This window comes from Pogona vitticeps, chromosome 5 (assembly GCF_051106095.1).
Source record: "Pogona vitticeps strain Pit_001003342236 chromosome 5, PviZW2.1, whole genome shotgun sequence".
NCBI classification, from domain to species: domain Eukaryota; kingdom Metazoa; phylum Chordata; class Lepidosauria; order Squamata; family Agamidae; genus Pogona; species Pogona vitticeps.
The window spans coordinates 21911761-22165775 of NC_135787.1; the positions used below are offsets into that span (position 1 = coordinate 21911761).

Sequence of the window (254015 nt, forward strand, 5' to 3'; positions counted from 1 at the left end):
AATAGATGTCAGGATTGTGCTCCTTTTCAATCCCAAGATGGCAAGGAAACCCTTTAGAAAACAGGGGGAGCATAAACTGAAAGTCCAAGCTTTCTCGGGATTGCAGATAACTGTTATGGGATCTTGCTGAGATAAGGTTTTCTTTGTGAGGGGGCTGACAGTAGGTTGAAGATATCAGTTCTCCCCTGGGCAAAATCAATCCTTGGGAATGAGTGAGCTTAGAGTAAAATGTCTGCTTTGCATTCAGAATGTCTACCCAAAGCACCATATCTCCCCGTATAAGCCTTCATGCTGCTTAAGATCGTCAGAGGAGGTCCTCCTCCCAGTCCCATTGCCAGCACAGGAATGGCTGATGGGGACCCAAGAGAGGGCCTTCTCCATGGCAGCTCCCAGGTTATGGAATGCTCTCCCTCAGGAGATCAGGCTATCCCCCCACCCTTTTATCCTTCCACCAACAGCTGAAGATCTGTCTTTTCAGGCAGGCTTTTAACAATCATGATTAAGTCCCTGAATACCTTCTTAAAATGAAGGGAGTTTGTAATGCTTACTTGCTTTAAATTATTTAATCACACTTTAATTGTTGCATAGTTTAAATTTTTTAAATGCTTAACTTATTATTATCTTTGTAATTCTATTATTTTAATATTGTGAGCTGCCTTAGGTTGTAAATTTTTAGGCAGTGCCAGCCTGCGGACGGCTGGTCTAAGCAAGTTGCCTTATCCCTCACATGCGGTCAGAATTATCTACTGTGTCATATATTGCTTGGATTGCCCTAAATCCACAACTACCACCAGCCAATGGCACTGGGTGATCGGGGGTGGAGGAGGAGGAGGAGGAGGAAGAGGAAACAGGAGAGACATTTCCCTTCCACAACACCAGTTTTGGTCACGAACTATCCAGCAGTCTGTCATGAGAGAGAGAAAGAGAGAGAGAGAGAGAGAGAGAGAGATCTCCAAACCACCAGCATTCAGAGAAGCCTCCCACCAGCATTGTGCCTTGGATGGAGCAACTGAGGTATTTAGAGAGCACCAACATCTGAAAACGAATCTATTGGTGAATGTTAGTAAAATAAATGACAACACCTCCTGGCCTCTTCCTCCTCCTTTTGAAAGTATCAACTTTCTCTTTTGGGGTGGAGGGAACCACATTCCCTGCCTCTCCCTCTCCCATGAGTGGCTTAGTTCAGACAGGGTGGGAAAAAGTGCTGCTTTCCCCAGATGCCAAAATGACTAGTTAAGAGCTCTACAAACTGCGTATTTCTCCATGAACTTCCTTACAGGAAGGAGGCAAAGAGAGAATGCTTGACATGTAGAGAAGCAGTGGGTTTATTTGCAGACGTTAGGGAAACAAGGATATCCTCTGATGAGAGGTAGACCAGGTCATCTTGGAATGTAATTTGCCCAGCCTTGGCTCTTGAATCGGTTTCTCAGAGCCAGTAAGACCCCTATATCTGCAGGATCCGTATTTGCAGTTTAATTTATACATGGTCTGAAAACACTAAAAATATTAAAAGAAAAAAAACTAGTATTTTCGTTATGTATTTACCAGAACTGGCCACTAGAGGAAGCCAGAGAACATGCTATGTATTCTTGTTGGTGAATAAATAACATGATCTCTGGCTCCCTCTAGTGACCAGTTTTAGTACTACATGGTAAAGAATACTTTTTTTCCTGTATTTTTTTCCCCCACTGGTGCCCAAGGAAAATGCTCTCCTCCCCACTATGCTTGACTGCCATACAAAATATTTTCAAAGAGGCAAAGTTCTCACCATCCACTGTCTCTGTGTGCTACAATTTGCTCCTGGAAATTGCTCCCACATGGCGATTAATTTTATTTTAATATCCAGGGGAAACTTTTTCAAAAAGAATACCAATGCAGGTGGTGACAGGATAAGATGATTAATTTGTATGAATGCCATTGTAAAAGGCTGGAGCCAAGATTGTAAACAAAAGGATCTAATAACTATCCTGCAAGATAGATCACCAGCACTCTTTCTGTTCAATTTACTATCCATCCGGATACATCCAGATATCAAATGACATTCCTAGGGCTATGAACAAGGTCCTAAAATGAAACCAATAGTCAAGTCCTAAATCTTCTCCATTAAGGAGATGGATTTATTTACCAACATTAGGAAAACACGAAATAAAATAAGCAGAGAATTAGAAAATCACTTTGGATAATGTACAATAGGCAGAAGATAAGAAAGCCATCCAGCCTATCCATATTTACTATATATATATATATATATACGTCACTGTGACTAGATTTGGGGAGCTAAGAATATAAGAAAAAGGCATAAATAAAAGACATCACCCACATTGGCTGAAATCCAGCAGTAAGTCACAAATAGAGCAGGCTCATTAAATCAGCTCTGTAAATTGCCAATGTGAGGCAAATACTCCAAAAGTAAAGGTGAGGAATATAGTTTAAAAGGAAAGGTGAGGCTGAAAGTCAGCAAGGTCTATTTTTAGTAAGCCAGTCAGAATCCAGAAACATAGAAGCCAGAACCTTCTACCGTGTTTCCCCCAAAATAGGACAGAGTCTAATATTAATTTTTGCTCCAAAAATGCATTAGGGCTTATTTTCAGGGGATGTTTTATTTTACAGTCATGTCATCTTCTTCCAGTTGCTTCCCAATGCGACACAAGGGTGGAGGGCGGGGTTTCACTTAACTTATTTTTGGGGTAGGGCTTATATTATGAGCATCCTGAAAAATCATACTAGGGCTTGTTTTCAGGTTAGGTCTTATTTTTGGGGAAACAGGGTAGTAGTTTGATATTTTCACACAACTCAGTTGTAGCACCATTAAAGATTTTGCCACTAACTCCGGCAACCTAAAATATAAGAGATATCCCAGCCTATTACAAGTGAAGCAGGCATCCATGTTTACTGCATGAGTTCTGGGTATTAGACAAATGATTGTCCCAGTGAGACATGGAGCAAGGATTTGAGTATTTCAGAGGCATGCTTCCCTCTTCTCCTCTCAACCTCTGTTTCTTGTTCTGAAAAAGATGACTGAAAACTGCATCCTTGGAGTTGCCTGGCAATTATGAAAGGCATTGTTTTGTTTTTTTCCTCTGAAGCAAGGCAAGGCTTTTCCAACAGCAATAATAAGTGCAGAGAGGTGATAGTTGCTTCATCTTTCCAGGTATGAAAAAGAAAATCATTTTGCTGCTGTGAAATTGCAACAGGTGAAGAGACTATGTGTCCTAATAATATTACTTGAGGAAGAAATATGTAGGGCAGGGGATGAGTGGAAATGCAGTGCAAAATCAAGCAGACAAGATGGTGCAAGCAGAGACACCACTTTCTGGCTTTCCAAGCGACTATGTATTTTCTATATATTTATATATATTTCATCAATCTATATATTTTCATGTTACATCTGAACACAGTGGCTGAAATATCCTATCAATGTTCACATGACGTTTGCATAACTTACCACAACTAATTGCAGCTAATTAATGAGGGTATTCTTTGGTTATTTGCCTGGTCACATGTCAACTGTGCAACTGAGATGTGTCCCAGCACCCTATCAATTAGCCATAATTAGCATCTGTAGGATTCTGGTAAGTGTCCTCATGGCCAAAGCCTTTAGAAATTCAATTATCTCTTTTTATACACTGGGAAGAAAACAAAAAAGTCTGCTGGAAATTCATTCTTTGTCCTCCATGTCTTACCTATCCCAGTCGATCATTTCCTCAGTTGTTTTTTGAAAGCTTTTCTCCCTTGCAATGAGAAAACAGGTTTGTTATCTATTTTCAAAATTGTATCAAAGAAGCAGGACATTCTTGATATTATGTTGTGCTTGTACAGTACATGAATCCAGAACCACAGGAATTAAGGGGGATTGCTCTGGAATAGAAGCCTTGGTATCTCACCAAACTGTACAAATCTGTATAATAGCTGTACAAATCTCAGCACTTCATTGGATCCCACCTTGTTCAGGTAAAGTAGATTCAAAGTATAATTGCTGTAATTGTGTGGAGTATAAACACTCGAAGATGGTGTGGTGGGAGAAATTCTCACAACTCATTGATTTGGGGTATAATTTATAACCTGCACACCTCTATTTGTTATGTTTCCAATCATCACCAGGTGGAGCTGTAAGCACTTTAGAAAAAACATGGAAGGGCCATTGAAACATTAAGCATTGTCGTCATCAACATCCCTGTGAGAAAAAAACAGGTTCTATGCTTAAGACAGCCATTATGGTTTAATCAAAGGGACAATTAACTTACATTACCGTTGTAACATAATGAGGGATATGGTCACTTCTTTTATTGTGTATTTGTAACAATGATTTAGATATTTTTATAGTTATATAGCATGTGCACCCTTATTACTTACGTTTTGCACCATAGGTCTATTGCTTGTAGCAATCCAATATTTTTAAAACCAGTAACTAAAAGTAATTATTGTAATTACTTTTGAATACTGCAAAAACACAGAGCTATATTTTAAATATTATAAAACTGTGCTAATATACTGCCCCATAGCTCTTAACGCACTCTCTGTGCAGTTTGTTAGTTAATTATGTAGGCTACACATTGCCTCTCCCCCCACTCATTTTATCAGCCTGGGAGGGATGGAAGACTGAGTCAACCTTGAGGCGGCTACCTGGAATTGAAGCCTGGGTCAAGAGCACAGTTTTGGCTGCATTACAGCCGTTTAACAATTGCTCCACAAGGCTCCTACAATGGTAACGAAGTGCAGTACTTTGAATTTTCAGAACAAGAGCCATGTAAATCTATTCAAGCATATCCAGACCAAAATTTTTTAAAAAATTAAAACATAATAACATGTTAAAACTGATTATTGTTATATTTCAATGTGAACTTTTGTGGATATATCCTTCAGACATATTTAAGAAGTGGTGGTATCCATTAAAGTGCATATTTAAATATAATGGATTTTAAAGTGCTACAATTTTTGGTGGCTTTTCTTTTTTAGTTGTTATTTTTGTTGGGGTAAATACTTTTAACTGGCCTTGGAACTGTAACCATAACTAAAAGATTTGGGAGTTCATCATACTCTGTGTGAATGTAAATATAAAATACTATGGGTCTTTTTTTACTTTGGGAAAGATGAGGAAAAGAGGTGATGTTGAGAGGGAGACTACAGTAATTTAGAAAATCACCAGCTATAAATTCATTCCTGGAAAGTATAGAGAGAGGGGACAGCAAGCCTATAGATGTACAGTACAGATTCTTGTGCCCCAACATGATGCTACATTTCAGTATATTCTGGCTGTTTCTGCAGGGTTGAGGTAGGTTTATCAACATATGGGGGGGATTAACAAACTAATCTACCCCAGCTGGAAATATTATCTTATGATTTAACTGCATAACAAGCCTATTTTTTTGTTCAACAGTGTATTTCACTGTTGACTTTACTTGCAGAAGAAATTACATTTATCACTACCTGCTACACCATAATGGCAAAGTATTCTGTTGCTAATCCCATTGAATCAAATTAGCATAGCATAGGCATCCTTCAGTCTCGAGAGACTGTGGTATCGTGCTCTGTATGGAGGACTTGGAACAGCGTCTAGTGTGGCTGAGAAGGCCAATTCAAGAGTGACAATCCCTTCCACACTGAGGACAAATACAATCTGTACCCCGTCTAGCTCCCTGGTTTTGCTGGCTTCGGGACTGCCTCCTTGCCTCAGCCTGCTGGGCAAGGGTCTCTTCAAATTGGGAGAGGCTGTGATGCACTGCATGCCTCCAGGCTGAGCGCTCAGATGTCAGGGTTTCCCATCTGTTGAGATCCATTTCCAAGGCCTTCAGATCACGCTTGCAGATATCCTTGTATCGCAGCTGTGGTCTCCCTCTGAGGTGATTTCCCAGCACTAATTCTCCATACAGGAGATCCTTTGGAATCCGACCATCAGCCATTCTTACAACATGCCCGAGCAAACGTAGATGTCGCTGTTTCAGTAATGTATACATGCTAAAAATTCCAGCTCGATCTAGGACTACTCTATTTGGAACTTTGTCCTGGCAGGTGATAGCAAAAATGCGTTGGAGGCAACGCATATGGAACGTGTTCAGCTTTCTCTCCTGCCGTGCATGAAGGGTCCAGGACTCACTGCAGTACAGGAGTGTGCTCAGGACACAGGCTCTATACACCTGGATCTTGGTGTATGCCATCAGCTTCTTATTAAGCCATACTCTCTTTGCGAGTCATACTCTCTTTGCGAGTCTAGAGAGCATGGTAGCTGCTTTGCCAATGCGTTTGTCCAGCTCAACATCTAGAGAGAGTGTCAGAGATCGTTGAGCCAAGGTACACAAATACATGAACAGGCCTTGCTAAAACGATTCATGAGTTGTTGGAGGTTGAATCAAATTGCTGAATCAGAAAATTAACACATGTAAATCCCATTGAGTCTTATGGGTCTACTCTAATGGTTCCCAACCTTGGGGGCCCAGGTGTTCCTGGATTAAATCTCCCCAAAGCCTTCACCACTAGCTGTGCTAGCCAGGATTTCTGGGAGTTGTGTTTCAAGAACATCTTTGCATCCAAGGTTGGGAAGCATTATTCATAATAGCAAAACCATCTCTGAAATTCTGGTGTGTGTTTGGGCCCAATTTTAGAGCCAATGCCATGGTGTAGCTTGGTGGGAGAACCCATTAGCTGATCCCTGATATGCTGCTATTTTTGTTCCTGAAAAATATATTGTTGTTGTTGTTGCTTAGTCGTTTAGTCGCATCTGACTCTTCGTGACCCCATGGACCAGAGCACGCCAGGCCCTCCTGTCTTCCACTGCCTCACGGAGTTGGGTCAAATTCATGTTGGTAGCTTCGGTGACATTGTCCAACCATCTCGTCCTCTGTCGTCCCCTTCTCCTCTTTCCTTCACACTTTCCTAAAATATAAGAGCTTCCAGCAGCATCTATCACTGCCACTTGGTTACCCAGCTGACATCTTTCTCTGGGAGTCCCAGTTCCACTGCCAACAAAAGACAAGAGGAATAAGCAATGATTAGGTCATTGGTGTGAGGAACTGACCCTCATTAGGTTAGTTTACTCTGAAGTCATTAGAGCTAATTAGAGTTTTGTATGTAATGGTCTGTATGTATCTATATTTATGATTATGAAGTAAATGAATTTTTTTAAAATGTCCACCTTTCTGATGTTAAGATTTTGATGCAATATATCTAGACCAGAATGTTATTAATTAACACAAGAATACAGTGAAAAATGTATGGATGTGCTGTAGAATTATAGAATAATGTTTATATGAATTTACATTTTCATGATGTTTTCCCCAATAAGTTATAATGTTTTAATTTTTATTTTATACAGCTCTTGATGAAGGCTGATGCACCAAAATGCACTGGCCATTTTACACTGAAATAAAGAACATTATAATTTCTTCATCTTTGGACCACAGTTCCCTCTTTCTGTCCTAAGATTTCAATGGATGTACCATATTTTTTCTCATTGAACAATGATGACAGTTCCTTCCTCTCCCCTCTTCCTCAACCACCCTGCAACCCAGTAAGAAAAGGGAGGTGAAATGCTGGAATCCATGAAAGACATTGTGCCGATGCCTTCCTCCAAAGTCAGAAGCAAATACTTGTTGGATATATTGCACCCCTATATAATGCTTTTTAGAGGTTTTGCCTGGGAGGGAGCTGCAATAAATGTCAGTCAACTCAGTAATAGCCAATACTTCCCACTCTACCTCAGATTCTTTTTCCCACCTCTTTTCCAGTCAGGGTTCACTTAGTGTTCTATTAGAGTATTAGAGTTATGGAGTTAGAAGTCAACAGGGTGAAGTGTTCTGTCAGGAATATCTCCAGTCGGTCAGTAATGAAGAAAATTAAGCAGTTAAGCTCAATTGATTAACGAGTTAACATTCTCACAAAATATGATGCTTGTTTTTATATAAGAACAGTAAATAAACAGAAACATTTCATTCCTTCTAATTTACCAGATTCTCTGAATGAATTATTGAAACAAATACAGTAAGTGCCAGTTAAGGAAAACAAACAAATAAGGAGTGGTCTACTAAGGGAGACTGTAATCCAATCTGCTCTGTAGGTTCCTGACCAAAATATTTTTAGCTACTGTATAGTTAGAGGAAAATTTATTTTTAAGTTACCCTCAATTTTCCTCACACCAAACTCTTCCAAAACATCCCCAACTGTACTGATGCTTCTGTACATGATAAAGATGCCAATAGTGACAGTCTTTATTCTCAATTTAATTAATGCAACTAGAGTTTTTGATGTGGTCATGCAATCATTGTCTGGAAGATTATACAGTATATTCTTTGCTTGCTTTTCCCATTTTCTCTGGTAAAATGACTTTGCTCTGTGTGGGTGTATGAACCAGCTTCCTTCTGTAGAAGTTTTGTTCAGAGTAAGACTGAAATCACATATACATTTTTTAAAAAAAATTAGTACAATTAGTAGCAATTACCACAATAATTTTTTTCTCACACACATTCTAGTTTCCAGGGAAACTGACACATTTTGTGGAAAGCTTTTTTCCATTTTGTCACTTTTCAATTAGTTTTCTCTATTTACATGATTACTAATGTGCATGGAGAAAGTTAATGAAGCATTTGTTCTAGTTAAAAGCTGGCAATCTTTTAAATCTAGGTTAAGTTAAACCTTGTTTGTTTATTTGTTTGTTTGTATAGTGCCTCATGAGTGCAAGCACTACTCTGTGCAGTATACAAGTAAAAACATAAAAATCCCACAGACCCCACATAACAATACGTACAACAAAATGGCAATTAAAAACAAAAAAGAGAAAGAAAAGTGTGAACAAGAAAATAAAAAACAAAACATTAATTTTAGCAGCATATGGGAGACTTGGTTGTTGAAGTCAGCTTTGAATAATTATGGTTTTCAACAATTTCCTGATCATAATTAGTAACCCATTTGAACTGATTCAAAGATAAAAAAAAACAAGTGAGAAATAAATGAAAATGTGATGAACTGTTAACATTTATTTTTTTATTTTCAAATGCAATAAGTGAGATTATTTTCCACTTAACATACGCTTCACTAAGCCCGTAGAAGCAGACTAATTTCCTCTTTACTCACACTGATTTACTTGAGTACTCAGAGATCAGGAAAGTTACTTTTCTGGATTTTAAGTCCCAGAGTGCCCAGCATCCAAACAATGTCATGGCTTAGTACTGTACCTGGGGATTCATACTTTTAACATTTCAGGTTAACATTATATGTACCATGCAGCTTTGGACTTCCCCTTCACATATGTGCAGATCAGCAGCTGAATGTTCTTTTAACTTTTGTCCAGTTGCTATATATAAAGAGCGTATTACCTGTATTCATCTTTAGTTGTTCCCCATTAGATGGTTACATGCTTCCAACCTGGGAGTCTCATCTTCTAGTATGATCTCTTTTCTTTTCTTTTCTTTTCTTTTCTTCCTTCCTACCTTTCTTTCCTTCTTTGCCACCGTAACAGGGCTCTGAAGGAAAGTGGGTTATTTAAGAAGTGATTTTATTAGTCCCACCCTATTTAGTCTGACCCTGCCCACTCCGATTTGGCTGTCTAGCCAGGCTCCAAGTTTAAATTTGTTAATAGTGTTTGACAAATGTTTAAAGATGATACAGAGAGAAAGTACCAAATCTTAGAAAAGTTATTGTCCAGGCAGAAAGAATGTCACAGAGTTTGGAAGTTAGGTTTTTCATCTACGGCAGTGGTTCCTAATCTTGGGTCCCCAGATGTTCTTGGACTACAACTCTCAGAAGCCTTCACCACTAGCTGTGCTGGCCGGAATTTCTGGGAGTTGTGGTCCAAGAACATAGATTCTATAACAATGCTGTGTAGGTTCTCAGGAAATTTTCCACACTCTTGAAAGTGCTTGTTGTCATGTGCCAACGCATGCTGAATCTTTTTTTTTTAAAAAAACAAACTTTTGTGACTTGATTTTACCTAGTACTGTTTCATATCTGATGTTTGGTGTATTTTCCTCTCGATTTTTGGTGTGAGTTTTATTCTTTGATAATGTATGATCTTTTGCATGCAGAGAGCTAATGTGAATGAAGAAACTTGACTTAACCTGCTTGAGCTGTGTATTAACAGTGACTGCAAGGAAGCTGGTCCCCTCACTGCCTACCTTTAAAGAGAGTGCTATTTAGAGATGTATTTGATGGCAACATCGCATTATTTTCCTACCATTGTCCTGTCATCTTATCATTTTATTATGAAGCATCACACTATCTTGGCATTCATACTTGAAATGTTTGTTTTATTGTACTTTGTTTTATTGTTTGATTTGTTATTTATTTGTAATTTTTCAGGTTTAGCTTGCCAACTGCCCAGAATAGTGCATTGCACTAGTGGGGGGTATATAAATGAAATTAAACAAGCAAATAAATAAATATCCTATTCAGATTATAAATCCATATTCTGCCAACATATAGTGAATTTTACAATACCAGAACACCATAGATGCCACAGACCATCTCTTTGGTCTGGGAGATTCTGGCTATTGCAGTCAAAAAGTGTCTTTCTCAAGCTGTGCTCTCGACATGGTTACACTGCAACTCCAGTCAGCCCTTTCACTGTTAGCTACGCTGGATTGGATTGACAGAGCTGAAGTCCAACAACATCTGGGGAACCATACCTTCTCCATCCCTTTAATTCACCTACTCTGAGGGTATGATCCACTGAATTTAATGTGTGTGTGTCATGTGCTGTCAAGTCGGAAGCAACTTATAGGGGAAAAGCCCTAATAGGGCTTTCAAGGTAAACGAGATATTTAAGGAGGGGTTTTCCAGTTCCACTCCCATGGCTAAATAGGGATTCGAACACTGATATCCAGAGTCCTAGTCCATCATGAGGACTACACCGCACTGCAAATTTAGTAAGACCGAGAATTATTGTAAATATATACTGTTTCTCCAGCCTCTTTAAATCGGAACTGGCTGGATAGCTCAGTGAGTTAGCCTTTGGCTGCAGAGCCCGAGGTGGGGGTTCAAATCCACTCGGTGCCTCCTGAGGCAAGTAGACTCAGAGCCCCCTGTGGCCTTGGGCAAACTGCCCAGTCCCAGGGCAGCCCCAGAAGGAAATGGAAGACCACCTTCTACCAAGAAAGCCCTCAATGGGGGCCACCACGGGTCAGAATTGACTTGAGGAAATACGCTTGTTTGTTTTAAAGCAGAGTTAACGTCACGTGAGAAGGGGGTTAGCTAAGGGAAGGACCGGGGTTACGGGACCGCGATCCGGATCAGTGCAAAAAAAAAGTTCGCCCCTTCCCCTTTTGTTTCTACTCGCCAAGGAGTTATAGCAAACGTACAGCAAGCAAGCTAAGGTTAAAGATTTATGTCTTTTCCTCAAACTCGGCTTGTTTTTTTTCTTTTCGGCCGCCACTCTGGGGGGGCACCGGTTCCCCACACGAGGCAGAGAAGTCGGCCCGCGGGATAGAGCCACCCGAACACAGTCGTCGTGACAAATTACTTCCGAGTAATAAGAAGGCAGGCAGGCAGGCGGAGGAGGGTTGTAGCGAGCAGCTGCGCCGCCCTGGGCGCGTCCCGGCCCGCTTCTCTCTCTCCCCGGCCTCTTAAAAGGCGCCCCCACCAACCCAACCTTCCCGCGCCCCGTTTCCTCCCTTCCTCACGATCTCAAAGCTCTTCCTCCCTTCCCTCCCCTCCCCCGGGTGGGTGTTTCCTTTTTTTCTTCCCCGCCGCCCCTCTCATAATAACGTCAGTGGGAATTTCCAGCTAGGAAGTGAGAGAGAGAGAGAGGAGAAGGTGCGGGAGCGAGCGAGCGAGGGAGGGCGGACTGTGTGTGTTGTGTGTGTGTGCGCGCGCGCGCGTTTGTTGGTAGCGAGAACAAGGAGAGGCGGGCGGACGGGCCTCCCCTCAGAGGCGCGCGAGGGGGGACGGGACGGGGCACGCGGGCAGGCAGGCAGGCAGGCAGGCAGGCGCGCGGGAGAGTCCGCGCGCAGACCCTTGACAGGTGACAGGGCGCGCGCGGGCGCGCGAGAGGCTTCCCCTCGTTTTCGCTTTCAGCCGAGGAGGCGCGAAGAGCGGAGCCGAAGCAGCGAGCCTCGCGGGCACTTAAGTTCCTTCTCTTCTTCTTCTTCCTCCGCCTCCTCTTCCTCCTCCTGTTGATCTTGACGACGGCAAAGCAGCCTCTTCCGACCCCCTCCGCGTTGACATGGCGCTCCTCTGACGAGGACGCTTTCTCTCTCTCTCTCTTTCTCTCGCTTTCTTTATTTCTTTGGAGGGTTCCCTTTTTTTACTTTGAAAAAAAAAAGTATACAGTATCCGCGTTTGCCACACGGACGGAGCCCCTTCTCGCATCGGCCCTCCTCCTCCTCCTCCTCTTTTCCTCGGCCGAGACTTGCTTCCACGACGAAGGATACCGGTCCGGACCTTGAGGTGAGCCCGCGGGACAAAAAAAAAAAAAAGCGCCGCTTTCACTCGTGGCGCTCTTCTTGGAGGACGAGCCCCCAGGGAGGGAGGGAGCGAGTGAGGTAGGCGCGCTCGCGCGCGTGTGTGTGTGTTCCGACGTCTGGCCGCCACGCGGGAATGTTATGAAGTCGGGAGAGAATCGGGACGCGCTTTTACTTACTTTCTTTTAAGTTCCTTGGCGAAAGGTAGCTGTGTGGTCCTTTTCCAGCACACGCCGGTGGCAAAACTTCGAGACGCGCAGATTTATCGTGTCAGAGGCTGTTTGCGGACTGTAGTCCCAATAAGTGATGAATATTTATGTCATGATAAGTCTGTGAGTGTTTTGGAGGCTGCCTCCCCCCCAACTCCCGCCATCCTTTTTTGAAGTCTTTTTTTTGGGGGGGGGGGAATGCTGAATTTGTACAAGTTGCCTTGCAGGCTGATTTAATCACACAGGTGAAAAGCTTTCCAGATGAAAATCTTAGATGCAGGTTTTCATTGGGCTGGATTGCTGGGGATTTTCGTGTAGGGTGCTGAGTTCTGCATTTTCTGTTTCTGCCTTGTGTGTGTGTGTGTGTGTGTGTGTGTGTGTGTGTGTGTGTGTGTGTGTGTGTGTGTGTGTTCAACAGCTACTTCCTCATTCCTGGGTAGCCTCAAATACACTTTTTGTACTAGAACTGGGGGATTCATCCACATGGCAAAGCTTTCTCTGAAATGGGCATCTGAGGAGCAGCAGTGTTGCCCATTTTCTTTCTAATAAGGCTCCTGTGCATTTTGCAAGTGTGTCAAAGCTGTTGGTGAAACCATCCTCCATTACTTCCTTCCTGCTCCAGGAAAAGCCTCACCCACTCACTCTATGGCAGTCTGTCACAGCTCCACTGGTTTGAAAAGTGGCAACTGTCATCTTAATGAGGGTACTCTTTACAGTTGATACTGATCATGGGAACAAGACCGGGTCTTCATCTTTGGCGTAGAAAATGCTTCTCCAACCTGGAAACGGAGGGGGAGGAAGCATAAGTATTTTCATGACTTTCTGCTCTGAACAGTTATACAATATTTGTGTACTTCTTTTAAATGCTGCTGAGATGGATAGCATTTGAACCAGATTGTCTTCTATGGCAACATTTATGTTCTCCATTCCATACTGTTAAACAGTGTTAGGGGAAAGTAAAGTAATCCTAGAATTAAGAGATCGAAAAGCATGTGTCAAGTGCATTTCCATTCCCACTCTGCTAGAGTTGTTTTATTAAAGGGGGAGGCCTGAAAGCCGTTCATTTGAGTGTCCTTTCTTGTCATCATCTCATACCCCCCACTTGAATGCAGTGCTAGTCAATGTTGATGAGTTCTGTTCCATGTGTGAGACCTGAGGGAACTGTATTATTCCACCAAGGCAGATACCAGGCAGATTTTTCCCCTGGAGCTCTCTTAGAAATTAACCACTGGGTCAGGCGGTGGCGGCTAATGCCCACTGGGGCTGCTTGAGCAAATGTTAATTGAACAGAAGGTGCAGCCACCTACACCTAGTTTGCCACCTAGATTTCTGCTTTGCCCAGTTTAATTATGCCTTATATCCTAAATGCCTGCTGATTGAAAGAAGTGTTGGGAATTAAGAGGATTGTGCTTCAGTTGCCCAAACATTGGGGACACTGGTAGGATGGGGAATCGGTAGAAATTTGCACTGGTTGCTAGGCCTAACATTACTTTCGGTGCTAGAATTTAGACCTGAAATATCTTAAGTAGTTAACTAAAGGAGTTACTTGAACATATGCAAAGTGTGTTTGGTTGTCTAGGGCAGTGGTTCCCAACCTTGGGTAATCCACGTGTTTTTGGACTGCAGCTCCCAGAAACCCTGGACAACACAGCTATTGGTGAATACTTCTGGGAATTGCATTCCAAGAACCCGTGTTGCCCAAGTTTGGGAACTACTGGTCTAGGGTGAAGAGAGAGGAATTATCATCCAGTGTCTGACTTTCAGTTAGATTTGAGTATGAATGACAAGTGAGAGGTTGAACAATACAGTAGTGACAAGAAGGGATGGTGTAATTAGCATGTCTGGTTTTGTAGGACCAGTGGCTGGTAAAACATCAAAGATCACCTGTCTGACATAGGCAAAAAAATGCTCTGCTTTTTGAAAAGCCAGAGCTAGCACAGCATGCCAGAAAGTTGTTGTGAGTTCTTTAAATCTTTCTTGTTATCTCTTCGTACCTATATTGTATGAGTTCCCCCCTCCTTGCTGTTTTGATCTAACAATCTTAGTTTAATACCTTAATATTTACTTTTCATGTGCTGTATAAATTGAGCAAAGATAATAAGCTATGCCTGTGAAATCCAAGGTATAGGATCACAAACATAGTCACATGTGTTTTTTAATTACTAGATTCCCCAAATTTGTCAACATTCATCACAGGAATGTGACAGTGTTGCTGGGACACTGTCACATAAATATAAATAAACCTTGTTGTAATAATGTGTTGTAGAGGCCAATCACTAGGTTCTAATATGTATGTTCTGAAAGGGAGTTATATGTCTTCAAAAATAAAAAGCTGTGGTTAGGGAATAATATTTGGGGGGGCAAGTAACGGGTGTGTTGGAGAGAGTAAGGGGAGAGGTTTCTGTGTTGCATTGTTCCTATCCTGAGTAAACTGTATCAACTGAACTTAATTCTTCACTTTCATCTCTCTCTAACTGTTCTGTGCAAAGTTATAAGATTAGGATGAGAAAGTTCTGTAGTTGCCTTTTAAGGTTCCTAAAAATACTTTGTTATTTCTTGGATATTCACTGTAACATGGTGAAGGGGTCTGAGTGTGTCGGGGATGTTAACCACAATACTGTGAGGAGGTTACACTTTGTTAAGCAGGTCAATGATCCTTTTCAGGTATTAGCAGTTGTCAATTAATTTATAGTTCTAGTGGTGATGGGAATTGAAAAATTCTTGAATGTCAGCTACTGGGCAGAAGTAGTAGTGGAAATAAAATCTAGAATAGGATCTTACATAAACTACAGCAGGGACACTCAAGCTAACTCTTATTAGTACTGAGCAGAAGGAGGGAAGAGAAAACCACTTCTAAAGGCTTTCTGCCTTGAAAAGCCAACAGTGAGACAATACAGAATGAAAGAAAAAATAATACTGAAAGCTAAGACTCCCAGTTTGGAAGGTGCTCACTCAGTTATTGGGGAACAGCTAGAGATGAGTGCAAGTAATACTGTTCTTAGTATAGCAGCTGGATAAAAGGGAAATGGACATTAAGCTGCTGCTGTCCACATGTGTGAAAGAGAAATCGAAAGCGCCATGATGCGTATAATTGGAACCTGAAATGTTAAAATCAAGATAAGCCCGAAATTATAAAACAAGAAATGGAATTTATAGTCATCAGAATAATTGACATGAGTGAACTAAATAGGCTATAGAAGGGCATTTTCAGTTATGTACAAAATGTTTTGCTACATCAACTCAGAAATAACAGGATGGCTCAATAGTGAGGTGAGATGTACCAAAAACAGTTATAGACTCTATAATGCAAGGTCTGGCGAATTAACATAAATCGTGGAGAGGCAGTCAACATAACCATCATGAAGGTGTGTACTTCAACTGCAGAAGCTGAAGAAGACAAAATAAAAAGCTTTTATGCAAGTGCCGGGGAGGAAATAGATTACACACCAAAACAGGATGTGCTTATAATCACAGATGGTGGGAACACAACAGTGGGAAATCAGATAGAACCAAACTTCACTTGAGCATTTGGTGCTAGAAATGAAGCACAAGAAGAACTTGTATAATTCTGTAAAGCAAGAAATCTGTTTACTGCAAATGTATGCTTCAAGGTACCAGACAGATGTTTATGCATGTGGATATCGCTAGGTGGACAATCAAATAGATCATATACAATAAATAGAAGGAGAAAATCGAGAAGCTCTGTTCTTTCTGAAAAACAGACCAGGAGTAGTGTATGATACAGACCATGAACTTAATATGAAAAATTGGAGGAAAGCTGTAAAAGAATGGCAAAACAGTCATGGCACCAAAATAAAATTAAAACAACAACTCTAAAGAATTTGAAGACCATGTAAAGAACAGATTTGAATTACTGAGGTCAGGCTGCCATGAATCACAAGACTTGTGGACTAAAACCAGAAATATATTCAGGGAAGAATGCAAAAAAGACTGTTCTTGTAGCCAAGAGAAAAGAAAAAAAATCCTTCATGGATGACTAATAAAAACTATTAAAATTGTTGATGATGTGCTAAGTGAAAAGTGACGCAAATCAAGTCAGAGTCCTGAACGCGGCTTTTCTGCAACTTATGTTTAGGGACAAAGAGAGCTAGTGTAATAATTATCTCAAACAGAATAGGACGGTAAAAATGGAAACTTGAGAGAGTGCCTCCAGAAGGTTGAAGAAATCAAGGATAAGTTGAAACCACGGCTAATGATGTTGAAAAATGCAGGTAAAAGACAAAAGTGGAAATAGTATGCTGAAGAATTGTACAGAACAGATGTAAGAATTACAGTTTGCTTCAAAGAAGATTAAAAACCTGTTGTTTTAGAAAATGAAGTGAAAGTTTCTCTCAAAGTTTTGAAATAAATACATTGCAAAGAATATATGGGAAATAGAGCTATTTCAATTTGGGGCATGACTGTGTCAAAATATTAAGAATAATATGGCAATAAACATAGAAAACAAAACAATAGCTCGTAGTAGAGAAGCATTCTGTTCACATTCTATCCCAGAAATGATTACAGTAATGATAAGACCATTGCATTAATTTCCCATGCAAACAAAATAGTGCTCAAGATTTTATTATAAAGATGTTATTATATATATAATTTTATTTTATATATATTATAAGATTTTATTACATATAAGATTTAAATATTATAATATTATATAATAATATTATATAAGATTATATATAAGATTTTATTATATATAATCTAAGATTTTATATATAGAGAGGGGGGGAGAGGGAGAGGGAGAGGACAAATGCTCAAATTGGATTTAGGAAAGGAAGCGACACTAGAGATCATGATGCAAGTATATCTTGGCTACTGGAATGTATGAAAGAATTCCAGAGAAACCATGTTTTTGCTTTATAGATTACAGCAAAGCCTCTACTTGTGCAGATCATGAAAAGCTAAGGATAGTTCTGAAAGAAATGGATGTGCCACAACATTTGATTTTCTAAACAGGAAACCTGCACTCTGGACAAGAATCTAGTGTTAAGTACTCTACAAATGTAGAGAAGTAAAATGGTTTTTAAGAGTCAAAGGTGTCAGACACAGGTACATTTTATCTTTCTATCTGTTCAGTATGTATCCAGAATATAAGAGAGTCTGGGTTAGATTAAGATGAAGAGTGAAAATTAGAAACATCAATAATTTAAGATACTCAGATGACATCATGTAGTAACATGACAACTTATTGCTGGAAGTTGAAGAAAGTACAAAGAGAATAGCTGAACACTAAGAAGGCAAAAATTGTGAAGGTAGAAGAATGTTATACACTTAAAGCTGACAGTGACAAAACTGAAATTGTGAAAGACTTTCTATCTTTTGGTTCAGTCACCGGTCCATGTAGATACTGCAACTAAGAAATCAGAATATGGCATTTTGGAAGAGTAGCTTTGAAGGAACTAGGAAAGATTCTTAAGTTAAATAAATAAATAAATAAATAAATAAATAAATAAATAAATAAATAAATAAATAAATAAATAAATAAATAAATAAATAAATAAATAAATAAATAAATGCAACATAATCCATACCATGATATTCCCAGTAACTGTGGATGCTGGGAAATGAAGAAAATAAACAGGGGAGTGGGCAAAGATTCATTTGAATTTTGGTAGTGGATGAGAGCTTTACTGATACTGTGGATGGCCAGAAAGGCAAATAAATGTGTTCTAGGTCAAATCAACTCTGAAGGCTCACTACAACCTGAAATAACTAAACTGAGGCTATAATAGTTTGGATGTATCATGAGAAGGTGGACAGGTGGTGCTGCGGGTTAAACTGCAGAAGCCTCTGTGCTGCAAGGTCAGAAGACCAGCAGTCGTAATATCGAATCCTCGCGACAGAATGAGCTCCCGTCACTTGTCCCAGCTCCTGCCAACCTAGCAGTTTGAAAGCATGTAAATGTGAGTAGATAAATAGGTACCACCATGGTGGGAAGATAAAGGTGTTCCGTGTCTATTCGCGCTGGCCATGTGACCACGGAAACTGTCTACGGACCAATGTTGGCTCTATGGCTTGGAGATGGGGATGGGATGAACACCGTGCCCTAGAATCAGACATGATTGGACTAAATGTCAAGGGGAACCTTTACCTTTATCATGAGAAGACACGAGTCACTGGAACAGACAGTGGCCAGAGTCCTATTGTTCTTTTCGTAAATGTTGTGTAACATCCCATGACTAATTGTGGCTAAGTACCAGAGTAGTGCTTTTGCACTAATGGAGCAATATACAAATTTAATAAATAAACAAATAAATATAAATATATAGATAAGTGATGAGGTGTAGGACCACATCTTGGTTGTGCAGTCAGGTGAGTGAAAAAGCATGCAATAAAATCCAGCACAACAACTTACTGACTAATCTCAATTAGTCACATCAAGTTATGGAACTCTTACACAAACACAAATAGGGTAAATTTTGATGTGAGCCGCCCTGAGTAGATGCAGTCTAGAAGGGTGGGATAAAAATCTAATAATAAATACATCAATAAAAATAAAGCTAGCAAAAGTAGGAGGCAGTAGGAAAAGAGGATGACCTACCATGAGATGGTCTAACTCAGTGAGGGAAATCATGGTCCTCAGAGTCCAAGACCCAAGCAACACAGTTAACAACAGGACCTTTTGGAGGTAATTAATTCATAGGGTTACCAAAGGAATAGGACTTGATGGCACATAACAGCAACAGGGGGATTCAACAATGCATTTTTAGACTAAAGAAATATGCTGTCAGCTGATATATCCAATGTTATGCAATTTTAGAATTTTACGGGTTCTTTAGTTTACTGTTAATGTGCAATATCACTAAAAGCCCTACTGATATAAACATTTAGTGACTTCTCTTTTTTACCATTTGTAAGTTTTAGCTTTCTTCAACAAACGAAAAGCAAACAACAAGTCTGCCCTGTGTTTACAATGAGTCAGTTAAAAATGTTGATGAAACCTTGAAAAAAAAAATAATTTTAATCCAGTAATATAGTTTTTAGGAGAGTAATATTGTGTACTTGTTAAAATAAAAACCATGGGCTAGTGTTAAAATGAGTTTTGAAACCTAATAAGTAAAATGAGCAAAATAATGGTTAAGAACTACAGCTAAAATATCAATAGAAGATGGACTTCCCTTTTTCATTCGGTTTGGTGGGCAGTATAATTTAGTTCGTAAGACAAACCATGAGAAAGAACTGCATCTTCCAGAACCGTGAGAAAGAACTGCATCTTCCAGAACCGTGAGAAAGAACTGCATTGGAAAGTCACTTTACACATAGTTTTCTATTAAGTGGTGCATCATATTTTAGAGTATGCAATGTTATAATGTACTTTCCTGCCTAAAAAACAAGAACACACAAATGCACCACCTGAAATTTTCAGCTATTTATAGTTGCATATGCATGATAGAATATAACAAGGGTGTAGTTCCATGCATGGACATTATTTCAGACCGAGGTCCACATTCTGTTGCTAAAATATAAACCAAGAGGACTACATTCTGTTGCGTATATAAAAATAGCATTGTCATTCTAGCATATTTTCACAAATTATGAGAAATTTGTGAAAGTATAGCCTTCTTCTGGAGATTGTTGTTTGTTCAGTGTTCTGCCTCCATATATATTTACAGCTATGGCGTGTGACATGGTTTGTGTCTCACTTCTATAAATCTGTCTAATGCCTTTTTTTAATGAACAAGAGTATCATGTCTGTGTACAGTATATGCATGCTTTCAGTGAACATTTGGCAAGGTAGATGCCTACAAGCCCTGTTTGCAGAGTTTTCAGAAGCAGGTAGCCAGCATTGCTGGAACTGATTATCTATGTAGGAAATCTGTCAAATGAAAAATGGCCTTCAATGATTTGCCTGCCTTTGGGTTTTTGAGGGATCATGTGCATGTTTAGTCTGTAGTGCTTCTTGCAGTCAACATTTCCTCAGGGCTTCATTTTGTTACCCACCAATTTCTTTAATCATCAGATTAATCTACCATATAATGTTGTACACATGATCTTTTCCATACAGTATATCTTTTTCTAGTTTAATATCATAGTGCATTTTAGAGATGGTTTATAATTGAACTTCAATGACACTGTCTTCTGGTTTCTTCTGGAGTTCAGTTCAAAGTACAGTATTGTTTTAAAGGACCTAAACAGTTTGAGCCATGATAGCTGGAGGACTACCTCTTCCAACATGTGCATGCCAGTACAGTATTTAGAGATTTTCAAATGGAGGTCCAGGCACATATCCTACCACCTGAGAAGATAGTGAGCTCACAATGCATGGTTTTCTTGTAGCTGTATCTTTTTGATGGAGCTCCTTCCCAAGGCCATCTTCATTCTTGATGAGTTCGTGTACTATTTTGTATGGCTTTTGATTCTTACAAATGTTTTTTAAAATACCTCTTAAAGTGATGTTTATCTGTTTTTAACAAATGTGAATGTAGACTCTGTTTTACTACACATCATTTCGGGAACTCCGATGGGCATAAAATAATTCCATGAATGCTGAAAATAAATAAATGAATTAAAATAAATAAATGAACGAATAAATAAATAAATAATCAAGAGTCTGGAAAGCTGTCATGTGGGCAAATGTTGTAGTCCTATTGATGGATCAGTATCCAAATGATCTGTGACTGCTAGTCTGAAGTCATTGTAATAGCCTTGACTATTTAATATATTTAACATATAATAAGGTGTTTGAAGTGTGCTTGATTGACATATTTTTAAAGTTCCCCGTTTTACATTTAATTAATTAAGAAGTTGCAAATGGTCTGCATAAATACTGCACAGTCCAATATTTTATGCAGCTAATAATTATTGATGGCTAGGAGTGTGTCCTTTGTCATTCTACCATGGAGACTTTACAATACACGGAAGCGTTCTTTATTCCTTTTTTCTCACATGGGTTGCAAACTTTGTGTTTAATTTTGGCTTATTCAGATGGTTTTCTGGCATGCCTAGTGACTATTTGTGTCATCCCTGGGTGCATGGCTGATGGTCAGATATGATGGGAGTAATAGCCCAAATCTAATTAGGAAAGGCTAGTTGATTTGGGTTTAATCCATGCAGTGTTGCTGCAGTTAATAGAGGAAGACAGAAATTCCACTGAAATTAAATGGAGTTATAACCAACAACAATACTTGTTTAATATGGACAGAACCTTTTAGACAAAAATGAAGCAAGTATAAAATCCTAAAATGGTCTACTTGTTATTGCTTTGTTTCTCTGAGCTCCCCTTTAAGGTGGTCAGGGAAGCATACCTGTCCCCCCACCCCACCTTACATCAGTGCTGTCTTCCCACTAGGGCAGAGGGACACTGTAAAATTTTGAGGAGAACTGCCCCTTTCTCCCATTCTACCCATACTTTACATTTATAGTTACTTAGGCTGAGAGATTATGACTGACTCAAGGCTAACTAATGAATTTAGAGCTAAATGAAATTTGAATGTACTTTTCCCACAGTGGGGTCTCGACTTACGAATGGCTCGACATACGAACGTTTCAACTTATGAACCGCTGTCATAGGAATATATGGACTCGACTTACAAACTTAGATTCGAGTTATGAACTCTTTTTTCCCTTTTTTAAAAAGCTAAGTCATCTTAGGTTAAAAGGAAAAAAGAAAAAATATCCCCCTCTAGTGGCAGAAGGCGGAATAGCAGCTTCCCATTAGTTTCTATGGACAAAAAGAGCAGATACGGATTAAATGGTTTTCAATGCATTCCTATGGGAAATGCAGATTCGACTTAAGAACTTTTCGACCTGAGAACTGCCTTCCAATATGGATTAAGTTCGTAAGTCGAGACCCCACTGTATATGATATAACTAAATAACTAATTGTCTCTGTGGCATTTCTTAGGGCTGTATCTGCCTTTTTTTTTTTGGTTTCTGTATGACTGACAAGTTTGTCTGCTAGACTCTGAGGCCTAAATCCAATTGCTAGTCCAAAATAGAATTAACATTGTAACTGAATTAATCAGTAGCTGGTTAATTACTGAATCAAGAACTGAAGAGCAAGTCAACACTTGTGTAAATCCCATTGATTAAGTGGGTCTACTGTAGTTGAGATTAGCAGGACTAAGACAAGACTGGACAATTCTAGCAGTCCATTGTATCTAGCCAGGATGGCCAGTGGTGACTAATGATGGGGAGTTGAAGCCCAATAACATATGGAATTATACTCATGCCCTAGTGATTCAGATGCAGTGAATAACATGAAGCAACTCCAAGGAACGCATAGTGAGTGTGGTAATGTCCATTCCCTGACATTTTTGTGTTGTTTGCAACTAGAAGGAATAAATTAACCAGAATGCATCTATCTGGGGGGCTAGTGTTGTTGTATTGGCTGTGGGTTTTTTTTAAAATTTAAATTTTATTTTAATTTATTTTGCATAAAGAGACAACGGTGAGCTAGTATGCTGCTTATGATAGATTTCTGTCTCACATTATCTGTGTTCCATGTTATCGGTGCTGTAAAAAGAACCATGATTGCTGGCTGCTATCAGGTAGAAATAAATTGGCAGGGGAGGGAACAATTTAAACTTTTAATTTAAATGAGGATTTGTTTAGAAAGACCTGGGATGTTTTTGCAATGCTTTAAGAGTTTTGAGAAAGGAACAGATTACCTCTGTGAATATGTATGGCATCATACGTGTGATACCACCATATATCTAAGATTACTGGAAGTTGTGTTTGGAAAGGGTCAATTTATGATTACGCACTTAACCACTCCGCTTCGAAACACTACATTTTGTAGCTCAACTCCTATTGCTCCCACCCCAAACCAAGGCCAAGAGATTCTGTAATAATAATCTTAGAACTGCAGAGCTGGAAGGGACCCTATGGGTCATTGAATCCGGCCTCTGTCAAGGAGGCATAGTGGGAAACTAAACTGCCAACCTCTGGTTCCGCAGCCAGATACCTAAACTACTGAGCTGTGATGCATATACAGTAGTAACATTTCTAAACTCTGTTTATATGTATGATCTTATACTCCATTGCAAAAAGACTTGTGGCCTATGAGTAAAGAATATCTTGAGTTTACTTTCTTTCTCATGTAGGTCTCTTCAAGATTCATTATACTGTAGTTGTTTCTCTTTCCCTTGAAGACTCTTTGCTAGTCCCAAATAATCATTTGTTTTCCATATGTCTGTAATGTTCTTGTAGTGAGGAGCTCAGATAATCTGTGGTTGGTACTTTTACTGAAAGCTTAAATAAGGTAGAATATTATAGAGAGCAGCTGGCTGGATAGCACAGTGAATTAAGTGCCAGAGGCAGAATTTTGCTCCCCATTGTGCCTCCTAAGAAAAAGAAACAGCCTGTGTAGCCTTAGGCAGACTGCATGGCCCCAAAGTTGCCCACCCACTTGCGAGTGAATGGCAAACCACATCTGAGCACTCTACCTAGAAAATGCTGGACTTGATGGCATGTTACTTCCATTATGAAATTGCACTTCTTATTCCTCAGCATTGCTGCTGTGTGGGGGCAGACCAAAACGTCAAGTTTAAAAATTAAGAGGCAGGTCCTAAAATTTTGTGGGTGAGACGACATGTTAGCAAAATCACTGACTTAAGGAATTTCAGGAAGCAATTAGCAGTTATTGGCAACAGTCTTAAATTGGTAACTAATTTTTTTGGAATGACCCTTGTTGCTGAAATTATTAGTATGGGGAAGAGGATGACCTGATCTTGCTTCTTTTCACTTACTTGGCTTAATGTTGATATTTTGCAATGTTGATGCTTTTCTGGCCTTTTGAGATTGCTTGTTGATGGAATGCCAACTTCTATAAAGTATGCTTTTCTTTCTTGCTTATCTAAAAATATAACATCTGGCTAATTAAAATCAGCTGTTTCATCTGTGATAACTTGTTTGTCCCAGTCTTGTACTCAGCTTTCATTTTTTAAAATTGGAGGTGACTGGGATTTATAATACAGAGGTTAAGATGTGAGTTATTTCTAAAATTTATCTAACTGCTGAAAAAATGTTCTTTGCAACTTGGGTATTTCCACACATATAATCTGTTGATGCCAGCATAGGGTGTGGCTATGCCAAGATTAATTGTTTCTTTAGATTCATGACAGACCCTAAATATTGTACATCACTTACACCTTGCTTTATAATTATTTTCTAATCGTGTGTACTGAAAATAATTTGGCCTTGGATTGAACATGGCTTGTAGTAGTAGTAGTAGTAGTAGTAGTAGTAGTAGTAGTAGTAGTAGTAGTAGTAGTAGTAGTAATAATAATAATAATAATAATAATAATAATAATAATAATAATAATACTTGCTATATGTAGTTGTTATTCCTGCTGTGATTGTTCTAGGGAATGTAGGTGTAACATTTAGCAGAAAAACTGGCCTTTGCAAAATTATAGTTTAGTAATGCATCTGTTAGCTTACGAGAAGGTTACAAACAATGCAAGCTTTTGCATTATTTGGAATTCTTTGAGATGAGAAGCTGAAAAAATGGGGAGCAAATAAGCCTGAAGAAGGGTCTGAAAAACATGCAAGTTCACCTTGTTTGTAATGCCAGCATTCCCTAGGCTTCAGCCTTTAAAATAAATATTTAGGCATTCACACAAAATAAATAACGAATATACAGTAATAGTGAAATAAAAAGGGATACTTTCAAAATAATTTAATAATAATGGTCAGAACTTTATGGTGTATATGCAGTAGCATTAATTGCAGTGGCACACTGCTGTTAGTTTAAAAAATCACTCCTTGTATCTCTTGTTTGTGCAGTCACATGAATTGGTGCATGACAAAAATATAAATGGCAACTTAATAATAAGTTAATTCACTACTGCAGTTTATACTACTGAACACATGCGAGTGTAACTAATTGATAGGATTCTGGCCAAATTTTGGAAGAGTGTTTTACCTTTTCAAGGAAAGGCAAAAGAAGTCAATTTTGTTCTAATTCTGATTTTTTTAAAAAAACTTACAATCCAAGATTTGTTTATGAAATTTAGAATGGTTTGTTCTAGTTTTGCTACATTTTAAATGTTTGGTCAACTTTTAGTTTAGTGAAAATTTCATGGTCAACAAAAATTCTGACACTCCTTGTAGCCTGATGAAGAGTGCTAGACTAGAGAACTGAATGCTCATTTGTAACATTTTAATATAGGAATTGCCCAGCTGTGCATACTACAACTGTACAAATCTTTCTGCATGTTTTGTAAAACAGACTAGAATGGAAACAGTGCCCTACAAATACAGGATTGAAGAGTGAATGGCTTGGCTGAAAAATATATTCCTAAAGTCCCTTTTATTTCCAAAATGATTTCAAGCTAAGTCACTTTAATATTCTTTCTTTCTTTCTTTCTTTCTTTCTTTCTTTCTTTCTTTCTTTCTTTCTTTCTTTCTTTCTTTCTTTCTTTCTTTCTTTCTTTCAGCTGCATTACTACTTCTTGGAAGAACTTCCTCTTTGTGTTTACATTTCTGTGTTAGTGTATTTGTACTTAATTTGCAAATCAATAAATTTCTTTCCCATCTATAATTATTCTCTTTTTCAGGTTTTTCAGAGAAGTTAATGCTCATTAATATCTATGATAATTCAGTCCTCCTTAAATTTGAGACTTTCTTGATTTGTTTTTATGTTTAAATGTGCACAAAAACATAAGCTGAACCTCTTGTTTACTTGCTGTTCATAAGCAGTATAAAGAAATCCTCCTCTTTTTTTTCCTCCATTGCTCCAGGTGTTTAGAATAGGCACAGGAGCATACAACATGTACTGCAGGCACATGTACAATATTGGAATGATTGCTGTCTTGCTTGCTCAGTAATACTGCAGTGATGTAAGTCTAGAAATTGTTTAATTACGCAAGGTCTGTTTTTGTAGGGCTCTCTCCAGTTGCATCTTGTTCCTCTTGTTTCATTTCCAAGTTATGCATTTACCAGCTTTAGCTGACAAATACTGCTTTGCTGAAAGCATTCTGACTGGTGAAATATGAAGCATTTGCATTGGGTTTTTTTTATGGTACATCATATACAATTTCTGAATTTTGTGGATGTAATCTGTGAACACAGTATTGACTGAAACAGTAGGCATCTTGATGATATGTACTTTTTAAAAATGTTCTTACCTTTTAAGACTGCAAGGAAAGCATGAGCAATTATGCCTTGAATGATCCTTACCTGATGTCAGCTCAGTTGCAGGCCAAAGCGATAATTCATTCATGTTGTAGTATGTGGTTTTCCTGGGATAGAATCTGAATTAATGCTGCGTAACAATACAGTATTACTATTATTTCTGCAGCTCTGTCTTTTGAAGGACACAGACATACAAAAATAACAGTTTTGCTCATATTTCTTGTTTTAAGTATTAAAATATGGTCTAGAAAGGCAAAGGAGAACCACCACATCCTTGGGCAAAATTTACAGTGCAGTGTTACATTTGTCTACTTAGAAGAACAATCTGTTGCTTTTAGTGGGGCTTGGTGCTACGTAAGTATATGTATAAACAGCAATACTTGTTTTCTCTCTGTAGTGATAATTATATAGTGACCTTTATGATGGGAGGCAGTGGAAGATAGGAGGGCCTGGTGTGCTCTGGTCCATGGGGTCACGAAGAGTCGGACATGACTAAACGACGACGGTGATGTACGTGTTGGCTAATTCTCACAGTATAAAAGCTAAATAAGTTTTATCTTTTAGTAAACTAGATGCATTTAATGGCAACAGGTGCCATCTTAGGAATGATAAATGTGTTGGTAGAGGTGTGTGTGTTTGGCAGGTTCTTTGCATTCCCATGTTTTGTCTTAACATTTTCATTTGCTGGATTTGTGCTAGAAAAGTTGGTCCTTGTTATGTGCCATGAAGTCACATCTGACTCATGATGACCCTATCAATGAGTGACCATCAGAATGTCCTCTCATTGACAGGTCTTTTCAGCTCTCGCAAACTGGAACACACCTCTTTAGAGGTGGAGCTTGTAGGCTCAAGATTCAACAGAGACAAAATGTCTGACATTCTGAGCCCAGAGGCTGAATCCTCAAAGCTCAGTTTTCTTAATTTTTGGATTAGAAAATTGGGGTGTGGGTGGATTTATAAATGGAGGGGTGTTATAAACAGAAAAATACGGTGTGTAGCCTGAAACCATGGGTGATGCTTGCATTAGTTTTAAAGTAGGTAAAGCTGGCCAAAATAATATTTTTTGGCATCTGAAACAAAAAGTCCCTGAAACATTTTTTTCCTTAAAATAAAAATACAGTAACAATACACTGAAAGAGTAGTACTGTATCACTCCTTTGTGACACCCAAAATCAGCTGTCAGACATCAGTTATTCACTTTGCCTCATGATAGGGCCAATCCCTAAGAAAGTGTTATGTATATTCTTTGTGAGGAAAATTTTTGTATGAGAGATACAATATGCTTTTGCTAAAGTATTAAAATGACATTTGGAGATTGAATGACTGAACTGAAAAGAGCGAAGAAACTGCCACATGAAGAGGACACACACACATACTTGGGCCCAATTTTGAAAATGTCACTTAGGGGTATACGCATTTTTGTTGCCTGCAGTTTAGACATTAAACCGCTGTGCATTGCGTTATTTTGAGGGCACAGGACATTTACACTGTTATACAAGTTGTATACTCACTGCTTTACATTGTAGCCATCATTTCTTCAGTGTTGTCACATGAAAAGATATACTAAGATATTTATGAAATGTGTTGGGTTGTACTCACTTCTGCGATATACAGTGGTACCTCACTTGATGACGTTAATTTGTTCCAGTGAAATCGCTGTAGAGCGAAAACTTCGTCAAGCGAAAAAAGCCCATTGAAATGCATTGAAAACCGTTCAATGCGTTCCAATGGGCTGAATACTTGCTCGCCCAGCGAAGATCCTTCATATGGCGGCCATTTTGGGTGCCTGTTAAGCAAAAAATGCCTCCTAAAGTGGGGAGCCATTTTGAGCAGCTGGTGGCCATTTTGAAAACCCGACAATCAGCTGTTTTGATCGTCATAATGCAAAGAATCAGTTCCCGAAGCAGGAACCGATCGTTGCAAAGCAAAAAAACCCCCATTAAAACATCGTTTCGCGATCGCAATTGCGATCACAAAAACATTGTTATGAAGCTGATTTGTCGTTATACGGGGTAATCGTTAAGCGGAGCATGACTGTACTGTATATAATGCCTGTTTATACTAAACAAGTCCATAGTGGTGATCTCCTACCCCTACCCCACCATGATAGCTTGTACTGGGGAGAAATGTTGGTTATTCTGGTGTCCTGCTGATAGACTTTTTAGGCATTGGTTTAAAGTTTTGTCCTACACTAACCAATATAAATAAAATCATGCCTGTTTCAGGCATGGAGTTTTAGAGCACATGTGGTTGCAACAGGAAAATCCAACTCTAGCCGAAGCTTCCTGTTTTATTCATTTATTATTTATTAGTCACTTGGAAGTTCAAAGCAGACCTTCTTTTTAATGTTTCCTAATAAAAAGGGCTGTGAAAACAGTGGCCACAGTTTCTTAAGAAAAATGGAATGATAAGTAGTTGATCAGCAACTGTGTTGCAAAGGAGCTGTAAGCCTGACATAACTGGTTTCCCATGAAAATTAGCTATTCATGATCAAAGGAAGAAAATCCGTCTACTTTGTAAAGCTCAGTTGAAAGACTGAAATATTGTAATGGTGATATGCAGTCAGACTCCATAATATTTTGGTATTAACTGATTATCTGCTTGTAATGTGTTTAGTTTACTCATCCTTCTGATTATTGCCTTGTTATTCAAACAAGTGCCATACAAATGTTAGCTTGATAGGAAGCTATAACTAGTCTTGTGGATTAATTTTCATTATTCTTCTGAGCATGGTGCAACATATTTATCAATGAAGTAAAAGTGTGGACCTTTACTTTCTAAGTTTATTGTTACTACAAGCAGTGAAATGTGAAAATGTCCCTATATTGACATAGTGTGCTTTAGTCATCTTGTGCTTTATTTTTTAAACCTAGCCTATTAGGGACAATCTTTGTTTTCTTGCACCTCTTCCTAATGAAACATTATCTTTACTTCCTTGTTTTGTGTGTGGCGGGGAGTGTTTTCTCTCCTTCTTTTGCCTTTTGGGGAAAATATTAGGGATGTCCATTATATTGATCTTCACCTTTCAGATAAAATAAATTGCACTATTAGAAACTGTTTAACATATTCATCATAAGAAGGTGCTTAAATAATTAAAAAGTGTCACATCTATTAATTTCTTCCTAAAATCCCTTCCTGAGCAGCAGTTTACATATTAAAATCCTGACTTTAAAAAAAGGACATTGCCTGCCGACAGAAGAGCAGCAAGGAGGAAGCCAGCCTGAGAAGCCATTCTGCAGCCTGGGACCAGCCACCAAAATGGTCAGTTCCATGTTACCAGTGGGGTTGGTGGGACAAAGAGAAAAGCCTTCTCTGAAGATCTGAAAACCCAAGCAGCTGACTTGGAGAGATGTTTTAGTTTAGTCGTTTAGTCATGTCTGACTCTTTGTGACCCCATGGACCAGAGCACGCCAGGCCCTCCTGTCTTCCACTGCCTCCCAGAGTTGGGTGAAATTCATGTTGGTCACTTCAAAGACACTGTCCAACCATCTCATCCTCTATCGTCCCCTTCTCCTCTTGTCTTCACACTTTCCCAACATCAGGATCTTTTCCAGGGAGTCTTCTCATGAGATGGCCAAAGTATTGGAGCCTCAGCTTCAGGATCTGTCCTTCCAGTGAGCACTCAGGGTTGATTTCCTTCTGAATGGATGGGTCTGATTTCTTTGCAGTCCAGGGCTCTCAAGGGTCTCCTCCAGCACCACAATTCAAAAGCATCCATTCTTTGGCAGTCAGCCTTCTTTATGGTCCAGCCCTCAAATACCCTTGACTGAAGTCCTTTAGGTGTTGCTCATAACTGACTCAAAAGATTCTGCCATGTCGTCCCCTTCCTCCTAATTCATCCCCAGACTAGGCCCTCTCCAGTGGGTGCTCACTCAGAGGCAGCACCCAGAGGAGGCGGGCCAGGGAAGCCAGGGCGCTACTTTTGAGTGGGGACCTTCTGGAGGTGCCCCTCCCCAAACTGCGGAATACCTTTTTAACTGTCAGCTGAATTGGCACAATTGCCGAACCAGGGGTTCATACCCACTAATAGCAAGACAAAAGCATTGTCTGGAAGCACCCAGTTTTCCTGCTGCACTACCACTTGCTCTGACATAGTAGGTTGTGTTACAGTGTCTAGCAGGAAATGAATAGTTCAGCTGATGAATAAGTGGAAGAGGGAGAAGAAACCAAGCAGAGCAGAGGTTGAGTTGGGTGAGACTTTACAAGTGTCATGTATAATAGATTTGAGTGATAGCTAGATTAATGGTCTTTTAAATGAAGGTGCCGGTGGTGCAACCTGAAAGCTCATGTCCTCTAGCACAGTTTAATTAATGTGGCACAATTCCACCAGTGTTCCATCTCAAGACTGTCAACAAACCACAGGGCTCCTGGTTTTAACATCTTTTCTAGTCCTCAGGTCCATCACTCAGCTTTATTTAACATCCTGCTTGATAAAGAGTCCTGTAGGACAAGGACGTTACTTACTATTCTGTGGCATCTTGATGGTCCTAATTAAACATCTTGCCTTGTTGTAGGATTTTGCATCCTATGAGTAAGGCTGGATTGACAGATATAATATATATATGGATCAGACCAAAGGCTCACCTTATCAATCTCTTCTCACAGTTGTTAATCAGATGTAAGCAGCATCTGAGAAACAGGCGCTCGCTTAGCCTTGTTCCCTAGCAACTGATACTCAAATACATTCTTTCTCTGATTCACAATGTAGTATATAGCCATCAAGACTAATAAGCAGCCATTGCCTTTTGCTTCATGAATTTGACTAATCTGAGACCAAAACAGACCAGATGAACAATAAGGAGGAATTGGCTGGGTAAAATATTGTTGCTGTTAAAATATTTGGCATAACTGCCATGTTGCACAATAAACACGTAAACTGAGGTTGTTGTTTCCTCTAGTCACCAAATGAAAGCAACCTGCTTCTGATTTGCAACTCGTAAAGCTGTAAAAGACCTTAAAGGATAACTACACATCCTTTAAATCAAGTTAGATTTAAGTTTATGAATTCCCTGTTTTTCTGAGTTTTGGGTGTAAATGGATGGCTACCACCCAATTCTGTGCTTTAATTGTGTGCTGCCTTGAGATATGCTTTGTTTTTTCTGTGTAGATTCACCCACAGTTCAGTTTTGTAGGATGACCCCAGGTTCTGATATTATGTGAGAACTAGAAAATTCCTCCTCATTCACTTCCTTTACAACAGGCATTTTAGAAGCCTTTATCACTCATCTGTATCCATGGCATTATTATGAAGTCAAACTACTGGTGCAGAAGATAGTGTTTTGAAAATTGAATTGTTAAAGGCATAGGATAAAGAAAGCAGTGCCCGACTGAAAATATCCCATTCCAATTCACTTTAGTTCAGTGAGACAAAACACTACAATGTTTATATGTTCAATTTTTTGCTCTAGGTTTCCAGTTAACATTGATTCATACTTCTCACATTCCATGTTCCAGTTGTATGTGTTCTGCAGCATCAGTTAAAAGTCAAATCTTTGATGAAATCAGTATATATTGTGACTACAGCATTCTCACCATCTACCAGGGAGATTACCTGATCAAAAATGGGATAAGATTAGTCTGGCAGGATTTGTTCTTGATAGATCCATGTTGGCTTCTAGTTATTACTGCATTGTTTTCAAGGTGCTTGCAGAATGACTGTTTTATAACCTGATCCAGAATTTTCCCTGGAATTGACATCAGATTGACTGGTTTGCAGCTCCCAGGTTCCTCCTTTTTGCCCTTTTTGAAGACAGGGACAATGTTAGCTCTTCTCTAATCATAGAGCATGTCATTTATCCTCTATGATTTCAAGAAAATAATAAATAGTGGTTCTGAGAGTTCCTTAGCTGGTTTCTTCAATACTCTTGGATACAGCTCATCTGGCTCTGGAGATGTGAACTCATTTAGAATAACCAGGTATTCTTTCAGTATTCTTTCACTATTTGTTTAACAATCTCAACCTGTCCTTCCACTTGTACTTCACATTTGCCTGGAGGGGTTATAGAGTGTTGTTTGCTACTTGTCTGTGTTCTTCCTTTGTAGCCTTCCTTCCTTCCACCTCCTATATGTGTCATTTGTTTATATTCAGCTCCTCTCTGAGCTTTTTGTGAAGCCACATTGGTGTTTTTTTTTTACTGTCTTCCACTTTCCCCCCCTGTCTTCCCCTTTAATCAGCCCTCCTTTAAAGATCCAAGTGGCTTTTTATTTCGGATCTCCATGCCTGTAGAATAATGTCAGTCTGGATCCAGTTCAGTCTTGAAAAAGAAAATACATCTAAAACAAAAGTGCTGCTTATATACCTCCCTGTAGTATTTAAAGCACTCCCTGGGTGGTTTAAAAATTAATTATGTAGGCTACACATTGCCCTCCCACAAGTGAGCTGGGTACTCAATTTACCAACCTTGAAAGAATGGAAGTTTGAGTCAACCCATTAGAACCAAACTCAGACCATGAGCAGTCTCGACTGCAGTACTGCAGTTTAACTGCTTTGCTACAAGGCTCTATGCAAATAGAGATTCTTTTGTTATTTCCCTGCAACTACAGTTCAGCTAATTGTTGTTTTTTAGTGTCATTCATTATTATTGATGCTTATTCATTTTATGTTTTCCATATTTTCAAAAAATATCTTAACATTCTTAGAGTTTTTAATATGCAAAGAAAGTGATGTGCCAGGAAATTATCATGACAAGTAACCGGAAGGAAGCCTCTCTTAATTTCTTGCTTCCAAGTAATATGATTAAGGAAAATCATTTTGGATATAGTACAGTGGTGCCCTGCAAGACGGGTGCGCCATTTGACGACGAAATTGCATCACAACGAACTTTTGGGGGAATTTCGCTTTGCGATGATCGGTTCCCTGCTTTGGGAACCGATCATCGCAAAGCAATGATTTTTTAACAGCTGATCGGTGGTTTCAAAATGGCTGCCGGGTAAACAAAATGGCCACCCGCTGTGTTTTCACACGGATTCCTCGCTGCACAGGCAGCGAAAATGGCCATGCTATGGAGGATCTTCACTGGACAGTGAGTTTGAAGCCCCTAGGAACGCATTAATCTGGTTTTAATGCATTTCTATGTGCTTTTAAAAATCGCATCATGATGTTTTTGTTCTACAGCAATTTCGCTGGAACGAATTAACATCGTGATGCGAGGCACCACTTGTATTTCATAATTGTTTTGCAGTGACTTACATATATTGCAGTGTCAGTCTTATATATATTGCAGACTGTTGCTGAGGGACTCAGTTCAACCCATTCTCCTGCAGAGTCTCTGGGGTTTTTGTCATGTCTGTGTGATATTTGAATATACATAAAACCAAATGCAAGAGGTCCTGTAGGGCAGTGGTCCCCAACCTTGGGCCTCCAGATGTTCTTGGACTTCAACTCCCAGAAATCCTGGCCAGCAGAGGTGGTGAAGGCTTCTGGGAGTTGTAGACCAAGAACATCTGGAGGCCCAAGGTTGGGGACCACTGCTGTAGGGTTAGTTTAGAGTTGGCTGTCATCAATATGATAATACTGATTGATTTACTGATTATTTATATTCCACATTTCTCCTGAAGAGGACCTTAAGTGATTTACTTTATTAAAACAAACAATATTTTAAAACAACAATAATAAATTATTACAATATTTAAAAAGAATTAGAGATATAGCAAATTAGAAATTAGTGGATAAGAACAGTTTAAAACTGTTTAAAATATATTTTAAAGAATTATTTTAAGAACCCTCTCTCAGGTGGCCAGTTACTTTGCCTGCTTGGAGGAAGACTATGGGTAGGAGTTCCAGAGCTTGGGAGCAGGGATAGAGAAGGCCCCCTTGCATATCCTTACAAAATGTACCTGTGGCAGTGGTGAGCCCAAGAGAAAGGCATCCCTTGATAATTTCAAAGCCTGGGCATATATCTAGTTCGTTTTCTTTGTTCTTCCAGTGTTGAAGAGACTAATGACTCCTGCACTGTATGAGCATTTTCCACATGTTCTTATGTTTTTGCTTTATACATGTGTGCTACTTATTGTTACACAACAGACTTTTGATTTCGAAATAGCAAGACATCTTTCCATACATGTGAATAAAGAAGTATCCAGTGAACTATGCATATGAAGTTGCCTGTTGTGTTATTTTTAAGGCTGCAGTGCAGTACCGGACTACACTTCTATTCTCCGATCCCATCAAGAACTCTTTATTCCATGCCAGCCCTACTAACTGCTCTGACTGCACCTTGTTTCTAAAATCAAGTTTAGAGGGAAGAAACCTGAAAAATAGGTGCTTTTTAGCTAGGTTTTCTCCTGCTTATGTTGTCTAGTGACTTCGAGAAACTTGAACTCTTGGGCATTTTTCAAAAAACATTCTTCAAAACCAGTTTGCCTGTAATCTAATTTTTATAATTTCATATTCACCTCAACTCATCTAAATGCTTAGTTTACGTCATGGACCCACTGACAATAAGAACCCCCATTAAATCAATATTAGCATTATTTAAAATGATTTATAAATTCTGGGGCACACAGGTGAAATCAATTTATTTGGGCTGGAAAGGAGTTTTTTTTCCCAACTGGTTGGTGGGGGCTTTTAAAATACCTAACTCAGTTTAAATCAATTCAGTTTGGTGGTTGTGAATACTTCTGTTGATTTACTTGCCTATGTTGAATTTGAGCAGCATTGGCATCATGGTTTTTTCACTATAGTTTTTAAAAATTTCTTATAAAGATGTTTAGCGATGCATCATTTAGTGCACTGTGGCCACGAATGAATTTCTTTGTATTGTCAAGAATACATTGCTTTATACTTCATTGATACATTCAATATTAGAAACACCTTCCCTGTTCGCTCCATTCTGTCTATGAAATCATATATTTCCATCAGTCAGCAACTCAGGTCACCTCTGATGTTTCCTCTGTGCTTGCAAGTACAGTATATGATATCAGGTGGTGCTATTGTTTTATCCATGTATCACTTACTTTAAAAAAAATTAAAGCCAAAATTTTAGTCAGATGGGGCAATCAACTCAATTTATGCCTTCATCAAACAGAACGGAAATTGAGTCAATTCCAGTGTAGCTTCCCAAACACGTTTTAATTGTCAGAAATACACTGAAGTAATTTAAACCAAATTGAACATGCGTAACAGTTGACATACTATGTGACTTCACATCAGTATAAAAAAGGTTGAGAGTAGAATCGATGTAAATTGGCAGTGTGATCAAGCCCTTACTCAGTAAACTAAATCTAGTTGCAATCCTGTGTACAGTCACCAGGAAATAAATTTTGCTGAGTATTACTCTAGTTTTCTTTCATTGACATTGGCTTCCAGTTTATTTCTGAGTGCTATTTAAAATCTATATCCTGGCAAAGGTTCCAAGGAATAGGCTGCTACAAGTCATACAAAGCAGTGGTCAAAACTACATCAATTTCTCATATGGACGGGTAAAGTCTGTAATATGCTAAGCTCTGTGATGCTGTTGTAAACTCCAGTCATTTATTATACTGTATATTAATTTTAGATGATGACAAGAAGTTTTGCAGAGATGCATCTACTGTTTGGATTGGCTCTGTTATGGGATGGGTTTTTCCCCCTTGTCTCAATACAGACAATATTTTGCATTCATCAGTTGCTCGTGTCTGAATCATCCAAAATTATACCTGACTCATCCATTGATATCAGTTAGTTATAGGGTTGGGACACAGTCCATTTAAAATTTTCGCCTGTTCAAAACCTATGATTGAAATGTTGGTTGTGACATGTTAGCTCTGCTTAAAAGACATGGGAGTTGTGCAGGAACCTTATTGTGCTGCTGGGTTGATTTCACTCACTAAAGCTCATTCAGGAGAACTTTCCTTGAGGGACTGCACCCTAGAATACTTTCAACAGGATTATTGCTAATTTTGCAGTGGTTTGGGAGAGGGTGTCTTAAGACATATTCTTTCCAACTGTAGCATTTTCCCTCTGCCCACATCTGAATCAGTTTTTTGAAGACAAGCAAATGTACTGTAGCTCATCATTAAAAATGAACAATGATTTTATAAGAAGAGATACAAGTACAGTAATGGGGTTTAGCACATTTTTATTTTACGAACAAAATTTTAAGCACTGGCAGAGGTTCTTCAGCATAAATTCCGTCATTGTGAGACTGGCATCCCAGTTTCTCATGGGTTGACAGATGTAATTATGGTTTGATTTGCTAAAATTTCTAAAATCAAACCTCTGATATCACAGGATTAACAGCAGTGAAATAATTTTGCTGTCCCTCTTCAAATTTTCAGATGCTGCATTTTTAAATTTTAAAAAGTATCTAAGAAAGTGTTTTATTTATATAGTTATATATAAATTTTAAAAACTGGATAATTTTTCCGTAGTATATAAGAGCTGCTTTTCTGGAATGCAATTGTGGAATGTTACTATGAAGTAAATTTTTGAAGCTCTGTGTTTTTCTTTTATCCTCCACCCATAGTGATTTTAATGATACAGTTTATTTTATTTTATTTAGTGTCATTTGAATGCTGACTTTCTCCCATAAGCAGACTCAAGGCAGGTCACAATGTTAACACAAGTAAAATTGAAAATACAATAAATTATGCAACTAATTTTATTTATTTATTTATTTGATTTTTACCCCGCCCCTCTAGACTACGTCTATTAAAGCAATTAAACTCTAATAATAATTGAAATACATTAAGAAATTTAAAACTTTAAAAACTTTTAAAACCAACTAAAAACATGGTTATTCAGATAGGCCTTCCCCCCAGTCACCTAAGTTCTTCCCCCCCCCTTCTGGTTCTTAATGTTGCCATCTTGGATAGTATTAATTATAATAATTGCATTATGCTAGTTATTTTTCTTCATTGTTTTAATGTGTTTTAATTTCTGTAAGCCGCCCCGAGTAGACGTTGTCTAGAGGGGCGGGGTAAAAATTGAATAAATAAATAAATAAATAAATAAATAAATAAATAAATAAATGAATAAATAAATGAATAAATAAATAAATAAATAAATAAATAAATAAATAAATAAGAAATGTACTCAGCTAAAAATCAGCATGCAGGCCTCAGTTATTATAAGCCTATCAGAAAAAATGTGTCTTTAGTATCAGCGTGCGGGGGGCGTAGCCTAAAACAGTCGTGCCCCGCTTAATGCTTGCCCCACAATATGACGAATCCGCTTTACGATGATATTTTTGTGATTACAATTGCAATTGCAAAACAATGGTCTAAATGGGGGAATTTCACTTAGCAATGATCAGTTCCCTGCTTCGGGAACCGATTTTCACTTTACGACGATCAAAACCAGCTGATCGTTGGGTTTTCAAAATGGCCACTGGGTGCTTAAAATGGCTCCCCACTGTACTTAGGGATGGATTCCTCACTATACAGGCACAGAAAATGGCCACCATATGGAGGATCTTCACTAGATGGTGAGTTTTTAGCCCATTGGGACGCATTGAACGGTTTTCAATGCGTTTCAATGGTTTTTTTTAATTTTGCTTTACGACATTTTTGCTTAACAGTGATTTTCCTGGAAATAATTATCGTCGTTAAGCGAGGCACCACTGTATCCCGAGGGAGAGCATTCCACAATTTGGGAGCTGCCGCAGAGATGGCTCTCTCTTGTATCCCCATCAAGCATATCTGTGATGGTGATGTGACCACAAGGAGAGCCTGCTCTGAGAGTTTTAAGAGTGGAGAAGGCTCATATGGGAAGATACAGTCCTTCAAGTATCCTGAACCCAAGCCATATAGGGCTTTATAGATAATGACCAGCACTTTGAATTGGATCTGGATACTGTGCAGTAACCGTTACCTTGATAATCATTTCAGCTGTCAAGATGGCAGATGAGAGTGCATACCTCGTGGAAATGGGAGACCCTCAGGTGAGTATTTGCTTAGAATGACAGCAATGTGGGTAAAGCAAACAGTGTATGCAGAACATCATGCAAAATTGTCCTGTGTGCTTTAAAAAGTTAAGAATGATAGGACAGTGTTTAGTTTTCAAAGGAAATGGCTCAAAATATACCATTATTTAGCTAGACAATATGAAGAATGAAACCATGGTGGGATTGCACCCTGCAGTAATGTATGGCTGGGACCTCTTATTTAATGGGAGAATACAATCTGCTATTGCTATTTAGTTCTGATTTGTTTTTCTGTTGCTCTCAAGATGTCATTGAATGAAATTTTTTGTTAGATGAAAACCAGCAACTATTGCTCAAATAATTTTATGTATTTGTTTCAATTAAAAATGCTCTACCTCAGTGTCTGTTTCATAAATATCTGCAGTTCTGAGTGAGAAAGTGCTAGAAGCAGATGGGGGAGATTAGATTTTGAACACAAATAATTATAGCATACATAGTTCAATCCATATTTTTGAGAAACTGCGAAGTAAGCTTTTAGCAGCACAGACCTATAAAACGTTTGATGGGTATTGCTTTTTTTAAGTTACTGTATCCTGTGTGAGTCATACCAGTGGTTGAGATGTTGCTTCGTTTGTTCATTAATGAGTAGGAGTTGCAAATTTTTGGCACTCTCTGATCTTCTTGTATTACATTGTGGTCAAATAAGTGAAAGGTAAATTTTCCAAATGCGTAGTATCCACCCACAATAATCTGTGAAGCATAACCATCTTTGTGTTGATTTCTTTTTCTTTTTTTACATCCTGACCTGGGTTGACTGCCATTTCTCTAAACATTACCTTCCTTCATCTTTAGGGACTTACTGAAAATTACTTGACAATATGTGCAAATCATCATATGGTTAAATGTGTTCACATACATGTATGTGCACATCCACTCACACCCATCAGCACACAAACACAAACACCCATCAATATGCGTGAAATTTTATCGATTACAACATGACAGATCCTTGCCCAAAAATTTGAAACAAGAAATAACAAAGGAAGAAGGCAGAGAATGTGTGATTATGATATGATATGATTATGATAGCTGGTGAGATACAGTGGATTGAATGTTAGACTAGGAGTCAGATGGCTAAGTTCAATGGAACCTGCTCAGCAATGGAAACTCTCTTGGGGGTAGCTCTAGTAAACCATTCCCTGTATGTCTCACATACCTCAAACCCCCCCATTAGAGTTCTCATAAGTCAGAAGCAACTTAATGGCACATAGCAGACACAAGTTTAGTTGCAGTAGGGCCTTGGAACTAGGGAGATGTGACAAAAGTGCATGTAAAACAGGGATCTGGGATCAGTTTGAAGAAAGACAACAAGTGGAAGAACTTTTCCAAGTACCAGCTATTACAGTTAGATACACAAGCGCAGACCAGATCTTGGACTTCATCTCCCATGGTCCCTCACCATTGACTATGTTAGCTTGGACTCATGGGAAATGCAGTCCAAAATAACTAGAGGGCACAGTATCAGATAAGGATGATGTAAAATGACTCATAGTATGTGTTAGTTCAATAGATTGGAACTGTAGGAGTTCCGTAGTATTAATGCTTCTTCCATTCCCTTATAGATTGCAATTTGGGGGAAGTGAATTAAAGTTCATGAATACACACATACCAAAGTATAGGGCTTCTGCCTCTGAACGTAATCCCATACGTTATGTGATCTGTGGTTACTATTGTTAGCTATAGCAGAGCTCTCTTTCTCTACTGTGGTTGACAGTGGGAAATCCGTGTTGCTGATATTAGGCTGTCTTGTAGGTTGTAGCCACTGGACACGATAAAGAGAATGTTAGGTGCACATTTACTAGTAATTCGTTAAATTATGTATATTGATCATCTTGGTGAGCCAACTCTGGTACTGTGATTAACTGAATGAGAAATGTTAAAAAGCATAAATTGTGATCAAAAAGCACTACTTATGATATTAGCGGGTTAAGTCCAATGTTACACTTGCATACCAATTTATTTATTTAAATAATTTCTACCCTGCCTTTCTCCTTAAGAAGGACTCAAGGCAGCTTACATCATTCAAAGACAATATTTAAAGCTAAAAACAATAAGTATACAACTACAAAAATGATCAATCAGTAAAAGATGATAAACAGAAGCAACACCAAAACAAAAAGCAGTAAGGCCCAAGAATCCACAACTTCCACTAGTGCAATCAGACATTCTTCTTCTGTCCACCTGCTTTTGCAGAATATATTGTGCCCCAAATCTGCATGCTCCACCATTAAATTTGGAAAGAGGGTGGAGAGATGCAGAAGGGCAGGTCAAAGTTGCCCTTAATTATGCTGAATTGAACCAGTTTAATCAGTGGGAAAATGCCATTGGATCCTGGTCAACTGTTTTAAAGACAGCAGTAGTGTATTTAAATCATGTTAGGGTTTCATGTAACCTGGTTAACAAGTGCAAACATTTTCAATTCAGGTGTATGCAGTGGACCACTACTCTATGGGGATTAATCAGATGTTCAGTAGCTCAACCATGATTACTCCTGATTTACCATTCCGCACAGGTAAGAACCATTGTTGCTTAACTGAAGAGACTTATTTGTAGTGCTTTGAATAGTCTCTCACAGAGAGGCATCTGTTTGTCTAAAACACGAAGGAACAGATTGAGGGTTCACAAGACTGAGATTTTCATTATACTTCATATTCCATTTGATTTGTTCTGCTAATCTTGTGAGATGTTCATCATACTTCATATTACATTTGATTTGTTTTGCTATTTCTTAAGTAATAAAATTACATTTTAACTTTTTTTACAAGAAAAGCTGTATTTATTTTTTAAAAATAATTTTACTAAGCTTTTGTATTTAATTTTAAATTATGAATTTAAATTTTTGTTAAAAGCGGGTTGAATGACGGTAAACGAGACATAGAGAGGCATTCTCAAAAATCAAAATTAGTATGATGCTGTCTAACAACAGGGATTGATTACCATTAATCAACAAATAACAGTATTTTAAGAAGAAAAGGGTAAACCAATTTGAAAAGGCTGTTTTTTGTTTTACAAATCTTGCAGGTTAAAATACCTGAAACAGTTATCCTTTGATCTGATTAACTATACATCAGATTGAGGAATATTTGTTATTTTATGTAGTAGTATATGAGTTTCCCTTTTTTCTAATCAATTTTCCCACTTGTGCCCTGTCTATTAGATAGTAAGCATGCAAGCATAGACAGTCTTGTTCTGTTATTGATCTTATTTAAACTGCATTTGGATCCTGTTTGCCTAAGGATTGGGATCGAAATATGATAGATAAAGAGAGCGAAAGTTTTCATAATTATTATTAGAGGTACTGTAGTTGGAATTATAAAAGTGTATAATAGGGTTTGTAGTTTGAATACATACCACTCTATGGATTCGTATTAGGGTTTTGTATAAAGCTGTGTATGCCAAAATTATAGCACAAGGCTTTTGTTCCATTTTGAATTGGAAAATGCCAACCAGCGTAGCATTTTTGACAGTCAAATGCTGTGCTGCCAAAGAACATGGCAATATAAAAGGGATTACTACTGTACAGTTAATTCTTCTTTCTATAGAGAGAGATATGTAAAGTTCGGGAAGTTTGGGGACTTTCTGACAATGAGCTTTTTCTTATTTACAACTTTTCAAAGGTGAAAGGTTTTTGGAGAGGTGTCCTTTTTTTTGCCAATGATATAGTTATATTAAATGACATTTTGTTCTCCCAGGTTAAACACAAATTGCTTGAAGATGAATTAGACCTGACAAGCAGACGGAAGGCCGGTCCAGAAAGATAAAATTGGGGCGGTCTGGTTTGGGCTTAAACATTTCTTCTTTTCAGCACCACCTAGTTTATTTTGCACTTTAGCAGACTCCATTCACATTGGAGATATTTATTCTCCCATGATAAGGGTTGAGACAGGCCTTTGGATAGCTGGTTTAGTCATCAGTACGGTTTACCTGGTTTACTCACAAGTAAGGTAGCAGCAGCAATAGCAGCTGAATACAATGATGGTAACAATGTGAGGGAAAAACATTGGGATGAAGGTTGTTAATATGGAAGTCCATCTCTACAGTAGAGTAGACCTTTGGTCTAGATGGGCAGGGAATAAATCTAATAAAATAAATAATAAGTCAGGTGACACCCCCCTTCCCCCCACTTTTCTTCTCAGCTGGAGCTCTGCTGGGCTTGCACTACCTTATGGGGCTGGAACCCAAGGAGGCAACCCAAAGACAGGCACTTTATTCTTCAGGAGGGTAGGTGTAGTCAAGGAAAGCCAGTCTCCAGTCTGGTTGATTTTCCTAGCAGTTGCTTTTATTTACTTTCCACACAACTCTTTCCTCCTCCAAGCAACCATTAAGCGAATGAAAAAAAAAAAAGGTGGAAAGAGAGATGCTGTCATCTGTCGAAGAATTTGGGAGGCAGGGACCAACATAGCCCTCTTCCCTGCTTTTTTCCATGTCCATTATTTAGCTGGCTTGGATTGCCTTTCACAGTGCTTAATTTTTGCTTACAGGATGGGAAGGGCACCTTTCTTTTCCCTGCTGTATGTGAATGTGGCATGCATGATGTCTAGCATTTTGCATGTTATACATTTATTGCCACTGCTTCTAATGTATGGGGCTGCTCTAACATGACAGTGCCATTGTTGAAGGTTGACTGTCATGTTTTCTTCATGTATTTGGCATGACTATCATACAGATAATTTGTGGCTTTTGGTGCATATTTTTATATTTCTGTAACCCCAGGGAGGTATACAAGAATCTGTATCTAAGGCTAGACATCAAAGTTGAGTGTATCATGACAACCCACTAAGCACCCTGAAAACCTGGTCCAGAGGGTTGGGACAGTCTCTTGAGTCAGCCCAGCCAGTGCTGAAGGCTTCTGGGAACTGCAGGCCAACAACGCTTGGGTTACCCAAGATTGGGAACCACTGCTCTAAAGGTAGTTCACAGGCAGTTTCTGGGGTTGCAGGGAGAAAGGGGGGAGGAGGGATATAGTTATGTGCACCAGCATCACACTGGATTTAGCCTAAGCAATTGAAAACAATGCAAAAACTAAAGCAATACAGTAAATAACTAAATAAATAAATAGTAAAACCTGGTTAATATTAAAGCTAAGCCACAGTATAAAATCTAAGCCTACCAACCTGTGAACAGAGGAAGACCCGACAAAAATGTCTTTCCCATAGCAGTGTAGGATACATCGTCCAGAGAAAGCAGCCCGACACCTACCTTAATATCTATTTGATGCCCAGATTTTTTTTAAAAAATTAAGCCTTTTCATTTAAGTTGTTAAATTTTTAATGCCTGCATTATGAAGTTTTTTAAGCACATTTGTTAGTTCTCTGTGAAATGTACTCCTTTGGCTCTCCGTATGATTAATCAGTGGTGTGCTTTAATCATACCTCTCAATCTCTGGTTTGAAATATTCTGTTTTGTTTTATGGTGGTTTCTTTTCATGTTTTAAAAATTTTCAGTTTTATTGAAATTATTTCTTTGCTTTGTTTAGAATAGTGAGATAACAGAATTACATTATTAGAAAATATATACTGAGGTAAAGTTAACTAAAATTGTGAAGACCCATTTCATTTGAAATGCAGCTGTAAGACTTCATTTATTTTTATTTTTACTAGTAATTGATTATTATTTTTTGCAGTTTTTAAAGAACTGCATTTTAAAAAATCTATTATTTTAATTACAATAATTTTATGCAATCATGTAAAAGACGAAAAAAGGAGCTACAATTTTAAAATGCAACTGCAATTGAAATACAAACAAAAATATAGGGACTTAAAATCAAAAGCAACATAGAAGATGATAGCAGAATAAAGGTGAATAGGCCGGGGTGTAGCACAATGATTTTAATTTACATTTTGATGCAGACATAAAGTTGAACAACTGCCTACACATAAGGACATTCCTTGTTTTGTTTTGTTTTGTTTTTTCCAGTATTCCAAAATCTGTCATCATATGCTTAAAACTTGATATGGATAAATTTTATCGTTCACCTTTGTCATTCCTAGTGCAGTGGTTTCCAACCTTGGGCAACCCAGGTGTTCCTGGACTGCAATTCCCAGAAGCCTTCACTACCAGCTGTGCTGACTGAGGTTTCTGGGAGTTATAGTTTAAGAGCACCTGGTTATCTAAGGTGGGGAAGCACTGCAATACTGTAGTGTATAAACTATTCCACTACTGTATATGTTGTTGCTTTTGTTTGTATCCTTCAGAGAACTGTTGTTGGAATGAATAGAAGGAATAAATAAGTAATAATCCTAACCATTATTTACCCAGGAGTGACTCTCATGCATACTTTAATACTAATGGTATCCTTGGTACATACTTCTGATGTTACTGTTAGGTGATTGTATGGCTTTCCTAATGTAATTTTGATGCCTAACACTTCTTGCAAGATTTTCTTTTGTCTGTTGTACGAGTCAAAATTTATATCTTCACAACTAACAAAGTAAAACATAAAACTCATTTTCTTAAGACTAATTATATCATATTAAAATTGTGACTTTATAAATGTTCTTACAAACTGTAACTACCATTTTCTTTCTTTTTTCCTAGCTGATGGGCCATATCTTCAAATTGTTGAGCAGCCTAAGCAGGTAAGAAAAGATTATTGCATTTTTAAAAATAATTTGAGGCTTTTAAATTAGGAAAAGAACATCTCAATTAAGTGCTGGACTGCTAAATGTAGGACATATTGCTATCCTGACCATTTCATTGCGAGTGATTTAATACTGCATTTGTCAACGAGTAATATTTTGTTGGCATTTTGGCAGAAGATTGGTGAAGGGAAAATTGCCTTTTTTTAAAAAAGTTCTCAGTATTTCATTGTGCTGGCTGAGACCCAAATATGTACTTCGATATTCAAGCCAATGGAATGATGATGACTTGTCTCCATCTTCTGTTGCAGTCCTGTATCATGACTGCTCCAGGAGATTTCTGTGATTCCCACCCCCAGCAGTTTCCTTTTTGTGCGGAGGGGGGGGGGAGATCAGAGTCTGTATGAGGGAGGGGCCTTCTACATCTTACAGAAGGCAGTGGGACCCAGCAGCAGCACCATCACTGAATTCTTCTGTTTTCCTTCTGTTTTTGATGAAGCAGCTGTATGTAAATATAACAGTTTAAGAAGCAAGCCCACACTTGTATGGCTCTGTTTCTTTTTCAATAAAGAATGCATGTTTCTTCAAAGGAGGCTTAAAAATGGTGTGGAAATGCAAAGTTTAAATTCAGAAAGAAGCATGCTAAGTAGCCAGATTACCCTGGGATTCTTTGCTTTGTTTTCACTTTAATTCCAGCATTGATTAACCCCCTAGATTCGTTGTTCTTTATCATCAGCACATTATTTTCATGTACAAATGATTCTTTTTGCAGCAGTCTTTGAAAGCAGGTTGCTGCAGATTCCATTTGTACAGATGATGAGATTTGTGGTTCAGATATAATGCAAAACCTTTACCACTATTTGAACAAGCAGCCAGGAGCCCTAGGTTTGCAGTCTTTATTACCTAGTTCCCGTTTTATTACGCATTTACACTCTGCCCTGTAGCAAGGTTTTCAAGGACGATTCATTCACCCCAGTTCTTTATCTCTGATTGTGGCTTGATATAGACCACAATTTTCCACCGTGATCAAAGCCAGCAAATTGTGGCTTCGGCTTACCCTGCAAGTGAGGATCAAATTGTAGGAACAAGGCAGGCACAAACCATACAGAAACCAAGATTAGTGACATGGAATCCCTGGATGAGGAAAGAGAGGGTGCATGAACCCAAGCTTCCTGACTATTATTTTGTTAAAACGTGATCTGGGATTTTAAAATCAATATAAAAAATGAAACATAATAAAAGCGGGTCAGAGTATTTGTCCATGTAGCCCATGCTCTGACCGGCAGAAATCCCCCAAAATGCAAGGCAGAGGTTGTCATCATTTTTTGCCTGATTCTTTTAACTAAAGAGGTATGGGATTTATTCTGAAACTTTCTGCATGTGAATTAGGCCCTCTGCCAACCAGTTCTAGTCCCTCTTCCTAATAAGGTCTGACCAACAATGAGGTAACCAGGTAGCTGTGGAGACACTTGATTTCCGCGATAAATGCACTAGAGATTTCTTCTTGTCATTGTTTCTTTAAAGTTGTAGAGAAAATAACAGCATGCGTTCTGTTCTTAAAATCAGAACTTAGATTTTTTTCCCCTTTTGGACTACAGCTCCCAGAATCCCCAAACAAATTATATTTTGCAAGCTTTACTCGCAGCTTGGGGGCAGATTCCTATAAGACAAGCTATCCAAAGTGAATCTGACTGACACAAACTCCAGAGGGGTTGTGTTCACAATTCTGCTTTAAGGCCACTGGTACTTGAACACATCTAGCACTGAGAGAATCAGTTACCTTGAGCTCCAGATGCATATTGCATCACACAGCCTCAGTACAGTACTGACTTTGAGCTCACGATTTTCTCTGTTTTTTCTATTTGTGCTTGTAAAACATGGTTTCAGGTCCTGAGAATGGTGCAACATTTATATCCAGCTTGGAATGGAAGTCAAACATTAATTGTAATGTTAAAATGGAAGAAGATTTGGACAGAGTCGTGTGTGTGTCTGCCTTGAGGTTTATTACTCATTTTGAGAGCACTTGTATGAGTAGGACAGCTAGCTATAGATCACAATTGATAAGGATCCAGGAAGATGATAGGTTATAGAATAGGATCACAATATAGTTTTGCCTTGTATTGTTGCAGTTATGTTGAGAGGTACATTAAGTGGAAAGGAAGTAATTCATCCAGAACCAAAGTAGACAGGGCCTAGAATGGTTACATTTTAAACAACAAATCCCAGAATCCTCTGGACAACATGGTTTTTCCTGCCTTTGCTTGTATGTGGCCAAAAAACAAACTTGTGCATCACATTGAAGACTAATGAATCGTTAGCAGAGTTGTAAACAATGTCCTTGAGTATCAGTCATTTGTCCTATCTATCTATCTATCTATCTATCTATCTATCTATCTATCTATCTATCTATCTATCTATCTATCTATCTATCTATCTATCTATCTATCTATCTATCTATCTATCTATCTATCTATCTATCTATCTATCTATCTATCTATAGATATATAGATATAGATATAGATATATAGATATATAGGACTCTGTTTTCAAAGATAAAAGTTGATAAAACCTGATAAAAGTTATCCCAACAGACTTGAAGAAACAAGATGAAATCGGTTCTCCCTACATGTCCAATTTATTAAGGAACCTTGAATCCCATTAAAAGTTCATATATTTAACCTTTCAAAAATTAATGTCTTTAGAGGGGGTTTCGTTTCCGCTATGTTTGTGAAGGACCATCACACGGTGGACTTCCTGGAGCATCAAGTGAAAAAAACAAAAAGTCATATCCCCAAGTTAAAGTAAGTTCATAATTTATCTGCCATTTGCTATATAGTATTTCATGTGGGTGTGATTATTGCACTGCTGTTTTTATGCACTATAAGGAATATGGAGGGGCAAATTTATGCCCAGGGAGAACAATTTGGAGTCATTCTAATTACAATTGATTGTATATTTTAATATAACTATATATGGAAAGAAATGGATCATCTGGGTTAAATCCTTGATTGTTGTAATGTTGAGGAGGGTTAATAAGTGGAAATCTGCCAAATAAGCAATGATCTATCATCCACGGTGAATAGAAACCTATGTGTATATATACATATAGACATGTGTGTATATGTTTATATATATACATATACTGTACATACATAAAATGGTGTTTCCTCCACATTCTAAAATAAGCACAAAAGTGTCAGTCTGGAACCAAAGCTAGGGTACAAACATTCTGTGTTGCAACTAGTGGTTTATGTGTAACAGTCGGTGACATGGGTAAAAAGAAGCTTTCAGTCATGTGTATCTTCACCTATAATCCAAATAAGAATATGGTAGAACATAGATTTGAAGTAAGGTCTCTTAAGTCCTCAGATTCATTTCATTCATAACTTCACCTTATCATTTGTACATGATTTTGAGTTTCTGGCTATGCAATTTAAGGTTGTATTATTGAATCATAGATAAATGTTTTGAAATTTCCATCCACAGAATGCCACTGTGTATAGTTTGCCAGTTGTGTGAGAGAGAAAATTAAAATGAACAATTGTTTTTTCATGAATTTACCTCCCTGATTTCCTTCCATCTTTAACATGACACTTAAAAAATTAGGCCCCAGCACCTTTCACCTAATACAGTATTTTACAAAAAATTAACTCCCCCATCTTTTCATGATGGCTGTGGTCATGTAGCACAGATATATATAATTTATATACCACCCTTTTAGCCTGAGGGCACTCTGGGTGGTTTACAACATAATCAAACAATGAAATATCACTACAAATATAAAAAGAAATTCAACATATTAAACATACTAAAATATAACTATTAAACAATTACACGTTAACACAGTAAATATTTAAAGCGGTGGTACGATTGTCTTGGTGGCTAATAATTTCTGTCAGGATTCAATTGATGGGAATGCCTGTCTAAACAGCCGAGTTTTTAGAAACTCTAAAAAAGTTACCAGTGACGGGGCCATGGATATTTGCTTCCAGAGTCAGGGTATGACTGCCAAAGAGGCCCGGTTCCTAGTCTTCTCCCTCCAGGCCACTCTGAGGGTCAGCACCCTCAGACATTGAGGCTGAGACGAATTAGTAAGGTCAGTCGTTCTTGCTGGAAGAAGGTATTCTGCCGGGAATTGAGATCCTAAACTGTTTAGGGCTTTATATGTTAGATCCATAAACACAATTCAGCAGTCTATTTGAAAAGCCTAGGTGACTTATTCTTATATTGTATCGGACCAGGATATATTTCTGAATAAACAAATACATCTGTTTTTTCACATCTGGCTTAGCCTTTTGTGCTCCTGTGTTTATTAATTTTAAAAATCACAGTGTACTTGCCTTCCTTTCTATTTTGAATTTGCTATTAACTTTTTTTGGTATGTTAAAAAATTGCTTTATATGGATCTTCCCATGGCAACACCTGAGTTAGTTGTTAAGAGAAGCTGGCAACAAAATATAGGGAAGTTCTTCATGGCTTGTTAGCACCTGTTCTTGATTTCAAGTTTAGCCAGTAGAAAGGAGAAAGCCAGTAGAAAGAAGAAATGTTTTGCATAGTATTTCCTTTTATTTGCTCTCTCCCACAAGAGTTTTTTTTTTCTCATGAGTTGCTAGACCTCCAGAACATTTCAACCCAATAATGGCTAGCTGACATGGTGTTCCTAGTAAAATGTACTTTACCCACAGGTGATTGAAGGGGAGGAAAAGAAGTCTTGTTTTGGGTAAATTTATTGTTATTCCACACTGCCCTCCCACCTCCAATTTAATTGTGACATAGAGTCCAGGCGCTTACTCTGTTTAGACATACAACAAATAAGAATATTTAGTGACGATTCCGGCTACAAGAGCCAGAGGTTGGGAGTTCAGTTTCCCACTGTGCTTCTCAGTTTCTGGGGCTTACAAAATGAAAATTATAAGAAACAAATAAAAAACCAAAAATATTTAAACATTACAATATAGAAGAGCAGCATAAAAGCAGACCGCCATATTTTCAAAAAACAAGATAACTTTTTTCCTACCATAATATACTGTAAGAATCATTTTGAGGCTGAGGCCCCAAGGCTATTGCTGATTTTCTGGACATTTTCCAGAGAACCTGAGAACGAAACCTACAGTTGACACATATGCAGATTGGATTTTTATGCTATACCTGTACCTTGCATTGAGCATGTGGTCAGATTACATTATCACCAGCTCTAATCCTGCAAAGCTATTCACGAGACATTCTTGGTGCCTACTGTAGATGCACCTTTCCCTTTTGGTTCAGGGATAGGGACAAATATTTGTCAGGATTCTTCTGTGTAATTCCTTCCTCTTCATTGACACACGGTTTCAATGTGGTGTCTACTCAGTGTTAGCCCGTTGAGAACCTTGAAATCTCAGAAGTCTGAACAGAAATTTAGAAGTGCCTTGGATGAATTTACCTTAAACAGTCCTGTGTCCTGTCTTTGGGAACAGACCATAACTGGGTGTTCAAATGCAACACCTCTGTGTGTCAACTATGGATAAAACAAATTGTGCTTGGGGCCAAAGTATAAAATACACAAAATATGCCCAATGCATTTAATGTTCTTCTAGGAACACAGGAAGCTGTCTTCATACTGGGTTAGACTATGGCTTGTACTGCATGGTCTTTTGTACTGCATGAAAACATGTAGCTCAATATTATCAACAATAACTGGCAGCAGCTCCTTTACATTTCAGAGAGGAGTCTCTGTCAGTCCTGCCTGGAGATGCCAGGGATTGAATCTGGGACCTTCTTCATACAAAGTGAATAATCTGGTCTAAAGCATTCCTTTAAGTTTAAATATGTAGACAGACCAAAAACCTCTATGCAGCCAGTTATGCACCTCACTGAGCCAGCCAGCCAGTTCGTACTGGGTATTTTAAATGTCATCATTTTGTTTATTTGTTTGTTTGTTAAATTTTTATAAGACCCATCTGGCCAAAGGCCACTCTGGTGTGTGTGTGTGTGTGTGTGTGCATGCATGTGTGCATGCCAGAGAGAGAGAGATGCCTGACAGTATTATGTTCCTCCTTAATCACTGAAAGGAACAATTAATATTGCACCTTATTATGTTCTTGCACTTTGAGGATTTATATTAATATGGGATATGTGGAATACACTCTATGTGGAATACGGTTGTGTATGTGGAGTATGGTTGTGCATGTTCATGGAGTACACTGGAAATATCAATGCAGAGTTATAGCAAATGGGGAGGAAGCAATGTTCAAAGTATTTGTTTTATTTCTTACAGATCTGCAATTACACAGGGCCTGCAAAAGTAATTGTACAGTTAGTCACAAATGGAAAACATGTTCACCTGCATGCACACAGCTTGGTGGGGAAACACTGTGAGCAGGGAGTATGCACTGTTAATGCAGGACCAAAAGACATGGTGGTAGGGTAAGTGGATCATTAAAAAAATATTTCTCAGCAACTGTAAATTCAGAGTCAGTTGAGATGTAATGTCAAAAGTATGCTTTACTGCACATGACAAAGCCCTAATTTTTTTAAAAAAAATTATTTTCCTTCTCTCTAGAAATGGGCTCATACTGGTGGTTTGTTTATTGGCCTAATAGGTGTTTGCCACTTCAAAGCTGTGCCTCCTCTGATGGGTGCCCACTTAGAGGCAGCACCCAGAGGAGGCGGGGCAAGGAAGCCAGACCATTGCCTCTAGTGGGCGCCTGCCAGAGGAGGCGGGACTTTGAACTGCCCAAAACCTGTTCATCCAATAAACAAACCAGCACAAACCACTGAACTGATGGTTCATGCCCATCTCTGCTTCTCTTACACACTATGACTTCTACCCTCATGTCCAGTTTAGAAGAAATCATCTTGTTATTCCATTGTTCTCCCTCTTTGGATATGACATCAAATTATGACTTGCTTTGTCATTAGTCCCAGCCAGTATGGCTGGAGGTACAAAGCTGTAGTCTTAAGTGTCTGGAGGGCATCTGGTTGCCTGTTACTGAGCTAATGTATCGGTGAACCATAACTTTCAATCCCAGATCACAGTGCCATCACTTTTACTCCAGTGACATTGAAATGAATGTGAAGGTGATGAAAGCACTATTATTTAAACTGTGTGTTTCAGGTGTGAAGCAACAAAGGGAATATTAAATCCTAGTTAATCTGCTTCCCTTTTGGAAGAAATTGTTTAAATAAAACACACATGACATTGTTTTCAGATTTGGATCAGGTTGCAACTAAGTGCTAGTTTGATGTCTTACACCAGGCTTTTTGGAGTATCCGAGCCATTCTTGAAAAGGAAGGTGAGACAGGATCTGCTTTTAACATTTGAAAGACTCTTGCTTTTGATGTTAGGACCCAGCTTGCCAGTAGCTTCATTTGAAGACTTCAGTTTTGCTCTGTTGAGATTTTGCTTCTAATCTTGAAAGTTTTGTCATGTTCTCTCTTAAGTATTTGTTTTCCTCCCTACTCCAAACTCTCTGAAACAATAAATGTGCCCTCAAGGAACCGAAAGATGGTTTTGGAATGTAGGCATTATTCTGTTTTTCTTTAGTGATAATGGGCATTAAAACAAAATTTGAAAAGGTATGCAACTTTCCCTTGAATTTAGACTGTGTTGCCTGAAGGTGTTTGGCTAACAGTACAATTTGTTTGAAGGCCTCTTGCAATTAAGCATAAAGGTCCCCAAAACCTATCCCATAGTTTTAAACCACGCATTAAGTGGATTTTATGAAATAAGAGGTTTGCCTGTCATTTATAACATTCCATTCATATTCCACCTTTATTCCAAGAAGCTCAAAGGATTGTATATGGATCTCCAATCCATTTTATCACCACACCAACCCAGTGAGGTGGGTTGATACAAGTAGTGGCAACTATGCTATGGTCAACCAATGAGCTTTATGGCTAAATGGAGATTTGAACCTTGGTTGTATATTTTGATCTAATACCTGTACCACTATGGTACACTAACTCATAATGTTCTCAAGACAGAAAGAAGCCAAACAGTAATTATTTTTCCTTTTAAATTCCATGGGCTATCATTCATTCAGAATAAAGTGCATAGCAATTGGGAAAAATAGTAATAATTAGAACATGAGAAGTTTCTGATTTTTTTTTTTATACTTCCATGTAGGTTTCCAAACTTGGGAATATTGCATGTTACAAAGAAGAGAGTCTTAGATACACTGGAAGCACGCATGACTGATGCTTGTAAAAAAGGGTATAATCCAGGACTCTTAATACACCCTGATCTAAACTATATACAAGCAGAAGGTGGAGGGGAGAGACAATTAACAGGTAAGTTAGGGCTTTTGCATTGTTCTGCTCTTTCTAGCCTACAAAATAATGTACTGTACTTTTTGTTTCTGTTCTGCTAAAAGTTGTCTCTCTATGTATTCCTCCTTGCAGAGTTTATTACAGGAGGAAAATGAAGCATCTTGTGAGGCTTCTAGAATAAAGGAGGCAGAATGTAAAAGAAAATAAGGTTTCTTTGTGTGTTACGATGCACATTACAGTTTAAAAAAGAAATATCTTTTTAAAGTCTATCTTATGAAGCTCCCATAATTTTAACCAGCAACCATCTAGGTTATAAAAAAAAATTGTTCAGCCTCTAGTTTCATATTTTTGCTACTTAAAATTAGTGAAGAACCTGATTTCCCCTGCCCTCTTGCTCCAGTGTACCAGTTTTGTTGCCAATTGTGTTTTGAGTTCATGTTATAACTGATATTGCAGTTTATAACTTTACATTATACTATAATCTTACTTCAGTGTCATGTCAGTTTATCATGCTTCAGTGTCACTTATGCACACGCACACGCACATACGTATATCACCACAGAATGTCTGGACAGGTCAGTGGCTTAGGTATCTAATTGTGGAGCCAGAGGTTGGGAGTTTGATTCCCCACTGTGCCTCCCTGACAGAGGCAGGGCTCAATGATCTATAGGGTCTCTTCCAGCTCTACAGTTCTAAAATTGTCTTCTACTTTTTCTTCTTCCTGACCACTGTTGTACACAAACATTTGCAAAAAATTTTTTTTTTTTCATTGATTGCAGAACGAGAACGGGAAATCATTCACCAGGCAGCACTTCAGCAGACAAAGGAAATGGACCTCAGTGTTGTAAAACTAATGTTCACAGCATTCCTTCCTGACAGCACTGGCAGTTTTACAAGAAGACTTCAGCCTGTCTTGTCAGATCCTATATATGATAGCAGTGAGTGCCTTATCACCTTTCCATTCTCCTCACTGACTACATCCAAAATCCGGTAGCCATTTAGCTTTATGTTTAGTTATTCAAGGCATACAAGCTGATGCCCCTAATTTAACATTATTCTTTAAAATTTGAAAAGACATGTAATGTGCTGGGATCATAATTCTTAGCACATGACACCGATATACAGTGGACAACCGAAGGCTAGAATATTGTGCTGTTTTGTTACATGCATTTGCATGCAGCTTATCCTCTTTTTTCTTTCATTCTTCTAAATGCACAGGGCACTAATTTAGAGGAGAAAGGTGAAGCTTAAGCCTTTCACAGAACTTGCCAACTCACTGATTTAATTAATCTCTGACTGGTGGAGGCTACAAAGGAAATGAAAATAATAAATTGACATTGACATTGATGAAGTTCTTTTCTCTTTTGTTCAACCCTTGTGCAGATATGTATGCTGAAGGGGGAACTTAGATTTTAGTGGTACCTGGATAATGTCCTATCCATTACTCCTCCAGAACTGCCAGATAGCTCAGTGGTTTACGTCTTTGGCTGCAGAGCCAGAGGTTGGGAGTTAAATTCCCCACTATGTCTCCTTGACAGGGGCTGGATTCTATGATCCATAGGGTCGGATTCTATGATCCATAGGGTCCCTTCCAGCTCTGCAGTGCTAAGATGATTATTTGCATTATATTATTATTATCTCCACCCTATACTCTCTAGTACATTTGTGAGCCCTGACCCATTGAATTTGCTTTGTACTTAATATTTGCAATTTCTACCCTGACCCTGAGATGCTTTCTCTTTATATACAGTGGGGTCTTGACTTGAGAACTTAATCCGTATTGGAAGGCGGTTCTCAAGTCAAAAAGTTCTCAGGTCAAATCTGCATTTCCCATAGGAATGCATTGAAAACCATTTGATCCGTATCTGCTCTTTTCCGTCCATAGAAACTAATGGGAAGCTGCTATTCCGCCTTCGACCACTAGAGGGGGATATTTTGTTTCTTTTTTTCTTAGGTCAAGAAAGGTTCAGGGAAGGCAGGAAAAATACAGTCCAGGCAGTGCAGTACCAGGCAGTCTGAAGACTGTCTCCCAATCCACTCTCTAAACGCTGGGAGGAGTGAGGAAGCAGACAGGCACCCTTTTCACTGGCCAACAGTTAACTGAAAGTTCAAATTTTGCACTTTCCCTGCCTCCCACGTGGGTTTTTTTCAGTTTGTAACTCAAATCTAAGTATGTAAGTCAAGTCAATATTTTCCTATGAGAGTGGTTTGTAAGTCAAAATGTTCTTAACTCGGGCCGTTCTTAAGTCAAGACCCCACTGTATTGTGGTTGATATAGACCTGGCACACAGATACACTTCTGAACTTCCTAATCAGTGTGTAAGAACTGGATTATACCATTTATGTTTATTTATTATTTATTCATGTAAAATATTTTTACACTACCTTTCTGCCCAAAAGGACCCCTTTTAAACAAGCAGTCAGAAGTAAACAGACTTTCTATGTGCATGGTGTACTCAGAAGAGTTTTCCTTTTATAGTACTAAGAATAATTCTGAGCCATCATATTCTCAAAGGCTTTCACAGCCAGGATCCGATGGTTGTTGTGGGTTTTCCAGGCTGTTTGGCTGTGTTCTTAAGGTTTTTCTTCCCAATGTTTCGCCAGTCTCTATGACCAGCGTCTTCAGAGGACTGGAGTCAGAACTGTGTATTTTTCAGTGCTGGGAGCCAAGCTTTGTTGAGTTTTAAACTTTCTTCTTCTTTTAGTTTCTTTTTTGTTGAAGCTCTCCTCCACAAACAAACACAAGCAGAGCTTCAACAAAAAAGAAGAAAGTTTAAAACTCAACAAAGTCTGGCTTCCAGCACTGAAAAATACAGCCTACAAAAGGTCAACGAACTCTACCCGGCCACAAGGATCAGTGACCACTGCACACAGAAGACCAGCTGATGACACCTATCAATCACAGTGACAGATCATCTCTCCCCCTTATCACAACAATACACCCACAACAAAAACATGCTGATCACCATAATCACCCAATCTCCTGAAAAGGACAAAAGTTGATCCAACAGCTATAAATACTCAACTACTGTATCCAACAAACTGCACCAGAGCACAGACAGGGTTTTGACTCCTGTCCTCTGAAGATGCCGGCCACAGAGACTGGCGAAATGTTAGGAAGAAAAACCTTAAGAATTTTATTTTTATTTATTTATTGTATTTATACCCCGCCTATCTAGTCATTTCGACCACTCTAGGTGGCTAAGAACACGGCCAAACATCCAGGAAAACCCATAGCAACCATCTGAGCCATTAATTCTGACTTATGGTGATCCTTGCCATGGTTTCCTAGGTATATAGTACTCAGAAATGATTTACCAGTCCCTAGTTCTGGTGGTGCTCTAAGACATTACAACTTGCCAGAGGCTGTACAGGCTCGCTTTCACACCCAAGAGACACAATGGGGGATTGAACTTCCGATCCCAGGCTCTGTAGCCAGGTGTTCAGTGAGCTATCTAGTCAACTTTCATAGTACTAGGAATTATAATATTAAAAACTGCAGCCTCGATTCAGTTATTTCATTGCATTAGCTTGAACCCTACTGCAGCAATGGTTACACATCTATAAACTTAGCATAATAGTTGTATGCAGTGCTATTGTACAACTGGTTCTGCATCCGGTTGTGCATTATTTTGCAGCACTGGCTGCAAAATCTCTTATGCGACAGTGGCTGAAATTATGTTGCGTAATTCAAACAAAGTCATAAGTTTTGGTCTGCTCCTACCTGGCAAATAACGAGCCTCCACTTCAGTTTTTAAGGACACATTTAGATGCACCAAGCCAATGTGCATTTGCATCTCCAAGAATCACCGTGGGGGCTCTTTATTTATCAGCAAGGAATGGACTGGAGCTTTTGAATTTGTTTATGTTGCACAACAGGACTTTGGCCGGTGTCGTCCAGGGCAACTCAATTGGTGAGAGTTTTCCATCTGGTAGCATTATGTTGGATTTCAGCCTATATCTTTATTTAGTGTTTGCACTTCATTTTACACTGTTTCTCATTCCCTATCAAATCAGTAAGCTGTTACCTGCCATAACTCCTTTTGAGTTTAAGCTCTTGTTATGGCCCTACCTTGATAGTAAATGATAGGAGAAATCTTCCAATAGTTTTTTCCTATTTTTACTGTCTCTTCATTAGCAGTGGCACTGAAATTTATTTGAATTTTGAAGATGAAGCTTTTGCCCAAGCAAGATTCTTGTTAGAATTATAACCATTTGATTTGATTGTTCTGTTTTGTTTATACTTATCAGAAGCCCCCAATGCATCCAACTTAAAAATTGTACGAATGGATCGGACAGCAGGCTGTGTGACCGGAGGAGAAGAGATTTACCTTCTTTGCGACAAGGTTCAGAAAGGTGAGAACTTGAAAGTCTTCAGCTATTAACCTCGGGCATGACTCACTGGGAGGCAGTATGACGGAGACCCAAATTAAATCTCACTAATCTTTGAAGCTAACTGAACTAGCCTATGTCAAGCTGTCTTTCCTGTTGCTATGATGCATCTGTAATGACTTCCATGAAAATAGCATAGATTCATGAAATGAATAAAACATTTAAAACATAATTTAACACATAAGTAAAGGGAAAATATGGCACTCATTCGAAAAAAGTCCCTTTGTGGCAAGCAAAGTCAATTGCCAAATGCCTGCCTGAATAAAAAAGGTCCTGAGGAAAGACCAGAGAAGGACCTACCTAGCCTTGTGTATGACCTAGGTCTACTAATGAGAAAGCCTTCTCCAGTGCTACAAGTATAATGGGGTGGGGGAGAGAAACCAGTCACAGAAGCCCAAGCTTCTTGGAGGTAGGAGAGAGAGAAAATGCAATGTGTAAATGCAAGATGCTTCTTATAAGACGACAACATTATATTTTGCTGGCCTTTTAAATTACATGCATCAAATATGGTCCCATATGTAGGTCATTTGCAAGATGAGCCAGTAGTCAAGATCTGACATCTGAATGTTGTGTTAACATGAATATTCAAGATTTTAACCAGTTATAGTAAAAAAAGAGAATGTAAAAATGATTGCTGCACATTTCTCCTGTAAATCTGTGGCACCATTCATTGCTTGTACTTGTGCTGAGTGAAACAACACCATTTTGTTTGGGGGTTTTATTTAACATTTCTGTAAACAGATGTGCTATAAAAATGAAATGTATATAGTCTTGTGAGATTTTGTTATGCTGATATTTCAGTATTTAATTTATATTTTGTTCTAAAAAAATAAAGTGGCTTTCAGTGAAATACAGTGGAGGAGCACTCAACAGATTATATAAAAGGAAATAGTCCAAGTCTGTTCTATTTCACTTAAAGGTCCAAAGAATAGATTATTCCCTTGTTTTGACATTCTGTTAATAACTTCCTTTAATTCTCAGAAAGGGAAGTTAGACTTATTTGTTAACTGCTTAAAAAAGATGTCTAAGTAAATGGAAACCCCAAAGTGGGGTTTTCCCTTAACTTGAGTATGATTTTCCCTTGTGACATCATTTGTTGAGATCTCTTAAATCTTAGAGAATTTAGAAGTACAATGAAGAATCTGAATAGGATTTTTCTCACTGAAGTATTGCACATAAAAGATGGGAATAAACATCCATATCTTCTTAAGAACTTACTTCATAATTCAAAAGGGCAAGCCTCTACTTCCTGACAACACTCACAGATAAAAAATACAAGTTATTTTACAGAGCTTATAACAGAAGACAATATGCAATCATTAGCTTTGCAGGTATTCCATTATACACATGGAGTTTCCTGCATTCAGTATCTGCATGCAGAGTTTACAATCTTTGGACATGAATCAAGACATGGAATACTGTATTCAAGTGCTGAAGTCTGAGAACAATGGAGAAGCTTCTTTCTTTGCCCATCTTATTAAAAAAACATTGAGGGCAATCCCAATCCCAGTATAAAAACCAGAACAGAACAATGTTTATGTTACAGCTCCCAGAATCCTTGAGTTAGAATGGCCAGTAAACAAGTGTGCTGGGGGATTCTGGGAGTTGTAGTACCAACTTCATACAGAACTTTTTGGAGGTCACTGATTCATTGGGTAGCTATACCTTTGGTCTGTCAATACATTTTGACCATCATCTCTCATCAGCCCCACCCAGCACAACAAATGGTCAGGATGATGGGAGCTGTCATTCAAAATTTCTAGATGGACTGAGGATGGAGAAAGCTGGTGGTTTCACAGGGACACTCAAAGCTTTAATCCAAACTTTACATAAGTTCTCAAATCTGCTAAATTATCTTAGCAAGATGGGTACAGCACATTGAATAGCTCTTTGAAAGACCAAAATACAATCCAGAGGATCACCATGCCTGCAAATAGGTGTCATCTGTCTCCACTGCAATTCCACTGTGTTCAATGGGACCAGTTTCCAGGAAAATGCAGATAGAAATGCAACCTTAGGGCTGGGTTCTGTGTGATGTTACTTATGCCACTCACATGTGCATGGATGTTTTTAAAAATATTTAATAGCAGATGTTGAGAGTTCAGCCAGGATTTGGACCAAAACAAGGATATCAATTAACTCATTCTTTCCACATAGACAATCTGATAAAATGTTCCCCTTCACTGCTGTATTAGGAACGAGAGAGACTTTCTTATTGGTATTAGTGGGAGAGGGAAATTAATGCAGAAAAAGGAAGCATTACCACCCCTCAGTATGTCCTGTGATTCTATTCCTGATCTCTCTCTGTTATGGATTTACTGTAACATGTACTTACAAATTTAATAATCCTTAATGAAACAGGTTGTCTTGTTGAAAAAAGGGTCAACTGCTATGAGACTTTTGCTCTTGTGCAAGAGTGAAAAGACCCACACATTTTTCAGCAACAGCAGCAGCTTTTAAAGCCCCCACAGAAGTCACTACTCTGAATTTTTCACAAGAAAGTACCAAAATGCAAAACAAACACATACATCACAAATCATGTGTAGTTTGGGTCTAAGGTCAATAGGCACCTACTAAAACATAAAATAAATTACATCTTCTTTTGGTGGCCTAATATTATAGGATAATATTGCCTTAATGCCTGGTATAATTACATCACTATTATGTACTCTTATTGCCATATAGCTATAGGTATATTATTTGTTTATTTAAATATGCCATATTTCCTTCTTTCAAGATTAGCAGTGTGAGTAAACAGTTTAAAATTCACTCAAAAACTTTGTATGAAAAGGGTGGGCTGTCCATGCCTGAGATTCCTATAATTATAAATTCACATCCTCCTAGTAGAAGAATTAGTTCTTATATGTAGAATTACATCTCATACCTATATTTAGAAACCTAACAGCTAGAGAAATACTTTTAATAAATGAGGAACCCAAAGAGCTGCTTGCAAAGCTTCTCCAAAGAGCAGCTTCAACAAAATATGAGCCCAGCTTTATAGAACAGAAGTTGGAAAACTCCAACCATTGCAATCAGACATTCAATCAGGTCAGTGTTTTGAATTCTGTCAGGGTAAAAATATAGTTTTAGCTCTATAGATAATCAGTAAGTAAAAGAGGGAATTCCTTAAGAGCTTATTTGTTTATGTCTCACAGCAGGAGTTTCTCTTGCCTTTCTCCTCCTCCTCCTTTTCCACCTTAAGATTAAGAAAGAAAGGTACAAAAGTAAAGAAACCACAATGGAGGCATAGACAGGTAGGCTGCAAAAGCAATCCAAGAGCTTGTCCACATTTCTCCAAAAAACCCACAATATGTGTAGTGTTTTAACATTAGCAACTTCTACCACCACTAACTCTGGTGGCCATTTATTTTAACTCGCTTCCTAAGAAAATAATTTGACTCAGAGGAAAACAAATACACACTTTGGATTTCATTGTGTGAATGTGGGGTGAATAATTTCTTGAATATCTTACATAACCGCAAAGATGCTTTTAGGGTCACCTTGAATTGGACATAACTTGATAGCACATAACAACATAAATTGACAAGTTAGGCATTACTTCTATGAGAGTCCCCTTTTACGTAGCCACACTCCCATTGCTTGGACAAGTTACTTTTATGGATGAAAACAGTCCCATCTGGAAAATGGAAGTCTAGAAAAGCAAATTTTCCAAGTTCTGTAACAGTCATAAAACAGGTGGCTGGAGGACAGAACAAGTATTCAGGAGGTATCATGAGCAAGTACATTTCTTTGAAAGCACATGGCTGTAAAGATATGTTGCCCCCAGCCTTCCTTTAATGCAGCATCCTTCTAATGTGTTGGTCTACAATTAGCATCACTTTGGAGCTAGTGGCCCCTTTCTGGCTGGAGAAGAGGGTCCAGCATATCTGCAGGACAGCAGGTTGGAGCAGGCTGATTGAGGATATATGAGCTGTGTCAAGAAACCAATGAAAAGTCAATGAAGTTAATGCCAACTAGAGGTAGTTTGTTCCATGCACCTCACCTCACTGAATGTCCCTGTTGCTTCATTCTGGATGAGAGCTATCTATTTATTACATTACATGCAAACATGAATCCTAGCCAATTATTTACTTCTGCCCTCCATACAGATGATATTCAGATCCGCTTTTATGAAGAAGATGAAAATGGTGGTTTCTGGGAAGGGTTCGGAGACTTCTCACCTACCGATGTACATAGGCAGGTATGTCCAATTGGTAAGATGCATTAGTAACTATGAAATAATAATTTCCAAATACTGTAAAGATATTTTCACCCACAGCAGAAAAATGGGACACTGGTACTTACCAAGAAAATTCATTTTCTGTTTTGGATGGAGGATATCCTAGCCACCCAGGTGATTAATTTTGCTGCACAATGGGGCCATCTATTCCTGGACTTTTTTCAGTGATCAGTTTCTACCTTGCTTTCTAGGTCTTTTATGCCTGAATCTGAACAGTGTTGGTCCTCCCACATAGAGTAGGTTTAATATTAATTGGCATAAGCTCTTGGGAATCACAGGAGGAGCTACAATTTGTTGTTATTTCAGACCTTAAAAGGACCAAGTAGCCTATAAATGGCTATTAACACCCCAATGAAAGAAAAAGTGGGATGAACATTTTTTGTGCGTGTGTGCCTGAGGGAGGGCAAGGATGACCTAGGCTGGAGGGAGCAGAGATGGTTTGGCAAGGTCTGGGAGAGGGTGAAAATGACCCAGCACAGTGGCCAACCCCTGATGTAGGCAATTTTAACTTTGGTTATTGTGTAAATAGGTTTGTGATCTGATATAATCAGTTCTCCTGCTCTCCTGCCTTCAGTTAATTTTATGGAAATGGCTGCCATTCAGAAAACAAAACCAAAAATGTTTCTGAAGAAGTAGGCTGTGCTAGCATATCAGACATAAACAACAAAACAAAAACATAAAAACAAGAGACAAAAACATTGTGGCAACTTATAGACAAACTGCTACATTATAATTTGAGCTTTCTGGGAGGTGGACTTAATCCACAAACACTCACAGTAAATCGAAGTAGGTAATTTTTAAGGTACCACAACATTTTTGCCTGTTGTTTTTTTGGGGACGGTGAGAAATGTTTTTCTCCATTTCTATAAGATTCTCGTCACCACCATTATGTCTGTGAACTGTTCTGCAGGCTGGATGACGGTGACTGCTATCTTAACAGAGAAGTGGAATTCCCTTCCTTTGCTCTCTAAGAAAAATCGACAAAGACTATTTTTGTAGCTCTCTGACAAAAGATGGAATATAAACATTTATATTCCATCTTTTGATAAATATATAAATAAATTTATATATAAATAAATATTTAAATAAATTTGCATTCCTATTCCATCTTTTGATAAATATATAAATAAATGTGCTGCCCCTGATTGCTCACTTATGTCATGTTCACCTACAGTTTGCCATTGTATTCAAAACACCAAAGTACCGAGATGTCAATATCATCAAACCAGCATCTGTTTTTGTACAGCTACGGCGAAAGTCAGATCTGGAGACAAGCGAGCCAAAACCTTTCTTATACTATCCTGAAATCAAAGGTAATATGTCAGTATTACGAGTTGCCACAAGAGGAGATGTCCAGTTTATTAGAACATTCAAGTTCTTCTACATTTTGTAATACAGTGTAACAAACATGCATGGTAATTTTCCTGTGTTGCTGAGAAATAATGGCCTCATTTACTTAGTACTCTCCAACTGATTTGATAATGAGCAAGTGTGACCTAAATTACTACCTCCAAAAGGAGAGATCAACCTTTCATTGTGGTGACTTGATTTTATGAATGACAACTTTTATATCTCTTGAGACTGGAACATCATCTGCAGTCTGAGATTAACTTTTCCATACAGTGTATAAGAATAATCTACTCATATGTACTGCTGTGCTTTAGTAGATGAGCTTTTTATATCAGTGTTTACATTGGGGTAGGCAACATAAGGTCCATGAGCCACATGTGGCCCAGATGTGACATTTGGCATCTGTGAAGCCTCCCATCATCTTCACATCTCTCCAAAATGTTTTGTAAAATCTTTTTTTTTTGGGGGGGGAAGTCCCCTTTTGCCGTCTAGGGCTACAATTTTCCTTGTTTCCCTGTATCCTTAAGTGCCCCCTACACATCTATTTTAAATCATTTTGGGGAAAAAATACATTTTAACTACTATAGCATAAGGGGCAAAAGGCAGAAAAACCATTTCCAACCTCAAAGGTCTGCTCATGTGCTTAATGAACACCAGCATCATACCACATTGTCCTTAGGACAACATATATGCTTGGAATGCATCAGACCTGCTGTAAGCATTTTAAAGTATTTGAACTTTTGGTGTGTGATGAGCAGCAACATGTAGAAGAGACATACAAATGAGAGAACAATTGACTTCACTGTTGATAACTTATTATCATAACTGGTAGGAAGTGATGTATCTCAGGGAATTTCCAGATTAGGCACAGAATTGATGTACTCTGCACACTTCTTTTCTTAGGGCTCTGAAAACTCAGTGGTATATGTTTGAACTTTACAGAAACTTTCAAAAACTCCCTTAACACCTCCAGATCTGTCCTGGTCCTGGATGACTACATGTGTGTATTGCCAGGGGAAATGCCCGGATGATAGTTAATGGTCTACTTTGGAAAGAGGAGATGTCTTTCATTCAACCTTTTTAAATATTGATGACATATTTTGCTAACTGTTCAATACTAAGTTAGTTGGATAATATCCAAGATTGAAAACATGTGTCTTGTAGTGGATAATTGCTTCTCAGAATATGGTTGAATTTGGAAAGTATCCAAAGAAACATCATGCAAATTCAGTAGTTGTGAGTTGAGTATATGTATAATTTGATTGATAAAACCTGTGTGTGGTGAAATATAAGGAACCATCATTTTTAGAAAAAGTAATTAACATAGTTTTCACTTTTATTCTCATACTTCTAGTAGAGGACCATAAGCGCTTGTTCTGCCAGTCACTTTATTTGTCCATCCTGCCTAATACTGTCTATAGAGCCTCAGACAAAAGGCTTTCACATTAGTTGCTATTGCATAAAGGGGAACATGTGGTCCCACAGATATTTCTGGAGCACATTTCTCATCAGTCTTAGCCAGCAAGGCCAAGGATGAGGAACTACAGTTCATTGTTTATCCTAGACAACTTACAAATAAATACAGGAGAAAGATGAGTTAATATGTGTTAAATGATACATCAAGTCATATCATAGCATTGTAAATAAAGTAATGGCGAAGAATATTTCAAGAAGTATAAAACTACAAAAATGAAACAGGTATATCAGTCAGCAAGCTATACCATTATTCAAAAACATACAGGGTGCATCAGCCAGCACCAAGGTTTCAGTATCTTTCTCTTCTGCAAATCAGGGTTTTTACCCTCCAAATTTTCCACTTAAAAAGAATCACATGAGCGCTGGAGATTGGCGGTGGGCCATTTTTGCATTCTACGTCCAACACCCCAAAATTCATTTAAATTCAAAATATTATTTGGTCTGAAAATTCACTTTTGCCCATAGCCAGTCTGGGGCCAGTTTTACTGTGCTTTGAAGGAACTACAGCACCTTGACTCTTCTCATACCACTCAAAAAGTAAAAAATTTGTGGGGAAGAAATACATTTTTGACCACTAAAATATGATTTTTTAAGTTAAAAAATTGAAAAAATATTCTTCAGTTAACAAAAACTCACTGTAGCAACCTTTACTGCATTAATTTTTTAAATATGGAAATTAGAGTGTGCAGTTCTTGAACACCTAGCTAATTTAAAAAGGGCTCTTGGCCTCACTAAGATTGTACATTCCTATTACATCTGTAAGATCATTTCATAGCTCATGCTTTCTACCAGTTTGGGGGGATCTGTGGACGTCAGAATTTTTAGAGCTGCTGCAGATTGAGTAGAATTTGTGGATAAACATGTCTCAGTGTTAAATGATCTTGAAATTAGTGTATCTCATGTGGTTATTCTTTGTGGGAAACCTTTAAAGCTAAAAAAAAAAAGATTTGTGATATAAGAGAGATACCAGAATCTTTTCACTGGCTGATATACTGTACTCTCTGTATTTTGAATAACTGCGCAGCTATTTTTGTATAGTATTGTAAAATATATTGTCATTTATTTATAGCGATAAATCATCATATGATACATCACTAAATATAGTATATTCACTCATTTTTATGCATGTTCTCTTTATTTGTACATCGTTTAGCACCACTAATGTGCAGTTTTGTTTTGGAATTGGGTTACATGCTGTTTACCTTTTAGTGATTCCATGAAGTAGCCAAGTCCTTTATGTACATTTTAAAGTTGCAGTTCAAAACCTGGAGGGCCATGTATCCAATCCCTATATTAGCAGATTTTTTTTAAAAAAAATTGGAGACACCATGGATTAAACCTGGGTTCTTCTACCACTGAACTGTGTATCACTGAGCCCTACTATTAGATACAATGAGGCAGCAGATGTAGATAATAAAAGGGCAGCAAAGGACTGGTTATTTGATTTGTTTGACGCACACAGAGAGTGTTTGTGGGATGTTGTGAGTCATGTGTTAAAATAACTTTCCCAAATCAGAAAGATACACGCAACCTGCTCAAAGTTTATAATTTTAAAAAATCCATGACAGATTATGAATCTTTACTTGCTGGGGGAGCAGTTGCTGCTTCTCTTCAGACAGCAAACTATATATTGGACTGACCCTGTCTACTCTTTTTGTATAATGAGACCCTAACCCTTTCCTTTCATGATATTAAAGCAGCCACTTAGATTGTTCCCAACATTTTCTTGTGATTTAAAATGAAACTGATGTTAGATCTGAGTAATTGCAGGAGTGATGGTAAAATGTATCAGGTTATACTGAATATTTTCTAAGTGTTCAGCTGAGAAGAACAAGAGTTGGTTGTGGTTGGTGGTTTAATCATCTTGGCCGACAAGATTACTTTTTATATTAGTGGTCTGTCTTGGCTGCCAATGTAAGTTGTTACCTGACTTTCATTGTGAATAAGCCAAATTATAGTTAAGGTTCTTCTTTCCCTGTTCATATTGGGAGATTCCCCAACTTCTTGGAAGAGGCTTGACTATGTGAGTTTTCCTTGCCTGTTCCAGAACTCCCACTTCTTTCAGTTTTCTTGATCCTGTTATCTTTCTCTGTAAACACCACATTCTGTTCTGATTTTCACCTTAAAACACCTTAATTGTATAAAGAAGCTTCTTTTCTTTTCTTATTTTTTAAAGATTGACACCCAATGCCATATTCATTGAATGGAAATTAACACTGCAAAATTAAAGAAAGTTTACATCCACCTGAAAATGCTTTATGTTTAGGTCCTGAAGTTTAGGGCTTCTAACTTGGGAGCAAACTCTCCCAAAAATCATTTAGGCAGATTTGTATTTTCTCTCTGTCTTAAGTACACACAAATCTCTTAAAAGGATCGTTTGCCAACCTGGAGTTAAAGCAAAGCTACAGGTAGCAAAAGAGATTATACTTCAACTTCCCCAGATTTGCCTCCATACAGTTGACAAGCCAGTGGGGGAAAATGGGGTGGGGGCTGATTTGATGAAAATTGGGCTCTTATTCCTCCCTCTGCTTATCCCGCTGCTTGGTAGGTATCCCCATTAATAAATAAATGCAAGGCACCACAATCCATTTTATTGTAAATTTTTTGAGAATTCCACTCACTACTAGTTGTGATTTTCCGGAGCATATTTTTTATTCCCCCTGTGTTTGCCTCTTTTTTCTTTTGATTTGGCAATAGAACAGACACACCTTCTTTGTTGAGCTGCATCTCTTACCATTCTCTTTTGCTCAAAAAATGCAGATAAAGAAGAAGTGCAAAGAAAACGACAGAAGCTTATGCCAAACTTCTCTGACAGTTATGGAGGAAGTGGTGCAGGTGCTGGAGGAGGTGGAATGTATGGTGGTGGAGGAGGAGGTGGTGCTGGTGCTGGTGCTGGATCAGGTAATTGTACATAACAGATGTTATGAACAATGAGATGCACATTTTAGAAACATTCCACCTTTCACTTGGTACTGGGGAAATGCTCCATTATGACATTTTCTATGGAGGAGACCTCCCCAGGGTAGATTTGGAGCACATGGAGAGGGGAGGAGAAAGAAACTCCTGTTGCACTTGTGGATTCAGCTTTAAGAGAGATTTCTGTTTTTAATTCTTTGTATCCCGGCTTTCTAGAATTCATTGGTTGAAATCTTATTGCTTTTGGCATGTATAAAGTTACACTTGTGAATGTTCATGGGAATTTACACACAGGCAGTTCACCTGTCTGATTGCACAACTAATGGTGTAGTCGACCTCACAACTAACTGCACAATTGACCATATAATTAGCACATAGATTGACCATACTACTAACTACCCATAGATTGCTCAACCATGTTTGCAGATTGGTTTTCTAGATGGAACTTTTGCCTTGGTGCAAATTTCACAATAGCTTGCACAACTTCAAATTATGCAGGCATTGCCAGACAACAGGATTCCAGCCAATAAAAGATAATAGAGGTGTATAGATATATGGTTTTGGACTATAATGCCTAGAATTCCCCTGAGAATTATAGAAATTGTACTCTAAAACACATCTAGGGATATCAGGCTGCCTAAGTGCTTATGTAACAGACACTGATCCCTGCGTTTTCAATGTTTCTTGGTTCTCTATTTATGTCTTTGTGGGTGGCATTGGGTTGTGGGATTTTAATTCCTGTTAGCCACCCTGATTAGTGAATGCCGTGACACTAGATGGATAGGATATGAATAAGTAAGTGAGTGAGTGAGTAAGTAATACTAACTTTACTAAGTAAGTAAGTTCTGGGCTGGTGAATACTCTCTTTTAGTTCTGAGAAGCTGCAATGTGTCACCCACTTTTATCTTTCTGTTGTTTTCTGTTAGGGTATGGATACTCACCATATGGTTTTCCTGGTTATGGAGCAATGCACTTCCATTCAAACGCAAACAAAGCTGGGGCTGGAATGAAACACGGTAACTATTAAAATCCCTTCCTCCAGATGTGTTTCCTTTTGATGTATTTACTACGGTGCTGAAACAGGTGTTACTATCCTGTAGGATTCAGACAATTGTTTATTTAGTTACTCAAGCACTGTTTAGCCTTATTCAGAAAAAGGTTTTGGCAAGTTCCTACTGTGGTGGGCATACAACCTAAAAATAATTTCATGGGAAACAGTAAGAAAAATGGTTGTACACAGTGGAAGAGTGTGTGAAGACTTTGCACTTTCACATATTTGGCTCAGTCATAGAAGAATAGGGAAGGGGTACCTCTCAAAAGTTTCTTGATTTCAGAGGCAATCTATTGACATTTCAGATACCAAGGTTGGGAGGCTCCGAGATTGATAGTGCGGATGACTGAAGTCAAATGTGGGTGAATCCAATGTTGGTACTGGGTGGGACCCATCCTATTTTCTCTTTGTGTCGCTTCTTCCATTCTCCAATGAAAATTCCTCTTCCATGTAGCGTTTAGGACTAGAAGAATAATTTCCATTGCAACTCCTGTACATATAATTATAGAGCGGCTTTTCAAGAGCCTCAGAGCACACATACTGCTCCCCCTTCCCCCCAAGGCATTAGGCTTAGGAAGAAGCTTTTATTGAGGAAAATAAGAGTAGTTTTCTCCAAGCCTGATTGCTGTCTGGAGAGAGGAGTGTGGGATCCAGAGAGGTTTGAGGATGAGAGCTTTGGGGCCAGATCCAAAGGCACGTCTAGTTTATAAACTGGCTTTGCAATCGGATGTTGAGACTAGGGTATAGTACAAAAAGGCTTTGTCAATCAGTGTCTGTTACATATGTTTTCAAGGAAAGGAAAATGTTTCTTAATGCAGTTTGTTTTCACTTCCAGGATAATGGAGGACAGGTTGGCATATTTACTTAAGAATTTTTATTAACATTAATAAATATATATTAATGATACTAATTTTTGCTGTTTTAAGGATTCTCAAATGATTTGCCTAAAAAAGATGATGAAAACTGCTGTAACAAAAAACACAATGTGAAATTCAAGGAGAAAGAAGAATTTAAAGAAGAAAGCATTTCCACCATTGACTCAGCTCTTGAGACGGAAAAAGCTATTTTGTCATATACAGATGCAACAAACATTCATTTACAAGGTGATTCACAAACACTTGCATTAATTACTTTTGCTTATGAAGGTAATATGTGAATTAAAAGCTGAAACGTGTGTTTTTAAATGTGGTCAGTTATGACTGGTCCTGGAAATAGTGGGAGAGCCTTTCCTTAAATTTAGATATTGGAGCAATCTATGCTGAATGTTTTTTATCACACTGTCTTTTTCCAGTTTATGTTCTTAAAAAATGTGTAGAAAATACAGTTTGGGTCATGGAAACCATATGCTTCCCAGATACAGGGAACTGTAATTCTTTTCTATTCCCTTATGATACTTTTACCCCACCTTTCACATACAACCCCCCAAAGGCTGGGATTCAGAAACAAAATTACAAATATCTGTAGCAACAAAATAAAAAGAAAACACATATGCAAAGAGTAGAAAGGGAATAAAAACAGTTAAGATGTTATTACAAGCCACTGAAGGCATAAGAGAACATTGTAAATATTGCAAATAAAAAACATTTTTGTTATGTGCCTTCAAGTCAGAACTGACTTTTAGCGACCCTAACAGGACTTTGAAGCTGAGATACTGAAGGAGTGGTTTTACCAGTTCCACACTCCCAGTAGGTTTCCATGGCTGAGAGGGAATTTGAACCCAGGCCTCCTGAGTCCTAGCCTGTCACTCTATACCATGCTGGGTATCCATAGTGAACTATAAAGAAAGCATTAGATGAGTTAGTATCTCCAACTAGAAAGGGAGTTCCCTAATTTGGAAACTGTCAATGCAATCTCCTCATCTACCTCTGAAGGACCTGTGAAGATGATCACAGCTAATGGGACAATTTGTGGCAGAAGGTGATTAAATCTAAAATTTCTTATTCTTTTGCAGTGTCATTTAGAATAATTCAAACAGAGGCTAAACTCCTGTTGCTTAGTGTAGTAAGTTAAATCAATGGAACTTATAGAGAATTGACTCATAAAATCTCCACTGATTTAATGGTCGTGTTCCAGGGCAGCTTTCAACAACAGGATTTCAGCCAGAGGGTTTTAATTGCTGCCATTTATCTGTGGTGGAAATTGCAATCCTTTGCATCCTTCTGTGAATTAAAAGTTTATTGGAGGTGAAAGTTACAAGCCTTTGCATTCTTTCATGGGGTTGGATTAAATCCTGGACTGGGGGCCTCCTGAAACTGTCTACTCAGCACTGTGAGCATTCAGCAACAACAGTATGTTATGTGATTGTTGGCTTACAGTAAAGGTACCATTCCAAAGATGCAGCCATCTCTTCTGGAGCTGATTCGTGGTTCATGACGCATCCCTTGCTGTTGTTTCTGTTCTCTAGCAGGGAATTTTCAGTCAGCGGTACTTTCTACTGTTGAATTGCTTCTATTTATTGTCCTGAGAAGCTGATAGGTATATTGGTTGTTGTGGGTTTTTGGGGCTCTTTGGCCGTGTTCTGAAGGTTGTTCTTCCTAACGTTTCACCAATCTCTGTGGCCGGCATTTTCAGAGGACAGCACTCAGAGCATCTGAAGATGCCGGCCACAGAGACTGGCGAAATGTTAGGAAGAACAACCTTCAGAACACAGCCAAAGAGCCCCAAAAACCCACAACAACCATTAGATCCTGGCCGTGAAAGCCTTCGTGAATACATCGATAGGTATATTGTTTATAAAGAAGATGCCAATTCCTCCCGCCCTCCACAGATGCTTTCTTTTTGGAGAAGGCCATGGAGCTTGCAAAGCGTCATGCCAATGCCTTGTTTGACTATGCAGTCACCGGAGATGTAAAGATGCTGCTGGCTGTACAGCGCCACCTCACAGCTGCCCAGGATGAAAATGGTGACAAGTAAGTCTATGTTGCTTAAGCCTCACTAGTCTGAACTTCTGTAAGATGAGGGGTGAGGATTTTCGACATAGTAAATGCCATTCCATAGCAACCAGTGGCCATTCTGAACAATTAGCAGGAAAAATGATTCCTCTTTCCAGACTTCAGTCTCATGGACACATACCTAAATTCAGTGTGATTTGCCTAGTTCCAAATAAATATGCATAGGATTTCCGTGGTGATGTTGTTGTTCTTAATCATTTCTCCTCAAGCGATAAATGGCGTATTCTGTTCCTGAGATGATGCAAGAAGGGAAAGTAGCAGTTCCAGAATGAGACTGCATTCCAGTGATTCACTGTAGATGCTTCTCATTTAGAGACCAAGAGGCGAAATGATTTGACTCATCAAGTGTTTGTAGTGTTTCCAAAATAGGCTGAGTCTAATTTTATTTTATTTTCTCCTTTTCTCAGTGGTTTGTTTTTTTTTGGGGGGGAGGGGGGAGTTCAGAGAGCTTTTGCATTCTAAATTCATCCTAGGACAGCCTTACCCAGCTGCCGTGACCCAAGGTTTTGGGTCACAGCCCCAGTATTCCTGACATTTGGCCAGGCTGGTTGGGGGCAGGTGGGTTGAACTCCTAAACACCTAGAGGGAACATCAGTTTGAGGAAAGTTCCCTTAGAACCAGTATTTCAGAAGGGCGGGGGGAGAAAAACTCAAACAGAATAATGAAAGTGGCTCAAGAATAATAGTGGAGAGCCAACAGAAGCTTGAATATCTCAATCCTCAGAAGGTATGGGAGACTTCCTGCAGAAGGTGTCCAAGACTCTTATGTTGAGAACTTCCAGCCTCCCAAGTTACTTCATTCTGGTCAGATCAAGATATTGTTCCAACGGACTGCCAGGCTACCAAAGGATCTTTCGCCTGTATCTATAATCTGGCTCTCTTTTTCAAATGTTCACCATTTTGCTGTGGTGTACATGACGACAAATAAGGTTTCCTCCCACCCACCATCCAGTAGATGTTAGGCCAAATAGGGTTTTTCACCCTTGAAAGTGTTACAAGGATCTTTGTTGTTATTGACACAGTTTAGAACAATGGTTTTCAACCTTGGGCCCCCAGATGTTCTTGAATAGAGATGGACATGAACCTTCCCCTACCCACCCTCAGGTCACTTCTTCACTCACCAGCTAATGTGCACTGCCCTTCCCCTCCTCTTCAGGTATTTGTCCAGTCCCAGCAGGAGTATCTTCTTCCCTCCTCTGCCTCCTCCAGCAGCTGCCCACTCAGACAAGGAGGTGGGGCAGAGATTTTCACGGCACTGTCTTGAAGTGGGCAGCTGCCGGAGGAGGTGGAGAAGGGAAGCAGGCACTCCTCCTGGGACTGTACAAATGCCCAAAGAGGAGGGGAAGAGCAGCATGTGCCAGCTAATGTGTGGAGGTGACCTGGGGGAGGGGAATGTGGAGCTCCTGTGATCCTGTGCTGACGAATGGCATGAACCTCCATACCGAGATTTGTGCCTATCTCTATTCTTGGACTAAAATTTCCAGAAGCCTTCACCACTAGATGTGCTGGCTGGGATTTTTCGAAGTTGTTGTCCAAGAACATATGGGTACCCAAAATTGGGAAACACTGGTTTAGAAAGTTACATTTTAAAATGAGGCTACACTTTAAAGTATACAATTCATTCATTGGTTATATGTTCAAGTGTTTTAAAAGCGATTTGTTGAATTGCTTGTCTTGGTCATCACTTTTTTCTTCCTTAAAAAAATTAGGAGTGATAAGTCTGCTTGACCTCATTGTACAAGCAGTGGGAAGGAAGAGGACAGCCAGTGTTTTTAGCATGGTGTACAATTCCAGTTGAAGATTGTGGCTCACCTGTTTTTTGTCCACCGGATTGTAATGCATTTGTGAAAAACAATCCTAAATATCCCTAGAGAACAGCCCCAACAAGGCAGTCATCTGCTTGTGGGGCATAATCATCTCTTGCAATAGTTTCTATTTTTAGAAAACACTTCCTGTATTGTCTTTTTAACTAAAGGAACCTTTTGTGGGTTCCATGGACATGTGAGTGATATTGGGCAACAGTTCTCAACCTTCAGTTCCCAGTTCTCTTTGGATTTCAGCTCTCTGAAAGCATGGCCAGTGGTCCAGAATTCTGCAAGTTGTGGTTTGAAACACCTACACAACTAAAGGGTGAGAACTACTGAGCCAGGCTGTACGCTTACATCATGTGGGTTGTCTGCAGTCCTGTTCTGCCTGGCTTTATTAACCCATTTAAACTGAGAGTGCGGTCTAGAAAACTCCCGCCATTTGTCTGTGGCTGCACTGTTGCAGTGGAACATTGGTGACTTGCGAGGAAGTTGCCTTGCAAATAAACTTGTCTGCCAGGGTTTCTTGCACTGAGAAACTCTTGGTAAACTTCCAAGGAGTCCATGGTTTCCCCTTCCAGAACACTGTTTGGGGGGATGAATCTATTAAGTAAAAGAACACACAGGATTACTGCTTTGTGAGCTCATTAGTGGCATCTGTGATTCATGCTTTTCCTTCGGAGGTTCCAACTGAGACCCCTGGAGAAGGAGCCCAAATCCTAGGACTAGGGAAGACCTGCCTATGATTCATGCCGCCTGAACAACTGATACCTTGGAGGAAGAGTGAGCAGCCAAATAAGGAACGAGAGCCAGTCTGTTAGGCCACTGCTCATTAGATTAGAGCAGTGTGGGTGATCTTATTGAAGTCAAGAGCAATTTTTCCAATTTATTGGCAGCCCAAGGGCTCTAGTACCTAGGAGGACTGGGTTAAAAAGAGAGATGCATGGCCAAAGAGACTAATTGGCATGTCTTCTTATTATTATTTTAAAAGTTTAATGCTGTAGTTATGTACTGTTTTCTGATGCATTATCAGCTTCCTAAGAGTACTATAGTCCTTTATAGACCTCTAGGAAAAATCAAAAGCTTGTTTGTCACATCTGGCATTTATCTCTGAAATGGTTCATTCCAGTATGAAACCAGATAACCATTTCCTATCATACCAAAATTCAACTGACTAGCAAGGTACAATAAGTTTTCACTAGAGATGGGGGTACTCGTATACGAATATCCCCACACAGGTGGCAATAACGAGGGTTCAGCCCCATGAGGGCAGACGGTCCACTCCCTGATATGCCGCGAATGCAGTAAATGCCACGATTCTTCCAATGACTCCGCAGAGCCACTCTTCGACCTTGCAGCAAGGCTTGTCCTCCCACCTCCTGCCAGGAGTGGCTAGCTGATTGCGATCGGCAGAGCCATTGGAAGAATCACAGTGTCTGCAGCAGCAGCTGATCAGTAAGTGGACCATCTGGTCCCATGGGGCTGGACCCTCATTATTGCCACCTGTGCGGGGATATTTGTATACGAATACCCCCATCCCTAAGTTTCACTAATGGTGAAATAAATCTAGACATCCACATCTTACTTTTTTCCAGGTAGAAAATTTATTAAACTTGCCAAATTCTAATCTTGACACTGTGCTATTGCAACAATGGTTTTTAACTTCTTCTTTTTAATGGATCCTGGCCGTGAAAGCCTTTGAGAATACATATTTTTTAAAAAAAATGTTTTACTAATTACAATGACAGATTACAATTTTTCTTTAATGTTGGGAATTATGTTTTAATGAACAGGGTCCCTTCAAAGCATAGCAGTTATTCTCCTAGAAGGCATAAGACCATTTACAGAAAAGAAAAAAGAAACAGGTGTGAGTGTGTGGATGCACACCTGTGCATGTATGTGTGGTGGGGCACTACAAGGATGCTACAGAGCACAAGAATGGCCCTAGGGCCACATGCAGCCAACAGCCCTCATATTGTCCACCCCATGCTAGACAATATTAGGGTAGAGGAACCAAGCCAACAATCTAAAGAACCCTCTGTTTAGAATGCTGTGCTATCCCAGTTCCTTGCTTCCTGCCAGATTTGTGGCTTTTATTAATTGGCATTCCTTAATTCTTTCCCTGCTTCCCTCTCTCACTAGACATTGTACAACTTTTAGTTGGCTTTTAATCTGTAACTTTGCTGCTGGGCTATCTTGGTCTATTCTTAGTTATCCCTGGAACAAATCTATGAATTTCACTGCTTGCAGCCACTTGCATTATGGTTTCTCTAAGAAGAGCCTGCCGGGATTGTGTGGATTAAAAAATACACTCTGATGGGAAATTCCCATCTTGAAGAGAAAACTGTTGTTGGTATTAATCAACATAATCATGCTTGGAGGTACATGTTGCAGCATAACTGTGGATTCTTACTGCAAGGTAGCCCTTGATTGAGACCCAAACTTCATAAGGCATTGATTACATGGTTTGCCTTTTGATTGCAGGATTTTATTTTCACAAAATAACCAGAGCAGGACCCTGATACAGATCAAGAGGTGATAGAGAGATTTTAGCACTTCCCACCCCAATTATGGCCTCAGTATCATTAGCCAAAGATGTTGGAGTTTGTAATCTGCTTTTGTTTATGTATTAAACATGTTTTTTTTGTTTTACACTTTACTTATTCCAGCCACGTCTCAGAATCCTACAGTCCTAAATCATATTCTGTATTAAAATCAGGAACGCTAGTGGTTATTATAAAAGAGTAATTTCTCAAACATGTTTTAGGTTATTTGCTAAGTTTATGAAACCCTTGTGGCATCATAAAGGATAACAAACTGATGATGGCATGAAGTTTCACAGATCAGTGTATTCATGAGACACATATGGTCTTTGACCATAATAAAGTATTCATTCATTCATGAGACACATGAGGAGCTTCAGAATATAGTGGTGCCTCGCAAGACGATGTTAATTTGTTTCGCAAAAAACTTCTTGTGAAAACATCGTCTTGTGAAATGCGGTTCCCCATTGAAATGAATTGAAATCTAATTAATGCGTTCCAATGGGAAAATAGTCATCTTGCGAAAATCGTCCATAGAAAACAACGTCTTGTGAAGCGCAACAGCGATCGCAAAGACCAATTGTCTTGAGGATTAATCATCCCGCAAGGCAATTGTCTTACGAGGCACCACTGTATATTTAATTATTTGTTGCATCAGGTTTACTGATATATATCCCTTATACATGTTTTTATCTAATATGCTTTGTATGCACAAGTGTTTAGCACACATTCAGTGATGTAACCTATTTGAAATGTATTGCATATGCCTCTTTCTTCATCTAGTTGCTTTTTAAAATCTATTAAGGTTTTTTTTTTCTTTTACCTTTCTTTTGATCGATGCTAGTGTCCTTCACTTAGCTATCATCCATCTTCACAAGGAACTGGTGAGAAACCTCTTAGACGTGATAGCAGATTTCAACACTGCTGATGTTCTCAATTCAAGGAATGACCTTTACCAGGTATGAAAGAGGAGTTCCCCAAAATTGGTAGGAGACATCATTCAGTGGCCAGTCTAATTAGCTTTTGAACATGGAACTGGATGGATGAGAGGCTCTATCTCATACTTAGCCACAGGCAGCAAAATATCGTGGACCAATCCTGGCAGCAGGTCCCAGGGAAGGGGGGCAAGGAAGAAGCAAAGAGGCCTCAGTGGCTTGCTTTTCCTGCTGCAAAAATTCATATGCCTCCTTGCATGTTACTTCCTACTACACGTGTAAGATATGGGGATCTTAAGCATCTATCATATTAATTGAATGAAATCATTGTAGTATCAACCTACTCATCTTACGTTGCTTAGTAGCATTTGTTTTTAACAAATGGATGTGTTGAATGACTGTGGGTTTTTTAAAATTTGGTGATCTCTCCATATTTAGTTACTCCTTTCCTCTCTTGTTGCACAGACCCCATTACACTTGGCTGCCATCACAAAACAAGCAGAAGTGGTGAAGGACTTGCTCAGAGCTGGGGCAGATATGAGCCTTGTGGATCGCCATGGCAATTCAGTCTTGCACTTAGCAGCTAAACAAGGGGATGAGAAGGTGTTAAAAGTAATACTTAACCACAAAGAGGCATCTCTGATTAAAGATCTTCCTGATGGGGAAGGTATGCAAATGCGACAAGGAATTTGTGGAACTTCTTTTAAGATAGTGTGCTTTAAGTACAACAAACCAGTGCTGTGACTATCATTGGTCACAGCCAATTTATTTAGTATTTTGAATTTCTGAGTCAGTCCCAGCATTGTTAATAGCTAGTTGTTGAGAGATCGCCCATGTGTCCCGTCCCCCCCGAAATTAGTCGTCATTATCACCATATCTGTTTTGTGTTGCTGGGTTTGCTATAATTATTAAAACTTGGAGGATTTTATATAGGAACAAACAACAACAAAATGCAGGAGTTTACATTCTTGAGTCAATAATGAAGAAGTCAATGAAGAAGGAAAAGAGTAGCATGTCTGCACCAATGTCCTGTACAGACTCCCAGGCAGGAGTTACAGGAAAACAAAACCTATTTCCCATCTGTTTCTTTTAATCTCTGCCCCCACTGCAACATTTTGACATTCCCATAATAGAAAACGTATAAAACAGATTGTCAAAAAGATGTATCTCTCTCTCTCTCTCTCTCTTTACCATTTTTCTTATATTCCTATGCTGCACACCCTTAGCTTGTTATTCCATGGGAAGTAACATTTTAGGAGTGTCATGTCTGCAGTATGCCAAAATATTTGTGTTGCTACATGAGGGGCAATTTAGGGTTCTTTCCAGGTGTGTCTTTGATCTCATGAAAACCTAGTAGCTGGCAAAAAGAGCCTATTGCTAGCTCCCCCTTTCACTGGCACATACACTATTTAAGAAATTTAGAATGGTTGCCACCATAGCGAACAGTACTGTACAGTGGTGCCCCGCATAGCGAGCGCCCTGTTTAACGACGAATCTGCATAGCGATGCAGATTTTGCGATCGCAAAAGCGATCGCATTGCGACGTTCTCAATGGCCAAAAATCGCATTGCGATGATCGGTAAGCATTTCGGTAAGCGTTTCGCTTACCGATCTCCGCATTGCGATGTTTTCAAAACAGTGATCGGCAGTTCCAAAATGGCCGCCGGAAGAAACAAATGGCCGCCCGCAGCATTTTCGCGGTTTCCCTCGCATACCGGGCGGCGAAAATGGCAGCCGTACGGAGGATTTCCACATAGCGGTGAGTTTATCCCCCATAGGAACGCATTAAACCTGTTTTAATGCGTTCCTATGGGGTTTTTAGTCCTGCATAGCGATGAATCCGGATAGCGACGATTTTTTTTTAGAATGGATTATCATCGCTATGCGGGGCACCACTGTATTTTAAAAGCTATTTTGCAGGAGAGAAAAAGGGCAGAAATGCAGCCATGATTTTAAGCACACCTTCTTCACCCACAAAATTTGTGTCAATTTTCTGTCCCCTTGCATAATTGTGCCCTTTTTTCTTTAGGCCCAAAACTATTATTTCTAAGCAGGAAAAGTTCAAAACTTGCTGAATCCTGACCAGCCCCATAATCCATACAGGTCCAGTATCTTAGTAGTAGAGGGTCTACTTTGCATGCAGAAGGTTCAAGCTTTTCTCTGAGATAAGGAACATTCCTGCTTGGAACCCTGGACTGCAACTGTCCAAAGAGTGTGAACAGTTCTAGGCTAGATGGATCACAGGTCTGACTCAGTGGCTGAGATCCTGTTGTGCAGCTATGCCTACGTAAGTCATAGTAGTAGGGAACATCCTGTCCAGAAGAAAGTCAAGTTCAAGAAGCAGTTCTGCAGGCATGTTGTACAGCCAATTGCACTATTCAAATTGCATGATAAGGATCATCTGTAACACTCTGTATACTTCCATAGGCTTAAATCTACATTATGTCAACTGCAATAGGATTTCGGCCAGTATAATATGTTGTCTTATGTATTTTCCATCTTTCTGGTGCTGCTGTGCTTGCCCTGATCTACTGTTCTGTGTGTTGTGTTTTGCAGGCCTGGCTGCCATCCACTTAGCTGTGATGGCAAACAGTGTGTCTTGTCTCAGACTTCTCATTTCTGCTGGGGCAGATATCAATGCCCAGGAACAAAAATCTGGGAGAACTGCCTTGCATCTGGCTGTTGAACAAGGAAATGTCTCCTTGACAGGCTGCCTTCTGCTTGAGGTAAGCTCCCTAAGGGCAAATTCTCCCTCTCTCCTTTCTTTCTTTCTTTTTCTCTCTACCTCCCTCCCGAATTACGTTTGTCCCTCACTAGGCCGGAGATCAAACAGGCCACACTATGCAACATTTCCTAGCAGATGTGAGGTGCTCAAGGATTGCTGCTCTTGCTCTTAAGCGATGCAAAAACAAAATACATCAGCCTCTTTTTTTCAAATACACTGTAACATAATATACGACTGTTATTTATATACAGTCAGAAGAGAAACCAGAGTATCTATTATTTATATTATATATTTTTACTTACATGGGAAATCAGAGTAATCTCTCTCTGGGCTAAAGTGTGTAGATATGGCCTGTTCTTAGTGAAGGATATCCTAGGTAAGAAGTGGACAATTTACTGTGCAATCTTTAGGTCATTTCCTTAATCAGTGGTTTCCAACCTTGGTTCTCCAGGTGTCCTTGGACTAAAACTTCCAGAAGCCTTCACCACTACCTGTGCTGGCCAAGATTTATGGGAGTTGTAGTCCAAGAACAAGAATATCTGGGGGTCCAAGGTTAGGAACCACTGCCTTGGAAGTCTCGCTGAGTTCAATGTTTTTTACTTCTAAGAAAGTATGCATGGGATTAACCACATAATGGCCTTTTGGTTGGTAAGATGTCAGTTCTGCACATTTCAGCATGATTTTCACATAAGGAAATATAGAATGCTAAGTGTATGCTGTGGTTCTGATCCAGATTGGGCTATAACTCCTTGAGAATACCAATTAAATGCATTTTCAAATGTGCCCGTTTTTGTGTACACTTTTTTGCTTTCCAGCTAAACATATGTTTGTAAAGGTGCACAGTACAGTGCCAATATGCATGTAAGTAGCTAAACTAGCATTTCATTTCATTTTTTAAAAAAGGGGGATGCATTTGTGGACAGCACTACATATGATGGAACGACTCCACTTCATATAGCAGCTGGAAGAGGCTCAACAAAACTGACAGCTCTGCTAAAAGCAGCAGGTAAGAAAACACAATTTTTACAATTATTCCTTACTTTTAAAAAAACAACAGGCCACAATCCTATTTTCAATTTGCACGTGCATATGGGAAATTTTGCAAGTCTTGTCAGAAAATTGCTGCTCACTTATGGAGCGCTGACAATGTTCCTGAGTGCATTCCTGATCAATTAATGAGTGGCAATTTAGTGCAAGACTTCTACAGTTTCCATTATGCAGGCATACATGAGTCTGACCAGCATTAATTCAAACTCTTCTAGGGCTGCAAAAAGGACCTCGCTGAGAAATTCTGATGAGCCAAAGATAGAGCTAGAGACCTAATAAGTGACTCAACAGCTCAAAAGACTGTGTGACGTTTATTCCTAGGTCGTACTGTTGGGTCTTAATTAGTGCTCCTTGCCATCTGCCTGCTTCCTTTTTGACACTAGTGTCCAGCCCCTCATATTCCTCTGTCCTATATTTGTTTGGCCCCTTTTGTTGCTCTTGGTTTTTTTCTCCAATTTCAATCTGTAGAGGTCAAACCACACTTTCAATAATAATAATAATAATAGCAATAATAACAATAATAACAGTAATAACAATAACAACAACAACACACAAAAGTTAAAGAACTGACAGAAAGGGAATATGTGAAAAAACTGCAGAAAATCTTAAAATCAAAATTAAATGGGGGAAATACAATCAAAGCCATAAACACATGGGCAGTTCCAGTAATTAGATACCCAGCTGGAATAATAGATGGGAATCAAAACAAGTTAGAAGAATTGGATCAGAAAACACAAAAACTAATGAACATGCATCATGTATTACATCCAAAAAGTGATGTGGACAGATTATATTTACCACGAAAAATCAGAGGCCATGGATTATTGCAAATATGGCTGGTAGTAAAGAAGAAACCTAAATAATTATATCACTACAAGCAGATAAGAATTACTTAAGGCAGTGAAAATGGAGAATATTTTGAAAATATCAGAAACAAAGGCTCAATATAAGAAACAACAATTTGAAAATAAATTTAACAGCTGGAAAACCCACTGTGTGGACGGACACCTGAGAAATATTGATGGGAAGCATGATCATAATTCAAGATGGGCATGGCTAAAATTGGGGACCGTTAAGAAACAAACCAAAGACTTGATTTTTGCTGCACAAGAAGCAGCACTCCAAACCAATGTGATGAAAGCTAAGATTGAAGGAATGAGTGCTACCAGCAAATGTGGACTCTGCCAAGAAAAAGATGAAACTGTGTCACACCCAGGGCCGGACTGGCCATCTGGCAATTCTGGCAAATGCCAGAACGGCCGATGGTCAGAAGGGCCGGTTCCTGCCTCAGCGCAGGGCCAGGCTGAGCCCCCCTCCCCAAAAGAGAGCGAGCAAGAGAGCGAGAGAGCGAAAGGGAGCCTTCCCTCCCCGCCCCCTTGCCTTGCCTTGCCTCTTCCTCTTCCTCCTCCTTCCTCCTCCTCCCGCCCCCTCCAGCTGGGGCGTCCCCCCCCAACCTCCCCGCCCGGCCCAAGAGCACACCCGTGCCCGAGGGGGGACAACGCCGAGGCCCGGCTCCTAGCGCGGCGGCGAAGGCGGGCTCCGGGCGGCGGAGGCGGCAGCCATGGGGATGCGGCCGCTCCGCCTCCCTCCCACGCCCGTGGAGCCGGCGGCGGCGGCGGCACGCTTTGTTCGAGGCTAGCGTGGGCAGCCGAGACGCCGCGGCTTCCCGGCCCTGCCTGCCTGCCGGCTGCTCTCGGGCCGCGGCTGGTGCTGGTGGCCGGCCGGAGGGTCTGGCCGGCGCATGCCCCGCTCGCTCGCTCGCTTCCTCGCCCTGGCACGCCGGGGCCGGGGAGGACCGGAGGGCGGAGCAGGAGCGGCGGGAGGAGGAGGAGGCAGCCTCACCTCGGAGCCTCCCCCACCGCCCGCCTGCCCCGGCCCGGCCAGGCCCGCTGCCCGGGCGCCCAGGTGGCCAAGAGCGCACGGTGCCCGGGCGCGTCGCCTTCGCCGGGCACCCTTGGCCTCTCCAAAGGGAAGCGTGCCGCTCGGGGACGGGAGAGGGAGCGGGCGCCTCGGCCGGCCTTCCCCGGGCGGGCGGGCAAGGAGGGAAAGCCGGGGGGGGCCGGAGAGGGGAGGAAGAGGAGGAAGGGGGCGAGGATGGGGAAAAGAGCGGAGGGGGGACTGGAAGAGGTGAGGAGGGCCGATCGGAAACTGGAAGCCGAGAAAGCCTCTCCTCCCGGGCAGGGGTGGCCATGCTGCCTCCCAGGAAAGCCCCTCTGACGAGGCTGGGCTGAAGTTTCGTCGGCAAGCCCAGCCTCAACCGGAGGGATCCTGACCCGGTCCCGGGAAGATCAATTTTCCTGGCCAGTTTTTTTTTAGTGAAAATTTCCTCATCAGAGCTGGGCTACGCTGTCTTTGTTTCACCGTCCCCTGAGAATGTCACAACCCCGCTTTAGATACGAGTTGCCTTCTTATCCTGCTCCTTAGGATGCGCTGCGGCAGAAAAGATACACTCCTCTTGCACAGGGAGGTTCTGTTTATTCGTTTCGTTCATATCCTCGGCTCCCTCCCAAGTTTTATCCTCCTCCCTACAGCCCTGTGAGGTAGGCCAGGCTGATGGCGAGAGCACCTCGCTCAAAATCCCCCCGGTGCATTTCAGGGGTCCATAGGACCAATCCTGGCCCAAAGCCAGGTGGGCCTGTGTCCCCACAGCCGGTGGGCCTGTGTGCTCTAAATGCCAGGGCCGATTTTTGGTCCCAGTCCGGCCCTGGTCACACCTCATCTGTGAATGTCCAAAGATCGCACAAACAGATTATAAAGTTAGACATGATAGAGTGGCAAAATTAGTGCACTGGTCATTATGCAAAAAAATATTTATTTATTTATTTATTTTATTTATATCCCGCCTATCTAGTCGCGAAGACTACTCTAGGCGGCTAGATATAACTTGCCAGCCTTCAAAAACTCATGAGAACATCAGGTAGAGAAGGTGTCAGAGAATGAGGAAGTCAAGATTGTGTGGGATTTCTAGATCCAAACTGATAACACAACCAGAACATAACACAACAGACATAGTAGTAATAGAACAAAGAAATGTCTTCATCATTGACATTGCAAATCCAGGGGATGCCAGAGTTGAAAACAAATAATTGGAAAAACTAACAAAGTACAGAGAACTGGCAATTGAAACATCTCACTTCTGGAAGAAACACATATCAGTGGTCCCCATAGTCATTAGGGCTTTCGGAACAATATCAAGAAATTTCACACAATACTATAAGCTGTTGCAGATCTCAGAAATAACACCATAAGAGCTACAAAAAACAGCAATATTAGGAACAGCATACATACTTGCTGATATTTAACAGATACTTAGGTTTTTGGTTAAAACTTTTATCTGTTATATAATACCAGTCAATGTTTTTATAATTTTGACTGTGCCTAGTGTTTTTGAATCATCATAATTAGACCAGAAATGGCCACTGCAGTGAAGATTCTTTCAGATTTTTTTCAGTGTTCTTTTTGTTTGACTGTAAAGGTGCAGATCCCCATATAGAGAACTTTGAACCATTGTTTGAACAAGAAGATATGAAAGACAGAGACTGTGAAGATGAAGGGATTGTACCTGGAACAACACCTTTGGACATGGCAACAAGCTGGGAGGTAAGGGGCCGTGCCCTGCCTTTCAAAAGTTAATAGATGTTTTATTTTAGGACAAGTTTGAACATGCGTGTGAACTCACTCCTGTAGTAAGATTACAAAAATGGGCCATTGAGCAACAGAAAAAACAGGTTGAAACAGAAGCTGCTTACTAGAAAAAGTTGGTATTTTTCTTAATGCTAACACTTAATGCTAACTCATCTCTTTCATAATAGGTATATGACATCTTGAATGGCAAATCCTCTAAGTCAGAGGCAGCTTCTGATGACCTATTGACTCAAGGTAGGACTATTTAAGCTGGGGGAAAAAATACTGTAATCTTTTTCCAGGATATGGCATAGCTTTTTTATTGCATAATAGCTGATGAGAAAAACTTTAATCATCCCAGGACTTCCTTGTCTCTTTTTATAAAAAGCGTGCTTCATGGAACCTCCGCAGAATGGCCACATGTTACCATCTTTTCTTCTATGCAATCTTTAATTTTAAACCCGCTTTTCCATGAAGCCTTTGTCTTCTTGTGCTATTCTTACTTACCTTGGAATCAGTGTTATTAAACCTATTTGGGCTTACTTCTGAGTAGATATGTATATGATTCCACGTTTAATATCCTAGGTTACTGTAACCGCCACACTCACACTTCACAGAGTGGTTGCTACTTCACTTTAAAACTCTGCTGCCACCAACTTATCCTTAAAATTCAAGAGAAGGACAAGTGTAACTTTGAAAAACAAAAACTGGTTTATTGATTACAGGAAATAAAAATAGTAAATCACTGGTAAAGAATCAATAAGTCAATCACTGTAAATAAATCACTGGCTCACACAGACTATTTCACACTGACAGGCTCTCTCACTCACTATAACTTAACAATCACCTTAAACCCTCAGCTCAAACTCTCATCTCTATCTATCTAACACCATACACACCCCTTTATATCCCAGCTCCTCCCCCTTTAGCACCACCTTCCGTCCCCTCATTGGCTGCTGTTCCACTGCCCAGCTGTGACGGACAGGTGAGGGCAGGGCTGAACATTACAGTTACTATCTCCTCAGTGAAACAAAGATGAAGTATCCATAACTGCATACATTCTTGTTTGCACTTTACCTGTGACATTCAATTTCTTCTTCTCTTTCTCCCTTCATCAAAATTTGGTTTGTTAACTCCTAAGGGAAGGGACTTGTATCTGTTCCTGGAAAATGACATGAAGGTGAAGGCCACAACATTTAATTACATTGTTTCTCTGGTAGCTGGCTCGAGGTTGGTAAACTGAGTACTGTACTCAGCTCACTAAGGGTGGAGAACAATGTGTAGCCCGCATAATTAAATTGCAAATTGCCCAGAGAGTGCTTTAAATGCTATGAGGCAGTATATAAGTAGTACACTGTTTCGCTTTGCTAATGTAGTGTAAAAATTAGTGTTGGGCTGGGGTCCAGGAAATCCATTTTCAGGTCTCCACCTGGCACTGAAATTTGCTGGGTGACTGTGGGACACTGACTTTCTCTTTCAGCCTAGCCTACCTTGCAGAGTTGTTATGTGGAAAGAGAACCAAGTACACTATCTTGAACAATTTGACGAAAAGACAGACTATAAATGTAACCAGTAAGTAAATCAACCAAGTGGTTAATTCTTTTCTCACTTTTTCCCAGGAAACATGAAAGAGCTGAGTGAAGATGTGAAATTGCAGCTTTACAAGTTGCTTGATGTGCCTGATCTTAACAAAAATTGGTCCATGCTGGCACAAAAGGTGGGCCTAGGAATATTAAACAATGCTTTCCGGTTGAGTCCTTCTCCATCAAAAACTCTACTGGACAATTATGAGGTAACACACCATTGCTCTCTTATTCAGATTCTGTTGTTTTAACTTGAGCTGTGCATGACTGTAATAAAATTTGACTTGACTTAGAAGTTGGTAGTATATCCCAAACACCCTTGTTGCCTCATAGAGGATTTGAAGGCTACCCCACTTACAACACTTCTTCTGTTTTGTTTAAGGTGGGGCCAACTTCTTGTTTACATTCCATTTCACCTCAGAGCCTGACAGTGCATTGAAAAGAATACAGCTGCATGCGCAGAACTTGTGCGTGTATCAGTATGCCCATGAAACTGAATTTATGCCCTCAATAGCTTTAGGCCTTCTCAATTATTTCCAACAGTTTTATGTAAATTACACTCCTTGGCAAGAGAATATGTGAATATTTGTATCTGTTTTGTTGTTGTTTTTGAGCAATTGTGAGAAGATTGAATTCTAAAATACAGAAATGCCTTGAATAAAGAAAAGCTAATCACTGGGCTATATTTGTTGCCCAGAGTAGATCTTAAATCTAATATAAACAAACAAATAAATAAATAATCTTTTATTTCACCAGGTAGATACAGACATTATAAGAAAACATGTGAAAGAATTACATGGATTTTTTTCCTTGGATAAAATAAGTTTCTGAGATATTTCCATCTTGCTTTTTAGGATATGAATTTGCCACCATTTAATAAGATTAGAAATCGCTGCTTTTTGTAGTAGTATAATTCCAAAGAACTGTGAAATTACCTATCAACAGCTGTGCTAGAGAATATATGGTATAAATAGCTATTGATCCTCTAAAGGAAGCTTACCTCTGTGTCTGTATCTTTGTTTTGTGTTTCCCTTTATATAGGTTTCTGGTGGTACAATAAAAGAGCTTGTTGGTGCTTTGAAAGAAATGGACTATCCAGAGGCTGTTGAAATAATTCAAAAAGCATTATCCATTTCAACAAGCCAGTCCAGCCAAGAGAAAGTGAAAGATGCCCCACCTCCCTTGCAGGAACTACCTGTGTCTCCCATGCAAAAACAATCAGGTGAATTGCCCTGTGCCAGTCCATGCATCTATGCCATGGAAAACCAGACTTGCAAGAGGGTTAGAATGTTCAAATCTATGGCCGGCTGCAAAACCTGCTGGATGGCTTTGAGAAGCCGGTGTCTCTATCTTAGGCTTCTTCTTAGTCTGGAATATTGCCTGAACTCCACGGAAAAGAGGGAGGTGCAACTATCAATGCATTTGTGACAGTTTCCAGCCACCTGAATTGGCACGTTCTTCTCCCCAGACCATTATGGTTGTGATAGTGGAGTACATTCAGTAATTAGTATTAAAAGGTTTAGAAGGAAGAATGCCATGAACTGATACTGAAGACGTAGTTCAACCATTTCAGAGCTCAAGAGTACTTCATTACAAATAATGATGTTCCCTGCAATGTGTTATTTCATGAGTAACAAGGTCGCCATTGTCATTATGTTTAAAAGCAAACAACTACTTCTTTCCATTCAATACTCTTAAAATGTTGCGGAGGGAGTTAATATGGGGGCACTTCTGTAATTTTTAGTGGCCAGCATCCTGTTACATGATGTTATTGCAGAAGGGTAATTGTGTAAGCATTGTCACTGCTAAAGCAGGCCCCTCTTTGCATGCCCAGTCTCATGCTGCTGCATGAGACACTGATTGCACAGTTGCATGACCAGTCATGCAACAGGGAGCCTCTCGGCACAGAAAAACACTTACATGATTGCTCTTATGCTCTGTAGAGGATACTGGCCCGTGTAATTTCAAAGAAAAAAAAAACAATTTAAAAAGCAACTGGATAATAACAAGCAATGTAACATGTAACTTCACTAATAATGACTCACATCAACTTTAAAAAAAATAATTTTCCAAGCTATCAGCCATCCTACTGAAACTGAGCAGAACTCTGTTTGGAGATTGCCTGGATGGACATAAGATACTGGGGGGGGGGGGGGGGAAGAGATGCAGAATTACAACTTTGTTTAAATTACTCTTAATAGTTGGCTAAACAAACTGTGCAAGTATTTAAATTATTTCTCCCCACACAGAGATGTACTTACACTGAATTCTTAAACACACTAACTGGGATGCAGGTCCATTAAAGTCAACAGGATTTACTTGTTAGTACTTGGTTATCTGGCTATGGAGCCCGAGGTTGAGAGTTCAGTTCCTCAGCAGGCATCCTAGAAGAGCCAGCCAGTGTGGCCTTAGGCAAGGTGTTCAGTCCCAGGATGCCCCCAAAAGAAGGGACCGGTAAACCACTTCTGAGTACTGTACTTTCTAACTAAGAAAACACTGGAAAGGGTCACCATAAGTCAGAATTGACTTGATGGCACACAGTTATTGAACATACTTCGGACTGCACTGTTAAGAGTTCACATGATTTAGAAGTGTAGTCATCAACTTTTTAAATGTTTGCCCTTGCATTTCTGTATTTTAAAAATAACAGTTGAAAAGGAGTTAAGGCATATTACTGCTTTCCTAATGGTAGTGGGTTCAGACTGTGAAACTTCATCTATATCATGCTGATACATCAGGAAACACAAAACCCTCCCCGTGCCCCTGAATTTGAGGGCAATTCCAAGAATTACAAATTGGAAGGAAAGAGGAGGAAGTCTTTGATGAGAGAAACTGGAGACAAATCTTCTGAGCATATACAGATTCTTAGCCGAGTATTTCTAGGTTCTCTATGTTCTCAGGCAGGGGTAAAATATGTTTTCTACTGAGCAATAACATCTATGCAGAAGACTAGAAAGCATATATTTGCAAGAGCTCCAGCCCGGAATTGGCCCTTTTCCACCTTTGCAAGCATTGCAATGAAACATGATTGTCAGTGGAAGCACTGACAGAACAGAGAGAAAAAGAGGCTCTAATCAAACTGGATATATGGTAGTGTTCTGTCGGCTGCTGTTTCACGTAATCTGGCTTCTTTTATGACATCAGTGTTCCTTTCCCTTTTTAGCCGGTGAGCTCTGCAATCTCCGACTCCAGGACACCGAAAGCATGTGCGACAGTGGGGTAGAGATCTCCCTCCGAAAACTTAGCTTTACGTATTCAGAGTCTTTCACCAATAAGTCACCAATAACGTTGAAGAAACTGCCCACGGGATATGGACAAGATGACCTGCTACAAGGAAAAATCGAAGCCACCTAAGAGGTGCAAATTCGTGATGGGAAAAAAGCAGCTAGCAATCCAAAGGGCACTAGAAGAAGCAGTTCTTGGAAAGGTACAGTCACAGGGACTTTCAGCAAACCCCAGTTGTATCCCTATACAGTGGGATAGCTCAGGAAAAGATTGTATGAACTTTATTATTTTCTTAAGACCTTCATCTGCAAATGAAATTAACTCCCCTCTTGTTCAGTGAAAACTGTGTTAAGAGGACGTTGATAATGGGCCGAAATTGTGAAGCACAAATATGTCACAAACCATGACGAGGGTAGATGCTTAAGCCAAGAAAGTATAATGTATATTTCAATAATTGTATTTAAAATTTCATTTGGTGTCTATAAAATCATTCAAGCTTCAAACTGTTTTCCCTTACTGTTTCACCATATTCATACTGTAAATATTTCAGCTTCAATGACTTATTCTTGAGAACATAAACTGTGCTTTTTAAATGCTTGGGGGTTTTTTATTTTACTTTTCTAATAAAAAGCAAAATTGAAATCATTTTCAGTGTTTGTTGTGTTCCAAAGTATACATGATATTCTACAAAGAGCTACGTATGTGGTGAATCGCTTGCAGAGATGTGAAAACACATGAAATGAAAATAGTTCTAAATACAGTAACCTGTAGTGTGATAAGGTATCCACACATACATACAGAATTTAGGCACCTGAGAAAAGGCTAAAATTCAGCTAAACAATTGCTGAATTTTCTTCAGAATCAAAACCACAGAAAGACAGTGAGGTTATCTGTTCTGTGCCCAAAATTTACCAACCTCCTGAGTTCATTGAGAGTTGACAAAGTAAGGACTCCATTTTTGAGAAGGTGATGCCTTGTATTTGTACATCCATGAACATTTACAGCATGTTTCAATACATGCAAGAAATATTGTGGTGTGAAGCCCTGTTAGTCTATTACAGCAAAAAGGGGTTTTGTGGCACTTTAGACTGACCAGTTTTATTTGGAAGCTTTTGTGGACTACAAGTCACAAAAGCACTGATACTTGTTTCTAGCTAGCAAGTAAACCATAGAACCATATGCATACATATTTTACAGATCAAAAACTATCTTTGAGGTAAGCCAGTGTGAAAAGGAAACCTCCTCCCATTGCCCTTTCTCAGATTCTCCCTAGTCTTCATTCTGATCAGTGCTTTGTAAAAGTGCCAGAGTTCACATCTATGTGAAAGTCACATCAACCAGAAGTCCTTTTGACACAAGTAGCTACTGCTTGTGACTACTAAGTGGTAAAGGAAAGGCACTGGTTATCAACTGCACCACTGTCCAAATGATCATCTCTTTCTTGTCCTTGGCTGAATGTCATGTTGGTATCTAGAGCCACACATCTGTCTACCAAACGTTGGTTCTGCAGTGTAGAGAAATGCTGCCCAAAAGCATGCATCTTATATTTGGCATGATTCATTTTATTGCTCTCAGAGTGTGTTCAGCTGAATTTCTGAAAGTAGGCTCACTCTAAAGATCAGCTCTTTGTTTCAGTCTAGGGTACAAAGGGGTCTCCCATGTGGTCACGAGAAGCTGGCATTAAGCCTCTGTTTAATGGTCCCAGTTTATGCAATTCTAGATGCTGAATCACATAACTGCAAAAGATCCCTGTTTCTATTAGGCATTCTTCCTCCATTCCAGCAGGGTTCTCCTCAGGAAATGTCTTTGAGTGATGTTATGCTGAGTGACTTTTCCAGCTCTTTGACACTAGTAGCCTCCCAGGGATAAAACAATATGAGTTTTTGCTTTTCTGTGAGAAGAAAACCATTGTCACTGAATCTCCCCATAACGTTCCCAGAATCTAGCCAAACAAAAGGAGCGATGGCTGTGGTATGCAGAAGAATCTGGAACTGATCCCCTTCTTGGGAAACAGAAGCCTGGAAAGGAGCAGATGATTTTTTTAAAATTATTCCATAATCATCATCATTACTGTAGCTATTGATTTATAACTACTGTGAAATACCACATACTTTTCCATTACTCATTCTCACAAGCTTACTTAGAAGAAGGGAAAGTAAAAGACACATAAAAGATACAGAAAGCTTCCCAATATTAAGATGTTTCATACCACAAACATGACTACTTTTGTATCAGTTTCACAGTCATGGTGTTGTTACGTGCCATCAAATTGCATGCAATTTATAGCACCTCCATGGATTTTTCAAGGCATATGAGATACTGAAGGACTGATTTTGCCCTTACTGCATTTCCATAGCCAAGTGAGGATATAAAACCAGGTTTCCTGAATCTTAATGTCACTCTTGTCCACTACCTCATTGACTGTATTTTTCCCTCGAAAAATCCCAAAAGCACAAATGCCCACCCACTGAAGGACCTATTTCACCAAGGAACAAAAGGAATACAGGAATAATTTTGTTGCTTACATGAAGCTGTGGATCTTCTAGTCCTACTGCATCCTTTAAGGAGGACAAGAAGTGGTAATTGGTTGGACTGTAGAGCTTGCCTTCACCTTCAAGGTAAAAACTGATGACGCAGCTTTGCCTGGTACAGTTTCCACATCTTTTTAAAAGGTCCCTGACTGGCTCCTTATAGATGGGCAAAGCACTTCCTGCCTTTACAATCACACCATCCTTAGCCAAGGTACATTTGGGCTCCATCCAACTCCAGTCATACAGAATGATCTGCAGAGCACATGAAGTGATCAAAAGTTTATGAATACTTCATTTTCTTAAGGAAATTAAACAACTCAGTTGTGTTAAACATATGTTTACATTTAATCTGTTAAAATAAAAAGAATTTGAACATGCCAGAGTCGTATTTTTATTACAGCAAAAATGCTGCATGAGTTTAAACTGTTCCATTTGAAATCTCGAACCTGGTAACATCCCCCTTTAACACACTTGGACGCAAAGTGGGGAGCTATACCTACATATGTGCGTGTGCGCAATCCTGAAGAAATTGCAGATAGAGATGTAAGACTCTGAGATCTTCATAAGGAAAAATATTTTTATCCAGGCTCCATACTGCATCTTAAATGTCAGATTTGTTTCAGTTCTGCTAGTTGTTAAAACTGGTAAATGCAAGCACTGTTACTGACTTTTTGTGAAAAGAAAATCCCTTTTAATATACTATTTTTTTTAACCGAAACTGTTGTGCTTACTCTTAAACTATGAATTGCATTTCTTGTTAGAAGAGGGATTGAGTGATGATAAAGGAGAAGGGGGAAGGCGTGAGGGTTTCTCAGAAATCAGAAATTGGGGAAGATGATGCTGAAATATTGGGAAGCACTGCTTTAGTATTGCTCTTGTTTTGTTCCACATTTGATTTCAGGGTATGGGCTGAATAATGGAGATGGAGTTTTGTTCAGAAGAGGTAGCCCTGCTAGTCTGCGTTAGCACATCAGGCAAAAAGAAAAAAATCCAAAACAGAGAAGACAATAATGTTGTGGCACCTTGAAGACTGCTATATTTTAATGTGAGCTTTCTTGGACAAGTGGAAGTGGACCTGTCCATGAAAGCTCATATTAAAATGAAGCATTTATTTATTTATTTATTTATTTATTTATTTATTTATTTATTTATTTATTTATTTATTTATTTATTTATTTATTTATTTATTTGATTTATATCCCGCCTATCTGGTCGGGTGAGGACCACTCTAGGCGGCTAACAGTCATACAAAATACAATAAAATAAAAATAGACAATTCTAAAAGCTAAAAACTCTACTTGGGGTACACAATACAACAGGCAAAACAGTAAAGTAGGGAAGAAGAGGGTCAGGAATTATGTGTTGGGAAGGCCTGCCGAAACATCCATGTCTTTAATTGCTTCTTAAGTTAGTCTTTAAAGTTAGTCTTTAAAGAAGCACAATGTTTTTGTCTTCTTTATATTTTTTTCTTTTTCTTTGTTTTTTCCTGATTTCTCCCACGAAGCATTGAAAACAATGGAGAATTCTAGGATTTTAGCATAACTGGGCTTGATCAGCACCATGCTCGTTCCAAGAAAGATACCAGCAGGATCAGGGCTTTGCCTTTCAAAGGGCATCTAGAAGCTCTCCCTCCAGCCACTGAGAGGAGTTACCCTAAGTTTTCTTATCTCTGTGACTTTAATGTTTGATAGTTCTTAAAAGCTCATGGGATCATTTTAGCTTGGCTTTCAAAACAAATTTCTTTTAATTTACAAACCTATAATCTTCAGTGTTATCTCGGATTCCCAAATACATACTGGCGCCTTATAGCTGCTCTGTTTCACTCACAAATCAAACACTGACACAGATAGGCAGATACTGTGGCTGCAAAAGTGACAGAGCTGGTAACTAGCTAGACACACACACTTTAGAGGGAAGGAGACATGAGACCCGGGGGGGGGGGGAGAGAGCATACGTGTGCATGCAAATATACACATACTACTGCCCCCACAAGCCATCTTAGGTTTCCACCCTCTGTTCAATCTATGTGGCTTTATGTTGACATGGCAAGTACCAGACCTATAAAAACTACCTAGTAAAGTGGCCATGTAATCAACCAACACACCCCCATTTTTAGAAGCTCTTGACCAGTTTCCTGTTTCCCTTCCCAATTCCCCCCCACACTCAATATGACGCAAAAAAGCACTTACTTTCAGTGTCAGCTGATAGTCAGAGTGAAGATCTGAGACACCATATATGTAGAAGACATCTTCCTCCTCATGGGCCACAGGCAACAGAGAGGCAAAGAAACGCTGGGCAAAATAATGGAGCATTTTCCACTTGCCTCCGTACTCTGAGAAGTGGGGGGGAAAGTTAACCCTTTTTCCTTGAAATAACTTCTGACTTATCATATACAAAGGTTAAAAAGACACTGTTTTGGCTACACCTCTCAGAATGTCCCACCCAGTACAGGAAGTTAGGTAACCACCATGCTGATTGAACGATTTTTCAGAGGTGTGGCTTTCTCCCCACTCCAAAATGGGGTACCAATGTGGGCTATTAAGAGTCCTACCTTCCTTTCTAGATTCAGCCAAAGATCAAGGACTGTTTACTTTATGAAAATGGAACTCTCTACTCAGGCCAGGCCTTGTTCTTCCTATCTACATGCAACAAAACGAAGATTTCCCTACAAAGGTGCCACAATGTAGATGAAGAAACATAGCTATGCATATGATGAAAAATATTACATGTGCAGGCACAAATTCAAACGTACTCAAACACTCAATGTGTGTTTAACCTCAAAGGTGGGTGGCAGGATTGCTGGCATTTGAGCAATTAAGGAGACCAAAAAAATCTGAAAGCTTGATTTTTAAGTATTTCATGCAGCTCTGCTCACCAAGAAGCAGAGGCAAAAAAAGCAGCTTTCTCTTCTCTGTGACAAGTGCTAAATTAATCATGCAACAGAGCAAAGGTATTACAGTACTGCCTTCTGCCCATACCATAATCTTGTGCCCAAAAGCTATTATTCTCTCTAATAGCTGCTAGTTTCAGCTCAGCAGATGATGTAAGTGTTAGGTATGATGTGAGTAAGAAAGAATAATCTCCTCAAGCAAAAGAAGGATGCTGGAATCGGGTGTGTCAAGGTGACATTAAGTGCAGGAGGAAGGCTTAGAAAAGAGGAGTTTCAATTTCTGTTCTTCCCCTAAAACAAGATGCTATGCGACAGGTGAGGGGGCTAATGCAATCCGTAAGGGTGGCTAATAATTCAGAAGCTATTATCTTTAATTCAGATATTATAGGTACTACAAAGCAGCCTTTTGGGGAGATGAGAAAGCAAGCCTCTTCTTTCTCAGATCAGCTATGATCCGTCTTCTCCTTCCCTAGAATTAGCTTGTATGCTGGTTCTTACATTATTTTTCTTCCATTTCTTGGAAGGAGAATGGAAAAATCATGGCATGTGCAAAATGGTAGGTTGCAACCTTCATTTTAAGAAAAGCTGGATGTTTGGAAGAGAAGCATTAAATAGCCCTGGGGGTGGTCCAGGTTACAGTCCGCAACTGGCAATACTATGCTTTGGCTTCTGCACATTAAAAAGGAGGGGCAATGTCCTTACAGTTGTATCACCAGTGACTGCCCTTATGAATGCAATCAGCAAGACACTGTAAGTAGCCCCACAACATTGTAGCTTAATATGGGCATTCACCTGCCCAGAAGCATGCTAGACATCTATTTAATAAGCATGTTGAGTAGAAGGGCCTACAGAGGGCTCTGTAACTCTGTTACTGAGGCCCCATGATCAGAGAGCCTGATAAAACATGGCACACATCCTTGCCCTTCTTCAGCAATACACACAAGCAGGTCAATGCCTGTTTTCCTTTATTACCGTATTTTTCACTCCATAAGACGCACCAATTTTTAGGAGAAGAAAACAGGAAAATATAATGTTTTCTTCGCTCCATAAGACCCACAGACTTTCCACCCCCGTTTTGTGGGGGAAAAGTGCGTCTTATGGTGCGAAAAATACGGTAAATGAATCCACTGTTACAAAAGCAGGTGAACAAAGACACTGAACACAGATCTCACGCTAACTGTATCATAAAACCCCTGCAATGTGCAAGAGTTTCTCAGACAGTTGACTGCAGATTTAAGTGGGATCTCTTTATTTTATTAACCACTGTGAAAACTCACCCTGGCCGAGGAAGAATCTGTTCCTACTGAGCCAACAGTGACATCCTGTATCAGCAGAGTCTAATTCTAAGGCTGGACTGAAAGCTTAGATTTACATGATTCCTACCTTTTTTTCTTTCGCAGAGACCTTATCAAGAGGGATGAGATGCCGGCTACGTTCACAATTCCTGGGATACATCCCAGAAAAATACACGCTGACAGAGACAAGTACCCCTAGCCCCTTTGAGTAAACTGCTAATTACGGGAAACAATTCTTAACATAAAGTCTAATCTCCAGCTTGCCCAAATGCATTAATGAGGCTTAAAAAATGCATGGTCCCTGAAGGCCAGACAAAAAGGTTGCACCTTAATGGGTAACCTACATTAAAGAATTTCCATGGTTAGGCTAAAGGAGGCCCAGGTGTATCAATTCCTGCTCAGTCATAAGTTCTCCGGGCCTGTCACTACTGCCATATTTTTAGGCTATCCTACCTTACAGGACAGTTGTGAATATAAAATTGGCACAGAGGGGAAAACTATGTTGAGCTTCTATGGGAAAGGTATATTAAAAAAATCAATTAAACATGTGTTGTAATATTAGAAATAATGAGCTATCAAATAGATTCTGACTTCTGGCACCCGTTTTCAGGGTTTTCAAGGTAGTGAATATTTACAAGTGGTGTACCACAGCCTTCTTCTGGGGGGCCCTTGGGACTGTGCAGCTTGCCCAAGTCTATACAGGCTGGCTCTACTCAAAGGAGAAACACAGAGGAATCAAACTCCCAACCTCTGTCTCTGCAGCCAGAGACTTAAATCACTGAGCTATCTAGCCCACACATGTGTTTTCAGGAAGCACAATCACTATATCCATATTGACCTAACAAGACTCACCCAAAGAAGACCAAGATGGGCCTTGCCAGATATCGTTGAGTTGCCAATAGAGGGCCCCCATGGTCCGCCCCTCCCCGTTGACTATTTCACTTTGACTGCGACGATAAAACTCTGTTTCAGTTTTTATGCACTGAGCTTGCATAATCTAGTGCAGTAAAGGCCAAAAAAGAAGGTTGTGAAAGAACCTGAGAACACGAGGCATCTCAGAAACGCAGGCAAAAAAACAACACACTTCTTTATAAAACTCTTCTTGAATTGTTATCACTTCAGCTTCTGTTGCGTGATGTCATTGTTCCTGCTCAAACATTTTTTATACACAGTCCAAAACTGTGTATAAAATGGCAAGAAATGTTTCTATTTAAAATAGTTTTATCCTGCCTTTCCACCATTAAGTATTATTTGAGGTGGCTTGAAGGTCAAGATAAAAAATCAGTAACTGGAAACAACAGTAAAGTTGAAAACCCACCACAACATTTAGCCAAGGACAAGCAACGGTAACATTACTGTAGATCATAACCTCACTCAGTAAAGCTTCAAAATAGAGAGAAGAATTTTCACTTCCACCACAGAGACAGAAAGGTGGGTTCCAAGCAAATATTTCTGGGAAGGTTTTTCACAAGGAAGGGACCACCACAGGGAAGGTTGTGTTCAGTTTGGGCTTCTCCCTGACACATACTTTACTTATGAATAGAAATGGTGGTGTTTCCCCCAGTTCCCAGGTTATAAATATCTACATAACTTCCAGGAGTGATGTCAATACTTATACCTAAAATGCAAGTATTGTACTAAAAAAATCCAAGTGGAATACTGATACCTAAAATGTAAGTATTAACTTACAATGAAGGACAACTATCAATATCAAAATTATACTGAATGTTCACAAAAAAGGGCTTTTTAAATAGCATATGCATTTATCAGGCCCTTTCCACCTAGCAGGCCTGTATGCACAGACTTACAGTGTAAATAACTACAGTAAAAAGACATTTTGAATACAGTCTCCTTGCTGTTTGTGTGGGCTATTTGTCCAAACAGTTCTGCCTGCCTGCTGAAAACCTTACAAGTTGTGGTAAAGGAGCAACAGTCCACCCTGTAGCTACCTTCTCTAGACTGGGAGGTCTACAACATCCCATCACTGGCCATGCTGGAGGAAACTACAATCAGAAATATATGGAAGGTACCAACTCTGGAAGAAAACTATAGTGTGTGTCTAGAGAGCCACGATGTTGCAGTGATTAGGGCTGTATCCTGTACTAGAAACTCTCAAGCATATGTTTACTTTTTTATCTTTTATTTTGCTTTGTTTATACCCTGTCTTTCATCCAATGAGCTCAAGGTGGCATACACTTTTCTTCCCACTTTCTCCTTACAGATAGATAAGATGAAGGAGATATGACCAGTCTGAGGTCAACCTTTAAGTTTCATGAGGTGAGCAAGCATTCAAACTTACATCTCTAAACTTCTAACTACACAAGTTATGCAACCAAGAATATATTGCCTTCTTTTTTCCAAGGTCCACTCTGATTTTAGTCAAATGTTTACCTGAGTGAGGTAAATTGTATGTCTGAAGTTCTTGATGGGGTCTGTTTCCTCAGGCAGCTTAAAATGTAGGTTTGCCTGTTTAAGCATTTGGTCATTGCCCTCGGCATGATGCTGTCGATGCAGGGAAAAGTTGCTTGCATAAGACCAGTCCTCTTCAGATGATACCTAACCGTACATATGCAAAAACATCCAAGAACAGGTCAGATGGGAATATCACAACAAAAAGAAATATATTCCTAGACCTCAAATACAAAACCAATTGGTGGTAAGAGAAACCAACCCAAGAAATGTGGGCCTGCTTGGATCAGGTTTTAAAAAAGTTGCCTTTATTTTAAAGGAATTATAATCCATCCATTATTCTCTGTGTTGTAGCCACAATCAAGAACCATCATCCATGTCTTCTGATAAAACATGCACCTTTGTCATATAATTGTGCTTCTGTAAACAACTTACATAACCATCTGCATTGTTCTAACTAAGCACAATCCAGCCAGCATTAAACACTCGGAAGTCCTACTAATTTCAGCTGAAAAGAACAAGCCACATGCAGACTTGTCAAAGAGCCTGGGAAGAACTGTCCCCCAGCAAACAAGGAGGGGACCTCTATTTATTACAGGGTAGTGTTATGGTGTCACCTATGTCTTTACTAGTCAACCTGTAGTCCACTCCCCAAATACAGGGGCTACAAAAGGACTCAGGTGGGAAGATACATTCTATGGCCTCAATCCAACTGCTCCTTCCAGCTAGAGAAATCATCATCGTCATCATCACCATCAGCAGCAGCAGCATGTGACATCACACCAATTCTGACTCATGGCAACCCTTTTCCGGGTTTTCCAGATAGAGAATACTCAGAAATGGTTTGTCGTTCCTTTCTTCTGGGGGCATCCTGAGACTGTGGACCTTGCCCAAGGCTATATAGGCTGGAGGCACAGGAGGGAATTGAACTCCCAACGTTTGGAATTGAACTCCCAATGTTTGGCTCTGCAGCCAGATACCTGCAGAGCCAAACATTTCTGGTTTCAGTGACCTACCCAGCCTGCACATGTGTTTTCAAAGAGCACAATTACTAATATCAATACCACACTGAGCTATCCAGCTACCACCTACCCTGTTTTCCCCAAAATAAGACCTAACCTGAAAATAAGCCCTAGAATGATTTTTTTAGGATGCTCATCATATAAGCCCTACCCCAAAATAATGTTAATTGAACAAGAGCTTGGAACAGCTCTTTTTTGGATGACTTATCCCACTATCATGGCACAGGACATACTGGCTGGGGATTTGTACTCGAAGGGTCGCCAAGCTCTATATAGAATGTGCATGAGAGGAATAGGACATAACGTTGACCATTACATACCTGAGCCAGGGTGCTGAAGGATGGCCAGGACTGAAAGCCATACTCCGAGGCAAACCGTGTCCTGGGGTAGGTGGTCCAATCCCAACAGTCACTTAGGTAGTTGTAGTAGTGAGTGTCTCCATAATGGGTGTCATAAGGATTGTGGGCTAGCCAGCCTTCCTTAACTGTCTCCACGCCATTGGTGGGACTGGAGGCAAGAAAAGGACGCGTCTTGTCTTCCTGGGTGTCAAAAGACAAGATAGTAAACAAGGCAGGGAGATAATGGAGGGGGTCTCATACTAAGCAGCCTTGTCCCCTGCCCGAAGGAGATTGCTGGAGGAGGTGATCTAGCAACGGCAGCAGGAAGAGGCACCGGAGCGCGCGCGAGTGCTTGTTTGCCTCCACCTCCTGCTGCCTCCACCACCAAAGGGGACAAGGCAGCAATGTGAGCTGACCCCCGTCAGTCCCACTGGAAGTGGTGATTGGGCGGGAGGAGGAAACAGCAGCAAGAGGTGCCCGAGCGAGTGTGAATGCTCCTTCGCCTCCATCTCCTGTTGCTGCTGCTGCTGCCTCGGCCACCAGAGGGGACAAGCAGTGAGCTCTGGAAGAGGCAATTGGGCAGTGGTGGCGGCGGCAGAAAGAGGTGGCCGAGTGCGCGCGCATGACTGCTTCCTTCCGTGTATAAAACAACACCCAATTTTTCCTCTAATTATTTTAGGAAAAAGTGTCATTTTATACATGGAAAAATACGGTATGTTCCAAAGGAATCAGAAAGGCATGAGAGAAAGTGGAAGACAAGATGGTAAGAGCTGATTCGAGCTTGTCACCAGATGCTCAAAGAGAACAGATGTTTACAGATTTTGCCTGATGCATCTTTAATGTTAATAAGGATTTGCCAGCAAAACATGGAAAATAACTACTTATTTTCAAAGCACAAAAGAAAATCAGCAACTCAGCGGAATCTAAAGCCCACTAGCAAGCACAGCCTTTTCTCAAGGCTCTGGAAAAAAAAACACCAGTACTCACAGCAAGAACAATTTCTCGGATATTCTTCACATAGAGTGTCACATAGTCTTTGAAATAGACACTCATATTCACAGGGGGAAGAGAGAACCAGTTGGCTGCGATGGCCGCCTCATTTTCGTTGTTTCCACTCCACAAAATGATAGATGGGTGAGATTTCAGTCGCTTTACCTGAAGAGAGAAGCAGAGTCCTCAGGTTCAAACAAAAGAAAGAAAGAAAGAAAGAAAGAAAGAAAGAAAGAAAGAAAGAAAGAAAGAAAGAAAGAAAGAAAGAAAGAAAGAAAGAAAGAAAGAAAGAAAGAAAGAAAGAAAGAAAGAAAGAGAAAGATCCGAAGTGTTAAGGGGTAAGTGATACCAATATGAAAAGGACATGATAAATACTCCAAAATTTCACAGGTTTATGTTACAAAATGTAAACTGGAAGGTGTCTTTAAGACTAAATATAAACATAACCCCCACAAAAAGAAACACACTTGTACTTCCTAGCTTTATACTCAATAGGAGGAAGCAGAAGAGGGCGCTCTCACTGCACCAGTCAACAGGGATGCTGTTTAGGGTTCATTCAGGGCAGGGAAGCCACGAGGAAGTTTCAGCTTAATTCTAATAAACCTAACTCCCAAAGTACTTCAAAATGATTTATTAGGTTTGTCAGATACAAGTGATTAACTCTCTCCCCACCCACCCCCATTTGTTCTGAAGGGATTTTTCCAAAAATCACTGTAAAACCTCAGGTTGCCACTATCTTAGGGCTTGATCTTTATTGTTGTTCAAAAACTCCAGGCAGAGTCAACATTATAAAAACACTCACTGGCATTATATAACAGATACAAGTTTTAACAAGAAAACCTAAGTACAGTGGTGCCCCGCATGACGACAATAATCCGTTCCAGAAAAATTGCTGTCAAGCAAAATCGTCATCATGCGAAAAAGAATTCCCCATTGGAATGCACTGAAACCCATTTAATGCGTTCCAATGGGGAAATTACCTCGTCGTTCAGCGAAGATTGCCCATAGGGGAAGCCATTTTCCGAGCGCCAATCAGCTGTTAAAATGGCTGCCCTGAAAAGCATGGGTCCGGAAAACACAAGGCAGCCATTTTGCGGAGCCAGAAAAATGGTCGTTTTGCAAACAAACAGTTCGCGAAGCAAGGACCTAATCGATGTAAAGTGAAAATCCCCCATAGGAAACATCGTTTTGCGATCGCTATAGCAAATGCAAAAAAGTCATTGTCATGCAATTTCATCGTTCTGCGGGGTCGTCGTCATGCAGGGCACCACTGTATCTCTTAAATATCGGTGCAGTATGTATGCTGTTCTGAATATTGCCGGGTTTTGTAGCTCTGGTGGTGTTATTTTTGAGATCTGCAACTGTTTATAGTACTGTGAGAAATTTCTTGATACTGTTCCCAAAGCCCCCATGATTTGGGGGACCACTGAAGTGTGTTTCTTCCAGAGGCGAGATGTTTCGATTGCCAGTTCTCTGTACTTTGCCAGTTTTTCCTATTCTTTATTTTCAACTTTGGCATCCCCTGGAATGGCAATGATGACATTTCTTTGTGCTATTAGTACTGTGTCTGGTGTGTTATGTTCAAGGTGTCTATCCATTTTCTGTATTATTATTATCATTATCATTATTATCATTATTATTCTTAAAAATACCACGCACAGTCAATCATTGACTGGCATTAATTATTGTTGTTGTTTCTTTATTTGCTTTTCACTATTGTAACTTATGATTTCAGTTGAATTTGGTGGTGGTGGGGTTTTACCACCTTGTGAGGCACCTTAAGTCCCTTCACCAAGAAGAAACAACATAGAAATGAAATAAATAAAGGAAAGATACATGGATGCTCTCTCTTTTCTCATATTTTCTCTCTCTTCTTCCCATGCACAAAGAAAGAGAGGGAGAGAGAAATACTTAGCTTGTCGTGTGGCTTCAACACACTAGATGCTGAGTTTTCATACTACCCTGTCAAACTGTCAGGATATTCTGGAAAGGAGAATTTAGAGGATATGATATACTAATCTGAAATAGAAAGTGGTGTGGAGCAGAAGGAGCTAGGTGTTAAACTATATGTGTGGACCAGCTCAAATTCCTATCAGTGGCAGTGTGCATTTCCTTAGGCTGCTTTCCCAGCCTTTTTTAAACATTTGGTTGAGATTTGTCAGCAATGTATCACAGCTTACAGAAGTCGGGGATCACACAGTCAAGACAGAGGAAAGACCATGTAATTTAGTCACGACCAGCCTGTGTATGTTTAGAATCTCACCAAACTGAATGTCATACCTGATGAGTAATTTCGGCTCTTACGGAATCTAAGTAGCTCTGGTCTGTCGGATAAAGGGCACAAGCAAACATGAAGTCCTGCCAAATCTTGAGAAAAAATAGAAAATGAAAGAAGTGAATAAACTGCCAGTTCCACTATGTAAACAACATGCATGTTTTCCAGTTTCTACACACGGAGCAGCCTTCTGTAACATAGGACTCTTGGCTATGCTGGTTGGGTGTGACGGGGTTTTTAGTCCAGCCCAGTGGGAGGAGGCAAGTTGAGGAAGACTCAATGGCTTGTGTTTTTAAAAAAAACATGGAAAAACAAAACAAGCATACACTTTCTCTCCATATGAACCAGTTAAAGCTTGCAGTCCTCTGGACACAAAAAGGGCTTAGATCTGATCAAATATGTACCAGATTATGCTACGCTTGGGACTAAAATTTGCACAAGTCCGATAGTCCCTTTAGTAGTGGTCGTAAGACCGGATAGGCAGGGTATTAATTAATTAATTAATTAATTAATTAATTAATTAATTAAAATAGTAACTTCCTCCTCTGGCTGTTACAGACCTCTACTGAACAGCAAAGGTAGCACTGTCTTTCACCATTCTTAGAGGGTACAAACAGCATAAAAGTGCTAGTTAAGAGTAGAATGGCTAGATCTGAGCTCCAAAGATCTCACAGAACCTGCCACCAGAGTTGTATGTTCACAGTGCCCATTGTTAGAAGGATTATCACATTCCTCCCACTCACATTCACACAACTCCTGTGCCACTGGAAGCTAAAGAGCAAATTCAACTTATGCATTTTTTCTTTGGTGTGGTGGTAGAAAAACTCCCCCTGCTGAAGTTGTATCTGTTTTGCCACTGCTAAAGACACAGAAATCCTGCCCTGCTTTTTAAATAAAAGGGTCTTTTTCTGGCTCTAACAAGTTATTTTCTGTCCCCATAACAGCTTTGTTGAAGAGGGTTGCAAGGTAACAGTGGCGATACACGGTAACAGAGTCATCGTATCTGGACGATATCCAAAACGTGGAAGAAAACTTAGGCTCCAGCTGACTAAATATTTAATCAGAGCTGGAAAATGTTTGAATTACATGCTATAACTCAAGGTTACACAGGTATTCTTTTCCTGCAGTCTGAAACAGATGTCCCCCTTCCAGCATGGTCACATACAAACTTAAAAAAAAATTCCACTCAGCTTGAAATTTTCTCTGCTTGGTCTCAAGCCAAAACTGTGTCTTTTAAAGAGCTACCTACTTTCTAAACTCAGAATTATTTAAAATAAAAGAAATGCTTAATTGTCTTTTTTGGCTCAACATCGACTACTTTCGTAAAACTGTAACAGCTAAAGGCCATCTGACTGAAGGACAGGAAGAAACAGCTGTAATTATCCTTTATTACATCGTATCCCAGTATTGACATCCATCCCAGTAAGATGCTATAAAATCCTTGGGTATCTGGAATAGCACAAAACAAACAGGAAGTACAAATGTCTCAAGATGTTTTACTGGGTAAAACAGGCCAGAATCCAAATGGTGATTTAGGCTTGTATAAGTGAAATCACATTAAGTCAAGACAGCAAATTATCATTAGTTAACAGAGTGCTGGTTGTGTTCCTGGGCATGATCAAGCATATGCTGAGGAATGCAACTAGCACCTTGTTAATGAGCTACTTCCCACAACCTACACAATCTTTTTTATATATCTTGAAACAGAAAGATGAATAAAATAATGTGAGATGGACGTCTGCAATCTTTTCCAAAATAAAACAAACAGGGACCAGGTGGTTTTCTGTTTCCTGAGCATCTTTGTACTATCTGAAAGCATTGTGTGTTGTTGGGGCTGTAATTTCCATCAGCCCTAACTACCATCACCAATAGTTAAGGGATGATGGGAGTTGCAATATAAAAACATGCAGAGGGGCACAAGGTGGCAACCCTACTCCATATTCAGAAGCCACATAATTACCAGCTTCCTGAGAAGCAATATGAAGAAATAGCTTTGATCTTCATACTATCTTTGTGAGCTTTATGATTATCATTCTGTTCATTATGACAAGCAAGATAATGGACTTCTGGACTGGTCCATCAAGTCTTACATTTACTGGTGGAAGCTGGTCACCATGTTTCTAAAAGGTGGTTCTCAAACTTTGGCCCTTGAGATGTTGTGCACCTCCTCACCCACAATTCCTAACCATTGTCCATGTTGGCTGAGCCTTAGCTCATATCTGTACAAAAAATTGCTGAAATCCTGCTGCTTGTCATAATAAGTCGCAAAGAATCAACCCATTGAAGTTCCATTGATTCAAGGGGTGTATTCTAGTTGTAACTCATAAGGGAAGCAACAGAAATTCAGCCACTGTTTTTCAAGTTTACAAAACAGGATTAATGAGAAAAAAAAGTAAAAATATTCGTGTTTTACAAATTAGTTTTGAATTTTGTTACTGATGTGTACTGCTTTTTTTACCATGATTCCCAGTTCATCACAGATATCATAGAACTCATCTTGCTCATATATGCCTCCTCCCCAGACTCGAAGCATATTCATGTTGGCATCCACCGCTGATTGCAAGAGGCACCTTAACCTGCCAAAATAGAAGCAGAACACAATTGGAATGAGCTCTGTTTGCATTGCTCATAGAAGGGCTTGAGAAAGTGCACAAGGACATTTAACTTGAAAACATGCAATCTATTACATGAAGTGCATGCCTAGCCTTCACACATTTCAGCAGGGCTTACTTTGAATCATCAGGTGCCACCATGAACTGAGGGGAACAGTGGATGGAAAGGTCACATGCAAAGCACATGCCTAAGTGAGAAGCTTGCTTCCTGGTACACTAACTTTCCATGCACAAAGAGACTTTTTTTTCCTCAAGTGCTACAATCTTATGAAAGAATTGTACCCACTAGGCTGAAATAAATTCTCCTGTGTCCTCTTCAGCATCAGTGGATGCCGTTCAGACCCTTCAGCGCTGTTTGGAGGCCGTACTGCAATGGATGCAGCTGAATGGGTTGAGGCTGAATCTGGACGAGACGGAGGTCTTGAGGGTGGGTGGCCCCCCCATTGGCAGTTTGGGAAACGCCCTCTCTTTTGGGGGGGTGACCCTCACCGCACAGAGTGGGGTTCGCAGCTTGGACCCGGCACTTACCATGGAAACCCAGGTGGCTTCCGTGGCCCACTCCGCCTATTTCCATCTGTGGCGGATCGCCCAGCTGCGGCCCTACCTTGATGGGAGGTCCCTCACCACTCTCATCCTTGCGCTCGTAATCTCGAGATTAGACCACTGTAATGCGCTCTACGTGGGGCTACCTTTGAGATTGATGCGGAAGCTTCAAATGGTGCAAAATGCGGCGGCCAGACTCCTTAGTGGGGTGAGAAAACACCAGCATATCTCTTCCACTCTGGCTGCCTTTCATTGGCTGCCCATTCATTTCCACACTGACTTCAAAGTGTTAACGATGACGTATAAAGCCATAAATGGTTTGGGACCTCGATATTTGGCAGATCGCCTTCTCCCACCTAGATCTACCTGAATTACTCGGCACAGCCAGGAGGGATGGTTGAAGGGCCTAACACTGAGAGAGGCCCGGAAAGAAAGAACAAGAAACCGGGCCTTCTTGGCAGTGGCCCCTCGACTATGGAACAGCTTTCCAACAGAGATCTGCGTGGCACCCTCGCTGGGTGTTTTTAAGAGCCATCTAAAGACTTGGCTCTTTAGGCAGGCCTTCCCTTCTGTCAATTCTTGAATTCTATCTCCTTGTTTTTTATTATTCCCCATCTTGAACACACCATATTATTGATTTAATTATTTAATGTTTATGATGTTTTTATTATATCTTATGATATTTTATGGTATTTGTAAGCCGCCCCGAGTAGACACTGTCTAGGGGGGCGGGGTAGAAATCTAATAAATAAATAAACGAATAAACAAACAAACAAACGAATGAATGAATAAATGAACAAACAAACAAACAAATAAAATGTGCAAGAGGAAAAATATCTCTGCATCCATCTGGAATGTTTGAAAACTACTCAACTCAAACTCACATGCCAGAGGTCACTCTGTCTTGAAAAGAATCAGCTGGAATCCAGTTGGATCCCTTCATAAAAATGGGAAGTCCATTGATTCTGAAATAAAAACTCAAACCAGGTGATCCATGAATGGGTTCCTCTACCAGTTCTACTGTTCGAAAGTAAATCTAGAGAAAACAATTAGACCATTTGATAGCTTTTGTCAACATTAGAATGACTGAAGAAAACAAATTTCGGTTTCAAAATCAATCAAAACATTTATAACCTCTTTCATGTTTTTATCACCCCTCCAACATGTATACAATCCATGTAACTTTTGTATCAAGGTTTGTTAAAGTGGCTCTTAGTGTCCTTCAGAGAACGAATTTGAAACTGGAAATTGCTGGAGGATTCTAGTGTTTCTCTTCTATAGGTACATACACCACCAGACAGCATCTATTAGTGCTGTAAACACCCACACAGCCTGCTTGTGATTACTTGCCAAGAAATTAAGTGGGAGTACTAGACTGAACACTGATTGTAATCAAACTACATTTACAGAAACTACAGAAACTCAAGGGCAGATTAAAATGGGGGTAGTGGAAATCTTTTCGCTAATGTCACTTGTGATCAAAACAAAAGACCAAAGGAAAGATAAACAGCTGTAAAGAATAATCAGCTGAGCTATGACAACAAGATGCCATGAAAGAAGTGTAGCATCTTGCTTTGGAAAGTTTAAGAGGAGACAGTAGTACAGAAAGAGATGTATACATTTAAGTATGGGAAGCAATGTTCACCTGCACCCAAACATGCTAGGCAAAACAACATCATTCCGAACCAACACAGCTCTAAGGTATATTGACTAGGGTGGCAGGAACTGGATGCCACCTCATCTGAAGAGTGCTATGTCTGGGGACCTCTGCTGTGCTGGATCAGAATGTTTCCTATAAGGCAGTGGTCCCCAACCTTAGGCTTCCAGATGTTCTTGGACTTCAACTCCCAGAAATCCTGACCAGCGGAGCTGGTGGTGAAGGCTTCTGGGAGTTGTAGTCCAAGAACATCTGGAGGCCCAAGGTTGGGGACCACTGCTATAAGGCACAACAACTAAGAGAACACTGATCTCAAAATGTAACATAACAACAAAGAGAAAGGCAGACAATATTATTTTATTTAAACTGCCATGCTGCAGTTGAAGCATTCCATGACGATCCCGCCCTATCAACCACAGCTTAACAAGCCAAGAGGTTGTCAGGCTGGTTGTTTAGGAAAGGTGGGCAACTTCCTAGATGTCCTCAGACTGCATCTGCCATCATATCACTGCCCCTGCTATACTGGGAGTTATAGCCCGACAGCAACTGGAAGGCCATAGGTTGTTTACCTGTTCCAAACTACGGTACAGCAAAACCAGTCCCTTCTAGTTTACTAGGAAATTCATCTAGATTTTGAGAAACTTCCACTCGCAAGCCATAATGCAGGCCAGATGAACAAGGAATCAGGGTCATGTTAGTTAGGACTAGCTGTGATCAAGACATACAGCTGTCATCCCAGTCAATATCTCTTCTGCACTGATCATTGTGCAAGCAATAGAAAAGCAATTAGGGCTAAGATACCAAAATGACTTTTCTCTATTTAAAAGGGCAACATTGATTTGTTTGCTAGGATATGCTCTTTCCAAGCATAACTTTGCCTACCATGGAAACCAGTCATCAAGAAACAACTCTTGGTCATCAGATGAATGGCTCAGGCTGGCAAACAGTTGGGCTGAAAAGCGATACCACAACCTTTAGGGACCTTTGCTTCAATACAAAGCTTGGGATGGTTCCATTTTTGGACTGCAACGTCCAGAGCCTCACAGCAAGCCTGGGCAGCAGCCATGCCAGCTGATGGGAATCTAGAAGCTGAAGCCCCCATATATTTTTTTTTAAAAAGGGGAGGGATTATTCCACAGTCTGGCTCCACAAAAGGGGTATCTTGGAACTCAGAAAGATACATCAGGATGAAGGACAACTTTCTCAACCTAGGTGCTCTAGAAATTAGATGGACTATAAAGTCCATTATGCACAGTCATTATGGCCAAATGAAGTGCTTACCAAGAAAGAGAGTGAGAGAAGAAAAAAGAAAACCTATCCTTGTCAAGCAACTGGCAACTACCAATATAAATCTGTTTTCTCTCCAAGGTTATAACCTTTCCCTCATAAAGTATTCAGTTCTCACGACAGGTTCACAATTCCTTCTGATCATGAAAACAAGTCATCCTATTTGAGGGATACTAAGATTTCTTTAAATCCCAAGGCAAAACACTCTGTTGAAAGGGGTGTTTGTGTGTGTGTGTGTGTGTGAACTTAAATACATACATAGTCTCAGAAGTCTTTCATCAAGGTCATCATGTTATATAATTTGAATAACATGTCATAGGCATACCATTTATCATTGTAAAAGAACACATTCCGCACTTTTTTTCAATTTTCCAGGATAAAAAACAAAAAACAATTTGGAAAATATCAGGGGAAAAAACAGTTTGTTTCTCAATTTTTCTGTTTTTTTCCCCAGGCCTTCACATCTCTGCCGGGTAGGTGGGGCTCGTCAGCCATGGAAGGCAGCCCATCTAGGAGAAGGAAAACTCCAATTTCAAACCTCCACTGCCTTGTGGCTATATCCACTGATGGAAAAGGCTTCAGGAGTTAACCTCGAGGCAAAATCCGGAGCTGGAGTCCCGAAGGCAGCATGTGTCGTTCTGCCAACTCCTGCGACATTGCTGGAACCAGTTGTATTGGCTCTTGCCTTTCCATTGGACCATTTCAGCAATGTGGAGAGGGGGGATTTGCTGCTTGGGTAACAGCCTATCCTCCATATTACCTTACCCGGGCTTCATGCTCTGGAGAGGACACTCCTCGATTCAGAGCATGTTACCATAGTCTCTCGAGACTGAAGGATGCCTATGTGTCACATCTCTAGTCTTATTACCTGTTTATTACCTAAACATTGATCTGTTTAGACAGTGGGTTTATAATCTATGGGTTATTTTAATTTTATTTTGAATATATACTGGTCCCTATATTTTTACAACTCTATACATGTAAAGACCTCTCGGCTAATAAGAGTAGCACCTTTGAGAGGTGGTAGGGAGATACAGTGGTGCCTCGCTTAACGATTACCTCATTAAACGACGAATCCGCTTCACAATGATGTTTTTGTCATTGCTATTGTCTACGTAAACGATGTTTTAATTGGGTTTTTTCGCTTACCAACCATCAATTCCATGCTTCAGGAACCGATTCTTCGCATTACAATGATCAAAACAACTGATCATCGGGTTTCAAAATGGCCGCCCGCTGTGTAAAATGGCTCCCCGCTGTGCTTTAGAACGGATTTTTCACTGCTCAGGCATCAGAAAATGGCCGCCCTATGGAGGAACTTCGCTGGACGCTGAGGTAATTAGCACTGAGCAGTTTTCAATGCATTTCGATGGGCTTTTTTATTTCGTTTGACGAGGATTTCGCTCTACAGCAATTTTGCTGGAACGGATTATCGTCGTCAAGCGAGGCACCACTGTATATGCAGTAACTAATACCTAAAAGGACCCAGTTATACTTAGGTATTTTTAACAGCTGAAAGGAACTATTTTTCATATTATCTCTGTGTGGAAAAGTAAAGTGTGGGGCAAATTTCACATACACACACACATACAAGCAAACACTGCATATACCCAAAACCCACTGTCACAATTAGTGGAAAACTGAAAGAATTTAAGAAAGGAGAAAATACCTGAGGGATTTTAGCAACTTGACTCAGAGTTTCAGCAATGTGGCTTTTTGCCAAATTTGCACAGCACATGCTTTTTTTATGGGGGTAAAGTAAATGTAAAGGTTCCCCTTGACAATTGTCCAGTCGTGTCCGACTCTAGGGCGTGGCGCTCATCCCCGTTTCAAAGCCATAGAACCAGCATTTGTCCGTAGACAGTTTCTGATCATGTGATCAGAGTGACTAGACATGGGAACGCCGTTACCTTCCCACTGTGGTGGTCCCCATTTATCTACTCTCATTTTTACGTGCTTTTGAACTGCTAGGTTGGTAGAAGCTGGAACAAGTGATGGGAGTTCACTCCGCCACGTGGATTCGAACTGCTGATCTTTCGACCCTGCAGCCCGGAGGCTTTGCAGTTTAACCCGCAGCACCACCACATCCCCACGCTTTATGGGGTAGGGTCCACAAATACAGACATGGGGTGTAACAACACCCCAAGGGTTGCGCACCTGGGTTCATTATAAAGAGAAGACTGTTAGGTATTTCTGATCATGCTGATTGATGGTTAGAAGACCACAACATTTCCTGTAAGCGGGGGAGGAAGGAATCAAATACACTAGATACCATCTCACAGTCCTTCCTGCCCAAATGAAATCATGTAAGTATTAATACTCTCTGTTACCTGAGATGAACTGTGCCCTCGGGTAAAGATCACAGTCATCTTCCAAAGGATGCCTGACATCTCTGTCAAGCTCCAAACTTACTATTATACTCTGCAACTTTACTAACAGGGTTTCAAGGATTGGTTTGTTTGTTTTTAAATGTTGACGTTGATAAGATCTCTCTCTCTCTCAAAATATACATGAACTATCTGTATATATAAATATTACTGAGATGTTCCACTGTACAACTTTCATTTCTGAACGGAAGTATTTTCATTTGCATATCTGGTCTAGAAAATTACAACCAATGCCGCCGCCACTGCAGTTTTTATGGATAGCAGTTCCTCCGAAATGGTATGAGTTTGAGAATTTGTAAAATAGAGCCTTCAAATGTTTTAAAGAAACACCTTTCTCTTTTCTGAATTTCAAAGTAGTTATAACTTGTCTCCCAGTCTGGCTGGGAGCACAGGTGCTAGGCAGAGGTGAAAGCTGACTGCCAGAATAAGAATCCATGCCTTCTTCTAACTTCCTAGCAGCCAAGGAAAATCCTACAGCCTTTGACTCTGCTGAAAACTACTTCCGTGTGGTGGCTGCTCCATGTGGAGGCCGGAACATGTGCTGAATGTAAAAATTGGCCTAACTATCAAGAGAATCTCCACCCCAGTGGTTGCTAGGAATGGGTGCTGATGGCCACACCTCTGTGTGGAGATCAGGGCACTGCCTTTGGCTCAGTGTCAGACTGGGAGTCAGTCATGCAGCCCAGCGAGCCCATTTTTGTAGGCCCCAGAGAAAAAACCCAACCCCTTTATTTCAGAAAAGGAGGTAAAAATAGGCCTCTAGAGGGAAGAATTCTCTAAAATAAGAAAATAGCTTCCCATAGCTTCCTTTAGCAAAACATGCATTTAAAAAAAGTAACAAGTGTGTTGTGGGTTGTGCTTTTTAAAAAAATCTATAGTAACAGAAGTGACTAGAGGGCCTGGTGCAACCCTAAGACTAGAAAAGGACCCGAAACTCACCCCATCGCTGATCTAAATGAATCTCAGCCTTTGGGGTAATTGTCCCAAGGGAAGTCACAGAAGGTCTCAGATCTCCCCCCCCCTTTTTTTTCCTCTCTCCTCAGGATGTGTCTTGTTAGGTGCGTGTTGCAGCATGAGGTTTAATGGGCCATAATGTTTCTGCATCCGTTCACACCTCCAGTTGCAAACCTATCCTCAAAGTGAACTCCGCAGGATATGAGCACCCTCAAAACGGAACTGTAGTGTTTTGAGTTTAGAGAATGGATGAGGAATCTAGCCCACTGGAGCCTCACACGGGCCAGCTGAAGTTCTTCAGTTCACTACAAGTCGCCAACTCTCTGGGGGAAGAGACAGCAGGAAGAAGATGCAATAAGTCTCAGGGAACTCCAAGTCCAAGACCTGGCTTTGCTCCTCCTTTGGCTTTCTTACATGGAAAATTGAATTGACACTTTCTTTCCCCATACGGTCCTTTGACCAAAGAGCCAGTAATATTAGGGGGTAGGGCCACACCTCTCATGGCACAGCCAGGTCCCCAACAGCAGAGAGGCGGCCAAGACCTTAACAGCAGAAGCTTGACAATGGTCCAATGCCTTCTAGCTTACTTCAACGTACTTACGGCACGCATGCCATCCACCACCAAGACTAGTTCCCTGGGCCAGAATTAGAGACTGGAAGCACTTTTCTGCTAAGCCCCCAACGAAGATCATACCAAGTTGAAGCAGGGGAACTGGCATACCTTCAGAGACTTCACAAACTTGTATTTTCCCTCCATAAAGACTGTTGCTGTCATGTTGTAGCCAGTCTGGTTTCCATGTCCTCTGGGCCACCACATTTCCAGCGCCACATTCTTTCCATCCAATAGGAAAACAAATAGGGAGGAAACCATATGTAAACAGAAAAGCCCAACAAAGACTTTTTTATAGCTTCCCCCATTTAAGTAAAATAAACAGCTTATTTTTTACAATAACAAGAGCATCTGCTTGCGCAAAATAGTGATGCACAAGTTTATTAGTTCTTGGACAGAGCAAACAGGCTAAATGGCATCAGAATGTACAAACAAGCAAAATGGAGGAATCAGGATTGAATACATGAATGCTCACGCACTCCAGTACTCACAAACAGCAGGCACAAAGGAAACAGGTTAACAAAATATGATTTGTCATGCCTGTTACGAAGGCATTATTACATAGCTCGACCACTAATGTTCCATCTTTATTTTCTGGGATTACATCAGGCAGTAACATGCAAATGTCCAGAGTTTCTACTATAAAGAGAATGAGGCATTATTAATATGTACCTTCCACTATGTGAAGTGGAACAGAGAATAGCTTTAGAAGAAAAAGCACTGCTGGAGTGCACTGATTGGCTGTTAGTGATGTCACATCCCTGCTCACTCATTTGCTATTTCTTAGCTGAAAAACACCAAATACACTCAGTTTTGGTGGGGGGTGGGATGGGGGTGGGGTGGGAATTACATGTCTTTTAGATGGTTACAGTTGGCTTCAAGCAGCCTCGGCTTTGGAGGACTGCCCAGGGATGAGTTTTGCTGCTTCAAATTGTACCCTTCCTATAATTTAATACAAACGGTACAACCCAGCAATATAAATTACAGGCACAGATGGTTTCTGATGTATAAAAGCCCACCTCAGAGTGCTTTGTGATAAGAATCAAGGGATATGGGGAGGTGGCTCTTCACAGAACAGGCAAGCTGGAAATAGAAAAAGGAGTTACTCTGACTATGCAACCCATACGGCAAGTGGCTCTAAGCTGGCCCGAGTATTCAGATCATATACTTCCTAAGTTACCTGACTTCTATCGCTTTTGTGTGCTCACCCCTTCAGAATCCATTTTTATTTAATAGCAACTGGCACAAACATTTCTAAAGAAATAGTGGAAATGCTTGGCAAAAATTAAAGAGAGGACACTTTAAAGGGGATATGTAGTGTCTCAAGAAATGGATTTTAATCCAATTTTATTCTGAAGAAAAGACAGTTAAGAGGTGATGTGACACCTTCAGATATTTATATACGTTATGTGTTTCAAATAGAAACCAACTTTCAAACAGAAATAGAAAAAGGAGTTGCTCTGAAAGCTTACACTGAAATAAATCTGCTAGTCTTTCAAATGCTGTAATATTTTGCCTTTCTCATTCCTTTACTTCTGCTAACATTTTTGTAGTTTTTCCATTTGTGGTTATGCAGGTGTGCAGACCCCCCGCTTGTGCTGCCTTGGTTGCAGTCCACACAGAATTCTATAGTGGACGAGGCAGAGAAGAAATGTAATAAATGACAACAGACAACAATGAAAATAGTACAGTGGTTAGATTTTAACCCTCACAGTATCAAACCATTACACCTGGGAGATCTGGATGCAGTTCCATGTTTGTTTCATACAGCTCTCTGGGCAACCATGGTACAGTTACTATTTCTGACCTTGACCCACCTCGCAGGGTTGTTGAGAATATAAAAGTGGGAATCTGTGGCAACCAAGGTAATTGGGAAAAGGGCAGAATATAAAAGAACTCAGAATTGCAGCTTTTAAGCACACCATCCACTATATCAACATCCCCAATACCACAGAGCCAGTGTGGATACAGTGCAAATGCCCACTCAACCTCATTTAGGGATGGCAACAGTACATCACTCCCTGAGTTTCCCTGTACCTCAAAAACCCTATCAGGTTTACCCTAAGTCACAAATGATTTAAGGCACATAACATCAGCTATTCATATCATGACCCATCATGAGGCGCCTGGCATTCTTATCTGATCAGATCCTGCCTGGAAGGAACACACTGGCATTATTACCAAATAACAGGTAAGTTTCTTTCCAAGAGTGCATGACATCTTCAAGGAAGCACACAAAATTTAAGCAGAGATTCCTGTGTCATCTTTCAAAATGTCTAAACACATCTGAGATACGAGCATTTTCAAGCATGGCAACACATGCCATGCAGTCAGTACAAGTCAAAGCATCGGTGGATTCAGTGCACAGTCAGGCTTCATAATAAGTACTTCCTTGGCCACCTGGGGTGAGAAGACTTTTGTCTACGTAACCGAGGCTTTTATAATTGGGACGTTCTTGTTCTCCTTCCCCAACATGCATCTTTCAAGCTAAACAAAGGCATGCTATAGATTAGCAACATAGTGTGATTATCCTAAAATTAAGCAACTGGAAATCAATGGAAGGATGTGGGCTTTTACTTTCCTGCTGAAAGCAAGGCGTATAAAATTGCTTGATCTTGCCTGAATTATGCCGAGCAAGGGAGGGGGCAAAAAAACTGTTGCCATTACAGTCTTGGAGAGAGCAAGGCTAACAGCTCTCCACTGACGTCTATGCAAAGTGTTGCAACCAAAAGATCTGCTGCTCACCTGACTAATGTTTACAAGCAATATAATGTTGCCTTCCCCGGGATGAAGCTCCACAGGGAACGCCTGCCGTGTCTGCAGCTCAGGAATGCTCACACTTACAAAACCAGCAACTGGCTTTGAGCTGACGACATCAAAATCCAACTCTATTTCCAGACGCCACTGTCGAGCACTTTGATCTGAACAAAAAAAAAAAAAAAGAAAAAGAAGAAGAGCTTGGTTGAAAATGATCATATGACTGCACTTATTACACACACACACACACACACACAACACACATACACATATTTTAGATATATAAAATTGCCGCCCAGAGTAGACCTTTGGTCTAGATGGGCAGGGTAAAAGTCAAATAGATAGATAGATAGATAGATAGATAGATAGATAGATAGATAGATAGATAGATAGATAGATAGATAGATAGATAGATAGATAGATAGATAGATAGATAGATAGATAGATAGACAGACAGACAGACAGACAGACAGACAGACAGACAGACAGACAAAACTAATTACATTTTGTTTTATATAATATAATATAAAGTGTAATTAGTTTTAAATATATTTTATAATAGAATGCAATGTAATGTAATATACACACACCCCTTTCTTCATAACAAGCCCATTATATGTTATGCTAGTGTTCTTTCTTGGGGAGATCAGATTTCTTATCCTCACTGAAATCTGCTACTAACATGGTCACCATAGGACTGATTTCATGAAGAAGAAAACTGTTTAGACTATTTTTATAAAAGGTGCTCTGTGCTCCACTCTGAAGGGTGAGGTGCAAACAGGAAAGCAGCCAGGAGTCATTTCCACGGTCACAGTGACTCTTTTTGGCAGTCATTAGAACTTCAAGAGTGCCTGCAGTTCTACTTGTACAGCGGCCAGGTCATGCCAAACAGGTATGTTCATTTGAGCTGAAAGCTGAAAAACTGAAGCAGTCTTTCATGTTTGTGCAATCAAACCTCAGAATAATGTTCAAGTCCTGATGATCAATCATAACACAGCAACGTTATCTGCAAATCTTCTGAGGTGAAAAAAAAGCTCCTGCTGAGCACTCAGATGCTTTCAGCAATTAAGGATCTCTCTCTTCTAATCACAGGCTATCTATAACATCTGTTTCTGCTTTAACATCTGTGGTAGATGTACATTTTGAGAGCATTCAGGCCCATTCAACTTGGGGACAGTGATTGCAAACCATTAGATTAATAGTGCACTTAATTCTGTGATACATTTAAAATATATCATCTTCCTCTCTTCTAAGTAACAGTCATGAGGCAGAATTTAATCTCCAACTTTCGCACATACATAGCCAGTGAAATTCCCACAAACGCCACAGCTCCTACTAGCTCTAGGATCATTGTTATGATGGGGCCATGTCTCAGAGGGCAAGATTTTTCAAATAAGAGGGACAACGATGTCATCTGCCCCTTGCCTAAAGTATCCCTTGCCATCTGAGGGTGCAATCAGATACCAAGAAAGGATTGTGCCTGATTGCACCAGAAAGGGTCAGTTTGCTGGGAGTGATACCTGTTAAAGCCACCCTTCCACCCATGGAGGAATCGCTCCAGCCCAGCCCCGAAAGAGAGTAGCTCTGCTGGCTGGACCACAGAGGTCGAGCTTGGGCACGGACCTGGGTTGTGCTGTTTCCCAATTATCACGTACACTGTGTGAATGGCAGGAAACAGCTTGCACCACACGGAGTCACAAGCATTCCAAAATGTAAGCTATTTCTCCATCTGACTGGACCCTGAATGTAGCGGCAATCCTCATAGCAGCCAGGAGGAAAACTGACTTCTTCCGTGACTATTTATTATTGTGAGCAATTCCTGCTTCTGGTCCTAAATGAGTAGCTAAGACCCATTAGCTTTACAAAAGACCCGCTCCAGATAGAGACAAAAGCAGCTAAAATTGATTTTTTTTATATGACGTATCACATCTGCTGCCATTGTCTCTCTCAAGGCCACAGCCACAGGGTCTGTCATGGTGAGCACAGGCACTTCAAAATTTGCCACTGTACCACTGCTTAAGATAGGAGGGAAGCTTCCATTGAAACTATTCATTTTTGAGAAAGAACAGAAGCTTCACAAAGTGGCCTCAACCTTTTTCACCTGCCACCCACCTCTTGGCCACGTTTCTCTTATTTAAAAGAGAAACATTAGACATGTTAAAGGCAAGCACATATTAATCTTCCTGTCATGTACGACCTTGAGCAAGATCAGCTTGTTTAAAAAGAACAGAGAAGAGGTACTATTTCTTTTTCAATACAGGGGTAAAATGGGTGAAAGATGAAGTCATTTAATTCCCACTAAAGTCTCAGCACAAACTGAAGTTTGTGTGAACAGAACTGAGCCTCTCCCCACCCCCACCCCAGTTGATACCTACGTGATGCACTGGACAACAAACTCCCATCAGTGCCTTGCTGGCATAGGAGGGAGGGGAGTTGTGACCCAACACAACTCTGTGGGAGCCATCAATTGGATGATTTTCGTGGAAAGGTAAAGAGTGGACAATGGAAGGGAAAGCAAAGGAAGGATCTAAACTGAGCCAACAGCAGAACTCCCCACCACCATCACGGAGTTGCTGAGTCTTTAAAACAGACCACGAATGCACAGTCTGTGCTGAACCCTAACCAAGGTTTCTTTTCCTGTTTTGTCTCTCCAATCTCATCAGGCCTGCTGAAGCACTACGAAGGTAACAGCACATTCTTCTGGAAAAGGTGCCGTTCCTCATTTCTGCCTTTGCCTTCCCATGCATATAAGTTTGTGTGTGTGCATGTACACACACTAGAGAGACAAAGATATTTACACATAGGAATTGATATATATAGAGGGGGGAGGTGTATATGCACATAGAGAGATTGAGAGAGACAGGAAATAGTACTGACCTCTTATGCCATAAATTAGCAGCTAATATTGTGTTGATAAACAAAGTACAGCACAATACCCTATTCTCCTGCTGACCAACATTCACAGAAAGACAGCAGTCTGATGGAAACTCAGGCACACCTAACAACTTTCCTTGGCTCCTTGAAAGCAACTTTGGAAACTGCTGTCCTTGACAGCTGCAGTGAATAACTATGCTTCCATCAGCTGAATCAAGTCCTGGAAGTAAAGTTAGGTTTGCTTTCCAAGATGTTTACTAACACTTTGGGGCATGTTCTGTAGAGAATAACCATGTCTTCAGAGAGGTAGCATGTTAGCATTTATTTTTAAAAAACAGAAATAAACATGCACGCACACGCAAACATATTGCAGTGCCTTTAAGACTAAGGAAAAATGTCTCTGTGAATGTTCTTCGCTACAAACGTCTGTCTAAAGATGTGGCTGGTATCTATGAAAACAGACACTGAAATAAATTAACAGGTCTTCACTAGGCTCAGTGGCAGAGCAAGAAGTTGGGAGTTTGATTTCCGACTGTGCCTCCCTGGCAATGATCTATAGGGTCCTGTCCAGCTCCACTGTTCTAAAATGAAGTAGATTACAAAGTACCCTTGTTGTTGTTGTTGTTGTTGTTGTTGGTGGTGGTGGTGGTATTAGTTTAAACTTTATTTTTCTTTTTCCTTCTGCATATGTGTGCATGAACTATATGTCATAGTTCATAGAAACTACAGTAATCCTGTACAGACAAATTCTGGACAGCTGTTTCGCTCACACACATATGGAAAAGTAGACAATTTTGCTATAAGAAAACCTCAGAGAAAGAAGCAAGTTGTGGCCATTGACAAAGAAAATTTTCCCCACTGACTACCATTACGTTTATTTAGCCTGTGTTATAAACACAGCTGTTTTGGGTGAACGCTCATGATTTCTGGGCAGCATAACCACTTCTGTATGCTGAACAAAGGTTGCATCCAAAGAAAATGCATGAAATTCTTCTCCACTGTAGTCCTAAGAAGAGAGTGGGATTAGAGGAAGGGAATGAATTCAGTCCATTGTTTCTGGATTTGATGGGGGCCATGGTTGTTTGTCTTTGGCCACTCAAGTGTGCTGGACTCCTCAGCATTCTAATAGCTGGTACGGGAAGGTCCCCTGCAGTATCTCAAAAGAGTCCTCTAGTGCAAAGAATGACTCATTCTGAGGATGGACAGGTTACTTACCTGTAAACATGGTTCTTCAAGTGGATTCTCCATGAATACACACTAGTGGGTTTAGACAGCGCCTGCGCTGGCCTCTCGGAATTTTCTAGAGCTGTAAGAGAAAAGTAACAATGTTTTAGGCTACCCCTTATCGCGCATGTCTTAGCCCGCCAACGGCTCAGTTCCATATGCCCGCCACAAAGAAAAGTTGGGACTCGATTCCAATGACGGACATGTGGGGAGGCCGGGCGGGACGTGTGTATTCATGGAGAATCCACTTGAAGAACCATGTTTACAGGTAAGTAACCTGTCCTTCTTCAACGTGGTTCTCCATGAATCCACACTAGTGGGTGATTAGCAAGCAAACTTACTGGATGGTGGGCCGTCATTGTAGCAATGACGTAAGGACAGCCCTTCCAAACTTGGTCTCATTCTTGGCCCGAAGGTCCAACTTGTAATGGGTGACAAATGTGGACACATTAGACCAGGTAGCCGATCTGCAAATTTCTTGAACATCGACTCCTCGCAGCAAAGCTGTAGACGTGGCCACAGCCCTAGTTGAATGGGCTTTAAGACCCTCAGGAATAGGTCTGTGTAGTAGTTCATAGGCCAACGAAATAGTGGAGACCAACCATCTAGAAAGAGAGGACGACGAAGCAGCTGAACCCTTCTGCTGACCATAGAAGCAAAGAAACAACCGAGGGGACTTCCTAAAGTCTTTAGTCCTTGAGACATAATAGGCAAGTGCCCTTCGAACGTCCAAAGAATGAAGCATGCGCTCAACATCTGTCACTGCTTCAGGAAACAACGTTGGTAAAACCAAAGGTTGGTTAACGTGGAACTCAGAAACCACCTTAGGGAGAAAGGAAACATCAGGATGCAAAACCACTTTATCCTTGTAAAACTGAAGATAGGGAGAGTCCGCACGCAAGGCTGCAAGTTCACTAGCCCTCCTAGCCGAAGTGATGGCTACTAGGAACAAAGTCTTGAAAGACAGGAACTTAAGGTCACAAGAGGCCATAGGCTCAAATGGGGGTCTGGTGAGGCTATGTAAAACAGTCTGCAAAGACCATTGTGGCACTGGTTTCTTCAACGGGGGCCTCATGTTGCTCAAACCCTTGAGGAAAGCCTTAAGCGTTGGGTGTGAAAACCAGCGAGATGACTCAGAACCCTGAGGTTGAAAGGCCACAATAGCCGCTGTGTAAACCTTCAGGGTAGATTTGGACAGTCCAAAGTCAAAAAGATGTTTGAGGTAGAGCAGGAGGGTAGACAGGGATACTGGGGATGACTGTAAGTTACGTTCCCTGGCAAACTTTAGGAAATTCCTCCATTTATATTGATAAAGCAACTTTGTTGCTGGTTTACGAGCCTTATCAATGACTTCAATTAGTGATGGGAAATCCTCCACGCTGTCAAATGGAGGGTTTCCAGGTCGGGATGTAGAATCTTCCCGTCGTCCAGAGTGAGAAGATGTGGATGCAATGGTAATGTCATGTAGTCCACTGCACCCTGAAACAGTGTGGAGAACCACGGTCGACGTGGCCACCAAGGGGCGATCAGGATTGCCTCCGCTTTCATCCGCAAAGCTCTGATGATAGTTCTCTGCAGAAGAGGTAGCGGAGGGAACAGGTAGATCAGTCCCACGTCCCAAGGGATCATAAAAGCATCCCCGAGGGAGTCCTTTCCCTTCCCGGCTCGAGAAGCGTAATGCAGACACTTCTTGTTGTTGGGAGTAGCAAACACATCTACTTGAGGGTGACCCCACATCCGACAAAGTTGGAGGAATACCCGCCGATCCAATTCCCACTCGTGGGTCTGAGCAGAGCGGCGACTCAAGTCGTCCGCCAGCTGATTGTCCGTTGTAGCAATGTGGATGGCTACCGGAAAGATGTGTTGCTGGTAGCACCACTCCCACAGCTGGATAGTGAGGAACAGAAGGGACTTTGATCTTGTGCCTCCCTGCTTGTTCACGTAGAACATCGTGGTGGTGTTGTCCGTGACTAGTTGTATGGCCCTGCCCCTCACCAGGGGAAGAAAGGCCCTGAGGGCTTTTATGACCGCCAACATCTCCAAATGGTTGATGTGCAGCGTTGATTCCTCTGGGGTCCAGAGGGCATTGATCCGATGACCCTCGCAGTGGGCTCCCCAACCCGTCGGACTGGCATCTGTGGTGACCTGTCTGGTAAGTAGAATGGGTCTGAACGGCCTGCCGACCAAGAGATGGGGAAGGAACGTCCACCACTGTAGTTGACTTGCCAGTTCTGGTGTGACTCTGAGGCGCTTTGTTTGGCTGTCTGTCTCTGGGTCGAACAGGGTGAGGAGCCAAATCTGTAGGGAGCGCATCTTTAACCGTGCATGAGACAGGGTGGCTGTTGTCGATGCCATGAGGCCAAGCAGATGTTGAGCCAGCCTGGCCGACACCGTGCGTCGTGGTTTGAACCTGCGAACCGCTCTTTTGATCTTGTGAGCGCGTTCTAGAGGAAGGAACATGCGACCTTTTACTGCATCGAGATGTGCCCCTATGTAGTCCATCGTTTGGGATGGCTCTAGATGAGACTTGTCCAGATTGATGGATAGTCCCAGGGCTTGAAGAGTGTTGAGGACGAATTGAGTATCCCGATATGCCTTTGGTTTGGATTTGGAAACGATGAGCCAATCGTCGATGTACGGGTAAATTTGGATGCCCTGCAAGCGCAGGTAAGCCGCCACCGGGGCCATACATTTGGTAAAGGTCCTCGGTGCCGAGGCTAGACCGAAAGGAAGAGCCACGAACTGGTATACCGTATCCTTGAACATGAGACGGAGATACTTTCTGAATTTTCGGTGTATCGTCACATGAAAGTAGGCATCCTTGAGGTCCACCACCACAAACCAGTCTCCTTTCTTCAACAGGTGAAGGATTCCCTCCAAAGTGACCATCCTGAAGCGACGAGGCCTGAGGTAAGAATTGAGGTCCCTCAGATCTAGTATGGGACGGAGACCGCCGTCCTTCTTCGGAACCGTGAAATACCGGGAGTAAAACCCGTTCAGGATGTCCCGTTGAGGTACTATCTGGATGGCCTGTTTCTCCAGAAGGGTGAGAATCTCGTCCTCTAGGATGGGATCGAACGAGGTAGGCTTGATCCAGCCTAGAGGAGGTAATTCTATAAACTCCAGGCGGTAGCCGGAGCTTATAATGTTTAAGACCCAGGTGTCTTGGGTAATCTTGTTCCAGTTCAAAAGGTAAGGAGAAAGTCTTGTGTGTGACGTGATGGACCGGATGGGATGATGAAAGTCAAAGATATTGTTTTGACCTTTTTCCCCCAGGTTTGAAGGACTGCCTTTTGTATGCCTGAGGCTTGAAGCTGGAAGCCGATGAAGAGGCCTGTGAGGAGCGTGGAGCAGCTTGAGATCGGAACGATTGGTAAGTGGAAGGACCGGATTGTTGATAGGTCTGTTGTTGATAGGATTGTTGCTGGGGTCTAGGCCTCCACTGCGATTTGGAGGGTCTAGGGTGCTGCTGCACTGCATAGGATTTTGCCGTCTTTTTGCTCTTGTGTAAGTTCTCAAGATTCTCATCAGTGGAACCATTAAAGAGGCCTGTCGCATCAAAAGGTAGATTTTTAATCCTAGCTTTGATGTCTTCCATGATGTTGGCAGAACGAAGCCAGGCGTGCCTTCTTAGGGTGATTATGGATGCCAAATTCCTCGCGTTGGCATCAGCGACGTGACGGGAGGCCAAGCGTTGGTGCTTGGAAACGGTCAAGGCCTCCGCATGGGCATTGAGACAAGTCTGCCTGATGTCTTCCGGAGCTACTTGCAGGGCTGGCAAGACTCGTTCCCATAGTTGTTTCTGGTATGCACCCATAGCTACCAGGTAATTGAGAGCTCTGAGTGCAAAAGTAGTCATAGAATAAAGCCGTCTGCCCAAAACCTCCAAGTCCTTGCCCTCCTTAGTGGTTGGAGTTGGGTGGCCTTTGGCTGGTAACCGTGAAACACTGGACTCCACTACCAAAGAATTGGGAGCTGGATGCTTCAACAAGAACGCGGTATCATCTCCATGTACACGATACATGTTCTCAGTACGCCTGGACATATTGGGAGGGTCAGCAGGGTGCTGCCAATATTCTTTGAGAAGGTCCATCAGTTCAGGAACGTAAGAGAGACTGACAGGGCGAGACCTTGCAAGGTGGATATCCCCAAAAATTAGGTCGTCTGCGCGCGAGGGAGATTTTTCCACGTCCAGTTTAAGCGCTGCAGCCATCCTAGAGACCATCTGAGGGTAAGATGAAAAGTCCTCAGACGGGGAGGAGGGGTGGATGTCAGCCGCGTCTGAGCCTAGGGGTTCTCCTGGAGGTGGTAAGTCCAGAGAAGCCTCAGAAGTATTCCCGTCCTCATGTTCAGAAGAGGAATGAGGGTCCTGGCTTTCCTCATCAGAGGACTGGAGGATGCTAGGACGAGAGTCCGTATCCTTAGCCTTAGAAGTCTTACGAGGCCGAGGTGCCTGAGGTACAGGTTCGGGCACCGGACGCACCGGAGGAGGAGGTGGTGTTGGTCGACCTGGAGGGTCAGTTGGCTTAACCGGTGCCGAGGGAGCAGGTTCGTCTACGATAGGGCGCTTGCCATGTCGACCCTTCCTAGGGGGTGAGATCGACGACGAGGAGGAAGAGGTATATCGGGACCTCTTTCGACGTCGACGTCGGTCGCGGGAGGTCGATGACGAGGACTCAGTGGAATCGTCGCGACGACGACGACGACGATGCCGGGACCGTTTTCTATCCCTGCTATCCTCAGAGTCAGAGGAAGAGTAGTCTCGGCGTCGATGTCTCTTATGCCTATCGGCGCCAGAACCGCGTTTATGTTTGCGGTGGCGCCGGGGCTTCTTAGGCACAGGCTCCTCCTCTAACTCGGATGTTGGGAGCCGAGGAGAGGGGGCCGGAACAGGCTTAGCAGGTCTCACTGGTGTAGGTGGAGACTTGGAGCCTGGGGATCCCGGTGTCGAGGATCGCGATCCAGTCCCTAGCCCGGTTAGAATGGGGCTGCGAGGGACGCCTGGCAGATCAGCCACTATTTTCTCTAAGTGGCTCGTCGTCGGTGACTTCTCGACAACGGACGGCGGCTCTTGATGAGGGGGCAAAGAAGGAGCCAAGTCCGACACCGATTCTCGGTCTCTAGACGAATCCTCGAGTAAAGGAGAGGGCACTGAAGTCGAGATAGATGGGACAACGAGGGTGAGCTCCTTAGCCCTCGATGATGACTTTGTCGACACCTTTTTCTTTTTCAGATGTTCCGACACCGGTGGAGCCGAGGACTCGGTCGATGAAAAGAGGGAAACCGATGCGGAGGTAAGTGCTGACGGAGTCTTCCTTTTCTTAGACTTGTCTCTCGAAGACTGCTTAGGTCCCTTTCCCTTAGATGGTTCCGGCGCCGAAACTACTTTCACTTCGGAGCGCACGGAGGAGGTAGAGGGTATAGCCTCCATTTGAGAAGGTTGGGAAGCGGACAAAGTCTGTTTCCACAAAAAATACTTCAGGCGCTGCTGGCGCGCTTTGAGTGTGACCTTTGTGAATTGCTTGCAATGCCTGCAATGGGACACCGCGTGCGATTCCCCCAGGCAGTACAAACAGAGGGAATGTCCGTCCTGGAAGGGAAGTTTTCTGGAGCACGCGGTGCAGAGGCGAAAGGGTCCTCTCCTGGGGGATGGCTTTTCTTTAGGAGGCATAGACCAAGAGGAAAGGGAAAAAACCAACCGTAGCGGAGGGTCCGAACAACTGAGATCAGAGCCGCGTCGACCGGAGCCAAGAAAGGAAGTCCAATGAGGGAAAATTGAAAGATTCCTGTAGGCGCGTGGCGCCTCCGCAGGGGGCCCGTAAAGGCCTATTAGGCCTCAGCGGGAAGCCTTTTGAGGTAATTAACGCCGGATGAAGACAGGGTTCACTGAACCAAAATCACCAGAGGCAAAAACGTTGTCAATAAACAGTCCGAAGTCAGGGTAGCCAGAAAATAGAAGCAAAATAGTTCGCTAGAACGAACTAAGAGGCAAAGCTCTAACGAGAGGTCCCAACTCACTGGCGGAAAAATGGAACTGAGCCGTTGGCGGGCTAAGACATGCGCGATAAGGGGTAGCCTAAAACATTGTTACTTTTCTCTTACAGCTCTAGAAAATTCCGAGAGGCCAGCGCAGGCGCTGTCTAAACCCACTAGTGTGGATTCATGGAGAACCACGTTGAAGAAATTCACACAACCGTGTTTGTTCAGCCCTCCTACTAGGCTTGAATAAACGGAATCGGTCCTAATCATCTCTTCAAATTCCAGCTACTTGCAGTAGCTTGGTATCACTGTAACAGCCATGGCTACAACCTACGGATTCCTCAGAATTGTAGTCTGGTGAGGTATTAAGAATTATCTGCTATTGTTCAGGGAGGGCATTAGAGCTCTGTATCAGATAATCCCTTCACGGATTGCTGCGTTGTCGTGGCAAAGGGGCTTGAGTAATTCAGAGAAGCTATGGGCTATAAGGTGCAGGGACACCCAAGACAGATAGGTCAAAGAGGAGAGTTCTGACTAAACGCAATCCACCTGGAACAGGAACTGGCAAGCCACTCCAGTATCTTTGCCAAGAAAATTCCATGGACAGAAATAAAAGGCTAAAAGATATGACACTGGAAGATAAGCCTCTCAGGTTGGAAGTCATCCAACATGCTACTGATGAATAGCGGAGGACAAGTAGCTCATTGGGTCATAGCTGAAAGGACGCTCAGCTGCGGACGTGCCTGGAAGTGAAAGGAAAGTCCGACGCTGCAAAGAAAAATACTGCATAGGAACCTGGAATGTAAGATCTATGAACCTTGGTAAGCTGGATGTGGTCAAACAGGAGATGACAAGAATCAACATTGACATCCTGGTTGTCAGTGAACTAAAATGGACGGGAATGGGCGAATTCAATTCAGACGATTATCATATCTACTATTGTGGGCAAGAATCCCACAATAGTAGACCTCATAGTCGACAAAAGAGTGGGAAAAGGTGTACTGGAGTAGCCCTCATAGTCAACAAAAGAGTGGGAAAGGCTGTACTGGGATACAATCTCAAAAATGATACAATGATTTCAGTACAAATCCAAGGCAGACCTTTCAACATCAGAGTAATTCAAGTTTATGGACCAACCACCAATGCGGAAGAGGCTGAAATTGACCAATTCTAGGAAGACTTACAACACCTTCTAGAACTGACACCAAGGAAAAATGTTCATCTCATTATAAGGGACTGGAATGCTAAAGTAGGGAGTCAAAAGATAAAAGGAACAACAGGTAAATTTGGCCTTGGAGTTCAAAACGAAGCAGGGCAAAGGCTAATAGAGTTTTGTCAAGAGAACAAGCTGGTCATCACAAACACAAAATGGAAATGCTGAAGGATATTTGTTTAATATACTAAAGAGAAGTTCAATAAATCAGATTAAAAACCCCTTTTTAAGAAACCTGTTAAATATTTGGAATAAATATAAAGAGAAGTTTTGTCCCTTAACTTCACCATTAAAACTAGTGACTGAGACAGAATTTAAAGGATTTAGTAGAACTATTTAAGAATAAAGGGGTTGCAAGATTGAAGGACTGGATGGGTAACATGAGATCGAAGGAGTTGATTATGTCTAAACTGCAATCTAATAAACTATCATGGTATAATCTTATTCAGTTAGACACCTGGACAAAGGATTGGTTGAAAACTAATGGTAAATGTAGAGAACTTACTAAGTACGAACAATTTCTGTCATCACATGAAGATATGCAAGATACAATTTTGAAAGGAATAGTAAGTAAAATATATAATATAATTTTGGAACAAGAGGAAAAAGAATGGGGAATAGAAGGTTTAAAATTAATTTGGGAAAACGATTTAAAAACAGATATTAAAATAGAGGATTGGACAAAAATGTGGAGGATGAGAGTGTTAAGATTAATGTCAACAAGAATAAAGGAAATTTTTTTAAAATCGGTCTAAGGTGGTATTTGACTCCTGTAAAATTGAATATAATAAATCCAACATACTCCAAAGCATGTTGGAAATGTGATGAGGAAATTGGGACGTATTTTCATATGTGGTGGGAATGTAAAGTGGTTAAGAAATTTTGGGAATTGATATTTAAGGAAATGTGTGATATATTTGGTAAAGATATTGATTTTAATGCCAAAATTGCTTTATTGTCAATTTTTGATAATACAGATCTGGACCATCACTCGAAAGAATTAATCACTAATTTTATGACAGGTGCTAGAATATTAATAGCTAGATTTTGGAAAGACAAGAATGATATTAAAATTGAAGACTGGTATTGTGAAGTATGGGACATTGCATTAAATGATAAATTGACTATGGAACTTAAAATAAAAAGAGGGGAAATAAGATGTAACAATTTCTATGATATTTGGGGTAAATTTGTGGAATTTGTGTTAGTGAAAGGAAGGGGGAAAGCCTCTAAAGAATACTCAATACAATTTTGGAGAGGTAATCTAAGAAAAAAATTATTATAGTAAATAGAGTCCCGTGGGTATGGGGTGCACATTAGAATTTAGTTTATAATAAGCACTATTATTTGTATTTTTTTGTATTTTTGTTGTTATGTATGTGTTCTTTTGTGTATTTTTTTGTATAAAATAAAAATTTAAAAAAATTAAAAAAAAACAAACACTTTTCCAACAACACGGGACGCAACTCTACACATGGACATCACCAGATGGGCAATACCAAAATCAGAATGATTATGTTCTCTGCAGCCAAAGATGGAGAAGCGCTATACAGTCAGCAAAAACAAGACCTGGAGCTGATTGTGGCTCTGATCATCAGCTTCTTGTAGCAAAAATCAAACTGAAGAAAGTAGGTAAAACCACTGGGCTAGTCAGGTATAATCTAAACCAAATCCCTTATGAATACACAGTGGAAGTGAAGAACAGATTTAAGGAACTCGATTTAGTGGACAGAGTGCCTGAAGAACTATGGATGGAGGCTCGTAACATTGTACAGGAGGCAGCAACCAAAACCATCCCAAAGAAAAGGAAAGGCAAGAAAGCAAAGTGGCTGTCCAACGAGGCCTTACAAATAGCAGAGAAGAGACAGGAAACAAAATGCAAGGGAGATAGGGAAAGTTACAGAAAATGGAACGCAGACTTCCAAAGAATAGCAAGGAGAGACAAGAGGGCCTTCTTAAATGAACAGTGCAAAGATATAGATGAAAAGAATAGAAAGGGAAAAACCAGAGATCTGTTCAAGAAAACTGGAAATATTAAAGGAACCTTTTGTGCAAAGATGAACATGATAAAGGACAAAAAAGGTAGGGACCTAACAGAAGCATAAAATATCAAGAAGAGGTGGCAAGAATACACAGAGGAATTATGCCAGAAAGATCTGGATGTCCTGGACAACCCAGATTGTGTGGTTGCTAGCCTTGAGCCAGACATCCTGGAGAATAAAGTCAAGTGGGCCATAGAAAGCATGGCTAATAACAAGTGGAGGTGATGGCATTCCAGTTGAACTATTTAAAATCTTGAAAGATGATGCTGTTAAGGTGCTACAGTCAATATGCCAGCGAGTTTGGAAAACTCAGCAGTGGCCAGAGGATTGGAAAAAATCAGTCTACATCCCAATCCCAAAGAAAGGCAGTGCCAAAGAATGGTCCAACTTCCGTACAATTGCACTCATTTCACACGCTAGCAAGGTTTGTGGACCGAGAAATCCCAGAAGTACAAGCTGGATTTCAGAGGGGCAGAGGAACTAGAGACCAAATTGCTAACATGCGCTGGATTATGGAGAAAGCCAGAGAGTTCTAGAAAAACATCTACTTCTGCTTCATTGACTAGGCAAAAGCCTTTGACTGTGTGGACCACAACAAACTATGGCATGTTCTTAAAGAAATGGAAGTGCCTGACCACCTTATCTATCTCCTGAGAAATCTATATGTGGGACAGGAAGCAACAGTTAGAACTGGATATGGAACAGGTGATTGGTTCAAAATTGGGAAAGGAGTACAACAAGGCTGTATATTGTCTCCCTGCTTATTTAACTTGTATGCAGAATACATATACAGTAATTAAGACTGCTGGAAGAAATATTAACAACCTCAGATAGGCAGATACGGTGGTGCCTCGCTCAGCGATGTTAATCGGTGCAGCAAAAATCGCTGCTAAGCAATTTCATCGCTAAGCAATTTTAAAAAGCCCATAGAAATTAATGAAAATGCGTTTAATGCGTTCCTATGGGCTTAAAAAATAACCTTATGCGAAAATCCTCCATTGCGACAGCCATTTTTGGTGCCTCTAAAGCGAGGCAAAACAGCGAGCGGCCATTTTGTTTACCCGGCGGCCATTCCGGAACCACCAATCAGCTGGCCGAAAATGGGGGCTTTGCGATGATCGCTTCCCTGCGATCATCGGAAAGCGAAATTAACCCATGGGGCCATCGCAAAGCAATCGCTCTTGCAATGGCAAAAAGTCCATCGCAAAGCGATTTCATCACTATACGGAGCGATCGCTATGCGAGGCACCACTGTAATACCACTCTGATGGCAGAAAGTGTGGAAGAATTAAAAAACCTTGTAATGAGAGTGAAAAAGGAGAGCACAAAAAATGGTCTGAAGCGCAACAACAAAAAAACTAAGATCATGGCCACTGGTCTCATCACCTCCTGGCACTCCTGGCAAATAGAAGGGGAAGATATGGAGGCAGTGACAGATTTTACCAACAAAGATCCGCATAGTCAAAGCTATAGTTTTTCCAGTAGCAATGTACGGAAATGAGAGCTGGACCATAAAGAAGGATGACTGCCAAAGAACTGATGCTTTTGAACTGTAGTGCTGGACAAGACTCTTGAGAATCCCCTGGACTGCAAAGAGAATAAAGCTATCCATTTTGAAGGAAATCAACCCTGAGTGCTCACTGGAAGGGCAGATCCTGAAGCTGAGTCTCCAATACTTTGGCCATCTCATGAGAAGACTCGACTCCGTGGAAAAGACCCAGATGTTGGGAAAGTGTGAAGGCAAGAGGAGAAGGGGACGACAGAGGACAACATGGTTGGACAGTATAATCAAAGCTACCAACATGAATTTGACCAAACTCTGGGAGGCAGTGGAAGACAGGAGGGCCTGGCGTGCTCTGGTCCACGGGGTCACAAAGAGTAAGACACGACTTAATGACTAAACAACAAAAAACAGATAATTTTATGTGTCTTGGTCAATTGACATTCTGAGGATTCTGAAAGATGGAGTCATGACAGCTGAAGTGATATTGAACTGTTTAAGTAGGAAGTGACTATACACTCACAGCTCTGTTTTTAATCTCTTCACCCTGTGCTGCTACCTTACGGCTATCATATTACATACTGGTGTTATCCCAAAAGCAGGTACTAGAGAAAAAAGAACTGTGCAGGTATGTGGATAAGAGGAGAGGTGGGAAATTGCCAGATTCTGGACCTCATCCAGTACATCAAGAGCTCGCTATTCAATCCACCTCTCTCTGCACCTCCCCACACTTCCTCCTAGTGAAGGATATTTTCACATACACTTATGATTGTTTTGCCAAGATCTCTGGAACTTTAAAACACGCTTAGCTTGGGCTGGAACATACCTACATATATTTGCCAATATGAACTTAATTTCTTCTGTAGTACATTCTGCTAAGAGTTCAAAGCACTACTTCACATACATGAGTTGTGTCACACTTTAAAAGTTACAGTCAGGACTGTATGGATTGCTAACAAGAGGGCTGTAGTTCAGTGGCAAACTTCATGTTTTGCTGATGCTACACCCAATGTCCCCAGATAAAGCTGGGATGTAAAAACATTTTGTCATCACAGTATCATACAGCAGGAGAAGCATCCCATGAACCAAACTAGATTTACAGTATCTTATGCAGAGGGTGGCTGCTTGTTGGCTGCTGTAGTCAACTGAACTATAAGCCAGAAGATAAACAAGCCAGGGAACCAGTTAGGTGGCTTTGGGGTAAGAGCTAAACATGAAGTCCTATCAAATTAGAGCGAGAGATAAGCCATCCTTCCTCCCACTCCTTTTGTGTCCTTGCTTTTGCTATAAAATCTTTTAAAAACAATAATGAAAAAAATGTCAGGTATGGAAGAAGCGAGCCCTTTTCAAATCCAGTTGCACCCATTTCAGAAAGCAGCAGACTGAATGGCAGGGATGTAAAGACAGGGAAAAAATGCTGCAGAAAACGCAGCAACATTTCTGATTTTCCTTCTCTTTAGCAGCCATGAAATAAGAGGAAGGAGTACTCTGCCATCAGCTCAGCCTCTGCCAGGACTTTGCCTCATAAACTTGCCTGGTACTGAGCAAAGCCATTGGTCTATCCAAGCAGATCTTGGGAAAGTTCCCTTTTTGGATCAACTCCCAGAATTCTCTTGCCATCATGGCTAGCAACCATGCTAGCCAATCAGTTCTGGCAGGTGCAGCCCCAAAATACAAATCTTCCAATATCTGCATCTGCTTAGTGTCTACACAAGCGATGGGCAACTTCTCAGTAAATGTACCTGATTCTCCCACAAGCTGAGGGGCTGCAATGACACTAGGTTTTCTGCACAGGAATTCAGGGGCCACTCCAGCCCCTCTGTGATACAGCAAGGTGCCAACATGACTTCCTACATGGCAGGACCTCATGGGCACCTCACCTGCCATGCTGCCTCCTAAAGAAGAGGATTCAACAGCACCCTTTTCTTTCTTGCCAGTTATTTCAAATTATGACCCATGTCTGATTCTAAGTTTGCTAAGAGCTGATTTAGACAGCCTTGCACTGACAGTGACCTTTGCTTCTTGTGGTATATAAGTCTTATCAGCGATTTGCTACAAGGACAGATCACGAAAGCCTGCAATGAACACAAGTGGGGCCTGGTGAAGGGGCTATTGTTAAAATTGGTTTGGAGAGTCCAAGGAAACTTGATAAACCAAGACAAAGAGAGAATCTGTTGCAGAAGTAAGGTACACCATGACAGAGAACACAAAATGAGGGAGTTGGAACAAAGCATGAAGACTACAGATGCACATCTGTACAAAGGTATTAAGAGCAAATAAGGAAGATGAGGACATTCAGCCTGGGAGCACTTGCAATATTATTGAGCTTTAGTGGGCCTGGCTTGAATAAATGTCTGGACAGGAGACCTCTGAAGCCTTATGCAGCTGTTTATACTTACCACACATAAAGAGGTGTGATCCAGCTATATCCCCTCTCTATCATCACTTCCATCACCCTGAACAAGTGAAGAGTAACAAGTCAACTAGAGACTCTCCACTATCCATGGGGACTTTCTGCCTGAACTGGAACTCTGATCTTCCAGGGTTACAGTTCTTATAGAGAGATCCCATGGATTATCCTCCATGTGTTGCAAGCTACAAAACTGGAAAGAGAGTCATGCTAAAATGCTCCTCCTGAACCTGTGGTTAATAAATGGAAATACTAACACCCAGATATGGCTTGAGAGACATCGGGAGCAGAAGGATTTAATAAACAAAATGTAATTAAGAACAGAAATGGGAAGGACAAATAGATTCAGAAAGGGAGAAGAACAGAGATTGTGAACAAGGTAGAGAATGAACAATCCTCCATATCTTGTTGGGTTGCCATTTGCCCACCACCACCATTGGCTATATTGGTTGCAGCTGATGGAAGGGCCACAGGTCACCCAACCTGACTTTAAAAATAAGTACTAGAAACTCACAATTGATTCTCTTCAAGACAAAGACCAATGGATGCACACAGGGAAAAGAGTAAAACAATCCCAGAACTGACAGAGAATGATATGCATGGCAGATACTGTAATGTTAGGCCCCAGCTGACAAGAAGAGATTATGGCCCTTTGTCATTTTCCAAGACTGTTACTTATTTATAACAGCCTTTTCCAATGTGACACAATTTCCATGACTCATCCAACACAACTAAGCAAGATGATGGGAACTGTAATTCCAACACATCCGGCAGATATCACTTCAGGTCAGATTTAATGTATGTTTGCACCATAAACATTAATAGCCTTTAACAATCATTATGCTGATACTAGAAGTATTAGACTTTGCTCAGAACTAAAAATTCAGTTTCCCCAAACTCAGTCTAGTCTACAGTTAACCTGGTAAGACTTACCATAGTGAGGAGTCACAGAGAAATAGACCAGATGACAAAGATCATATGCTTCAATTCTAACGTCTTTCCAAATTCCCTGAGTGGGGAAAGAGGGACCCCAGTCCCAGCTAAAAGAACACTGCTCCTGCAATTAATTAGACAGACGTATCAGAAGTGCAGAGTGCTTAGCTGAGGCGTTACTTTAAAGAGGACCAAGTGGGGAAGGGACCATGTTCTAACAAATGGCATTTATTTAGATTTCTAACTCACCCATCACCAGAAGACTGGTGCAGAAGAAACAATGAAAGTATTAAATATATGACACTACATAGGCAGAGCCAAGCCCCAAGTTACTATAACACTGCAAGGTGCGAATTTCCAAGCTTCCTACATTCAAGATAAAAATTCTGCACTAATTTTATCACTTGCTGAGGAATACCACTATGTCTGGCACTGAACTCCTTTGAGGTGAAAGAGGATTCTAAGTGTTCACAGAATAAAGTGCCAAAACACCAATATTACTGAGTACGTTTTTTATACACACAGCAAGTAAATAAATAAGAGGAACACAAGCCAGGCTTTTGGTCCCTATTTTACCTCACATCTGCTGAGAGAATGTTATAAAGCAATGGTAGGTAAAGGTAAAGGTTCCCCTTGACAATTTTTGTCCAGTTGTGTTCGACTCTAGGGGGCGGTGCTCATCCCCGTTTCCAAGCCATAGAGCCAGCGTTTGTCCGAAGACAATCTTCCGTGGTCACATGGCCAGTGCGACTTAGACACGGAACACTGTTACCTTCCCACCGAGGTGGTCCCTATTTATCTACTTGCATTTGCATGCTTTCGAACCGCTAGGTTGGCGGGAGCTGGGACAAGCGACGGGAGCTCACTCCGTCGCGTGGATTCGATCTTACGACTGCTTGGTCTTCTGACCCTGCAGCACAGGCTTCTGCGGTTTAGCCCACAGCGCCACCATGAAAGCAATGGTAGACTAAAGACAGATTTAGATCTAGTGTGATTTGAAGCTTGACAGCAAGGATTTCTGACTCAGTTTTTGCAGAGATAGTGTAGCATAGTGGATAGAGTAGGACTCAGGAGACCTGGTTTCGAATCTCTGGTTGGCCATGGAAACTTGGGGGCAGGAACGTTGAACTGGTAAAATCACTACTCGAATATCTCACTTAATTTGAAAGCCCTGTTAAGAGTTGCTTACAGTTTGTTCTGACTTGACATCACACAAGAGCAACCACCAAGGGAGTTTACTATTAAATGATACAACCAAAATGAAAAAAATCTGAGGGCAAGCAGTGATTTTTTTGTGTGGGAGGCCTTTGAAGTAAATTATGGTACTCAAACTCCTCAGTTTATAATTCTTGAATTTTGTATGTTTGGGTATTGCAGCAGGGTCCAACTGGTGGATCTTGAGGTTCTAATAAAACAACCCTTCCCCCCAAACAAGAAAAGAGTACAAGTCTGAAACCTGTGCACAACACTCTTAAATATACTTAATCTTCCCCTGCACAGAGACAAGTGCCATGGAAGAGTGTGAAGCATGGGCAATACAATCTTTTACATCGATTGACTGAGTGTCCTGTCTTTCTGCCCTCAGCAACCCTCCAAAAGGCTCCTGAGGTGGCCTCATTCCTCATCTTGCTACCAACAAATCAAGGGATCTCAAGGTTTATCAACAATTCAAGATAATCAGAACGTCAATGCTGCTGCATGCCTTACCAAAGAATCCGACCAAGCTGTTCACATTTGAGGTTGGTAGGTGAAGAATAGAGAAGAACCATTGCTGAGCTTTAATTTTTCTCTTTGGAATGAATTACTATCATTTAAATATTTGGGAGAATGAGAGAGAGAATGAAAACCTTCCCTTTATGGATATGGGTGGGCACATTCAGTGGGTCTAAAGGCCAATCCCTACCCCTCATCCCAGGATATGTTCTGGCACAGGTCATGATAACATGTGATGCTTTATATGCACTTTTCACAGGAGTATTTTGGGAGGCAGTTCACTGCATGTTGGGATCAGAATCATGTTACAGACCTGTGGAGACTTCTTGTGTCAGCATGCCATGCTTATCTGAGCACATGAAGATGCTTTTTAAACAACTGTTCCTTGATTCCAGGCCACAAATACACAACCAACCATGCCAGAGATAGGGTCCCCAAGATGGTTTTCTGTGTCTTATTCCTACATCACTACCAACTGACGAATCAGGCCTCACTTAATCAAATCATGCACAGAGGGGAAGAAAGCCTGTATTAACATGGCCTCAGCTTCTGAATATCATGACAGCGCTGCAAGGTAAAAACATAATGGAAAATAAGTTCCTGGATTTCTGAATAATGCAGAGCTGGACAACTTCAGCTGGTCCACTGGATAATTTTGCTCCCACGGGATCTGCCCTGGCTTGCACCACCCATATCTGATGAAACTAGAAATCTACATCTGATTTAATTTAAAAAAAACTATTTTCACCAAAACAAGGCTCAGAGGAAGGTATGTCTTCTTTTAAAGGCAAACCATGTTTCCTGGAGTATCCAGTAGCATGAGTCTCCATTTTTATAAACTTGTTTGTTTCTGGGTGTGGGGTCTAGGAGTACAAAAATGGATGAGGAGTGCACCAGCAGTGCGCTTCCAACATATTTATCAGCTACTTGACTTTCACTGAGCTGATAGAAAATATATAAACTATATGAACAACATGTGACTCAACTATGCAAGGTAGCTTCAGTCCATGCTAAGATTCCCAGGGCAAAACAAACTGTTGATCACTGTCTGAATATATCTCAAGACTTTACCTCAAAGCTCCCCATCTGGAAGTGCACATACAATAGATATTGCTGAAGTTTTGCATAGTGACTTACAGATTTAAATTTATAATCCTAATATCTGGAAGCTGAGCCATACTAATTTTGGCAACACACACTGTGTTCCCCCTAGCTTATTCTGTGTATCCTAGGGAATCAGCTTGCCTGCCAATATATCATGTTACAAGAAGCGCAGAGCAGGCAGTATGCCTATTTCTAGTTTATGAAATGCAGAGACCATCATTTCTTAGAAAACTGCACACAAAATGGAAAGATCTTGTTAACTGACTGCAGCTAGTGATGGGATTGAAGGGTTCCTGATGTGCACAAGCATTATGAAGATATAACAGCAACCATCTCAGTCCCAATGCACAGATTTCAGGACACTACCTTTGCACGTGGTAATACTGTCATGTTCTCTGGAAGAAAATGAGGTGATAATGTCACTATGGGCAGAATCTGTACCATCAAAGGCATGACGCAAGCTTCTAACTGCTGCCCAAGGTGAAAAGTTTCCATTGTGAAACCCTAAACATTTTTTTTTATATTCCCATGAAATAGTAAGTTATTTAAGTTCAAAAAGTTATTTTATACCCACCACTTTAGAATTAGTTCCTTGTTACATCTTCCGCAGAAGCACAAAGATGTAAAATTTTCAGAAGTTTTGAGGGCCTGGGAGAAAATACCTCCTTCTTTTCAAATAGAAATTTGGGAGGGGGGGAGTGAAATATATGCAGTACAATGGTGCCCCACTTGGTGACAATAATCCGTTCCATTAAAATCGTTGTTAAGCGATATCATCGTCAAGCGAAAGAAAAAAACCAATTGAAATGCACTGAAAACCAGTTCAATGTGTTCCAATGGGCGAAATACCTCATCGTCCAGCGAAGATACCCCATAGGGGAAGCAATTTTCGGTCACTGTCTTCTGGAAATAGGTCCGGAAAACAGCAGGTGGCCATTTTGAAAACCCAACGATCAGCTATTTTTGATCATCGTAATGCGAAGAATCGGTTCCCGAAGCAGGGAACCAATCATCCTAAAACGGATTTTCCCCATTCAATCAGCGTTTTGCAATCACAATTGCAAAAACCTCATCATGATGCAATTTCGTCGTGGAGCAGGGTAATCGTCAAGCGGGGCACCACTGTATAGTACTTATTTTCATAGCAGTTCTAAGGTTATGTTACTGCCCCAGTAACATAAAATCCTTCATACATAGCCTAATTAGCATATAAAATTGTACTATTTGGAACATTTATGGAAATTTAATATGTATGGCTTAGTTTTATAAAAGGAAAAAATTATCATTATACCCTTGTACTATAGAGAGAGCTACAAGCAGCTGGACCCTATGCTACCTAAGTATATGTACTTTAGCTTTGGCTATGTAAGAAGCAAGAGGAAAATAATACATTTCTCTCCAAATGTATTATTTGGAGAGAAACTATCCTGCAGTTTACTACGACTGTCTCCCTCCAACTGGAACAAAGATCTCCAGAAGAAAGCAAGAAGTCATTCACAAGCAATGAAGGGCACTTTCTATGCTCATCTCATGAAAATAAGAACATCCACCAACTGCAGAAATGTATTTGTGGATCTCATAGCATTCTATGCGTTTCCAAGTTAGTAAAAAACAAGCAGTCTTGAAAGATTAAAAATAAGTGTTAATGTACTGGCAAATTATAAGCACCTTGGAATTTGGCTAGATGAACAGTAAGATTATGTCTGTATAATAAAAACAACATAAGATGGCCCCGAGCAACTCTCTCGCAAATGTAATATGCAACAAAAACTTAAAATTATAGGGCAAAACGAATTTGCAGGCAGAAAACTGAAAAAATATATATCCAAACCTATATTAATTGAGCTATTTATCCCTAACTATTCCAATCCAGACATTAGAAGAATAAGCCAAAATATTTTTTCAGGTGCCATTACACAGTACTAGAGTGTTCAATAAGTTCATTCCTTCAAACATTCTTTACAACTACAGGGGACAATGACACGGGACCTGGCACACATAAAACTGGTATTCTCTGGCTGTGTTGGGGCCTCTTTTCCTATCTGCAATGGGTAACACCTTCTTGCCAGAGAAATGTGATAGAAATTTGATGGGAAGATGGGGCTGAAAAGAGCATATTAGGAAAGATCTTAATCGGTATCTAAGCAAGAACATGTAATTCCTTCAAGTCTCAAAGTCTCCCTTTAAAAGGCATTTTCTATAAAAACAACACAGCCGCCAACACATGAAAACCACTCTGCCAGCCATTTCTAGTCTAAAAATAGGACTACAGCTGTTCAAGCTGTTCGCCCCGCACTGATTTCTAATCAACACAGGAGAAACAACATACAGATTCCAGAGCCAAAAGATGACCCCACCACATTTTAATTAACAAGTGTAGATCATTCTTTCTCAGTGTATCTAAACACATGTCCAACACACTCACTCTCATTGCATTAGCAAAGAACATTCACAACCATCTTTCTTTCTATTAGTTTTCATTACCAAGTTTTCTTCCACTGCTTGACAGTAGTCATCATCAGCCAGAGGTGCACAATAGTTGAATATGGAAAGCAATGAAGGTATTGAGCTAACCCAGTATCAATTCAAACGATACCATATTCACAAAAGCACAGAAGCTTTCTTATTCTAATGTGCAAACTTAACCACACTTCTCAGAGAGTTTGTCCCATTTAAGACAATGGGCCTTACATCCAAGTAAACAGAGAACTAGTGTGATGCAGTTGTTAGGGCTGCTGAACAAGGAGATGCAGATCCAAGCCCCCTCTAAGCCACAAACCATACTGGGTCACCCTGCCCTATTACTCCCTCCCAGCCTGACTGACCTACCGGTCAGGGTTGTTATTAAGATCAGTGGGTAAGGATTAGCTGGGAGCAAAAAAAAAAAACATATGAGCTGCATTGAACACACCGAAGGAAAAACCAGGCTGTAAGCATAACCAAGAAATAAACAGGAATTACCTGTATTTTCAATTTCCAAGGACAGAATGGCAATTTTTATTAAGTTTTCAGCTCTCGTGATGGCAATGGATAAAATATTGTTTAGAACTACTCTGATTTTCTCCCACAGTCCAGACAGATTGTCCTTCCCAGTTCACAAGAACATAGTGAGGCACAGCTTCTTATTAACTAATGCTGCCCAGAAACTGTCAGAGCTGCACAGTGTAAGCAGCTCAGAATACAAGAAACAGCAAATACACACAAAGCTGTTTGGCTAAGATACTTAAAACCCTGCCAGCACATTCTGGCACTTTTGAAAGCTAAGTCTTATATATCTTATTTATTCAACATGCTAACTGGGCACAAGCAAAAGGCCCAATCTACCAAGAAGTTCTCTATGAAATGAACCTGTTTTTACACAATTCTACCTAATTCAATGAGGTTTGCTTGGGATAATATTTCAGTGGGTTGTGACTGATCTGCCGATATATATTTTTTGTACTTCAACTGTCACAGGCTTAGTTACCTAGTAGTAGTAGCCATCCTTTGGTCTCAAGAGACTATGGGAATGTGTTCTGAATAGAGGTCTTGGAACAGTGTCTAGTGTGGCTGAGGCCAATATGAAAGTGACAATCCCTTCCACACTGAAGACAAATACAATCTGTCCCCTGTCCAGCTCCCTGATTTTGCTGTCTCTTTGCCTCGGCCTGCTGAACAAGTGTCTCTTCAAATTGGGAGAGGCCATGCTGCACCGCCTGCCTCCAGGCTGAACGCTCAGATGTCAAGGTTTCCCATCTGTTGAGGTCCATTCTTAAGGCGTTCAGATCCCGCTTGCAGATATTCTTGTATCATAGCTGTAGTCTCCCTCTGAGGCGCTTTCCCTGCACTTAGTTTCCATTTCTGCATAAATGGTCTTTTTTGCACATGTCTAGAATTGTAGAGTTCTCAGTATTTCTCCAGAATTACATATTGTAAGACTGATCCTTCAGCAAAGGAATGCTGCAATATTTTTACTTATGGTAAATATAAATATAAGGACTTATTCAAAAGTTCATAATACATATGAGTGTGGGTAGGTGTTTAGATAGACTAACAGACAGACAAACAGCAAGATAATTCAACTGTTAAATGGTGAGACTTTTAACAACCAGTGGATTTTTCTCACCACTGTTTCTATACCAGATTCAGAAATTTCATCCACAAAGACACATAACTATTACCTTTCTGATGAAATTAACATGGCACTGTCCTTTCTGCACAGGTGGAGGGCATTCGGGAGGCACCTGGTATTCTTTGTGAATTTTACTCTGCTCCGCAGCATAATGAACAGCAGACATAAAATGAACCTGAATTACAGTGATCTCCTTGATAACATCTGTGATATCAAATGTCTGCGTCAGGGATACAAAGAAATGTATTACATTACAAACACAATATATTAACCACTCTCAAGCAGCATCCATTATGGATTAGTTCACTTATCTGGGCTCTGGTTCAAACATTACATTTGGAATACCATTGTAGAAGTAACAGGAGAAAGCTGGTTTGAAATCTCAGTGACTTGGAGAACCTGGCTGTGGAGCCAGGAGTCAGGAATTAGATACTCCACTCTACCTCGTAGGAGAACAATTAGCCTGTGGGGCTTTGGACAAGCTACAAAGTCTTAGAGTGACCCTAGAACAAGAGATTGGTAAAACACTTCTGTGTACTCTGTCCCCAGAAAACCATGGAAAGGGTTGTCATACATTGGAACTGATGTGGTGATACGTAATTACATAGCTGGCTGAACCACTTAGTAAGCTGAGGCAACTGCTGTGGAGTCAGTTCGGGAATTTAATTCTCCACTCTGCCTTGTAGGAGAATTAGCCTGGGTGGTGTTGAGCAAGCTATCTGGTCCCAGAGTGCCCCCAGAAGAAGGGAACGGTAACCCACTTCTGATTATAACTAGAAAACCCTGAAAAGTGACAAAATCAATTTGACGGTGCGTAATTATTATTATTGCTGGAGCAGCCCACTGGTGTGAGCAGTGCAAGAAGTCTCTTAATTTAAACCTCAAGATTTGCCACTATGATCGCTTAAAGATGAGAAAGGGCACCCTTGTGTCATTTGCTATCTTAGTTACTGCTGCTGCACAATTGAGGGCCTGTATTGGACTCTGTGAATCTCTCACCAAAGAGCAAAGGACACTTGCCACAGCAAGCAGGCATGTATCAGTGTTGACATCTGGCAGACTTTTTCAATATGTACAATCAAACAGATTAGTGCCCTCTAGTCTCACTCCTGTTATCAACAAAAAAAATTATCAAATAGTGGCTGAGATTCTATTGCTTTAACTTTTACCACCTAAGGTAGATGATGACATCATCAGCTGTAGCAGTTTTCTGGAAATTAAAAATGTCCCAATTCTTCCTTCTCCTCCAAAGGTCCTGAGGCTTGGCTGGGATCCCTTTCATCGTGTGGAAGCCTTTGGGGACTGTGGGACATGGGGACGTCTTTAATTTCCAAAGATTGATGCCATGGCGACAATGTTGCTGCCAACTGCAATTCTAAGAAATTAAAGAACCCTTCTTCTCCTCACTTCTGGTCAAAGGAATCCCAAGGGAGACGCCTCCGGCTATTCAGAGGGATCAGAAGGTTTTAATTTCCGAAACAAATGCTAGAGCTGATGATATCAACATCCTTATGCATCATAAGACTGCTGGGTAGCTCAGTGGTTAAGGCATCTGGCTCAGGAGCCAAATGTTGGGAGTTCAATTCCCCACAGTGCCTCCTTGAGAGGGGCTGGACCCAATGATCCACAAGGTTCCTTCCAACTCTGCAGTTCTCAGATTATTGCTATTAAGTTTTGCTGCTGAATTCCAGCTACAGTATTATAACTATCCAACCTGTTGGTTTTGCCCAACAGTTCTACATAGCTCTCCAAGCAATTTGGATGAATTGTGAAAAGGTGCTGCAATTAAAAATTAAGTAAGAATAGTTAAAACAGGGAGTTGACTGATACAAATGTATCCATTTTCAAAAACTGCAACACTCACGTATCTGTTGAACATGTTGTCTGTTTTCCCAACAGTGACGTTATTGACCACGACCTGTGCTACTGTATCAACACCTTCAAAAACCAAAGCCACTTTTTGCCAACTGCTACAAAAAGAAAAACCACACAGTCATTATGGTGCATTATGATGATGTGGTACAGTGCAATTGATAACTTCCTGCAAACCACAATTTGAATACTCCAAGGTATTTCCAGAACCATGCATTTCCTTTCCTTCTGTTCCTGATGATAAAACTTTCTCTCCTTTCCCTTCTCTTGCACTTACCCATTAATCATGGTTAAAACCAATCAAGTCTCCAGTTATCTAAGTGTTGAAAATCATGATCTGCAATTGGTTTGCAAATTCTAGTCATGATGGAATATCTGGTTGCATTAAGAATGGGGTAGGCATACAGAATAAATGCAGATACCACACTGAATTATAATTCAGACTGGAAAGGGATGTTCCTTAAGATGACGGGCTTCTAATTCAAAAACCACGGTTTGCATAGGGCTAGCATAAAATGGGAATTAGCCCATTAAGTCTATGTCACTAGATTATTTGTGCAGCAGCCGCATAACAGAAAGTCCAAAGCTATTACTGATGTACTACGAATTACCCAAAGATCTATCAGTAGGTTCTGATCCAACTTCTTGTTGCTCCTGCATTGCAACAATGTTTAGGGAATTGTACTATTTATTTAAAAGTTACTTTTTTGCTCTGCATTATAGCAATCTTCATGTTGTCTGGAGAATTATAGGAACTGCCATCCAATTTTTTCCATACTCTATTGATAATAATGTATGAAATAAGATGACCACATGGGAGGCTCCCATACTAATGTTGCCAACCCCAACCAACTAGATGCCAACATGGGAACTTATTACAGTGGACCCTCTACTTAAGGAATTAATCCGTATTGGAATGGTGGTTGCAAATCGAAAAGTCTGTAAGTCGAATCTCCATTGACCTACAATGCACTGAAAACCGATTAATCCCATAACCAGTGGTTTTTATTCTATTTTTATTCCATTTTGTGTTTTTTCTGGTCTGTAAGTCGATTCTCTGGCTGCAAGTCGAATCTAAATTTTGCAGCCAGAGAAGTTTGTAACTCGAAAAGTCTGTAAGTCGAGTCGTCTGTAAGTCGAGGGTCCACTGTATTAACATCTGTATATTGAAAATCAATTTTTAAACTGTAATCACTAAAATACCAGCAATACAGATGGTAACACACATAACAGCCTTTTTTCCCCTCAAGGAACTATCTCAAGACATATCTACATGTGGCATTAGGAGCTGGCTGGAGCAGGCTAAATAGTCACTAGAAGGTCTAATAGGCCATTTGGAGCGATCCACACATCCAAATGGCATACGGACCTCAAGCAACTTTATTTAGTCTGCAGCAGCCTGCAAGTCAATTTGCTGATGTTTTGAAGTGGCTTAAGTAGAGGGCCATTTCAGGATATTGGCAAATTAATCACTTCCTCAGCTCCACAGGGCAGGGGGGCAGGAAACGGGGGGGGGGAATATAAGAGCAGCAAATATTCACTGCATCACTTTAAAGGCCTAAAAGAAAACAAATATGTATTAGGGCAGTACCGCACTGCCATTTGCTTTCCGTTAGTCTTTTGGGTCTTTAAAGTGACTCTGTGAATATTCACTGCCCTTGTACACATGTTTTTAAAAATATCACTTCCTTGGCCCCTCCATGGACCCGAGTAAATGATTAATTTGCCAATATCATGAAGTGGCTCTCTTCTTGAACCACTTCAAAATATTGGCAAATTAGAGGAAAGCTCATTCTTGGCCCACTTCCAGTGATTCCACAAGCTGAAAATGGACCAAGCCAAAGTGACTCTACGTGCACCTAAAAAAGCAGAAGCCCCTGGCAAAGGTCAGAAAGATGTAGATAGGAATATTCTGGGCACATCACTCCAGTGTTTAAGTCATGTGACCACTATTAAAAAGAGCAAACTAACCCATCCCAGCAGCGATCCAAATGGCAGCTCTAAACATCCATCTGATATACCAATGCTGAACCTCTGAGAATTTTTCAACTTTTAAGAGTGCTGCGACAGGCAAGGAATTTTGCAGCGTCTATTCAGAGGTAAACATTATTGATTTCTATGGTACTTATTTCCAGGCCAGCAGTCTGAGAATTTCAACCTAAATCATAACAATTTTAACTTCTGTTACTCTCATACCTGGCAGCAAAAGGACTTTCAAATTTTCTGCTGTATGTCCAGTTATCCAAGGAGATCCATGTATAGGCCAGGTCATTAAACCTATAATAAGGATCCTATAAATCAACCACACAAAGGAAAGAGGAACAAAAGGTTCTTATTAAATGACCATAATGCAACACAATTCAGGGTGGATAAAAATCATTTTTTAAAAAAAAAAATCAATTTAAATTTTAAAAAATGGATAGGCCTGACCTCTCTGCATATGCACCAGCCTATCAGCCGGGCATGCGCTGCCCAGCTCCAAAGCCTTGGGGAGAGGCCAGAGACTCGGACATGGGGCTCACAGGCCCCGACACTCACACTCGGACATGGGACTTGGTCGTAACGACTTACCAATATCCCTTCAGACTCTTACGTTTATCTAGTACTCCTTTTCCGGCCCTCCCACATACAAAAAAAATCTTGTTTCCAAATAATATTTCGACACACCAGCCGTGTTCATGTGCTGTGATGATGATGGTTTATGGTAGTGGGTCCCAAACGTTTCAACTCATGGCTCCCTTGACTTACTGGCTGCAGCTCCCCGATACAATATTTTGGGGGAGAAGGGAAGCCTGGCCTCAATTTTTTTAAATCCCTGAAAATAATTTATCATTATAGAATGTAGCAAAATGAAAAATATAACACTTGCCCATTTTTCATACTATAGATGCTTCTAGAGTGATTTTTACCATACAAAGTGCTGGTTCCATGGTGCAAATCAGGGAGGGTATATGGTCAGACCGTGCTGATTTCTCCATATATTTTTTTCTGCCTTACACTCTGGTAACTAAAGGAATAACATTTCTGGAATTCCTGCTCCTTTTTTTTACCAAAAATTCTCCATAGGTCCCACGGAATTGGTTTGCAAAATTCTAGTCTGGGAGTTTGTTAATTCTGAAAATAATAGTATAGTCCCTATTAAAAGTTACTTTGAGGATATTCATTTGAATAAAAGTTTCCCATCCATTCTTTCTCCTGAAGTCACCTGTAATCTCTTCTCCAAAGGTCTACTAGACCAGTGGTTCTTAACCTTTGTTACTCGGATGCTTTTGAACTGCAACTCCCAGAAACCCCAGTCAGGACAGCTGGTGGTGAAGGCTTCTGGGAGTTGCAGTCCAAAACTCCTGAGTAACCCAAGGTTAAGAACCAGTGTACTAGACCATGTAGGATGCTGACCCAGGGGCGGCAGGACAGAAAGTGGGAACAGTAACCTTTACCTCCACAAACTTCCTTATCTCAGGAAAGAAATCCAATTTTGAATAGTCCTTTAAGTTGTTGTTTGGTTGTTTTTTTGTTTGGTTTTTGGTTTTTAGGGGGGCCATCCGGTAAAATGTAGTGGGCAGAAGGGCAAGATAGGAAACTTGTCTTTTATAGAGTTATTTAATTTAAAATTATCTTAGTACTCAAGACTATAGTTTTAAGCTCATATCAGCTTTCTTTCCGCTTGGTATCCTCTAGATCTGATAGACTATGGCCTTCATCCTGAGGACATGAAGTCAGGGAAAGCTTTTGTAGTGCCATGGTATTAAGCAAGTACGTTCTGGACTTGGCAATACATTTACCGTCGGATCACTGTAAAGGCAGAGTGAAGGCAAGTTTTGCAGACTTCTTCGTCAATTCATAAACTGAGGCAGACAGATAACACTCCTGCCTCATGAAGCCAGGCTATCAGCAAAGCAAAATGGAGTGTTAGACTTCACAAGAGACAGAGGTGACAAAGATAATCAACTTACCATCTGTCACTTCTCTGCTGACAAAAGCCAGCTTCCTCCAGATAAATCACATATGCTAGGAGAAAGCACACCAGGCAACTGGTATTCCAGGGACTCAATTTGTCATCCAAAAGCCATCCCCCCCAGGCCTCAGCATAGGCAATTCAGACACTGGCGTAATACATCAGCACTATATATGCATGGAAGGGCAAGGAATTGGCCTGATATCCTGTCTTCCTGCCCATCTCTCTCTCAACCTTATACCCTCCACGCATGATCTCTGGTTACAGAGATCATGTGACACCCACCCACCCATGTTATAGCAGTTCCACTGGCTGCTGATCTATTTCTGGGCACAATTCAAAGTGCTGGTTCTAACATATAAAGCCCTAAATGGCTTGGATCCAAGCATCTCCCTCTATGAGGCTGCCCAGTCTTTAAGATCATCAGGGGAGGACCTTCTCTCAGTCCCACCACCCTCACAAGTGTGCTTGGTGGGGACAGAGAGAAAGGGCCTTCTCTGTTGCTGCTCACAGACTATGAAACTCTGTCCCATGGGAAGCCAGGCTGGCCCCATCTTTGCTGTCCTTCCACAAGCAGGCAATGAGCTTTTTATTCAGACAAACATTATCATAATAACTGGTGATCTGAGAGGGGTTTTTTTTAATGAATGGTTGTGCTCTGTTGTTCTACATGTGATTTAGCATTAATTTTATTACCATTTTAATATAATACTTGTTTAATTCTTTTAAAATATTTGTATACCTATTGTTTTTAGCTTCTACATATTATCTTTTTAATGATGTAAGCCCCCTTGGGTTCTTTTTAAGGGGAAAGGCGGGATAAACATATTTTAAATAAACAGGAAAGTTCAAAGGAGAATCTCTGCTTGGGTTCACTGGAGTGCAGGTAGAACCAGAGGCTGGAAGCATTTTTTTTATTTGGGGTGGGAATCCTCCGGCCATGGCGAGGAAAATTCCAGAACCCTCCAGCCATGGTGAGGAAACTTCTGGGAGTTATAGTTAAATAAAAGAGAGAACTTTTCCAAGATCTGAGATCACCCAGAATGATCATGGGCCTTGCTTTATCGGGGTTCCTGCCTATGTAAAATGTTTATTTATTTTTCTTTGTTTATTTAAAATATGTTTACTCCATCTTTCACCTTAAAAAGGATACAACGTGGCTTACAATATTAAAATACAACCTTTGAAAGATAAAAGCAGTCAATATACAAATATTTAAAAGAATAGTTAAAAAAACCATACTAAAAATAGTGAACAAAATCAACACACACAAAAACAGATTCCAGCAGCAAGGCACAACACTCTCCCAGACTATAAATCACTAACTGAAAGCCTGTTCTACTAACCTTCTACCAAACACGGGTAGAGAGCAATTTCAGATCTTGCCATGCAGCAGGAAAGCCATAGAATGAAGGGGCAGGTGGGCACAGGGATGAGCCAGTTTCATCTCCCTGCCCTCTTACAGGCCTCATGTATTTGGAAAAACACTTGAGTAGAGTGATCCTTTCCCTTTAGTCACCTCATCCTCATTCTTCCGAGGGAACTGAGAAATAGACAAAGGGCCTCAAAAACCATCATTTATTTGCCCAATGTGAAAATAACAACAGGGGGTTTGTCAGAGTTTGGCCATTGTACACCACAGTCGCCAACCCATTTCATGTAAGCCAAACGACCAGCAGCTCATGGCAAAAGATTCATTAATGCTGTTTGGGTGGCAGCAAAATAAATTTATAGCTTTCTTTCCCTGTATCAGCCAAGTTGGCTGCCTTTTTTGTAGATAAAGTCTTTCTAGATAAGGAGTTATTTCTTCACATTAAAACATGGTCCCAAAGCAACAGCTCTATTATTAGAAACCGGCTTTATCAGGCTTGTGTGAAGCTTGTCAAATCATGCCCATGAAATGGTACCACACGTCTGGGAACTTCTGCTACATTAATTTCTCTCTTTCTGCTCACCCTCCACCACCATCCTCAACACGACCATATTATTCCCTCAGATGCCTCTTTAAAAGCTCAAGAAATCAAGTACTAAGTAAGAATTAATTCCCTTATCAAAGCCTAAGAGGCTAGGCATTTATAAGGCAATCTTTGGAGAATGCACACTCAGTTGACCTGAGTTTTTATCCTCACTAAAGCAGTGTTTGAAATGAGAAGCGGGGGGTAGGGGGGAGCCCTTTGTAGGCAGCTCCATAGGTTTTTTCCTGACAGCATTTCAAGACGATAACCCATCATTTGAACGGAGAACAGCAGGAGGGGAAGGCAGAGAAAGAGAGAGAAGACTGTGGCCACCCCATACATGTGGGACAGTGGTGCATATTTTAGCGAGCCGGTACTAAATATAAACCTTGACAGGAATATGTAGCAGTACTGTAGGAAATTAGGAGGCACAGATCACTCTCCGTAAAGTGTGGGCATGCATGTGTGTCCGTGATAATTTCACAATAACAAAAGTGCTATCTGCATGGCAGGTTAATATTTAATTGTATCTAGAATAGTCTCATCCCAACCTCTTTGCCCAGACAGTTTACAGAAGCATGGGGATTTGTGTATAATACTACTCTTGACTCAAAGGTTAAAGAGAAAAAGCTTTTAGATGGCTCTTTCCCTAAACCATATGCCAATTGAGAATCACTGGTATGCCACGAAAAATACATTAAATACTCACTTTAAGAACAAAGACTGAACTGCAGGCTGTAATTTTACCAGTGTGGAAATGGGAAGACATGAAGACTCCATTGAGATTCTGGAAGTTTCCTTTGGTATATTTTGCTCCCTCTGCACAATAGAAGTGGTTGGTCTATCAAACTCCCATTCAGTGTGCAGGTGGGCCAGAATTACCTCCCTCAGAAGTCTTTTATTACAAAGATTACTGCTTTTTCTGGGCATGCAGCCTCACATGTCTTAAAAGCAAAACATTTTTTCTAGTAGTAATTTTTAAATACTTCTACTATTAAGTGAGGACAGCTGTTTCCCTTCACAGAATCAGCCAAGTGACAGGAACTGAACAGCTACCAGCCATGATGGCTTTAAACTGGAAAACAACAGGAGGTGCGATCTATGCTCTCATGCCCTCTTACAGGCATCCAGTTACCAGTGGTGTAACGGAGTAAGTAAGGGTTAATGGGTCAAAGCAGGACTTTGGAATCATTTGCTACCATCACCCTCCCAAGACCTCCGAGCTTTGCTGCATTCCGCACCATAGTTGGTCTGTGAGGATGAATTTCTCTAGGAACAATATACAGTATTGTTGCATTCTCTTTCTCATGGAATGCAAATATTTTGGCATGGCTTGATCTTGAATCAGCCACTGAGAACCGTTAACATTACACAGCACCTGCCCTTGGTGGAGCAGAAAATAAGTGGTGCTAAAAAAAACTGAACTTGTTGGGTTTTGCTGTTTGGGAATACTGTACTAGTTTTAGATCTCTCCAGTGAGGCTATTCGTATAGCCTTGTGAAATGACACATACACTTAGTTTATTCAAGGACATTTTGTTTTTAATGTATTTGCTTATATTTTGCACAGGCATGAAGCCTGAAGTGCAAGAAAATATAAAAAAGAACTTCTAATCAAAATGGAAATGTCAGGGCTGCTCCTATCAGCGGTGATTCAATGGTAACTATGGATGCCAAGGTGATCATCATGACAATCCCCGTAGCCATCACCCTCCCCAACAAGGAAAGTCCAAAATGCAAGCAGACTGATCAATTCCTATTAACAAATGAGGAACAGGTCTTTTGTAATGTAAATAACTCTTAAATTGTTTATTCAAGACCAAGCTGCCGTCCCATACTTTACACTACAAGCAATATAAACTGGAATAGCACACTGCTCCTGGGGAAATCAATTTCTCTACCAGCTACAGTCAGCATCATAATTAAGATCAGAGGAAGTCAGGAAAACTGCAGGGGGTCTGTATGATGATGCCATAATCCCTGATAACAAGAAAGTTTTGGACTGTGATCCTGTGACTCCTGAAACCACTACAGCATTGCACATCAGTTGGCTACCTTAAAGAAACTACAGCAAAGTATGCTGCCTTTTTTCCTATCCTCACTCCCATAGCTTTGTTTCTGCCTTCCACTTATTTTGATAGAATAGAAGATCATCATTATAGCCCAGGCCTATTGGAGCATTGATACAGATAGTTTTCAACCACCCACTTCCCGATACACTGTAACCTGTGCTAGAAAATGCAAATAAATTATGGATATCCAGCAAATTTGCATGAGCTCTTTTACATAATTTATTCTGCAATTTGTTGTGCATAATTTATTTTCCCTCTGCAAGTCACAGACAGAGAGAAGCTTCTAAACAAGGGCATGAAAGCCCAGCTCTTTGACCACTAGAAATTATGCCCAATAACTCCTCTGAATTCTGTGGACACACCCAAATATTTTGAAATATTATCTTTGCAGCTAGAAATCTGGCATTTGTGAAAAATCATAATGTGGTGATGGAAAACTTTTAGAAGCTGAACTGCAAAGCCTGTACCACACTTCTTAGTTTTTCAAAGTACAATATCTGTCATGTTGTAGCATTATAGAGCTGACAACTTTAACAGTGTGTGGTGGGATAGTGGGGGTGCAGAGAGAAATAATATTAGCCTTATCACAGAGGGTTCAATGATTTGGTATGGCCATACAAATGTCTCTCCCAGTCTAGATTAGGATTTTGTCTGGTCATCTATAATGTTGCCTGCAGGGTGGATTTGAGTTAAGTCACACTTTAATTTTTTTAAAATCAGATTTTTGATGATTTCAATTTTTAAAACTCATTTTAAAAATTTAAATCTCAATTTAAATCATGATTTGAATCAATTGTGTTTTTAAATCATTTTTTACTATTGGTTTGGTTCTTGACTTAGCTTTTCCAGCAAGGGCCCCTGGTTCAAAGCTTAGAAATGTTAGTGGGGGGGGGGGCTACAACTCCCAGAATTCAGAATACACTAGATAAGCAAAGCCAAACCAATATCTAGGATCAGACTGATGCTTCAAACCCTCATCCCTGTGGCTCACCACAGAAAGCAGCTACTTCTGAGCTCTAGGCTGCTGGTTCTAGTCCCATCAGCTCCTGGTAACATGAGCTGCAAAGAAAAACTGAAACCAGATATTTACTGCCAAGTGTGTACTAAGCTCAACTGAAACTTCCGTTTGCATGCAAAAATTGAAACCACAGCTTTTAAGTGAAGTAAAGGGAGAACTGAGCAGAATGGGTAGAAGACAGGTTTTACTGTCCACTCTGACGCATTAAGCAGCAGCATTAGTTCTGCAAGATTACACCAATTTGTGTACGGAGGCCCCAGAGACTAGCTTTTCTTGGCACAGAACTCTGTAGCACAAAGACACAAATTTGTACACCTCTAGCAAATACAGCAGGAAGATGATCAGAGCAAGAATGGTTTTCATGCATTGTTCCATGACTAACTGACAGCTTTTTCCCCCCATGTGCGTCAACCCTCATCACATCCACACTTGGAAGCTAATTTTTGCAAACAAATTGCTGCTGCTCGATTGAGGCATTCCTGTATAATCTGTGTTATCACTCTCAGACCTATCTTGGCAAAAGAATGAAACTGATCCTGAATAAAAGAAGACGAAGTGTGGTACAGTTAGATAATTTTAGTCTTCGGGCATAATGGGGTGCATGTGCTTTTGACCATTATAGCTTTTAAATGTTTTTTGTATCGATTTTATTTATTGTTTTTAATACAATATTTGTTTAATCCTTTTAAAATATTTCTACACTTACTGTTTTTGCTTTTATCTGTCTTTTTAATGATGTAGGCCACCTTTTAAGGAGAAAGGTGAATTTAAAATATTTTAAATAAAATAAGGAATAAGTGAATAAGTGATATGACTCTACTTACTTCAAGACACTCCTTCATGGATTGCTGCCTTGTCGTGGCGAAGGGGCTTGAGTAACTCAGAGAAGCTATGGGCTATGCCGTGCAGGGACACCCAAGACGGACAGGACATAGTGGAGAGTTCCGACTAAACGCAATCCACCTGGAGTAGGAAATGGCAAGCCACTCCAGTATCTTTGCCAAGAACGCCCCATGATCAGAAACAAAAGGCTAAAAGATATGACGCTAGAAGATGGGCCCCTCAGGTCGGAAGACGTCCAACATGCTACTGAGGAAGAGTGGAGGACAAGTACAAGTAGCTCCAGAGCTAATGAAGTGGTTGGGCCAAAGCCGAAAGGACGCTCAGCTGTGGACGTGCCTGGAAGTGAAAGGAAAATCCAATGCTGCAAAGAAAAATACTGCATAGGAACCTGGAATGTAAGATCTATGAACGTTGGGAAGCTGGAGGTGGTCAAACAGGAGATGGCAAGAATAAACATCGACATCCTGGGCATCAGTGAACTAAAATGGACAGGAATGGGCGAATTCAGCTCAGATGATTATCATATCTACTATTGTGGGCAAGAATCCCGTAGAAGGAATGGAGTAGCCCTCATAGTCAACAAAAGAGTGGGAAAAGCTGTAATGGGATACAATCTCAAAAATGATAGAATGATGTCAATACGAATCCAAGGCAGACCATTCAACATGACAATAATCCAAGTTTATGCACCAACCAGCATTGCTGAGGAGACTGAAATTGAACAATTCTATGAAGATTTACAACATCTTCTAGAACTGACACCAAAGAAAGATGTTCTTCTCATTCTAGGGGACTGGAATGCTAAAGTAGGGAGCCAAGAGATAAAAGGAACAACAGGGAAGTTTGGCCTTGGAGTTCAGAACGAAGCAGGACAAAGGCTAATAGAGTTTTGTCAAGAGAATAAGCTGGTCATCACAAACACTCTTTTCCAACAACACAAGAGGCGACTCTATACATGGAAATCACCAGATGGGCAATATCGAAATCAGATTGATTATATTCTCTGCAGCCAAAGATGGAGAAGCTCTATACAGTCAGCAAAAACAAGACCTGGAGCTGACTGCGGTTCTGATCATCAGCTTCTCATAGCAAAATTCAAGCTTAGACTGAAGAGATTAGGAAAAACCACTGGGCCACTCAGGTATAATCTAAACCAAATCCCTTATGAATACACAGTGGAAGTAAAGAACAGATTTAAGGAACTAGATTTGGTGGACAGAGTGCCTGAAGAACTTTGGATAGAGGCTCGTAACATTGTACAGGAGGCAGCAACGAAAACCATCCCAAAGAAAAGGAAATGCAAGAAAGCAAAGTGGCTGTCCAACGAGGCCTTAGAAATAGCAGAGAGGAGAAGGGAAGCAAAATGCAAGGGAGATAGGGAAAGTTACAGAAACTTGAATGCAGACTTCCAAAGAATAGCAAGGAGAGACAAGAGGGCCTTCTTAAATGAACAATGCAAAGAAATAGAGGAAGATAACAGAAAAGGAAAGACCAGAGATCTGTTCAGGAAAATTGGACATATTAGAGGAACATTTTGCGCAAAGATGAACATGATAAAAGACAAAAATGGGAGGGACCTAACAGAAGCAGAAGACGTCAAGAAGAGGTGGCAAGAATACACAGAGGAATTATATCAGAAAGATTTGGATATCCCGAACAACCCAGACAATGTAGTTGCTGACCTTGAGCCAGACATCCTGGAGAGCGAAGTCAAGTGGGCCTTAGAAAGCCTGGCTAACAACAAGGCCAGTGGAGGTGATGGCATTCCAGTTGAACTATTTAAAATCTTGAAAGATGATGCTGTTAAGGTGCTACATTCAATATGCCAGCAAGTTTGGAAAACTCAACAGTGGCCAGAGGATTGGAAAAGATCAGTCTACATCCCAATCCCAAAGAAAGGCAGTGCCAAAGAATGCTCCAACTACCGTACAATTGCACTCATTTCGCACGCTAGCAAGGTTATGCTCAAAATCCTACAAGGTAGGCTTCAGCAGTATGTGGACCGAGAACTCCCAGAAGTACAAGCTGGATTCCGAAGAGGCAGAGGAACTCGAGACCAAATTGCTAACTTGCGCTGGATTATGGAGAAAGCCAGAGAGTTCCAGAAAAATATCTACTTCTGCTTCATTGACTATGTGAAAGCCTTTGACTGTGTGGACCACAGCAAACTATGGCAAGTTCTTAAAGAAATGGGAGTGCCTGACCACTTTATCTGTCTCCTGAGAAACCTATATGTGGGACAGGAAGCAACAGTTAGAACTGGTCATGGAACAACTGAGTGGTTCAAAATTGGGAAAGGAGTACGGCAAGGCTGTATATTGTCCCCCAGCTTGTTTAACTTATATGCAGAATACATCATGCGGAAGGCTGGACTGGAAGAAACCCAAGCCGGAATTAAGATTGCCGGAAGAAATATCAACAACCTCCGATATGCAGATGATACCACTCTGATGGCAGAAAGTGAGGAGGAATTAAAGAACCTTGTAATGAGAGTGAAAGGAGAGTGCAAAAAACGGTCTGAAACTCAACATCAAAAAAACTAAGATCATGGCCACTGGTCCAATCACCTCCTGGGAAATAGAAGGGGAAGATATGGAGGCAGTGTCAAATTTTATCTTCCTGGGCTCCATGATCACTGCAGATGGAGACAGCAGCCCTGAAATTAAAAGGCGCCTTCTTCTTGGGAGGAAAGCGATGACAAATCTTGACAGCATCTTGAAAAGCAGAGACATCACCTTGCCAACAAAAGTCCGAATAGTCAAAGCTATGGTTTTTCCTGTCGTGATGTATGGAAGTGAGAGCTGGACCATAAAGAAAGCTGACTGCCGAAGAATTGATGCCTTTGAATTGTGGTGCTGGAGGAGACTCTTGAGAATCCCCTGGACTGCAAGGAGAACAAACCTATCAGTTCTAAAGGAAATCAACCCTGAATGCTCACTTGAAGGACAGATTCTGAAGCTGAGGCTCCAGTACTTTGGCCATCTCATGAGAAGAAAAGAGTCCTTGGAAAAAACCTTGATGTTAGGAAGGTGTGATGGCAAGAGGAGAAGGGGACGACCGAGGATGAGATGGCTGGACAGTGTCTGCGAAGCAACCAACATGAACCTGACACAACTCCGGGAGGCAGTAGAAGACAGGAGGGCCTGGCGTGCTCTGGTCCATGGGGTCACGAAGAGTCGGACACGACTAAACGACTAAACACACACACACTTCAAGACATGATTAACTTTCTTTATTGTGTTCCCACATCCCTGCTTACCTGCTAACAGAGAGCCTGGGCTTCAGCCCAAGTTCTTCCCAAAAGCCTAAGTGAGAATGTGATGTGGCAATAAACTGTGAACTTTCCCTTTTCTCCCATTCTAGCACCCAGCCTGATGACAACATCTGAAGAAATAGAGAGCTTGCATATTTGTGTTTTAATTGATCCCAATAAAGGTGAATTTTGGCTTGGCTGTCAATGGACCAACTCAGCTACTTTTGTTTTTCTATTCATCTAACAACTTTCAAGGGTTATCAAAATGCTGTTGGGTGAAATAAATGTATTTTGAACTCTTTCCCCCCCCCCCCATTTGTCCCCTCAAAACATCACCCAGCCGTCTGACAGAACCAGAGACTAGTTGTTGTTTTTTTTAATGTTCTTATTATCTTTACCTGAATGCTACAAGCCACTGTGCTGTGGTATGTAACACATTCCCTCCCCATTTACCCTCAGACATGGTCAAACCAGGACATGAACTCAATGGTACTCCTCTTTCAGCATTTAGTGAGGCCACATGCCCTTACCTACAAAAGTATCTAAAAATGTTGTCAAAAGAACAAAATAATAACAATTACCTTGCAACACTTTAAAGACCAACAATTTTATTTCAGTGTGAACTTTTGTCAGTCAATGTCCACTTCCTCAGATATGGCAGTACAAGTATATGGCCAATATATACCTCTACATTTTCCCAAGATTTAGTGAAGAAGTACCATATTTTTCCATTTATACAATGCACACACACCCCATTTTTCTAACCCCAAAATAAAGAAAACTTAGCTTTGGGTATTCATCCTCTGGGCTCAGAACACTCGGATATTACAAGTTCCTGTTGCATCTGATCACTGCCTACAGCTCCACCTCCACCAAGGTGTGTCCCAACTGATTTGTTCAGGATCAGCTGACATCAGTTCCATAAGGCTCATGATTGGAGGCAAGGTATGGGACCTTTTGTTCTCTCCTATGCTATCTCAGCTTACTTCCATGTATAAGACACTCCTCAATTTTTAGTGTATATGACTTTAGGAAAAAGTAGTGTCTTATACACAGAAAAATACAGTATATAAATCTTTGGTTACAAAGTTATAGTTATGCAACAAAATGAGTCATAGTACCTCTTCTTACCTTGTGATGAAACCTAATCTTATTTAACAATACCTTCAATATCTGCTCCCAGACTTTGGAACTCTCTCCCACAGGAAGCTAGAGTGGGCCCCATGCTGTCCTTCCACAAACAGGCAAGGACCTTTCTCTTCAGACAAGCCTTCCCTCAGTGACCGGCGACCAGAGTGTAATTTTTAGATGGATTGTTACAAATTACTACTTTGACTGGGTTCCTTGTACTACTTGTGTTTACCATTTCTCAGAGTGGTACTTGTTTGTTCCTTTTTAATATTTGTATACTTATCACTTTTAACTTTAATATTGTGTTTTAATTATGTAGGCTACTTCTTTATACTCACTGTTCTTACCTTTAAATTTTATTTATTAGCTTTAAAAATTATCTAATATTATAATGAGTATACCACCGTTGTATACTTATTGGTTTCAGCTTTAAAGATTGTCTTTCAGTGATGTAAGCCGCCTTGGGTCCTTTTTAAGGACAGAGGGGTAAAGGATTTTAAATAAATAAATATAAGGCAGTAGGAAAATGCTGGGTAACTCACAACACTTTTGTCCATGGAGGGGGGAAACACAATTAAATCTATATCCCCATACCTCAGCTGTTTCTGTCAGGGGACAAATTCCTTCTAGAAACTTCACTTTAAATAGGCAAGATCATTTAGGGTGGGTTTTTTCTGTCTTTATTATTATGTGGTCACAGACTCAAACAAGAACAGCAGAACAATAAGAAGAAAACATTAATCATTATTTACACATATTTAGGATGTGTAAAAGATACACATCTTTTTCTCTCCCCTTCCCCCAAACTCTGCCATGCCCAGCCTGATGAAGAGACTTGCAAGACTAAAAAGCTAGCCTGTTTTTGAGACATTCTCAGTCTACTGACAGCATCACCCTCTTTTGTTTTTACCTGTAGAAGGGATAGCCCTGTTAGTCTGTGAAAACATTACAGGCAAAAGCAAAATAGAAATAAAAAATAAAAAAAATACAAAAACGTGGTGGCACCTTAAAGACTAACTTTTATATTTTCAATGTGAGCCTAATACACGGAAGTCCACGAAAGCTCACATTAAAAATATAAAAAGTTAGTCTTTAAGGTGCCACCACGTTTTCGTTTTGTTTTTTAACTTTTTTTAAGCTCTTGGCACAGCCATAGATGAGACACCTTGCTTTTGTGGACTACAACTCCCAGAATCCCACAGCCAACATGTCAGCGACCACGCTGCCCGCGCGATTGAGGTCCAAACAGCAAATTTCCCCATCTCAGGTTATTGCTGCGAAACAAGGTGGGGGGGGGAGGAAGAATTACAAGTAACTCGTTACTTCGGAGCTGTGCTCCTGACTGGGACCCCGACCTCAGTGAAAAGGCGCAGCTTTGCCCGGCTGGCTACTGGGCGGCCAACTTTCGGACCGGACCGGCGCGAGCTGACTACCCGGCGGGCTCCCGATCCTACCGTACCTGGATCAGCCCGCCCTGGAGCAAGGCGGTGTGGATGCACCCGGGGACCTCCCCGTCCAGCACCAGCGAGCCGTTTCCGTTGCTCACTTGCCACCTCCCGCGCAGGCTGTAGACGGCCGCCGTCGTGGTTGGGCTTCGAGAGGCGGCAGCTCCCGTCGCCCCGCTGCTCCTCCAGGAGGCCAGGAGGATGAAAAGTCCCGAAAAGAGGGAACCCCTTGGTAGCATCCTGACTGCCTCCGGCGAAGGCAGAAAAGAAGTGGGAGTAGAGCCCCTCGGCAGGCAGGGCCGGGCGGGGAGGGAAGCAATGGCCAGAGGGCGGGAACCCGGAGGGGCAAAGCGTGGCGCTTCCCCCCCGCGCCAAGCTGCGCCTCTTCAGAGGAGAGACTCTCCAGGGAAGGTGGGGACGCCCGCCTCCTGATATCCAAGCCCTGGAAAGTAGGCGCGAGGGTAGGCGTTCGTCAGCTCCTGCAAAGAAAGAAGAAGAACCTAGCGGCACGTTTGGTTCGCCAGAAGCTTTGTGGCCTGGAGAGGCCGCCTCTGGTGATGACGGCCCTGCGTAAAGAGGTTTACGGGTGTCGCCCGACTCGTCGTTATTCCCCTGTGTTTCTTTCCTCCTGCGTGTCTCTGGTGGGAGTTTTCCCTCGGCGGGAAGGCGTGGACAAAGAGACGGCTTCCCTGTTCCCTCGGCCTCTTCCTCGGCGGAGAAAGAGAGGAAGAAACAGGCAGTTCCTGAGAGAACCGGGGCCTGCCTTCGTTTTCCCAGGCTGGCGCCGACCCTTCCGGGGCAAGTTGCCCTCAGGCGACGCCAGGTCGTGCCTTCTCGGGCGCTTTTGGCCCCCCCTCGCCCCTTGGGTTCCACCACCGGGGAGGCCGCTGCTTGTCGTGTTGTTTTTCTGCCTCACCCGGTCGCTGCCCCTCTTCCCCTTGGGCCTGCCATCGGGTACCTCACCCCTTCGTTGCTCGTTTCACTTGGTCGGCCTCATTCACCTTTTGGCCTTCCTTGGTTTGGGACCACACAAAAAATCATTTCTAATTTTGTTTTTCACGTTCCTCTGTGGGAGAAATATCCATTCTGCTCTGTTTCGCTTGTCTCTTTAATATGGTTCACGCAAGGATGAGTCCCTCCAAGATTTTATTGGGACTACAACTCCCATCTATCCTCACCAACATAGAAGGATAGTGGGAGTGGTACTCCCAACAACAGCTGATTGAAGACTTTGCTTATGTTCCTTTTCTGTAGCCAGCTTTTCCATTTTCTTACAATGGCTATTTAGAGGCCTCCTAAAATGGAAAATTGCCTAGCTCCAGGTCTGCCTGCTTGTTCAGATCAGTCTTTTGTCCTTTTCCAAGTCCTGTAGCTCATCTGTCTCATACTTTTTCATCACATTCTTGGTCAGGAAACACTGCATTTCAGTAATAAACAACACTATTCTCAGGTGTTATGTCTGTGCAGTCTGCAGAGAATACTCTTTAAATATTGGGATTCTTCTAATCAATCTGATACCTTTTATTTTTTGTTATGTGATTTCAGTTTAGAAACGGCATTAGGGTCACTCTAAGGTATGTGAGTTATTCGGGCTGTGGTTTTCCATTGGCACATAGGTGCACAGAGGAGTGAGTTTACATGGCTGAGCAGGGGTCTGAAGCCAGATTTCCTGAGTCTCATTCTGTTCCTTTATACATTACACCACACTGGCTCTTTGTATTACGCCAATTAAAAAAATTATCAGTTGCTACCTTTGAAAACAAGGACCATGTCTCACAATGAAGGCTGCCAACTAATCAAAGCATATCTGCTCGATTAATCATTTGTCTATTTACGTGTTTTTTTCAAGTAGATAATAGATCCTTTTCCATACCCAAATTTTATTTATTTTAAATTCAAGTGGGATTAGAACTATCTTTTGCATTGTAGGTGTTATAGCAATCCCAGCCAAAAAGATTGCGTGACAATTAATGACATTGTTTTGAATTGTTACAGTGCTTATTATTGGGAAAACAAGCTTATATGCACAGGATGAACTCTGTAATGCCATGAGCTTTCGACCCTTTGGTTTACATGATTCCCTTTTACCTGAAGGAGACCACTGTGGTGCATCTGATGAAGTGGACACGAGTACACGAAAGCTTATTCCATGGTAAATCTTCTAGGCTGTAACATGCTTTAAGATTTAACTGTAGGGAGGTGCATGTGCTGTACATCAAAATTCCCTCTAATTTTCAACCCCGTTGTGGGTGTGTGGCTGCACAGAGGGGGTGCAGCACTGTGTGCCCTGCAGCTTAAAGGGAATCTTGCTGTACACACTATCTGGTCCCTCTTTAAATTTATAACAAGGACCAGTAAGGGTTGAAGGGCTCAGCTAAATGTTGAGTCACTTTTAATGCCGTCTTCCTGAGTGAATTGGATTTGGTAGAACACTTACACATCTGAGCCATCATTTCCTATAAACTGGTTATATACACACAATAGAAAATGGAGGTATAAAAGTTTTTCCTAGAATATGCAACGAAAACAAATGAGTGTATGAGACAGTATGTTTGAACGCTGTCTCATATGTATACAGTATTTAGAACCTTGCACACACACAAACTTCCCCAACTGTCAAGGAAAAGCCATCAGCAGAATCTATTCATCATATGCCTTGAGCGTGTATGGAAAACTACTATATAAATAAAACAAATAAAGCTGTGAAATGAAGGAGCAATTTACTTTCACCCATAGTTGTATTGAGTTAATTGTATATGATGCATATTTTGAAATGTGCATTTCCTGTTGTGGATCTGAAATTACTTCAGAAAGATGTACACTGATGATGAACTGTCCAGCATTTAGGAAATATGCATTTCTTCATTATCCAGACATATTTTCATAAAAACTAAGAACTAGTGGTTTGACTGGAAAACAATTTGCTTTTTTAAGTGATGAGATTGGGGATGAGCTAAATTGTAGGTAGAGAGGCTTGTTATACAATAAATTTCATTAATAAACTCTTGCATGAAATTTTACTTCCTACTCACAGGAACAGGGTCCCATCTACATAACTATTTTAATAACGTATATCATCTCTCTCTTTTTAAATACCTCCTGATTAGTGAAAGAAGAAAGTGCAAATGCAGCTGAATGTTAAGACAGCAAAAAATCATGACTACAGAAGATCTATATAACTTTGATGTTGACGTAAAGAAATTGAAATTGTTAAAGATTTTGTTTCCCTTCATTCAGCCAACAATCCAAATGGAGACTACTGCAAAGAAATCAGAAGATGACAGCGATGAAGCCAAAAGGGAAAAAAATAATCATTTTGTTTGAAGTGTGGTGCTAGAGGAGAGCTTGGAAAAAATTAAAAGCAGGAAAGAAGGAAGAATGAGATGAATTAACACAAGAAAGCCATGACCTCGAGTTTGAAATAGCTGAGCAGATTATTAATGAGAGGACCCTTTGGAGGTCACTTGTACAGGTAAGTCACCATAAATTGGAGACAACCTGACAGCAAATGAATAACAAAGGAGAAAGAACATGTAATCCCTGAAGGAAGTAATCACTACAACCTTATCCTGGAGATAGAATAGATTGCTTCATTTGTAAATACTGTATACTGTACAGAGCATGTAGCCTTCAGAATGTATGTGGAAGCAACTTTATAAAGTTAACCCAGCCCCTCTCAAAGTGAACAAATTTACCAAAAGTGATTCAGCACTGACATTTACAGTTTCCTACTCAGTTTTTTTGTCCTTAGCCTGCTAAATTTTTGCAGGCTCTTAACCTTCTGACCTTCCTAGTTCTGAACATCTCAGGAGAAAGGAGTCATCTAGGTTCTACACTTGAGCTGTGATCAAATTAGGAATGGTTCCATTTTCTGTTTCTTGAATCATATCATCCTTACTGGAAAGGCAGGGAAAGTATTTAATGACACAGGTCAGAATGAAGCATTAAAATATTGAACCAACCATAAATAGCCTGAATCCAGTATTGCATCAATAGACAACCACGAACACAAGGATTTTCTTTCCTCAGTGAAAAATCACTTCAAATAATTTCCCAGGTCTCCAGAACTGGTCTGAGAGCTCACAGTACAGGGATAAAGAATAGCCCCCTTCTGATTCTATTGTTGGAAACAGTTATGTCAGTGGAACAGTCTGTAGTATTCCATCCCAGAGACTGTCTTCATTTTGGATAGGAGTTTAAATACACCTATGAGCTGGCAGCCCTACCTGTGCAGCAGTTATGAAGAGCTGGTGCAAGAAATCCCTTAGCCACCGTGTAAATTTACATTTAATTTAGGTAAGAGAGAGACAAAAAAAGAAGTTGCCACCCTCCAATCCCCTGCCCTGCCCTCTTGAATGGATTTACAGAGTAGGCTAAGAGAGATGTGGACATTGGACAACAACGCATAAGGCTTTCCAATTATCAATCTGCTAGCATGGATTCTTTATTATTGAAACATTTGTAAATGACCAGCAGTACGGTAGTTTGGCATCAAATTACTAACAAGAGACAGCAGTGTTCTACTGTTTCTCTTGGGAAGCTTAAAAGAGACAGAACAGACTGTTCTGGACAATTGCTTGCCCTCCTGGACAGAACTAGATAGGTAGAGTCTGGTGTGCTTTTTTTAAACTGCGAACACAAATTTCAACAATGATTTTCCCACAGGATGGAAGTAAGACTTGGAAGTGATGAAGCCTAATGTTCAGTGACATATTTCTATAAACAAAGGGATTGGCTTTCTGAATGTGTACAGTTACATGAACATACTGTATAACTCTACACATACTGAGAGATCTGCTGGTGAGCATAACACCATTCTATTGCAGAATTCCACAATTTCATTACTGCCTTGCTCAAGTAGTGTTTCTGTGGAGAAAGACAGATCTTTCCATCGACCTCAGTGACTTTATGCAGTAGCCATTTCCAAGCTGAAGTAGTGGACCATGCTTTATTAGCTGGAGATGTTTTTGGAAAATTCAGGCCATGTAAAATGGAGCCAGCCGGTTTTCGGTGAGAAAATACACCCATGTATCTGCTGTCTTTTGAGCGCCCTGTTAAAGCTCAGTAATGACTGGCAGAACATCCCTCTTGGTGGTGGTGTCCTCCCTATATAGGTGTTCTAAAAAGGCCCATATGGCACCTACACTCTTTTTAATACAAGGTGAATACACACACACACACCTCCCCCACCCATCTACGGGATAACCATGGATGTGGCCATTCAGACATTACTAGATTTTTATCCTCACTACCCCTGGTCAATGATCAATGATGGTGGGAACTGTGGCCCAAATAGCTTAAAGGGCTCTTTGCTAGTTGTTTTGGCAGCTTTTGTCATTTTATAACATTTTAGTTGATTGCTATGTGTATCTCTCAGAAATTGCTGTTCAAGATACATATTTATGAAGATGAATAAATCAATGAGATAAAGTAATTGTTGTTTGGTCGTTAAGTCGTGTCCAACTCTTCGTGACCCCATAGACCAGAGCACGCCAGGCACTCCTGTCTTCCACTGCTTCCCAGAGTTTGGTCAAATTCATGTTGGTAGCTTCAATGACGCTGTCCAGCCATCTCGTCCTCTGTCGTCCCCTTCTCCTCTTGCCTTCACACTTTCCCAACATCCAGGGAGCTAAAATAATACACTGTACCTTATTGAAAATATAGTTTGAAAAGGAAAATCAGCAAAAAGATTGAAGGGATCAGCTAATTCAGTTATCCTCCTACTCATTTGCTAAGTTGGGGTAGTCATCCTGTGGTCCTCCAGATGCTTCTGGACTGTAGCTCTTAGGAACCATCAGCAGGTTGGTCATCCCTGCTCTAAGACAAGCATGAGAAAAGTACTGCTGGATGAAACAAAGTTCTACCTATCTAACACTGTATCCCACAGTGGCCAACCAAATGCCTATAGGAAGCTCCCAACTGCCTATCCATTATTCTCCAACACTGATACGTAGTTCGTGTTCTACCATACATAGCCAAGTGGCAAGTACCTTTTAGCAGCTTTAATATCCAATATTTTATCTAACTCTGTTTTAAGCTCATTTAAGTTGGTGAACATCATTAGCTGCTGAAGCCCTCTTACTGCGAGATGCATAAACTATGAAAGCTTCTTTGACTTCAGCACCCAAACTGTGGAATGCCAATAGCAATGCACCATACTGGCAACAGTGTTGTTAGAAGAAGCTTTTTGTTCATTCAAGCATTTTTACTACTGCCTTAAATTTTATCTACTATTTTCTGTTAAAATGTAAGAAGCGGAATCACAGTCTAGAAGATATATTTTTAATTGAACTGAAGCATATTCTCATAAAAAGAGGAGCATGTACATGAAGGTTTAAATACCTTGAGATATAAATATAATATATTAGGGAATAATATTATAGACAGTGTTGTGTAATGGTTAGAGCAACAGAGTTATGTTCCTACCTGTTTCATTATGCCACTCCAACAGAACCTCAGGTGACAAGACACTTCCTCACATTCAGAGGAGTAGGAACAGAGAAAGGAATTGAATGATCAAAGCCAGCTGAAGACATTGTGCTGCTTGAGCTGAGCAGTAATTCAAATCTCTCCACCACCACACACCCCTAATCAACATACACAAAATGCATTATTTTTGGTATACAGGGCAGAAACCTCACAAGGACATCTCCCCTTCTAAGCAATAAATTTATTTAAAAAGTGGCATTTTTAAAGAGCCCAAATCTGCTGCCTGGCTGTTGGGACAGTTAGTGGTGAAAAACCTCTGAGTTTTAATCCAAAAACATTTGGGAACCATTGGCTGAGGATTTCTGCTTAAGAATGAAAAAATCAGCATATCACCTGACCACAGCTTTAATCATGATCAAGGTTTTTTTATGATGCTTGCTTTTTTAGAAAGCAGTAAACACGTTAAATAGCTTATTAACAATTCAAAGCTGTTGATACAGATTTAGGCGTAAGTCCTGACAGTATTGTAGATATACAGTAACTTCATTCTTTTAACTCCAAAAATATGTGCATATTTTGCAACAAAAACCGAAAGTCTTGGGAGACCTCATAGACTAATAAATTTATTATGGAATAAACTTTCACAGAATCCAACAAATACACGGCACAATATTTTTAGTCCAGTCGTGTCCGACTCTAGGGGCCGGTGCTCATCCCGTTTTCAAGCCGTAGAGTCAGCGCTTGTCCAAAGTTTCCATTGCCACGTGCTGACATTAGGTCTTGCAGTAATGGCACCCAAATGGATGTGGGAAAGTATTTGGCATGTGGTTTTGTCACAGGAGGTGGACACTGTGTTTGTGCCTCTAATAGGTGGCCCTTTGTTGGTAAATAATGTTTGTTTTCCTTTTTTTACATTAGAAGGCAGCCTGGAAGGCTTACCATTCATGGTCAGTGAGTGTGATGTCTCCATGATCCAGCAAGCTTTAAGTACCTATTCCAACATGCTATCAGTGATGTACAACCTAACTCAGAGAATACTTGTGCAGTAGACATTTCCCTCATTGTTAACCTTTGTTTCCATTGTACATGCATGACACCAGAGTTAACACCATGCATCTGATGAAAGACTCCACTAATCTTATACTACACATGGTACTTTTTAAAGGTGCCACGAAATTGTCTATTATAATTCATATATCATATTTAATTTGCAAACATTTGTTTAAAATTATTTCTAACCTACGCTATTGCAGGAACTTAATAGTAACATTAAAATTTCAGCAATTCCATAAATAGAAACATTAGCTAAGAAATCAGCATACAGCATAGGGCTCGAGATTGGAACTATTACAAGAATCAAATTCACAGTACCACAAGGAAATCCCTTCTATTCATGCAGATCTTTTAAACAACTCATGTAGCCTAGACCCCCAAGTTTTAATATCAGTGTTCTTTGTGGTTGTTCCAAGTTGTATTTTATGTTGTTTTTCATTTTATGTTTGCTTTTGTGTTCAATTTTTTTCCTGGTTATGTACAGTAAATCCTTTCAAAGAATGCTATATCATTCAGAAAAAATATTGTCCAATCCACTTTATTAGGTAGGTAGGGTAGAGTTCACACTTCCACAACATTGCACCTACGGTAATACGAACCCCGTGTCTGCAGTTGAGATGCAGTCTTTTGCAAGGTAAAAGCAGAACCATTTCATTTTATTTGCATACTGCTGCACCAATCTATTTTAGTGTTCACACCTACAACCACTGTGCTGTTTTCCCTTATCATGAAGCCTTGTAATTTTGCTTTTTCTTTCTTTCCCATTTTCTTGTAATGACAAGACAAAAGGAAATAAGAAAGTTCATTAGATTTGTAGTTGAACTGCTGCTGTGCAATAACAAAACTAATCAATGTAACCAGTTGGGTAACAAAGACAGTTTACGTACTGTATTTTGAAATTTAAGAACCTCACACAGGAAGTAGCTTCTGCTGTTTCTCAAAAGATCATTTCACAAAACCTGAGATTAGTGGAAGAGGTTAGGACTGAAAGGCTGTAAACTGAAATGCCTTCACAGAAATCTTGACCTATGGCAGGATTATCCACATATTAAAAGTTTTCCCATATGACACAACAGTGGTTTGCCATCATGTGCATTCATCAAGGAATTTTATCTAATGCTTGTACATTATTATTTAAGCATATGTAGCCACTTCACCGATCAAACATAACTCAAGATCTGGTCAGAAAGCACAGGTCCGAATAAATGTCTTTGAGGAACCCTGCTGTTCACATTCCTTTTCCATTCCTTTTAATTTTCCTTTCACACAAGGTAACTACTTATGATTGCTCAGGATCATCTGATGAGGAATATTTATTTATTTATTTATTTAATTTATATGCCGCCAACACTACCCAAAGGTCTCTGGGCGGCTTACAACATTTAATTTTATTATCAAAAGCTTCTGTAAACTCAAGCAAAGCAATTATTTTTACTGCATTTTTTTGCCTCCATCACTTGCCATTGGTGGCTTTTAAAAACTACATATTTATGCGCAGAAAGGCACATAGGCCACTTGAAGGAATGGGTTTTGCATACACTGTTGCTCTGTTTCTAGTTTCAGTTTGGGACAAGGACTATCGGGCTTTATCCAGAACTGTTTCTGCACCAGGGCTCAATAATGAAACATACACTAATAGAACAGTGCCTCTTGGCATGGACAATAAGCTTATCTCACCTGCGTAAACGAAGGTCACATCTGTTTGGGATTTTAAAAAGCAGATCTTTCAGAGTTATTTCAACTTTACCACTTGTAATTGCAGAACTCAAATACCAACTGTGTATTTTCCTACAACACAATCTGAAGGATAAGAAAAGCTACAGTGTACTGGAATTTAATCTATTATTCCGTTCAAGATATTTACACTGCAGCTCAGGCCTATAACACAACTTCAGGTTTGCACATGAAATTCTTCCTTAGTGTGGAAAGTTCCTCTAGGTTTCCCTTTATAGTGGTTCTGCTGGTTGATGTTCTATCCAGTTCTTGTAGAAGCTGCTAAGAGTTTCAGATTGTTATTTGACAGCTAAAGGTACTCAATCCTACAAATATTTAAAAGACTAGGGAAATAAGGTGGCTTAAAGTAATCAACACTGGCATGGTATGTAATCCACTGCTGCATTGTTCCAAATTTTCCCAATTCCAGTGTTGCCTAAGCACCACTGCCATTTTTTGATGTGAAAGACAGCATTCTCTGAATATTCAATAGCCACTGCAGGTGACAGATTTTTCCTAAGAAATATAGTAAAGTTGTTCCTGTGAGCCAGTTGTTAGTTAAAATTATATACAACTCCCATTCCTGATATTATGATCAAGAGCCCATTCAAGTAAGCAGGTATACTTAGCAGATCTTAACAACTGCAGTGGATCCACCTAAATTCAAACTCCCACTGTTATGCTGCATAAATCAGAAGTCCTCAAATATTGGTCTGCAAGCTCCACTCAGATAATATGTGGAAAGGGACATAATTCAGCCGTGACATGATTATCTCCTTTTCCCCCAGCAGACAGAGCCCACTTCTGACTGTAACATCAAATAGATTTAACAAAATCCTGGATCGGGTTTTCATAATGCACTGCAGGTTTTGAAGATGCAAGAATTTAAATAATCAAGTTTTTTTTGCTTTGCAATGTAGAGCAAATTCATATGCAAAGCAATTTTCAAGAACCCCGCCAAAAATATTTCAAGAACTACTAGGAGAGATGGCCATTGCAATTAAGTACTACTGTCAAATGTCCCATTTTTAGCACCCTAAGGTCTTCAGAGTGCAAACAGTCTGCAAGTCTGCAACACTTTAAGGACCATTGCTTATCTAAATGGTAACATCTTATGATTTTTAATCTCATCACCCATGAATCTGATATATGGACACATAAGACTACTCCACATCAGGTTTGGTGGGGAATACTTCAAAGTGCATTTACCCATGTAAGGAGCTGCCTGCAAATAGAAATTGCCATACTAGGTAGAACTGCTGGATAGCTCTGTGGTTCAGATCTCTGGCTGCAGAGCCAGAGTTTGGGAGTTCGATTCCCCACTGTGCCTCCTTGACAGGAACTGGACTTGATGATCCATAGGGTTCCTTCCAACTCTGCAGTTCTCAGATTATTACTATTAAGTTTTGCTGCTGGATTTCAGCTACAGTATTATAAGTATTTATCCAACCTGTTGGTTTTGCCCAACAGTTCTACATAGCTCTCCAAGCGATTTGGATGAATTTTGAAAAGGTGTTGCAATTCTAAAATGATTAATTCTATGAACACTCTGATTTAGAGTGGAGAAATTATTTTTAGAAAATGAGCAGATTTCATATACAACTGCATTTTGAAGTGACACTCCATTTTACTATGGAGTATATTATGAAGGTATATAACAAAACAAAACAAAAATGGTTCTTGATTGTAGCCATGTGCCTTAACCACTATTCCCCCCCCACCCCCTGTATAAAAATCCACAGCACCACAATTATTTGGAAATATGGCTGGAAAATAAGTGATGGTATTATGACAGCCCTAGTTGTTAGAACTAAGACAATGCCAGTAAGATGAAGCAATGCAATCACTAGGTTAAAAACTCAAGCAACAGAAGGAATCAAAGGAATCCAAAACACTCCAGTTTCAAAATTGCCAGACAAGATACTGATACTCTTTCAAATGAATGTAGCTTTAAGCTACACATTTCTCAAAATTCTGATTAAGAACTCCATATAAAAACACTTTCTTTGAATAGAGATGTAAAGTATCCATTAGGCACTGTAACACCTAACATGAGCTGTGTGGCTGTAGTTACCTTCAAGTCTCTAGAGATACCAAGCATATTCAATTATATAAGAACATTTCTGTTAACTTTCATAATATAGCTAAAAACGAAACCTGTATGTCTGAACTCTTTTGCCTGCCAATGTGGCAGAGAATACTATAGCCTCCTGTGGTGCACAGAGAGCTAATTTTTAAGATAAACTAGAACTACACAGTAAACAAACTTTACAAGACAGAGACTGAAAAACGCTACCGAACTATGACATTGTTTGTGTAATCATCTTTACACAAGTTTGTACACTTCTACTGTTGACAAACAAATGTCAAGTGTAAGTTTAAGAGCCAATGCCTGTAAACATATTTTAAGACAAGTCATATAAAACCCAGAAAAATGGAGACTATAAAAAGCTAGAATTGCACAAATTTGCATATAATGAAGTCTGCAATCCTAGAACAGCGGACTCTCACCTGTTTGTCACAGTGCCAAACATCTAGACTAGAAATGTGAGGCAGCGGCTGTTTTGCTTTTCATTCATCTATATGCTTCTCTGGGAGATTTTCTGGCTGAACAACGGGATGAAAGTGCTTCAAAAGAACAAATAATAAAAGTTTGTTTTTCAATTGAATTTATTTCTGGGTGTGTTGAGAACTGCAGCCCAATACAATCCAGCCAAAAGTTGAGTATTGTTTTACGTCTTCTCAATAGGAAAATTAAGGACATGCTTAAGCTTCTCAGTCAAGAAGACAGCAACATTAAAAGTAATAGTTCAGGTCGAACCATTCCAATTTGTGACAACACACAACAGTATTTCAGGTAACAGTATTATGCTTATCTGTGCTAGGTCAAGAGATTTATTGCAAACGACAGATGTGTCACCAAATAACCAGCCTCAGTTCTGCATTTAAATACTGTTTTGTCCTCCGAGGGTGGTTTTATTGCCAGGAAAAAGAGACAGCGTGCAAAAGAGAAATGCTCAAAAATTTTGTTTTCCCAAAACAAGCCATAACCAGCAGTGATGACCTTATCTTGAGTAGGCAACTGGATGGTTCCAAAAGATAGTTTTTCTACCATGTCTTAAAGCTGAAACAAACCATGGCAAAACTAGATGTTGCACTTTTATAGAAGTTACAGGTTAACATTTAATTTTACATCTAGGTTCCCACAAATATGTGGAGACAAGAATTTAGGATGCACAGAACTATAAGCAGTGCCAAAAGTGGAGCTAGACGTCACAGAAGCACAAACTAATAGTAGAGGACTAGAATATGCTGAACTAAAGACAAGAATGGAGACAAAACCATGAGCGCAGAAAAGGAGAAAGTTACCGTATTACTGACAAAAGCCAGAAAAATGAGTGGCACAAACAGTGCTTCTTAGAACAAAAATCCCAGTAGCAATGACTTTATTCATTCATTTCAGCCACCAGAAATGAGAGTGACTACGGCAACAAATATGTTCATTAATGTAAGTGGCATCATGTAGTCCTTGATGGATAGCAAATATTCCACATAGAAAAGTCACTTCAACACAACCTCATGACAATTCCCACATCAAAACAGTACTTTATTTTGCAGTTTTTGCCTCATTACTCCCACATAAAGATCTTTCAGCTGTCAAAGTGTACAAGGTAAAGAAAGTTTCTCAGTCAACAAACTGGATGCATCTGGAAAAGTCTCCACAATACACCAGTACATCAGCTGGGTCCCAAGTCCATAGCTGCACTGCTGGATCCCAGTACCTTGTGTAGCACACTCAAGTCTATACTACGAGATTAGCTTATTAGTTCTGCATACTTCAGGGCTGATCAATGTGTCAACCTGAACACAGACCAAGTTTTATAACTGAACATGGCAAAAAGTTCACTCTACTAACTTTCACATCATTAATTGATGTCAAACAATGAGGCAAATCCCAACAAGTATATACAAAAACCACCTTTGCTTTTACAAAAGATTTTGTTTCCCATATTGATTAATCCAGGCAGCTAACTCATTGGTTTATGTAACTTTATTGAAGAAAATAAAATCAATTACTAGAAGAGCTATTAGTTGATCACTCATCCATTGACAACTTGCATCATTTATTCAGTGCTATATTAAACTGTTGTGGAAGATAGATTAACTAATAGCTCCAAGCATCCTAACAAAATTTAAATGAGAGTTACAAAAATGTTCTGAGACCCCATTTTGGAATACAAGGGATGATGGACTTCCAATTTCCATTCTCTGTAGAACAAGAACTGGTCATTCCTTTATTGACATGCATAAGATACATCACGTGTTCTGTTCTGCTGATGCTACAGGTTCTGTACAATTCTCCAGCCATACCAGTTATGAGCACAAGTATCTCATGAAACCTCAGTCTCTAACACTGGAAGGTTTAAAACAAGATGGATGATGCTACAGCAATGCTATTTCCTGTGATGTGAGCAATCTGAACATCCATCTCCCCTCCCTTTGGGTGATATCTTCAGTAGAACTGTTAGAGCAGTGAGGAATGTTTTCAATCTCATAACCAAGTTAGAGTGAAGACATTGGCCACAACACACATGCTCCATTTAAAGAATTCTGAATCTTGGGCAACTGTTCTTGAATAACTACTTTACAGATTCTAAAAAGCAGTTATTGTCCAAAGCTGGAAGAGCTAAAGTCTTCTCAGATGAGCATGTGCATGAATGGACAGAGGTAAATAAAAAAAAAAGATGAGGTCTGATAGGGGAGCAGCCGGATAAGAAAATCAAAAAGGAACAGTAATTTAAAGTTTATTCCAGCTATAATGCAGGTTATTCTGACTTAAGGTAGCATCACATGGCATACTTCTGAGTCCATTCCCGAGATATTCTGTTGTACCTGTAAAAGGAAAAGATGTTAAGCAAAATCAACTAAACCACAATCAGCAATTTAAAAAAATTTAAGGAACTTCCACACATTTAAAGTCACTTTCAACTTCCCAGGAGCATGCTCATTTACACCACTGTTAACAAGAACATATGTATTGCCTCAAACCTAGAAAGTTTTCAAACCAGAAACCACATTTAGGTCCAAAAAAAGAACATTCAAAAGTACAGTGAACTCACTGCTAATCATATGGAGAATCTATTTCGGGTTTATTGACATTATATAGAGCAGATCATTATTTTCAGTTATCTAAAACTCCCAGAGTTTCAATCTTGAAACAATGTAACCCAAATTATTCAGAAATGACAACACAATCCTGACATATTGTTCCTATACTTCCATTTTCTTTACCAGATCCCTAAGCAAACAAAACTATACAAAGGGGGGGGGGATGTAACTGGCATCAACCACATCATGATACAAACTTGGTCACACAAATAACTATGACCAGGTAAGAGGTGAGGTCAATTGCCTTGAAGTTACTCCACCAGCATACTAACACATTCCATATTGCTCTTAACCACTGAGCTAGATTTGCAGAGGACTGCAAACAGAGCACGTCTCATATCAAGCATATAGTAAAGCAGTTATGCAGCATTGCATATCAAAAAGCACATCTTAAATGTGCAAGTAAAAGAATGTTCAATTGTCATGACAAATAATGCAAAACTCCAAACATTTATAAACAAATCAAACAAGCCCTTTAATGCTCTATGTAGCCAACTTCTCTAAAAAATCAGGACTGACACAACTACGCAGCACTCCACTGAAATCAACTCAGTGCTGTATTTACATGCTCCGTTATTATGTTAGTGTCTTCCTATACAGTACATGCCCAGTACATTTATGTACTTCATGAAGTCAAGAGTTTTACCTGTTCAACAACCTGCATGAGATTGATGACTAAAGCCATTTTCTCTTTGAAATTGTGCCAAATGCACTTATCAGATGAAAAGAAAAAAACCAAGACTCATCTAGAATATTTTTAGATTTGGCTATACATGTTTTCGCCATGCAAAAATAGGTTTCTCACACTGAATAAAGATCAAGCAGTTAAACTTGGTATTTCAGTAACTGGAACATTCTTTTGTTAGTTAATCCAGTGCCTTATAGCATGCAGCACCCAAGTGCTGAAGTCCCCACATCATTAATGCACCATGAAGTGCAGATAGTCTTACCCTACAGCATAGCGTATTTCTCTGTCCACTCTCTTGCTAACCTATTGTACCTAATTGGATAAGTATATTTAGTAACAAAGACAAGCCAATAGATCCATCTTAAGTCTACCTGGCCAAGATTTAATTGCAAAGTTGAAGCAGAAAGCAGTTTTAAACCTAATTAGGAGTTCTGATGCAACTACAGTTAAGTCAAAAATGAAAGGCAAAAATTAAGTCATGAGACTTGCACTACTCTGACAAATTCAAATTCATTTGCCAAGTGTTTTTAAACTGTTTCCAAGTATTCTACCAAGAGGAACACAACACTTTTTGGTCAATGTTGAATTCCAATTTGCATTCTAGCACTCTCCTGAAGCCTTCTAGTCATGAAAGCAGAACGTCATGAAAGTTTTACTCAATTCAGACTCTAATACAGGAAGAGCAAAAATTATCCAAACGCTCTCTAACCAAATCTTCCACTAAATCATTTTTTGTATATGAACTGTACTTACTTGTCTCTGTCTGTTTTATAGATACGTGCAATCTCTGGCACTAGGGGATCATCTGGATTTGGGTCACATAGCAGTGAACAAATGGATAAGAGAACTGCAAGAAAAAGACAGTAACATTTACAGTAAGATCTAAGGAACAACTGCACAGTTCATCAAAAGACAACTAAACTATCTGCCTCTGCAAATGTATACAGAACATGTCTCTTTGGTTAGCTATAAGTTATGGATTAAGGGCTTGATTAAGGCAACAGCAAAAACCAATATATGCTCATTTAAAGTCATTGGCTTAACAAAATGGATCTCTCCTTTGCTGACAATTATAATGCACAAATGACATCCTAGAATTTCAGTGAGTTAGAATAGATAACCGTAGAACAAGTTTTCCAACAGCCATATTCTCGACATTCCTTTCATTCACCCTGTTCAAAACATAACATCAACACAATACACATGTAATAAACCCAAGTTCAGTTATTAAGCTGCCTTAATTAAGCTGCTTTACCATAAAACATAATTCTCTGAAGAATTCTCTCCACTCCTTCAGTAAAGTACTGTTAATGGCTTTATGGGAAGATTCATTTGTCAGTTCAACAACTAGCTATAATCAGTGAAGTATGTAACATTTATATTTAAAATCTTCAGAGCGCATCATTATTGCTGTACTAAGCAAATTTGCTGAAAATCTGTCCAGAATTTTAAAATACTCATGTCCCCAATCTCTTACACCACTAAGTTAAAATCTTAAACTTAAACCCAATTAGTAACTAATGCAGAAACACTGAATCAACAAAACTTGATACATCAGCCTCTATGTAAGGCCCACCGACTCAATGAATCTATTCTAGTGGACATTAATAAACAGATTTAAGCCCTACAGCTTAATATGCTGAGATGTGTGTTCACTGTAAGCTAGAGTACTTCTCCAAAACCAACTGTATAATTCAACACCGAAAACAAAATATAGATTTAAATACACCGCAAACTTCAGTAGTCATTAGCAGAATAATATAATATTATTCTAAAGAGATGGAGAGGCAACTTACTCTTCTTTACTTGAAGAGCAGACATGCAAGTCATTTATGAAACCAATTACTGTATTTTTACCTGAATAGTCTGCCTACCTTTAGAAATAGTTAAAGCAGGAGACCACTGTGACCTTAGAATGTCGAGACAAATGCTGCCATTACTGTTAATATTTGGATGATAAATTCTTGTTGTAAATGCAACCTAAAAGAAACACACATCAATCTGTGATTAGCACAAATATGCTTCTGATCTGCTTAAAGGCACTATATGTCAAAATGAGTATTTACACTGATGAATAGATGCAGTGTTATATATAAAAATGAGAGACTCATTTATGGCATATTGCCAGCAGAGTAACAGCATCATTTCATATGTCAGATGCTCTAATATCTTCCTGTAAGAAATAAAATCTGTTTATTTTTATATTTTATTTTGCCTTCTTCTTAGGAAATATTGTGGACAAATGTCAATATGATAAAAGTGTTATTAACAGAATCTTATTTTTTGTAATATAGTATAAAGTCCATAGGACTGCAGTTCTTTAACTCCAGATACCTGGGGCACAGGCTGTTTTCTGAATTAAAATGAAAATCCATAATTCTAACTGTATATGCATTTTCTCAATCAACTCTCATGTCAGACAAGCAGCATTTTTTTTCAACAGTATGTATTTGGAACCCCATTCTTATCTTTGCCTAACACTTTCTGGCACATAGTAATGCTACAACTGCCAGTTCCAAGAGAACTGCAAATACATGTGCAGTGTATTATACCATATACAGTATATATGAAAGAGGTCAACGTACATTTAGGTGCACAGGACTAGTCCACAGTTTGGTTTAGTTTTCACAACGCCTGTCACCAACCAACGTTATGTCAATTGTTTGGTGGAGCTTCCAATAATTGTTCAAAAAGAATTTTCACATAATTATCTGGTTTCTGTCTCAAAGCAACTATATGGTCTGCCACTAATTAATGGTATTCCGTTAGTTGAACTGTGGAATATTTGCAGCAATACTAGTTGTCTGGACTAAATCTAAACCAACATGTGCAAGATTAACCTACAAACCAGAAATCTTTGTGTGCATTTCTGCCAGAGCCTTGCCTCTGGGGTAACAAGAGGTACTGACTTTTCATTCTATCTATCCAAAGGGTCAACATTTTAAGTAGAAGCATCCTCCAAAAAATGCACTTGCCTTGGGTGGTTTGAAAGGATAGTCTGTAGGAAAATGAATTGTCAGGAAGAAAACACCGCCTTGATATGGACTGTCATTCTGTCAGAGAAAGAAATATAGAAATGCGGAATTCCAGCTGGAACTATAGAGCTGAGAATAACAGCACTAATTTGTTCTTCAAAACTAAATAGGAACTAAATATCTTTTAATACTGTCATCATTTGTTATTTTTATCTATTAACTTTATTTATTTTAATATTGTAAGCCACACTGGATTCTTCATGGTGAAAGGTGGCATATAAATACTTTAAATATATTTATATAAATATATAAAAATAAAAAATATATAAAAATAACTTCCCGTTGTTTAGCAAGCTGTACTGAAAATTTTTCTCAAGTTTAATGAAGATTATATACAAGAATACATAAGACCCAGAGATCTTGAAATTTCTATCAGTATCCTTGCATGATTACTAGTATGTAATTACAGAGCATTTTAATCCTATTCACAGATATTCTTCCTTAGAAATCCCTGCAACTTTTCTCAAGGTGCCAGGGTGAAAATGTTTTTTTCAGTTCTCTCAATCCTAAATTATAGGGCAAAATCCAACATTAGTCTCATTTAGAGACTCACTAAAATCAGCACAACTTGTTTAGCCAATGCAATCTGAAGGTGAGGCAATGTCTACAGTGATCCCTTATTTTCAGAATACTCAGAAAATTAATAATATAAGAATACTCAGTACAGAACCAAAGGATATTAGTGGCCTCAGCTTTCCAGATTGAAATGCAAAGGAATTACCCTGAATGCTTCTATCAATTGATCCACTAAAGGTAATGAAAATATTGAAGGTAAAATTCTGCACTATAATCTTCCTATCCCAAATCTTCAAGAGACAGAAGTGCCTTTATAGAAGAATTCTGAATACTTGTATTTAAGAATTAAGTTTTCATAAATGTGCAATACTCACAGGACCCATAATTGTGGCTTGCCAGTGAAACACTATGGAGGTCAGAAAGAGAAAAGAAATAGAAGTTTCATTACTTAGATCATTTTTCCCCAGGAAAACTTAAAACAGATCAGGCTATCTTTATTGTTCCAAAGAGTAGTGTTAATTACTTACTGTCATCTCCAACAGGGCCTGCAGAACACTGAGCTGGTGGATCACGGGCCAAATCACTAAGTTCCTAAAAAAGAAGTACCACATTTAGAACACACCATATTTCAGTCTCTTACTCTGCCCATGTTAATACAGAAGTATGTTTCTGTATAAAATTACTGTAACTTTTTCAACAGATGTCTCAAATTAAATGTGTGATTTATACAACATGACATCCCACAATGCTCCCAAAAACATTCACAGAAGCAGGGTACAGTATATATAACAAAGATTGAAAAGTATACGGCCGCTCAAGGTATTTTCATGAGCCCACACACCTATCAGCAAAAATATCTGCATCCTGGGAGAAAATGGTTGTAAAAAGGTGAACTGTGATTCTTGTCAGTCTTCAGGAGTGATGATTCATCTGTTAAACAAATTGGCCCTCAGCATTTTTCCCCAGTAAAGAAACTGTTAACATATGAACCTGAAAGAGTCAAAGAAAGCTCTATCATGGAAGGCTTTATTGGAATACAGTGGTGCCCCGTATAGCGAGGTTAATCCGTTCCGGATTAACCTTCGCTATACGAAAACATCGCTGTGCGGGTAAGGAAAGCCTATTGGAACGCATTAAACTTAGTTTAATGTGTTCCAATAAGCGTGCAAACTTACCCCTCCAGCGATGTTTTCGCATCCGGATTAACCCTCGCTCAGCGAATCCATCGTTAAGTGAAACAAAAAAGCCCATAGGAACGTATTAAAACTGATTTAATACGTTCCTATGGACTTAAAACTCACCGTTCTGCGAGTTTTCTCCATTGCGGCGGCCATTTTGGATGCCTCGTTAGCGAGGCAAAACAGCGGTCGCCATTTTGTTTTAGCGGCGGCCATTTTGGAACCGCCGATCAGCTGTTCGCTATGCTTTGATCACGTCCGCGCGATCATCGCATAGCGAAAAAACCCCATAGGGGCCATCGCTGAGCGAACGCTCCAGCGATGGCCCGGGACCCATCGTTGTGCGGTTTCATCGCATAGCAAAGCGTTCGCTATGCGAGGCACCACTGTACTGCCTCTTAGTCTAACCTTGCAATTAAGTCCACAAAATTTATTGACCAAGAAAATCTTGGAAGACTTACTTACCTTGTTTTGTTTAACATATTCACCCACACTTTTAAATTTTTTACCTGATAATAATGCTATATAAGCAAGTGAGTTAAAAGTACCTGGCTGCAGAACCAGGCGCTGAAAGTTTGATTCCCCACTGTCTCTCCCATGAGAAGAGCCAGGCTATGTAACTTTGGACAAACCACACCGTCCCAGAGCATCCCCAGAAAAAGGGAATGGTAGATCACTTCTCAGTACTTCATACCTAGGAAACTCTAGCAAGGGTTGTTACAAGTCAGAATGGACTTGACACCAGATAACTATTAATTATTAGAATGCTCCCAGGGATGATTGTGAAACAGAGGCAATGTGAATGTGTGTGATATGAGAAATCAGCGCCTTCTGCAGCAGGTTGTAAAATATTCTAAAATATGCTGCAAGGATGCCTGAGAACACAGCCTCAAGAGGAATGCATTCACCTCTCAGACATGTAGCATCAATCTTTGGACACTTCTCTACTTTTTTTTTTCTGGGTGGTGCACTATTCATGAAGGAGGTGGATTGAGCCTGAGGAACTGAGGCTTTCCCCACAAAAGCATGCAATTAATATGATTTTATAGGAGTCAATAAAAGGTATCACCCACTCTTACATTTGTGTAATCTTGGAGAACATGCAGCCTTATAATTGTTCTAAAAAAATTAAGGAATCTTCAGAAGATCGTGTTCCAGCTGAGTATTCTTAGGGAGAGTGTTTCATGGATGGGACACTGCAGCTAAAAAGGCAATGACCACAACTACAGCATCTTTCCAGATGTCACAGCTGCTAGGCAGCTTAAGCTGCTATGTCGCAGAGACCAAGCAATTCCAGTTACAAAGCTGGTTCAATAATCTACTGCTCATCCACTCCACAAAAATCTCAAACTTGCTCCTTCAAATAAAGTGTAACCAGAACAAGCTTACCCTCTCACCTCATCACGCAGATACATACCGTTTTCCCGAAAATAAGACCTAACCTGAAAATAAGCCCTAGCATGGTTTTTCAGGATGCTCTTAATATAAGCCCAACCCCAAAAATAAGCCCTGGTTAAGTGAAACCCCACCCTCCAACATTGTGCAGCAACCAGAAGATGACATGACTATAAAATAAAACATCCCCTGAAAATAAGCCCTAATGCGTTTTTTTGGAGCAAAAATTAATATAAGACCCTTTCTTATTTTCAGGAAAACAGGATACTCATTCATCATGTTAGGACTCAGCATTCACTGTGTGATTCACGCACTGAGCTCCAGCACCCAGAACTCCCTTTTCTATATCAGATGAGATATATTGGTAGTGATATCCCTTCAATCCAAATACAGTGGTACCTCGACTTTCGAACTTAATCGGTATTGGAACGATGTTCGTACGTCAAAAAGCTCGTAAGTTGAGGCAAAGTTTCCCATAGGAATGCACTGAAAACCATTTAATCGGTTTCAGCTGTTTTTCGTTCGTATGTCGAAGCACTGTTCACAGATAGAGGCATTAGTTCCCATAGGAACTAATGCAAAGCGGGTTAATCCATACTCTACCACTAGGGGGAGAATTTTTTTTTCTTCTTTTGAGCTAAAATGAACTTAGATCAAAAAAAAGGGAAGGAAAAAAAATTTTTCATTCGTAAGTCGAGGCTCCATTCACAAGTTGAAGCAACATCTTGCAATCGGAGCCGTTCATAACTCGAAATGTTCGCAAGTGGAGACGTTCGTAAGTCGAGGTACCACTGTAATATTATTCCATTTTATGCAGTTTTTTAACCAGGAAGAGGCTTCATAACCCAAAATGTAAAAACCACAGCATTGCCTGCAATTGTCTAAAGCAACCTTTTGGATATACTGATTGACTGAATTTTTTTATACTGCCCATCTGGCCCAAGGCCATTCTGACCGATTACAATAAACGAAGTTTGTTTTTAAAGTATATAGTAGAACCATCTTGTAATTCTGTCACATGAGACATCCTGTTTCCAAGGATCCCATGGCTAATGTTTTCCACCCCACCACAAGGTCTAAGGGAAATAGAACGGTTGCAGGTCATCCATCCATCAATGGCAACAAAGACTATTTGTTGTCTAGAACCAGAAAGAACTGAAGCAGGACCGTTTAGTCTCATCCAAGGAAGCTACAATCCAGTGTAGCACCTTTCCTTGGCCGCCTAGAGTAGTCCACCACGACTAGATAGGCGGGATATAAATTAAATAAATAAATAAATAAATAAATATTTCCCAAGAAAAGCATCTTTGAATCTATGTGGTCAAAATTTAAAGATGGCATGGAAGAATAGCTACAGTCTTAAATGGATCATTAGTCTCTAGTAGGTGTCATGAAGTTTCAGGTTATATCCAACAGTGTTCTGACAAATAAACATAGAATGGCTAACTCTTCAACCTTTAAAATGCACATCAATTTTGCACACTTAAGGGGTGGAAAACTGTAGCTACTAGATACTTCTAAAATATAACTCGCATAGTCCCTCATCATTTGCTATGTTGTCTAAAGCTGTTAGACATTCTATGCAAAAAAAGAGAAAAAGATCCAGAAGTAGAGATGGGGTGTTCATATTCATATATCAATATCCCCACACAGCTGGAGTTAATGAGGGTGGGCCAGACCATCCACTCACGTGTCCGCCCCCCCCGCTCTTCCTTCCAATTGCTCTGAAGCGCCCCGTCAGCTAGCCACTCCTGACAGAAGGAGGGAAGATGACTCTCCCTGCAAGGCTGATGAGTGGCTAACAGACCAGGAGTTCCAGAGCAACTGGAAGGAAGAGCGGGGCCGCCACCAGCAGTCCTGCCCCTCATCAACTCCAGCTGTGTGGGGGTATTCGTACACAAATACTCCCATCTCTATCCAGAAGATTAGTTTCCCATTGCTGATCTAAGGAGGTATATGATCTTTACAGAATTTTCCAACAAATAGCTATTTGTTAAAGGAACTATTTGTGTGAATATGGAACAAAATGTGTATCCCTCAAGAACAAAGGGTGTTTCACCTCACAGTCAGTAGTCCACCTGAAAATTATTTCACTAGGATAAGTAAGTTTGCAATTGTGTTGCACTGTAAAATTGTAAAATTAGGAAATAAACTTATTTAATTTTTTCTAATTTCTTCTTTCTTCCTCTTGTGGTTAGTGAAGTAGAAGGTCACTAAGAAGTATATGCATATGAGATTCAGAAAATGTAACTAGTGATATGAAAGTTAGCTTCTGGGAAAATTCTATTTTTAGCAAGAAAATCAGATACTGATATGCACAAGCAGTACTAAACCAAATTGTCTGTCCCACTGAATTAATGGATGGCAACACTTATGTTAAGTCCCTCTCACTCAACAAATTGGATAGAGCCCTCAAGCTTTAGCAAAGTAGTACCATATTTTTTGCTCCATAAGACACACTCCCCCCAAAAGAAAGTGTGGGGGTGAAATCTGTGTGTCTTATGGTGCAAAGGTGGCAATTTCGCCCCCACTGGCCCCGTGGGGGGGAGTCTCCCAAGGGTCCGAGTGAGCCTTCCAGGACCCTTGCGGGGCTCCCCCCACCCCCCACGGGGCCAGCAGGGGCAAAATCGCCAGGTTCCAGAACCTTTTCTGAGCCTTTCAAGCCTCACAAAAGGTCCTGGAAGCTGGTGATTTCACCCGCGCTGGCCCCGTGGGGGGGGGGGAGCGTCGCAAGGCTCCAAGTGAGCCTTCCAGGATCCTTGTGACGCTCCCCCCACCCCCACGGGGCCAGCATGGGCGAAATCGCCACCTTCTGGGACTCTTTTGAGGCATGGGAAGCTTCAGAAGAGTCCCAGAAGGTGACGATTTTGCTCCCTCTGGCCCCACGGGAGGTGGTGGTGGAGAGAGCCTCCCAAGGGTCCGGGTGTGCCTTCCAGGACCATTGGGAGGCACCCCCCACGGGCCCGGAGGGAGTGAAATCACCACCTTCTGGGACTCTTTTGAGGCTTGGGAAGCTTCAGAAGAGTCCCAGAAGGTGGCGATTTCGCTCCCTCTGGCCCCACGGGGGGTGGTGATGGAGGGAGCCTCCCAAGGGTCCGAATCTGCCTTCCAGGACCATTGGGAGGCACCCCCCCACGTGCCCGGAAGGAGCGAAATCGCCACCTTCTGGGACTCTTGAGGCTTGGGAAGCTTCAGAAGAGTCCCTGAAGGTGGCGATTTCGCCCCCTCTGGCCCCATGGGGGGCAGGGTGAGCCTCCAAAGGGTCCTGGAACACACCCTAGGACCCTTTGGAGGCTCCCCCCCCACGGGGCCAGAGGGGGCTAGGGTGTGTTCCATAAGACGAACCTCTCCATAAGGCTCACCAAATTTTCAGGAGAAGAAAACAGATTAGTTTTTCCCTGTTTTCTTCTCCTAAAAATTTGGTGCGTCTTATGGACAGGTGTGTCTTATGGAACAAAAAATACGGTAGCTTCCTAAGGTTCCTACAAATCCACTGATTTGTGCAACAGCAAATTACTTAATTTCATAAGCCATTTTAGTATGCATTCACACTGCTGGTTCCTCTTCTCACCCCTTTGAACAATATCAAAAAGACATCTGTACCGTATTTAGGAAAATGTGTCAAAAAGGAGATCAAAATCAGAGTACTTGTACAATTCTAGTGTAATCACAGGGTGGCACAAGAAACCACTGTTCACCTTCAGACAGGGTAGCACCAAAAAGGATGTTTCCTATCTCATTCCTGGTTTTAAAAGATCAGCAATTTGAAAAGGGGAGATCAAAGTAATACAATAGATTGAGCTGCTGGTGCCAAGAGCAAAGGTGAGTGACAGCTGAACACTACCCTGCTCCAAAATAATGCATGTGATCTCCTCTGAATGCTCCAACCACTGAGGGCTCGTACTGACGTTGTTGCCCACGTACTACCTTTGCAGCCACTCTGCCTGTCCTTCTACAGAATTGGAGGGTGAGCAAATGACTTGTACTTTTGTTTATATGGACCTTTTGCCTTCTCGAATATTCATTTTCTACATTCCTTCTCTGGCTTAGGTTACTAAACCTTACTGAAGTAGCATTACACTATCAGATTGTGCGACTAAGCAAAGAGGTTTGCTGTATGGGCTTTTGAGTAGACAGGTCACATAATCAAGAGCACTGCATACAGACAATTCTTGGAATTTTTTTAAATACAGATTTGAAATTGCACAGACAATGTCATGAATCCTGGGATGGAACAAGTTGGAATGTGTGCTAAAGTGTATTGGGGAGAGGGCTAGCCCCAATTTTGCATACCTTTTATTGTATGGGGGAGGGGGTCTGCACACACCAGAATCAAATTATCTTTGCAAACTATCTCCATTTTTGCAAGCACCTTCCTACAATCTGAGGCCTCATTTGGAAAAACTATTTTGGCTATGAGGGTCTTGGGATCCTCGATACTCTAACATGACAACCATAGCATTCAGAGAAATTCAGGAATAGAAAAAGTAATTTGGGGGTCTAAAAGGGGGCATTTCATTGGGACCAGCTCTTGAGTGTTCTTACAGGCTGCAAAAATGCTCTTGGGAGCCACATGTCACACACCCCTATTCCAGGTGTTAGTGCAGTACTGAAGGTACACGTGCTTTAGGAACATATCCCATCCTGGAACTGTCTATAAGTGGAAGGGCATGAGACCAAGTTTGGAAAGCCGTGTATTAAGCAATTCAGCCCTTCCACCTCATTTTTCAGATAACATATGGAACAGTCATCTTGCTGCTACCTTTTGCAGCTGGGAGTATCAAAAATAACACTTCAATCTTTACTACAGTGACAGAACTTTGGATATATCAGCAGTTCCCTTTTTCATGTATAACTGCAACCTGAGACTGCATCAACAGCAACAGCATCCATATTACAATGTCCCAGGAACAGAATTTAGAGCATAGCCACACATCATACACTGACATAAACTGCTTTTGAACTGATGTTTAAGTCCTGCCAGAGGACCACATTTCTGAAATGACAGATGTCATATGGTTTGGGCAAGGCTGCCCTCTCCCCTTGGGTATGAAACTCCCCATGTGGTTCAAGAGCCACCCCAGAACAGAAGAAGGGAGGCAAGAAAGTGCTCTATTTATTTATTTATTTATTTATTTATTTATTTATTTATTTATTTATTTATTTATTTATTTATTTAGCATTCTGCACCACCTGTAGTTTCCGCAGCAGCCTCAAAGGCAGCCCCACGTAGAGCGCATTACAGTGGTCTAATCTTGAGATTACAAGCGCATGTACTAAGGTAGTGAGGGCCCCCACATCAAGATAGGACCTCAGCTGGGCTATCCGCCTAAGGTGGTAAAAGGCGGTTTGGACCACGGACGCCACCTGGGATTCCATGGTGAGCGCCGGGTCCAGATGGATCCCCAAGCTGCGGACCCCATCCTTGGCAGGGAGGGTCACCCCCCCAAAGGAGAGGGAGTTTCCCAAACCCCCCACTGTGGGGGCACCAACCCTCAGCACCTCCGTCTTGTCCGGGTTCAGCCTCAGCCCGTTCTCCTGCATCCATTTCAGTACGGCCTCCAGGCAGCGCTGGAGGCACAAAACGGCACCTCCTGCGGTAGGCGGAAAGGAGATGTAGAGCTGAGTATCATCAGCATACTGATGACATCGAGCTCCACACCCCCGAATGACCCCTCCCAGCGGCCTCATATAGATGTTAAACAGCATTGGGGAGATAATCGACCCCTGTGGAACCCCACAATGGAAACTCCACGGGGCCAAGAAACTCTCCCCAAGCTGTACTCTCTGGGGGCGGTCCTCCAGGAAGGAACGGAGCCAGGCCAAGGCAAGGCTCCCAATTCCCAACTCGGAGAGCCTCCCCAGGAGGATACCGTGGTCAATGGTATCGAAGGCCGCTGAGATATCGAGGAGGACCAACAGAGACAGTTTGCCCCTGTCGGCCTCCCTCAATAGGTCATCACACAGGGCGACCAATGCCGTTTCTGTACCATAGCGCGGCCTGAAGCCTGACTGAAATGGATCCAGGGCATCTGTTTCATCCAGGAGCGCTTGCAGCTGATCGGCCACCACCCTCTCGACCACCTTGCTTAAGAAAGAAACGTTGGCGACGGGTCTATAATTGCCAATTTCATCCGCCGCCAAACTTGGTTTCTTCCTGATGGGCCTAATGAGTGTTTCCTTGAGGGCAAATGGAAATCTGCCCTCAAGGAAAGACCCATTAATTATTACAGTAGCCCATTCCATTGTTGTAGGCCTGGCCACTTTGATTAGCCAGGCCGGGCAAGGGTCAAGGGAGGAGGTGGTGGCACAACAGCTGTCAAGCGCCCTGGCGACAGTGTCAGGCGTGACAGGCTCTAGTTCCAACTACACAGGAAACAGAAACAATAGGCCTTACTGCTTTTCGCATTGTGCAAGGCAAGAGAAAGATTAACTAGCCTTAGATGAATCTACACTAGCAAAGCTTCAAGCTATCAATTAATAATACAAGAGGCATAGAATATGTGAATAATGTACAAATAACATTATTCAAGCAGGGCTCACTACATTATGATAGCAGCATTCACAGGCCTATTACCACAGATCTGAAATGCTGAAAGTCTGAAGCCAGAAGAAAGCATATACAGTGGGGTCTTGACTTAAGAATGGCTCGAGTTAAGAACATTTTGACTTAAGAACCACTCTCACAGGAAAATATTGACTTGACTTACATACTTAGATTTGAGTTAAGAACTGAAAAAAAACCACGAGGGAGGCAGGGAAAGTGCAAAATTCGAACTTTCAGTTAACTGTTGGCCAGTGAAAAGGGTGCCTGTCTGCTTCCTCACTCCTCCCAGCGTTTAGAGAGTGGATTGGGAGACAGTCTTCGGACTGCCTGGTACTGTACTGCCTGGACTGTATTTTCCCTGCCTTCCCTGAACCTTTCTTGACCTAAGAAAAAAAGAAACAAAATATCCCCCTCTAGTGGTCGAAGGCAGAATAGCAGCTTCCCATTAGTTTCTATGGACCGAAAAGAGCAGATACGGATCAAATGGTTTTCAATGCATTCCTATGGGAAATGCAGATTTGACCTGAGAACTTTTTGACTTGAGAACCGCCTTCCAATACGGATTAAGTTCTCAAGTCAAGACCCCACTGTACAGTAATACTCTGGTTAGCACTCAGAACATGTTCCAAGAAAATTGAATCATAACTAAACAGAGTTATTTTATCAAACTGGCATGGAATAGGTAGACTGGGCCCCATTTAACACCACAAAATGGCCACCCAGTAAATCAGTGCTATGCAAGGTGTTATCACACTTTACTCTAGAAGTACAGATTTTTCAATGATTGCATGCTACATTGCATGACAAGCATTACATTTCACCCCCACACTTTTGCTATGTTCCCTTTCAAACACAACACTTTTTAGTAATGCAAAAGACAGGAATTAACACCTCCTGAAGACCCTGTACGAAATCATTGTACAAATACCAGAATCGGTTGTAAAATCTGCTTTTTGAAATGACTCTCTCAAAGGGATGGTGGAGAGAGAGACAGCTCTTTTAGTTTAGTTTGTTATAAACACTGGCCATGATGAAACACTTCACTACAAAGTTATGTGAATTCTGCTTTTCTTCCAAGTCACTCAAAGAGACATTTTGCATTCACCAGATGACTCTGCCTGGAAGCTCAAAAGGTGACACTGGCTAAATATTACTAAACTCCAAAGATCAGTACTAGTATTTCAGCTTCATTCCAAAATAACAGTGTCTTAAAAGATTAATAAACATTAAGATATTATTAATAATCAAGGTGAGAGCTGGTAAAGTATAAGCAAACATCAGCTGATATTCAGAACTGTCAACACTGTGAATGATTAATATCCTTAAAACTACATTCACAGACTCCTCCATCAAAAGATCTACTAAACCCATTACTCTTAAAAAGCTACAAGATTTGCTGTGTTCAGCTGATTCCTAATTTCATGTCATCCCTTAATACTGTGACTCTCACAAACTGTTACATCTGGTCTGCCATGGAAGGCTGGGGACATAACACTGAAACACAATAAAGAACACAGAAGACTAATATGCAGTGCCAGCCAAATCAAAGTTGATTGAATGTTTTTATCAAAGGACCTTGTGGGCCCATGTTTTATTATCCTTCCTTTTCCACACCATATATTGTTTTAATAGGGGGTCACAGAAAACCTTTTATACCATTTTTAAATGCTAGCATTGAGATTAGTTCCACGGGATTTGGAGTTTTTTCACTCCCATTCCCAGAATTCACTCAGAATACCCTAGGCAGAATTCTGGAAGTGAAAGCCCCAAAACAAATACCTACCATATCTTTGATGTTATCTCAATGCCCCTTAGATTCTGGGGGGAGCCTCCCAGAGAACCACTTCATCCATGGAGCCTTGTGACTCTTGGAGATCACTGGGGCAGTATCCTTATTTTTCAAAAGAGAAACACACAGGAAGTAATGAGGCTATAGAAAACTCTGGTAGGCGTTTGTTTCTGAGCTCCCACTCCTAGAATTCCACCTAGGGAATTCTGGAAGAATCCAAAAAATAATCTGAAAGCCCCATCCCTACTGTTCACACTTGCATGTAGATATGGTACTGAAGTTCAGGAATACAGGTAGCTGGTCAAATACTGTATTTTTCGCTCCATAAGACGCACCTTTCCATAAGATGCAATTTTTTAGGAGAAGAAAACAGGAAAATATAATCTGTTTTCTTCGCTCCATAAGACGCACAGACTTTCCACCACCACCCCCCGTTTTGTGGGAAAAAAGTGCGTCTTATGGTGCGAAAAATACGGTATTTTCAGAACAGCATACCAAACTGGAAAAGCTTGGGAAATGTGGCTCTAGTCTATTACTAGCTTCAACCTGTGAAATGAAGACAGATTTACTTTCAAGAGGATTTTGCCATTTGATAGAAGGAAAAACAGTTTCTTTGAACAATCCAGCTGAAAAGGGCTCCTGTACTAAAGATTCTTTTCTAGAAACAGAAAAAAATTGAGTGGTGAACAAAGATTTATCCATTTAAAATAAGGGTTTTCTGTATTTCATTGAAACAATTATAATGAACACAGTTCTGAAATATAATAACTCTAATTCCCTTGGAAGGTATAGCTAATTATGTGCTGTCAAGTCAAAACCAACTTATAGTAACCCAATAGGGCTTTCAAGGTATTTAAGGAGTGGATTTACCAGTTCTACTCCCACAGAGTTTCTATGGCTAAGTAGGAAATTGAACCCAGGCCCTGACTTCTAGTCTTTCACTCTATCCACCACACTAGCTACTGGAAGGTTGTAAAGGAATGCAAAACATTTGAGATCTAGGCATGTCAACATAACTATCTGAAATTAATTTTCATATTCAACACAACCTTGAAACATTTCAATGATGTTTCTTGTCTATCAGTTTCAAGTCAGAAATGAAAAACTTTATTCTTCATATACAGTGGTGCCTCGCTTAGCGAGGTTAATCCGTTCCGGATTAACCCTCGCTCAGCGAATCCATCGTTAAGTGAAATAAAAAAAGCCCATAGGAACATATTAAAACTGATTTAATACGTTCCTATGGGCTTAAAACTCACCGTTCTGCGAGTTTCCTCCATTGCGGCGGCCATTTTGGATGCCTCGTTAGCGAGGCAAAACAGCGGTCGCCATTTTGTTTTAGCGGCGGCCATTTTGGAACCGCCGATCAGCTGTTCGCTATGCTTTGATCGCGTCCGCGTGATCATCGCGTAGCGAAAAAAGCCCATAGGGGCCATCGCTGAGCGAACGCTCCAACGATGGCCCGGGACCCCTCGTTGTGAGGTTTCATCGCATAGCGAAGCACTCGCTATGCGAGGCACCACTGTACTTCTTAAATTATAAACTAACAGCTAGCCATCCACTGCATCTACTCAGTAACCTCGTTGAAAGGTGTTTAGTGTAGCTGGTTAGTTACAGTGCCAATTAGGGTTTGCATTTCAAGAAACCAAACTAGAAATTTAACCATTGAAGTTTTTTTTTTCTATGACCTTCTGACAAGGACGTTCAAATTCAATAATTCCTATAGATGTCATCTGGGGAAAGCAATAAATAAATAAATAAATAAAAATTAAAAAAAGCTCTCCTTCCAAGCTAGTGGAGAACTAGGAAGCTAATAAATGGCATGTCCAAGAGCCTTTCCTGGCATCTGTATGACTACCCCCCAAATAAGACCTAACCTGAAAATAAGCCCTAGCATGATTTTTCAGGATGCTCATAATATACCGGTAAGCCCTACCCCCAAAATAAGCCCTAGTTAAGTGAAACCCCACCCTCCACCATTGTACAGCAACCAGAAAATGACAAGACTAAAATAAAACATCCCCTGAAAATAAGCCCTAATGCATTTTTGGAACAAAAATTAGTAAGACCCTGTCTTATTTTTAGTATCAAGTGAAGATTTTTTATTACTATTCTTTTTTATTTATTGTTATTGTACTTTTAAGGCCTAAATGATAGTACTAACTGGAATAGACTCACTGAATCTGATGCTGAATGACAAGTCAATATTCATGTAAATTCCAAGGCTACCAACTGAATTCAGGACTATTTTTAACAAGTTTTCAAAGAAGCAGCCATATTTATTAGCATAACCATCAGACAAAGGAAAGGAAAGAGACAGAGATACAGAAATGTTATGACACCTTAAATACTAACTACTATATTTTAATGTGAGCTTTCATGGATCAAATCCACTTCTTCAGATATTAGTGAGCCTATATAACTGTCATATATTCAGGGACCGCTGCCCACCCTCCTTAATGGCAGGCCTATACTTGTTTACTGGCAACCCCCCCCCATCTAAAAAATCACAGATGAAAACTAAACCTGGTACAAATCCAGATGCCAGCTCTGTTCCCAAATTTGGCAATACACTTACAGGCCCCAAAACCAGGAACATAATTTACTTGTTCCTTTGTTAATATGACCTATCCTATCTTTTGCCAACAATGCCTTTCTGCACTCTACGTGGATGTTCTTTGACAGTGACTGTTATAAGGAAAAAAACACTAAAAGGAAGAGAGAAATAGTTGAGATTAAGGTACATACAGATGCTAGAGGGCTACCAGGATGATTTAACATCTATCAAGGGTTCCTAACTCATTACCAAGTATTCCCACAGTTTGCCATTTGTGTTAACAATGCTACTGTTACTTTGTAGACTCACAGACTGATAATTGAAATTATTCACTGCCTGACAGCCTATTCTCTTGATAATGAACCATTGTCACTTTGTCCATTATCTGTTTCCCCACCTAGTCATAGGGCCAGGCTATACATAAATATGTTAGTCATACAGTCTCACTCTAATGTCTGAGGAAGTAGTCTTGATCCATGAAAACTCAACATGAAAACATACCAGTTAGTCTTCAACTGCCACAAAATTTTTGTCTATATGGGGGGGGGGGGGTGTTGCCTCATATTTTAACAATACAATGAATTGTATTTAAATAAAAAAGGCTATTTATTTAAGAAGACAATAAATAAATGGCACACTCGGAATAATCCAAAGATTTCAGAAATATGCAACACCAACAATGGACTCCAGCTCTCTACTTATGCACTTTTGGGGACAAACACAGGAAACATGCTCCTACAATGACCAGGGTTCTAGCAACACAAAACATAATTTCCCATATTATACTAGTATGCACTTAATGAAGGACGTTTAGTGCAGAACAAGCAACTTAGCCTTTGCCATGCATTTTGGAGCAAATTCCTATGGCCCCGGAATGCACACCATAAAGAATGGGCCTCATCGGAATGTAGCCGAAATTATCTTCAGGATAGCAGATTTCCTTTCATTTAATAAAAAATATGAACTCGCTACCAGAGAGCCAATCAAAAAACTTATACAAGAGATGCCATGATCAGCAACTAAAACATTTGTCTTACTGAAGTTGTTACTACTGAAGGCTAAAAGCAGTTTTCTTGCGTAGAACCATAACCTTAGTACAAATGTTTTCAAAATACTATAAACCCACATAAGGTAGACTTTTAAGTAGTTGTTTGCCTGAGCAGTAAGTTATCAAGTTCAAGTAATTCATCAGACTTTTTTTAAAAAGGGTATGGATAAACAATGTAAAATCTATAGAAATTACAATTTCAACAAAAAAATTATATTAAGCCAAACTTTCACAATCAACTACTGTTACTGCTGCAGCATCTCCAAGACACATTACAACCCTTTCTGTTTTGTTTGTTGACTTGCAAGAATCCTGAATCCTTTGCTTAAATATGTCGAACTTGGAAGCCAGTATAATTTAAAATTACAATACATGCCCTGCATGAACTGGGTGTATCACAGCTTAAATCTTAGACACTCCCAGGAAAAATAAGGAAAGACCTAGAAAATTGCTGCCAGTAACTGTGAGGGTTCAGGTTTTACCTCCTCAGTGTTCAACTGAGGCTCTGGAGAAATTTCTGTTGTAAAATCATAACTAGTCTTTATTGGAACACTTAACAATAAATCTTGTTGCTTAACTTTAACTTCAACCTTCTCTCCCGTTGCCAACAGGTCCTGCAAGGGCATCCAAACGTCTTCAACAAAGGGATTATTGACCAACTTGTTCCAAGGTTCCCTTCAAAAACGGATTAGTCTTCCAAATCACAAGTCTCTATCTCTGGGTTTAGAAGCAGGACGGTCTCATTCTCTCGTACCTCCGCCCCGTAGACGCCCTCCTTTCCTAGCAGAGGGGTCCAGGGCCCGTTAGGTAGCCCCCCTCTGGGCTTCCTCCAAACACCATGCCCAGTGTCCTCTTTCTTCTCTAAACACCGCTTCTTTCTTCTCCCTGAGCCATTTGCACCACTCCCTGGCCTCCGACTCTCCCCAATAGGAAGGACGCTGCGGTAGACCCCTTCTTCTCCAGTAATCGGTTTCCTTTCGAGGAACCCACACCTTTTCCCATTTACCGGTCCATGGGTCCTCTACCCAGATCATCTCCCAACCCACCCACTCCCGGTATCAAGTCAACCTGTCCTTTTATATCTCCCATTCCCACCTCTATGACGGACCTCCCACTTTCCTCTTTTCCCGCCAATTCACCACCCGTCTGTGTGGCCACTGTCATTTTCAAAAGTTCCCCCCTCCAACTCCCGGGTGTCAACTCCCCGCTGTTTTGTCTCAATGGCCGGTGCAGGCGTGTTTGTCTGTGCCTCTACTAGATATTCTGAAGAGTGGCTGTTCGTCACTGAGAAAACACTAAGGAAGGTGGATCAAAGAACTTTGCATTAATGTACTTCAAATGTTACTGTACATCAAACATTACTGTACATCAAATTACTCCCCCATTTTTGCTATAATCTCTGAAACCTTTATAGGATTAAATCCTGTTGGGCAGGGTTCACCTGTGCAACAGGATTAATGTCACCAGCAGTGAGAGACTGACCTTGATTAAAGGCTTCCATCAGCAACTGAGGAGTGCATATGACTTCCAATGGACCTGCACAACAGGATTTCAGCCACTGTTTTTACCTAACTATCTTAAGCTAATAAGAAAAGTAACCCAGGCCCTATATATGATCTGCAATAAAACCCTGCCCTCAGAGTTGTGAATACAGTAGATATGAAACACAACACATTACTTACATGAGCATTAACGAGTAGTAGGACTACACTGGGAAAATGAGTTAGGCCTCTTTTTTTGTTAGCTCAGTGGTTGTGGTTTAGGTATCTGTCTGCAGAGCCAGAAGTTGGAAGTTGACTTCCCCACAGTGCCTCCTGCAAGTAGAGCCATCCTACATCTGTGTATTCATACAATAATTGAGTTGAAAGGGGCCATCAAGTCCAACCCCTTGCTCAAAGCAGGAATCCAAATCAAAATAGATCTAACAGATGGCTGTCCAATTTTCTTTTGAAGGCCTTCAATGTTGGAGTGCTCACCACCTCTAACACTATTCTCTACCTTGAAAACCATGAAAAGGGTAGCTACAGGACAGAACTAATTTATTTATTTTATCAGACTTGTATACCGCCCATCTAGAACTTGTCTACCCAGGTCGGTTTACACAAAAAATAAACAATGAAAATATAAATGTATTAAAAATACAACCCGAATTAACAACAGAATCCAAGACGGAAAAGAAAAAAGGAAAAGAAAAATAGGGTAGGTGATAGCTGTAGGGAAGGCCTGCCTACATAGTCATGTCTTCAAATTGGTCTTAAAGGCCCTCAGTGAGGGGACCAGGTGGATCTGTATAGGTAATATGATGGAACATGATTATTATTTAAAAGGAACTGACATACCTTCTTTCAAAATTAAGAATCAATTAGGACAATATTGTATCAATTGAAGGAGAACATATCCAAATAAAGCTATATCATCTCCAGTGTTTTGATTTTCTGGTGTTCTATATTGGTGACTCTGAACAGGACAAAAACTCAGAAAGCAGGCTACCAGTCTTTTTAAACACACTACCTTTCTACCAGCAGGGAGATTCTGATGTGCAGAATGTAGAAATATATAATTATTAACAAATAACTCATCTATTCCAATGCCAGGAATGTTTCAGTGTGTCTAGAGGCACCTTTAACATTAGCAGAGAAGTGATGTGGTATAGATGAAAAACAAGAGGACAAAAATGGAGCACTCTTAACTCAAAGGTCAATTGGATATGTGTACCTGAAAACAAAGCAAAAAATAAAGTAACTCTGGCACATCGTGCAGCACTAACAAGAAGGCAGGTAGTGGAACACAATGAAGGGCAGCGTGAGGATAACAAAGAAGATGAAAACAAGGTTGATGGCAATAGAATATTTACCATTTAAGCATACATTAGTTTTAAACATGATTCACTTGAGAAATCAATTCCAGTGGTTTCAAAATATCTAATGTAATACCTCAATGGAAACCAAAGAGAGAGAAAAGCATGAGTATACATTGCTGGCTGCTACTAAGTTATGACTGCATTTTTCTCTCTATGATATATACAATATGACAGGAGCTCTGTATAATATACACCGAGTTGAAGTTTGCATTAAGGCAAACATGATTCGTACCTCTTCCCATACATTTCATATTTGATGAACCCTCAGTTTACTAGACCTAAATGTATAACCAAATAAGAATACTTTAGAGCAAAACCTATGTCTATTGAACTTTGAAAGTATACATCCCTGCTGAATCATGAGATGTGGCTCAAGGAAATATTGACACAAGCAGCCTTAAGAGTTGTAAGCACACATGAGGCTAGGAAAAATTTGTTAAAAAAACATTTGGAGGTAATGGGGTGGATTCTTGGAGCTGTACACTGATTGGGCACTGTTTAGACAACAACACTAGAAAATTGTTGTTACTGAGTTAAACCATCTTACATAAAGAGGAATAATTACTGGTGTGTTTTCACTATTAATTCAAGACTAATATGCTTAGAAGTGTATAAACACACATGCACATATGATTTATTTATTTAGTCTTATTTATATTTAATATTTTATTATAATTTTGAAATTATGCTATGAAATGAAGGAAGATAAATAGGCAAGGGACAGATAAAGAGGGAGACAGAAGACTGAATAAAAGAATGTCAAAACAGGAGTATCTTGTTCAGTTACACAACTGATAACAGCCAGAGCTGAATCCACTGTAGGTTCTTGACTTTAAGCTAGTTTAAGGTAGTGTTTTCTTGTAAAAAAAATCATCTCCACTTTCAGTGATATTTCAGAGAATATACACTGTCAAGGAACATAAAAACTCCAATCAAATTAGGAATTTTTATGAAAATAAAATACAGGAAGACCCACAAATTGCCTTGAGCTTCTTGAAAATCAGACAGGATAAAAATGAAATGGTCTTTGGTGATGTAAAGCTCAAATGTGACAAGAACTGGTAAAATAACCGACTATTTTGATAAATCATTTCAATATAATGTCATGTCCACCTCAGATTTTACTCAGATCACATGGGACCTCAGAAAAGCTTCACTTTTTTGCTTTACATTTGAAAACTTCCAATATAATTTTCTTGAAAAAAATATAAGATAGATAGGCCAACAAGCTCATTGTAACTCATTTATACAGCTAAACAAAGGTGAGGTAAAAAGATGCCTGAAAAACAAGATCTATAGGAAAGATGAAGATAGGTCCTCAATGTGTATTAACTCTACACCATTAACTCAAGAATCACAACAGATTATACAAAGACTTTTCTCAACATGAGTACAGTGGTGGCCCGCACCACGACGATAATCCATTCCCCTGAAATCGCTGTTAAGTGGAAACATCGTCTAGCGAAAAACAATTCCCCAGTGGAATGCACTGAAACCCATTTAATGCGTTCCAATGGGGAAATTACCTTGTCGTCCAGCGAAGATCGCCCATAGGGGAAGCCATTTTCCAAGCGCCAATCAGCTGTTAAAATGGCTGCCCTGCGAAGCATGGGTCCGGAAAACACAGGGCAGCCATTTTGCGGAGCCGGAAAAATCGTCATTTTGCGAACAAACGGTTCGCAAATCAAGGACCTAATCGTCATCAAACGAAGATCCGCCATAGGAAACATTGTCATGTGATTTCACTGTTCTGCGAGGTCGTCATCATGTGGGGCACCACTGTACGTACATTTTGTATATGAGGACATTTGTACAGAAATCTTCAAACCACCAATTTATAAGTTCAAAGATTTCAGATTTAATGTAAATATAAAGCTGATAATTTTTATTTTACCACTGGGAAGTTACTGCTTTTCTGAAATGTAACTTAGGGCTCTGACATGGTCACAAATTAAATACAAAATGAAATTTTGGAAATATTCTGTCATGATTCCACTAAATGTCATATGTTAGGTGCTCTAAAGTTGTGAAAACAATTGCAAGAAACATATATAGATGTTTAGAATAACAGGTAGAACGAGTATTTTTTAGGAATACAACACTAAACATGCTATGCAAAATTACTACTTGAAAATGAAATATCTTTACATTTGAAAACAGGTTACTTGCAAGTCAATCCACATTTTATTTACTTATTTTAGCTACAGTATTTAAAAAATTTAATTACATGCAAACATTTTCTTGTTTATGTTACCAATAAAAATACAAATTTAGACTCATCACATCATTGCAGACTGAATAGACATTCGGTATTAGTTTTCACCAGTGGTATGTAGGAAAATCAAGAATACTTCAGGGGTAGAGATTTAAGTTGCCAGCAAGTAAGAATTAACAGACTCAACTGTGAGAAGAGTTTGGTGTCCAAACTCCAGACTATAGACTTTGGCTCCCACAAGAATATTCTTATCTGTAAAACCAGAAGTTCACAAGTTAAGAGCTGGAGCCAGCTTCCATTATGATTAGATAGAGCCACTGAAAATAATAAGACTTACACTACACAGCTATCCCGTTATTTCAACTGTTCTATTTGGAATATGACTATATCTGAATTAAGCCCTAAACCCACTCCAGAAGTGTAACACTTTGTATTAGTGTAGTCAGCTAGTGTAGTGCTCTCCAATCTGTTTTAACCACATCATACAATCCCCCAATTACTGCCCGTGCCAACTGCAGCTTGTGGAAGGGGTGGTCCAAAACATCTGGAACACACCATGTTGCCCACTCCTTTCTTCACACCCTTTTATTTTCCAACTAATTCGTAAGTACCACTTTGTCACATTCTTTGTTGACATACTACCTAGAAGGTAGCATGCCTCAATTTCATTTATTCAAATGCTACTAATAAGCAAAACATTTACGAATCACCCCCTATCATTTTGTTGGGAACATTTTATTGGTGTTGCTAACAAAACTAAAGCTATATGATTCACTCAAATATTTATTTACCACCACTGTTAAGTTTGATACAAAAACCCCACAGCAGCTATGATTAGGATAATGATTTAATACTAAATTCTGCCTAAATAGGCCAGTGGTTAATATGGTAAATCAAGAACTATACTGCCGCTGAACATTAACGCTAGACTCTGGACAAAATGTTATTTCAGCAGAGGAACCCCTCCATGTCATTAATGTGGGCATTTCATATAGAATGTTTATAGCCAGTGTTCCATTTTGCGAGCAGAAGCCCCAAACGTTAAGCTCAAATCCTCGAGCGGGCATCTGTCTCCTTCGCAAGGAGGTGAGGCTTCCCTCCACGCTGACCCTGTTCATTTGCAAGAACGTCACCAGCGAAACCGGGAGGGTGACGAAGTTACCTAAAACCGCACCCTCTACCAGCAGCACAAGCCAGCCCTTCCACTCGGCATACTGGCTGACTTCTTCCTCCACCACGACACCCATTTCAAATTAGCCGTCTTACTCCACCCTCCTTCTAGATTGTGCAAGAAGGAAATTCTCGATGCATCACCCAGAGTCACCACCGACTTCCGCTCCTTGTCAAGCAACCCAGGCAAAAGGACGCCGATTCCGCATTTAACAAAGGGGGGCCCGGAGAGCCCGGGAACCCTGAGCGGCGGAGGCGGCGAGCGGGAGCTGCTGTGGAGGAAGGGGGGGGGGGCGTGAATGTGGCTGCTTGCGTGTGTCAGTCATGTCACGGCTCCAAGTTGGGGACAGGGCGAGAGAGAGAGAGAGAAATCCCGGGGAAGCGCCTGAACTAGGCAAGCCCGCCGCCATCTTACAATGCGGGAAAGAAGCGCCCGGCCAGAACACAGAAACCCGAGGCGGCTTCTCGGCGTAGAGGCGCATCGAAGCCGCCCCAAACACCCCTCTGTGAGGGCGCACACATAACACAGGGCCCCTCATGGGCCAGCTCCTGTTCTTCGCCGATCACCCACCCCAACCCGAAGTGAAACCGGACTCCCAACATCGCAGCACCCGCAAAGGTTTCTAATCCGGTTCGGAGCCTGTCGGCCAAAACTACCGTTTCTGTGATTTTTCAGGAGCGGCCCTGACAGGAAGATTGCGAATCCGGACCGTCCCGAGCCGGTATTTCTCCCCCCCTCCCCCACTTTCCGGGCTCCACCACCCCAGAAGGCCTAATCCGGGGATTAAGGCACAACCGGGGACGGTTCCCAACCACCAGGCCCGACCGGGGTAGGCGAGGAGTCGGGGCGACCAGGGCTCCCCGTTGCCCACCCTAAGCCTCGTCCAGGTGTCGGGGCCGCCCGGCCCACCCCGCCGAATACGGACCCTCCGACCAAATCTCTCTCCCCCCCCCCCCCGCTCCCGGCACAGGCGGAAGCCGTCGGAGAAGGGGGTCAGGTCCTGCCACCGCCTCCCCGCGGCTCTTTCTGCCCGACGGCGGCCGAAACAAGCTCACCTTGTTGATGCGTTTCAGTGCCATCTTTTATACTGCGAGAGGCGAGAGTCGCTGCGTCAGTGGTGGTGGCCGCCGCGGCCCGGGGGTTGCTATCGCTGCTCCTCCTCCTCCTCCTCCTTCGCCGCCGCCTCGTCCGGCCTGTCTGCGCCGCCGCTGCCGCACTCCCTCCCTGCGGGTGGGGGATGGAGCCGCTCGCTTACTCGCTGCCTGCGTTTCTCCTTCCTCCGGAAACAGCCGGGGGCGCCCGCCCGCCCGCCTCGCACACCAGCCGCGACGTCACCGGCGGCGCCTCCTCCTCCTCGCGCCCCCCCCCCGCTCCGGTTCGCTTTAGTCGCCTTCCTCTGTCGGGACTTCCCGGAGGAACCGAACAGCGCGAGGCTTCGAGCACCTACGTCAAGAGCGAAGCGAGAGGGAGGGAGGGCGCAGTTATGCTGAAGCACAGCCGCCGCCGATGGCGAGGCCGAAGAAAAGGGGCGGGCCTAAATAGGCCCCTCCTCTCCTATCCCACCCCCCCCCGCCGGGGACCGCCACCGCCCTCCCTCCTGGGGGCGAAGGCGGGCTCAGGGCGAAAGAGAGCGCATGACGTACCGCCCCCCCAGGAGCTTCCGATTGGCTGAGGCCAGCGACGCTCAACTTTCGCCGTAGGGAGGGGTGACCGAGAGAGCTCCTTTGGGAGAGGAATAAGGAAAGAGGTGTCAGAAGTAAAGGGAGCGGGGTTCGTGATTTGGGGACACGCTCGTTTCCTGTATATTTTTTTCCGCCCTTCCCTCCCTACCCCCTGCAGACAAGAGAACGAGGGAGCGCGAATAGTCTCGGTTCAAGCTCTCGCGAGAGGTGGCGGGCACGCGCGTTTACCCTCCGCAAAAAAAAAAATTAAATCCCGCCCTCGTACTCAGCAGCACTGATAACGAGAGAACGCAGATTATGCGCGTGCCCGCGTTTGCGCGCTCTCCCCAACCACCACCACCCTGGGAGGAGAGGAGACGTAGTCATTCACCCTTTCTGGCTCCCTTCTTCCAAAAGCTGTGGGGACCCCTGCCAACCTGGCCTCAGACGCCGCTCGAGTCCTGGGCACGGCGCGTGCGCGTTCTGAAGCCGTCACCCGCCGTGTCTCCGTTCGGCCTTCCTTTCCTCCTCCCCACCCCCGCTCTCTTTCGAGCTCGCGCTTTCTCTAACTGGCGGCCCCTCGCGGCCGGATCTATTTATCAGGAAAGATCTGGCCCTGTATCCCTCCGCATAGTTGGGCAGGGGGGCCGTCTTACTCCCCTCCCCCAGCGCCAAAAATGTTGAGGGAGAGGTGGCAGTTGGCTCGCCCAAAGCTGTTTCTCTGGGCAATTTCACAACGGGACCCTGGACTGAGGAAGATGGCGTAGAACTCAATGAGACCTGTTACTGTGTTCAGGGTTGTGAGCCTGAGCTCCTTCACACAGGCTTTTCTTCGCCAGGGTTAAAGGAGCTTCATGAGAAAATGAAGTTATTTTCATCGACTTGCCTTAACAATACAGGAACTTGCAAGAGAGTGGCTTTTAGCTTCCTGAGACTTCTTCAAAGATAGAGAGCCACAGATGCATTTTAGAAAACTTCTTATCATAAGGGAAGAGTCATGTTAAAGAGCAACACATTTAATTTGGCATAACCTTTTGTGGATTGAAGTCCACTCTATCAGATGGATTGACTGCCATTCATGAAGGCTTCTATAACAAACTTGTTAGCCTTTAAAGTGCCATAAGGATTTTGTTGCTTTCCTGCACCACATTCACATATTTCCCCCTCTAAGGGTGTGAACTTTTGTCTGATTGGCAAACTCTTCCAAATAGGGGGAATAAATTAATAAAATATTTTGATTGAAGGGCAGGATTAATTGACCAAAGGGAGGAGTGGACTTGCTAATTTCATGATCTACTTGGGAGATGGCCCTAGGAATCTAGACAGGACCCATTCTAGTTAAAGTGATTATACAGTATTCTATAGTTAAATTCTAGGATTCTGTAGACAAGCAATTATAAAGTTTACATCAAACTGCTATGATGTAGATGCACTACTGGCTGAATCGGAAATGTGCTTTGATTACAAGCAGTCACTTTAGCTCTGTGGCAAGATCAGTCAGTTTATCAACTGGTGACCTCAACCATTTTATCAATGGGAGAGATGGGGACAGCAAGAGAAGAGTGGAAAGCAAAGCCATATCTGCTTTGGGGTGTGACTGTGTCTACTACCATCTCTGTCTTCATTGGTGTGCTTCACCCCTAAACACAGACTATGCTGAAAAATCCAGCCTCAACAGATAATAATTTTGCCATGTCAGGCTACCATGTATGGGTGTCTATAAACAGGCATCACCCCAGTATTTTATAGGCATTGTGATTTTAGCAGATAGTGTCAGATCAGCACTAAGGAGGGCTAGGTTAACATTCTTGCCAGACAGTGGAAACTCACTGGAGGGTGGTAATGGTAAACCACTTATGGAACTATTAACCTATCTCAAAAACCCTGCACATAGCAATGGCAGACAGCAATAATCTAATTACAGTATAATGAACATAGAAGACCCTAGATAACACTATGATTCACATTGGTGTACTGATTATGTATGTTTATTTCAAAAGCCATTCAGTTTAGTTATTATAATCGGGACGATTTAAACCTATGACTTAAGTAAAGCATTTAAATAGATTATTCCATAGTAAAGTTAGTAAGACAGCAGGTTGTGTTGTGAATATTCAGGGTTAAGTGGTGTATGCTATGCAGTTAATGTGTCCTTTAAAGATTGTCATGAGGCTGTGTAAACAATTCTGTCTCATTTCTAGGATATGTGTACAAATTTTAGTGCTAAGTAAAGACCATGTTTAACTGTATGGCTTAGTCTGTAGAAATATATTTTGTTAAATGGGTCATTTGTGAAAATGACACATAGCATCACCATCAGGACATTTTGCAGCATAGGCTACAAACATGAAGAATGTTTTCAGCCCTTACCAAAAAAAAACCCTGCACACTGATTAACTCTAAACTCCTTTCCTGTGGAAAAGTTTATTGTTTTCTGCATCCTGCCTTTCCTCTATTGCGCTGAAGGTGGCTTATGTGGCTCTTCTCCCCCTTTATCTTCACTACAGCCCTGTGAAGAGGGTCATAATGAGAGTGACTGGCCAATGTTCCTTCAGCTCAGTGGGTATGAAGCTGGATGTCCTACATTCCAACTGAACTTATTAAGCACAATATTACACTGGCTATAAACCTCCCGGAGTGACAGTCATCTGGGCAGTATAGAAATCAAAATAAATAAATTCACTTGGACAGCTTTGCTCTTGTAAAGATGGGCCAACTAGTCTTTTCCCCTCCTCTTCACCAGTGGTGCAATTGAGTTCCAGGATATATTTTAGAGCATGAATAAGGACATTATTTGCCAAAAATCTGGGATCTGGTGTACCCTGCTTGTTCAAACAAGATGAGATGATAAGGTATCCAAATAATATTTTAGTATTGTTCTGTGGCAAACCAGCATAGAAAAGAGGAAGTCAAAGAATGAGAAAAAGAATAAAGCAGAGAACAGATACTTTTTATATACTGTATTTTTCCATATATAAGACTATACTTTTGTCTAAAATCTTTAGACTAAAAATTGAGGGTTGTCTTATACATGGAAGTAAGCTGAGGAGAGAACAAAAACACGTGGAGGGGGAGCAGGTATCAAAGCGATCTTGCGGCACTTTGATCCCTTTCCCCCTGCACTTGCTAAGCCCCACTTAGATTTCTTAATTTTGGATTAGAAAAGTGGGGGCATCTTATACATGGAAAAATATGGTATAATGGGTTTCCTACCTTATTCTGATATACAGTGGAGCCTGGCTTAGCGAGCGCTCCATTTTACGACGAAATCACTTAGCGACGCTGTTTTTGCGATCACAAAAGCAATCGCTTTGCGATGGTCCCTATGGGGTATTTTCGCTTTGCGATGATTGCAGGGAAGCCATCATCACAAAGCCCCCATTTTCGCACAGCTGATCGGCAGTTTCAAAATGGCCGCCAGGGAAAAAACATGGCCGCCCGCTGTGTTTAGGGACGGATTCCTCGCCAACAAAAATGGTGGCGCTATGGAGGATCTTCGCTCAACAGTGAGTTTTAAGCCCATAGGAACGCATTGAAGGGGTTTCAATGCGTTTCTATGGGCTTTTTAATATCACATACCGACGTTTTCATTCTGCAGCGATTTTTGCGGAACGAATTAACGTCGATAAGTGAGGCACCACTGCAGTTTAGTAAGAATGATTGGTAAGATTGTTTGCTTTTCCAGTTAACGGCTAACAACTGGGATTTGGTTGGCTGGAAAGCTTTTGTTAAATCTCTTTTTTTTATTATTTATATCCCGCCTATCTGATCGGTTGAGACCACTCTAGGCGGCGAACAGAATAAAATGAAACAGTGCACATATATGAAACAATTTTACATAGAAATAAACATAATGAAATAGACTAATAGAAGGAAGAAAGAGGGCATAGGGATTGACTGGAGGGAAGGCCTGCCGAAACATCCATGTTTTAAGTTGATTTTTAAAGGTACCCAGCGAGGGAGCCATATGAATCTCAGGAGGTAGGTTGTTCCAGAGGTTTTATAAAATGGAACTATAATATAAGCACAAGTACATTTGTGAAGCTTACACTATGCTCAGATTTGCAACTGTACAGTATTTCCTAAACAAAATTGAGTGATTTTATTAGTGTCGTTTCTCTGTTTTAGATGTCATATCTTTTATGACAGAGCTTTTAATTAGTTTCAAAATATTTGAATGTAAATGGAAGATTGATGTGGAATTGTTACAAATAACAAGGTACTTTCAATTTGTTCCTTTTCTAATAATGATGCTAATGATTACAATATGATTGTAATTTAATGAAGAACAACCTCAGTTGTTTTTAGGGTAGCTGGAACTTTTCAATTACTTTTATTAGTTATGAAGGGTGACTTCACAAATGGGCAGAATCAATATCACATGGTTCAAATACTGGTTTATGCTGTGCTTATGCTGCTGCCTTAAGCTCTGTCATTGGAGCACAGAAGCAGCAGTGAGGTGAACAGTCCATTAGCTACCACAGGGAATGGTTGGAATGCAGTCCTTCACCTTTGCCAAGAAAGATGTTGACATGCATGGCAGATGAGTGCTTCTTTTGTAGCACTCAATTAACATACAAAGTAGTAAGCAACAGTTCAGGGTATCAGGTTATGAGTGGCTTCTAAATAATACTTTTAAAGTTATTACTGTGAGGGTGGAGATCACCACCAGTATCCTGAGCAGGCCATCTGTCCTCAGCTTGCAGCCCTGGGAGAGCCCAGGAAAGACTTTGGCTCCTGGGTGTCTGGTGGGCAAGGAAGAGGAATGATAGCTGTTGATGAATGAGCCAATGGATGAAGGACACCTGGAGAGGGAGAAGGGGGGGGGCGCAGAGCAAAGGAAGAGGAAAGGAAGGATACAGAGGCTTCCTCCAAAGAAATGGAGGGAAAACAGAGACCTCAGGGGAAGAAGAGACCTTGGGGGAGGCTATCAAGGCCTGGGACCCTCAATTTTGCACCTCAGGGAAAGGAACCCCAAGGGGAAACCCCTGGACCTGGCCATTAGGCTAAGGAAGGGGCTGCAGATTATGAGGCCCTGTACAAGGATTACTAGATCCCACAGCACTGCCATCTTCACTTTGGCTACTGCACCATCCAATGGGAGCAGTAGCACTCTAACTTAGCTACAATGTGGGAATGGAAGTGCCAGCAAGAGAGGCAGAGGAGACTCCAGGAGAAGTAGATGAGCATACCCCAGTATCTCGCCCCCCTGCCCAGCTCTACCAGATATCACTTAACGGGTCTGACCAGGGCCAGGACATTTTCAAATCCTGTTAGCCACCCAAAGTAGTGCTGCAGCACTAGATAGGTGGGGTTTAAATGTAATAAATAAATAAAATTATCCTCTCCTACTACTTTCCAAACTGGGACACCTGGGGCCTTCTGTGCTATTAACAGGGGCCCTTCTGAAAATCACCTGGAGGATTAGTGCAAGAATCTCAGTCCCCCAGAAAGCTCAAGGAGAAAGTCAAAATCACCATTTCTGTTCTTATTGCTACTCCTTAGAAATAAAAGCTGTTACTTGTTCTACCTGCAGCTTGTTGCTCATGGGCATATTAACGGGAAGCCCTACAGATACTAGCACCACCAGGGTCAGACTGATGACACAAGTACCTATTTTTTAGTTAGAGAATTAGCATGTTGTAATCTGGCCATTATTCCCTTGTTGGAAGACATCAGTTTTACTGTCAGAAAGAAAAGAGAATTTAGACAAGTTACAGTCTTCGGATATGACAAAATGATGTGCACGTACACACATGCATACACACACATGCTTAGAGAATCACTCAGTGTGTCTGTAGCAGTTCTGCTATAGGTGGCATTCTGTTCACAGAATGAGCTTGCATATTTTCTGACAAGGTTGCTCTCTGAATAGGTCATAAAATTACAGAGCAGTATGTGTTGTGGACAATCAAAACACGGGACACAAGAATGATTTATCCAGTAGTGGCTGATTTACACTTGTCTGTTAGAACTGGCAGAAAACAATGAAATAGCATGTGAAGAATGGCTAAATGAGTTGAATATACGTCTCAAGTCCTCTCATTGGGACAAAGGCAGCCTGCAAATGACACATACATACATACATACATACATACATACATACATACATACATACATACATACATACATACATACATACATACATACATACATACATACATACATACATACATACATTTCAAGAAATGCTTAGTCATAGTATTTAGGAGGCACTATGGAATTTATCACTGATGAAAACAAATCAACACTGCATTTAGCACAGGATGATTCTTCAAACAGACAGGTAATCCTCATATTACTGCAATGGTTACATATGCTTGCTATGTATTTTAAATTCCTCATGTCAAACATCTTTCTGCAAGAAACCTCCAATAATAGCCACTGATGTTGTGATAATCTGTGCGCAAACCATCTCAACATAATGAGCTAACTGTGTGAATAATGTGCTGTCTTTTATAGAAGAATAGACTGCCATTAATAGGATGCACTCAAAGAATCATCCTCATCATCCACCAGCAGAAGTGATAATTGTGCCAACAGTCAGTAGACAGACTGCCACTTATGACTGACATGATTAATGTGCACCAATCATTACCATGAGATGTTGAAGATAATGAAGTGGCCAACAATCCATCCAACAGACCTGGACATCCTCACCCAGTGAATCATTTAATTTTTCACAACCAAAGGACCTGCAGGGAGCCATTGTTCTTCTGTGACCTGAAAAGTCACCTTGCAGGAATGTGGTGTGATATGTTGTCCTAACTGTTTGACTCACACTTATACAGTCCCTTCCCTATGGGATGTTTGTAACAATTTCAAAATAGGGCCAAAACATCAAGGGATATCTTTAAGTATATAATGATTTGTGATGCGTTGATGGTAAAATTGCTAGCACCAGAGACTAAGATCTCTCATTGCTCTCCTTTTGTTTTCTCACCTGCTGTCCTTCGCTTTATGTGCTCATTTTAGAGCAGCCTCTACACAAATCTAAAATCTGTAAACTTTTGAATGCTGATCGTTTTCAATACTTCCTTCTTAACTTTTGCTGGATAATTTTAAGTCAGCAATGTTGAATATTGTGGTAAATTTAGTCCAGACAATACATTTTTCTGGATTATATCCCCATCAGTGCCATCACTTTACTCTTTAGTTGATGAAACAAGTTCTTTAATTTTTTTCTGATAACCTTGCTGTTCATATACTTTCTATAGCAAATCTTTTCTGATTTTCTCTAGTTCAAAAACTACTATTCTTTACAGGCTGAGGGTGCAGTGTTTATTGTTCCTGTTTTAGCTCTATGCTATCTACGGCAATGAAGAGCAGTACACCTGCTAGTTGAGAATAATGGGAGGGTCAAAGGACCAGGGAGATTATAATACTACGAGGGCAGCAAAAGTTCCTTAAGTGAGAACATGCCTCACTTTTCTCTACTATGTCAGGTGCTTCCTTTACTGAATGGCATGATCTGTTAATGCAATCAGGCAAAATATTACACTCTGTTCTTAACTCTGTCATATTTATCTTTTTCCTGTTTTACAAATACAATTTGTAAAGTCTTTCTTGGAAGAAACAGGAAGTGGATTTAAGGTTCTCCTTGTCTTTAAATAGCTTAAGTCATGCCACTGTATCACTAATATGTGTCAGCTAAAAGACTAATAATAAAACATTGAAGTCAGAATCCAATCAAAATGAAAGCACTTTGTATGCCATTGATTTTAACCTAGTTTGTGGCTGGTGTAGGGAGGAAATCTATGAAGGTCATAGCTATATATGGGATTGAAAACAAAACTGGTAGTAACATACTGCCCTTACTCAAGTCTATGGTGTGAACATTTAGAATACTGTTTACTGTTCTGCTTACTTCACCTAAATAATAAAATAAAACAAAATGAACAACAAAACATATACAGAGAGCTGTGAAAGACGCACAAAAGGCAATCAAAATGTTTCATTTTCATTGAGAGTTCCAGCATGGTTGACCTATGAATGGCAGCAATCCCTGGGTCCCACTCATTCAAGGGAGGCTGAATGAAAAGTAAAAGGGCACATCACTGTTGGTTGCCCCAGGAGATGACAAAGGCCACATCATAGGTATCTACACTACAGAGTTACAACAATTTGATACTGGCATAGCTACAGGCTATGGAATCATGGGATTTGTATTGTAGCATGGTAAGATCGTTAGAAGTCCCTGCTTCTGGAATTCAGGAGAATCATTTGGAGCACTCTACAGTGGATTAGAAGCACCTCACCAAAATGCAAATCCACAGGTTGTGGCCATGATGCAGTTGCAGTCATACCAAATGCTATGATTATATAATGGAGGAATCCATTCAGGTGTCTCTGCTCCTACGGCTGTGTCATTAGGTTATTACTTTCTGGGGTAGTTGTCTTAGAAACCAGGTCCTGCAGTCATTTCCTCTTTCATCTAGAAATACTGCTCCTGAGGAGGGAGAACTGAAAAAGTAGGCTGTCCCTTGGGCCACCTCAACACTCATGAGTGTACGTATCTCCCATCTTCCCAGAACAGGAATTAAATCTACATCTCTTCTTTCCCACTGCAGTTCTCTTCCCCACTGAGCTACTAGCCATACCACAAGACTGCCTACTGCAACTTTCTTTGCAGAGCATCTATGCTTCCTTTTCCATGTATTCCCCAACCACATCTCTTGTGGAAAAAAAGGCTTGTTCCCATTTCTCAGCAACTGTGCAAGCACCCAAGTTCTGCACTGCAGGTAGCCATTAAAGGAATGCTTGAGAGCAAGCATGTGATGGGCTGTTCCTACAGTTTTTGTGCAATTTTGTATGGCAGAGAGCATGGACAAGTTTACATGATAGGTCATTATCACACTGTTCCTATCTTTGCTGCATATTGACTGGTGCCTCTTCAGGCATGGTGTAATAATATTTGTGTGATTGGCAGATGACAATGTAGTTGCCAGGGGCTCTGTGGGTGTGGGAGCTGTTGCTACACCTGATCTCTTCTTGTCTCTGAATAGGTTTCGACTTTGCTTCTTGGGAAGCAGCTCATGATAATATTATGAAAATATTGCTACAATATTATGATATAACAGTGATGATAATACTTGGACTATAGGATTGTTATGCAAATCATTAAAGGGGGGGAAGAGATTTTTCCACCCTTGATATTAGATTTTAATGCTGATACTCAGAACTCTAATTAATTTCTCATCAATGGGGTTGAGATTTGAGGGCATACTTTAAAATAATGACATATAATTTTGGCTGCCCATCCGATTCCGCATCGACTTCAAAGTACTGATGCTTACGTTCAAAGCCCTAAACGGTTTAGGACCTCAATCCCACCAAGATCTACCCGTGTCACTCGCGCGAGCCAGGAGGTGAGGCTGAGGAGCCTAACGCCGAGGGAGGTCCGGAAGGAAAAGACTAGAAATCGGGCCTTCTCGGCGGTGACTCCTCGTCTTTGGAACAACGTACCTCCTGAGATTCGCGCGGCTCCCTCGCTGGGCATTTTTAAGAAACAATTAAAAACATGGATGTTTAGGCAGGCCTTCCCAACAGATAATTCCTGACACTTTTTCCCTTCTTCTACAGCTCTCCCAGTTTGTTTGTATTTTCTGTTATGTGAAATCGTTTTATATATATATAATTGTATTATTGTTATGTTGTTAGCCGCCTAGAGTGGTCCTAACAAGACTAGATAGGCGGGATATTAATTAATTAATTAATTAATTAATTAATTAATTAATTAATTAATTAATTAAATATTAATGGCCTGCCCTTCTAATCATGAATGGTAAATTTTGTTACTTGCATTGCAAGTTACCTTTCTTCCAATATCTTTCCCAAAAGGGATAGTCAGATACCTATGCAGAGATCATTATAAAAATGTTACTCAATTTGGGCACAATCCACCAGATTGCTGGACACAATGCCCTGGTGTATTGGCCTGTTTGTTTTCACATCTAGAGTTGTGATCTTAAACCCACTTAACTACAGTGGGGTCTTGACTTGAGAACTTAATCCGTATTGGAAGGCGGTTCTCAAGTCAAAAAGTCTGTAAGTCAAGTCTCCATTGACCTACAGTGCATTGAAAACCAATTAATCCCGTAACATGCCGTTTTTGTTCCATTTTGGTTTTTTTCTGGTCTGTAAGTCAAATCTCAGTCTGCAAGTCAAACCTAAATTTTGCGGCCAGAGAAGTCTGTAACTCAAAAAGTCTGTAAGTCAAGCCGTCTGTAAATCAAGGGTCTTAAATAAAACTAGTAGGACATAACTCCAGGGAAATATATCTAAGACTGAGGCACAAAAGTAATATAAAGCTAGCTACAAAGTAATATAAAGCTAGCTACAGTAGTTACTTCTTACAGAGGCTTTTGTGTTCTCTACAATGTTTTTGATCTGTATCTTTAATTTAGTATTACAACTGGCTGTGTAATGTTGTTTTTCAAGCTGAAGCTGAAAAGGTTATGCATCATTACACATGGAGGTTACTAAGATATTTATAATCACACCACCTGCTGGCAGTTCTTTTCCTGTTACAATAATCTACCCATCCTGGCTTCAGCACAGATAGATCAAACTTTCTATCTTTTTGGTTTAATAGGAAAACAAAAGCCAGTGGAAGTGGGAGCTACTACAAGCTACTCTATTGTAGAGATTCGGGTAGGCCATTATCAGAGGCAAGATGCTGGCCTGGATAAACTTTGAGTCTTAATGTGACCATTTTTATGGAAGTACCAAGGCCAGGTTTCCATTAGAAAGGGTCAAATGGCCGCCTCAGACCCTTTCATCAGATTTGGGGTCTGATGAAAGCAAACAATCAAATATTTATATTGTTATATTTTTACTACTAGAGTGGGAAAAGTTACTTCTGGGATTTTCTGTCTTATGTGACAAAATGTCTTGGTTGGCTTTAAATACCACACACCTTGTTTTCAGTAGGTGGCGAGGAGAGTGCCATTTGCTATTGTACATGTCAGGTACCAAAGTGTCTTAAGATGTCCCTGTGAAGTACATAAACATTAGAAGGACACACACAGAATATACTCTTAAGTCTTTCACACACTCATACAGATACACATACTTGGACAATGATGCATGTTTGTAATTTCAGTTTGATATTCTCTACTTATCAGTTTGGGGATCTCCACTTAGATTATGAGCACAAATAATTTACAAGAATGCACAGGACAGAAAAAGTACAGGTTAAGATTACCCCTCAAAGGAGAGCTCTTTAGGCCCTTTGACCACCGTTATGACTTCAGAGTAAAAGAGTGCTTGCTGTTGCTTTATGACACATCCAAACTGTAATGACATTATACTCCTCCTTTGTAGAACTAGTGTGTTAAAAATTAATCAATTACCCTAATTAATTACATTTGTCAGCAACAGTATCCTTTTGCTAGTCCTAAGTGTAGACCAACTGAATTAATTGCTGAATGTTGAGCCAACACATGCAGATGCCACAGAGTCACTCTAGCTAAACTAACAACAGGATATTAGCCATTATGTTAATCATCAACATGCTGAATTATGCTATTTGACCATTTTTGCTATACAGTAGTCCCTTTTCCCAATTCTAAGTCTCATTTTGAAGTTTAACAATTTAACCAGCACATCATTTTTAACACTTTAAGGTTAATTATATCACCTTATTGTGTGCATGCTATTGCTAACAATTTCAAGCTCTACTGCTTCTGGAAAATATGGGGCACTCATGCAATATCTCTATGTATATATGGGTGTGTGGAAAGCGTTGTGAAGGGGCCACATGGAACCCTTTATCTTTGTGGCCCTCAGTGCTCCAGCTCTCCTCTCTTTGGACAAGAAGTACATCCCCTGCCACTTAGCTTTGGTTCCTCTTTCCTTGTTTGTACTCAAGGCGACTCATGATGGGAGCAGACAGAGGCTTCTCACACCACATGTTACAATTGGGAGTCCCCCTGATTAGACTACGGGCTGCCTATGCTTGTATAAAATGAAATATGCTTTAATTCACCCACTATACTGGGCCAGTTCAGAAAGAAGAGATGGAAACCTCTCAAAGCATTGGCCCAAAGCATTACACAGGCATTGACTGAGGGACCTAGGTCTGCACTAGGGGGGTGTACACACACATTCATCAGCTACATTAAAATCACTGATGGCACCTGTCAAAGGGTGGGATATATTAGGCAAGTGAACAGTCAGTTCTTGAATTTCATGTATTGGAAGCAGGAAATATGGGCAAATAAACTTATCTGAGTGATTTTTACGAAAACCAAATAGTGATGGCTAGACTACTGGGTCAGAACTTCTTCAAAGCAAGTCTTGTGGAGTGCTCCTGGTATGCAGTGGTGGGTACCTAGCAAAGGTGATGCAAGGAAGACAACTGGTGAACCTGTGTCAAGGTCATGGGTGCCCCAGGCTTATTGCTGCACTTGGGGAGTGAAGATTAGTCCGTCTAGTCTGATCACACAGAAGAGCTACTGTAGCTCAAATTGCTGGCCATGATAGGTGTCAGAACACACAGTGCATCACAGCTAGCTGTGTATGGGGCTGTGTAGCAACACAACAGTCAGATGGCCGTGATGACCCCTGTTGACCACCAAAAGCGCCTAAGAGATGGCAGCATGATGCACTATGGAAATAAATCTGATCAATGGAAGCAATGTTATGCTGTGGGCAATGTTTTGCTGGGAAACCTTGGATCCTGACATGCATGGGGATGTTAACTTTGACACATATCACCTACCTAGAGATTGTTGCAGAGCTTGTACACTTCTTCATGACAATGGTGTTCCCTGATAGCAGTGGCGTCTTTCAGAAAGATAATGCACCCTGCCACACTGCAAAAGAAGAAGAAGAAGAAGAAGAAGAAGAAGAAGAAGAAGAAGAAGAAGAAGAAGAAGAAGAAGAAGAAGAAGAAGAAGAAGAAGAAGAATGGTTTGAGGAACATGACAAATCATTCAGGGTGTTGCCTTGGCCTCCAAATACCCCAAATCTAAATCTGATGGAGCATATATGGGATGTGCTGGAACACCAAATCTGATTCATGGAGATCTCACCCTGCAACTTGCAGGACTTAAAGGATCTACTGCTAATATTTTGGTACCCAATACTACAGAACACATTCAAAGGTCTTGTGGAGTCTATATCTCACCGCATCAGAGCTGTTTTGGCAGCACAAGGGGGTCCTACATGATATTAGGCACGTGGTTTTACTGTTGTGGTTGATCAGTGTATATATATGCATATATGTACAGTATGTGTATATATAAGTGCACACACGAGAAATGCTATTTTTTGGACTACATCTGGAATACCCAAGGTAGCATGGCTAGTGTTTGTTGTAGTCCAAAGAAGAACTATTCCAATTTCTGTATGTATGTATACATCTATGTATGATTGTACATGTGAGTGCACAGACATCACGTCCACAGTCATGGAGGCTTCAGGCCACCTATAGATGGGTGTGCTGAAGTGAAACCACCCACTATAACTGCTTTACCATCACCATCTGAGAAGTTTCAGAGTTCTTCACGGATGGAGCAGATGAATCTGACATGACATATATCATCTACTGAAAGTAGAAGATTAGTGAAGAGAGAAATTGCAAAAGGGGATGGCAGGGGTTACTTAAAATGTGGCATGCATGCCTAATAGCCTCAAAAAGCCTCCCGTACAACACCCCATATATAATATGCACAAGTGCTAGTGTATGAATTGTATCTAGTTTCTTATGCTATAATGAGGCAGTCATTTTGCCAAAGCCAAGGACTGGGGCTGGTCACTGCTAAGAAGAGAGACCACTTCAGAATCCCTATGCGAACCACTGTGATTGATGAAAGAAAGGTGGTATATAAATGGAACAAATATATAAATAAAACAACCAAGCTGAAAGATTAACAGTGCCTTCTTTTTGGTTTTGAGACCTGTGTACTTCATAATCTGATTTCTGCTCTATTTTCTTGTATCTTCTTTTCTTCAATAAGCCCTTCATTTTAATATAGGCCAGGTCTTTGTCACTAACATCTATTGACATTTATGTAGTGAATGGAAGAGCAATAAAAACTCTTTTTCTGTTCAGTATGTTCAGTGTGCCAGAAGCTGTGCTAAAAGCAGCCCAGATCAAAGGCAACTCAACAAGTCTTGGTAGCTTTGGAGATATACTTCAAGTGTTTTTGCCCACAGGCAGAATCACAAAAAGGCAAGAAACAAGAGAAAGCAAAAAGTACTGACAAATATTGATTTGAATAGGAACTTTGTGTGATTCGACACCTCACGGTTCAGATCTCTTACACTGTTCTCCCACAATAAACCGTAGAAAAAGCTGTGTAATGAGGTCTAATGAAAAGGATTTGAGTTATTTAAAAATTATATTCCAGAATATTTGGATAGTTTAGTTGAATGATAAGACCTCTCCCTATCAATCTTTCTAATTTTGGTAAATGGCACAGAAAGTAATTGTACAGTGCAGAGACTGCCATCCAAATGAAAAGCAGGAACACAAATAATTTTATGTATAATCAGAGACGGGTTTGAAACATAAAACAATGTCATTTCTAAGTGGAAAAGGATCCTCAGCAGAGGTGGACAGAAAGTAAAGCTGGATCTACTGGGAAACATATAAATGATTTGTATTAGATGAGCAAGGGTTTCAGTTTTCCAGTTTTCTAACAAAAGTAGTAAATAAGACAGAGATGAAGAATGATAGTTTTGGGACTACAGCTTCCATAATTCCCTAGCCAATTGTTACTTTTTAATATATTGCACTCTCATATAATTCCTTTTTAGAGGTTTTGACAGGAAGAGACATTTTTACACCACCACCAATTCCCAAGTTACTTGGGTTGGTGAGGAAAGCAAAAAGACAGGCAAAGTGCTTCTCCAGTGTATCAAACTGTATCCCATTTCTCAAAGATTTATAATCTTCTTGTCTAGTTCCACACACACAACACTCTGTTGGCTTTTCTGGAGCTCACAAACAGAGGTATCCATTACCTCCTTGCAAAGCAGTAAACTCCATGAAAACCAATGGGGACAATCTTAACTCCGGTTTGGGATTCCTCCAGTCCAGCCTTTTGCATGATGTATTCTACATATAAGTTAAATAAGCAGGGAGACAATATATAGCCTTGTCGTACTCCTTTCCTAATTTTGACCAATCAGTTGTTCCATATCCAGTTCTAACTGTTGCTTCCTGTCCCACATATAGATCAAGTGGATAGAGGGAAGCTCTTTTCCTTCTCAGGGAATACCAAAACCAGGGGACTTCCGCTCAAATCAAGTGTTGGGAGAGTGAGAACAAACAAAAGAAAACTTTTTACCCAGTTGTTGTTAGTCTGTGGTACTCCTTGCCACAGGATGTGGTGATGGCATCTAGCGTAGATGCCTTTAAAAGGGAGCTGGACAGATTTCTCGAGGAAAAGTCCATTGTAGGTTACATGCCATGATGAGGATGTATGATCTCCAGGTTTAAAATGAAATTACTTCAAAATGCCAGATGCAGGGGATGGGAATTGGGAGACAGGTTGTCTCATGTGCTCCCAGAGACATCTGGTGGGGCCACTCCCTTGGCCTGATCCAGCAGGGCTCTTCTTATGTTCTTATGTAACAGTTTTGAAAAATGAGGGGATGACGCTTGTTGAACAAACAGCCCGCCCTTTTTTCCCTCCTTCTCTCGGCCCAGCATCTCGTCCCTTCCCTCGGGACGCCCGGAAAGCCCAGCGGCCGCGGAGGTTACGAGAGCGCAGGAGGCCGGCCTCGGCCCAGGCCCATCCTTCCTTCCTCCTCTGGGAGAGCCGGCCTCGGGCCCTCAGCCTCCGCGCCAGGTGCGCGCATGCTCAGTTGCGGGGGAAAAAAGGGGGGGCCTTTCCATGAGCGTGTGTGAGGGAAAGAGCAAGAGCGGCCCAAGCAGCGAAAGGGCAAAGTCGAAGCGGGCATGAAAGCGGCCTCCGGAAGCAGGAGGTAGCCGAGCCGCCGCCGCAGCGCCCTCCGCTCTGCCGCCTGTGAGGTCGCACTCTCGGCGCCATGGTGCTCGACAGCTTAGCCCGCATCATCAAAGTGCAACTGCCGGCGTACCTCAAGCGCCTGCCGCTGCCGGAGAGCGTCGGTGGCTTTCTCAAGCTGACAGGTTAGTGGGGGGGGGGACAAGGATGATTTGGGAGGGCAAACGGGTGGGGCGGGAAGGGGCAGGATGTGAGGAAAAAGTGGGGAGCTCCTCGTCTTTCCTTTGCTCGGGGGGGGCGGTTGGAGGGATGAGCCCAGTTTTTCTTCAGCAGCCTCTCTTCAGCCTCCCTGAAGGACACGTGGAGGGCCGGGCGAAGATATATAGTATTCACTGCCTGAGGCGTCGCCCTCACATCCAAATAAAAAAGGGGGGGGGGGCGCTTAACGCCTCAAGCCGGCCCGGTTACTTTGGTAAGTGAAGCAGATACTTTCCCTCACCGCTGCACTATCCTCAGTCCTAGCACTGCAAATATCACAAAAGCAATTTGTTAGCTTTCCAGAGCATCCAGAATTTAGTCCTCCCCCCCCAGTAAAAGCCAGCACTATCTAGTCAGCATTAGGCTCCTTTTAGTTCAAAGGATCGTGCTCCAACTTTTTCTGTCTTCAAGTTCCAAAATCCTGTGTTAGGTTTGTTGCAGTAAAAACTACCAAGAATCTTGTGGCACTTCAGAGTATATCTATCTAACACGGTAGCCTGCTTTTTCAGATGCATTTGTAAGCAGCCTATGGTCCACAAAAGCTTCTGCCAAATAAAAAGTACAGTATGTGTAATATCTACAAGACTCCATATATTTGTTTCCTCTGTGCAACTGTGCGCACACTCATGGAACTACTTGCTTCTAGGTAATGATTTTTACATTGGAATTATACAGTATTTGCATATATATGCAGACTCCATTCATACTAATGCAGATTAGATGGAGGGGGCAAAGTCTTGCAGCCCAACCCCCCCCCCCCCCATGATCAGCCCCAAAGTAACAGATATTGGGCAGAACAGCAGACAGGCCTGGCATCAGCTTCAGGACCAGCATGGGCATGCCAGGGCGTGCTGTGGCTGACACTGCTAACTGCAGGGTGAACCCTTTTTAAGAAGTAAAGAACAAACATTTTATGGTCAGGGGGCAGATAGTTGGATTACAGAACCTCATTTTATTGTCACTTTCTATTAAAAATGGTTTTTATTTCCAAATAAGTGTCTCCAGCAATAGGGCTATGAAAGCAAACTCAGTTGCTAGTCTTGATAGAGCCATGGCTTAAGTGAGTTTAAACTCCACATATTGAGAGGGTTTTTTTGTTATTGCCTTTTTGATACAGCATTTGAGTTAGAAGAGTTGTAAAGTATGGAATACTAGGTGTGGCTCACCCCATACTTATTTTAAAAAAATGCCTTGTTGCACTACTGCCTGCTCATGTTTCCTTCTAATCATACTTTGGATCTCTTCTGTTCCAGCATTCTTCCAAGCTGCATAACCTTCATGTCCCTCTTTATCAGGCTTTCCCATCCCTATCTGTCTCTGTGTGTTGCTAATGTAATTGTGACCACATGTAAATGTTCATGTGGGATAGAAGACAGATATTTCTCATTCACATTATTTCAGCTAGTAAGGTAATAGAAGTAGAAGTTTATATAAAATTTAAGTCCTGCTGGCTAATAAAATCCACTCAAAAACTCCAGTCCTTTGCAAAGTTATACTAACTGCTATGGGTTACTGTATGCTTATTTTTTGGTATAGAGCTGTACTGTTACACACATGCATTACATTGTTACTTTCATGTCCTTCAAGAAAATGCACTTGCTATGTTTGCATAATGTAGTTTAATAACAGTAGCCCCTCAAGCTCTTGACTAGGTTATAGTGCTCATAATAAAACAAAACACTGGATTCCTCCCTTTTTTCAGTATTGTTAAAGTCAACAAAGAGTATATTATCACTTTAACGGTTAGCAAATTTGTTATGACACAAGATTTGGAAGACTACATCTCCCTTAATCAGATGCAGATTAACCTAATGAAGGCTCTAGTAAACAAAAATTTATACCACAATAAATTAGTTAATGTTCATGCTTTCAACAGGGTTATGTTGATTTTGCTGAAATAAATCAACACAGCTAATTGAAATTATCAATTAGTACCAAAGGAAATCTATATGTTTAGCAATGGATAGCATGAAAGCGCATGTATTCTTATATTTTGTGTTGCTTTTGCTTTCATTATTTTCTATTTTTTTGTCTAAATTATTTCTAAAGTTATTTATTTTAAGCTTCCTAAGGTAACTTTATGTAGTGAATGACAACTGTAGTAAACAAATAACTGTTGCACAACTGACTTTCAGTGGAAACTTATTCAGAATTACTAAATATATTGGTCTGAGTGTTTCTTCATTCTTGGAACATTGGGACTTGTGGTAAATGGGCGTCTGTTCCCTTTTTCTTTTCAGTGCATATTTGTAACAAAGTAGTATTTCCAGTGCAATTCAGTGATTTTTTTCACTATAGATAAGTGCATGTGATGATTCTATCCGTCTGTTTGTTTAGTGCCAACAACATACATGAGTTTACACAGAACAAGAGAAAAAAATCCCTGTTACGAGGAACTCACAATCTAAATTTTTACATATGAAAATGAAAGTTGTTGAAAAACAGTGTTGACAGCTGCTTTGTGTTGGGTGAGATGAAAAAAGGAGTCAGCTTCTGGGATTTCCCTTGGTATTCCACTTTGTGAAGTCTAGTGAGCAGAAGAGGATATTGTGTAGATCAGGGGTCCCCAACCACAGGTCCACAGCCTTGGAAGTACCGGGCTGCCGGGACAGATGAGCAGCGAGCAGGAGGTGAAGCTTAGCCTTCTGTCAGTGTGCTCCTATGCTGCTGATGATCTGATAGAAGGTAGAGCTTTGCTTCCCACTCCCCTCCTGGTGCAGCTGTACCTGTGGCATTAGAATCTAATGGGAGCCTGCATTCCTACTAGGTTCTAAGTTGTTGCTGATCTAACAGGAGGCAGAGCTTCAATTGCAGCTCACCACGTGCTCCTGCTTGCCATTTCCTTTATGAGTTCATTCAAAGCTATCCTCCAACAACCTACTGCATAACAAGTACCCCTCCCCGGACCTTGGGAGAATGGTCTTCAACTAAACCAGTCTCTGGTTTCAAAAAGGTTGGTGACCACTACTGTAGATCATCTTGATTGTTTCCATTGGTGTTGTCAGCATTCAGGCTGCCCTTAGCTATGTAAAGCTTGGCATCCTTTTCCCTGCTGGAAACACAGGCAGGATATTGTACAGCAATATTGGGCCATTTCCTGGTTTTTTTGAATTATGAGTACATTTTTCACCTTTTGTTAATTGGAGTGAGAGCAGTGTCATGTGGGCACATTATATCCATGGAGGAGGGGGAGAGATTACTTGTATCTTTTTTTGCTTGGTGTATGTCACTAAAAGTTCTCAACAGAGATTATGCATTTATCAGTTGGATCTGTTTGGGGAAAAACAAACAGAACATTTCTTTTGATCTCTAATTAATATTTCCATTTCCCCTTCAGCTTTGACCAGTTTGCAGGTTGAACTGGCTAGTCAGTCTAAACGTTTTTCAGTTTCCATAATTATAACTGCTGTGTAGGTGCTTCATGGCTAACGGAGTTAGAAACCAGTTAGATAGGTCAGGTAGAACCTGAAGGCCAGAGGAAAAAAGGCCAAGAGTGAAAAAGGAATGCTGTTTTGCCTGTCCTTCTTGACTTCAGCCACAGTCATTTCTGTAATCTTACTTGTCCATTTGTAAAGAAAAAGTAAGAGGGCAATTTTAATAGAGGGGAGAATTTATTTATTTATTTATTTATTTATTTATTTATTTATTTATTTATTTATTTATTTATTTATTTTATTTATATCCCGCCTATCTAGTCGCGAAGACTACTCTAGGCGGCTTACAGCAAAGTTAAAATACAATAAGAATAAAACAACAAATTACAAAAACAGGTAAAAGAAAAAGACAATAAAGAAATAAGAAAATCAAAAATAGTCTTATGAGAAGGCCTGCCGAAACATCCAGGTCTTTAATAGATTCTTAAAAGTGCCCAGCGAGGGAGCTCCGCGAATGTCAGGAGGTAAGTTATTCCACAGGCGAGGAGCCACCGCCGAGAAGGCCCTATTTCTTGTTTTCTCTTTCCGGGCCTCCCTCGGCGTTAGGCTCCTCAGCCTCACCTCCTGGCTCGCCCGTGTGACCCGGGTAGAACTTGGTGGGAGAAGGCGCTCCGCCAGGTATCGAGGCCCTAAACAGTTTAAGGCTTTATACGTAAGCATTAGCACTTTGAAGTCGATGCGGAACCTGATGGGCAGCCAATGCAATGCGGCCAGAGTGGGCGAAATATGTTGGAATTTTTTCACTCCACTAAGTAGTCTGGCCGCCGCATTCTGCACCACCTGTAATTTCCGCAGCAGCCTCAAAGGAAGCCCCACGTAGAGCGCATTACAGTGGTCTAATCTTGAGATTACGAGCGCATGTACTAAGGTGGTGAGCGCCCCCACTTCCATTTAGTCCAATTTCTACTATATTGCCTCATTTCCCCCTCTGTAACCCACTCAGCACCATTCAGTTCTTGAGCTAAATTCTTGACATCAGTGATTGGCATAGTCAGCTATTTGTTGAAACTCCCCAGCAAGGCGTCCCATTGCTAATGTGAATGCCAAGGCTGTTGAAGAGCCAACCCTAGCTAGTTTGCTTGTGCTATACAACAAGGCATTTGCCCCATCTTTAGACAGTGATAAGAGCCATGCTGGATCAAACCAAAGACCTGGCCAGTCAAGTATTCTCCTCCCACATCGGGTAACCTGTGGAAAGTCCAAATCAAAACATAAATGCAATATTACCTTCTTTTTGATATTTTCTACTGCAGTATTAAAACCTACAGAATGCAAGGAGCTAAATCTAAATGGTAGTTACAACTAACGTAAACCTGGTGGATGAGTGAGAATTACATAAGCATTAGCTTAGCAAGTCCCATTCAGTCAATATACAGTACTGTATTTATATATGGTTTTTTCACTGGTTGTATTGGGATTATCATATCTTATTGCTGATTAAGCTGAGATTTGTAAGTACAGAAGTATCTACCTTTCCATTTGTGATTGACAGTTTTGGAAAAGCCAGGATAATAAAAGGTCATTTGAATTTGGTAATGAATCATGCTTTAATGTCACGTCTTTTTCCACAGGTGCTAGTCTTTCCCCCCCAGTTTGGATGAAATAAGGAACTATGGTTTATTACAAATTTCTTGGTTTAAGTGCAACTTGTGAAGAGGCATGTGCATGAGCAAAAAAAAACCCCACTAGCACATAGATCAGCAATCCAGTATACCCATCATGTTCACATGTATCTTTAGAAGAGTGTCAGCCGCTTCTTAGAGCAGATGGTATTGCTTGCATCAGTAGTGCACATTTTTATTTTGAAGCATGGAACTTGTCTACTTAGAACTAAGCCCCACTGGGTTCAGTGATGCTTAGTCACAGATAAACATTCATTCAGAATATAGTCTTAAGCTGCACTTCAGCTGGAACTATATCATCATAAGTTCATCTCTGTTTTTTTATCCTTGTAGTTGCGTTAACACAGAGAAGGAATATAAAACATGGCATTTGAAGTAGTATCTTATATAGGTACTCTTACATGCGAAATTGTGATTTCTTCCCACAACACTTTTCCCTCCACCCCCAGCAACCATGTTTAGATACTAGACCTTAAATTTAAGAGAAGAAATTCTCAGGAGAATACAGTTGCCCTTAAAAGTTGAGCTCTTGTGGATGAAAAGGTAAAGAGGTAGGAAATAAATAATTAGCATTGTCTTGCATAGTGACTAGGTTTTCCTTGTTTCATTTCCTGTTCATATTCTCAGTAATTCTGTTGAAGTGTACTCTACAGTGTCATGATGACTGTGCTTTTTTTACTGGTATAATTGATTGAACTGGAACTAACAAGTACACAGTTTTATCAGACCTCTGCAAAGGGGCTCTGACTGGGCCAAAGGAACATGTCTAAGCATATCGAAATACACTTTCTAGAAACTATGTTTTGAAATACAGACACTAGAAAGGAAAATAAAAATTTAAGCTATACTCTTGGCTGGTTTGTTGTCAGTACTTTGCTTAACATGCCTTGACATGAAGAACTGACATTCTGGGTTAGGTAGAAAGTTCATTTGCTTGCAGTAGACAGATAATAGGGTTAGATTGTTAGTCTGTGTGACACAGGAGGCAAGGCTGGGGGCCTTCCCACCAGTGAACCACCATCCTCTTCCCTTAACACCAATTGATATGAAACAAGCAGCTCGCTGGTGGACATGGTAACATATGACTGGGGGAAAGACTCCCCTCCTTATGCCACAAGTCCTGAAGGGAAGGGAAGACAGAAATGAGAACCCTCATTTGGATACTGGGAGATAGAAAAAGGGGGAATTAGTGAGATGGAGAAGTCTATAGAAGGGGGAGGGGACAGATATGAAAAAGCCTGGGAAGGAAGAAGGGAGGAGGACTTAAAGATAACAGGAAGAAAGTACTATAAGGAAAGGGAGGTAGTAGAAGGGGGAGAAGAGGTGAATCCAGAGCTGCCCAAGAAAATAGATGAAAATAAATAGCAGGTTGTATTGGCGCACCCATGGACTGGTGAATGGGTCACATTTATTCTTCCAAAGAAAGAAATAAGGGAATTCCCACTAAGCCTTCTTATGGGAAGTGGGGGGCGGGGGGGGAGAAAGCAAAGAGAACAGAAGAGATTGGAAAGAGAAGCCAGGGACAAATCTTGTGTTCAAGATAGTCTGAAGCTATGGAGGGTGACTGATCCCAGGACAATGGGACTGAGTGGAAGAGGGGGGGCTCATGCTTATGCCAGTTTGGTGTGACCAGGAAATGACTGGTCACACCTGAAATGCGAAGGACTCTGTAAGCAAATTTGGCCTGTTGGCCTCTTTTGATGAACCAATCGAGGTGGTGGTGAAGTAATTCTACTCGTTGTTAAATAAAAACAACATTCTAAAAGTTGAAATTGTGTCTCTTGTGGGAAAGAAAAGTTTTGGTATCAGGGGAGTTCGTCTTGAACCCAGTCACAATCTAGCAGTCTGTCTCTTGCACTGCCTAGCAAGGGAGGGACCTTGGAAATTTGAAACAGGGTCCATTGATGAAAGGTGTTTTTTACTTACTCCATAATATAGAAAATTAAGTCTGCTTCTGAATATTATTTTTTTATTTTTATTATTGACATCAGTTCAACCATGTGAACTGATGCAAATTTACTACTTTTTTTCCTTAAGTCTCAGTCTGCCCCAAGCCCGTTTTTGCAAACATGGTAACACTCTAAGGAAAGTTTTTACTTTGGCCCGTTGTGAGCCATTGCATTTAGTTCTTTGATGTCTATGATTCTAGCTGGCAAGGACTAGTTTGTTGCTTTACACATGTCAGATAATGGTTTTATTTGTTTGCTGTGCTCCCTTCCTCCATACTGACCACATCAAGCACAGTATGTGTTCAAGATAGTCTGAAGCTATGGAGGATGATTGATCCCAGGAGAATGGGACTGAGTTCAATTGTTCAAGATTCTTTTAATTTTAATGCTTTGTTGGTTAAGTTTTGATTTTTCCTAGGGGTTCAGTGTGTTCTGCTGTCTCCATTATCTGGTTGAGTAGATCAAGTAGACATAAAATTTGGATCACTTAATTATTGTCGAGTTCTTTTTCTTTTGAATGGTGTGGTAGGATTGAAAGGCAATGACCTCATCTGCCCAGTTGATGGTTGCATTGTATATTTTAAATATTCTTTTAAAAATTAGGCTTTCAACACAATACTTTGGGGAGTCTGCATAAGTTTTTTTCTGTTGGCCACTTATTGACACAAAACAATTAGAATAGTTAGTTTCTATTACCTCATGGAAGCAGAACCTAAGTTCAGTACTACAAAAGAAGTTCTCATAGGATGTTTTTCTACTTTACCTGCCGTTTATTAGATTATTTAGCGAGTAGTACAAAAATATTGAAGGGAAGGTGAAAATGAATATATCATCTGTCTACAATGGCAACTGTTTTGCTTTGCACTCCTTGGAGTAGAATAGGACCCAGTTCGGAAGGCTTACCTGAGTCTCATCAGTGCTTGCATGAGTGCGGCAGAATAAATTACATGAAAATTATGAATATAGCAGAATAAATAGCACAAAATAAACATCTGGGAAAGACTGGTGAGCGATCTCTGTTTGGTGTGTTCTATTAATATGTTATAATTGAGAATGTAGTTACAGTAGGGAACTACAATGGACCCTCTACTTACGGAATTAATCCGTATTTGAACAGTGGCCGCAAGTTGAAAAGTCTGTAGGTCGAGTCTCCATTGACCTACAATGCATTGAAAATTGATTAATCCCGTAAATGGCCGTTTTTGTTCCGTTTTTGTTTCATTTTGGGTTTTTTCTGGTCTGTAGGTCGATTCTCTGGCTGCAAGTCGAACCTAAATTTTGCAGCCAGAGAAGTCTGTAACTCGAAAAGTCTGTAAGTCGAGCCGTCTGTAAGTTGAGGGTCCACTGTACAGAGTCCTTCATGATGAGAACATTGGGACAACATTGCTAGCCCGAAGCTACTTTTCTTGCAAGGATATTCAGGAGTTTTGTTTTTGCTTTGACACATATAGCAGTACTATCAGAAAGGATGAGTTAAAAAAAACCTCAGCTGGGCATCCTATTCAAGGAATGCGGAGCAGAAGGATATTGTGTGTTTCTCCCATCACTCCAGCAGCCCCTCATGACATGACAGATCTTGCAAGCAGTGCAAGACTAGGCACGTGGTGGGCAGACTGCCAGAGCAGAGAGAATGCTTAATTGATAGCCCTTCGACCCTGCCACCCCTGTATAAGATACTGCTTCATAGTTTTATGGAAAATTCCATAGCTTGATTTGAAGTAAAGCTAAAGGTTCCCCTTGACATTTAGTCCAGTCGTGTCTGACTCTAAGGGACGGTGCTCATCCCCGTTTCCAAGCCACGTAGCCAGTACGACTAGACACAGAACGCCGTTACCTTCCCACCGTGGTGGTACCTATTTATTTCCTCGCATTTTTACATGCTTTTGAACTGCTAGGTTGGCGGGAGCTGGGACAAGCGATGGGAACTCACTCCGTCATGTGGATTCGATCTTATGACTGCTGGTCTTCCAACTTTGCAGCACAGAGTCTTCTGCGGTTTAACCCCGCAGCAGCACGACGTCCTTATATAGCTTGATTTACCAATGCATTATTTTAAAATTATTTTTATTGCATTAAAGGCAGATTGCATTAGGCATTTTTAAAATTCATAGGCCAATAAAAGAGTAGTGAGTGAATAAATCTGTCATTGGTCAAAATTTCATGATGATACATGGTCTCAGTGTGTTTCAGGAGTGAGCTATGCATTATAAAATAAAGATGAAAATATCTATCTGCATTCATATGTCTTTCTGTTGTTGGTGTATTCAGGGTTTTAGAAGGTTGTCCTTTCCCTTCTGTTGTGTCATTTTGCCCTTTTCTATTTTCACGTTGATTATATAAAAAATCAGAGTTCTTCCATATTTCCTCCCACTTCCCCCCCCCAAATTCATGTAGAAGAATGTTTTTGAAAGATAAAACAAGATAACTACATTAAATATACCCTTTTACCATACAAATACGCTAACCTTGAGTTTTACATCCATCTTGAAATTTTTAATTTTTTTATATTACATGCCACTATTTCCCCTGGATTGCATTTCAAAGCCTTTACAATACAGTTAAAAAGAACAAAAAGTTTCATTTAGAAACAGATGTCATAAGTATTAAAATAATGTGAATACGATTTTTGTCCCTTACTATTATACAAATGAGATACATGTTGCAGTGGATAAAGTTTTATGGTCTAAAGAGTAATGCAAAATTAACATATTGACTTGTATTCTGTTGTTTATGAACTAACTGCATATGAGCCACTTCCACCTGTTTTTCTGCGTTCTTTGTGGCTTGCACATAGGAGAATCCTTCTAGCCCTTGCAGAAGCAGAAATCTCCTTTGTTTCCAAGATTGTTAGGGTAGACACGGAGCCCTTATGCTCCATGTTCGCTCACAGGACTGAGGAGCCTGCTTCTTAGACAGTTTTGCATATTCAGTGCTCAGCTTCTTGGAAACTCTTAGTATTTCACACAGAGGTTCTGGTGAGCATGTGAATGTGTATGGGCTTGTCCATGTCCAAATAAGTCCTGTCCATGTCCAAATAAAAAAATTGGAATTTATGTGTATGTCTAATTGACTTTAAAAGATTGATAAGCCGTGGTTGTTTTCTAGCCCATCTTTTGCTTTCTGAAATTCTTGGGAGGTTCATGTGATGCAACATCACACTTAAACCTTCTGTAAGCTTGAGAATTTTTGGTGGCTCCAGTGTTCTGAGAATCTGTCAGCAAAGTCTCACTTCTTCAGGAAAACAGCAGTTTGAAGCCTCTCAAGCTGGCAGTGCAATAATCATTTTTGTCCTTGGCCTATGAACATGAGATCAAGCCAAACAGAAATACTAGGGCAGCTTGCCTGCTTTAATATTCCCTAGGAAGTCAAAAGTTTATACAAAATTATATGGTGACCTTATATTTTCACACATATTCCTCCGACAGTGAGGAAATGCAGACTAATAGAGCTTCTTTAACTGCATTATAGGATTGAGGAGAAAGTAGGTTGGCATGAAACAGTTGGGATTCCCACAGGGAAGGGGGACAAAGTCTTCCTACTTCCTTTACCTTTACTGTTTCACTCTCGGGACTACTAGTGTAGCTTATAATTCACCTGAGTTTCAGTAAACATCCACAGAAACTGCAGATTGCCCCTAATCACTGTGACTATTTTACAGATAGTTTTTGGGCCAGCAGAAAGTATCCAGCATATACCTTCAAGTGAAACTAATGTAATGCATCTAGTCCAGTCTTGTCCTCATTTATGGCCGTTACATAAGACCATTTTCCGACTGCACCAAAACATACATTGCATGACATTGCCTGTCTTCAGTGTAAAGTAGATCAACATCATAAATATTTTTTGCAATGCTGTGGCATTGTAAAAAAAACTGAAATGTTCCAGTTCCTGCCTACAGAATAACATGATACAATAATAAAAAAAGACACTCTAGGAAAGATATTGGAAACTGTGGAAAAGATATTTGGAGGAAGGCAAATGACATTTGAAGTAGTGATAGAAGCAGTTTGATCTTATTTACTGCCCAATAAGTCATATTTGTTTTATTGCAACAAACTAAGGTACATTTCAAAGACTTCATGCTGAACCCGCATATTATGAGGTTTAACTCACCATCTCTCTCCTTTTCAGTTTATGTACTAGCAAATGGACTGCCTTTGCCATTCATCCCCCTCCCACTCCCTTCTCTCCTCTCCATCCTCCTTCCCATTATTCCATTGGTTTCTTTCTATCTACCATGGCACTCATTCAGCATTGTAGTTTGACTACAGTGCTGTATTGCCTTTCTTACCCTTGCCCAACTTGGGTTTTTTTTCATGCTCATCTTTTGGAAAGGTAATCTAGACCAGAGGTCCCCAACCCCCGGTCCGGTGCCAGTCCGTGGCCTGAGCTGGACCGGGCCGCGGAGACAGACTTCCCGCCCCCCCCCGCACTCACCCCCGCACAGCTGATTTGTGCATGCGCACGAGCATGTGTGCACCTGCACAGGTGCCACACCACTGTTTGCACATGCACATGTGCTTGTTCGCACGTGTGCACGAGCGTGGGGGGTGCCATGCCTTCCCAGCCAGTCCATGGGGTGAAAAAGGTTGGGGACCCCTGATCTAGAGTATAACTCCAAGCTTATATGACCAGTTGGTATATAACCTAACCACTCATGATTGTTGGGAAATCAGTACAGACTGTGCAAAGTTTTGTGTTTCCACCCCTTAGCATTTTTAGGTCTTTCAGGACAAATGAACACTTTCTGTTACAAGAAGATTTTTATATGGTTTGTCCATCTTTTTCAGATCTCAGAATCTCAACTGTTCTTTTTTGTGTTCATGATATGGGTATTTTTTACTATGAGGAGGACAGGCAATGTCGTTTACAAAAGAAAAGTGGAATGTATCAACCATCAGCTTTGATGAGGCAGGGGAACTTACGAAGACCAGCTCCATACTGAAACTAGTACTGGTGCAAAATTTTGTCCATGTTGTTTTCCTGGACATTGCTTGAAATGAAGCACCCATGTCAGCATTACAAATGCATTAGATTTCATATTTGTAATGACTTCTCACAACCTTATAGGGTACCACTGGCTATTTCATTGCTATGCCACTTGACATGGAGATTTTTATGCTACTGCATTACTTTTGGATGGTGCTTGAGGCAGTGCACTGGGAACTAGAATGAAGTGATATCTGGTGGGACATGTGGTTGTTATTTGTTGATGTTTCATTTTCCATGTAGTGGTCAAGTGTTAGTCTGGTATTTGGAATGTCTGGGTTCAAGTTCCTATAAAGCTATGAAACTCAACGGATGACCTTGGGCTGGACATTAACTCTTTTAACCTAACCTACCTCACAAGATTGTTCAGAAGATGATGTAGAGAAGAGACCATCAATATTTCAATGCAGGAAAGAAAGGGCATAAATTTAACTAATAATAATGAGTAATCAGCATTTTGTGTATTAATATTTTTAGAATAGATTAGTTCTTAGAGTAAAAGCACTGAACAGTTAGTAACTATGTTGATAACAGCTAATATTGAAGACTGTCCATGTTAGTAAATACACTTCTGTAATATGTATGTGGCATGTTCTCAGTTTCAGAATGGCTGCGATTACTGCCTTTCCTGGGTGTTCTTGCTCTGCTGGGATACCTTGCTATTCGCCCATTCTTTCCGAAAAAGAAGCAACAGAAGGATAGTTTGATTAATCTCAAGATCCAGAAGGAGAACCCTAAAGTAGTGAATGAAATCAACATTGAGGATTTGTGTCACACTAAGGCGGTATATTGTAGGTGCTGGCGCTCAAAAACGGTGAGTTATTTTATTGCTTTGCTGTATGGTTTATTGGTTTTTTCTCTGTTGCTTTGTTTTGTATCTTGGGTGATACATTTGTTTCTTTTAATTGTCATAACAATGCAGTATGTTGTTGCACATATAATATTGGTTTCCATTACATTTTTGCCACACATATTTTAGTCATTCAGATACCGGTAGATATCCATATGCCCAAATCTCCATAATGAGATAAAATATTTCAAACAGCATTTCCCAATATACTCTGGTGAGATGGTTCCAAGAGCTTTGGGATAAGGAAACATGCATTTTATACCTCAGTTGCATAGACTTCACAAATATCTGCCAATAGCAGACTTGTAAAATATATTGATTCTCTCCTTCCTGGTATTATAGGTGAAAACAAAATTTAAAAAGTAAAAAAAGACAAAAACATAGGGGCACCTTAAAGACTACCTTTTATATTTTTTATGTGAGCTTGCATGGACAAGTCTGCTTCATCAGACATAAGAGCATAAAAGAAGAAATAAAATGGCAAATACTAATACATGGCATCAATGTATAGATAGCAATACAGAGATCATGGTTGGTTGGTGAGAAAGTCCAAGGGTGATGATAGTGTCTTTGATATGCGGGTCTTTTGTAGAAGCTTTTGTGCTGTAAAAAATGTGAGAACCCTGCCATAAATTAACAATGGTAAAATAATAATGGTAGAGTAACATAAATGGTAATTAGATGGGCTATTTATGAACTTTTCTAGAAGCTGTTCTTTGTAATCAGTGTGTGAGTGACCCAGGCAATGGATGACCACAGAGTAAAATTTATTTTACCTTAGAAATTTCTAAGGTGAATCCATTGAGGGAGGAAAATTATCTGTGAGATGCAGTACAGTACAATATTTTTAGTATGTATATCTGGTAGTGCCCAAAAAAACCTTGGCTTGTATTAAGTCCTTTGATATGTGTGCCTTAACACACATATATATTCTATCTCAGCTGTTTCTGGATTCTTTTCCTATGGTTTCTTTTTTTCTAGGATGTCCACTTTCAACTTGTCTGTGGGGTGTCTTGGTAAATTTAAATGATGTGAAACAGTTTTGTGTGTTGCCATTCCTCGTGTCTGATTTATGTCCATTGATTTGTTTGTGTAGATATTGTTCTCTTTGTCCTATTTACAGTGGAGATGGGCATTGTTGGCAGAAAGTGAAGGCTGATGGGAGTTGTAGTACCTCAACAACCAGAGGGTCACATGTTTGTCATCCCTATAGGATAAATTGAGGTTTCCACTAACCATCATTATGAACACAACTATGATTTAAACTTTTCATTTTAATTACCATCTACTGTGCTGTTATATCTCCAGGTGCAAAAGTCTCTGGAGATGGGACACAGTAATTATCATTGGTCAGGTTGGGCAGCATTCCCAATGCAGCTAGGGCAAACCACATTTGGCAAACCTACATTAACTCTTAGCATCTTGTTCTGCTAGCCAGTCATAAACAACAATTGGTTAACCTGGGCATCAAATCCTAGTCAAATTTTCTTTACCATGCTCTTTGGACAGGGCATTTGTGTCCCAATTATTCTTGCACCTGGATACAAAAAATATTGATATGTGTTGCATGTAACATTCTACATGATAATTTCATTATATCAGAAGTGGAACCAAGAAAAGAAAAGGAAGGATATAAAAAATAAGTGGCATGTACTCATTGGCTTTAGCATTACAGCTGCTGTTCTCCAGCAGGTTATTTTACAACGTGCAGGATGTTGACTGCAGGTCACTGATTAGCAACAGATCCCAGATGGTACTGCTATTGGCAACTCATTGATCTGTACCAAAAAACTATATAACTGAAACAAAAGTTCTAAGAATGTATAGGAACAACTTCAACGGGTCATATATTACATGCTGCCTTGTCTAGTAGTTGATAACCAGTGATGAGGGTGGAACAAGTAACCGATCAAGAAGGCACAAAATGTTAAGTTAGTAGCTGAATATGTTATCATTGTAAAACTTTTCTAAATCATCATAACATTTTTGTACCCCAGTATGTTCAAAAAATAATCTTACCTACCTTTTTTTCCCCTTTTCAGTTCCCTGCCTGCGATGGCTCTCACAATAAGCATAATGAGTCAACAGGAGACAATGTGGGTCCATTAATACTCAAGAAGAAAGAAGTCTAGCAACTACCTATATAAACCATGACTGGAAGTCTACTTATACCTATATGTGGTTGTGCTTTCAGCCTAATAATTTCTATAGATATGAGTTTTGATATCTTTCTAGGTCAACTTAGATTTATTGACTGTTAGCTATGTGGGGATATTTTGTATGGTCTGAAAAATTATGTTGAACATAACTGAAAAACCCCAGTAAATCACTGTAATAACAAAATTTCTGTTCCTAGACCTGTAAAATAATCTGTAATAAAAAGTTACTCTTAAGCAAGAATGCAGTAGACCAAGAATGCCTCCCACAGACCACAAGAAGGAGAGGATTGCCCCCCTCGTGCTATTTAGCAAAGCTCTGGTCTTGCAGAGGCAGACGTGACATATCTTCTCCTGTAAGTGATAACTCCAGGTGTGTAGTAGAAGAGGATTCCAACTGACACCAGGACTGGTTTGACTCCTTTTACTCTCATTCCTTGTTATAGGAGGGAATCAATTTTCAGTCTTAGGGAGGGGGAAAACAGCTGAAAATTGGCTCGTTTGCTTCTGGAAAGAGTTTAGCAATGCCTTGGATAAACTGGTACCCCTAGGACCAAAGTGCTTCATGGATTGGACTCCTCACCTTATGAGCGTTTATGTCTCTTTTGTTTATAGACCCATCTACACTACAGAATTAAACAGGCTTAAAAGCATTTGAACTGCCATGACCTGGACTGTAAAACTCTCAGAAGTACAGCTTTTTGAGACTGTTGAGAATGTATTTTTTTCTTACCATAGTGACTATTGTTACAGGTTTTTTTACAGATGGACAGTCTTGGCTTAAGTCTTAGCTGGTTCAGGAATCTGCAGATGGTCAGTCACTGTTGTTTGTCGAGATATAACAATTTGAAAATATGAAAGTTGAATGTATGTGGGGGGAGGGGTTGTTAACAGAATTACTTGTCTTTGAGAGTCTTGATTGAGAACATACTTGTAAGCTGATTTACATTAATACTGTAGATCTGAGTGCTGGTCTATTTTCTGATTTTTAATACAGACTGTACTTCATAATTCTAATGGCTAATACTTGATTTAAAGGCTTTTGAATATCAAATTCATGTTACAGTGTTGGGACACAGAGATTCAAAATCAGCACTGTCTATTTGCACAATCTGGAGTGCTACTTAGCTGCTTGCCTATATAAAATGATATGTGGAAACTTATTATTAAGACTAGCGCTCACACCAAAGAAAAAGTGTTCATATCAGTATGTTTGAAAAGAAGAATACAAGATACTTAAAGCTTGTCTAGTCCTGTTTATGCACAGTCCTAAGATTGTTTCCTTTAAGAGACTTGCACAGGTTGTTGTGATCTTCTTGAGCCTATACAGCCAACATATTGTTGTTACTATGTGCCATCAAGTCAGAATTGACTTGTACATAGTAGGGTTTTTGAATTGTGCAAGATATTCAAGGGGTGGTGTACCATTGCCATGTTCAAATGAGTCTCTGTGTTAGCAAGGTTTTGAACCTAGGTCTCTTGAGTCATAGCCTGAAGCTCAGTTTATTACACTACACCACACTGACTCCCGCATTGACTATATAGTTAGTTCCAAATTTGATGCACAACCATAATAGTCAAGATTTGCATTGTACTTCATTTATGCTATGGAAAATATCTGCTGCCACAGAAAGATCAACCAAATTTGGACTGACAATGATATAAACTCTAAACCCATTGAGATACTGTTTCTGTCCACATGATAGCAGTGAAGTGAGACCTGATTTCCATCATCTCTTTCTTCTCAGATAGGTATCCCAAAAAGTGTCTTTGGAAAACTTGCTTCTAACACTTTTATTAAAAATTAATCCAACTACTGTGGGAACTATTCACCCTATCAAAAAAAAAACCACACATTAAAAGCAAAGGTTAGTTGTGTCTCGATACATTCATTCACTAGTTCCAAAACAACTGTTAAGATATGTTATAGGTGAGTCATTCCAGTCTCTCAATGGAAAGGAACTCCTGTTAAGAAAGACTGAGAGTTTTATATATAATACCATTGAATATTGCAGCACTCTGCATCTTTGTAAAAGCATTTTAATTTTTTTTAGTATCAAATATCAAATTTGTCATGAAGTAGGAATAACACAAGGGGAAAACAAATCAAATTATAATTGATAGCAGTGTACAGTGGAATAAAGAAATGCAACCTTTTCAGGAATTCCCAGCTGGAAGGCACTTCAAAGAAAGGTGGTACAGTGCAGCCTCCTGTAGCAACATGGTGTCTTTGGTTTGATAGAGAAATGAATCCCAGTGTGATTAAAAAACCTGGTTCCATGGCACTTTTGCACCTTACAAAGGTGGTAGAATTATTAATTTTGCCCCTAGTTTTGGAAAATGATTATGGAAGATCAACCTCTATTTAAAACAAATCTACTCAGGCAGTCAGATCTGGATATGTTGAAAAGACTGAAGACATCTTACAGGAGGAAAATGGAGGAAACTAAACCATATCCGAGCCTTTTGTTCCCCCTAGTGAAATATCTTGGAAAAGGAATATAAAGTGCAAATTATTAGCATTGACTGTTCCTCATCACGAATAGTTGGCCCTTTTTAATGTATCTATGCAAAGCCAACAACAATAATTGATGCAGCTTTTGGGGCAGAGGAGCAGGAAGGGTAGAAGCAAGTTTAGAGTTTGGGAAATGGTAGTAGTTGCCTTTTGAAACTTCCATAATAATCTTTCGGACAGCAAATGTGATCCAAGGACTTCTCTTGTGCCATTTTTCAAGTAATGTACCTGTGTACAACAGTTTTAAAAACATTGAACTGTAATATCTTTTCATCTTTTCACCACAGTAGAAAAAAACACAGATTTGACAACTTTTTATATTTCTGTTTTTCATACAGTTGGCAGGGATGAGATTGTAAGCATTACAACCCAGCAGCCATTTAAAAATGCTGGGACTAGAGTATAAAGCCGAGTATTGGCAGATGTTTGGTCCTGTAAAGCAATCAATAGCTTTCAAAGAAGAGCCACATGTCAACCTGAAACTGTTGGATTTATGGCAATTGGGATACATGTAAGCAAGTGGGAGGCAATTTGTAAGTATCCCAGTCATAGCTTTAGCCTTCTCTTAACTATGGAGTAATCCATTTTGTTCTCTGTAAAATAGCCTTCCGAAAGGTGACACATGTGGTGTCAAAATCATAAAATGACACAGTACCACAATCACAGGTATGAAAGACAGAATTATAAGGTTTGTGTGTAGCTCTGAAACTCATACTTTGCCAAAGCCTACTAGTATTTTATTCTTTAGAGGGGGAAAACACAAGAACTTTTGTTTTGTTGAATCATATGCTTGGTTGTCAGTAGATCACAGCAGTCCAGCCAACAGTGCATCTTAATGGTTTTTGTTATTTTCATTTGCTAAATCTTACCACTTCCACTACTAATAACGCTTGTTTGGACTGTTTGTGTTTTAAAAATGCAACAAGGGGGAAATTAACATTGGAAGGTGCAGGGAGTGAGTGTATATATCCATGGTGAGCACATAACTGCCTTGTGTACTGAAGAGAAATTAAAGAGAATTGGAACATTTGCCGTCCGTTCCAAAATCCATGCTCCCACTCTTACTTATTTCCAGTATTGGTTCTACTCACAGTTAGTCCAGTATCACCTTATTTACTCCTAGCTACTTCAAGGGCCATCTTGAAAGCTTTCTGTTCTCCTGCTGTTACTTGTTTCCCTGAATCAGACAACTGTCAGTTATCCATTTCACTTGTGGACACTTTCCTCCCAAAGTCCTATTTTCAAAGATTAGAATCTTGGATGCTGGTTTAATATAACTATTTCTTTTTCAACTTTGCTGTTTTAGCAGGACCTGCAATCCATTCCATAGGTTTTCTGATGTCTGCCCACCATTAGAGGACATGCTAATTAAAGCTGGGAATACCAACAGAATGATATTTGGCCATCCACTTATACTTCTTTAAACTGGTGATCGTAGCTTTTTTCCTTTTTGGGTCCTATCTTCCACACTGTCTGAACCACTTGTTTTATGGAGAAGTTTTGGTCCTGTCAGGCCAATTATGAGAGCTCCAGTTGGGGCTGTGATCAAGATAGCAAGGAATGCTACTGTCAAGATGCTCAAGCCATATTGTTGTAGTTGTTCAATATTATATAGTCGTGCTGTATCCAAGGCGACAGAACCAATTGCAGCCTGCAGAGAAGATAAAGAAAATGACGCTGGCTTGGAGCCTAAGATAATTTGTGGGTAGAGGTATGCAGATTTGTGTTTTTGGTTGCCTGGCCAATTCTGGGAACTGCAGTCCAAAACTACAAATCTGCACACATCTAGTCAGAGAGAGCCTCCCCCAGCCCCCTTTTTAGCCACTTAGACCTTGTGCCAAAAGCTTTTCTGCATGAGGAAGGTTCCTCTCTGAATAATGGGGGGTAAGACAGAGGGGCTGCAATTACAGCAGTCATCATTTACTAGTTGCCATAACTAGCCACCATCTCTAGGATCAGAGGGTACTTGCCTCCAAAGTGGACGAGGAACAATGTCAAGAGGAAAGGAAGAAGGACATCAGATTGGCACCAGAATAAGGACAGGCCTTTGGGCTGATCTCACAGGTTTCACACCATCTTCCTTTGTAAATTCCTCTTTTCTCTGTTTTGTTTTTATCACAACAGTATGATTTTTGAATCAGTGTTACTCAGGATTACCTTCTTAACCCCAGCTTGAAATCAGGTTTTAAAATGGGTTTGCAAATGTATGAAGAAATCTCGATCTTGACTTTGCAAGTATATCACTAGAGTGTAGTTCAGGGAAAAATAGGAAAGAGGCAAGGATTTGTACAGAAGGGATAAAAAGGAAGTGCAGGCTTTGTATGCAGGAATAGGAGCTTGTGTACACAGTCTGTAGTTCTTATGCATAAAGAGTGATGATAAGAGATTTGAAGCAAGAAAGGAAGGACATAAAGAATGAGGTACTATAAGGCAATTGTTTTCCAAGTTGCTTCCTAGAATCGAAGTGGTGTCCTTCCTATGCACATTAATAAACTACGGTGCACAGTTGGTATGTGCACAGGCTTCTTCTGAAGGTGTACTTTACCTGGACTGTTGCTTTGGGGATCCATGCTAGTGCGATAAACAATTTCTCCTTGAAATCAAAACCAGCGGCAGTTGCCATTAAAAAAGTAGCAATAACTCGTACTGCTAAGGCCAGACCCAAAGTAGCCAAACATAGTCCTGCGGCAAAAACAGATACTTAATTACTCCTTTCTGAAAAAAGCAAGTTCCCTCTTCCATTATAGAACAACAGACAGCATGAGTTGTCTTTGGTGTGATGAGGTCCAATTCAATATAAGCAGTTATCCAATGAAAGATATGCAGCTTGCAAAGCCCAATGTTTAAATTACAGTGTGGCTGTTTGGGGATTCGGGGATTTGTAGTACGAACAATATTTCCAAGTTCTGGATGCCTTTGTTTTTGGCAAATAAGACCATTATTTATTTTATTTATTTATTTTAAAATATTTTAAACCCGCCTTTCCCCTTAAAAAGGGCCCAAGGTGGCTTATAGGAATTGAAAGACAATGTTTAAGATTAGCAACAATGAATGTACAGTATTAAAAGGATCAATTAATACAACACCAAAAAACATAAGCAACACCAAAACACACTTAAAGCAGTAAGGTACTGTACAACAATCCATTTTTTAAAAAAACATTCAGCAGCTATTTACTTAGGGAAAGCTTGCCTGAAAAGAAAGGTCTTTGACTACTTGCAGAAGGAAAGTAATTTACAGTCTTTCATTGACTTTTATATTTATTTTTAACCCATATTCCATTTTTCTTTTTAAAAATAAGGTGAGTGTGTTTACTAAGATTTATGTTGCCAGTAATTACATTCAGACCTTTTATTCCAAAGTCATTTCTATTAAATTTTAAGAAAATCAAAGGAAGAGTCCTCCTAATCAGCCTGAGCAAGATTAACAAAGAGCCAGCTCTGTTGCTTCACAATAATTTTTTAAAAAGACAATCAAAACAGAAAGACATCCCATGTGTAACAACACCAATCTAGCTTTTGCCTTTTCTAGAATTCTCTCATGCTGCCTCTGGAAGCCAGCATAGCGTACTGAAAATTACTTTTTCTAATCTGCCATCCATAAAATGCCTTGTCTATCATGGAATAGTATTACATCATTCAGTTTAATCAGCAATTGTAAGCAATTGATTATTAGGCAATTGAGAACAAGATAGTTGATCAGCTCCCAATTAGATTTTAATTGAATGTTACAATTTTTTTAATTTTAAAAATTACTATTATGAGAGAATGAAAGCTTCAGTATTTCCAGAAATACTCAATTCTTTGCCAAGGTAAGCTAACCACAGCATCTCTCAGTTTCACAGTTGTTGTTTAGCAGACTTACCAACCATTTTAATTCCAAGACTGATAACAGATATTTCGGCTCCTATTAAGCCAAACAGAAAGGGCTGAAAAATATGCCAAGCCACTGAAACCTTTTCTTCCACAGCTTTCTGCAGAACAAAGAGTAAGCATATGCAATGTTACAGGAAAAGATGGTGTTACTGCTACAGGAAATGGCTTGTGTGACAGGTTAAAAATGTTGACTCAATCAAGATACTACCTTGTTTGTTCTACCCTGATTCTTCTTCTGTTTGAAAAAGAGGTATTGGTACCTTCCAAATGTTATTAAACTTTCTGTTCTCCAAAACATAACAAAGTTTACAAGATAATCACGATGCTAGCTGAATCTACACTATTTCAAAAGCTGAAGTTTCTGCAGATTGGCAGCTGATTCTCTTGGTTTTATTGTTTATTTGTCCATCTTTTATTTCAGACACACAAATCTCTCCCAAACCTGTAGAGAAGTTTCAGTATCAGTTCACTGGGATTTTCTCCAATTCTAGTTCCATGCAACAAACAGTGACTGGAGGTGGAATGTAGTGCATCTCATAGCTACATCAAAAGACACATCTAGCTTGTTCAACAGAGCCTGAATAAGCATCATTATTCAGATAAGGAAATGCATAAGCACTGCTCATGCAAAAGCCAGCTTCAGTATATGTATCATGTTTCCTGCATCAGGGCCCTAAACCTGGAAGGACAAAAGATGCCTCTTGGGCCAGACACAGTTCTCTTGGGCCCCAGTCGTGATCCCCTAGAACTCCCCTATATACAAAAAATCTGCTAGTATCCTCCAGGAGGCTGGTTTATTGTGTTTAGAAGGCTTTCCAATAGTCTGGCATCCACTACACTTCCAAGTTGTTATTTTTAAATTTTATTGGTATTTTACAGTAAAAGCAAAAAGAAAAACATTTTCCTAAGTCTTTTTCCCCAGGTTAGGTCAAGGCAGCAGATACAACCATCTAAAATTTAGAGATGGGAATATATGTCCTGGACTTGTGGAAAATGAGAATGACCAGTTATACTTTAAATATCTCCTACTGACATCTAATCCGTTTCACATAACTGTTCTGAATAACTGTGAGTTCTCAGTAGTGTGTTTACTGAATACAGTACTTACCTTCTCATCACCCCATGCCAGCCCTCCCAGAAATGCAAAGATAATTGTACAGAGACCACCAGATCCATGTATGTTAAAAATCCTGCTTCCCAAAAGACTAAATGCAGATAAACCCATCACGAAGAATGTTCTTTTCCATGCAAGTGCTGTCTAGAATCAGAAAAGAAAAGGGAAACGTACATTGAAGAATGATTAAAAATCACTAGAACAATATTGGGACGTGACAGACCAGACATTCACGGCATCATCGCTTTGGAAGGACAAGTTACAGCTGAGCCCTCCAACAAGACTAGCCATTTTAAGTCACTTGCTGACTAAAAGCCCAACCTTAACCACAGTGTGGCTGCGTTCATTCTCACACTGAGAAACAAGCAGCCCAAATTCCATCTCTCCTGTAGACATTACAGTGCAAGTAACCAATCCATAAAGCATAATCACAAAAGACTGTGCCTCCTAATAGTTATGAAAGCCAAAGTATTTTTGTGTTGCATTTAAAATGTACTTAGTCTTGAACTGGAACAAAAGAGTCCAGTACACTGACTCGGTGGAAAATTAATAGTCTTCATAAATGGAACACTAGTCATGACAAAAAAAATACTAGTAAAATAAGCTGGAGTCCCATGTTTGAAAAAAGTAATGTTCACAACCTAGGTCCCTCCAGATGTGTTAGACCAATATCTTAGCCAGTGGTGTGCATACTGTCGGGATGAACACAGAGGTGGTCTAGGTGGGAAATAAAGGCTTCATAACTTCTAAAACGCACCATGTTATCCATCCATAGCATTTGAACTTGTCAGTAGTACCTTCAGATTCTCCATGTTTCTTCTATATATATTTACAAATCATTTTGGAGGACAGCAGGTTGGAAAAGGCTGATTTGTAACATATTCTTAACCAATGTTAACTTAAACATTGATAGTTTGTATTTTAATTTTTTTACCACTCAGAGGTTGGTTGGTTTTTGGGATAGGTTACCTGATCTCTGCTTGGAAAGTACCAAATAAAAATTCCCAGAACGACACCAGCTCCTATACCAATTGCAATTTCCATTACACCATGGAGGAGACTTTTAATGGTAGACCCTGTTTGGACAAATGAGAAATGAATGTTTTAAACAAATTTTCACTTTATCTCTCTGCTACGATTAGTCTAGTCAGTTGATAGATAGCAGCTAGCTATTTCAAGGAAATCTTTTTTTTTTTTACATTACCAATATAAGGTAAAAACTAAAGTTGTGGAACACAAGTAGGACCACCACCTGAAAGTCTGCCAGTATTGCCTATGAGAAAGCACAGTCAGTCTTTCATCAGCTTTCCCTTGGAGATCAACCCATCTCTAAAATGCAGTTCCTTGTAGACAAAGAACAAGTGGATCGAATATCGGGTTTTGCACAACTGCTGGGGGGAAATTCTTCCCATTTACAATAATCTGGTAGATGTTCAGTACTAAAATTTGTCCACTAAGCCATGACACAAAAATTGTACATTGTGTTTTGCATTTACCTACTTTTTAGAAAAGCAAGCACTGGTGAATGGTATGGAATGTAGCGCTCTATAGTCTCTACCCATCCTGAAACAAAATAGTTTTAGCTCTTCCTAAGGCTGTCTTGTGTTCTCGCACTGTCCCCCTCCCCTACTGGTTATATATGAAAGCTCATCTATTCTATGAAGTAACTAGCAACAGTACCTGAAGAAAAGGCCATGCCTAAGAAGGTGTTGAAACCCGTGATGGCCACAATATCATCCACACTACCAGCAGCTATTAGCAAGGTTGGGATGCCTTTGTCGACACCATATCCTCTGGCTTGTAACCCCAGCATTGAAAGGACGACAATAGCAGGAGACACAGCTCCTAGGACAAATCTGAAAGCAAACAATGTGCAGATAAATCAGTTGTCTGTGGTGTCCTCTTTACAGAAGGCATGGTCCACATGTGATAAAACACAGTGACTACTTAATGACCACCCCACCCCATCATAATCAGCTGCAGGGATTATTAATAGTATTAATATATAGTATTTAAAAATGGGAACAAATAACCATCTTCTCCTGACCCTCAAAGGCAATGTCATACATTTTCAATGGTAAAAAAAAAATCCAATAGGGTAAGGAAATCTTCTCAACATTTCCACTCTCAGAGCTGGCAACTTCCAAAAAACCATCTATGTTACATTCATTTCTGGATCTTTCATAAGAAGGATTTAAAAAGGAAAAGTTCTGATTGTGCCAGTGCAAGCTACTTGGCTCCCTGCAGCTGATTATGATGGGGTGGGGTGGTCATTAAGTAGTCACTGTGTTTTATCACAGCAGGAACAACCAAGAGAATACGGATACAGTATATTTAAACTTGTTCATCTATTAGGTACCACAAGACATTTTTTTTCTTTTTTGCTGACTGTTATGAGCACTACAAAAACCAAAAGATGTCAGCAGGAAGACCCTGCATGAGCAAGACTCAGGGGTTTTTTGCCTTTGAAATGTAAGCTTTGCTATCTGGCACACAAGGTAAGCTGAATGCCTTCTTACCCTAACATAAATGCCCATTCCCATGGCAGGCCCATGATAAAATGGGAGATGACGGCTGCTGCGCACGATTCAATGATGCAGGGCCCCAAGCTTAGTCGGAGGCAGACAGCTTTTAATTTATACAGAGCCTGAAAGAGAATAATATTGACAAATCAGCAATACAACTTTTCTTAGTGTCAGAATAAAACTTGGAAATTTGCTCTGTATTTCACAGCCTTCATCGTATGCAGAGTATGGAGCCCAAAAACATATAAATGGGTTCTCATTATTTAAATTAAAGTGATTTCATTCTTTAAAAATGGGTTCCAATGGTCCTCCTGTCCATGAAGATGGATGTTAAGATTTTAAGGTCTTGCTTGCAAGTTCTTTGTTTGCATTATGGGCACAATACATTCCAGCAAGCTGCTCATTGCAGTCTTGTTTTTAAGCACTAGCCAAGTTGCACTAAGAGAATCAGAACTATGTGGGGGCCAGTATGCAACTCAGTGGAGGGAAGTTAGAGCACTACTTCCTTACTCTGTGCCAAGCATAGAAAACAAGTGGGCTGATTTAGGACTGGAGCATCTTCCTGCATGCCTTGCATAGAACTATATCTCAGCCAGTGCCTGGTGGGCTAAAATACCTATTTTTGCAGGCTGGTAACCATGGAGGGCTTGCTTATAAAGCTGACATCCTAGATCAATAGCACGTCATGTTTCTGTGGCCACCAATTTTTAAAGGTAACCCGGATATACCAACTTCTGTGTCTAGTGAGAGATTAGTTTCCTTTTGGTCAGATGGCATTAGAGACTTACAGGATCTATGTTTACAAATGCACAAGCAGAGCACAAGAAGACATGTGTTTCTTACAAGGCAGCAGATCACCAGAGACCAACATGGGCAGCCTCCTAGGCTGTAGCCATACAGTCAAAGTAGATATTGAAGATAGTGCACTATATTTTTTTACCCAGTGGAATCTCCTGAGAGCTATGCATGCATAATTCAAGATACTCTGGTGAAGAATACCAACAGGTTGTTGTGGGTTTTTCGAGCTCTCTTTCATAAATTAGAAAGGTTTTTTTCATAAATTAGAGGTGGTATCTTTCTCTTTCTCGAAAAACAAAATCAATCAATCAAACAAACAAAAAACACATAACCAAACAAGCCACTTTCTGGTTTGACCCTGATAACTTCAGTTCAGTCCATATGGAAACTCATTCCGTCTGTCACCTTTGCTTCCAAACTAACCCTTGTTTATTTTCCTATCCTATACGTACATTTGTTACCTTCCCTTCTAGACATGGTATCAGTTTCTCCAAATTCTCAGGACTGTCACATCAAAGCACACAGAGAAATCGTTAATTATCAGGAAACCAGCCTTGCCCGAAAGTCTGCCTTCCCTGTTCAGGTCCAGATGATATGAAGGATCCTATGTCTCAGCCTTCTTGGCTCCTAAGATCTTTGGGCAATGTCCTTCTCTCAGCCCCACTGCCTTCACAGGCAATTATGGTGGGCACACAAGAGAGGGCCTTCTCTGTGGCTGCTCTTGCATTGCAGAATATTCTTCCTTGGGAGGGTACATTGCCCCCACTCCCTCCTGTCTTTCTGGCATCCAGTCAAGATGTTTCATTTTAAACAGACTTTTGACAACCACATTCAGTACCAAGGCCAGACTCTCCCTGCGATTATGATATTTTAAAGTGTGTTTTTAAAGGTCTCTAGTGTTTTCATATGATCAGTTTTATTCTACAGTATGTTTAATTGTTTTTAATAGTATATAATTATTGTTCTTTTAACTTTACTTGTATTTCAGTTGTTGTGAATCACTTTATGTCCCATCATAGAAGGAAGGCAGCACACAAATGATATAAATAAATTAACAAGCAAACAAACAAGCAGGACCACAACCTCTATCATCCACAACCATTGTCTTTTCTTCCTTTAAATAATTATAAGGTTCAGAGTGAGGGATCTGGATGGAAGAGCAAAATCTTATCTCCTCCTCACCCAGAATGATCAGAAAATCACCTGTTCTCATGTGACTAGAGTGTTGGGGACATTTTCTTAAGTATTTTAGCTCTGTACAATTAACAGGAAAAGGGGGATAGGTTTTCTCTAATCACAGTTGGAAGGAAGGAGACATCATTATTTCCACTGTGCTGTTTTTCTGATAAGGATCCTCCTTCTGAAGTTTCCAAATACTTAAAGTCAAAAAAATGAAGACATATTACACATTAGATATAACAGAATAGCTTGGCTGGAGAGTTCAACAGAACATAAGACAGCATAAGATTTTGTATTGATTAAGGATAATCCAATACTCTACCTCTGGGTTAAGGCCAAGACCAGCAAGAGCCAAGATAATCGAGAGGGCAATGTTTCTCAGGACGGCTCCCCATTGCACGTTGATCTTAACTATGTTGCTGGTGAAGGGGATATTTCTGATGAGAAATCCAGCTAGCAACATCCCTGTATGGGAGAGAAAAAGCCATCTCACCAATCATTTACATGTTGTGACAACATCATTTGGAAAACTCTTTATAGAATTAGAGGGCCACAGTGCTGAGACACAAAAACTGATCCTTTTAGCAAATGTATGACACACAGAGAGAACTAAATAATGAGAAGGGCATACAAGCTCCTGGACCTGATACAAATGGAAATTCAACTCACTTCTTTGGTACTCCAGCTCAATGTGCTTACCCTCCCTGCTGCCCCTTCTTACAGGCACCATGCAACGAAGCAGCAGCTCATCCAGCATACTGCATTCTAACCATTCCAACAAGGACTCCACAGCCATCAGAAACACAAATATTAAATTTTCTCCATAAAGATTATGCCATGTTAGGGAAACCTGCACCCATGGCATTTCTGGTCATCACACAGTTGTTGTCAAACACATCAAGAAGGCTGTTGTCAAGAGCAAAGATGGCAGTTCTACTTCCACCTCAGATTTGGTTTGATGCAGGCTATCTTGTTTGAGCTATATGTTCATCACAAACATAATATGTTCATCGGAACAAAACTGAAAAAATGACATAGGATGTCAAAGCATGATTATCCTAGCCTCTTTCTTTTCTTCTTCTTAGAAGTAGATCAACCAGAGGAGGTTGACTCCTTCCCTATTTTCCTCTGTTTCAACCCCTTGGAAGCTGCTGCTATTCATAAACTGGAAAGGCACCCATATGGGTATCTTCCCCCCCCCCCACTTTACAATGGATTTAAGTCACAACAACTAGGAAAGTTTTTTTTCCCATTAAGAACTACTCCTGATGTCTTAATTCAAAGCATCCCACTTCTGCGGTTTTAAAAAGACCCACAGCACCTCTTTTGACCCTTGGGATGAATTGGGGTTTTTTTAATAACAAAAGGGATCTCTCCAATTAAATTGATCCCTGCTGGATGCATTCTTTGTTACAGTCAGAGGAAAGAGCAAAGAGAGAAATAGCATTCCTCCTTCTATCTGCTGTTGCTGCTTTTTCATTTTTTCCATTTCACAGAATCAGCAAGGTGTTCTTGTGCTGGTGTGCCTTTTGTAGATCAAATGGAATGAAAACTCCCTTGAATTGCTTGAAAAATCATATATCTGACCAACAGTGCAGAAGAGAGGAAAGGAAAGAAGCAAATGTAGAGGAAACTACATAAAAACAAAGATTGTTTTATTTATTTTGCCCATATCTAGAGAATTTAGTCCACATTTCTATTGGAAACATATAAACATATGGCTGAAATCCTGTTGCATGGCATAGTGAACAGCACCAAAATATTGAATCAGTAGAGATTTGGTAAGTCAACTTCTCCACAAGATTCATTGATTCAAATGGCCCTCCTCTAATTGTGACATACTATGCTAAAGTACGTCACAACTAAAGTAGCCCCATTTGAATCAATAGAAGAGTTGTCTCATACAATCCCCACCAGTTCAATGGGCCTACTCTAATGCAATAAAACTGCTGCATAACTACCTGGCCGTGGAGCCAGAGGCTGGGTGTTCAGTTCTCCACTGTGCCTCTTTGACAGCAGCTGGATTCAATGATACATAGGGTGTGTTCCAGCTCTGCAGTTCTAATATGATGATGATGATTTATGTGTTCAGGAAGTGAATGTCAGGAACTTTAATGATATTATATATACTGTGATGTTGCCCTGGATAAAATCAGATGCATGGGTCTTGTCAGATTCAAACACTGTTACAGATCAGCCTCTTGGAACTGTTCCTGCTTAGAGAAGCAAAGTTTCAGGATGCACTAAAATATTCCAGTGGGGGGTGAGCATACGGGTGATCTCTAATGGAAATTCTTTTAAATAATGTAAATCTATATTAGCGGTAGCATCTCACTCTGGACAAGTCCTTTTTTGTCCCAATAAATCAAGCTTTGTAACAATGAAATAATGCTTGCTATCTGATAATGTGATACTTACCAAAAAGGCGAGGGAGAGGAGGTAGATGTGGTATATGAATTAGTGCCATAAACTTGCCACCAAGTAGAGAAAAAAGGTAGAGGAATACAAGTCCAAAGAGATTTCCACCAGGAAGACAATCATCACGTGCTATAGACCAGATCACAGCCCAGAACAGCACTCCTGCTGACACTGCAAGAAAATACAGAGAAAACACTGAGGCACAGTCCTCTCCAAAACTCATAATGAAGTGTGACTGTAATGAGTACTACAAGAAACAAAACTTGTGGTTATAATGCCAGGCTTTTCAGGATCATTTTACTGATTGCATACTTAGGTTGTGAATACACAGCAAGGGAAATAAGAATCCACTCCCATTCACTCACTGTGAAGTCACACAGGGCAATCTGAGTCTTTTTTATTTAAGTGGCCACACAGGGAGACAGGAGAAAAGCCTTGTTTACTGCTTGTCTGCAGTTCTGTTGAACTCCTGTAGGGTGTGCAGTAAAAAAGGACTGTCTTAACAAGCTGTAACAAGGTTTCCCTTCCTCAATTTCCTCATCTTATTAGCTTTTTTTTTTTTTAAAGAAAACACTGGCCAGTGGAGAGAAGCTCTGTTCTTAAACTGTTTGAAAAGAAAGGAGTCTTGCCCACAGAGAGAGGGAAAGCTGTAAAAAAGGAGAAGAGTCTTGCTCATGGAAAGAGGCCTTGCTGAAGAGTGTATGTGTTGGCATGGTGGCTTTTCTGCTCTCTTTCTTTCTTTCTCTCTCTCTCTCTCTGTGTGCGTGTGCGTGCGTGCGTGTGCACGCACACACACGCACGTGTGCAGGACTTGTGTGTGTGTAAGTGATCCCATTTTTGAACCAGTGTGCATGGATGTGGTTTTTTTTTTAAAGTAGAAGCCCCAGCAGCGGGGGGGGGGGGAAACTACGGATTTGGGGTCTGATGGACTGGACTCCAGGCTGATTAGCATTTCCCTTTGTGTCATGTGATTAATAGAAAAAATTGAGATCAGCCTGCTGAAGACTCATAGTGTTTCTTGTTTTTTGTTCTCAGTGTAGTCACTCTATTATCCTTTCACTAGAATCTAAACACACTTAAGAGGTTTCAGTGCTACATCTCGTCCTCCATTATGAAATTCTTTGTTCCAGAAGTGAAACAGGTTTTGCTTTATCCTACATGGTTTCCTAATGCACCAGAGTGGTACTGTAGAGTCTGTATTTGCATAAATTTGAGCTGGGGGAGCCAAAAGTATTCAGGGTATTTTGGGGGTCTGGGGAGATGAAGGAATGGGGATCTGGGGTCTGCTGGCAGCCCACAGTTTACATTTCACCCACACTTTGTCCTCACCTGGTATTGACGTACCATTTAGAAAGTTTCACTCAACTCTTCAGCATTGAGCAGAGAATATTAAAGATATACAGATTCGCTAACAGACGGGTTTCTTTTTTTTTACATTTTATATTCTTTACTGTGAAAGAAATATTTTCTAATCCTATTTAATAAGTACCATTACTTACACAAGTTAAAAGACATCGCTAACATGTCAACCATTTAAAAATGTGATCGCCAGAATACTATTGCAGTCAAATAATGTAAATTTGGAAACTGTGTAACTGATGTGTTTGATCCAGCTTTCTGTTATGCATTCAGAGATATTGGGGTCGTACATTGGGCAGATGGCCACTAGCCAGGAAATTATGAGGGCAGCTTGCACAATTCCCCTTACATACAGAGTATTTCACAATAGGATTTTGACCACCAACAAGTAAAACTACTAAAGCAGATGTGTGCCCGAGTACATAAGAAGGCTGGGAGTACCTAGGGAGAACTCTCTCTCTCTGCTTCTTGGGAAGAGACTTCGCACAAACCTCAGTAATACAGTAGTTTTGTTTACCAGCTAACCTTTCCCCTACATGGACCTCTCAGACAGGCCCTCAAAAACCTCAGCTAATGCCAAGGCATGAATCCTACTAATTTCTGTGGATCCAATTTTCAGGGTTATATTTTGCACATGATAGAGAAGGCGGCAGGGTGTGTTCTTGGTCATGACCTAGTTTCAATAAAAACCTACAGAAATGTAGTGAGATTGCTGCCTTTTTCAGAGTTCAGTCAAGGGTGAGAACATTAAGACCTGGCTTAAGAGCTTAAAGTGCTGATTAAAACAATAATGGTGGCAGGGGTGGTGTGTGTTGGGGGGAAATGGAAAGCTCAGTAAGCAGCAGCACTGTTGGAACAAAGTGGAAGGGATATTTGTAATCTTGTCTTCTTGCCTTGGGAAAGTATTTCAATGGATTTTTTAAAGGCTTTGGTTTCAGTCAACTAAAGATTAACGTGATTTATCACACTCTTGTTTTTCCTCCAAAGAGCTCAGAGTGGCCTATATCTTGCTCCCATCTGGTCTCCCATCCATGCAGGTTACTGGGCCAAACTAGATTATCTTCAGTAAAAGAGCTATTATTTGTGTCTTCTTCAACTCATTCTCTAGGTCATGAGAAGATGTGATGTCAATCTTGCCCAGTGATCCACAAAATGGCTGCCCTCTCTTAGGGACTATTGCTAGCTTAGGATAACCATATTCTTTCTTTGCATGGGTGATGTTTGTCCTTTCAGATTAATTAATCCCAATTACATACCCGATCCCACAATAGTCATTCAGGCTTGGTAACTCTCATCAACCACAAGAATCAATGATCTAACAATGCATGATGCTAAATGGATTACTTTCAATCATGTCAGGAATGTTTTCGTTATTAATAGTAGGCCTAGTGAACGCTATCTGGACTACCAACACCAGTGGATATTTCTCATCATTAACTGCAGCATGATGATAGGGAGATTATGACTAGAGAAGGGGGTATACAAAGGCAGTGTTGAACTACAGTGCCAATAAAAAAATCTCCTGCTGTCATTGTTAAGCAGACAGCAATGACAAAAAAATTATCATGGTTGGCAGCAACATGATTATCATTCTATGTAGTTATGGTCCTGAAACTTTCAAACTAGTAACTCTCCTTTCTCAGACACATACATCTCAAATGTTACACCTCTGTAAGAGCACTGATCAAAATGTTTAATTTTGAAGAACAGCTCAATGTGTTTCATTTTGGACTGTTTTCCCCAAAGGATCCCTCTGAATTAATTCAGCTTCTTAAAAACTGGCATGTATTCCACATCTGAAAATAGAGCTGGCTACTTTTTAAATATCATATTTGTTTGTAACCTAAGTTTCCTATCAAAATGTGTTTGTTAAAATATAAAGCACCCATAGAACAGGTAAAACATCTGTGCACTGGCCAGAATCCTGTTGATGAGATGCATCGGCACAAGTACAACGGCCTACATTACAGTAACAAATTGCCACTAGTTAAGTCAGTTGTCACTTGTATCACTGGTCATCATGCAACAAGTCACATGGCTGATAAACAACAAGGAAGGCAAACATTGACTTCATAACTACTGGCAATTTGATGCTGTAATTTGCACTATTGCACTTATGATTACAGTTGATAAAACACAAAAGTGTACTGTATTTGTCTTCACTTTTATTTGAATGTTCCTGCTTTTGACTTTCTTACCACTTGTTATTATTGTGGCAATAATGCCCTGCGGAGGCCAAGCACATATTTTTCTCAGTTTGCATGGTTCCTTTATTTCAGCTGGAGGCTCTTCCACTTGCACTTCAAACTGCTCTGGCACAGTTTCAGCTTCTTTTTGTGCATCATCAGAAACCTCTTCAGGGTCCTGAATTAAAACAAAGAAACAGTCTAAATGACTTCAGCAAAAGGAATGAAGCAGCAAAATACCTCGCCTATCTTATCCCTTACAGTTCAGCCTCTCAAATCTGTTAGTGCTCTAGCAGCCACAAGATGCTCTGCTGGTTTTCCGGCAACAAAGGAAGGTGGCTACCCCTCCAGAAACTGTTTGAAAGTTCTGTATAGGCATAGTAGGGTAATAACCAGCTGATTGCTCTTGGTAGTTGGATTTTTCTTGCGTCTTCTGTATGGAGAAAGACAGATCTTCCCTGACTCCAGCTAAGAACAAGGTATTCTGTCTCTCTTTGCATGTGGAATGGAACAAAGGAAAAAGGCAGTTGTTTTGGCCAGTGAGCAAAGCTGTTTGCAGAAAGCATCAGAAGATAGTTCTCTTTGGAAAAGTGGGGCAATGGATCTGGCTGCCTGTTGGCGTGTTTAAGCTGTGCATCCACCAACGGTTTCTCAACACAATATTATACAAGCTCAAGTATTATGAAACATCATAAGGCTCCTTCTAAAGGGAATGAAACACTTGTAAAGCGTTGCTTTTCCTGGAACATCTGCATACTCATGGAATTTGGGATGAATAAGAATAGGTTTCAGAGTGGCTATTACTGGTATTACAGGGACGTGGTGGCGCTGTGGGCTAAACCACAGAAATCTGTGCTGCAGGGTCAGAAGACCAAGCAGTCGTAAGATCGAATCCACGCGACGGAGTGAGCGCCCGTCGCTTGTCCCAGCTCCCGCCAACCTAGCGGTTCAAAAGCATGCAAATGCAAGTAGATAAATAGGGACCACCTCGATGGGAAGGGAACGGCATTCCGTGTCTAAGTCGCACTGGCCATGTGACCACAGAAGATTGTCTTCGGACAAAACGCTGGCTCTATGGCTTGGAAACGGGGATGAGCACCGCCCCCTAGAGTCGAACACGACTGGACAAAAATTGTCAAGGGGAACCTTTACCTTTTATTACTGGTATTAAGCAGTGATACATAAATGACACAGAGCTCTAAAGGCTTTATGATGATCAGCTCTTGCTTGCATTTGATTCCCTGGGATCCACAGACTCAAAAACCACAACATATGGAAATACTTTCTACTCCATGCTGTAGTTTTAAATATTGTCTTTTGGTGATGTAAGGTGCCTTTGTATACTAATTGTTTTTAGCTTAAACATTGTTTTTTAATGATGTAAGCCTCCTTGGGCTCTTTTGAAGGAAAAAGGCAGGGAAAAATATTTGAAAGCAACAACAACAACAACAGGCGAACAATATTTAAATCAATGTCACAAACTAAAAATTAAGCCTCTAAATTCAACTTCATGACATTGGCATTCACCTGGTTTTTGGATTAGTTCATGAAAAGAAAGTCTCATGATGATGACTGACATAATCGTGTACCCCAGTCCTATTTAATTCAGAAAGAATGGTTCCAGAGATTGGGCATATTTTTATTATTATTGGACTACAGTTCCCAGAATCCCCCAGCAGCATGAAAAAAAAAAACCACTTCCAAACTCAGGTCGATCCCAAGGAAAGGTGTGATTGCATCTACTTCCCTTTAAATATCTAAACAAGACCTTTACAAATACCTGAGGTGTTTTAGATTCGGAATTAACTTTATTTCCCATATTTGCCGATGTGGTGTATCCTTGCTTCCTGCTATGTCACCTTCTGATGTGTCCACCGACCTAGAAAAAAGTTTGGGGAGGGAGTATTTTCTAATTAATTTCAAGTGTCATGCTTTCTGTGTCTCACTTATTTATTAACAGATTTTTAAAAGTTCAACCTGAGGGTTGAAAATGCTGCAAAGGAGGGCAACGTTTTTCAGCGCCAAATTTTATTTTCAAGAATCCTCTAGATTCCAGGTGGGTCCTTCATGGGTGTTTCAAAGCTGGTCTGGTCTGCAGAAGCTGGCAGAAGAGCTCTTCTGGCAGTTGTCCAAATTTGTGTTAAGGTTTCATGCAGGGCAATAGAACAGGCAGGTATTTAGGACATTGGGTTCAATTCTAATGTGTAATTCATTTTTAATAGCTTTAGGCAAAGGACATCAGAAGGATCCCGTAAGAAAGGCAAGGACCACCTTGGAGACTACTCCAAGTGTTTGCCCCTGCCCTTCCCCCCCTCCCCGCAAGGCCTTCATTAATTGTCCAGTGGGAAAGATCTTTGTAAATGTTATAGATTAATTCTGCTTACTGTGATTTTCTTAACATTGTGTTACTTGAAAACATTGCAGAAAGTTGGGATAAAAGTAATCCCAGGCGGCCCAGGATCCAAGCTCAGGGATAGGGTATCCTAGTACAAAGTGCCTCTCCCTGCTCAGATGAGTTCATACCTATAAATTATTTGGATAATTGTAATAAACAGTTTCTTCTTTTGGATGTAGCGGTTTCAAGTTTTCAAGATGTTAGTGGGGTTTGATGCCAAAAAAGAGCTACAACACAGTAGTAATTCAACTCGATTTACTGAAGACTGAGAAAACACACAGACACACACACATATATATGTATAAAAACCCCACTCCTCATTTGGAGGTTTGCAACCCTCTCTACTCTATTGGCTAATTGCCCAGCGTCTATACTAATTGGGGGAGGGAGAGTTAGCCTCTACAATCGCTGTCCTAAGGCTCCTACTAAAACCTGGAAAGGACAACAGTGGAGTTGATCTCTATACACAACACAAGGCTTATAGGATAAACTTCCATAGGTACAACTGAGCTGCAGGAGAAAGAACTGAAATTTTGGTCCTTTGGATCAGTCGCTTTCCATGGGAGCCCTGGTGGGCCCTGGCACATTTGATTAGGGCCACATACTGGAAACAATTTTTCACACACCACTATATAAAGTTTGTTATGTGACCTATACAATCCTGATTTGGCCTGTCTTTATATTGAGTTTATGGCTGTGGCCAAAGAAAGGTTGATAGTGGGTGCTCTAGATGTTTCAGACACCAACTCTTCCTACATAGGAAGGCCCAGGTTAACAGAATCTAAGGCCTGAATCCAAAACATAACAGAGGACCAGAGGTTTCTCACTTATAACATAGGAGGAGCTTCCAGTATTTAAGGGAAAATGTTGGAAGTAGCTTGGCGAAGTGGATAGGTAAAGTTGGACTTACCGTGAAGTGTCCTTCTAATCAATGGAGAGTGGCCCTAACCGCAAAGGTTAACTTCTCCATCTCAAGAAGGCAGGGTTAAAATGGAAAGCTTCTGATTCTGGAACAGAGGGGGAACTCCACTCCCTCTATAGAATTCGATCACAGCTGTAGAGCCAACCACAGCTCTAGAATCAGCAAACTGTAGTTGAAACAATGCCAATGGAACTCAACGTGGCAACAATGCAGGGACAGGTAAGAGGCCAAGACAGCTCTAATCAGCTTGGGCTACTGCATGAAAACACAGTCTATGCGCCCTATATGGAAGAAGATTAAATGCAGAGAGTCATCCTGTGAGTTGGGGTTGTCGGTTCACTCTCCAATGAGAGATTTTCAAGAGTGGAAAATAGAAACTTCACCCTATGTCCCAGTTTCTATTTTCCACTGATGAAAATGTGAAAGAAACATTAAGGGATGCTGGTCCGCAGTACTCCCTGCCCACACAGTTTGTTGTAGTACCTGGTGACCAAAGGATGCTTCAGCTGATGCATACCTGTCTGTCTGATTCCTAATAAACATGGAGGAGTGGACTATGCACATGTTTTAGTGCTAAAGAACTAAATGTGGCTGAAATTGTCATACACACACAGACCCAAGATGAATGGAGAGAATAGACTTGCCGTGTGTTGGAAAGCCCATCCTTTTAATAGATGGCCATCCTTTTAGTAAATGTCTACCACATTTTCTGTCAGGTCACTGCTTGGAAGAGATTGCTATTCAGCCTTCAGACAGGAACCACTCCACTTCCAGTTGGCCAAAAAAGTCCTGAACTAACAAATCTTGATGTATCAATGTATCAGCAATTTGCATGGAGAGGAAATACTGAAATTATGTAGTTCTGAGAACCATAATCATCAAGTTCAGTGGGAAGTCATCACTATGATCTTGTCCCTCACTATTTTTGCCTTCCTCAATATCTTGTGAGGAATGGAAGTGGGGACAAACAAGTACAGATAAGTCTCAAGTCTATGGGTGGTAACTTCAGAATGTGTGAGTTACATTAGGGATATCCTCCTCCCCCAGTAGACAAGGCAACCAATGCAGCAGTTTGACTTGGTGCTCTGGAAAGAGGAAGATGACCGGTTCTGAATGTTGACATTGCAACCACTGCATTGGGCATAGGGAGTTTTTTACCTCATGAGGGTGTGTTGTGCCATACAGGAAACAGTGGACACTTCATTTCTGATACCTCAGTGAAGGACGATGTAAAGATATGGTTAACGGTGTACCTCAAACAAGGCCACCAACCTTTGCTGAATGCTTGGGAGAGGAAGACATTATACTGGAAGTAGGAGACCACAGCAGCAACAAAAAATGCCCCCTATTAAATAGCCAGATAGGTAGTGGTGGTAAGCTTCTATCAAGTTGATGGATACCAGAAGGTTTCCTGGTTGAATGGCATCCTGTCGCCATTCTGAATGCTTGGAATTCCTCCCTCAGAGCATCTATGTGATGCCACTGCCCTTCTTTGAACTCCTCCCTAAAAAGCGTAACTTTCTGTGATGTCTTTCATACACTTCTATAGGTCTCGTGCTTGTATAAATGTAATTCAGCTTTTAACAAAAGCCATCCTAAAAGGGGGGGGGGAGTTCTGCTGAAGTGAGGATGTGTTGATTAAGCTTTGCCCTAATGTGGCATATATTGGTGACCTGGCACATAAAGGCTTTCCCAGTGCAGATACTATGGGACACAGGTAGTTGGCACAACCCTGCTTAAGTACTAATTTAATCCTCACACCCCAACAGGGTGTGAGGAAAGAACTGGGGTCAGGAGATATATATCTCAGTCCAAATGCATTTCCTTGCTATACTTTAATCCAAATACTGGATCTAATTTGTACAAGAGCATTACATGGATAGCTCAGTGGTTTAGGTATCTGACTGGGAAGCCAGAGGTTGGAAGTTTGATTCCCCACTATGCCTCCAGGGAGAACAGCCAGCCTGTGTGGCCTTGGGCAAGCTGCACAGTCCCAGGATGAACCCAGAAGAAGGGAATAGTAAACCAATTCTCAGTA

At 40.5% G+C, this 254015-nt stretch overlaps 5 protein-coding genes and 2 long non-coding RNA genes across 13 annotated transcripts; 3 read left to right on the top strand and 4 right to left on the bottom strand.

Annotated features, from left to right (window-relative positions):
* Positions 1–8628: 8628 nt before the first annotated feature.
* LOC144589596 (uncharacterized) lies at positions 8629–11739 on the bottom strand. Its single transcript, XR_013545802.1, has 2 exons — positions 11286–11739; positions 8629–9452 (listed from the first exon to the last, which is right to left on the bottom strand). It is a non-coding gene; the product is annotated as an uncharacterized LOC144589596 (long non-coding RNA).
* A 234-nt stretch (positions 11740–11973) lies between these two features.
* NFKB1 (nuclear factor kappa B subunit 1) lies at positions 11974–89930 on the top strand. Of its 5 annotated transcripts, XM_078394623.1 has the most exons (25): positions 25966–26397; positions 27090–27202; positions 38501–38553; positions 41020–41107; positions 45133–45173; positions 47876–47974; positions 51430–51578; positions 53281–53444; positions 54203–54361; positions 57675–57779; positions 61925–62016; positions 63230–63368; positions 67642–67782; positions 68724–68813; positions 69775–69951; positions 71616–71757; positions 76991–77105; positions 77547–77748; positions 79638–79807; positions 80710–80812; positions 84329–84453; positions 84666–84732; positions 86097–86269; positions 87102–87282; positions 89224–89930. In XM_078394623.1, exons 3-25 carry the CDS (start codon positions 38509–38511, stop codon positions 89412–89414), a joined length of 2958 nt encoding a protein of 985 aa, XP_078250749.1. In that variant the 5' UTR covers positions 25966–26397; positions 27090–27202; positions 38501–38508; the 3' UTR covers positions 89415–89930. The 5 variants fall into 5 exon arrangements, with proteins under 5 accessions (XP_020661083.3, XP_072857959.2, XP_072857960.2 ...); XM_020805424.3 differs by lacking the exons at positions 25966–26397; positions 27090–27202 and adding an exon at positions 11974–12372; XM_073001859.2 differs by lacking the exons at positions 25966–26397; positions 89224–89930 and adding an exon at positions 11980–12372 and having other exon boundaries at positions 87102–88449.
* On the bottom strand, positions 86790–158864 carry MANBA (mannosidase beta). Of its 3 annotated transcripts, none has more exons than XM_020805428.3 (17): positions 158504–158862; positions 145015–145109; positions 142811–142916; positions 140996–141166; positions 134019–134142; positions 115831–116006; positions 113197–113307; positions 107075–107226; positions 105494–105611; positions 103041–103127; positions 100758–100925; positions 99753–99971; positions 98393–98557; positions 96854–96998; positions 94006–94148; positions 91811–92068; positions 86790–91303 (listed from the first exon to the last, which is right to left on the bottom strand). In XM_020805428.3, exons 1-17 carry the CDS (start codon positions 158726–158728, stop codon positions 91079–91081), a joined length of 2688 nt encoding a protein of 895 aa, XP_020661087.3. In that variant the 5' UTR covers positions 158729–158862; the 3' UTR covers positions 86790–91078. The 3 variants fall into 3 exon arrangements, with proteins under 3 accessions (XP_020661087.3, XP_020661088.3, XP_020661090.3); XM_020805429.3 differs by having other exon boundaries at positions 142811–142913; positions 158504–158858; XM_020805431.3 differs by lacking the exon at positions 91811–92068 and having other exon boundaries at positions 90241–91303; positions 158504–158864.
* A 1637-nt stretch (positions 158865–160501) lies between these two features.
* Positions 160502–161924, top strand: LOC140707625 (uncharacterized). The gene is made up of 2 exons (XR_012087787.2): positions 160502–160641; positions 161727–161924. It is a non-coding gene; the product is annotated as an uncharacterized LOC140707625 (long non-coding RNA).
* Positions 161925–171113: 9189 nt separating this feature from the next.
* On the bottom strand, positions 171114–199185 carry UBE2D3 (ubiquitin conjugating enzyme E2 D3). The gene is made up of 7 exons (XM_020805412.3): positions 198908–199185; positions 177620–177683; positions 177467–177498; positions 176517–176594; positions 175416–175521; positions 174295–174388; positions 171114–172577 (listed from the first exon to the last, which is right to left on the bottom strand). Exons 1-7 carry the CDS (start codon positions 198929–198931, stop codon positions 172532–172534), a joined length of 444 nt encoding a protein of 147 aa, XP_020661071.1. The 5' UTR covers positions 198932–199185; the 3' UTR covers positions 171114–172531.
* A 16009-nt stretch (positions 199186–215194) lies between these two features.
* On the top strand, positions 215195–231702 carry CISD2 (CDGSH iron sulfur domain 2). Its single transcript, XM_073001856.2, has 3 exons — positions 215195–215618; positions 228285–228499; positions 230578–231702. The coding sequence occupies exons 1-3, from the start codon at positions 215516–215518 to the stop codon at positions 230665–230667; spliced, it is 408 nt and encodes a 135-aa protein (XP_072857957.1). The 5' UTR covers positions 215195–215515; the 3' UTR covers positions 230668–231702.
* Positions 229643–253769, bottom strand: LOC110085335 (sodium/hydrogen exchanger 9B2). Its single transcript, XM_073001857.2, has 12 exons — positions 251966–253769; positions 250441–250539; positions 248673–248838; positions 245116–245286; positions 243020–243162; positions 240715–240842; positions 239876–240051; positions 239165–239271; positions 238190–238339; positions 237071–237179; positions 235752–235888; positions 229643–234857 (listed from the first exon to the last, which is right to left on the bottom strand). Exons 2-12 carry the CDS (start codon positions 250477–250479, stop codon positions 234627–234629), a joined length of 1557 nt encoding a protein of 518 aa, XP_072857958.1. The 5' UTR covers positions 250480–250539; positions 251966–253769; the 3' UTR covers positions 229643–234626.
* Positions 253770–254015: the final 246 nt, after the last annotated feature.

Excerpts from the sequence above, each read along its gene's own strand:
- NFKB1 (XM_073001858.2), top strand. The coding sequence starts at position 38,509 with ATGGCAGATGAGAGTGCATACCTCGTGGAAATGGGAGACCCTCAG. Across the intron at positions 53,445-54,202 it reads AGGGGAGAGACAATTAACAG|AACGAGAACGGGAAATCATT; the intron begins GTAAGTTAGGGC and ends CATTGATTGCAG. Across the intron at positions 63,369-67,641 it reads ATACTATCCTGAAATCAAAG|ATAAAGAAGAAGTGCAAAGA; the intron begins GTAATATGTCAG and ends CAAAAAATGCAG.
- MANBA (XM_020805428.3), bottom strand. The coding sequence starts at position 158,728 with ATGCTACCAAGGGGTTCCCTCTTTTCGGGACTTTTCATCCTCCTGGCC. Across the intron at positions 145,110-158,503 it reads TCCAGGGCGGGCTGATCCAG|GATCCTTATTATAGGTTTAA; the intron begins GTACGGTAGGAT and ends GTTGATTTATAG. Across the intron at positions 141,167-142,810 it reads ACAACATGTTCAACAGATAC|ACATTTGATATCACAGATGT; the intron begins GTGAGTGTTGCA and ends TCCCTGACGCAG.
- UBE2D3 (XM_020805412.3), bottom strand. The coding sequence starts at position 198,931 with ATGGCACTGAAACGCATCAACAAG. Across the intron at positions 177,499-177,619 it reads AGGCCCTGTTGGAGATGACA|TGTTTCACTGGCAAGCCACA; the intron begins GTAAGTAATTAA and ends TGACCTCCATAG. Across the intron at positions 172,578-174,294 it reads TATAAAACAGACAGAGACAA|GTACAACAGAATATCTCGGG; the intron begins GTAAGTACAGTT and ends TTCCTTTTACAG.
- CISD2 (XM_073001856.2), top strand. The coding sequence starts at position 215,516 with ATGGTGCTCGACAGCTTAGCCCGCATCATCAAAGTGCAACTGCCGGCG. Across the intron at positions 215,619-228,284 it reads TGGCTTTCTCAAGCTGACAG|TTTCAGAATGGCTGCGATTA; the intron begins GTTAGTGGGGGG and ends GCATGTTCTCAG. Across the intron at positions 228,500-230,577 it reads GGTGCTGGCGCTCAAAAACG|TTCCCTGCCTGCGATGGCTC; the intron begins GTGAGTTATTTT and ends TCCCCTTTTCAG.
- LOC110085335 (XM_073001857.2), bottom strand. The coding sequence starts at position 250,479 with ATGGGAAATAAAGTTAATTCCGAATCTAAAACACCTCAG. Across the intron at positions 243,163-245,115 it reads TCCTCTCCCTCGCCTTTTTG|GGATGTTGCTAGCTGGATTT; the intron begins GTAAGTATCACA and ends TCTCCCATACAG. Across the intron at positions 238,340-239,164 it reads ACTTTCCAAGCAGAGATCAG|ACAGCACTTGCATGGAAAAG; the intron begins GTAACCTATCCC and ends TTCTGATTCTAG.